Genomic DNA, 288,358 nt, shown 5'->3' on the forward strand with positions numbered 1-288,358 from the left:
AAAAACTCCTTTCATGCAAGAGAGATTTGTATGCAATCGGTGGAGGTATTTCCTGCATTATTTTCATTTTGCTCTCTGTTATGCCCTTTGATGCCGGGGCACATACTGTTCATTGCATTAAAGCTGATTGCAGCTTACCTTTAAAGGTAAAAAAGCCTGGAGCAATCTGGATGGTGATCTGTGGTCAAGGCTAACTTCTGCTCTGAGCTATCACTTCAATGTGCCGTGACATTCTAATGGCTCGGTCCCAGGCCGGATCAAAGAGCTGTTTGTGGTCAGGGATGGAGATTACACTTGGCCGCTGTGCCATTCCCTCATAGCAGCCAGAACAGATCCCAGAGGTTTTCAAATCCCAGATGTTTATCGGCCGTGTACCCAAACAAACAAGATGAACATCACCGAACACAGTCATGCAAACGTAATCTTTCTTTGTGTTATGCATGGTTCAAATTGTGTCTGTTGCCTGCATTTGTGCTCCTAGACTTAAATCAGTCTCCAGAGATTAAACGAGGACAAGAACTAGAGGACAAGTGTAGCTTATGGTCTTGATTCTCAAACTGTGGTACAAGTATCACTAGTACTACTTGGTGTTTCCACGGTGACACCCAGAGGAAATTTTTTATATGAATTATTTACAATTAGTGATGTCAGTTCTTTAAAACAAATTAATCAGATGAATTACTCTGTAGTGATGTGATTAATCAGAATTAATCTGTTCTTAACTTTGTAAGCTTGAAATGTGTTTAAGAAAATCTTTTATCGTCTCAAATCAAACATGTCTGAAGACTGTCAGTTTTCCAAGTTCTCATATTCAGGAAGGTTTAAAATAAGTGACTTTGTTTCAAATGTTAATTTAGAAATGTTTATGGTAGCTAAACTGGCTCTTTGGTGGAAGGGTAATTAATTGTTGCAATATGTACAAGTTTTTGTACATAATAAGATGATTGGGATAACTCTCAGGAGAACTTTTTAAAGTGAAATTTGTTTGACTCTCCTCGCTTATCGTTTCACTCTTGATTGCTTGACAGCCCTCTGCAGGAGAGAGACTTGTAGGTCAAAATAAATAATGCGATTAATCTGCATTATGTAATACTGTGTTAACATGTTTAACTTTTTAGATTAATCGCTCGTTAACCCGTTAACGTGTTAATGTTGACAGCCCTACTTACAATATAAATATGAAGCAAAATAACTTTTATACAGAGTTAACAAGCCCAACCCCAACAAGGATAAGTGGTTAAAGCACATTGCCATTTGCTTTAAATTAATCCAGCTCTATAGGAAAGTAAACTGGTTAATATTTCACAAACTCCCAGTAGAAATCAAATTATTTGAGAGTAAACCAAAAAATGCCATTAACTACTACTGATGCTTAGTGCCATTGACCTCTGACTTCAGAGTTTGGATCTGGGAATAACATTAAAATCAAGTTACCATGTGTTATTTGGAAAACCAGATTTGAGATTATTGTACTCAGTGATCAGTGTCTTGTTTTGTTAAAAGTACAATACAGTATAATTACCTGTATGTAAAAAGTAAAGTGGTTTTAGATGCAGGTAAAGCCACTGTATGTCTTGTCTTCATTAAAGGCGTCCAAAGAACCATGTCCTCATACAGAAGTTGTACTTTGTAAGTTTGGGCTATTTTTTACTGCACACTCAGAAACTAACAGCTACATGACTCCACATTTAGCTCATTGCCACGTCAGAAGCTATTGTTTTAATGTGTCTTATTTGAAAAACTTTGCAGTTTTTTGTAGTGAGGTGGCACCGAACGGTTTAAAGTTACTGTACAAAAGACTGTTAATTATTTGTTTTCAGCACTCTAGTTTAGGTTTTCTTCGTCAAAGTATTTTAGGTGCAGTATTTTATTTCAGCCACTGGGTGGCTTCATGTTCATATTTGTTACAGCTTGTTTATGGATCTGAGTAGAGTGTTGCGGTTCTCAAGGCTGACTTCGTTTATAACCTCTTTCTATTGTGTGCGTCCATTGAATGTAAGTAATACTGTTGGTGATTTAGTTCGGTTTCGTAAATGTCTAAGAGCTGTATTTGTGCTTTGTCCCGTTGAATATTATGGTCGTTTGCTGTATTTTACTTGTATGGCTAAAGTTAGCCGTTTAGCATTAAGCTATTAAGCTCGGTTAATTAGTTGCAGCTGTTATTTGTGTTACCATGTGCAATTGAAATGCGTTATTTCTCTTGTATGTTTATCGTGTGACACTATTATTTGCAGGGTTTATTATTACTATGTATGTATAATTATTATTTACATTCTCATAGTCAGACATTAACACATTTATTCATTGTGGAAATTAGGTTTATTTGTGAAAGGGTTTACAGACAAATTCTCATAATTTGTATTTGTTTATCTTTATAGGAAACCACACACGCCACACACATCCGTGCCCTTATATGTATAGCTGAACCTCCAGAGCTAATTAAAACCAAGTAAAGCTCAATTCTGGACTTGGACATTCTCTTCTTTCACTAACTCACCTGAACATATATATCAGCTGTTCTAACCCGACACCCTGGAGTGATTGTTTATCCACAACTGAACCAGCTTCAGTCTTCATTACAGTTACTTTCAGTAATACAAGAAAGTCATTATATAGGCAAGAAGGTTAAGGGGAAAAAATGAGCAAAAAAAAAGAATAAGAGTAGATGACAAATGAGATGCGCAGAAGTACTGCTGCAGAGCGTTTTGGCCCTGACTCTACAGTCCAGCAACACAAATCATCTGTAGGAAGTGACACAATCTGTCACTGATTAACAAATCATAATATTGCAAAGAACATGAAAGAACAGGTGTGTGGGTCAATTCCGACTATGTCTGTTTGATTTGCGGATTCATTAACATCCTTGTTTTCCACACTGTAATTCCCAGGTGGGGAACAGCTTCAAACCACAGGCCTAATTGGGAGCATGTGTTTTTGCACAGCGTCCAAGGCATGCTGGACTTTTCCAGGCTCAATTTAACTTCTGGAAAGGATCTCACAAATCCAGTATAGGATGTATTTCAATAAATCAATGTAAAACATTTTAAATTACCATAAGCACTGGACAAGTTTCTTTGCTGATGGTTCTAAGGACATTTATCCACCCTCCCTTTTGTTTCAACCTTTAAGAGTCCCTTCACTCTTTTCAAACTGTCCAGACCACTTGAGTGCCTGTATAAAGAATAAGGTGGGTCTGGATCTGACAGGCGCGTCTCTTGAGCCGGCAGCAGACCAAACTGTGGCCGTCAGCTGGGCGAGATCTGCTCCTGGCAGGCGGCACAACGTCCAAGGATGGCCTTCCAGGAGACAACTGTCTTACTAATTAGAAAGCCAAGACACTGATTAGGTTCAATTATGGTACAACCTTTAAGTATAATAAAGATAATAATTAGACTTAATTATGATCTAATGAAGTTACAGTTCATATCCTCAATAGGCTACATTATCTGCATCATCAGAAATACAATAAGTCATAGAGATTTTCTCAGCTTGTTTCAAGTATTCGTGGATTTTAATAATTTACAGGCAGTTGGCAGACAGTCTGGTATTCACAATGTTCCCCTGTGAATACCAGGGAAACACTGTAACTAGGCATTTATGACCTAATTTTCCTTTTGGAATCTACTGAAGAGGTTCAGAGACATCTGATCAAGGTATGGTAATGCTCACAAAAGCAATCGGTGAAAACTGATGCTGCTTCTTTTAAGCCTAATTGTCAACTTATAACTTGATTAAAACTAACTACTCCTGCCATAACAACATAAAACCTGCAAAAAGGTAAAATAAGTCATCCACTTGTTTTTTGTTGTTTTTTATGATTACCAAACAGTCCTCTTTACCAATTTTTCCAAAAATAAATTTCAGACATGATTCACCTGTTTCATTGTGGATCATTTGGAGCAGATCATCTGCAGCCTCCCTTTGCATCAAAGCGCCTCATGCTGTCTGTGTTTACTGCAACAAGCCGAATCCCTTCAAATTAGCATCCTGAAGGACTTTCTGAAATCAAAACCATGTGTTTGCAAACATTTATCTTTGTTGAATTAGACTCTATCCCTGCTCTGTCCTCCAACCAACCCCAAAGAACGACCTCGTTTATGTGATGAAGCTGCAGCATAATTACAGTGTGCATCTCCTCGGTCGTTTGCCACTTAGTTAGTCATATCATTTGCAAATTAGGGATGTATTAATGTGGCCTTTACCCAAAATACATTGGGTGAGTTGACTTAATTTTGTTTGAATATTCTACACTTTGTAGGTCTTTTTGAAAGCTATAATCTCAGCATGTAAAATCCATTGGAAGGGCACCGTGAAAGCATTAAATATGCCAAATTTACTTCAAATTCTTTTTCTCTGTGAAACTAAGAAAGGTCTTTCATGTGTTTCTGTCAGTGGTTGTTGTCAGCTGAGCTTCAATAGATGAAACAATCCCATTCAGGAGCTACTGGGTGTGCGTGGCCTGCTGCGCCACAACAATCAGATCTTCCACTGCTGCATATCCTGAATGTTTTTGTGTCAGGGACTACATGAGAGCACGCTTATAATTAGACATGTGTTTTCTGAGCTTTGAGTTATTCAGAGATCTGTTCATCTCTTTGTTTTTTGTTGTTGAAGCAATGAACAATCAAAGACGAGGGGTGAGGAGTCCTGAAGAGCTTCTTTTCAGCCTTTAGAATTTGGCCACAGCGACCCACAGAGAACCGAGAAGGCGCTGAAGTATTTAATCGAGATGTTCCCAGGAAGCTGACACACACCAACGATCCACTCAGGAAGATTTTAGACTCTCTGCTGTCTCTTTGCCTTTACCTCTTTACATTATCAGATCTTATTGGGGTATAAAGGGATAAAACATGGAGGATATTGGACTCCTTTTAGACTTTGATCAGGAAGGCTCCACTGACTTTGCATGTTGGGGACAGATGGACCAAAACTTCCACTTTCAGACCCAGCTGGATTCCTTCCTGATGGACTGCCAGGCAGCCAGCGGTCAGCTCTCCCCCTGGTCTTCTTTTGGCTGTCAGTCTGTGTTTTCAGACACACAGCTGACATTCACCGACTTGGATGTACAGTCACCGGGACTTGGCGCTTGCGCTGAAAGCGACGGATGCTCTGCCGATGAACCTCTGGAGGCAGCCAAGCGCCGGACACGGAGCCTGGTGGTCCACCAGCCGTACAAGGTCCAACGGCACGCCGCCAACATCCGGGAGAGGAAGAGGATGCTGAGCATCAACTCTGCCTTTGAGGAGCTGCGCTGCCATGTCCCAACATTTCCCTATGAGAAGCGACTGTCTAAGATAGACACTCTGAGGCTGGCCATAGCCTACATCGCCCTGCTGAGGGAGATCCTCACGTCGGGGTCTGACCCCAAATCCTATGTTGATGAGTGCATGAAAAGCGGCTACAAGAATCAAACCAATGCAATCTGGAATACAAGCGGTGAGCTCACTTAGATAAGCCAAAATACTTCCCTTTCAGAAACTGCAGCTTAAATATGTAATAATTATTATCTAATATTACTGAAATAAACCTCTGATTAAATATATTTATCAAACATTTAGATTTTCATATTCACATATGTAAAGATCTTTTTGAAGTTGAAGGAAAATTAAGCAGATGATTTTAATCAAGAACTAGTTGTTGTGTTGTTTCTTTCAAGGTTTTGAACAAAGGTTTTAATAAACACACTGCTAGGGTGCTTCAAGTTGAATAATTGCACAATGGCTGTCAATATGTGTAAGAGAGTGCATTTATACTTGATGCAATTAAATCTGTCATTGGAAGAGAAAAAAAACAGCTAAAGATTTGGCTTCCAGCCAAATGGGGAAAGTCAAATCAGAATATAATCTAAAACTCTCATCTTGAAACAACATATCTGGAAACTATTCACAGCACTTAATTTCCACATTTTGTTATGCTACAAACTTAATCTGAAAATAGATTGTAACATGTTTCCATCAAAATAACACACATAACGTCAGAGATCTGAAAAAATTTGGTTTTCTTTCTTTTCTTCCTTTGCCATGACTCAAAACTGAGTGCAGATCTATTATGTATTTGCAGCTCATCCTTTAGATCTTTCTCCAAACTGATTGGAGTCCAATTGTTCTAAATTCAGAAGATTTGACGTGATTTGGAAAGAAACACATCTTTAGTGACTTCATTTCAGACTTCTGAGACCAGATTGCACAAATCTGAAGGACAGCATTGAACACTCTGGTCTTCATCATTTGGAAGAAGCACAATGTTGGAATTGGACTCTCCCTTGATCTGGTTCCCTGAACAAATGGAGTAACTGGTCCACATGCAGACTGTCAAAAACAAGCCACACCACCTCTTTTGAAACCCTCATGATGGAAGTTGGTTCCTCAGATACATTTTATACTATTTTGATATATCGCCCTCCTGGCCCTGCTGGGACTTTTCTTCAGGATTTCGCTGACTTTTTATCTTCTATAATTAGATTGGGAAAGGTCTTGATTGTGGGTGATTTTAATTTGCAGATTGATGATGTTACTTCTATCCCAGCAAGAGATCTTATATCACTGACAGAGGCGCTCAACTTTACACAGTATGTGTCAGGTCCCACACACAACAAGGGTCACACGTTAGACCTGGTTTTTGCACTGGGCTTGCAAATTACCAATGTGTGTGTGGAGGATGTGCTTCTCAGTGACCATTACTGTGTTTTCTTTGACTTGATGGTGCCATCTGAACCTCGGCCTGTATTTACTAAGGCAAAGAGGAGAATCATCACAGAGGCGACAGCCATGCTTTTCTGCGATAAGTTTGATCCTTCTCTTCTTAATAATCTCACTGAAACTGACTGTTTTGTGAATTGTTTTAATAGCCAATGTGCTGATATCTTGGATCAAGTAGCGCCAGTTAAGGCTAGGAAGGCACCACAGGAAAGTTTCTGTCCTTGGATAAATGATGAAATTATGTCTCTGAGGAGAACATGCCGCCAGACTGAACGTTTATGGAAGTCTACTAAATTGGAGGTCCATAGGCTGCATTTAAAGGACTTAATATTGTTCATAAATAAGAGGATTGAGGAGGCCAGGGCAAGTTATTTTAATTGTCTGATTGCCTCAAATAAAAGAAATCCTAAAGTGCTCTTCGACACTATCAGCTCTCTTGTGTCACCTGTTGCTGTAAATCCTCGTAACTCTACAATTAGTTGTGATGAGTTCCTGGATTTCTTTATTGATAAGGTCAAAGTAATAAAGGACAGCTTGCCTCCTTGCCATGGTTCCCAGCATTTGGAACCTCCCACTCAGAGCTGGGCCTCATTTGAGCCTGTCACTGTGGAAGACATCTCAACCATCATGAAAAAAATGAAACCGTCCTCTGGTACTTTAGATGTTCTTCCTTTTAAACTGTTTGTGAGGGTTTTTGACTCCATTGGGCCCTATATTGCTAAAATGTTTAACATGTGTTTGCTTAGTGGTGTGTTTCCTTGTCTTTTCAAACATGCCATTGTGGAGCCACAGTTAAAGAAAACGGGACTGGACTCTTCCGAACTCAAGAATTTCCTGCCAATATCCAAGACCCCTTTCTTGGCCAAAGTCCTGGAAAAGGTAGTCTGCACCCAACTTAGATCATTTTTGCAGGTAAATGACATTTATGACACTTTTCAATCTGGGTATCGTGAGTTTCACTCCACTGAAACAGCCCTGTTGAAGGTGTTTAGTGATATTACGATGGCAGCTGACACCGGTAAATGTTCTGTGCTGGTTTTGTTGGATCTGTCATCGGAGTTTGATACAGTGGACCATGGCATCCTGATAAACAGTCTCCAACATTTGGTTGGAATGTCGGGTTGCGTTTTGAAATGGTTCACCTCTTACCTGGTTGGCAGAACTTTTAGTGTGTCAGTGGGAAATGCAGTGTCTGATTCTGCAGAGCTTTTGTGGGGTGTGCCGCAGGGATCGGTCTTGGGACCTGTTCTGTTCCTGCTGTACCTACTTCCTCTGAGCAGGGTCATCCAGAAGTTCAGTGATGTGTCCTATCATCTGTACACCGATGATCTGCAACTGTACTGCTCTTTCAAGCCAAGTGAGCCACATAAACTTTGCACTCTCACTAGTTGTTTGGCCGAAGTGACAAAATGGCTCACTGAAAACAGCCTATTATTGAACTCCAACAAGACCAAGACCTTGATTGTTGCTCCTGACAGTGCTGTGCCTGGAATTAAGCAGCACCTCTGAAACTTGAGCTGCACAGTTAAAAGCAACCTGCGCAACCTGGGTGTTTTCATGGATGGAGCGATGTCTATAGAGCGGCACATAAATCAGCTTGTTAGGAACTGCTTTTTCCAAATTCGGAACATTTCTAAACTTCGTAAGATGGTGACTTATGGTGAGCTTGAGATGATTGTTCATGCTTTTGTCTCATCGAGATTGGATTATTGTAACAGTCTGTTCACATGTCTTAACAAGAGGGAGTTTGCGCGTCTGCAGGTTGTACAAAACTCTGCTGCACGCCTGCTCACTCGCACTCACAGGAGGGAACATATTACACCCATCCTCAAAAGTTTGCACTGGCTGCCTGTATCTTACAGGATGCACTACAAAATCCTGGTACTGACTTTTAGAGCTCTTCATGGACAGGCGCCAGACTATATTAAGAACCTCATCCAGCCTTATGTTTCAACTAGGAGCCTCAGGTCGTCCAATCTGAACTTGCTGATGGTTCCTCGGACCCTTTTTAAGACTCGAGGAGACAGATCTTTTAAAGCTGTGGCGCCTCGCCTCTGGAATGAGCTACCTTGTACCATTCGATCTCTGGATTGTATAGACACTTTTAGGAAACAACTTAAGACCCACTTTTTTAAACTTGCTTTTTAGCTTAATACTGTGTTTTATTGTTTTGTATGTTGCTTTTAATTTATTTTATTTTTTACACTTTGTGCAGCACTTTGTGACCCTGGTCTGTGAAAAGCGCTATAGAAATAAAGTTTACTTACTTACTTACTTATCTCTGAAGAACTGATTTGGTCAGAGATATGATCAGGAACCCGGTCATCACTGAGGAAAAAATCCAGTGTTCCCATGTGAAAGGAGAAACAACTCAATGGTCAACCACTGACAATGCAGTCTTAAGCCATTAGGCTTTTAGTGTAGAGTGCCACTCAAATTATTCAGAATAGCACCTTAGAGAAACAATATCATCTGGGCTGACGAAACAAACCTGGTTCAGTGAATTAAAAGGTTAAATCTAAATTTGACTGTCTACCAAGGTTGTCCAAAGCTGAGATTGAGAGAATATGTAGAGAAGAATGGTAAATAGATGTGCCAAGATTGCAGAGAGAGTTCTAACTGACTTGAGGCTGTAAAAATTATTTCTTTATATTAATTTGCAAAAATGTCAAAAAAAAACCTTTTTTCACTTTCCTACTAAAGGGTATTGTGTTTAGTAAGGCAGTTATTTCAATCCATTTTGGAGTAAGTCTGTAACAACAAATCATGGAAGAATGAAGCGCTGTGAATATTTTCTGAGTGCTCTTTCATTAGTCTGACAGGTTTTGGACGGATCATGGTGAATCCCATGAGGCTAATGCAGCCTTGAGCAGCTTTTTCTGCGTTCTGTTTGCACTTTATTCCCAGGTGTGGTTCCCAGAGGCATTCGGCCTTAAATGAGCCTCGGTTTCCTTGTATTCTTACTAGCTTCTTTGTCTTAATTAACTAATTCTTTGGGAATGGACTCTGAAAGCTCTCGTAGCTTTTCATGCGTTAGTGCTCCCATTTTCGTAAAGCCCACACTGAAGACTTGTTAAACAGTCATTAAAATGTATTAACACTCATGCCTTAGCGCCGGTTTTGTCCTTTTGTGCCCCCCAGATCTGACAGCCCGTCTCTCTTGGATAAAGTGGGATTAGCTGGGAAACACGATGGTATCCTGAGTCTGTCGGCTGCAGCTATGTGTCAAAGACGGACAGACCTGCTGGCGTGGTGCAGCCTGCTGACATCTGCGGACTTCTCACCAGGTCACACACCTCCGCCTTTATCAGCCTTCCTCGCCACTTTGTTCCAAGTAGCTTTTAATATTCTAATTTACTGTTAACTGGTAATTGAGAGGCATTGTTTCAGAAATTGGGGTAATAAGGAGTCCTGGCACAGAGTAGCTTTCCCAAACGGATGCCATTTGTCACGGAGAGGCAAAGCTGGCATCAAACTCAAAGGACTCAAACTTCTGCACACTGAGCTGAAGGGCTTTCTGGACTCATTTTCATCAAGCTGCAGTTGGTGTGTTAAAAACAGCCTTCGTCTTGTAAATAAAAGATCGAAGTAGACGGTCAGGTGCTGCTTCCAAACAGCAGAAACAGTGGCTGGAAACTGAATGACTCAAATAGCTGCTAATTGTGTTTTATTTAAGCTTTTCATTGGTATTTAGAAATAAAGTAGATTATGAAATTGCCTTCCATGAAAAGATGTAGGCTACATGTCCTCACCTCCTCAAAATAATGGCCTCAGTCATTTTTTTTTTTGCCAGAAGTGATTTAGGCCAAAAGAAAAAGTCACTTTTGGCAAAAAATGACTTATGCCATTATTTTAGGAAGGTGATTCAATATTAAGAACATTTTTAACCATGAAATGTGACTATTTTTTCTTGGAGATGTGTTTTCTGCTTCTGTTTTAAGATTTTAAGCTCTTTGAGGAGTTGGGCTAAACTGCTAACAATGGTTTAAACATCTTTCAAAACCATCAAACTATGTTTGCAATTTGTGCTGATTGGAAAAAAGTCAAGTGACAAAAATGGTGCCTTACCATTTTACAATGCATTTTCACAATTTTTTATTTTATTTTCAACTCTTTCTTTGCTTGAGATTTAATGTAAGTGTATTATTTCAAAGAAAGTTGTTTTTAAAAGGAACTCTGAGGACAGTGGAAGTTATCTTCAAAAGGATTATAAATAATTATTTTTCCATTATCACAGATGGTTAGAATTTGCCAGATTTACTAACCTATCCCTAATCCAAAACTGATAACAGGAGACCAAAAAGACAATCAGCTAGTCCAAAGATATAAACACTGAAACTAAATCTCAAGTGTTCCTTTTAAAAATATTTCATAATCCCTTGATCTGTTTCTTTTTATATATTTTACTGCATTTCTCAAATTCTGAAGAACACAAAAAACTTTTATTGTTGCAGTGTTTCCTAATCCTCACAGGGGGATCTCAACCCATCAGAATACCATTCGTATGAGATATGAATTAGTCATCTGAGCGGAAATTCTGGAGGCCAGAAGGAGTAGGATCTTTCCAGTCTGTGGCTTACATTAGGGTCTGTATTTTATTTATTTATTTTCTCTCTTTTTTTTTTTTTTGCACTGAGGTGGTTTATTGATTTAACTTCCGACCGACCTGCTCTGACAAACGCCAAGAGGCTGTTCTCTCGGCTGGCAGGTGTGTTTATCGTGTCAGAGGACCTCTGCGGTCTCTGGCGTTGCACTTGTAAATATAATCAGTGCATTGCATCCTGTGAGGGAGTGGGCTAAATTTAAATCTAAAACAGTTCTGTGTAAAGGTCACGCAGCAGTCAGAACAAAGATTAATTGATTTTGATCATTTTGAAACTGTTCAGATAAAACTGTGCAGCTACAGTTAGTGGTATACCTAAAGATGTCTTAAAAAAGACATTTTATTACAGTAGTGTGTTGAGTGTGAGGCTGAGCAGTGAGCAAATTTAGGAGAGTTACTATTTCCATGTAGTCAGTTTCTGACCTATGTAGATTATGAGAATGGTATTTACTCGTCTTTCCTATTTAAGTCGTCAGTCTCAGATCATATCTATATTAGAGGCGTAGCGATACCTAAAACACACAAGATGAGATATTGAGTTTACGAGAGTATTAGATTCAAGGAAACTTCACATATCAAATGTATACTTCCAAAAGCCCTGTATTCTGCATTTTTATTGGCTTGAGACAGCCGATAGTGGTGCTTTCTACCACTTTCAGCAACAATTTCTTGTGCTTACTTATTGTTCATGTCTCATCTTTCACTCTTGCTATTTGTAGTTCTTACTGGGAACCCAAAATGCTGCCAAACAGTTGATTTAAGAGTTGTTGGGGCATCTTCTATTACAATGAAGTCAAGACAATTGCAACTAGCTTGTGCTCATGAGATGGCAGTCAACTCAACAACAAATATTGTGATGCTTCAATATCGCGAAATCTTGCACGACAACATGTTTCTACACCTCGGGGAAATAGGAAGCTCTGAACAACTAATACATTTCCAAATTACTTTTATCAAGTGAAAACATTAAATAAACACAATAATGCCAAAAGTATTTGCTCATCCATTCAAATTGATCAATTCTCTAACCTATGTTATTAGTGTATAATATTCAGCTTGCAGGCTGGTTCTACAAACATTTGGAAAAGCGTGGGTCTCTCCCAGTTTGGCAGTGACTTCCAGTGTTGTAACATGATGGAAGACAACTTGTGCAATATGTCCAGTGATTATGTTAATCTCTACTTGCTATTCCCCAGTTAAACATCACTGGCATTGTTACAAAGTGGAAATGATTGGGTGTGACAGAAACTCAGCACATTACTAAGCAGGTTCAGCCAATGAGGCACATTCACACTTTCAAACTTCATGCAGCCTTCAGATTTACTCAAGAACAAGTCCAGTTCCATCCTGCAACTTTTGGATGAACTAAATCAAATATTTGACCCGATTCAAATAATTGGTTTGTATTTCCAGTTTTTGGCAGAGCTGAATGACATGCTGATGAGGGAATTCAGAGTAGAAATGCATCTAGAACTTGCAGGACAGCAGCTATCAACTACTGGATTTGGACTCCCATGTTATGCAGCTTCATGGAATGGATTTCCGTACTGGGAGAGAAGACTCAAAGCTTTATATGAAGTGGGAAAGCACTGTAGCGCTGGGATGTGTTTTAGGGATGATACTGAAGTTTATATTGTGAAGGAAAATTGGGAAATACTTTCAACAAAACAAAACAGCTTTTAATACAAATGTTGCAGTTGCATTTATTGTTTTGGAATTGTTGGTGCAATTTCTTAAAGCGGATAATTCCCTCATCAGTATATCTCAGTGTTGAATTTTTTTCAAACTATTTCAGTGATGAGATTATTTTACCGCATTATTTCTATATTTTTATTTTTATGACCAGAGGTGCCATTAAATTTGGAAGGGCACTGGATTGGCTTATATTTTTATATAACAGGAAATCTAGTACATGCGGTTTCTCTTTCTCTTTTCTGTGCTTCTCAGTGGCTCTCCTGCCCCAAAATAACACAAATTTCAATGCTGTTTATATATAATAAAGGGAATAAGAAAGACTGTTTTATGGTCAAATTTTATAGGGTAAGTCCACAGAGTTTTCACAGCAGAATGACATCATTAATACAAAAAAGAGGGCTGGGCGGCCTGGGTGTGTAACTTTTTAAAAACAATATTACCAGATGCGTAATCCCCTAAAAATACATGGTGTGCACAGCTTCCCAGCTTTTCATGAGCAGCATTAACTCAATCTGTCCTTCAGGGCTTCACTGAAGCATTTTCCTAAAAATAAAAAAATAAAAAAGAACATTTGACATGGGATCTTTAAGCTCATTAATCGGTTGCAGGGTAATTTATCTCCAAATGCCATCAGAAAATTAAATAAGTGAGAAGAGAAAATTGTAATTTTTCACAAAGTTGCATGATAATTCTGCACACCAAATAGTTGCCCAGCAATTGTGACTGGCCACAGCAAAAGCAGGAAGAAGTCTACCTTAAGCCAACCAACGACATCAAATAGGTGGAAATCAAAAAATAAATGAATGAGATGTGACCATCTGAATGTAGGAACTCTACATTCCAAAATTCAGAAATAAGCAGATTTCAAAGTTTCTTCACAAACCTGCTTCTTTTCTCAGAAATGGATGTTTTTTCTTCCTTTTCTCTGTTTGTTGTCTGCCAATTTGTTCCTACATTTGCTGTGGCAAGTCGCAATTTTCTCCTAAGAAAGCCAAAAACAAATTTCTTAAAATGAAACCTCAGATCTGAGGCTTATTAATGTTTTGGATTGATAGAGAGAACTGTTCAACAGCAGAATAAATCCACAAAATACAACTGACCTAATATTTATACACCCAGGATGTATCAAGAACGTCATTCAGGCATTTTGCATAAAACTGTTACCTACTGAGACAGGTTGGCTGAAAATGTGCAGTTCCACAGATATCAATGTAGAGAGAAAAGATTTTCTGGACTGCAATTTTCACCCTGAGACCAGTCAGTCTGGCTGCTGGGCTTCAAAAAATGAACTTTTATCAGTTTTTCTTTACCTAGTTGACAGAATGTTTGATCTGCCTCCCACTGACCTGACCAAGTTGCAGAATAATCACATGTTCTTCCTCTGAAACTCTTCCACTCAGCTCTCATCCTCATAGTGATCCAGATCTGCTTTTCTCATCACTGCTCAGATTCAGAGGATCTTTTGCTTTTATCTTCTCAGTGGATCATTTAGATCAGTGTGTGTGTGAGTGTGTCCCAGTAGGCCCAAACTTGAAACAGACTCTTTAATATTTGAAACCTTCTCAGATGTGCATTGGAGCAGTCAGATGCTTCCTCATCTTTATACCTGCAGCCCCCCTACAGAGGTCGGATTAAAGCCGCTGTGGTAGAGTTGAGTCTCTAAAGTCAGATCAATGGTGTCCAGTGGAGAGGTGAGGATGTTACTGGTTACACAGGTGACAGTAAGACACCGACAGCAGACTGTAAACACCCCACTTCTTGTTGACATCCATGAACTGCTCCGACCCAATCAGAGGAACAAACACCACAACTGTTTGCTCAGTCCAAGCCCTGAAAGGCTGGAACCAGTCAGGCCACCTGGCTGAAACATCGCTGTGAACCTGGACTAACCCTCCTGCTAACCTTGGCACCAGGGTCACAAGTGCAGTCCTAATTACGCTGCATTATTTGTGGAAAAGGCCGGTCCATCGGCACCCGAGTGCACGGCTTTGCTCATTTGTTCAGCAAATTTACTCTGACCCCCATCAACACTGACCAACCCCCCTCCCCAACCCGTTTCTCCTGGTGAAGTCCAGATTCTGGAAGTAGCACGTTCATAATGAATATAATTGTGTTATAACCAATGTAATTGCTCAGGTGACACTGTTTTTTGTAACTGTCAAGTCAGTGAAGTGAGCCGAGGAGAAGTTTGACTGAATGGAGTTTTTCAGCTGCTTTTTACCGACCATGAACCTTCAAATTAACACCTGCTCCGTAAACAGTCATGCATTTTTATTCTGTGCAAGTCTAGAGTCATCTCTTTTTGCTTTTTCTCCATAGTAACTCTAGTGGAGCTCCAGAACTTCACAGCTGAGGGGGGGCGGGGGACAATCTTTTAATATTGTTTCAAGAAAATTATAAGAAATCCTGTTTTCAGTTTGCCAGAAAGCAGGTGTGTAACAACAACTATGTGGTAAAACACATAGTTCACTACATTCAACCATCTATTTTTATATCCTCTTGTTCCATCAGGGTCGCCAGGATGCTAGTGTCTGATATGCTGCTATAATTCAGTATACGATCTACCTGTCTGAGAAAGCCTAGAAAATAAGTATTTAAAATCAATCATGTGATTGTAACTAAATGTTTAAACGCCATCATGTTTAGAGTTGCTGTTGAACTATAATAAATGACTAACATTTTGATGTGTAATAGTGGCACTTGACAAAATGTGTTTACATGTTTTCTCAATTCTTGACTGCGTTGTGTCTTCTATGACCTTGTATTTTTGTGTTTTCATGATGAAAACTTTGAACTGACTTGTTGCTGAAATGTGCTATACAAATAAATGTGATTGATCAATTCATTTAACCTTTGCAAAGTACTGTAAATAACACATTTGTACTAAAAAGTTGGATTTTTTTGTTCCAAATCACAAACTGGAAGTTCAACTGAAGTCAGAGTTCAACTTTGAACATTAGAAATTCTTTACCCACTTTTACCTCATTTGACAATCAAATGACAAATTTGATTGTTAAAACCATTTGGTAGACTTTCAGATGAACTATGCTGGTGTTTTCAGAACCATATGTGGCCGGTGACATGGACTCTCACTTGAAGCCCGCACCTGATTTAAAATTTAAGTGATGGAGATGTTGGAGCTCTGGTGGAGTGGGCTCCACCAGAAAAAAAAATTGGTAAATGTGGTTTCATCACAATTGCTGTCATTAATAATATTGCAAATTTACCTTTTCCTAACATCCTGGAAATCCTGGTATATAAGTATACTTGTAGTTCCTTTTACTTATATCAGGGGCAATCGAGAAAACAAAACTGTTCAGTTCCTTTATGAAATCCATGATTTTTGTTTTGGCTGAAACAGACATGTAACTGTAAATCATGGCATCTTGTCTTCATGCACGTCTCCAGAGTGTTAAACCTCAGAGGGCTGCACTTCAAAGCTCGACAGCTATAACTTCACATGGCAGCGGAGCAGACTCAGATATTGAGCTTACAGTTTTTGAGGAATGGGGGGGTTAGCTGTGCCCTGTTTTCCTTCCACCTTCAGATATCAAAGCAAACTCTGACAGTGGGGGTCTCTGGCATCTCAGGCCCCCTTTCCACAGACGAGACAAAGTACTGCGCAACGAACCTGCATTGCATTAAACAAAGTCTAAATGTTTCAAGCTGTTACTCACTCCCTGGTGAAACCTCTATGAAAGGGCCCCTAATGCGATTTCAGAAACACCTTGTCATCGGCCCCAGGGCAGCAGGATGGAGAGGTGTGGGTGAACGCATTAGCAGGTTCTCTGTGTTTCAGGTTGACTCTATGACTGCAGGTATACCTATGGTTTTATAACCTAATGCTTACCTCAAAACTAAGCCCAAGTATTTATTGGGAGTGAGGAATAGTCAGCTTAATTTATATAAAAGTTATTGTGCAATTTGTCACCATGGAGGTATTTTTATTGACGCTGAGTCTTTTAGTCAGCCCGCTTATTCTCATGTTCGGATAAGTAAGTTAGATTTTACTCTTTTTATAAAGTCTGGATCGGTTTTCACTGTTTCTCAAGAGGTTTTCACCAAATAGTTAAATTGTGGTTGAGATTGCTACTTTTGATGTTTTCACCCTACAAATGACAAAATATTGTCATAAAATTTAAACTCCATATCATTCGTCTCTAATGTTGAGTTTTTCTGACTTTGATCTGTTTGTGCACAAACAGATGTTAGCTGTTTCACTGGATTACAAACCTGGGAGGTTATTCGGGGAAGAGTCAATACCAAAAGCACAGCCTTGTGTAATATTCAGTGACAAAACTGTCTTAATGGTTATTTGGCCTCTGATGGCAAGCTTCCATCTCCAATCACACAGCATTATGTCGATTTATTGAAATAAACACAATTATATGATTTTTGTGGAAAAAGGACATATGACTCATTGTAAACCTAAAACAAAAAAATGGTACATCATACAATTTATTATTTTAGCTTTAGTTTTCTTAGTCCAAGTCAGTTTCTTAGTTAGCATCTAGTAAATAATCACCTGATGGATGAATCTCTTGGGTCCTAAGTCATTTGTTCGCCAGATTTGTTTTTGTTAAACATAATTTTCAGCTGGTGGACATCATTTTCATTCCTCCAAATATCCAAATATCCGAAAATGAGTAGAAAAAGTAAATAAAATCCAAAACCAAATGTCAGAAAACTTGAAGAACGGGATTTTGCACAACAGAAATTGGCTTGTTGAAAGCAAACCATGTAGAAATTTACCATTTTTGCGCAGAACAGTGTTATGCAGTAATTCAAGACTAAATGTGGATTCCTGTTGTGTGTGACGTGGAGTCACATGAGTCACAGTTTCACAATTTACTGGAAGTGAGCTGTGCAATAAACCAGACAAACTATGCAGTTTTTCCCTTTGGTTTTTTTAAATATTGGCATCAAGTCATTCCTTTCAAATTGGAACATTTTAGTGAACAGACAAATTAAACAGCATGTTATCTTTTCATTAACAATAGGGTGTAACACTTGAATATGACAAACTTTCTGCCACTAATTAAAGTTGCTCAAACGAGCTCTAACTCACAGATAATGTATGGAAAGATAAGGTCAGTTGTGTTCTTCAGAGGTGATTACTGTCCTATAAATGTTTTAAAATTTCAAGGAGCTTTAAAGTGGCCGTGCTGCTGTGTGTGTGTGTAATAGATTATTACTCATAGAATAGAAACCAGCTGTGCTTCAGTTTACAGATCATCTTCAGTTCATCTTGAACACCAGGTGCAGGCGCAGTCACTCAATTTTCAGAAGAATTCACTGAATTATTTTTAATTATGTTCAAGCTGAACAACACACTTAAGCTTTATTTATTAATATTTTATGTAGTAGAATAACTAAACTAAGTGGTATTTGAAAGGAAAATGATAGTGTCTTTCTTTCAGAATGACTCGAGTTCAATCAGTCTCACTGAACGGAGAGCATCGTAGAGTGGCTTTTTGGATTTCTGCCTGGACTTTGACTGGGCCATTCTAACTCTAATTCTAAACCATTTCATTGCAGTTCTGGCTGTTTTTTATGGTTGTTTTTCTGCTGGAAGCTGAACACCAGTCTTAGGGAGGCCATTTATGGATCATTTTTATCATGATAACATTTTTTGATTTGTTGTTGTCTTGATAAATCCCAATTAGTGATGTTATAAAAACTGCCGGAATTATCAGAAATAATGTTTTTACTATTTTCTCCACATCAATAATGACAATTAAAAGTAAATGGGATCCTGAAGAAGCAAATTTCATATGGGAATGTTTTTCAAAATCAATATTTGTGTTTGTGGTGCTATTAACGCTGTTCACAGTCATGTAAGTAATTTTACCTACAGAAATTAAGTAATAACTAATTTATTATCAATTTTACTGTTATAACAATAGTACCACAAAATACTGTGATAAAATCCTAATTCCATATCTCTTTTGTAGCATCTCCAATGTTTTTGATCAGGATTTGCATCTATTTAGATCCCTCCTTATTCCTACCAACAGTTTTATGAAATTCACAACTAATACTGAAAGACTTTCCCACCAGAGTTGTGACTCTCTGCCCCATCAAATCAGACCCAGGTTAACTCTTTTTACTGATCATGTGATTTATGAAGGGTTTTATTTAGAGCTCTTAGATTAAATGGGAATAAATACAAATGCACTTGACTCTTTTCAGATTTTGCTTTTCATTCGAACCATGTGTGTATTGTTTTATTTTACAGCTACCGATTATTTTGTATTGGTCTACCACATCAAATCAAATCCCATGAAAATATTTTGAAGCTCAACATAGTTGTGACAAAATGTGAAAAAGCTTAAATATGAATCACTGGGAGACTAATATAAGACATGTTGATGTAGGTGATGAGAAAGTGATGGTGAACTCTGTGCCTGAGTTTGTGGCAGATGCAAAAATACAAGCAGACATGTGCTTTGGCTCTCCTCGTTAAAATTATCCGGGGTGAGCCGCATTCTGGTGGAGGTGGTGGAAGTCAAAGGTGACTGGTCCTGGCATCCTCACGGACAGTAAAGCTCCTCCAACAAATCACACGTTAGTGTCAGATCAAAGCATCTTATAAATCATCACAGCTCCACACGTTTGGCCGGGTTGTACTCGTTCTGGTCCCGTTCCCTCGTTCCGTGCCAAACCTGGTTCTTGTCTCTCATCACCTCTCCATCTCACTAGTCATCTCCATGTCTTGTCTTCGGGAGGCCGATGGCAGTGCGTGTAGCCAGGATGTGGTTCTGTGACAACACAGAGGATGTAGAATCACAGAGGCTGCGCCCTCGAACCCATGTGGAGTCCATTTCGGAGGTGTCAGACAAGACAGAAGCACGTCACCCTGCTCCGCTGAGTTACAGCCGAGGCTCATCTTTGATCTGCAAAGAAAGGCCATCCCTCTCTTTCTTCTGTCTCACCTCATTCTTCTGTGAATATTCTTCTTTTTATCTCCCACCATTCCTCTCAGAGGGGGTGTTCTGTAGACTGAGATTCACTCCAAACTCCAAAGAACATCATGTGAGATAAACATGAATCACTTCCCAGCATCCACAGGGGATTGAAGAAGATCTACTGTCACAAATGAACAGCTCACAGACTTTACTGAGGTTATCATGAAGACAAAGTTTGGGTCTCTATTTTATAAAATGCATTATTATGAATAGATGAGAAACAGTCAAAGAATCATTAATACTCAAGAATATAATGAACAGGAAACTGCCTGACTATCAGTGTCGATCTCCATGAAGCAAGAACACTGTAAGACATTTGAGTCACATTTAGATGTATTAAACTAACTTCTACTCTGCAAGTCAAAGAAATCTCGCAAGTTTTAGATTCTGAATTTAAATGTGCGAGTTTGTGAAAGACAAAATTACAGTAGTAAGTTGAGTTTTTATTAATTTTGTCTTACCTCCAAGGGTTGAGTAAAAAAGGGTTTTAAGTTATCCCTTTAAAAACTGAAAGAAGACAAAGAGTGGAACTATTTCCCAGGTTTTTAAAATCTGATGCTAAATTCTTGTTCACATCAAATGAAAAAGGAAGTTGCACTTGCACTCATTATCTTGTTCAGAGGTTTTCCTTCCAGTAACTGCACTTTGGTTTTCCTTCTTGGTGCAGTGCCACCACTGGTGAGGACGGAAACAGGTTTTAGTAAAGGGATTGGTTCGTTTGGCACAGTGCAGTGTGAAAGTGAACCGCAACAGCAGCAGTTGAAAATGTAACAAATGTTGCAACTTTGGTTCCCAATCACACCGAGTCTACCGGACGATCAGGTGTGAAAACACCCTTGGTGTATGTAAGTTCCTGAATTTAAAGGAAGGAATAAAAATTCTCCCAAAAACCAAGTGTCTCGCTCTCATTACTCTGGCTTTTAGCAAACAGGTGTAATGCTAATAATCCCCACTGTCCGAAATGAATAGCTGGCTGCTAGATACAGTGATTGCTGGCAGACCCACCCCCTTGTCATCGGTGTGTGCGTTTGTCAGCTTACCTCACAGATGCTGCACAGGATCACTCTGCTTTCTACAAAGTCAGGACCTTCTCCCCCAAGCACGGAGGCCTCCTGCAGCTGAGCGGTGGAGCTGAAGATCAGAGGTCACAATCAGAGAAAGTGTGTCTGCGTGTGTGCGTGTGATTCTGAGAGTTCACATTCCTTCTTTCATGCTGCAAGTGTGCATAAACTTGAGCCTTACTTTCCTCCTGGCACATGTGAAGCATTACAGTCTCCACCACCGGGCTGTATCCTGCAGATCGCCGCAGTCTGGATCACGGCTCCGGCGCTGCGTGAAAAACTCTGTGACAGTAAGTGGAGCCTGAAACACAAAGCAGACCAGGCTTTTCCAGCATAAACAAGAGTGCGTTTCATGGGTTCAAACTGTGCTGCACAACAAGCAGGAGGTGATGGGTTCCACCTCATTTGCAGCGGCCGAGCAGTTTCTCCTGGATGGGTAAAACAAGCAACGCTGATAATAAAATCTGATCTTTTTCACATATTTTTCCTAGAGTGTCAGTTTTGTTAATTTACTTCCTAACACAAGACAGTTCAAAACAATTCTGACTACTAATTAATTTATTTGCAGGTAATAACCTTTCTTTAAGGAGAAAACAATGAAGTTCAACTCATACATTACTTTTTCTTAGAAATACTTGTTGATTAGAGATGAGATGAACTCCTGTTTATGGTTGTGATGGTAGGAAAGAGGAAAAACAACAGAAAATTAACTTCTTCTTAGGTTTAGGTAACCAGTTGTTTTCTTGTAACTGTGCCATAACTCACCAAGATCAGAAATCATCTTACTTGAATATCATGTTCTCTTGTATTTCCCATTTTGAAGAGTTACTTAAAGAAACATGCCTCCCTCGGAAAAGAAGAAGTTTTGAATGAGTTATTAAAAGGTCTTTGTTCAACATTTAATAAAATAACAAAATGCCTTAGCTGAATGTTGAACAGGAGCGGTTAGTGATTTTATTTTATCAAAGCACTTCATTCTTAATGTGGGATATTTTTTTATTTTTCAACGAATGAATTCAAATCAAACGTATTTGTCTAGACATTTCCGTGGGACCAGGAGGAGATATATTTATTAAGTTTTTTCACCTTCATGCCACTGAGCAAGTTAGGGTTCAAATCAAAACAGGTGCAGTCAGCTGATGTGATAAAACCTGGAAAACACGTGCTGAGATTCTTCAGATGTTTTAATGCAAGCCACATGCGCGCTGCGTTTTTCTGCGTGGATAGACGACGCAGGACGCGGGTGAAGGGAGAGTCTGGAAGCGTGGCGCGCACACTGGAGAGAGCGGGCTGCTTGGTGAAAAAAATCCTCCATCCTGTTTCCCTTTATCGCTTTAGGATCTGTGAAAGCCCACACAAGCGATTTGACTTGAATTTTAAGCTGGGTGCTTTTCCCCAGAACCCGCGCGTAAATCGCTCTCCAAGGTGCGCACCCTCCGACTAAAACACATCGTTACCAGCCAGTGGTATTCATGGAGGATTTTTTAATAAAATCTTATAAAGAAACTAGGTGCAATAAAATAAAATTAAGGATTCATATTTGATATATTTTTCAAAAAATATCACTTTAGATAGCCGAATAATTTAATGCATCGCTTTTTAATCTATTTTGGTTTATTGTGGGATTTGAAAAGAACAAGAAAATATCAGTTCTGTTTTATTGCTGAGGACAAACTAATTAAATAAGAGCAGGAGGGTCTTTAGCTTGTGACAGTGAATAATCTCCAGATACATAAAACCACCGCAGCCTCCTGCTCATCGGAGAGAGGCGCACCCAGGACTCACCCTCCGCCTCCGCCCACCAAACCCCTCCCCTTCCACCCTCAAAACTATTTAGCATCTGAAGTTGGGACAAAATTTCCAAAAAACATTTTTTTAGAACAAAAAAAAAAACTTTCTGCGAGAGTAGACGCGGGCCAGCCGCCAGAGTGAGCTTCGGCGTGTTAGAAGGAGAGCATCTCTAAAAGTTCTTCTCCTCCTTTCTAAGGATTTACATTTATCCTGTAACCACGGCTTCGAAGGTGGACACCGTTTTTTCCTCCCTGTCTCTACATTTCTTCAAGAAAGAAATGGAAGAGGGCTCCAGCTCCCCGGTCTCCCCTGTGGATAGTCTGGTGACGAGCGAGGAGGAGCCGGAGCGGCAGCAGAAGCGCTTCTCCAGGAAGAGGAGGCACAGCAAGAAGTCCGGAGAGGACAGCAGCGGGAGCAGCCCCGGTCCCGGGCCGGTGAAGCGGGGCAAGAAGCCCAGCCCGAGCAGCAGCCAGTCGTACGAGGAGCTGCAGAACCAGCGGGTCCTGGCGAACGTGCGGGAGCGCCAGCGGACTCAGTCTCTGAACGAGGCCTTCGCGTCTCTGCGCAAAATTATCCCCACGCTGCCGTCGGACAAACTGAGCAAGATCCAGACTCTGAAGCTGGCCTCCAGGTACATAGACTTCCTGTGCCAGGTGCTGCAGAGCGACGAGATGGACAGCAAGATGTCCAGCTGCAGCTACGTAGCGCACGAGAGACTCAGTTACGCGTTCTCGGTGTGGAGGATGGAGGGCGCCTGGTCCATGTCAGCATCCCACTAGCAGTCAGAGACAAACACAATGCCAAAGCGGTGGGTACACTGAGACCTGAGAGCGTTCAGCTTATTGTTCCAAATGTAATCGTTTCTATCATTTTCATCCATATTTTTCACTAAAATATGCTCAGACGCTCGCATCCAACTGACAGTAGATATTAAAAGAAAGTTGTGGAGTGGATTAAAAAAACTTTAGGATTTGTTCCGATGAATCTCTGAGCTGCGAGAGTTTCTAATTAGGGTTTTGTAGATCCGGCCCGAGGCAGAATCGAGCTAAGCAACAACTTAGGGTCTCCAAACTTCCTGGGTCCCCAGCAGGCCTTCTCACACTCAAAAGCGCACATTTGTTTAAATTCACTCAGATTTTAAAAACAGTCTGATAGATATTCTACCCCTCATAATTTGATTTTGTGCATAGAGAAGCAAGTAGCAGGTTGGGACTTCAGGTCACTTAAAAAGAAAATCTGCATTAAATTCATTAGGATTTGCAGAAATCTTTGAATAGCAAAAGGAAAATATTTCTTCATTTAGATCTAGTGTTTTTTATTGTATTTTATTTTTAATTACTTTTAACTAGAAATTAAGAGGTCTGGAAAACATGAAAGTGTTTTAAAATGCTTGTGTTTCAATCAAAATGTATGAATATGAGGAACAGGAAGTGAATTACTAAATACAAGAATGATGAATTTATGATACAAAATTAAAATTCTGTATAAAGTAATGAATAACTCTATTAATAGAAAATATGACTGAAACAAACAAACAAACAAACAGCAATGAAAGTAATGAAAAAATCATCAAGTTCAGTGTTTTGATTTAAAATTTAAAATATGGAGATGTGACCACACCATCACATATGAAAGTAATGAATATATAGATATTCAAAGGTAATGTTCATCCTATCATCCATCCATTTAGATTGAATTATCTCCACTCAAACGCAGCTACACTTAACATCTCTGTCTATTTGACGGCTGTCGCTTTAAAAACAAAAATACAGAGAAAAGGCCGTTAAAATTCATGGTCAGTGTTCATTGGTGGGAAATACATTGAACCTGTTAGAAAAAACAGCAGTGCTGCTCTTTCTGTATGTTTTTTTAATTATTATTATTTATTTTGAGAATTTTTTAACAAACTCCTAATAAGATTTCAATAATAATAATAATAATAATAAGCTACCAGTTTAGTGTACTGATTAGTAAGATAAATAACTTTAGTGGACAATGTGACTGATGAACATTACTTAACTATAAGATATATTGCCTTCAATGTGAAACACACAAACTATGAATATGAAATCAGCGGTTTTGTGGTGCTTGGTGGGTGAAGGACTTCCCCCAAAATCAAATTGTGCTCCGGGCCCCACACAACCTTTGACCGGCACTGGCATCTTGTAACGGTTCTGCATCTGAATGCTGCAGCTTCTGATCTTCAGGCGGAACAGAGCCATCACTGAGCATCTAGGTCAGACATCTAGATAGTGAAGGTGCTACGCGTCCTGTTTCCAGCAGGAAATCACGATAAACCTGAGACTTGTACTTCTCTTCTTGACATGGGTGATAAAGGGGAGGGAGGGGACTTGAAATGCAGGAGTGAGGAGAAAGGAGAGCAGCAGCTGTGGTGCCATCACGGCTAATTTATATCCGCAATAGAGGATTTTCCTGCGCGCAGACCGCAGGAATGGGCAGCTCGGCTGGACATGAAAAGTTCAAGCCGGTGCAAGATAATAAAAACAGAGGAACGCATTAACGAGCAGTCAGTCTGCGGTTACAGAGGACTTTTTAAAATGTAGATTTGCAGCCTTGTTGGTTTGTGTTCTGGTTGTTCCCTTTTAACCAAACTTAAACTTATCTGTTCGCACACTTTACTGCAGTGACATTTTAGGAAATGTTTTAATTGTCCCACAAATAGTCGTTCATTGACTTCTTATTATGGTTGTTAAGGTTGGCCGGTCAGGCAAAAATAGTTGAAAATATTTTAAGCCATGTGAAGACAAAAAATTGGGTCTTAATAAAGACAGTAACTTTTTAGACACATGTAGACATCAATTATGAACGCAGTTAAACGTCTTTTCACCTTCCACTTTTACATTTCCTTTTAGACCGAAGGGAATATAATCTAAAGGCCTATTTACAACTTTTGCTCGTGTTAAGGATGAAAAAGTGTCGCATGAGATGCGCATTAGCCTAAAACCACATGTGATGATCATATCAGATAACAGTAAAATATATATTTTACAGGCGGATTTTATTTGAATCCTGCCATTTAGCTAGCCTTTCAAATCCAATAATAATAATATAATTTTAAGTGAAACATAAAACATTATTTTCCGTAAGTATCATTTGTTGGGTTCAAACAATAAAAATCAAATCAGTCAGGTTGTTCTCTTCAGAAGAAAGATCTCTGAGCGCATTTGCATATTATTTGAGTGAGACCATTAAAACCCCCGCAGGAACTGCTTTCTATTGTTTTAAGATTGTGCCTCAGGTGCCTTCTAATAAATTTGCAGCTGGACCAGTCACATAAAAAACAGCCCATATGGTTTTACTCAGTTCAGGGGTTCATAATTGATTCATTAAGGACTTCCCGCTTTCTCTCAGAATTCAGATTGTGTGTATTTCAGTGCGCCTTAATGAGAATTTCTCTGTTCTTTTTTTTTTCTATTTCAGACTGTTTGCTTCCGAATGATGTAAAAGAGATTATTGAAGAACTGATTGACCTCACAGGCCAAGGATGGAGCAGAGGCGTGATGTGGCCCACGAATTGGGTGTGTGTGAGTGTGTGTGGACGCAGATTCATCACACCGCGGAGGATAGAACTGTGCAAAGTGCGCAGCGGGCCAACACAGATCCGCCAGCTGTGCGCATTTACGGCCTGAACTCTCACTAAAGCCTTCCTTTAAAAAAAAAAAACAACATGGAGATTTATTTTGTTTTTCAAAGACTTTAAGCCAGATTCTGAATTTATATATAGATATATGAAAGCATATTGTACATATTTGTGTAACTATATCCTGTAAAGGGACCAATGCAATTCGGAGTCTTTTCGCTGCATGGGGTTTATTCCAACGACTTCCTTCTAAGTTCCGTCCAGTTTCCACTGTTGTTTTTGCTTATTTATTAAACGGGTATTTTTTCTAAACAACAACAACAACAAATGTACTTCTGTGTTTTTTCACATATACTTAAAAACTCATTAAAATGTTCGGTTTAATAAGTTTGAATAAGAAAGTAGAACTGGCTCTCGTTGAAGGGATTTTTCCCTCTGTGTGTTGGGTGTGAGAAGTTGCCCTTTCCCCTCCCCTCTGCGCTTGTTATGGAAAGAAAACCCCGCAAAAAAAAAAAAGAAAAAGAAAAACAGAGCCCATAAAGATCCAGCTTCATTAAGAGCGCAGGAAATAAAGTTCAGCCACATAAAGTGTTTGTGCGCTTTTAAAACCAGGCAATCAGTGTTTAAACTGCGACTCCTTCGACCGCAGATAAGGACAATAACTCCGCCTAAACTTAAAAAAAAAAAAGAAAAATAAATAAAAGACCTCAAAATTACGACTGAATAAATTCTTTTGAGTTTAAAACGTTCAGCTGTTTACATCCAGCTTTCCCAGACGTGGTTCTAGATACAATCTGAGCGTAAAACAGGAGCTCATTGTGAACGATGGGTTGCTGCTTTCAGGGACTGTCGGAGCTAAACGACGCTCTGGGACTGAAGCAAAAATAAAACTCCTATCTCACACACACTGAAGCTGTAGTATGAGATCATTTGGGAATTAAATACATTAATAATGCTGCTTTGAAATCATTTATTGTCCAGCTGGGACCAAAATGTGTTTTAGCCCCAGAGTGGAAACACCAAACTTTTTCCACCTGCTGCTTTTGTGAGAATGCTGATATCTAACAATACTTAAATAATTAAAATTTTCCAAGAACTACACATTAAACAGTTCTTTTTATTTTTATTTATTTTATTTTTTTTGACAGCGGTATGCCAAACTACTGCTGCAAAATATAGAAATATATTCTGCAGGTTTGACAATTTTCTTTTTTCCAAATGCATCTCCACAGCATAAATAAGTAAGCTAGGGTTCAAAGTGGCTCTGTAGAACAACTTAAACACATTAATCTCTTGGCAGATTGACAGCATCTGACATGTTATTCGTATCAGCTGCTGGTCAAAACGGCAACATTTAGAGTCCAAATCTCTCTTGCGATGTCAGACTCTGTCCTTCAGATTTCAGATGTTTGAATATTTCTGCTCAGTTCAGTTCAGTTTATGCAACAGCGCCAAGTCACAACAGATGTCACCTCAGGGGAGTTCACCAACAGGTCCAGTTCACCTCCAGTTTGCCAGTGCAGCTGAAACCATTCCAATGCATGTCTTTCCGATCCAATAGGATGAAGTGAAACTGAATCCTGCTTATGAAAATTAAAATCAGTTGATTTTGATCTCTAAGGAGCAGACAATAAATGATTCCTTAACTATCCCACTGCAGAGAAGGATATATATATATAAACATAAATATATATCAAAGTACATTATGTAAAGATGATATGGGACCTTGTCCAGTGATTAAGGGAATAATAATGAAGAAAATACTTACTGAAATAAGCTGCATGCTGCACAGAGCAGAGTGATGTTGTGCTCATGCACTCTGCTCTGCAGTCAGCCATTTGGGAGCATTTCTGGCTCCACAGCCTCACAGCTGAAAAGACTCCAGTGCTGCTCCAGCACACCTGAATTTATTTGCTTGTGATCAGACGTTTTGCAGTTTTTCTCCATTAATGGTCAGCTCATTTAAACTTTAGTATGTCCTAGAACTCGAGTCTGACATTCTTGCTTTATTATTCCGAGACGCGGTCTGAAATGGAGGGCTTCTCTGATTTATTGTGCGATTTTTTTATTTGCATTGCAGATTGTCATGGTAACGGGGGCCTCTTTTGGTTCTTGGGCTCCTTATTGGCCATATGTGCCCTTTACTCACATTATTTACAAATTTATCAGTGATATATTTGAGTGTGTAGGAGCAGGAGTTTCCAAGTGTCCAAATATTATGCATGAAGATGTGGTCAAGCGCTTTCACTTAAGAAAAAAGGGATTTCCTCAGAAATAGGAAGTGATTTTTTTCCGCATTTCCTACTACAGTTGAAGCTGGAAGACGAAAATTATCAATGAAATCATTCACAATAGCTTGTTAAAGACAGACGCAACAGTGTGGAATCACTTTCAGCTTGGTGGTCTCTGACGGTGCCAGGCAGCCCTTCCTACCAAGGCCGGCTTCATCCGTAGGAGCCCGTTTCATACCTGCTCATTATCCCGGGCCCGCACAGCTGAGCGGCTCACCCTGGGGCCAGTGCTCCAGTGGTGCGGGAGATCCAGATGTCTCCCGTAAAATCAGACGGAAAAAGCTACAAAACTTTAATTTGCAGTAAAAACGGGGGAATAAAGTAAAGGTTTACGCTCTGTGTGTCACCGATGGTACTCTGTGTTCGTTTGGTTCAGTGAAAAAAAAAAAAACCCAAAGGTTAACCTTCCACCACTTTGGAGGATGATGTGAGCCTGAGGAAACGCTGTTAGTGTGCCGTGCTGGCAGAGCTGAGAGTCAGCTGTGCTGGCTGCGATTGCTTCAGCACACAAAGCCCGAGACACGCAGGCTTCAGGTTGACCTGAAGTGTCGAGCACCTCGTTATTTTCCTTTTTTGTTTGTTCTGGGGGAATCATGTTTTCAAGAATCTATGATAAATCATAAAAAAGATTGAGGAGAAATACACAGTGTGTTCTTACCTGGAGCTTAAAAGGTGCATTTCAGAATGTTATAGTCTATTTTTCAGAATTTTAAAGCCTTCCATAATTTTCTTTCCTGGGATTTACAGGGAACTCTTCTAGAACCTATAGGTACTTCCTCAGAACCTACACGGTGCTTTTCTCAATTTTGCAGCAGTTCCTCTGAACTTACAGTTTGCTTATTTTTAGTTACAGATTTCTTTCCAAAACTTACAGGGTTTCTTTAAACAACTTCTGCAACTGACCGGGTTCTTTCCGCAACTGACAATGTCATTTCCTGAGGCCGAGCTACAGGTTGCTTTTCTGGAAATTATAAGCTTCTTTCTGGAGCATGATAGATTATATTATTATCAATTATATCATGTCAAAAAGATAAAGAGTTGCAAAGGTCCACCAAACTGCAGAAGAACCTGTAGTTTGATGGAGGTTCTTAATAGAATTTGATTGTTACGCTTTTGATTTGTTAATACATTTCTGATTTTCTCACGACCCTGTGTGGATTTTAGGCAATTCAAAATAAATTCAATTTTTGTATTGTAAGAACTATTATCCTGTCAGATTTTTGGAAGAGATGTTGGTATTGTGTAATTACTCTATAAGTTCTTTGGAGGGACAGCTGAACGTTCAGCCAAACAGTTCAGGTTTTCTTTACAAACTAAAGGAATCCTGAAAAATGTCCATTGAAGTTGAAAAAATGCACAAAACAAAACACAGCAAATCACCTGTAAAGCATGATGGTGGAAGAGTGATGACATGGGTGGTTTGTTTTCAAACAGGACTGGAGCGTCTTTCACTTGCAAAAGCAGTCTTGTACTCCTGTATTTACCCAAGTATTCTACAGTAAAATGTGGACCTGTCAAACAAAGTAGGCCATCAACAGGATAACAACCCAAACAAACCAACAATTTATAGTAGAATCTCTTAAAAATAAAATAATCAAGATGTTGCGGAGTCCTAGTCAAAGCTCAAACTCAAACTTTAAGAGAGCTGCTGATAAACAAATGCTGCAAATATTATTTAGCATTAGTCCAGCTAATTGATCAAGTCTCATGTCGATTGTGGCTCTTTATGATTCTTCATTGTGCTCATTATTCATGCAAACATTCTTGTTGATGAACTGAAATGCTGAGAAAGTGAGAAAAAACTGCAAGAAACTGAGAGAGAATCGGCATTTACCCTCCGCTCGTGCAGAGAGCTGATCTATATCTTTATGCTCTCCCAAGAGAACATCTGCTATTTTCACATCACCCCCGCCTTTTGAAGCTGACTCTATGAAATCACTGAATGCTATAATACAAAGTCATCCTTTCATCTTAAGGCCTCATCTGGGGATTCTTTAGGCGACTGGGTCGGATTATATAGCTGTAAAGAATGTGAATGAAGAGAGCAATATTTCTTTTTCTATCTGAGTGACACATAATGATGTGTATTTCTAATATCTCTATACGAGACTGCATTTTATTATTTGGAGATAGCAGAAAAGCAAAATCCTTTATCTGCTTCAGTAATTAATAAATGAATCACTTTAATGTTTTCTGTTGAATCAAAGACCAACACTGACGTGATGACATGACAGCGCTCACAAACAGAGAGCATGTGACTTACACTGCAGTGATGTGGCCGAAGAAATAAATGCAGCTGGAAAGAATGGATCAAATGAAGGAAGGCCAGCTGGAAAACGTTTACGGCTCAAAACCTTTCCGAGTCTTCACTGTTTGACAGGAGAACAACACAGAATATACAAGAAATCTGACTAACCTGTGGTCAGTCTCTCAGATGCATGCAGTGTTTTGATGATCCTGCGGGACAAATCCCATTCAGATGCAAAAGTTAGTGGTAGAATAAAAGAAAATGCAAGCCAGAATATTTGCCACTAGTGAGGCAGAACTTTAGCCCAGGTGAGGGTATAAGGGAAGGCGTCTGTTTATAAAGTAACAGGCTGACTTTCCCTTCGTCTTCCACTGCAGGTCATTAACACAAGTGATGACTGCAGGGGTCACCAGAGGTTCCCAGGTCAAGCCAATCCAGGAATCTGAAGGCTTCACCTCCCTCGTGGGAGAAAGGAGCCAGGCGGATTCAGGTAGCTGCTTAATTATTGATCCAGCAGATGGGCAGAGCTGTCAGAATCAGATCGAATGCAAAGGGTTGACACAGCTGGGCGGTTCAGCTAAAGTCGGAAGGAAGTTTCCGGTTCCAGGCTTCTACTGAAAGCCCCCTAGTGGTAGAGCTTGAAACATGCAGTATTTAGACTAGATCTTTAATGTCACTGAAAATACTCTGACATTTGAAAGTGGTGCAGGATGTGATTAACTTATAGAAGGCGTTACTTTAATACTTACCTTTTTCATCTTTTGCATCTGTAAGAAGCTGAGATTCACTGTCTTTCAGTGTCCATGAGACGAGGGTTAGTCCTTCCAGCATTAAAAGCTCAAGAGAGCAAGAGAGAATACAAAACATCAAGTGCTTTCCATTTAAAAGGAACATATGAAAATTTCAAACCCACCTAAGTTTCCTTAGTACTTTTCAAAAGTCAGGCTGTCCATTAGGTATTTAAAAGTCAATAGTCTTTCAGAGTTTTTTTTTTTTTTTTTACTCATTTCCAGTACAACACCTGGCTATGAGAGTATTAATCAAATTCTGCTGAAAAAAAGAAAAATGTAAAACAGAAGCACAAATGAAAAGGCCAGAAATGCCGATGTCATATAAAAATGTATTTCAAAAAGTTTACATCCCTAAAATCTGACATTAAGTACATTACGACAAAAAGCTTCAATGTATTTTTGTTTTCAGTGAGAGAGTAACGCAAGGTAGTGCATATCTGAAGTGGAAGTTTTTTGTTATTTTTTTTTCCAAATAAAAAAAAAAATCTAAAAAGTGTGGCATGCATTTGTTTTCCTTAATACTGAAATTTCTCTGCCTACTTTCCACATGCAGAACTGGACAATTATACTGATACTGGTTTGCAAAATAGCTCAAGCTCAGCTGGTCTGAATGAACATTAATTTTTCAAGTCTTTCCACAAACCTTTAAACAGACACAGATCTGGATTTGTCCTGCTGGAAAGTCAACCTTCAGCCCTGTCTGAAGACTTAGCAGCCTTTAGCAGGTTTTCTTCCATAATTTCCCTGCATTTAGCTCCTTAATCTTTCAAACAACTATAGCTTCCTCGGTCCTACTGAAGAACCACATCCCCCCTGCATGATGAAACCACCACCATCTTGTTTTCTGCCACACACTGTTTTTGTATGCAGGCCAGAAAGTTTTATTCAGAGCAGCTTCTTCTACATGTCCTCTGGTGGTAGATTGTAAACATTACTTTTTATGACAGTCTGTCAATAAAGGCCAGATTTGTGGTGTGCCCAACTAACCCTATTCAATTTAATTTATTTTAAAAGCACATTCAAAAACAACAAATGGTTCCCCCAAAGTGCTGCACATCCAGAGAATAAGTAAAAATAGCCAAAGTCAAAACAGACACAAACCATGTTAAGCATCTCATACAAAAGAACAATGCCAGGGAAAAAAGATGATTCTTCTAACAAAGTTAAAAGAAGCGAGGGGAACACTGGGAAGTCTGACTCTGCAAAAACCCAAACACCCCTGGGTGAAGGCCAGACTAACCCCAGAAAATAATGTGTTACAGTAAACAAGGTGGGAAACCTGGTTTGACAAAATGATCTTGATTTTGGCCATTGGAAGCTGGAAAAAAAAGCTTGTTTTTACTAGAGAGCATCTTAGGTTGTTGTGTGAATTCACCTCTAGATTGGTAATTAAAACCTAACAGTACTCAGTTATTAGTGCTATTATTACATATAACTCACAGTACAAGTATTTGTTGTACATATTCTTCCACTTGACATATGGCTCTTTGCACTACCGAGACTCCATATGAGCCTCATTTATGCTCTTTTCCTGGTTTGTCTGTCCGAGTCTAAAGCCATATCTTGTTAGGTTTTACAGTTGTGCAATATCTTTTCCCGTACAGCTGACTGAGTTATGGTCAGGTGCTGGACTAAATGTAAGTAAGAAAGCAGTCAGAGTCATTGAAGAAAGTCTGAAGAAGCATCAATCAAGACCACCTTAGATTAAAATAGAGTGGAAGTGGAAGGTAAATATGAAGGAATAGTGGATGTGTGAAGACTTTCCAAAGCTGTGTAGATGTTAAATCAAACTGCAGACTGAACACCCATAGCAGCAAGATGAGCAAGCTTAGCCCAGCTCACTGCTACTGTGCATCAAACGTTCAAGTTGGACTGAAGGAAAAATAGCAAAGTCTTCCCGGCCGTTCCACTGAACCAGATTCAAGATGAAAAATTTGGCTAAAGCAAATGGCTAAAATTTGTTCTTGAGTCCGAGTTTGTGTTGAAAATTCAAATCCAACAGTTTTTATTCCCTTCTTCTCTAGAAAAATCTCTCCTTGAAAGAATCTGTTTACGAGTGTTGATGATCCGAATTTGATCCTAATAACTCTTCTATAATTACTTTGGCTTGTCATTCACGCAGCTGGCCGAAGCCCCACGAGCCCGTTAGGGATTTACTCCAACTTGCAATTAAGACGTGTGGTGATGAGCACATCTGGGGGATGGAGGCCTTTTCCCTGCGCCCGAGCGGCCACGTAATAACAGAGCTAACTGATAGCGACTGACGCTGCAGGAGGATGAGCAGCGCCGCCAAAAACCATAATGTCACTGCGGTCAGAGCAGAGATAAAATAGATATGCCTTTTTGTTGTGGGGAATGAGGCAGCCATTTTTGCCCGTTGAATTTCCGAACAAGAAGCCTCCACCTCTTCTCTGACCCGAGCTAACTGGGGGCGCAGGTTTGGGGAGCCTATGGTGAGCAGTCTGTGTCACCTCACTGTCGTTAGAGCATCTGCAGCCACAGAGGAACCATAAAAAGAGCACATACCTAGCTTTACTGTCCCCAGAGCTCTGCAGTCTCTCCCGGATGGTAAATATTATCCCTAAGGTCTCCATTTAACCTTCTTCACCCGAAGACCTCAAGACGTGCTCTTCCTCGTTTGCCTTCAACGCTGTGTTGGTGTCTCAAATCTTTGTGATTTACGGAGATTGTGACAAAGCAACCAAAAGTCAGCAGCGGCCTTATTTACACGGTTACGCACTAAATTCAACGTTTGACTGAAAGCAGAGGAATGTGTTTATTTGAGGGGAAGGAGGGCTGGATTGGTTTTGTTTGCTTTTCGGCTGTTGTCTCAGCGTCAGCTCCGCCACCAACAGGGGTTCACTGCTGTTTATTTGGACACCAGCTCTGACCTCTGACCTCTCCAAATGTGGGGCTGATCCTATTCACAGCTACTGTGTTGCCAATAATTCTTCCTACTGGAGAAATGTTCTGTTTTATATGTAAACAACAGTTTATAGGTCTCACAGGGGGAAGCAGTTTTATACAATTAGTTAAACTCAAAAACTACATTTCTTCTCATCAAGCTTCAGATCAAAAGAGTTCAGGTGTTTTCACACCTGATAATCCAGTAGACTCAGTTTGATTGGGGACTAAAATTGCAACATTTGTTACATTTTCAGCTGCTGAGTCAAACAAACCAAACTCTTTAAAAATAACTGTTCCCCCTCCTCCCATGTGGTGGCGCTACACCAAGAACCACTGAAGGAAACAACACAATAAGTTGTGTAGGCGGGAGGTTGTTTGGAGTTGCACCACTTCCCTTCAGCTTGGTGAAAAAAATCTTTTAAGTTTCCTTCCTTTATAAATGTTTCCCCAGAGTAATTTTGGTGTACCAAAAATAATCTTTGCTTTAAGAGTTGCAACATCATCTAAGCTTTTTGCGGTGAAGAAATTAAATCCGTTTACTATGAATTCACATGAGAATAATAGTTGGGAGAAGAACCTGAAAGAGAGTAAGAAACAGAAAAGTGAAGCTTATTCATCCAGAAATTCAAATATCTTCCTTTGAATTGATTTAAATTTTTATTTTTAAAACAAACCTGTGCCTTTAGGAAGCCATTTGATCCCAATATGAATACTGAAAAGAATGCAAAATAGATCAACAAAACAAATGTCAAGGATGGACTTGAAGACAGTATTAACAGCTGTACAAAAAAAGAAAAGAAAAATACAAACAAGAGTGGGCCACAATTCCTCTAAGAGATGCAATAGTGCGCTCAACATTTTTCACAAATGCTGATTGTCAGTTGTTGCTGCCAATGGACGTTTGGGGGGCAATTTGTTTTTTTATAGAAGGCCAGGTTGGCTTCAAATGTTTGTTTTTTTTCTTGAATTTTGAAGTGCTAGTGGTCTGTGTTTATATTAATCAGTTGGGAAATAGACAGAGAGAAAGGGAGGAAGGATTTTTTTTCTTTTAAAGAAAACAATTTGCAACTGCATTTTCTATTTACCAAGGTTATCTTTGACATCTGAAAAATTTAAATGTGGGTGTAAGAGATGAATGTTCCTCAGGATGTTCACATTTGAAACATATCACTTAAAGAAAAAGACACACAATGCAGTCTGTTTTCTTTGTCCAAAAAGAATACTTTTATATTATACATGTCAAAGACAATTTTTTAGAGTAAAGGTTTTTCCAGAAAAATGTACTATTTCTGTAACAACGGCAGAACAAGTCAAAAACATAACCAATAATAATAATAAAAAAAACAAAGAGTATGCATTTTATACATATGTAAACCTGGAACAGCTTGTTTTTGAAGCACAGTGGTCATGTACAGAAAACTGGCTTTTTGATTTGTTTCTTAGTGGAATGGACGACTGTAACAAGGAGCTTTAAAAACGTCCAGATGTGACAAAGATCCTAATCATCACCAAAGTGCACTAAAAAGGATAAAAATGTCCTCTGAATGTCACATCTTGCACAGATTTATAACAAAGCCTCCTTCTGTTGCTGCGGTTTACAAAGCGCCCCACTGGAACAGCTTCTACATAAATACAATCAAATCTAAGGTTAGATACTGACTCTACAACTCCAGGTGTGATGACTCCATATGCTACAGGTAAAAAGCACCCAAAGTCCACCTGAACATGAAGTAAAAGCGATCAGACAGTTTGGATACAGTGAAAGTACTAATGTCCTTCAGTGCTGGTATGTGACCTGGGACGGACGGACGGACGGACATGCAGACAAACAACATGCAGAGAGAAAAGAAGAATGAAGTGAAGTTCGGTGAGACCACCCGAATGAACTCAGTTCTCTGAGCTGTTAGAGTCAAAATAAAAGCAGGTCAGCCTCTGAATAAATGGTCACTCTAATAAAAAAGGAATGTCGTGTTTTTTTTTCTCCTTCTCTTTTCGGTAACTGGACATTGTTTTTAAGACTAACTGTGAAGACAGACGGCGCTAGTTTTGGCTGCGTTAGAGAAACCAAAACATGAAGCAGCAGGAAAGCCGCAGGAGTTCTGGGAAGATTCTCCTCCAGTGAGTCAACGCGTGCAGCGATGTCCTCGGATCCAGCGTGAGGTCACGTTCACCCCAGCCCGACCTCGGTCACCTCTGTATACATTCGATATGCACTCGATAAGCAGGCCCAGAGCTACAGAAGAGCTCAAAACAGTGTGTGTTTTGATTAAAAAATGGGAATGTAAAGAGACGTATAAAAACTGATGTCAACCAACATCCTGCTGCAAAGGTCCTCTCAGATCTGCTTCTAGTTTATAAAAAGCTATTTACATTTAAACTGTCATTTAACTTTATTAAGAGGTTAAATAAAAATATGTATTAATTTCATTCCTCTTGTTAAGCATGTAGCTTTTAATTTCCAGAATCGGACATGATTCAAGCCCCTGGAGATCAAATACATTCAGTCCAAATGCAAAAAAAAAAAAGAAGTTGTGCTGAAATGTTGCTAATCAGCAAATATTATCCCACGGTAATACGTTTGTAAAAAAAATTATATCTGACAGTTAATTTTTTTGGTTTTTGCTAGTTAAGACAAAAAAAATATTCTGCTTTGGTCTTTTAGACCGGAGAGCTATAAATCCAAATAAAGGAAATTAATGCCTGCAAAATCAACAAAAGTGATTTAAAAGTATTCTGGTAAGAAAAGAAAACTTATTACAAACAATCAGTGAATCACACAGGAGGACAAATTTACCCTTCAGTCTTCAGGATGACACTAGAAACCTTAAAGGGTCAGTTCAGAGTTTTATCATTGGGGTTCTGTGGACAGTTTATGAGCAGTTAGTGTCTGTCCTACAGCAGACGGCTCTCTCATTGGGTAAGTGATATAAAGAATCCAACCATACAGATGAGTCTACAGCTAAGTCAAGAAGAAAGTGGATTTGTGCCATTAAAAAAAAAACAAAAAAACTAGTGGCTCTAAAAAGTGTCAATTAGGTTTTTGTATCCCAACAAAAGGAAGCAACTATCATTTTCAAAATTTTTCTACCTTTAATTTGGGATATTTCCTGATCAGTTTCACTGTAGACAAACCAACAAATCTATCAGGGTGAAAACAACAGTTACATTAATGTGCATATCTAATACTTTCCAAAACTCTTAATTTAATTTCAGGATTCCCAACAATTATAAATAATCTGATGAATTTGAAATAAAGCTCAGATGTCCTGGTGAGATATTTCTGAGAGTTGCTTAAATGTTCTGCAATCAAAATGGCCTATTTTTTTTTTTTTTGCAAAGGTATCAGTCAGGAGCAGAGCAAAAAAATAAATAAAACATTGAAACCTGCTTAAAACCTCTGAATCTAGTGGCAAACTTGAGCTGCAATGTGCTTGGCACAAAAATACAATCACCAAATTAACACCATATCTTCAATGAGACGTGGCGACAGCATCATGATGTGGAATTACTATTCCTCACATAAAACTGGGACTTTTATCAAGGCGGATGAAGGAATCAACAACTCTACATACCAAAAATGTTCAGGTGTCAGCTCAACAGCTGAAGAGGGATTTTACTTACAAGCACAAACTAAAATAAGAAAAATGAAGAGGAGGAATAAATTGGATTGATCTAATTTATAGGTGAGCACATTTCTACAGGTAATTTTCTCCCCAACATATATTATTTTATCTTATATTTTCAGATTGTACATCATATTAAAGTTGGAATATGTTTTAAAACGGCTCATTAAGGTGCTGGCGCTTTAAGAGCTTGTTTCCACTTTTTAGATCGACTTCACTTTACAAATGTTAAAATCTGAGCACTGTCTTCTGCAGGTAAGACTGACTGCTCATATCCATCAAAAAAAACTAACGCTTAAAAAAAACAAGAAAGTGGAAAAATATGGGGCAGAAAAAAACAACTAATTTCTAACTGATAATTTCAGAATGGTAAATTGAAATCCTACAAGTACAGACAAACATACAGCATCAGAAACATGGAATGACACAGATATGTGCATGAATATGTGAGGCATACTGTAACAGTGTTTGTGGTACCCATCAGATAAATAAAAGCGATAAATCATCACTTGTGAAAGACGAGTAAAACAGACAGAAAACGCTGCTAGAAACGTTAACAGTGACCAAGGACAGCCAAGGTGCTTCAGTAACAACGTTAAAAGGGGTCGGCTGCACATACGACCGATAGAAACCATCAGTGTTGTTTTTTTAAACAAGATCAAAGTGTTCAGTATGTATAGATATATAATATACTTTCTTTTATATATAAATCTACTATAAACAGACAGTAAATACACAATTATCCATCATTTTACAAAGTAGAAACATTTGTATCCCAACATTCCCACCCCACCCACCCCCCCAAAAAATCCATAAACCCAGAAATGTTCTCCTACAACATCCACTACAAAACCGAGTTTGAACCCTCACCTGTTGTGAAGTATGTCAGCTTTACAAAGTAACAGAGAAAAACTGTGAATAATGAACACAAAAAGTCATCAAAGGTCACAGAAGAGCAACAAAACCAATGAGCTTGTTGATGTTGGTGGCAGGAATCCTGAGCAGATCAACCACAGTTCAGAGAAATAGAAAAACAAAAAAATGTCAGAAGGGAGTTTTTCCAAAAGATAGGAGAAAAAAAAAAAGATGGATGATTAAAAACTGATACAGAAAAGTTGCACCAAGCATGGTGTTCGAAATTAGAAGGTGTGAAGTATAATCATTTAAAAATATTTCCATATTTATGATCCTAAAACTAAACATAATCCTGGATTTCAAACGTTTCTGCTGTAGCCGTCTATTTTATTGTATATCTGCAGATTGCAGCCAGCAGAATAAATGAAGGAATACTTTTTTCCCCATCACTTTTAAACAAGAAAACATTTTGGCCTTAAAGTGGTGTTCATTCTACAGCTTCTTACTATTTGAGAAAACTTTGAAGCAACTAAAGGCATGGATCCCAGTTTATCTGTTTGTAACATCATGACATTGCTTTTTAGAGGCATAAAAAATAGTGGGAGGAAACAATATCTAAACCAATTAATATTTCAACAGGCTTAATAATGAACAATCATAACTGGTGTGAGCTGCTTCATATTGATGATGAAAAACTTGTGTTTCAGTGTATTTGGACAGACTGAGATGTTCACCAACCTGCTAAACAGCACCTGACATTTGGAGAGCAGATGTGCTTCTAACAAGGACCTAAAGATGTTAAACCAGCTGCGAGAGGAACGGCAGCTCCAGATCACCCCTCTGGAAAATCCCAGGTGGGATGGTAAAAACAAATTGGCCCAGACGAGAGCAATTACACTCCTCGATAATCTTTAAAAAGTGACACAAATTCTACCGTAGAAACTGTCACTGCCAGTCTGTGTGTGGTAAACAGCAGAAGCTAGATAATTTTGGCTTCAGTATTGTCTAATAAAGAAGATTTTAGCTTTTATGGTAAAAAAAAAAAGAAAGACATTACAGTCTCTCCTTTTAAGTCTTCTTACACTCATCTCTTACTTCTGGGTGAGAAATACCTTCAAAGATGTAACAAAGGGAGAGAAAAAAGCAGAGATGGAGGGAAAGACAGTAGGCTGGTAGAGTAATAAAGGTCAACATGCCAACGTCCTCGAGTCTATGTGCCGGAAACATGCAGGCACCTCTTGTCTTGCCAGGACAGAAACTTCTGAGAAGATTTCTTGATCCAAAATCCATTTTTAAGGCAAAGCTCTTTAAGAGGAGCTCAACAGAAAATCCACTAATTAAAAAACAAAACAAAACAAAAAAAGGCACAAACATCTGTTACTCTCTGAATCCTTGAATCTTCTGTAACTTTACCTAGGAAAAATGCAGAATATTCAACACGCTGATACCTTGAAAAAGCAGGAGTCCATCCTTTAGTGCAGAGTCACATTAACAACAGCTAAGGTGGTTTTGATAAATCACAAAAAAACAAACAAACAAATAAAACATGAGAAGTAGACGACTGCTGTAGGTCTGGTACAGTTCAGACTGGCAGTCAAAATGTACAAGTTTAGTGTTTTTAAAAAGCACTGGAGGCTGTCACTGTAAAATAACTGGCTCTTGTGTCCAACACGGTTAATGCTACCGCTCTGTGTGCAACTAACTGGTGTAAGCTCATCTTCTGCTGTCTGGTTCCTCTGCAAGAGCCACTTTTGTCAGTTCCTGGTTTCATACCAGAGAGAAAAAGGTCTGATCATTTCCAACGACGGTGAAACAAAGGAATCTACTAGGAATCCAGGATGAGGACCGATTCAGCGCTGAACACTGGTCTTAGTGGTCAAAGGCTAACCATGTTTATTTCTTTTACATGGGAGCTTCCTCTTCCATCGGCTCCTCTTCAGCCCTTAGAGAGAGAACACCATAAGGAGAGAAATGTCACACACAGCGTTGTAACATTTTGTGAACTTATAATCTTTCATATTAAGATCATATTTCAGGCATGTTTTGTAGTTTTACAATATTATTATTTTCTTAATTTTAAGATATAAAGACCTTCAGTATCTTTTGCTGCCTAATTATCACTTTATTTTGAGATGAAATCTTTTGTTATTGCTACCATAGTTTCATTATTATAACATTTCTAGCTAATTTTAGCATAATAGCTTTTTGTTACATGCCAATATCACAAACTTCTTTTGTATTGAGAATATTGCTGTTAACAAGGTAAATCATTTTTAATACCCCATTATGTTGAGAAAAATATCTCAAAACTAGTCTTATAATCTTAATAAGACTAAACTAGTCTTGTTGCAACAACAGTTTAATAATCTACAAATCTTGACATAATGAGATCTAATGCTTATTTTCTCAAGATAATCTTTAATATGTTCTTATGTCAAGATGAAACTTGGTTTTATTTTTGAGGTCGTTATTTCATGTATTTATTTCACTGGCCATGTTAACCAGAGAACATATGACCTTAAGCTAATTTTAAAATAATTAAATCTCATTATCCAGAGTTATAAACATTATCTAACAGAAATACGTAAGTTGTATGTATTTGCAGGAAGCAAATGCATAATACTGAACTGTGTTTTAGTGACATGCAATTGCAACGATTTCTTTACAAACACAAGCATTGGGATCTCAGAGAACCGTACAGAGGTCACACCACAGACCTTTTTCCGATGTGCTTGTTAGCGACTGACAACGAAGCCATGGCTGAAACGGTTTCAGCTTCCTCCACGTCACGCTGCAGCGCTTCATTCAACGACCAACCGAGGGTGGAGGCAGAACGCTGGAGAGAGCGCCAATATTTACCTGCAACAAACATAAATAAAAATGGGATGCAAAAGCTGTCCATCTAGAAGAGATCTGCAGAACATGAGCATGAGTTTAATAAATTAAAAGGTTTTGGATGTGAAGTGCAGTGTCTACAGATTTGAAAAACCTGTAAAATATTTTCCTCCCTTTGGCATTTTTTGTGAACAGAATCGTATATTTCATTGTTTTACATTAAGTGAATATTTTTTTTACACCTTTTAAATCTACCAAACCTCAAATATGGCATCCGTTGAATGACCATTGTTATGATTTTTCACAAAAATACAGAAAGAATCAGATCGTCTTTGCTAAAACTGGCATTTAAAATGGCAAGCATAAATAAATGAAATAAATACAAGAATATTTGTTACTTATGGTGAGGACTGAAGTTAATAATAGCATTTATAAAACAATTTGGAGAAAATATGTTATGTAATCATTGATTGATGTTTTGGTCTGTAATAAATGAATGAAACTTGCATAACTCAATATACATGATTTCTCTGGCATGCATTTTTATAAAAAATAATATAAACATTATTTTTTTTATGTGTATATGACAGTGTGACAGTTTTATTGCTAAAACTGTCACAGATGACCCAGGTGGAGCACAAAATGAATGACTTACAGGGCTAAACAAGCTTTAAATGTCAAATCTTTTTAAAAAGGGATCAGCTTTTATAAATAAGAGGTGCATAAAAAAACCCACCAACAATGACAATTTTGGTACCTTCAATTGTTTTTTATTGTTCACTACAACCTGGAAGTGGTAATAATATCACTTCTTTGCTTTCTCCCTTGTGATCTGTAAAACAACTGACTCAATAACTTTCAACAGCAGTGATTTCATAGGTGATATCTGGAGGTATTACAATTTAGAAAAGCCTAATTTAAAAAAAAAAAGATATAAAATGAGAAATGTGTACAGTTGGCTGCGATGTGAGTGATCTACTCACTCTGAACCTCGATGACTTTCTCCATAGAGCGCACAGCATTAGCATTTGGTTTCTGCTGCAGCACCTCGTAAGGAATGGGGTCCAACTGAAACAGACAGAAAATTAGATTAAAAACATTTCTGGCTTAATGTTTTCATTTCTTTACCAGCTCCACCAGACAACTATGACACTATTTAATGTGCTTTTACTGCAATTTAATTCATGTATTCTGGAACAGATGGCAGCCTACATCTACAGCGAATCTAACTCAACATCCAAGCATTTTATTTGTTGGTATAATAGCTGCAGCTTGATAAATACTCTGTGAATGAGTTCCACAGGTGTTCAGAAAGTTTTCTCCAAAACCCCATTTGACCCGATGCAGTCCCAACGCGGTTTACAGGATCATTTCTGAAATGCTGACCACAACCCACTGTTAAGTCAATCCAAGAGGTTGGGAACAATCTCAAGCTGCTGACACAATAAAAAAAAAAAAATCCTGTCTGCAGATGCACGCCTCTTCCCACTCCTCGACAGCTTTGCTACTCTTTGACATAAACTACACTGTGTGCTTTGTTCCGAGTCCCACTCGAAGGAAGCACATGGGTATACGCAGATGCATATACTTGGAAATGGCCAGTTCATACATACACCTCGGCGAGAACGGCTAAATCTATAAAAAAGAAACGAAAAAAACCCCTTCCAAGCCACAATTCAGAGCAAACAGAGCTATTCCCTCAGGTGCCTTCCTAACCCGGAATGATTTAATTTCCCCTTTGGCCGACGATTCGTTCGACACTTTCACATCCCGTTTCGGTACACAGCCTCATTCAGCTCCACATTCCTCCTCAGACGGCACACATCCCTGTTCTGCTTTGTCATAACCCCAGAGGAATAGCACGCCAACATGGAAACATGGAAACGGAGACATGCAGAGTTAGAAAGAAGGGAAGAAAAAAAGGTTTGGCTTGACATTTGGAGAGCAGGATGCCAGAGAGAAAAAGGGGATGGTTGGTCTGCCGAGGCCAAGACTAAGAGTTTTATTTTAATTAAAGCAAATAGAATACGGGAGGGGTCCGCTGAGCCGAGGGAACAAGGCACTTTGGGGAGAGATGGATACTTTAATCCTGCTGTGGCACGACAGGCTACATCATGCACTCAGCATCAGCTTGAGGAGTATGCACGCATTCAGCTCATGCACAGCTCTTTTAAGTAACTTGTTACATGACTAACACTTTTTCAAATAACAGGGTCCCATTAATGCTGCAACTTGAACATACTTTTTATTGCCATAAGAATCAGGGCGCCTCTTGAAGCATCCGAAGAGCTGAGTCAGACTCTCTGGTCCAGTACTAAATTAGTTCAGATCTTACATAAGAACAGGAACTTATTGTGTCAACAGGTAACGTCTGCAGATAATACACAGCTCTACATTACATTGTCACCAGGTGACACAGAACCCATCCAAGCACTGAAAAAATGCATTGGTGCCACAACTTTCCATAACTTTCTCCAGCTGAACAGAAACAAAACTGAAGTTGTTATATTTGGACCTGAAGATGGAAACTTTTGGTCCAAAGATAATAACTGAGTCAGCACACAGCTTCAGCTATTCCAGCTAGAAACTAGTGATCAGGTCTGTAATCTGGGTGTGGTGATGAACTCCGACCTGAACCTTCAGAGTCACATGAAGATAATTACAAAGTCGGCCTTCTGTCACCTGAAGAACATTTCCAGAATTAAAAGACTAATGTGGACGTGCATTGGTGGCGTAGGGGATAGTGCAACCCATATTTAGAGGCCTCGAGTCCTTGACGCGTCCGGCGCGGGTTTGACTCCCGGACCTAGCGACATTTGCCGCATGTCTTCCCCCTTCCTGTCAGCCTACTTTCATATAAGGGACACTAGAGCCCATAAAAAAGACCCCCTGGAGCGGTAACAACAACAAAAAAAAAAAGACCAATGTCTCAGCGAGATCCAGAGAAACTCATCCATGCACTTATTTTTAGTTGCATTGATTTCTGCAATAGTGTCTTCACAGGTCTGCCTAAAAAAATCACGACAGCAATGTTTATTGGTTGTTTCATATTTGGTTACTGCATTATGTTTTTATGGTGCAAAGCACTTTGAACTGCCTTGCTGCTGAAATGTGCTATACTAATAAACTCCACTATCAAAATCATTGAATTCATGGACTCCAGTCACACAGATCACAGGTGTAGAAAATCAAGCACCTGGGAACGCAAACTGCCTCTACAAACATAATATGTGGCAGAATGGGTTGTTCTCAGATGTTTAAATTATATTTGGTGCCTTACAAAAAATAAATAAATTCTAAAGCTGTTCACAGAACGGTGGAAAGACCCATGAATTTGAAACTGACACAAATGAAATGGACGCTGTATGAAAGTGGCACAATGTTCCTGTGATTGTGGCTAAGTGAGAAAAAGCAGGACTGATTCATCATTAGCATCCTAATGTTTCCACATTGGGAGACTCAGATCATCAATCTTTCAGTCAAAGTGCACTTCTCCAAAGGTTCAGCCCATGCTGCTCCAGCTTTCCTCGGCTCCCTGTCAAAGCGAGGTCAGGGGTTCTCCGGGGCTTGCTGGAGTTCAGCTCAGAGCAGAGCTGGACGGGGGCAACTTGTCAGTTTGATTGACAGCTAGGCTCGGCTTGTAAACTTTAATGACTCTCGTCATGGTACCCCAGGGGCCCAAACTCAGCAGGTAGGGTAAAGACGCACATGAATGAGCAAAGGACACATGAAGGAATATTGTAAACAAGCCTACATTTGTTCCTGACGTCATCCGTAGCAGGAACACATTTTGCTGCTTTTACCTGCACACTGAATGTGTCGCGGTCTTAAAAAGTCAGACAGACATGTTGGATTTAACCGATCTCTGAGGATATCTACGTCCCGGCCAACAAAACCAAGACAAGCCATGAGCTGAGTGAGAGGAATGTGGCCCGGTAAAAACATTCCTAAGGGAGGCTCAAAGCAAAACAGTGGAAAGATGAGGAATTCTACTTGTTCAGCAAAATAAAAAAGTGCACAAGGCATTCATTGTTTACCGCTTTGTCCGTGTGTACATGCTAGCAGCCGCTAAAATTGTCTGATTATGTTATGCTAACTGAACAAGGTAATCACATGCATTGTGCAAAGCGGGCAACCTTTTCAGATAAGTTTCTTCTTGGATTTTGTTTTTCTTTTGGGGGGGAGGAACAGTCAGGCTTACAGGGCGACAAGTGAAGCTGAGCAATTTTACTGTAACTGAAGAGCAAACACGCTTAATGACCTCACGGACGGCTGGCAGCAATTAGCATATTAGCTAGTTGTTTATCAAATAATTGCTAACAACCATGGTTTGGAGTTGGCCGACATCTGTACTGGAGCAATCATCAATTAGTACAGAGGTCAGAGTTCACTGGCGTAGTTGCAAATGCATCATTCATGAGCTATTTAAAGAAAAAAAGTATTGGTGATTAAACATTAGAGAAGAGGAAAAAAAGGCCTGTATTGGACATTTGGTTTTTTGTTTCATTTTATCAAGTTCGAATAAGTGGTTTTAAACAACGTAGATGGTCTTGTTATCAAAGCATTGCTGTACTGCTCACAAACAAGCTATAAGACACTATAAGACAACACAGAAAGGGAAAAACGAACATGTCTGAGGACACGTCTCCTGCTAAATTTGCCACAAAAGCAAAGTAAAGCTAACTATCAGTTAGATGTTTAAAAATACATTTTAAAAAGACACAAAATATACTATTTAACATGACATTTTAACAATGTCCAGAGATATGGGTGGTTCATTCAGATTGAAAGGGAGTGAAGCTATTAACCGTCTGCTATTAGCAGATAACAAGAAGGCTAAATATAATAAATATAATAAATATATTTATAATGTATATCATAATAACAACATATATAATATAGATTATGATTTTTGTATCTCCTATCACATCTATTTAAATTAAAACTGCAAAAATCCCATTAAGTAATATGGCACCACACCTGTCTTCTTGTAAAACGAAGAATAGGACATTCAGCCCACATGTTTGGATCAGAGATTTTTATTATGGCATGTTGCGGATCGAGGAGCTTCCCAGACAATACAGAGCCTCAGACGGTTTGATGCAGCATAAACAAAAGCACAGCTGACCAGTTAATCCAGCTGTGGTTTAATGCCTGGACCCACTCAGCTTTACCACACACAGACCCACATTTAGCCAAGAACTAAAGTTTATTCTGGAGGAAAAACTCACTTACTGGACATGCTTAAAAAAAAAAACTGTTGTCCATTGGATGCCCAGGCAGGCTGTAGTCACTCACAGTTTTTGTTTAAATTTAGCTTTGGAGTTGCTATATGAGGCTAAAACACAACTTTAGATGGTGAATCAAAACTAAAATAAAAAGAGTGAGTTTTTATTCTTGTCTTCTCACTTGGTTCTACACCGACATTTCCCAGCAACATTCCAGAGTCATTACGGGGACCTTACAGGAGAGCATAAAAATGCTTTCTTCCTGGTGTTTCAATCTGATTTTAAGTAGGTTTTTTTTTTTTACTGTCGCCCTTAGCAATCAAAGATAAAAACAACAAAAAGATCTGCTTTTGTTCAATCAGCTGACATCATTGTTCCCAGCTGGACAAGTCAGGAAAACTTTAGAATGGAGCACTAAAATGCTGTGCTATTTACTTATCAAAGAATTCCTTTAACATTCTCCAGACAAGTTCTCTGGAGAAGATTGAATCACAACCTATTTTAATTAAATTAATCTAGAAATTAATCTCAACACATGCACATTTTGAGTAATAATAACCTACATTGGATTCATTCTGATTTCAATCCATTTCATTCTTCCACAGGTACAACAGTTTACAGAGCTGCTGAATTACGACAGTTTCCTCCTTCTCAACTTCAAATGATTGCTCGGTTTCCTTTAACTGTCTGATCCCTGGACCCAGACTGACCCTGCTGGAAGAGGTGTGAGGGTAAGCGTTTTCAGATGTGGGCGAGAGCGCTGCCCTGCAGGGAAGGGGGACTGGACGCCCCCTGTTGCCTCCTGCCCATTCTCAAATTCTCAGCTCAATATGGCCACCACCCAGAGACCTCCTTCAAACTCCTGCAGGTAGAGGTGCCCCGCCGACTGCTGAAACATTAGAAGCAAAGCCTCTGGCACATTTCATTATCTGGCTGTAGGGCGGTATGGTAAGAAACAAGAAACCGGTCTCTCAAACTGGATGTTCAGGGAAGAGAACTATGACAGCAAATAGAAACCGCCCCTTGGAGATGTTCTTGAGTTTCTGAAACCTTTCCAGATGTCATAGTGTTGTTGTGAGCTGAAGCCATGTTACAATAAGTCTCTAGGTACTGTGGTAACCAGTGGTGAAGATGTGCAAAGAAATCTTGGAAAACTTTTGAGACAATTGATCATTTGTGAAAAGAAATCTTTAAACAAGGAGTTCACGTTCAATATATTCCTACAACACACCTGAATCAAAAGGCTGGATTACCTTCTTGGCATGTCAACACATTTTGCAAAGGTCTGGTCATTAACCATTTATTTGACTTGGGTGTATTGGAGCAGGGATGAATGCAAAAGTTCCAGGACAGTTGCAGTCCTGCTTTGAATGTTTTATTAATACTATGCAAACTCCCCTTTTGTCTGCAGGGCAACACTAAATCTTCTCCTATAACTTTTTATAAGCATACAGAAAGTGGAGTTGACTAAATCAGTGTGTCCAACTCCAGTCCTCAGGGCTGGTTTCCTAAAGGTTTCAGATGCAGCTGCTTCTGCACAACTGGTTCAATGACTGAAATATCTCCTGAACATGTCACTTAGACAGACAGGGGCTTGATAATGAACAACCATATATTTAAGGAAAGATCTAAGACATGCAGGGTATAGATTCTTGACTACTGACTATGGATATCACTGCTAGAGATAATCCAGTGTCCTGGGTCCTTGCTAATGCTCCTGAGGCGGCCATGGAAGGATGCTGATTTTTGTGTCAGGTGTCCAGTTTTCCTCTGTTGATATGGCCATATGTTTTCAGAAAAGATATCATGATATGCTGAAGAAATTTTTATATCACATATCATAAGTTATTTCCTCCCTTTGGTTCACTTTCTCTGGTTTCTCTGCTCGACAGTCCTGCACTCCCTCTTTAAGGGAGGGTTTACATATAAGTGAACTAAGACATGTCTTCAAGCAGACCAGAGTTCACTTGTTAGGTCTGCACCAACGTTTTGAGCTTTCACACCTGGCCAAATAAGTGAAACTCTGGTCCATTTCAAGTGAACCAAGCAAACCGTTCTAGTGTAAAAGCAGTCTTGATCTCATCTGATGAAGTCTCCTGGGTTCTGCAAAGGCTTGCATGTTTACATTTGTTATGGTAGGTGAAAAGAAGGGTTTTCCAATTCCAGCCTAATAACATTTTGTTGTGTTAAACTTTTAGAATGGAGCACTAAAATGCTGTACTATTTAGATACGGACACGTTTAGGTGAGGAGCTACATTCTTGTAGAGGTTTAAGAAGATCTGAATCATTCACTCAATAAAATCCTGAGTGAGTGATGTGTACAGATCCATTAAGTTCTGTATTCTTTAACAGGTTTCACACAAAGGAGTATTTTCATATAATAAAACAATTCAAGCAAAGTAACTGCAGTGTAACTTGACGATCTAAATGTTCCAGTTTTTACGATTTACAAATCTTGATCCCTTATTGTTCAGTTTGTTTTGCTTGAACTCCAAGATCAGCATGGGGCTACTTTATTTTTTTCTCATCAATGCCAAAAAACACAGCTCAAATAATCTGCAGAGAGGAAACAAGTTGTCCTAAGATGCACAGATATTACTTTAAATGTGATTGAATTTGATATCAAGCTGAAAATATTTTAATAGGTCTTGTGCAATTGAATTTTTTCATCAGTATAAACAAAGTTTGGTGTAAAATGAAGGCTGGAAAACACACAAAAACATATCTGGGCTTTATGATGTGATGTGACATGGTCATCATAAGCACTGATATTGGGTCATATGAGGGTTAGAAGAATTTTAGATGCTTATGTTTTTTTATAAATCATAATCTACACAAACCCAAAAATAAACAGCTTTAGGAGAGGGTTCCCTCAAAACTGACAGCATATATACATAGCTAGTCCAACAGCATAGCATCAGAGCGGCCATTTTCTGCACATATATTTGAGGTTATTCTGATTATTGCCTCTGTATATACTGCCAGTGCAAATACATTTCAGTAAAGCATTAGAAATTACTGTAAATTGTCAACATACACTTCTGTAGATTAAAATTCCTTCTTAAAGCTACATTTTGAAGATAAATAGCAGGCTACATATATTAAATGCAGCTCCAAATAAATGAGCTTAGAAGAGAAACTGTTCTGCTCTGTGTCACAAAGCACCAGTGTTTTTTGAGTGCCACAGATCAGCCCACACACTCCCTCAATTACTCCTTCTGCCTGGAAATCCTCGCCCTCTGACGTGTTTGTGTGCAGCGTGCGTATGTTGTTGTCCTGCTTCAGAGGTGGTGAAGACAGACAAAGATGACACCAGGAAGAGATGTGGTTAACTGAAAGAGGTCGATGCAGTAATGGGAAGATTTTTCTGTCTCTTCTCAGTTTTTGTTTTAATATCTATACAACAGAAGAACCTAATATTGATCCTTTTTCATGTGGTTTTAGGCATAAAGCTTCATTTTTAAAAAAAATGTGTGTTCTGTTTCATGCATTTAATTTATTTAAAACAATGTGGTCTTTCACTGTTTGTGACAAGTGCCTTGCAGAGGTATTTATAACCCCTAAAGCACTTTATTTTTTTATTTCACAAACTTTAATAACTATGCGTCATTTGGTATTTTATGTGATGGACCAACACAACATATTCTATGACTATGGAAGGAAAATGATACCTAGCTCTCCAATTTGTCTTTACATATAAGCCTTTGTAAGTCCCCTACTTATTACATTAGGATCTAGGATATGTGTAAAGTGTCTTTAGTATAAATTAAGCTTTCCTATGAACAGAGCAAAATTATAAGAAGGAGCTCTGGTCAGATGAAACCAAAACTGCACATTGTATATGGCAGCCTGAACAACCTTCATGGTGAAACACTATGACGAAGGCAGCGCCATGCTTTGGGATGTTTCTGTGATGTGAAGATTGCACTAAATAAAGGGCAATTCTGGAAAAATACCGGTCAGATTGCAATAGACTGGGGTCAAGGTTCATCTTCCATCAGGACACAAAAGCCAGAACTCCAACAGAATGGTTTAGATCAAAATGTGTTCTTGCCTTAGAACAGTCTGGTCAAGGTCCAGATTAAAATTCAATTGATAATCTGAGTCAAAACTTAAAATTAAACGTACCTAAACTGTCTCCATCGGATTTGAATTAGCTTAAGCTATTTCACAAAGAATGTGCAAAATATTCAGAGACTAGCTGTCTCTGGAAGACTGAATGGAAATGGATGCCACACTTTTTAGATTATTTAAAAAAAAAGAAATCTAACTATTGCTTCCACTTTATACTTATACACCAGTTTGTGTTAGTCTGCAACGTCAACACATTAAAATTGTTGGTTGTGACATGAAAACAGTGCTATGAATAATTCTACGAGACACCTTGAAACAAGCTTAATGTCTGATCATTTCACAATAATCTGGGAGAAAATGTCAGCAGTTACGATTCCCTCACCAAAAGCAGGTGAGCAAGACTTACCTCATTGCCGAGCAGAGCAGAAATGCAGGCTTCAGAGGCATCACATATGGCCATCAGGTCATGACCCCCTTCCAGGGCAAGCACCAAGCGACCGCCGGCCAGGCCCATCAGCTGCCTGGTCAGGTAGCTGAAGCCTGAAGACAAAGGAAATCACAGCAAAGAAAGGGAAGGGAAAAAATGAATCGCTGCTGAGCTTCCAACTTCCTTTTGGGATTCTGATAAAAGCAAAAAGACAAAAAAAATGGATGAAGGAAGGACTGAATGAGACGGTGGAAGAAGAGCGGAAAAAAGAGAGCCTTGTGGAATTACTGGAGGCCAAGAACGAGCCCTAATACGAGCCAGGCTTAATTTTAATAAACACGGCTTTGCATTTAGTCGTGGTCAAAGCCTTTGATGTTTAGCTCAGAAGTAGGAGGGCAGATGAATAAACCTATTCAAACACACTTTATTCTACCCAAATTCGACCTCATCTCCTCTTTCTGCAATCCTCTGTAAACCACCCCGTCCTATTCCCTTTGACAGGCAGGAACCCTGCTCTTACTTAGGATGTCCACGTCAACACATAAAAGCTTTTTCTTGGCACGACAACATCTGTTGGAGTACCAAAGAAATTCAGCTACAGATAGAGAGTGTTCCCTTGCAAAAAGGTAGTCAAAGAACAGTTTTAAGATTTAAGTTGACAAAGAATAGAGTTTAGTAAAATAATCAGTCATTATTGTGATCAATAGTTACATTTGGCTGTCAGTTTGTATCCTCCGAGCGGTGGGGCATGTCCGTCGACAGCATCGAAGCCAGAGGACACCAGAACCACATCTGGAGCGAACTCATTGGCGATGGGCATCACCACCGTTCTGCAGAGACAAAACCAAACAACACAGTTTTGTAAAGAAAATCTGATGGTTTGGAGTAAATGGCAAGTTCTAAATTTGCAATGCTCTGCTTCACTTCTCATGGAAATTTAGTTTTATATGAAAACAAATTCAGGGATCCATGAAAGCTCAGTATTAACTGTGGTGAAGTTCACAGTGAACATCACTGAGAAAACATTTCTGGTAAAACTCAGAAACCTTTGCTCCTCTTGATAGACACGCATTTTCTTTTATTTACAAGTTCCGCAGACCAAACATTCGTCGAGTATGTTTGGACGCACAGTAATGTGACAGGAATAATTACCACACGTCCTATTTGAAGTGGATATTCTGGAAATTTGGTGGCAGGAATAAACCCCACAGTCAAGTCAAAAGCAGCAACAGGAGGACAGATGTAATTACATGCGTGCTAATTATGTATGATGCATCTAACACTGCATGGGTGGGGTGATTGACGGCTGTTTGTATATAAATTTAATTCACTAAACAACTGGTTAGCATGGGTTTCCCGTGTTCAGATGTAAGTGAGATCAACAGTGGGGCAAATGTGCAATGATTCATTGCAAATTGTGGCTGGAAAATCCAGGGAGGTTTATATGATGATCCAGTATGGAAGAAAAGGGGATGCATTATGTGCGCAGAAAAGTTTTGCAAAAGAAGGTTAGTCTAATCTCCATTTTTGAGTGTTTTTAGACAGATTTTGTTTTAAATCTGCGTCCAAGTGGAATGATGCGCCAAGTTGTGGTGACAGTACCGTAAAAATTGAAAAGATTATCTTGAATTGAATAAATTGGATAACTTCAACCTTTCACAATGTCCACACCCTCTTCTAATCTCTGGAAAGATTATTAAACAAACTATGATTTGCTCAGTTTTGGTACTCAGATGACTGATTGAGAACTGGCACAAAGGGAGGAGCTCAGCAGGAGTACATGCAAAGTGACTATTCAATTGGCAAATAAATAACTCCATCCTTGCTGCTTTCACGCAGTAGGACATTGGAACATGCCAAATTTAAAGTGAGTGGCTGGCAAATCAAGGAGACAAAATGACAAGTCTGAGGAAATGAGAACATACCAGCATTTCCTCAGAGTCTTCTCTACAATATCCAATATCTAGAGTAGGTAGAATGGGTCTAATATTTTCTCACCAATTGGAGAAAAAACAATCTCAAAGTTGAAAAGTGTCAGAGTGGGATGGGGCAGAGCTCAACGGGAGAATTTTTTCACTGGTTTTCCAGCTCCTGTTTACTGGATATCCAGAAATTATTAGAAAAGACTATGCAAGGCCCACATCCTGCCAGCCTATATCACTTCCTGCCTTTGGGAACATGTGGCTTTAGCATTTAGCAGGTATTAGTTGGCTCATAAACAGCTAGGCTTTCCAGATGGCAAAACAAGTGTCTCTCCCCAGTTCCCTGTGGGATTGTTGACGTTTTATTTTTTTGTTTTTAGGTTTCTGGGATATTTGGCCAAGTAGTATTTTGATGAGGTCTGTGACTGATGGAGTACCACAGGGTTCTGTTGTAGGTCCCCAGCACATTGCTGACCTCAGGAACATGGTGCTGGTTAGCTGGCTGTGGGCAGGCAGCTCGCCCTGAACTCCGTAGACCACAGGTTTTTCCATCTCTTGCTCACCACCAAATTACAACCCTGAGCTCTATGCGCCCCCTCGATCCTCCACCACAACACAAAACTAACGCGCGCACAGCTGTCTGAAGGAGAGGTGGGAGGTAGCATTACAAGGTTTTTGGGAGTCACAGCCAGCAGGAATATGTGCAGCGCGGGTCACTGTACACCTTCAAGCATGTAGCAATATTTTAGAGAGGGATGATCAATGAATTTCAATGAGATGGGCAATCTGGAAAGAGAACACAGACAAAACTGATGTAAGTCCTGTAGATGTGCAAAATAATCAGCCCATTTAAATCCACAGCCTTGGTCTATTAGGATCTGAGCCATGAAGGACCCCACACTTAATAAAGGCAGTCAGCCACAGACGCAGTTGAGGGAAACCTTGGCTACCAAGGACACCTAAACCACCATTGGCTTCTACACCTCCTCCTCGTTCAGCCTTGAGCTCAGACAGAAACAGGTCTGGTTCTGAAGAGAAATACTACTCGTGTCATCCCCCAACCCCCGACTCCCCCAACTCTAGAATAATATCCTGACATTTAGAGAAATAAAAAGCCGGGGTAATCAATTAGACGACTGGCAAAGAAGGAAGCCAGCGGTTTCTGAGGAGCATTAATTGGGCGTGAATCAGAGGCTATGTATGCAGAGATGAAAAAAAGACGGTTTGTTAATGAAGGGGAGGGGAGAGTTTACGACTGAGCCTTAAGCAACGGGACATCCTGAGAAAAGCGGTTAGAACATTCAGAGCTGTCGGCTCGGGTCCAATTCGACTTTACTGCGATTAGAGTCACTTGTCAGTTATGCAGCGTCATCTATTGTTTGGGGTTGTTTGGTTTACCTAGCAACAGGTGAACAATAGTTGTCTATGGCTTGTTTTTTTGTGCTTAGAGATTTAAAGATAATGTTTACTACTAATTAGATGAGACAGGAAAAAAACAACTAAAATCAGTTCTGTAGGATTTAGGTTGTTATGAAAGCAGTCAAGGTGGAGATAAAAACTATGACATCACTGAAGCTATATTCTCATGTAATTTTTATCAGATACATTCAGACTCCCTCACCCTTTGAAATGTTGTCTGAAGGAAATATAAACTGTCAAGTAGATGCAGTCGTTTGCATCAAACCGGCAAATAAAAGGTTAAACTGCAGAGGTTGAAGGTTTCCCTCTTCGTTCATAAAAAAGAGAAAAAAAAAACTCAGAAGAGAAAGAATGAAGAGAGTGAAAAACACACACACGCACGCTTACACTTCAAAGCCCTGTCATCTGCTGCTGCAGAGAGCTGTTCTGAATTAACTTTAATTCTCCTTCTCTCTCTTCTCTCCAAGTTCATGGTAAAGAGAGGGACTGGGGGGAGGGGGAGAAAAAGAGAGAGAGAGAAAAAGAGAGAGAGAGTCGGTGCTTCTGGTTTTCATTAGGACCAATTTTCTTATCTTTTTTTTCTCTGTGCTTTCTGGAGGCTCACACTTGATCCCCTGCAAATGCAACGTGGCGCAGGCCAGCGGAGGAATGGAAAGGTGCCGGCTGCAGGGCACGCACCCCCATCCGGCAGATAGAGGGGGGAGGAGAGAGGCGGGAGAACCAAGATACACTGCTTTAAAAAAATGATATGAAAATATCATGTGTTCCGTTTGTGGTTGTACAGAGCATCACAAACATATCCATCCCCCTTCAGTGTGCTCTCCTGTGGGGATTTTAAATTTCATGTGCTTTTATTTTCAAGAACCATTGTTCACTACAACTTTTCTTTCAAGCTCAGTTGGACTAGATGAGGAGCGTCAATATTTAAGTTTTGCCAAAGATTCTCTGCTGGATTTAGGTCTGTACTTTGATTGAGCCATTCAAACATGAAACTATAATCTCATCTTAACCATTTCACTGTGGCTGTGGATGTATGTTTAGGGTCAATCTCCTGCTAGAAGGTGACGTTTTTGGCAGCTTTTTAAAGGGTTTCTTCCAGTATTCTCCTGTATTTAGCTCCATCCATCTTCCCTTACAGCCTTTTCCTGCTGAAGAATAGCATCTCTGCATCCTCAGTCTTTTCCTCAAAGTAACGTGGAAAGACTTTTTTCTGATTTTTTTGGGAACAATTTTCAGTTTTGAGCTATTTCACAACAAACCGTAAGCTTGTAGCTGCGAAATGACAAAATGCAAAAAAAGTTCCAGGAATATGAATACTTTTTGAAGTCGCTGTGAACAATAATGCAAAAAAAAAAACCTTCTGTAACACAAACTTTAAACCCAAACCTTTGGTAGAAATGTATATCTAATTTTATTATATATATTCTGATTTTGTTTGAGCATATGTATGCACTGCAAAATCACAAAATATTACCAAGAATATTTTGTCTAATTCCTAGAGCAAATATCTCGGTATACTTACAATAAGACAAAACTAACTTACAAGTTTTAAGTCTATTATTCCTTAATGCCTATTGATAAATATATTTCTTTTTGATCAGGTTCCACTGGCTGATTTTGTCACTTCTTATATAGGAAAAATGTCTTGTTATAACTTAAAACAATCTGCCAATGAAACTAGTAAGTTTTTTAAAATCAATAATAGGAAATTATTGACTTAAAACAAGTTAATATATCTTGCTGAAAACTTACTTGTAAGTTAGTTTTGTCTTATTTCAAGTGTACTGATGTTTGTACCAGAAACTAGACCAAGAATACAATTTTGTATTTTTGCAGTATGATAACCTGAAATAGCCTTTTTGCTTTTGTGTTCCAAGTTAGCGGCATAAATGATCAAATATATTGCTTGTCAGCTGTTGACATGCAGACAGAAGGGTTGAAAGGGAAGAGTAAAAAGACGAGAGGTGACTGATGTGCATTAAGAGGCTGAGGTGTGCTTCCCGGAGGTTGCGTGCCGACGGCTGTGATAAGACGGTCAGGCCGGTCAGTTTGATGCTCCGGCTTCAGACCAGATGGACGCACAGCTGAGAACATGGACTCATCTTCAAAGAACCCTGGAAGGGATCCAGTCCCGCCGCTTTCAAGATGCATGAATCAAAAACGGGTAGGCGACATGTAGAGCGTGTATGAGTGGGGGTGTGTCGGCATGTGTGGAAGTGTTGAGGGTGAGTGGGAGAAGTTTTATATTTAGTCCAAATAGAAGCCATGAGGTTTGGCTTGACGACAAGCCCCCTGCCTACTCAACGGCTCCCAGCAGATAATATATTTATAACTTGTGGTGAATTTTTTAAAGCCAGAGCCAAAAATACAAAACATTACAGCTGGCATTTCTTTGTTTTTCTCAGAAATAGATCCAGGAAGAAAAAAAAAAGAAAAGAAAAGATCAAAGCAACTGTCAGTTAAAGTTGAAGGTAATGCTGATTTACCTGAAGGCAGCCAGATACTCTGCGTCCCCCATGGGAGGTTCAAGGCCCCCAGTAAATGCCATGTTCACATTGAAGCCCACACCTGCACCGCTGCCCACCTGTGGGGCATAAACATGTTTTAATGTGCAGAAATGTAAATAAAACGTTGGATGATGAAAGATTATGACGGACCTCATCTGGAGCTCCACTGCCGGGGAAGAAGTTCCCATCGTCATAGCGATGTAGAGAAAGGTACAGAACACTGGGGTCTGCGTAGAAGGCCTGCTGGGTCCCGTTGCCATGGTGAACATCCTAAAATGATTAGAAAGAAATGCAGGCTAAAGCAATTGCAAACACATTTTTCACAATAAAATTATTATTATTATGTGATGACATAACTGTAAAAATTGTGCAGTACATAGTGATACGGCATTCTGCATACTGATTGACACCTTTATTTAAGCTGTGAAGAACTCAAAATACATCAATTTAAAAAAAATATCTTTGATTATAGTACCGTAATCTCATAATGTATATTTTAAAATATCCAAACTAGAGATGCACCGATCAGTGTCAGTCCCGATATTATAAAAAAAATTCTACATCGAGTATCGGTGCTCGATTTATAAGCAAAGATCTATTCAGTGTAATTCTATGCTTTGAGCAACATCACATTTTATCTTTTATTTTACATTATATTTAGAATTTGTATTTGTATTTTCCAAACTATATGAAAGGTTTGCTGCAGTTTATTTTGACATGTTTGAACAAGGTAGCCAAGCATTTGTTTTCATCAGTTTCAGTTTCTTTATTATTTATTTTATTGTAATTGGCTGCTACACTAATAATGGCACAGCTTGAGCAAATTAAAGTTGTCTTGTTTTTGCATGTTTGACCAAGTTTATGAAACTACTCGTTTATTTAAGTGAGCTATACTGGTGAAGTGTTGTCCAATAAATTTTAGTACGATTATATCTGTGTTAAAAAAAAAAAGAAAAAGAAACTTTTTGAGTCAATTTAGCACTGTTTTCCTGCATCGGATCGGTATGAACCGGTACTAAACCTCAAAAATCTGTATCGGCATCGGAAGTGAAAAGAGTGGATCGGTGGATCACTAACCAACCTTTAATGCTTCGATTCATTTATTTAAGTGGGACCAGGCAACATAGTGAATGTTAAAAAGTGACAGAATTGGAGTGAATTATGCAATAAACCACCATTAAATGATTAATAATAACAGTCGACTCAGGATGACCACATAAAATCATGTTAAGTATGGTGGATCTGTAATGATGTGGGCTTATTTATATTCAAAAGGCCCTGGGAAAGTTGTTGGACTGTATAAACTCCAGAACGTTTGTTTATATAAAGCCATGAACGGTGAATTAACTTTGTTATATAAAAATAAAACAAAACAAACTATGCATATTTGTTGCTGAGTAAGTTTAAAAAAAAAAACAACAACTATTTATTTTGGGATTTTTTTAAACAACTTCACCAGGGCTCAATTTAAGTGTGGCTCAAGGAACCTATTTAACGGTTGCCATGGTAGTTCCCTCCCTTTTCCGGGATTAGTTATTACAGGATAACATTGCACAATACGCTTTATTAGTCAGGCAGAAACAAAACAAAAACAAAAGACTAAGCCTAAAATGACTACTTACTCTGACGCAAACTAACATCAAGAAACCATTCTTAAATTATAGGAGGCTGAATTTTTTTGTTTTTATCTATAGTTTATTATGTTGGAGATCAGAAAGCTTAAATAAATCGTTTACCGACAGTTTGAAGGGAAAATTCAGAGTTTAAATGTAATGGGAGTAAATTAGAGGTTTTTGTGCATGGTTTGTGGTGATTTCAGAAAAATGTCTTCCAGCATTGACAGACTCCCAGTGTAGGTGTGTTGGCACCCTAAATGAATAAATAATGTTTTCACAAACTTTCCCTATGATGGCTCAATCACATTGAACTAACTGAATACAGAGAGAGTAATTGTCACACTGCCACTAAGCTGTGGCTTTGAAAGAGTCTTTAAAGACTCAATAAAACACTCATCGTTAATAGCTGCTTACTCTCACCAACAACATGGCATCAATTAAATGATCTCATCTGTTGAATTTAAGAATAACTCGAAACACAAGAGTCTAAAAAATGTTGTTTCAGCTGGAGGAGAGTGGCTTGACGACGACGCTCTGCTCCGTCTGTGACGGACAAGGAGGAAATGAAAGGGACCTTCAAGGGGCTTTTGGGAATAACCATAACCAGCCGGGGAGTAAAGCTCCTGGACATGAGGTGGCCTTTGTCATATAGATCAATGAAAGGAGAGGATCTGACCTGAAGAAGGTAAAGGAAGTGAAGGTTGAATTTATTTTTTTGTAGTGTCGAGATAAATTTGCAAAAGGTGGTGGAAATGTACTGACAATCAATCAATCAATCAAATTTTATTTGTATAGCACATTTCAGCAGCAAGGCATTTCAAAGTGCTTTACATCATATCAAACACAGAAACACAATGCAGCATAGAATCAACAATCAAAACACGACATTAAGTCAGGTTCCATCAATAAATTTGTAATTGATTACGTTTCAAATACAATCCTAAACAGGTGGGTTTTTAGTCGAGTTTGCATCTATAGAAGGTTTACCTGTTACACTCCTACTGTGTTATATGGAACAAAACACCTATTGCTATTTTTATTCCCACTCACGCAGTTCACAATCACACAGTTTAAAACAATGTAGACAACATTTTAATGGGCTTCTGGCACAAGGCGCCGTACAACTCTTTCACAGAATTTCGAGCAGGGACTCCGCCGTCCCTCGGATTTAAAAAAAAAAATTTTTTTTGACAAATCATGAGATTTGTCAAAAGAAAGAGTAACTAAAGTTGTCCTGTTAGAACTAAAAAACACATGTTATTTGGTGGCAATCGCCAAGTGGATATTTCTTGCTATCTAAGTGCTTAAAAAGTCGCAGTACATATTTCAACAGTACTACCAGTAATTCACAATATGCTTTTCCATAGTTTATTGCAAGAATGAGGCATTTTTGAGATGGAGCAATGTCACGTAAAAAAATTGGACCATTTGCTGATAAATTGTATTTTAATGATAAGATTCCACAATTATTCACATATAAAATGGGTTAGAACTTTTACTTTTCAGCTTCTCACAAATTTACAACCCAAGAATGAGAAAGGTTCAAGACAGATAATTAAAGAGGTGAATAAACAGCAATTGTAATAAAGCAGGAAGCTTATCAGGTAAGAAAGTGTGGGTCTTTCATTCACAACTGTGACAAGTGAAACAAAGAGAAGTTATTTGTAAAAGAAAGTACCATTTTTAGCTATTTTTCTTCATTGCTGATGGATTACTCTGTTGAAAGTTGTTGCCAGTACTAACAAGAAAACAAATTTGATTTGAATGTTGTCAGATATTCATCACAAATCATGATTTACCACAACGGAAAATTACAAGTAAATCAAGCTCACCACAGATATCTTTTAAATCCCTGGGTGGGGTGCTGATCTGTGAGGTCTCAGACATTTCTCCTGCCTTCTGGGTCCTCCCCACATAAATCTTTCACTTATGAACACACACACAACCTGGAGAGTTTGCTTTCACTACTTTAATTCTTATTGGCCAATATGTAGCAAAAGGATGCCTAAGTTTCACATGGAGTGTCATCAATTCAGCAGCTTTTGGCAGAAATGTTTTTTTGCAAAATGCATGACTAAAAGAAGGTAGGCGGCTGCAGAGTATTTTTAAACAGGTGTGATTTTGTAAATCAAACAGGGAGCAAAACTGAAACCAGTTTAATTTTTGCAAAGGTTACTCACCCAGTCAACTATGAGGATTTTGCTGACATTAAGCCTCTGCTGCAGGAGCTTGGCTGCAATGGCGACAGAGTTGAAATAACAGAAGCCCCTACAAAATAAAAACAAAATGGTGTTATCATATTTAAAATCTGAAATCAAACGCTTATATAATCTGAAAACTACTCACATAGGTGTGCTCTCCTCAGCGTGGTGTCCGGGTGGCCGAACTACAGCAAAACCGTTCTGTAAGCAAAAGCAAGGTGGTCAGGAAGTGACAAGTTTGAACCTGACCTAGAATCTGAGAGCAGAAATGTGTGCACACACACATAATGCAACACAGGCTGACTTGGGTCAGATTTTGGATGCAGCGCTCACATCAACTGTTCTAGGAGTTTCGCATTGCTTACGGGGGACAGTAGACAGACGTTTGGGCTGATGCAGAGCGATGCAAGCTGGACTAATGATGTTGAGTCAGCTGCTGCGCATTAGCAACCAGCCAGATGATTACTGAGGTGACAAGAGCCTCAGCTGGTTTCAGGACATTTTACCATTTGCATGAAAGTGAGAATAAGCGCAATGATGAGATGGAAGGGGGTTTCTTCCCACTGCCAAGTCAAGACAGGAGAATGACTATTGACAGAAAAAGATGTGTGTGAAGGCCGGAGACTGTGTGTGTTCTTTGAGAAGCTGTTGGTGCAGGTGGAACTTGGTCGTTAATTTGGTAGTGGAGGATCCTCTGAGGGAAACTTAAGTGGGAATGTGTGTGCACAAGTTTGACAGTTTGCCAAGTCCATACCCAGAAACTTTAAAATGTAGCCGTTTCCCTTTCAAGCAAAACACAATTTCCTTTCATTTCAGTCAGATATCATCAAGTATCTAGCAGAGGAACGGATCAAGGCTATGTCTGAATGATCTCAGTCCCAGGGAAAGAACTGTGTGGGTATCCGCATGGTGTGCTACTGTCTCACTCTCAGGAATGTCATTAGTCTGCGGTGTGTTGGTGCTAAGTTAACACCCTGTGCGTCGGCTGCTCCGCAGGTGGCCTTGGTGTAAGACCAATAAAGGAGGCCTGTTAGTGGGGCCTGCTGGCGTTTGCAGAGCCTGCGAGCGGGTCTCCCCGCTGCGTTCAAACAGTAAGCAGCCCCTCCCAAAGACCCATGGAGGCTGGGTGGGAGGGGGGTGCAGCATCGCAGGGTGGGGATGCCTGTCTGGAAGGTGCTACTGATGAAGCAAAGGTGTGACGGGGTGCAGCAATGTTTCTGAAAAGATTCTGGAACCAGGTTCTCATGTAAATGATGCAAATTTATAACATTTAATTTGGTTTGTCATTTTTAAGAAATCTCAACAAACTTTGCTTTATGCCCAATTTTCTTCTTCCCTACATACATATATCTGGAAAATACAGAAACTGCTAAACCCCGCTCTGAAAACCAATCGTCGTGACGCCCAGCGTCAGCAAGCAGTCAGGTTGAAGTTGACTCTAAACACACCTTCAGCTCTCCTGTTGCTACTTTGAAAACCAGCTCCACCACTGAGCCAACGGCCAGTCGAGCAGCCGTAGACGAATGGATCTCATTCCAGATTGTGTCACTGTCCACCTGGAAACACACAAATACAAAAATATTTGCTGTTTAAATATTTGATGTTTTAACAGGAGAAAAACAATACCAGGCGTTTTCTTTTTAAAGTTTGAAGTTGTTCAAACATCTGGATTTATCAATCAAATTTTATGGTAAATATAAAGGACATTAATTTATTGTCCATATTCCTGCAGAGGTCAGACTTTAAACTTGTTAGTTGCAAAAATCCTAAACAGAAAATAAGGATTGAATGACAGAAAATTTTACATTCAGTTGGGTTAGTGTTATGTGCTTCGAGCACATTACAATTCTTCCTATTTTTTGAGATTGTTTTGTGTATTGACTTTAGCTGAATGACTTTTTGTTTAGTATATTTTGGAGTTTGGATAATTCCTTTTTCGTAATTAATTTGATTTCGTTAATTTGTGGCGCTGTTGGTCCGCCTATAAATAGGCTGAGTTTCGACATGGTGGAGATCCGCCTTTCTGCTCGCTCCACCACCACCACCACCACCGAGGACGCGTCCTGACACGATGCGCGCACGTCTCCAGTAGCTGTAGGACGTCTCCAGCCTCCCATGCGGTATTTTTGTTAGCCTTTGTTTGTTTGCTGTTTTCGTTGTGATTTTGGCCTGGTGGGACCGGTTGTCCTGTTTTCGATTCTTTCTTTGCAGTAGATTCTTTTTTTGCTATAGTCCGGTACTAGTAGGGGCTTCAAAGGCCCTGTATAGGGTTGGCCCCCTGCTGTACAGTTTTGTTCTTTTTGATCAGCTCACCAGGTCCAACTTTCTGTTAATACTTTTGGGGTTTTGTTTTTTCCTCTCTTTTTTTTTGGTACACGGGGAATTGAGGGTATTTAACTCTGTCTTTTTTTTTTGCCTCCACAGAAAATCAAAGCAGCTGAACCAAAAGAAACATTCAAGAGAGTTTTCCAATAAAATAAATTTTTTTAACCCTAATTTTTGCGTAGGTGTCCTCAAATATGTTGTGCCCTTTTTGGACGTAACAGTTAGCAATGTAAGAACAGACACATGGATAATAAACTAACTGTAACCTGTAGACACACATATACACACATTATCAAGAGAGTAACATACAATGGAATCGCTGTCTGCTTGCAGTTGATTTTTTGCGGATTTACCTTATATTTTTCTGTCAAACACAAGTCTAAATTGTTTGTGGAAAAAATTACTTAAGTTTTTTCTAGAACATATCTACAATATTCAAAATAAATTGTAACTTGAAAAGCTGAAATATGAATCTTTGCTCTCTTGATACTACTTGATTCTTATTGGTTGTTATTTATAAGGAAGCCAGGAACACTATTCATTTTCCTTGGTGCTGATTGGCTGAACCCCCAAGAGTGTAGATAAGTTAAACTGACTGTTAGTTTCTGTGATAATGCTGAGATGCATATTTAGTTATATGTGGTGTTTGAATTGTTAAGATACAAAATTTTAAGAATTTTAGAGGAGGTCTGGAGTGTTTCGCAGGAGGTTATGGTCCTGTGAATACTGGGGGTCCAACTTGTGTATCCAACGCTTGTAGAAACCCATAAATATATAATAAGGGTATTTTACACATATACACAAACACTTCAGGACGCAAACTCATAACAACTGAAAACACATTTAGAATCACTTTTTATACGTCATATTTAAGGATCAGATTTAGTCGTGCAGTGTGTCTGCTCTGGAGAAACTGGAACATGCATTTATTGGGAGAATACAATGAACAATATGCTCATAAACATATATTTAGAAGCTTATTCAGGCACTTGCAGAGTTTTAATTGAAGGCAATAACTTGTAGTCATAATGTAACATTGCACAGTGAGCTAAATAACAAAATAAGTCTGTCTGTTACTGCTATAAGAGACATTGTCCTTAATTGACAGTGTGCCTGGCATCGTCATTTACTACAACTGTATCGAGAGCGTAATTATAAGAGCCGCTGTAAAATTAAGCATTTATTTGTTTTAGTTTTTTATGTTCGGAAAGAAAGAAAAAAGTCCTTCAGCTTGATTGTTCGTGCAGCACGTTTGCGTGTTTGTGTTGGAGGATGCTAAGCCTCAGATTCACCATGCAGAGGTCAGGGCTGATTAATGCTGAGGCACGTCTGGCCCTCAGCCCCCATACGCAAGCATGTACACACGCTCGCTTTTCAAGCCAAGTGGAGCACAATGCATTCGGTGATTGATTGTACACAGGGCTGCACAGAGGATAATATATACTCCCTCCATCAGTCATGGCAGATACTGCGGGCAGATGGAGCGCATGATAAACACAGAGTGAAGACGCTGGCAGAGGAAAAGAAGAAACCAGAAGGTCTTTGTGTCACACATGTGCAGAGTGGCTGAAGGAGGAGATCTGGGAAGACCAACCAATGTAAGCTCTTCTAAACTCACTATGTTAGTGTAAACCTGTCAGTTGATAGATGTAGCTGAACATGAATCTTTGCCGTTTACTCAACTACTTAGTCCAACAGCCAATCAGCGGACAGTGTTTAAGCCGGTTGGTCCGTCTTTCCTCCTTTCTCCAGTGATGGGACTCATCAAGTGTGGATGATTGCTCCATAATAACATCCACAGCAAGAGCCAAGAAAGACTCCATCATGAAATAAAACTGCAAAGCCTTTACTGAAGTTTAAAGAAACAAAAACAAAAAGAAGTGAGAGATTGGAACTGCTGGGGAGAATCTAATTGATGCAAAAGTGAATGAAAGATTATGCCCATAAGAAAAATTACGTAAGTTTAAAGGCCTTCAATTGCAATGTCAGCTCTTAAATTGTTGAAGATTAATTTTGGTCAACTATTGTTCATACATCATTGTGGAATTGTCTTCATGACTCCAAAGCAGCAAAGCTCTAGCTAACTGAAAGATAAAATCTCATTTGAGTCTAGAATCTTTGGCTGACTCAATAAATGCAAGGAGCTGAGGTCTTGTGGCTGCGATATAAACCCAAAGCATTAGCACTTCGACACCCTCTTGACAGTTTATATAGGCTGCTTGAGCTGATATGCTGTGTTTTGTAGCGTTAAAATGTAAAAACTTTGTCGATTCATTTATGTAAGGAAGATAGGAGCCTGGTGATTCTTTTCATTTATTAGAAGAATGGAACTGTGGTCACTCAAGAGTGTAGTTCTGGGGATAAAAAGTATTAAATTCACAGTGAGGATAAGATTGATACCGTTCAATGGCATGTCAACAAAAGCACATCAATGGGTTAGTCCATAAGGCGGTTCCAGTCCCAAAGAAATAGCCAATTGATGCATTACATTATCAATTAAGATTGTCCAGACATTGTTCTGATAATTATACTCTATGTGTCAATTCTATGCATTTCTCTTAGTGTTGTATTATTGGGGCTAAATTAAAAAGCTTTTTAATTTATGTCGAAAAGGTTGGGTCTGTATTTGATACCTTATGGTGCAAAATCAACAATTCCTACACCATTGAAACCTGGACTGGATAATTCTACACTGAACAGAAATTGAGAGTGATTTGTTATTGGTGATATGTTACTTGTGAAACTTTTATGTTGTGGAAAATATTTGGATTCCTGGTTTTACCATTTTGTCTAATTCACACACACTCCCTATCGATCTCTTGTCATGAGTTGGATGTGTTGTTATGCCCTTCCTGGCAACTGTATTTGGAAATAACCTCCTAAGCTTTTCCAGATTGATATCTTTCCCTCTTGGCTTTGTGTCCACCCTGAGCTGTAAGCTTCAGAGCAGAAAAATACCAAAACTCCTGCTTTTATAGAGTTGTTCTGAACTGATGACGACCAATTATTCACATGCATTCGAAGAGCAGCACCTGACTCTTAGTTTCCCTCTTCTATGGAAGCTTATGGAAGCAGGATGATTGTGTGTGTTATTAGTCCAGACAAAGACAGAGTGAAAAACAAAGTGAGTTAAAAGGGAAGTGAATTTAAAACACAAATCAGTGTAATCATGCTGTACTGAAGCTGAATGATGCAGACAATTTATTGTTTCTCATGTTGATGTTGCCTTCAGCAGGGAATTAAGAGAATAACTGCAGAAAAAAAACTGAAATGGGAAGATTTGTCAGAGCCATGAAGGAAAGGGAATGTGCTGGAATAATGAAACGACGAACCTCCACAAGCTGACAGTCTAATTTCAGACACCCCCTCCTTTCTCTGTAAGCATGTGTGTATTTGTGTGTATAACTTGTATAACGTGTATAACAGGAAGACAACAATTTGGTCCCATTTGCCATTATAAAGAGCAGATCTGCGCAGCACTCCAGCTCCCTTTTTCCTCCCAAAGTAGAGAGGAAGTGAAATTTAGGAAGAGATAACCTGGAGGTACGTTCAGGCTTGATTGGCCTTAAAATTATTAATCGTGTGAAAAACACCAGCAAATACCTAGCTGTGATTACGTTGGGTTTGGAAGAGAGCTCTCAGAGATGTAAATGGGCACCAAGATCACCAGGAGAGCACACAAACATCCAGAAAAATACAATCACCGCCTCCACCAGCACACACACAAAGACCTACGAACATCTGGTTATAATTTTAAGCGCAGCGGAAAGGCAAGCAACAGCTTTTGTTTGCCTCTACTCCTTGAGGGGCGGTGGTTTTGTGTGTGTTTGTGTGTGAGTGTGTGAGAGAAATGGGAGCGTTTCTGAATCCGTGGGCCGATACGGAGAGTGTGGGCAAACGCTGCTCTGTTGTTTCCCTAATATCGCCACAATACTGAAACTACATCCATCCAAGTCAAACAAGTCAACCTAATTGCCGATTAGATGATTACATGTCTACAAATATGACAGCTTTTCCTCTAAGTCAAGCAGAATGGCTTATGAAAACCCAGGTTTTCGAGAAACATCAACCACATAAGTTAAAAATGCTTTAACTAGACAGCAAATGTTTGTAAAATCTATTTTTTACCAGCAAAAATGAGTCACCTACCCCAATGCCTCCACATGGTAACCTCACAAACATGGGATTCACGGAACCTGAAGGAGAAGAAATAGATTTAAGAAATGAGACATGGGGTAAAAGGTCAGCAGGTGAAAGGAAAAACTTCAGGGCCACGAAGGCCCAAATGAGCACATGACCCGCTAAAACTTCACATTTGACTTTCTGACCTTATCTAACAGCAAGAGTACACAAGGGGGGATGCTTTAATTTGAACAGGACAAGAAAAAAAGATCTCATTGACCTCACAATCAACGGACTCCTCAGGGAGAAGGCCAGAATGGGTTCTGTTCTGCCACTGAAGGTCAATAAACAAAGATTAGCCGGCTAATTTACTTGTACTCCAAAGATACATTTGGGAGGACGACAGTTTCTTTCAACAACCCTGATTCTGTATGTCAGTATTTCTGGAAAACACCCCTTCCACACTTACTGGCACTCACAATAATGGTGTACAAAATTAAATTCATTTTAATGAAGAACCCATTAACTTACACTTAAGAAGCTGACATCTAATTTAAAGCCAGTGGGCAAATAAATCTAATATCTAGATCATCCAGAGCCTTGGTCTTCTCCCCTATGCATCTCATTCTGCAGGTTTTCTACATGATTTAAGTTCGCGGGCTGAGATGACAACAGAAAACGAGGGATTTTGTGTCATTGCAGAATTTCTGAAGTGATTTATAAGATACTTATAATTATTATTATTCTGAAAAGCCTTAATCAATAATAATCAGTCTTTTTATAGAATCAGAAGGACAACTACTTAAAGTGACCTGATATTTTTGAGATCATGATCCCTTAAGACATTTGGAAGAGAAACAGGCCCACAGCATCACAGATCCTTCAGAACGGTTTAAGCATTAAAATAGATTCCTTTAGCAGATGTCACAGATTAATAACATTTACAACAAGTGGAGGTATAAAATCATCTATGTGACAAAGTTACAGGACATGAAGGTTGACTGTTGATAAAATAAATGTTACATTTAAATACAATGACAAGAAATTGTTTTGTTTTAGAGACAACTTAACCAGTAAGTGGACTAATCAAAGGTCAAATCTGCAGGTTTAGGTTCAGGATGTGGGTCAGTTTGGATGCACTGGTCAGGATGCATGTCTTACACTCCAGTTTCTGTCTCAATGGGTTGGTTCCGTACAGCTGGACATGGGCCTCAGAGTGGACCGTCTGCAGCTCCTCCTGTGACGCCTTCCTTCCACGGATACACTAAAACCAGAGGAGGAATCGAGTTTGAACACAGAGCCTCTGATTTTTGACAGGAAGCAGATCACTGCAGCTTCAATTCCTTCTATTAATCAAATATGTATAGATATATGAAGACTAAATTGTATGAGGCACTCAGAGTGATATGATTATAACCTTAACTTCAAAGTGTTTACGTTGAGGTAGTCTGATTAAAGACAAATGTCAGATAACCAGATTAGCACTGCCCTCTACTGGCAAAAAGCCACAACAGCAAAGAAAAATCAGAGGCACAAGAAATAATTTTGGCCTTTAGCTTTAATTTTTATGTCGGTTTGATAATTAACATGACTTTTAAAAACAAAAAGAAAAAACATTGTGAATGTGATGAATTTTGTTCAGGGTTACAAATTAATTTTTACACAGTTCTATTCAGATACTGTGCGAAACAAAAAGCATCTTTATCTTCTTATGTTAAAACAAATAACCTAAAGATTGATTAATATACTTATGGTAAAATACATACATATGTTAAGTTGTAAAATAACAAAAAACTGGCTAATTAAGAATATAAGTTTTAAGTAATTAAACTCAATAATTTGAAAGAGGATTAATTGGACCCACTTCTTCTAACTGAATCAGTTTTTAATCGTTCTGAAAACTAATTTTAATCCAGATTTGAACACAGAAATGCCAAAATTGATCAAACTGAAAAATGGCTGAACATCGTTTTGTTCCCAGGCTAAAATAAGATTCCAATTTTTTAATAAATAAATTAATAGCAATTTTTAAGATTTATTTCATTCATTCAGTTTTTTTCATCATAATTTGATCATTTTGACCATTTTGGATTTGAACCACCAATTTAAACCAAAACATCGATTTTGATATCAATTCAGATGGAAAGCAAATTAGAAAACATCAAAGCTATAGCTTTTTTAGGATATTTTAACATTTCTTTGCTTATGTAATAACATATTGGTCATTTTGCTGTACGTAAGTGTGGCCTCACCTCACACTGAGCCCTCAGGCCGGTTTCCTGCAGCCGGGACCAGATACTCTGAATACGGCCGGCATGCTCGGGATGAATAGTGGCATTGCCGCAGATACACTGATGTTTCTGCATCAAGGAGTCATACACTAGACCTGGAAGACAGATCAAAACCGTAAAATACTCTCCATTAATGACATCAATGAAGTAATGCTTATCAGAAGACACATAAAAATATTATAAAATATATTTTTCTGAGGATTGCATGATCTGACAACGGCATGAATTTGCCGGCATGAATTTTCTTTAATTTTTCCACAAAGGTGGTTGTTGATAAGTATCACTTGGCTGTTATTCTCAGTCATATTTTGTGGAAGCAGAAAATATGTACTAATTACACTGAAATCTTTTGTGTTTTTGTACACTTGAAGGTAAACACATTATTTTTAATTTGTGTTGCTACAATTACACCTCCTCTGGGTGTAACTGTGTGTCCCTACTGACCTGTGGTGAATCGGTGCTTCACTGGAGGCTCCGAGACGACAATGGGGAAGGAAGCGGAGGCTGGGGATGACTGCGTCCGGGACAGAGGGCGGTGAGCAGCAAGGCTGACCGGTAACCCGGCCGCTTCCATGGAGGCTCGGTAGCTCCGCAGCTGGTGGATCCGCTGCTGCTCCAACAGCATCGCCTGCTGCTCTCACACACAAACACACTCTGTTAAGCCTCTGAACAACAGCTGGACTGCAATACTTTTCTGATACCAGAAGATGGCACCAAATACTTCCACTTCCTAAATGTAATATTGCACAGAAAACGTGGATTTCATTTTTTATTTTTTATATTTTTTTCACAAAATAAGTTTTTGGCTTCGCATACAAGCAAAATCTATGCCCATTTTCACTGAGAGTGTGAATGCATGCCAAAGAAATTGCATTAAGTTACCATCGATCAAACAGTCAACATTTCTTCTGACATTATTTGACAGCTTTGGATCAAAGTGTTTAAAAAGTATCGAGATTCACCTCATGTAAACATTTTAGTTCCCATTTTTTGTTCTTACTGAGCCTAAGTGCTGCATCGCACTGATGGGTGTGTCTGCCTGCACTACTCTACGGGCGCCATGGTGACAGTGAGAGGAGTGCCTGATTGAATTTGGCTGAGCAGAAACAGGGATGGGCTGGACCGATGAGGACGCCCTGTCGTGATTGCCTGGGAACGTGGTCACAAATAGACCGAGTAATACGGAGATTAGCAGCGTGCGTTGGAGAGATCCGAGAACAAATAATGCTGAGCGGGAAACCTTAATGGTTGAGTAAAAAAGTATTTTGTGTGGGTGGCGAGTCTTTATACTCCAAACTTGCTTAAGTCTGAGACCAACCTAAGAGGAGTGTGGGGTAATTTTACTATTTTAGTTTCCCGGCATGCATAATTAGTTGTTTCTGTGCACTTAAACAGAATTAATGTTGCTAAAAGTATGGTAAATGCAATAAAAAATCTCAGCAGATGGAATGTGCCTTGCTAATATCGGTGAGATTTTCCATAATAAAATAAGCCACCATGTTCACGAGCTCTAAAGAATGTTCACACCATCGCTTGTTTGGGTGATAAGAATGCTACAATTAAAAGTTGGTGGAAGAATTAAAGAGGAACTCTGGAGCTCAACAGATGCAGCTTTTTTTTTTTAGTAATTCTTGAAATACAGGAGAAAAACCTAAATAAATGTGTCTTATAGCTGCAATAGCTCCTCCATGGCCTTTACGAGGACAAGGTGGAGGAAGATTGTTTATTTATATGCAAAGAAGAAATTTTTCACATGCCTGGCAGATTTAGAGTTGCTTTTTTTTATTAAACCAAGAAGTTTGTCAAAAAAAAAAGCTATGTAAAAAGTATAAATATGAAAAACAGGTTTGGTTTTCAGTAAAAATTTCATAACAATATAAATATTACTTATTAAGGATTTAGTTTAAAACATCCTTGGACTTAACTTATTTTACACCACAATCTTTTTTTAGTTAATAGTTTTCATGTAATCACTATATTTACTTTTATTTTTATAGTAACTTTCAGCTATTTAGTTATTAATCTCAAATGTTAGCTAATACTTATATTTACATATTCTTATTTATTACTATGTTGCCGTTATTTATAACCAACTTAATATGTTTATGTTTCATGCATTTGACTAATTCTGTGAAATGTATCATACCTGTAATGTTTTGTTTTTAGAAATATTTGGGATTAAGGTCATTTTAGCATAATGTCTGCAGGTGTAGTTTGAGATCACACACTTGAGCACACAGTGTGTTCATCTGAGGTCTTTGTGGGTGTGTTTTTGTGAGTGATCAGTCGTAGTGACGGTGGGAATGGTATGTTTTTATTCTTGTATTTTCCGGCTTACTGTAATGCACCTTGGGTTTTATTTATTTGTTCAAGTAGTGCTTTCGAAATAAAGATGGGTTTATTTTTCCAGCATGCTATTTTTAGTGTTTTGAAAGAAGTTTGAAGTTATGAAACTCTTCTGAAATCAATCATCCTACAGTATGTCATGTACTCCACTCTTCGATAAGGTGGTGCAACATACAATAGCTTTGAAATATGTATGGAAACTGTTGTCAACCACCTGTTTGTTATTCAGCATTGGTGTTTTTTTTATGTGGAACATAACCAAATTATTTTCAAAAAGTTTGATCTATTCACTTTTTTTTCACCATAAAGTGAAAAGATACTTGAAAGAAAATGCGGCTTGGGAAGCTGAAATACTGAGTAATGCTACCTGACGCGCTACTGGATGGAGTTTGCAAAGCAGCCAATGAACAAACGTTATTGATTTTTCTTGGTGCTGATTGTCTGAAACCCCAAAAGCAGACATATGGCAGAACGGAGAAATAAGCTTCTGCGGCAGTGTTAAGATGGTTTCCACTTTGTGCATTAATGCATTTTAGTAGGCAGTTATAAGTTACAAGATTTTAGAGGAGGTCTTAAACCACTGTGAACCAGGGGCTCACTGAACTCAACTACACTGGTAGTCATAGAACATCTAGCTCTTTTGAAATACTGTAGATCTTCCTTAGAACTGTTTGTCACTTTTTGTGGCCCTGAGGGATCCAGCCAAATGAACCAACTATTGAATCAAACTCTGAATCTAAGAACAAAACCAACTATTCCTAATCATATCTAAGTCATCCCTTTTGCAACTAAAATCAACCATATGCTTCGTATAAGGAGACACTGACTACTTTAAACTATGATCGCTTTCAAATAAATTCAGACAGAAACATTTTAAATGATTTTTGATGTTCTGTCTTCTTAGTTTTCCATCTTACTTGTTTGAACACGAAGTCCTGCTCAGCCTGTCTCTCTCTCTGGTCCCGTTGTTCCCTCTCTTCTTGCTCTTGGAGGTCTGGTGGTTCCTGCTTGATGACCAGACCCCGTATCAACCCCGTTTCTGGCCCAGACGAAGTGGATGATGACGACGAGGATGAGGTCAGTCCCTGGTGCTCCCTGAGTTCCTCTTCTGTCTCCTCTGGGTGACTCTGATGCTGCCTACCTGGCACAGAGGCTCCAGAGCTGGCAGCTGACACCTGATCGCCAGGCTTAGACATGATCTGGAGAACGAGGAGACGAGAGCGATGAAGTTTGGATCTTAGAGGGGCAGTGTTATATGTGTTTTCCAACCACATAGCGCCTTTAATGGCACAATCAAGTAACTATGTTACACTTTGAAATTGAGTCTCTGTCTCCTTAAGAAACTCTTGTCCTTTCTGAAACTCCATCTTCAGGAAGTGATCACAACATGGCTCCTCTATTAAGCCTTTAACAATGTTTTTACCACCATTACACTGAGAAGCTGCTTGTATAATAAGCTCAGCAGATGTGCAGTTCCACCAGATGTTTGATAATTGATGCTGGCTAGTCTGAAAGACCTGAGTGGGAGAGTCACGGGAAAGGGGTGCTCTGTGAGGTTTGCAAACTGTATTGGAGGAATTTCATCTTTGAAGGCAGCGCTCGGGCCTCCAGGCATTTTGCACAGCTGAATGGTTGCCACAGGAGATCAAAGGATTGCAAAAAAGAATCAAAACAGCACTACAGGTACATTATAACATGATGTAAAGCTAAAAAAAAGTCGCTTTGACATAATACTGCCCTTCTAAAGCCACCTGAACTAAACCTACATCTGGACAGAAAAAAATCCCACCAAAGTCTGACGGGCTACATTAGAAAATTTTGTTGTTATAAAAACCTTTAAAAAGTGGATTTCTGAAATAAAACTGCATGAAGAAAATATATTCAACAACTTTGTGTCCAAAAGCAATCTTTCATTCCAAAAATAACTGATCGATGAGGCTAAGCTCAAAAACAACGCAAGAGACCTTGAGTTTAAATAAACATAAAACTAACATTAACCAGACAGAGATAAACCTGATCTGTACTCTGAACCCCAGACCCAGAAATATACTTCCGTTATACCCCCAGATTCATGGACACAGGTTCGATAGCCAGCCTGCTTGTGAACCTCTCTGTGTGCTTCACCCTTTTACTACAAGAGGCCACTAGAGGGCATACTAGAGTCAGAACATGGAGAACTCCCAGAAGGTAAAGTTGGGAAAACTAGAACAGGGTGTAGCTTATGCAGCAGATTCAAGAATTTTAGCAGTTACATACTTCACTCTGTTCATATGAAACATTTGACGACATGATCAACACATCCTCCAAAAAGACATAATATGCAAGGAAAAACTCCTAAGAAGTAATTAAAGGCAAATGCGTTTTAGGTCCACATCAACTGTTTATTCTGAACCCTGTGACAGAATCCTTCTGCCTGCTTGTAATTTCATTTTTAAGGTCACCTTGTTTGAACCCAGAAAAACTGAGCTAAGGGGCACGAGGGAGAGACGCAGGGAGACCACAGGAACTGCGGAGGGGTGACTCTTGTAATCTTGTTGTGGCAGCTGTCCCCGTCGCTGTCGTCAGAGAACTCAACCTTGATGTGCAGGTCATGATTGGACTGGACCAGTTTGTGTGCAGGGATCACACACACATCCACGCAAACACCCACACACACACACACACACACTTGGCTGGCATGCTGCCCAGGGAACAGTCTATTGACGTCAGAAAACAGGCTCTTGCCTCATCCCAGTCCCTCTTCTCCAAACAAACTCAAAACACTCAACTAGTCCTGCTGCACTGATTCTCAATCTTCTTTTCTTTCATGTTCTGCTCTCTTTCCCTCTTTCTACTCCAGTTTTTTTTTTCTATTGGACAAAAAATAATTGCTGGGGTATGAAGCATAAAGGGGGCAGGCGTTAAATAAGCCTGTTAAGTAAGCTGGAAGATGAGGACAGCATGCAGCGGAAAGAGGAGGTGATTTTATACACAAACACTTGACACTTGTTGACTCAATGTATCCATTTCCTTAACAGGCCTGTACTTGCACATCAATATCACTTGAATATATCAGGGTATTGCTTTAGCCCTTTCATGTAATTAAGAGTGGCAAGCAAGTGCGTGTTGGAGTTTTTCCAGGATTGATTGCTTCAGTCCCCCAACTCACTCCCTCTAACTCCCACACCCTTTTTTATTGCTGGCTTGACTAAAATGTGGCCCAGCCAGCAAAGAGGTTGCACATAAGGTTTGCTTTAAGTTCTGTGAAATACAATGAAAGTAGGAGTAACATGCTAACATGAAACAGTTTGTAATGCCAGTGCAAAGAAAATCCAGCAGCAACCACACGGTTGAAATTAATTTGAGTAATTTAAAGTTAAGATGGCCCTAATTTAAATTTAAGATGGCCCAAATTTGATTCAAAGTAGCTGCATATGAATTCAACCTGTTTGTAAAAACAGGTTGAATTCACATTCTTAGTACTCTGGTTCTAAATGAACAAACAAAATTTTACTAGCAAGAAAGTATTCAGCCATAGTTAGCTTAAATAATTAAGTTGGAAATAAAAGTTCTCCAATTAATAATTTCCATCATCAGGATTGGCAGGATTTATTTTTTTGCAAACGTAAAAAATACAGAAAAAGTGTCAATCAAGAGAATAATGTTTGCATCTGATCTAAAGTTTCTTGTTTATTATCTAATGTCATTACTCTGACCAAACCTAAAGTAAGCGACACTGTGTGTAGAACTTTAATATATAATTTATCCCCAGAAGTAAAGTGTTCTCAATTTGAAATTTCATAATTATCTCCAAAATAGCATTTGAGAATAAGGGATAAATTCAAAAAATATGATACAGAAAGTACCATGTTTGACTTCTGTGTTGGCTGAAAGTAACACACAATATTTGAAAACATAATCCAAGGTTAACAGTAAATTATCAAAATAATGCGATTTTTACGGCTCTGATAATTCCAGTTCTTATAACAAATATTCTAGTATGAACATTGAATTGTTTATTACCAAAAAATTGAGTCAGTGAGATGTTCATACCAGAATAATTAATAAGATTATTATTATTATTATTATTATTATTATTATTTTTACTCATATACTAAATTATGCAATGGAACATTTGGTTTTAATGTGATATTATTATACGTGTGATATTATTATATATGATTTTTTAAAAACTATTATTACTATCTTCTTACAGAGCTATAATATGACATTCTACTGTCATGTTTAATGAGAGAAACATGAAAAACCCAAATAAAAATAAAGTCGGTTGTTGTTTAAACATGTTTCACAATATAACTTTAAACTTTGTGCAGTTATACCATGATCTGAAACATTAACAGAAAATAACTTTGAATCATATATTCTTTGACTGATTTATATTTTGCCCATTCTGTTGAGCTAGAGTGTTTTTTTTTTGTTCACAAACAAACAGCTTCCTTTTATGCATAACATGAACTTTTGATGTGTGTGAATTATATCACAGTAGTAATTATGTACAAAAGAACCAAAACATAAACCCTTGTTGCATCCAGAACAAAGGCATACGCGTTCACTCCAAACAGATGGAAAGTAAACATGGCATGATCTACTCTGGACTAAATTATGTGCAGATATTTGAGGTTGGTATCCAAATGAATGCTTGCCATAAAAATCTAATTAACACTCATCTGCGTCAAACCGTCACACAGAATAAAGGAAGGGATTCCACTTCACACATGGACAGTAAAATTTAAGTATGCACTCAAAAAAAGCTACGATTAGAGGTCGCGGTTTATGGATTTTGCAAACCTCTCTCCATGAAAAACATTTTCAACAATTTCAAAGTAATCAACGTAAAAAGCTGCCATGCAGATGACCTTCAGTAAGGCAAAAGTTAGATTATTGTTTTAGAATAACTCCAACTGGCACTACATTATGAGAACACACAAGCCTTAGCCTAAATACAGCGCCTTGCAAAAGTATTCACACTCCTTGAACTTTTCTGCATTTTGTCTTTTACAATTACTTTGTATTTTACAGGGATTTTATGAGATAGACACACACAAAACAGTTCACAAATGTGAAGAGAGAATATTCACATTCTCCACAGTAATAAAAATTGTTAAAAAATTTTGAAATTCACTCCTGTTTACTCTGGTGTCCCTAAATAAAACCAGAAGAGGCCTAATTAGTACACAGAAGTCTCCATAGGACAAAATTAACAAAGAGCATCATGAAGACCAAGGAACAGAGGAAGTAAGTTTTAGAGAAGTTTAAAGAAGAATTAAATCAGACACTGAAGTTTGATTTCTGCAAGTAAGAAAATAAACTGCCTGGGAAACAACATGAGCAACTTCTAATCCAGCGTAAAAACAACCTTAAATTGCACTTGAGCTTCACTTAATTAACCTTGAGTGTGGAAGCGCAGGGAGCAACGTGCAGCCAGAGAACACAAAGCGATGGACCGTATTCCTTGAGGAACTTCAGACACACACACACACAAACGCATCTGCACCACAAACAAGCATCTCCTCCCGTCACGCCGCATCTCTCTCAGATCGCACAAACACAGACTTCCACAGCGATGCGGTGAGTCACACTTCCTGTTTGACCCTAAATGGTAGCGGCTTCCCTCCACTCCGCACGCCTGGTTGCCACGGCGACGGTAGGAAGCAGGGACACGGGCACACAGAAAATAAAAAACAAGACTAAAGACTTGCTGATTGATGACTGATTCATCCGGCTTGCGAACGGCAGACGAGATTCAAGCACATTAACTGAATCATTTGCAGGTGATTCAAATGCACTTGTACATGAAGTACTGAGCAAAAGTCTCCAGTCGATTCTATTCAAATGCTGCTTCAGAGGAGACAGAGTTTTTCATTTCATTCAGGTTTCTTTTTCCTCATACAGTCTGGAAAACTAGTTTGAAAACACAGATATTAGATATTATCTGTGGTTCGAGATATTTCCTATTTGCACCACTATAACTTGCTGCCGTTTCGGTCTGAAACAGGTGCGTGAATGCTTTTTTGACGAAGTGCACATTGGACATGGTGAGATACCTTATTGATGATGTGCTGCTGTTGGTGCTGCTGTTGGAACAGTTGCTTGTGCTTTTCCAGGAATTGCTGATGCTGCTGCTGGACCACCAGCTGCTGCAGGGCTTGGGCCTGTCCGCACGGCTGCTGAGGCAGAGGGGCCGACTGGGTCCTTCCCAGGGGACGGTGGCCCCGTACCAGTTTGGAGACGGTGGGAGACGGGAGAGGCAGGCCACCCAGACCGACTGTGGAAAAACAACGAAATGATCTTATTGCTGAGCTGCGTTGAATTTTTTTTTTGCAAGCTTACAGACTAAGGCTCGTAAAACAGGCAACCTATTAACTTTCCTCCGAGGCAACATCCAAACATACTGGAATTTAATCTGTAAAAGTGCTTGTTAATATTTTTAAATATCATCATCAAAACTTAGTAAATAAATTAAAAAACTTAACATTTTATAAGTAAGTTAACTTCTCCCAAATTCATAAATTGTAAGTGTTTCTTTATAACAGTTTTGATGCTTTTGGCTTAAAACCTAAAAATTTGTTTCACCCAAAATAAGAACAGAACAAAAGATTAATAAACCAATGAGAAGGATAAGTCACAAAAGTTCATTAGTAAAGAAGCTGGCTGTTTTCCAGATCAATGGAAAGTTAAGTGGATGGACAAAAAAGCATATAATCAACTACCTTGAGAGAAATTTGAAGCAAGTCTGTTTCAAAAACTCTGCTGGCAAAATTTGAGAATCTATGGAGTATTATCAAGAAGAAAATCCAACAGAACCAATAAAGTAAAATAAACTTCCTTAAAACTTCAGCAGCCTTTCAGTTTTTAACTGTCCTGATATAGCAATTATTTTCCCTGAGAAACTGAATTTTACATTTTTACAACAATAAACATCCAAAATATGTGACTTTTCAATGATTGTTCCAATTCTTTGAAATCATATTTATAGAAAGGAAATAATCAGAAACATACTAATGAGGAAAAAAGCTGAGATTTTAAGATGAAAATAAGGTTTATAAAAATGTTGTGGTGGCTGCTGACCCATTGAGCTGTGGCTCTGCTCCATTAGCACCATGTGTTGAAGGAGGGGGTTGTGACCAGCTGCGCCCCCTCCAGGCCCGTCCCTGTCCAACGCCGACGAGGCCAAGTAGGACGGCAGGTGGGAGGTGGGCAGAAAAGCCGAGGCCAACGGAATGCCCGGCTGTAACGCTGGCAGCGCCAGATGAGTCTCGCCATCTTGGTGTCCCGATACCACCTACAAAAGAGACGGAGACGGAAAGGCATGAGAAGACGGAGAAGAAAAGAGGGAGGCAGACAGTCGGAGTGGGAGAACGGTCAAAAAGTGACATGTGGGCAGAGAGATGGCGAGAGATGGTAATGCCAAAAATCTGATATACTGTACACCCACTTGCCAAAAATACAACTCAGCAACTGTTTCAGCAACCGTTAATTCTGTAACAAACTAAATCAGTTTCCTGTGTTTTTAAATGTATTCCTTAAAGTAACAATCAGGACAGTGTGGGTCATTACTGCTGGTTAGTACTCACAGAGTTTGCAGGGCCAGAGGCAGGCAGTCCTAAAGTGATGTTGGGCAGAGAAGGTGAGGTGTACAGAGACAACTGGCTGAGTGAGCCGTCCCTGGTAGCCAGCCTCTGAATCAGAGAGGCCTGAGCACACACACACCAAAACAATCTGTTAACAGAAACCTTTTCACAGATATTTACACTGACTTTTGTTTTCTAGAGTTCTGAAACATGAAACCAAAACCGGAGGTTGCTTCTTTCCTCTAACAGACAAGTTTTTTTCTTCCAGAGACATGAAGAAAAGCATTTCTACAGAGTTCAGAAATGATGCTGGTTATTTGCCAGTCAAATATCAAAAATTCTGAATTGTTTTATTTTTGTCATGTTCACTAAATGCAGTGAAAGTGAAAACTCCCACTTCCCGCTTGTCAATAAACAGCAATTTCTGTGAAGCAATTTGTTTCAGTAAAAATCAAATAAAGGTCATAGACCTAGTGTTTCGATGTGTGAATGGGCAAATTGAATCACTTCTTTATTTTCTATTTAAAACTGATACCAGAATCGATGGCAATGCTGAAAAGAAAATGTGAAAACACCTAGCAGGAGATGTTGAGACTGAAAGTTCATTCAAAAACTGTCGTTAAAAGGGAAAATTATTATAAAGATAATTACTAAGGCAAACAAAAGAGGATTTAAAAAATATATTATAAAACTTGATGAACAAATAAATGGCTTTGTAAAAAAAAAAAAAAAAATCTAATCTTATCATAACCCAAGGTAATAATGACTCTGTGGTCACTATGACGATAGTCTGTGCGTTGCATAAGCCGGGAAGACGAATGTGTATCTGCAGTCAGAGGGATGCAGCACACGTGTGCAGCCATGCTGTTTACCTCTCCTGGGCTGGTAGAGATTGGGATGCCGTTTTCACTGGGGATGTTACTGGAGCTGTTGTTGGGGGAACTGGGGCCGGAGCCTGGCGCACTGTTGCATGCAGAGTCTGTAATACACACAGCACAGAAACAGATAACAGAAATGGTTTAATATGCTGACAGCTAACTGTTCTCTACCAGGAAATTATATGACTTTTAGAAGCTAAAGCCAAATAAAATAATTCATTGTATGGTTTTTTTTTTGTTTTTTTTTACAAGAAGATTCAATTTAATACGATATGTCACTGGATATCATGCTGATAGTGCGAATCTAATTACAGAGTTTCCCTGTGGACTATCTGCAGAGATTGTTCAGCTTTAATAATGTTATCACTGTTTAGTGATTTTCCTCATCACGTCATCATCTTAAAGCAATAAATAAAGATAATAAACTTTATAATGACTACAGTGACATCACCTACATACAGCATCAACTTATTTTGGTATCTTAACATATGCAGGTATGTTTAGCAATTGGTTACCATGAGAAAAACTGGCATTCATGGTGACATCTACGGCTAGGATTCAGACTTTTTAACAAGCCATGTGGCAGCCAACATTTTAAAAAACATCTCACAGAATTGTGTTTTGTTCAACAAGCAAAGTGTTTTTCACTCTTTATAGAGATATTCAAAGACAAAGTGAGACAGTACTGGTAGCTGCAGCTCTCCATCATGTGTACTGCTGCAGTGTTCCCACACAGGAAGGAGCTGAAACACCAGCTCTTAAATTTTATGACTTTCAAGACAAAGTGCCTCTTTTATCAAGCATGAAATCTTTTGTTCTGCAAGTTTCTCCTGCAAAGATTTAAATGGAAGCAGCAGTGAAATATGAGCTTAATTATCATTAATTGATCTGTCTTAAATCACGAGTTGAGTTCATTGAAAACTGAGTGGGAATTTTATTTAGTTGTCGTCCTGTTGAGATTAAACAGCTTAAGGGAACATGTTTGTTCACGATCCTCATACAAACATGTTTTTAAAAACAAAAAAAAAAATTAAAGCCAGTTTGCGAACTTGCACTTAAGACTTGCATAAAAATGGATGCAACATTAATCGCAGTAGTAAAAAATTGACCTCTTTCTTTTTTTTACAAATCTGCAATGGCCAGAAATGAACAGTAAAGCTGGGTTTAAAGGCATTTTTAGCTTTATGTGGAAACAAATATATATTTTTCCTCCTTCAGATTGTATCTAAATCATTTTTTTAACCAAAACACATGTATAAATGAATAGAAGCACAGAAACACAAATATGCACTTTTTTGCTCGATGTACATATTCAAGTATATACATAAAATGAAAAATTATGTTGGAAAGTCTAAAAAACCTTCTTTGCTACAGCATGGTGATGTGTGGGTTGTGATTTTTTTTTTTTTCCTCAACTAGCATTAAAAACCATATTTTTTTTCATTTTGTTCACTTGTTTGTTTCTTGGAAATGAGCCAAAACTTTGTGTTGCCTGTTTTGGTAGAAACATGAGGACGTGTGAGAATACATAAAACCTAACAGTATTTGTCATGTCAACTCCTGAAACCAAAGCAACACTGACATCCATTGAAATTACAACAGTTTTCTCTGCCCCTACCTACGAAATGCCCATCCCATCTCACATATTCTTAAGTTCCCTAAAGGATACAAAACATACCAACCCCGTTTATGATGTTCATTCAGGAAGCGAGTTTTTGTTGAGGCTCACAGACATACAAATGAACCCTGTCATGTGTCCTGTCAACAATATTACCGCTCTCTCAATTGCTCTTGCCTCTCTCCCCATAAATCCTCATGGTATAGTGAATTACTGCGTCTGTAATTCTCTTCCTCTCCATCTTAACCACAGGAAGCGATTATGTTGCCACGATTATCAGCAGGCCTATCTTCTCTTCACTATGGTATGCCCTCTTGCAGCTATTCAGCTATTTTTGTGTGACATTTTGTTCATTTTGAATCAAAACCAGAGCATTAACTTTTCAAAAAGTGTCAAAATCTTCTTCTAAGGTTATAAAGAATAAAAAGAAATGCAAAGTTGGGAGATGAGACCTGCAATTTAAGTGGGCTTTGAGATCCATCTAAATGTTAGCACTGTTTCAAATTAGAACATTAGTGCTGAAAGTTTTCTCAAAGTAACTCCAGAAGCTCATACGTGTTTCTATACTGAAACTGATTCATAAATGTTAATAGTTATAAAATATTACAAATACGTCTTTATGTGAAAGCTGTGCATGTTTGAAATAATGTTCAGTCAAGTCAACATGAAAGGAAAATGCTTTGTCAAAAAAAAAAAAGAAAACGAAAAATGTATTTATAGTGTTAAGAAGAAATTAATTTTTGTGAAAAATCCACAGAAATTTGAAGCACATTGGTTGTTTTTAGAGCAATACTTAAGTCTATTTCTTGTACTGTACTGTGTCTCACCAGCTCTGTCGAGTGACCTCTTCTTGGCAGTAGTGATTGGCCCGTCTTTCCTGCGGAGCAGAGGGCTGCTTCGACGCTCCGTCACTTTCTGCTTTAGCCATGAACGGCGCTTCAGGTTGGGCTCAGATGCTGATGGGACACAAATAAGAAAAAAACAGAGAAGTAACATCGTAGAAAAACTCAAAACTTCACTGTAGTTCAAACCTTCTACACTAACTGGAAGTAGTTATATTCTGTCTGACTTTACAAATGCCTCACTTTCTTTACAATGTTGCTTCAGTTCACTGAGGTTTGCAAGCACTTATTTCTGCAGAGGTTTTTTAACTGTCACCCCCAAACACTTACATGGTTCATGAGGTACACTGATATCAACTGCTTCATGGTCAAACTTATTTAATTTGGTATCCTCTGTCCAAAAGACATTGTTACAAAATTATTATTCTTTACTCAGTCTGAACTTGACAAACAAAAGTCATGCTGCCATGTTCTTTTAAGGTTGAAGAAAGCTGAGAGTTGAGATCATGAAAAATCAATTCATAAAGACCCCTAGGCTGGGATTCAAACCCAGGACCTTTTTTCCAACCAATTGTGTCACTGCGCAGACCTCAATGTACAAATATTGAAAGAAATGCAGCTTGGGAAACTGAAATATGTATGTCCAATGCTTTTTGACATGAAAGTGCCAATCCAGGAGCAGCATGTATGTCCCTTGAGACTGACTGGCTGTATCCCTCAAAAGCGTAGTTAAGACTGTGTACAATGGAAAGCTTCTACATTGATGCTAAAACGCTTAATGCATATTTGGTGTTTCAACTATTATAGGAGGCAGCTCAGGTGTCTTAGAAGGAGTTTTAAGTATTTATGGATTTTAGACATTTGGAGGCAATTGCGGTTCCTCAACCATGCAAATACTGAGGGGTGAAATGTTTTATGTCGAGTTTTAAGTCATCTCAAATCAGTCAAAATCAAATCATTAATATCTAAGTGTCTCAAGAAAATGTACACATATACAAATATGTTAGAAAAACATAAAGGCTGTCAAAAAGGAGTACGTAACAGTCTGAGATAGATTCATTTCCATCTCAGATTCTCATTCTGTGTTGTGAACACCTCACAAATGTGTTAAAAAAACTACAACCTCTCTGAACTTATTGGTCTGCTATTCAGATGTATTGTAGATTGCAGAGTTGCATAAATGGGATCTTGTTTGTTAGCAGCTATTGGTGCTAATGAGCTTGTCCCTATAGGCCATCGAGTATGAGCCGGCCAACAGATTCAGAAGCAGAGGTTAACCATCTTCATGTGACAGTGGGAGGCTCGGCAACAATAGAGGAAGCAGCCAACTGGCAGCTTTCTTGACCCGGTGCTTAATGATGCCACCTCCATGCTTTACTAATGAACACTGCTAGTTTCCAGACACTTCCAATTACACTGAAAAAAAGGTTTGTACAAATAAGGAATAGGGAGGCTGAGGTCCAGATTTCTCGGTTTAAAACTGCAGATGGTCGACCTTGTTGGAGATTCCTTGCGGCAGGCGCAAGATGCACACAGAGGGCAGAAGAGGTAAGCAAAGGGTAAACTCTGGGAGTCGTGTCATGGACAGGGCAAGGCCTTTTTGGGACAAACTTTGCTTTGGTGTCTCTGCCAGACAATGGCAAACACTAGCAGTTCCCTTCTCTCCTCCACGGGTTTCCCTCAGTCAGTTAAAGCTGGAGGGCTGACCCACGGCTGACCCAATGCTCGTCCCATGACCCTGTATGAAGCAGACTCTGCTACGTTCATTAGCCTCAGAGCAGGAGGTGGGACATTTTGGTACAACCAAGTGGAAGCAATTGATTCTTTGTTTACAGTAGTGATTTATTCAGCATTGCGAGATTTATTCTGGGTCATTAAAATCGAAGAGAAGCACCAAAGTTTTTATGTACTTCAAAGAAGTGCAAAGCTCTCATTATACCTTCACATAAGAGGGGATGAGAAAACCTATTGTGAACCTATCATGTCCAAGTGCTTTTACAAATACGCACTGAGTTTTAGGGGAACAATGCAGCTGAACTTGTGAAACTCAATTATTATTTAATAAAAGGGCTTCCTGATAAGTGGAGTGCACTCCTCTACCATCTTTGTTAACAGGGACGAGGTCAGTCCGGGTAAAATGCTATGCATTAGTAGCATCAGGTCCGACTGTGGGAGACCATGAAAAAATTATAGGTTCACACTGAAGATCACGTCAGATATTTTATTGCTGACAGAATCAGACAATGGAGATTATTACTAATTAGAAAAAATAAATATTTTTTTTTTTTTTTATTAGAAGCAAATAAAACCTACAGCATATGAAAATATATGTTTTACAATCGGCAGTATAAAGCAGGCACAACATGTACTGACTTTCTTTAAGATGTGTTTTGGCTGTTGTGCAACACAGATGTTCTCAATTATATGATCAACAACAGATGTTTTATAAAGTGGATTTCATAACTGTACTGGCATAATTTTGTATGCTTTCTCTCAGATCCTAAGTATCACATCATTAAAAAAAACATCTGCTTCTCATCAGGGTCTTAAATTAGATTAATAAAACTTTAGATAAATATCATTGTGTCAACGTTTATTTAAGTCAACATTAAAAGTCAGCATGTGAGAAAACAGTAGACTCTGAATTTATAAACCCCTACAACAAACTTTACGAGCTTGGAAGAAAGCATCGTCTGACCTGAAGTGGCGGCTTTGGATATGGAAAATATAGCTTGCTGCCCAGGTGACATTGATGATTGGAAAAAATTAAATACTTTCTGCCCATCTGACCCAAAGTCAGTCCTTCAAGAAGGTTGCAAAAATGTTTTTTTTTTTTTTTTTTATTGTTGCAGCCTAAAGTTACTGATTTTGCGGCACCTTTTTCAAATAGTGGTAGTCAAAGTAACAACTTTTATTAAACTTTATTTTTGCTATAAAATGGTCTTACAAAAAAGTTCAAATGGATGCACATAATCTTCCCAGAAAAGACAGGATTTTAACACAGTTAATATTTAAAGTGCAAATAAAATTCTCAAGTACTGTCTTGAAAATCATGTCCAGAGGATTTGTTTAAGTGCAGAAGAAGAATTATATGTTGGTCAGTCAAGTTAACATGAACTGTACACACAGTATAAACAAATCCTGCAGAGCATCTCAATATTACAGAGCCTGCCAGGTGACATGGAAAAAAAAGTAAAATTTGTTTCCACGACTTGTTGTAATTCCCACAAAAATAAGTAAGTTGTTCCCATGAGTTAAGTTGTTTCCACAAGTTTTTTTTTTTTTTGGAGTTGACTGGCTTTTTAATGACACTGAACTTTGTATCTAATCTGATCAGTTATTTGGCAGTAAACATGAAGGTTATTTTACTGGAGTTTTTTAAGGAGTCTTAACTACATTCTATCATCTCTAGTTCAGAATAACAAAAAACTGAAAATCTGAACTGAACCAGGAGTTCAGTTCAGTTCCCAAGAGCTACTTCCTGTTCACCATGAAATGAGCCAGATTTTTATAAAACATTTTTTATATTTCAAATAAAAATGTCTTTTTAATATATTCTTGCCTTGACCACCTTATATTAAGACCTATAAAATCTCCTTTTGTTCCCAATATATTCCGTGTGCAGCAGAAGGGAATTACCCTGAGCGGCATCCGTGCGAGAGCTGTTGCTGTCCAACTGCTGGAAGAGATTTTCCTCAACTTTTCAAAACACAGTTTTATCTTTATTGAAGTACGGTACTTAAAGGTGACATCATTTATTTATTAGGCTATTGTCCAATGCAATAATTCTTTTCTTTTGCAGCCTTTTTCTAGTGGATTCACATCTGTATTTTAGCTCATTGTCCTGCTGTGAATTGGAGCCGCCGTAGTGCAAAGGAAATTGTTTGAGAAGTCTTGTGGTTCATGCTGATGCAACTTTACAACTTTAAGTCTATGCTGTCACCTTCGTTTCAGAGAGAAGAGGCTTTTTGCTGACAACCACTCCAAAAAAGTTAGACTGCTTATCCAGTCAGACTTCTATGAACTTGAATTGTCTGACCTCCAGGTGAACTAGCTAAAACTTTATCCAGGAAAGATTTGCAACAGCTTAACATTTTCCCTTTTGGAATAATCTTTATCTCGCCTAACAGACTGACTCCAAATAGTTTGGAAATGGACTTTTAAACATTTCCAGACTGATGGGCAGCCATAAAAGCTGCTCAAACATTACTAAAATCCTGGTTGGCATTTTATTGACACACACTTTAGCGTGCCAGATCAGTAAAACTGCCAAAATGTTTGCTTTCGTTCAGGTGGCCACATTTGCAGATCAGTAATCAGCTGATCAAAAACAGCTGCATAGCAACATCTGGTAGTAACTTAATGTCTTGATAAGGAAAGGTCTTATGAAGAAAAGGTTTTTCTGCATTTTGTTCAACTTCAAGCATAAAAAACTTGTATATTAGTACCTGCTGTTTGAATATCTGTTTGCACATTTTAGGGCTGTAACTAATGAGTATTTTAGTAATTGGTTAAGCTATCAATTATTCTGACTATTAATCACATAAAAAACTGGCACATTCTACTAATTATTTTATTTAAGCGCCTTTTTTATATTAGGAATGCATGCAAATAAGCAAATAAATCAATTCCTTTTTAAAAGAAACAAAACAATATGTATGTAATACAATGCTTTGAATTGTATTTCAATAATTGCTTAATCACAATTAATCTGATTAATTGATTCAGTTACAACTAATATTAAAAAGTGAAATTTCTCATGATGATTTTTTTTAACTAAACAACTTAGAGTTATAAAAAGAAACATTTATGGGTTAAAAAAATGACGGAGTAGAAGGAGAAACGAAGTTATGAGCTGAAGCCAGGAGAACGATAGAAGGAGAGTGAAGGAGACAGACATGGCGGCGTGGGTTTGAAGGGCACTGGTCACTGTGGGGTGTTCACCTCAGGACAGAGTGACTTTGAAGGGTGTTAATGCCGACTGGGCAGAAGCACGACAGTTTGCACACGTGCAAACATGCTCGCTGCAGAGAGCCCAGACTGGTTTTACTGCTGATGCTGGCATTTCGCTGCAGATCCCCCTCTCTCTCCTCCACCTCTTCACCTCCTTCTATGCCCTCCTTTCTCTCACTTCCTCTAAATTCCCACTTCTCTCTTTTATTCTGGAATTAGTTCCTCTCGCCTTCATTGTTGAGCCTTTATGGGCACATTGTGAGCAACCGTTGGCAAGGGCGGGTGTTGCGCTTCATTACAGCAAAGGTCACTGTCCCACTTTGCAACTTTTATGACCCAGAATAAGTAGAATTTTTAAACTTTATGTCCTCTTCCTCTGTGGTCCTGTTGCTGGGACAAAGTAAGAAAAGCCTAGAAAGATCTAAACTTTGCATTTTTTTAATTGAATGCTCAAAAAGATTCTATCCTTACACTTTGATAAATCCATTAAGAGGAGATGACGTTAAGATTAAATGACTGTTTAAGTGTTACTGAATGTTTCAACAGGGAGTTGATGAGGAAACTGCTTTTGATAGAAAACATATTGATCAGCTGCTCATCTGTTTGACAGAAGGGAGCCCCGAGCTCCTTGGAGGCGTGATGGGGAAAGTCGTGCCTCTCTGCCAATAAATGGGAAGGAAGGAGATTTACTGTATGGAAATCAATAGGCTCATTTGTTCCAGCTCATCAGCAGAGCTTCCGAGAAACATCATACATGTGAGATACATTAGATAAGTGGATCAGAGGCGCAGAAGCTGGAAGAAATGCACGCGGTCTTATCTGGACATTGTGTTCAAAACATAGAAGTTAAAGAGTTTACTGTAAAACACGAGTTTCAGGATTAAACATTAGCAAAAGTAATCATCTGTCCCAAGAGGTGACTGGTTACAGCTAACAACCCCCCCTACTGGAGATGAGGTTAAAATCAAACTCTAATAATACAAATAATGTCTTATCATGTCCAAAATTAATTCAATCAACAGTGAAAACAGATGATTATTTACAGAACTTTACAAATGTATCTCTTAAACTTGTTTAGATTTATCTCAACCATGAACTTATGTTATTAATCTGGATTTTATGTGATGAACATAGTGCTTAATTGGGAAATGAAAAGAAAATGACCAACAGCTTTTTTTAAAAAAAACTTTACAATTAAAAATGGGAAAAGTGTGCCATGCATTTATTGGGTCAATATGTAGTGGAACCACATTTTGACGCAGACAGAGATTTCACTACCAGCTTTGCGTATTTAGACACAGACATTGTTGCCCATTCTTCTTTGAAGTACATCTTAAGCTCAGTCAGACCAGATAGAGCTTTTCAATCTTAGACAGATTCTCCAGTGGATTTAGATTTGGGTTTAGACATATGAATTTGTCTTCATCTAAACTTCTATTTTTGCTCTGTCTTTATCTTTAGGGTCAAGTCTCAAACATTTTATCGTTTTTAACAGGTTTTCTTCCAGGATTGTCTTGTATCAATCCTGGACACAAGACAAATAGATGATAAATAGATGATAAACATCATCTGTTTAAAAGTTGCAGAAGACGGTACCTCAAATCCACAGCTTGAGGTACCGTCTCCTGTGGTCTGTCACATAAAGTCTCAATAAAATTCAAGTTCAGGCCTGTTTTGTCTACCACTAAACTATTATTCTGTTATTGTGACACCGTTAAGTCACTGACATTAGTCACTCGGCATTGTTGAGACATCTGCAGGACAGTGAAGAAAGATAGCCACAGTTCACATGTAGTTTTTTTGTTTATACTCCACAGGACAGAACAACACTTCCTGGATTTTGCGCTGAATCAAAGGTTCTCATTATTTTCCCATGTGTTTCTTTGTGTTACTACAGCCTTAAGGGGAATTTGCAACAGTACACCATGAAGTTCACACCCACAGCTGGCAACAGATTTAGGTTGCAGGGTTAAGACTTCCCCAAATCTAGCATTTGCAAGCACTTTAAGATTTTTTTTTCAGCACTTCACTGTTGTAATAAATAACACGTTGCTTCTTTTATGGAGCAAACAGCTAAAAATAATGGTTTCACATCCTCACTTCACAAAATTAGATCTTAATTTGGTATAAAGTGCCAAAACACAATAAATGCTATTTAGAGCTGCTATTTAGACCTGATTCCAGGGTTTAAAATCTTCCTCAAGATTTTATTTGGAATTAAACTTTAATTTCATATAAAGTTTATTTGAAATTAAGTTTAAATAAACTTTAATTTGAACTTTCAGCATGAAAAGCTGCATGTGGTTCCACTTTGAGACAAATTAATGCAGTGAATGCATCACATACCAAGTGTTTTTTTTTTATATTCATAGTCAAATCTTTCAGCAAAACAAAGTTCAATAAGTGTGACTCTCAACCACCCAGTCACAGAAAGAAGCAATTTGGAGTTTGGCCACTAAGTTGGATTTCACTGTATTTGTTCAAAGCCACAAAAACATAAGGAGGGTGTGTAAACTGAACTCCAAACCTTGTTATTAGAAGACAACTTGTTCTTTCCCCTGAGGCACAGCCATCCATGTAAAGCTTTACATGTGTGAATCAGCTTGGGTCCAGTCAGTCACTCATAAACAAAGATACTGACACCTACAGACTGTTCCACAGCACCATACAAATTCTTTACTTATTTAGCCATTCGGTTGTAGATTTGCTGCTACAAACTTTGGGTTCAATGTCCTTTCAAAACCCAGTTTAGACCGAGCTTCCGCTGTCGAACAGATGGCCTCATATTTGACAATAGATTATTTTATTCAGAGTCCACTCATTAACAGCAAAATGCACTCATTCTGTGGCTGCAATAAAGGCCCACATGATCACAACTCCACTACCGTGCTTAACATTTGGTTCAAGATGCTGGTGTTGACATGGTGCACTTAATTTTCTCTAAACGTATTGTGTCATCTATGCAATACTAACATTGGAAAAGACAGTTTTTATCAAGATATTCACTTTGTGGATTACAGTGTCCAAGATGCTGAGTATCAGATAATCAGCCGGACATACATGAGAGAGAGAGGAGAGTGAAGAAAACGTTGATTTATCGCCACTTTTATCGTAATCACTATATTTACCAGTAAGACTTCCTAATATCATCCTGCATTATGATCAAACAATATCAGCAACACTGTTTCGGAAGTCTTGCTTATCCAGACTTAATTTTGCAAACTTAAGCTTTGCTGTCATATAACTTAACTCTTCCTAACAAGCAATTCTTAATCAGTCCATCAGTTTTCTATTCATCCTGTGATGAGCTATAGCATTTAACCTGATAACTGAAACCTATAAGATCTAAGATTGGAGCTGTGTTGGGTTTTTTGCAACTTCTCCAAAAAATCTGACATGAATGAATTTGCTAGAACATCCACTTATTAGAAAATAGACAGCTGTGTTAAATCACTGATGATAAAATGATGAACTTATTCAAGACTTGAATAAGTTCAGCTCTTGAACTCTGAACTCTTGAACAAGTAGTTTTAAAGTTTGATCACACTAAACAGAATGTAAAAACATTCAAGGTTTAGCATCTGTAAGTGTTACAGATGCTAAGTGTTACTGTAAGTGTAACACTTAGTGTAAGTGTTACATAAGAAAGATAAACAGGATCGATTTAAAGAACCTGGGATTGTTTAGGCTTAAAACCAGAGCAGAGGTGGAATAATAAGTTAAAAATGTGAAGCTACTCTGCTGCTGAATCAGCTGAACATAAAGAATATTAAAACAACATAAAAAACATAAACATAAAAACATAAAAAACATTAAAGTCTTCAATGATCTTAGCGCTCATTTTATAAGTGTGGAATGATAATGTCTGTGTGTAATAACGTAATGTATGAGCAGCAGAGGGAAGGTCAGCATGACAAGCATGCCTCTGTAATGAAGGCCTTACAGACTTCCTGTCGCAGCATTCAAAGTGTTCCTCTGTGCACCGAGCGCCGTTATGACAAAGCCCTGCTGTAATAAACCGTACGCATCATCTTACTGCACAGACGCAGAGCATTCAATGCACATTTAGAGTTTGCATAGATAAAAGACCAACTTTGGGGGGAAAAGCGTCATGAATGACGCGAGGAGTGCACTGATGTCGAGTGCTGTCACTCACTTCCTCTTCAACATGATTCATATCTCTTAAGGCCAGCCTAATACGATCACAGTCAGCTAACTATTTACACAGTTAGAACAGTAGTTCTTCAACAGCTGGCTGTAAACTGACGCACAGGTCAGCAGCAAACGTCTTCCAAGAGCACTTGTACGTATCAGACTTCCTTTTTCGTCCAGGAAGAATGATACCATGAATGTTATGAACAAATCTCAGAGAAAAATTCCTAAAAGTCCAAACTCTGAGTTTTCTCTCTGTAGATCTCAGCAGGTGGGTTTCAGCGCAGCGTACACAGGGTTTGGCTTCCAGTGGTGAAAACAGACAGCTGTACAGCCGAAGCAGCTGGTGACGCTAACTGAGTCATCGCAGCTTGGCTGGCCTTGGTGCGAGCAGATGGACCTAGCTGATGAGTCCAAAAAGCAAGAATGATCGTTTTCTCACGCCTGTTAGGGCACCAGGGCGATCAGGAACCATTTTGTTTAACAGACCAGTGATCATAAATAAGTGTTGCCTCACAAAAATTTTCATACGCCTTGAAATGTTTAAAATTGTGTTACATTGCAACCACAAATTTAAACAATATTGAAATTTTACTCCAAGCTTACACTAGAATCCTCTATAAAATCCAGTGAAACCAATTGACTTCAGCAGACACCTAATCAGTAAACAGCAAATAGATTGTGGTATAAATGGGGTGGAGGTTCACCTTCCAGCAGAACAATGTCCCTAAACATACAGCCACAGCTACAATGCCATGTTTAGAACATAATGTGCTGGATGGCCCAGTCAAAGTCCAGACTTAAATACAATCTGTGATAATCGATGTTCACAGACATTCTCCATCCAATCTGACTGAACTTGAGAAATTTTGCAAAGAAGAATGGGCAAAAATATTTCTATCTCTAGATGTACGAAACTGGTAGATCGAAACCCAAGAGGACTTGCAGCTTCAGTTGCAGCAAAAGAGACTTGGTCATAAATACATGCCATACTTTATTCAACAATTTATTTGAAAAAAAAAAATACTATGTATAATTTTTATTGCACTACATAATTATGTACTAACTTATTGGGCTATCACATCAGTTTGCAGGTCTAACCTGACTAGGAGTGGAGAAGTTAAAGAAACATGTCTTTTATCATCAAAAATATCTGTAGCTAATAAGGTCTGGGGTGGTGAATGAAACCATTTTTTTTGCATCGGTTCTTCTAAAACACTTTCAGTGGTGTCAAAGTTTCTACTTTTCCAATCCAGAGGAGTGCTGTTATCTTCCCTCAGCCTTCATTTACATTAAAATGGTTCAAAAGAGGCCATTAAATACATTTTTGATATCTCCAGTTGAGAGCATTTCAGCCGTCCTCATTAATCCTCCTGCGTCTGACTCCCAGATTTAGGCTTTTGGTCCTCGAAAGCCAATTTACTTCCTGTATGAGTAAAAAATGTCATATTTCTTTACCTGTTTTCCTCAGAGGAAAGTCGTCCTTTGAGTCAAAAGCTCCCAGCACTGGATGCGTGTACGCTGACAGTGCCGCTTGAGGGGGTGAGCTCTGGTCCAAAGAGCTATGCTGAGTTTTCCTGCAACAAATACAAATAAAAAAATCTTATAACTCACAGCATATTATGCAATATCACCACTTTTTTTTTAGAACTACAATAACCATTGCACCTAGTTCATGCACACACGCCTACACACTTAAGGAAGTGAAAAAGACAGCTTCTATCTTCTTTTTCAAGGTGAGGATTTTTAAAGACACAGGAGACTGTGAGCAACTAAGGGAGGTGGAAAAGAAAAAGAGACAATGAAGAAAGAAAGAGGGACTAATTCACCTTAAGTGAAGCTTCGGTTTCCTGACTCGGCTGTATGAGACAGGTGGAGGACGGGAGGGGAGGTGAAGAGAGGACAAACCAGAAAGTGAGGAGAATCACAACAGGGTGAAAAACACAAAGAACTCTATTAAACTAATGATGCAAAACCACTCAAATCTCCTGCCTGGGCAAAATCTTTGACTTATTAAAGCGTCTTTAAAGTGCAAAAGAGACACCACTGTTGTTTTTTTTTCTTCTAACTGCCCACTTCAAACATTCACCTCAGACAGAGCCGGCTGTCAATCTCCGCCAACCGGCACACAGAAAAAGCCTAGACATTTCAGCATTTTCTCTGTCGTTTAAACTCGGAGACTAACGATGATGTTGGCAATTTGATGTACACACAAAAGCACGGCGCTGACAGGCGCCTACACTACGGGGGTTTGGAACACCACACTGCTTACTGTGTTCCAAAAGCCATGAAGATGAGAGACTTTTATCTCTGCCATCGACAGATTTTACGTTTGATATTTCTCCCCAATGAGGGACTTTTTTTTTCACGCTCAAATGAGACAGATGATGACTCAGAGACTGAATTCTTTGATGAAAGGAAGGTGCATGATTTGACAGATTTTTGAAGGCTTTGAAGTTTCAGAGAAATGTACTTTGCTATAAAATTATTCTTTATGTTATAGTTCTAACAGCTAAACCGCAAACCTCTATGGGTGGATCACACATGAGAATAAACCAGTAGATTTTTACCTTTATCAGTATTTTATTAATGCTACAACTAAAATTTTGACAAATTTTGCTCCATAATGCACCATGGCAACATAGAGTTTCCATCACAGCTGCATCATGCACACTGTCTTTTGTATCAACCTCTGTCCTGTGGAAAACAGACAGGAAGGTGGAATTTGAGTGATAAAATGTGATCCACTGTGAAACACGGTGATGGCACTATCATTCTATGGTCCTAAATGTATCTTAGAATCTTTGGTAAGACTTGACAATTCATGTTAGTCAAGTATTTGATAGCGATAAACCCCCAAAGACTTGCATTGGTAGTTGCAGCAAAAGGCGGTTCTACTGACTCGTGGATTACAGGACAATTTTAACTAACAAAAAAATATATGTGTAGAAGCAATATAGCATTTTTAGTCCCCTACTTTGTGCTGATCTGCTTTATAATGTCCCGTCATAGAAGTTGCTCTAACCAGACAGGATTTCTGGCTGGATTTCCAAAGCAAGCTTATTTTTTCAGGTAAATATACTGTTAGGCTTTTGGAAAAGAGGCTCTGGTCGATTATTGAACCTTGAAAAGGCTTACATCTCGGTGACTCAGAATATACTGCAGCGGCTGCTGCAAGATTTGGGGTTCTTGACTTGCTATTAAGGACTGTTTATCCAACGCCTGACACAAACTCATGGATTCTGCCAAGACTGCCTCCGTGTCCCGACATCATGGTGTAGTCGGGGTTTTGGGGCCTCAGGGACTCATATTAGTTTTTTTGCACATGACATGGTTCTGAAGCAATCAGAAGCTGAGATTAGCTTTACTCTAAAGTTGCTAGGTTGAAACTTAAGAATATGGAGAGTTGCTCCGTCATCCAGGTTCAGAGTAAAACTCCAACATATCTACAGGAATGAACTGAAGCAGTTTGAGTGTCTGATCAGGATCCTCCCTGTCATTACCCTGGTAATCTAATTTCAGATAAGTGGACATACAAAGTTTGATGGATGGATGGATTTGGACAGCAAAATATAGACCAAAAGAATATTTATCACCAAGAGTTGCCAAGGTTACATAAAGTAAAACAACAAAAATACCTACAAGTAATACGTAACAGGTCAATCTGTGTAGCTAAGATTGTAAAACAAATAAAGCACTTCCTCTTGACTTCCTCTGCTAATATATGTTGCAGAGTCAGATTTCCTCTGCAGAAATGCCTGCTGTCTAAAAGCAGAACTGCAGGTCCTGTCATGTATCTCAATCTGCATTATATTGCAATTATAATGGGGATTCTGATGTTCGTTTTTTACAAAATACTTAAAATAATGTTAAATACCAACCAGACTTACAAAGCACTGAATAGTTTAGTAAAAATAAACTTTGATTCCTTTTATATCCAACTCTTGAAAGTTCTTATATTAACCATATGATTATCTGATTTTCAGATAAAATAACTTATTTGTTTTGGAAAAGATAATAATCAAAATCCAAAACAGAGTCCAGAAAGAAAGAAGTTAAACAAATTTCATGACACCCTTAAACAAATGTTCTTTTTGCATCATTAAAAATCTGGCAACAACTATCACGTTCGCTAGTCTGCACAATGACAATCTGTTCCTTCTGCTGTTTAGATGCAAAACAGCAACAATCTAAGTAACCATCTCTTACAAAACTGTAAAGACTTACACCACCATTATAAACATTCACTCATAAGTTTTAAAAGATTCAGTTAAGAGTTGACTTTATTTGAAAAGTCTTCTGTCTATAGCAGGTATGGAAAATCAAAGCTACAATTCCAAAACCACAGAAATTCAATCTGCCTCCATCCCAACCTATTGCTGCAACATAGCTCAGCTTGCTGGAGGAGGTTACAACCCTTTTCGCTCTCGCTAAACCAGTAATAGAATAAAAACTGAAGTAGTGTCACCAATCACTTATATTAGGGTAACAAAGAATTATAAAACTGACAACTAATGAGTGATCTGTTTGTTATGATGCTAACTGCTAACTGGCTACTGGAGCAGATGGCCTGACTAACTATCCTGCTGATATTAGCTTGTTATAACTGAGAAACTTTATTAAGAGCAGAACTGTAAAACTGTTCATTATATGTTTCTACTTTAGTCACTTCTAAGTATAAATACTATAGCTGCTACTATATCTGAAGTCATCTAGATTTTCTATTCATTTTATAGCAGCAGTAATAATTGATGCTTTATTATTTCAAATAAAAATGATTAGATCATTTTGGTTCTAAATGTTTGTGCTATTAAGCTATTTTTGCTCAATGTTATCATATGGTAAGAATTTCTTATGCCATACCTTGTTCAGACTAAAAAGTGATCAAAGCAAATCTGAAAAAATTCCCTTCTAGAGAGGCGACCAGTCACACTTACCCATACCAGTAGCGAGGGTCACTGGGCAGACAGTGGTTTAGGTTTCGCTGAGCCAGGGCTTTCTTCTTGTTCAGCACAAACTCCTGAAGTCGCATCTTTACCTCCGTGCTGGCCACAGCACCTGGACAGAGATAATCACCAAAAGAAAAGCACATGTGACTGATGGTGTAAGTGACCATTACTAGTAAACAGAAGTGTCTGGGTTAAGTACCCAAAATATGAGTCCAAAACCACCAGGATTTTAGCAAAAATGAATCAATGTCGGGAGCAGGGGGATTTACTGCCCCTGAATCTTACCGCTGCCTCAGTGTTTGACACAAACATGAAGGTTTTAACAGCTCCCATTCATACTACACACAAATCAGGGGCTGCATTTCCATCTTGTGCTCTCCTCAGTTTCCACTCTTATTTCACAGCTTTACAAACAAATTATCCAGGAAGTGAGAGACGGGGAGGAAAAGCTGAGAAACAGGCAGAGGAAATCTCAGCGAGAGCAGGAAAAGCTGGAGAAAGGGCTGCTTTTATGGGAAAATGACAGTGGGAGTGACAAGAGGTGATGTGTCAGGCTTGAGAGAGGAAGTGGTAAATTCAGCATGTGAAAGTGACAAGGGCTAATATATGTTCTCTAAATCACGCTGCAGCTTTAAGTGCTGACATCCCAATACAAACGCCTCCCCACTGAAGCAAATTGGCTTTTATGAGGCTGCCTTCTATGCATTTTAGTGCAGTACTTAACAAAGCTTCTCCTGTTTACAACCCAAAGCTCTTTCCATAGACGTCAAACAGTACGTTCTCTCTGCCTAGAGCAGAATCGAGACTTTACTGGCAAAATCTATTAACTACAGTGTACTCAAAATATTGAATGACACATCTTCCCGACTGGAAATAAAAGCAACAGCGCCATTACATTTCAATTTCAGGTCACATTTAACCTGTAAATCCCAGTACAGTCAGCTCATCATGACTCGTACAAAAACTATTACTTTCATTTTATAGATTGACAAAGTTGGCTGAAGAATTCTGGGACTTATAAGCAATGGATTTCACACAATTTGAAACAGGAAAGAAAAGTAGTCTGTAGCACATAGATTTTGTTGTGGATTTCATCACATTTTTATAATTCTGCTTTGGTCCCACTTTCTTCCACAAAGTAAAAAGAAAAAGGTTGTTAAGGCCATCATTTATCTTCTTTTTTTAAAGAGGGGTTGTGTGGTGCAGGTAGGAGCAGTCAGTATCTCAGCAGAAGTCAAAGTTTGGATGATGAGGGAGAATTTTCCCCAGATTCAAACTAGTTGCATTTCTATAAAAGAGTACATTTTAATCATTCAAACAATTCCTCCCAGGAATCTGCAGAAACTTAGGGAGATGAAAGAGTGATAACATTGAAAAAGTTTGAGCCACTCAAGTGACCCAATCTAAAAACAATTGTGGCAAACTGTGACTCCTACAAAAAGTGAAAACTTACAAGAAAGAACAGATTTATATTTATATAAGAACAAATTTTCACATGAAACATTCTTGAGTTCTTGAATCTAACTTGATGAGTACTGAGCTTGACTTGTGAAAGACAATTCTTTTATTACTCCTGATCTCTCTGACTGCCATCTACAGCAGAAGTATGATACTGACTACTCACAATTTCTCTTCATAAGCCTTATATGCTTATATATGTTTATATTAAGCATTAATTGGCCAAACATTAGCATCCCGACTGTTTGGCAGATGCAACATAAAGTCTAATCTGAACTGAATTTTAACTCTTAACCTGATTTTGAACATGTAAACCAAGGACATGTTTGCCTCAGTGTCTCGCTCCTCTAACCTTGCCTTGGTTAGAGGATCCTGATCCTCCCTGTGGTGAATGTGTGAGGTCAGACTGTTCTGACTGCTGTGCCATGGCTGCAGGTGTTGGGACAGAGGGGCTGGAGGAGCCGAGCTGTCTGACACCTGTTGTGATCATTGGCCACAGTATTTCAGCACAGATGTTAACAGGAGGGCAGAGTATATTAAATTCTATGCTTCGACGCTTAAAAATGCTGTTTTGATTGAATTCCTCACTTACTTTCTTGTCCCCTTTCCTTGTTTTTCAGCTGCTGGAGTTTCTGTTCCCGCTGCTGCTTCTCCAGCTGTTGCTCATGATGCTGCTGCTCCATCTTCCTGTGATGCTCCAGCAGCTCTTGTTGATGCTTGAGGGCCAACAGGTCCTGTTGATGCTGGAGGGGGGAGGCGCAAATGGGTTACAGAAGGAGGAAAAAAACAAGATAAAGGAGTTATAGGATGTGGCAAACAAATAACTGGTAAAGATTTCAGCTGAAACAACTGCAATGAAGCAAAGTGTGGGTGCAGTAATGAAAGCAGTAAATTCAAGGGACTCGAAAGACACATTGTAGTTATTTTCAGCCTAAACTGATCAGATCTTCTGGCTCCACGGCTGTCTGGTCGCAGTAAACCCAATGGGAGTTTTTCTTTTATAAAATTTGCACAGAGCGAGTTTATGGGGCCAATGTTCTGCTGCCAACAGATCAAATTACACCAGTGTACCCTCTAAATTGTACACATACATTTGTTTTCCTTTGCCCTTCACAAGGTGCTGACTACAGTGGAGGAACAAATCCCACCTCACTCTCTGTCGGCGGCTCACACACACCCTCTTACCTTAATATGCTCCTGGAGTTGGACTTCATGTTGTCGCGACAGTTGCTCGTGTTGCCTATGAAACTCAGCAATCAGTAGCTGCCTCTGGAGCTCCTGCTTGTGCTTCAGAGCCACCAGTTCCTGTTGCAGGTGCTGGTCCTGACGGCCTGCAGGTCCAGTCAAGTTTATTTGTATGGCACATTTCAGCAACAAAGCAGTTCAGTGTGTATAAAACATTATAAAATTGTCATAAAAACATCATAAACAGACATTGCATTTTGTCAAGTGCCATTGTTAAAATCATCAATCAAATATGTTGCTCAGTGTTCCATTTATTATGGTTCAAAAGCAACTCTAAACAGGTGGCTTTTCAACATAGATTCAAAGGAACTCAGTGTTTCAGCAGTTTTGCAGTTTTCTGGAAGTTTGTCCCAGATTTGTGGTTCATAGGAGCTGAATGCTCATTCTCCATGTTTGGTTCTGGTTCTGGGGATGCAGAGCAGAACCAGAACCAAAAGACCTGAGAGGTCTGGAAGGTTGATACAACAGATCTTTAATGTACTGTGGTGCTAAGCTGTTTAGTGATTTATAAACTAACAAAAGTATTTTCTAGTCTATTCTCTGAGCTACAGGGAGCCAGAACCGGGTTGATGTGCTCTATCTTCCTAGTTTTAGTGAGAACGCGAGAAGCAGCGTTCTGGATCAGCTGCAGCTGGAGGATTTGTAGGCAGACCTGTGAAGAAACTGTTGCAGTAATCAATGCAAATAAAAATAAATGCATGGATGAGTTACTATAGATCTTTCTGGAACATTAGAAATGTTCTTCTAGTGATAGAAGGCCGACTTTGTAATTGTCTTTATGGATCTTTGAAGGCTACCCCAAGGTTTCAGGCACTACCACTACTTCCCAGCTGTAATAACAGGAGCTGTGCATTGACTCTAGATTGTTCCTTTTTAGGTCCAAAGACAATAACTTCAGTTTTGTTTCTGTTCAGTTGGAGAAAGATATGGCACACCAAGCATTTATTTGTTCTAAGCATCTATTCAGTGCTTGGATGGGTTCAGAGTCACCTGATGACATTGTAATGTAGACTTGTGTATCATCAGTGTAGTTATGGTAACTAATCTTATTTCTTGTTATAACCTAAGCTAGTGGGAGCTTGTAGTACAAGTATCAAATAGCGCATCACTCTGAGTGCGGAGGTGGTTGCATTAGGTGAAATCAGCCAGGAGACCTGAAGGACTTACCAGCAACCGGCCCGTTGCCCAGCTCGGACGATGCAGGACAGGCTGTGGAGGGGGCTGGTGTGGGATGGGGCTGGGACACCAGGCCGAAGGGAGGCTGCTGGTGGTGGTGGTGAGAGTGGTCCACAATGCGGAGGTCCATGGGAAGGATGGCAGAGGCGGCGGAGGGAACCTGCGAGGGGAGCGCCGCTGTGCTCACATCCACTAAACAAACAGAAACGTTGGCAGATTAAGCACCTGACATCTGAACCAAATCCGACAAACAAACTGAAAAAGCAGCTTTGGCAGCAGCACTTAGTATTAGACTTTGCAGTGGAGTGGTCGATTGGAGCGTTGGCCCACTTGGGATTTATATCTGTGTCATATTTGTACACTGAAGATAAGAGCATTAGCATAACACCAAAACATAAAATGTGTGTGTGATTTGACAGGAATCATAAGGAACAAAAATATTCCGCAGATTTAGTGTTGCAGTAGAAATCTGATGACATTCATGCAGGCTTAGTCTTCATAATTTGACACTTATGATGTATGATATGATTGCAAATGTAAAGTGATTCCTCTTTAGGTTGTTTAACAGCTCTGAGAGGATATACATGTATCAAAATTAGATGCCCTTATTGGACATAAAAAATGATGTCTTTTAAGGGTTGCAGCATTCAAAGCAATAAGTACATGTTCAGGCGGATAAAATTAGCTCTTGAAGCTTAAAATATAACAATTATTATATCTCGGCACGACTGATATGATCCTATTCTTAGAGTAAAGGAAGTATGAAGCAAAACAGAAATAAGTCCGAAGTCAAATCACATTTAAAATGTGATCAGATTTGAAGAGAAATTTAAAATGCATATGGAAAAGTGACATGTAAAAAGAAAATTTGAAGAAACAAAAAACAAACAGTAAAATACAAAGCAAAAGATCAAACCAAGAGAATCTCCCACAATGTGTTATCTTTGACAATGTTTACGTCAATTAAAAATAACAGGAAGTAAACATTGATTAGAATTACTTGAAAATACAAAAAACTGGAAAAAATGTATAGTTTTCAAAACTCAATGGATGTGTAAGAAAAACTGGGAAAAATAAGAATTTTTCTAAAAGCCAATAAGGACAGGGACACATGAGGCAAACCATCACACAACTACTAATTTACTAAATTGGGGAGAACTATGACAATGACAACCTTAAGCTGTCTTTTAGAAACATTCACAGATGAAACCTTTTTCAAAAAGAGAAACACTGAATGCAGGGGGGAAAACTGGGGATATAATTTTCCTCCAAATATTTGTGTTTTGCCATACATGATGTGGCTCCAGAAAACTCAAATGACAGAAAGAAAGACAGTGACACTGAAGACTGGAAGATAGAAAACTGAGACATGTTTAAGAATAAGTCAGCTGCATTATATAAGAATCTTTTTGTGTGTTAAGAATCAAAAACTGAAGGTACAAAAAGAAATCATAAAGTCAGATGCAGAATAAAGCTTTAAATAGTTAGAGTTTATGTTCTGTCCCCTCTTGGTCTTTCAATCTGCAACATTTAATCTGCTTTATAGGCATAATCCATACAACAGGGATAGAAGGAGCAAACAGCTAGAGGACTGATGCAATCAGATTATTTCACTCCAACAAGTAAAACAGCAGCTTAAAGTGCTGCAGAACCACACACAGTAGTGAAACATAAAAACACACAAATTCTTTGCCAGGTTTAAACCCTCTATACGCTGTCTTACCACATGCACTAGCAACTAGCTAGAAATTTGTTTTATTAGTGAAAGTGAATATATAGAGGAGTTTTACACAAACATAAAAGCCAAAACTGAAGTTGGGAGTGCAAGTTGAGAGTAATCTTTAATTTCACAAACTCAAAGTCTTGTCTTGCTGTCAGTGTTTCCTGATCAATATCTGCTCCATGGAGAACCACCTTCCACCGTGCCAAGCCCTCTGCCAGGGATCGATACTCCGAAGCCAATGCAAAGTATCCTGAGCCTATCATGCACGTCCTGCTGTCCCCAGTGACCAATGAGGTGGCAAACTGAGGGGTAGCCAATTTGCTGAGGTAGCCAATGACATCTTTGGTACCGGGCAGGTTTTTAGTAGAGAAGGGAAACTTGACACCACCCAACGGACGGCAGGGAGAAAAGAAAGGGTGTGGCCAGGCCAGACATGCTGGTGCTTTGCTGATGCGTATCGCTGTGCTTGTTCGGACCTGTCTCAGAGCTGGACATTAGAGGGGTTTGTTTTTTAGTAAGGAAAGTCTGGAGGACACTTCTGTAGACTTCATAGTCTTCCAAAAAAAGCTTGACTGATGAAGACATGAACTTTTTGCAACTTTTCAGTCATTCCTTTATAACCACTTCTCACATTCATTGTGTACACATACTGTACATCTACATATGCCAGCCAAGTGTTCACTTAGATAGCTAATGAATATTAAACATCAATGTCAAATTAAACCTTGTTTGCCCATAGGCTGAGTGCCAATCTGTGAATTATGGTCATTGTTATAGTACATATTGTCCACCATAACAACAACCCAACCAGTGGCAGCTTTGCAGATATAGAGTTCATTTGCAGTACAGTTGATAAAGCGATGAACATCTGCTGCTCTCACTACAGCTGGAAGGGACTCCAGCGTTAAGACTGTTACACCTGTGAGTGCTTGGGGTGGGGCGAATTGCTCAGAGCAGCATCATCTTTTCACAACTGACTGAAGATAGCCACAGAAAAAGTTGATAAGTGTGCTTATGGACAAAAGCAAAACAAAACAACAACAACAAAAAAAACCTGTTGCTAGACGAGTTGGGAAGCTTGATAAATATAGAAATGAAGTCTGAGCCAAGGCCAGCTTGATGACAAGTCTTTATCAACTGACTTTGTCAACACAACAGGGCCACTGCAGAACTACTTCCTGCTTTACTACAAAATAAATTTTTGATAGAGACTCACTTTTATGTCTGGGGCTGACATTTGCCTAGACTTACTTCATTCACTACACAAAGTCACATGTTGACAGCAACTGGACATCATTTCACAAAAGACAAAAATTTTATCAACATAGTGTTTTAACTTGGTGGAATATTTATTAGAAAATTAGGTTACTTTATGTCAGTGGTTCCCAAAGATTTTCTTCGGGGCCCCCCTATGGATTACAATAAAATCCCCCCCAAAAAAGAAAAAAACAAATCAACGGGGCACACACATTGTTCAACCAGACATAAACCTATACACATATTTTGTTTTCAAACTCCAGAATCTAACTTCAGGAAAATCAGAGTTAACACATTAAGGGGGACAGAGGGTCACGCTCATAGTGGAGTCAAGGAATACAATAAAGAAAAATGACTAAAAGATATGATTTAGGGTATTTTTAAGACTATTTTTTAACAGATCTCAAGTATGTTAGAGTGACTAAATGCAAATGTATTCTGGATGGAAAACACCTATTGTAATCTTCCATTCACCCACTCAGTCTCACTGCCATGCTCTAATGAAAACATGAATTGTATCTTGAAAGTCCAGTGACGGAGTTATACCGTATTGACATCTAGGGCTAGAGCTTATGAAAAATGCAAAACTTAACTTCCCGTCAAAAGAGACAACAAAAATATTTCCTTATGGCTGACTGAAATTTACATGCAACTGTTTACCTGCTGCCTGTAAATGACATACAGTACATCCTTTCTGTCATCCTATTTTTGGAATGTTTCCTGTACTTTAGTAAATTACAATATTGATGGCTAATTTACTTTACAAAGTAATCTGCACTGCAGCATTTACAGCTATGAAAAAATTGCACACCAAAATAGGCTGCAATTTTTAATAAATGACTCACCAAACACATTATTTACATATGTTTCCGTAACTATTAACCATTCTATGTAAGATTTTTCTAAATTGTCAATTAAATGTCACAAACCTTAATAAATTAAGAAAATATGTGGAGTTCCTTGATAGAGGCAGTATATGTTTGAATTCAGTCCAAAATAAAGGGATTATACAGCATTGTATTTGAAATCTGTTAAATGTTGCCTCTAAATTAAGATTGCTTTTCAAATCAAGGATTCAGAATAGTTTCTTTTAAACATCGCTAGTGACTAACAAAGCTGTGGTCAGAGTATCTACAGGCTAAAACAAAGCAAAGAAAGCAACACAGGAAGCATCAGAGATGGAGAAAAATCATGGAGTAATCACAGCTCCAGCAACTCAGAGGCCAACCACAACAGCTCAGAAATAAAGACCAAGAGATAATGCTGTCTACAGAGACGTAATCTAAGAATGAACTCTCTCTCCATAAAAAGAAGAAACTTACGATATGCAGAGCGCCAATCCTGCAGTTCAACATCAGCTACAAACCCTGATTTAATTGTGTTTCCGTATGTTTTCACAACTGTTGAACTGTTTGTTTTACAAATCTGGACATTCTATGTTTCAACAATACACAGGAAGCATCTGTATCATTTGTGCGTAATGTTAAAAGAGACAGCAGCTCTCAGAAAACAACCTGAAGGAGCTGTTTACAGTAAACACAGCTTTGTCGAAGGCGGCAGACATGCAGGGTGGCCAGCACCTGGGAGCGAATTAGCCCAGTTTACAAACCCTCAATGAAAGTGACATGAGGTTAATGTTGCTGTGCCAACACGAGGACAGGAGGTCGCACAAGATGACTCACAGTGACGGTGCACAGCTTAAACGCTCCTGCTGCAGGAAAAACTCCGAACTGCCGATTAACACCTGTTGCTCTCAGGTCTGATGTTTCACTCAGATGTGCAAATTAGAGATGTAAGTCGAAGTATTGTGGAAAAGTTATTCCCTGTCTGTTAATGTGTAAAAACTACATGCAAACTTCAATAAAAATATTTTGAATTGGAAAAAATGAAACTTAGGTTCACGACACAGAGTGATTGATGATTTAAAGATTCATGCCTGACAGGTAATGACAAATGCAGCAAAATATGTAATTGCAACAATCACATTAATTGCAATTATTTAGGGTTGGCTCATGGAAAAATTCTGATTTTGAAGATTTAATTAGTGGAAAATTAGATTTGTTTTTTTTAAAACAAGTCACCTTTTGGGTTTCCACGGTGACATTAACTCCTCCAAAAACTACCATCTTGTTTGACAAGCATTTTTTTTTTTTTTTTTACAGCTTCTTCTGATTTCGACTTTGAAGTCGGTTCAACTCACAGTGCAATTTTTAAAGAAACACTGAGGGAAAAATAATTCACATATTATTGACTCTTAAGAAAGAAGTCCGTTGCAATTACCCTATTGCACATATTGATATTTCTACAATGATTGCAACTTGACATGTTGTACAACTCTACATAAAACCTGGACATAAAACCTGGAAATAAGTGTTTTTTATAGAGAAATGTCAGCCTGATGAAACGTACATTGACGTACTGTATGGTATATAAATGCAATTCAGTTAAGGCTCCTATAACATGAATTGCTGCACCAATGCAGATTGGCATGGAAGTGATCATCCTGTGGTTCACTGAGGCTGCTTCAGCTTCACCACACAGTAGAGTTTCTACCGTGTGGTGAAGTGGCCCTATAGTCTCTACACCACACTGTAGAGGTGTGGAGCTTTTGCTTTAAAATCCTGTTGAGACTAAGGGTGGATTTGCACTGTTTGGTCCACTTTAATCAAACTAATTTAATTTCGTATAAAGTCCAGTTTGCTTGTAGAGGTGTGAATGTGCAGCCGAACTCTAATGCCGATCAAAACAATAAACTCTGGTCCACACAAACCTGCATCTTGGTTTGGTTGGAGTGAACTTTGGCACAGTTTTAATGCATATGTGGACTGGAGACAGCTTCAAAAGAAGGAAGCAGACAACAGCACAGGGCATTCTGGGTAAATACAACCAAAACAAGAAGGAAATGCCTCATGCTCTTTTCTCAAAGAGAAATCCTACAACCCTAAAATTTGATTCTACTCCATTTTCGTTTACATTTTGTGAAGAAAGAAGTTATGCTCTTGTCTTCTTTTGAGGTTTTTGTGTAGTTTCCTTCAGCCGTTCTTAGTGCAGAGCCACTAAAGGCGAGGAGGAGGAATAGTGTTTTCAATTAGTTTGGTTCATTTGACACAGTGCAGTGTGGAAACAAACCACACCAGCTGAAAATATAACAAATTTAGCACTTTTCTATCCACTTAACTTTCCACAAATATGCTGGCATGAAGCAACTTGAAAAACTATAGTATAACATTTTTGTAATAAATGTACTATATGCAACACAAGCTGAATTGTGGGCTTTCATTGGCTGCAATAATCAAAGCTAACTTGAATAAACAGATGATCTGTGTGACTCTGTCATGAAACTGTGTACAAGTTCCACTTTCTTGACTTGAATATTTTTGATGATATTCTAATTTTTTTATATGCACCTCGAAGAACGTAAACAGCAGCTTCAGCACGCGTGTGAGCAGCTAACAGAATACTTAAGCTCAGGAGGATAAATAAAGAAATGAAGGAGGATGTGAGAGACAAGAAGCTGCTTCAAAAGGAAGCCAAAGTCAGTGAGAGTAAAACTACAATAATCAAGAGAAATGTCAGGGCCTTTCTCATTAGTCTGTTCATCCATCAGGCCAGCTCTGACTCAGCCCATCCCACGTCCCCCTCAGCAGAAGACTATGGATCACACAGGCAGGGTTATTTATAGCGCAGGATTCCCAGGGGGGAGATCCTCGCCCCCCTGGGTCTCCCTGCATCCACAGAAAAATCCCTGCATGTTTACACACCGCGCCTCGAAAACTGAGTCTGCACACTTAGTCACAAGCTATGTGTGCATAAAACCTTGGAGGTTGAGAATTAAAAAGAAAAAAATGCTGATATAACGACCCCCCATCCTCTTACCCCTACTCAAAAAATAAACCCCAGGTACTCAGAGAGGATGGAGGCAAACGCCATGGTGACTGGTTGGATTGTAGCCAGCGGTTGGTTGGACAGCGAAGTAAGGGAGGGGCCTGAGGAAGACGGCTGACCAATAATGGTGGGGTGCTAGTTCAACTCCACAATCAGCCTGCATGTGCTGCATAAGCTGCTGAAGGCACCCCAAAGCTTGGGATGGGTACTTAGTGACGGTGAGTGTTATGGTGCGCTGCCACCTCTTTGTTTTCTCCTCATCTGTTTTCACTTTTTTATGACGAAAGCGAGCCTGCACTCCCAAGGTCTGACTCAAGTGGATCAAACAGTCAAAAAGGTGTTTAAGACTGTTGTATTTGCAGCTGGGTAAACATTCACAATCATTATTATTATTTTAACAGCCAAAACAAAAACACACACAAAAAATGAGAACACTCAAGAAAAATGTGCAAAATAATGTCTGTTTCTGTGGACTTTTCTCCAATCTAAGGCACGCATTAAACAGGATGAACTTTTTGAAAGGTTCATATGCATCTTAGCACACTCAGGAATAAACACAAACAGCCTCATGTGTTCGCAGCAGACTGTATGGAGGGACAGGCACAGCCATCTGCTCCATTCAGCTGAAGGCTGCTGAGCGTCCATACATCAGTACCATTCAATAAACACTGTCACCACTCAAAGCCGCACACCCACAAACTCTCTTCTCAACAGGACACACACACACAGTCACACCTGCATTATAAACATAAACGCATTTCAGCATAAAAGTATAAACTATGAAAGGCTGCTGAGGAAAAAAAGACATTTGCAAAGCATTTTATAGAGGAACTCCTTGTAGAGAAGTCAAACTGCAGGAAAAAGCTCTCACCCATCAGTTGTGCCGTGCTGTCCGCTTGTTGCACGTTGGTGTGAGAGTGTGTTTGAAGATCTGAGCAGGAGCTTTTTAAAAAGTGCTTTAGTTTGTTTTTTTGTTTTTTTAATCAGCTGAAAGAAATACAGAAAGCAGCGTTCCCCTCCACTTCAGATCCGAAGCAGGAAGAAATTTCTGACAGAGTCGTCTCCGCTCTCTGCCTCCTCTCACTGAGCCTGTTTTGCTCCGCTCTCCAGCCGCCTCGCTCTCTTTCTCTCTCTCTCCGTTGGTCTGGTCTCCTCCCACTCTCCCTCCCTCTCTCAGTGACATCACAGGGCAGTCTCAGGCATGTTAAGGATTTTACGAGCGTCACTAGCTCCCTACCTCCTAATTCACTGCCTGACAAAAAAAAAAAAAAAAAAAGAGGCAGTGTCAGCTTCTGGCCAAACAAACCCAGAGCTTTTGTGCAGGGCCTCTTCATGTTTTGACTGAGCAGTTGCACTTGCTCACATTTAATCTTCTACATGTTGCACACACACATACACGCACACCTTCCTGGCTTTTGTCTGTTTTAAAAACCTCCTACACAACAGGAACTCTTCACACAGATAGCTGCTGTGAACTTGACTCAACAATAGATGCAGCTTGCAAGCGAAACATTTTGCAGCCACTGAAGATAAAAATCATCACGAACAGAGCTCCAGCTAGTTCTTTTACAGATAAATAGGGGCTGAGACTTTATGCAACTTTATTCTAATACAAACTGAGGGAAGTGTTACTCTGAATAATTCAATGGAGCAATTCTTAGAAAACAGGAACAGAAAGAAAAGTCAGAGGATGAATCACAACAGGAACAGGACTAAAAGATGTGAGTGTCTTACAACACCGAAGAAGCTGGAGATGCCAGAGATATTATATACATACAAATAGAAATGTATGACAATTAATACAATTTCAATGTACATCAGCCAAAATCAGTCATTTCTAACTCACCAGAGGAATCCAGTTTGTATATGGAAAATAATTGATAATTATTATATGGAGATCTTCCACTTTATTATATTTAAATTTGAACAAAATTTTGATTGAGTATTTTTATTTTTATTGATTATTCTCATGTACGTTTTTATAAGTATGCATTTTTTTTATTAAGTCTATTTTTTCATGATTGATATTTTGATGTTCCTTCATTTCCATCAGAACTGGGAACAAAAAGTGATTAGGAAAAATGGCCTGCCTGCAGCGCGGATGGCTGTTTACTCAGCGAGTGAAATAACTGTGGCAAATTTCACAGAACTTGGTCGTTCATCATTCTGACAAGTGGTTGCTTTCTGATGGCTTTCTGTCATGCGAAAGTGAGAGGACACATGTGAAATGCACATGTTCCTGCGGGCAGCGCTGACAGAGAGCCGCACAGCAGAACATTGGGCAAGAGTGAAAGTTTATGCAAATGTTTTCCAATAAAAAAGGAGTGGCAGTTGATTATGGTTATTTTCATTCTCACGGTGAAAAAAAGAGGTGTGAAGGCAGCTTTTCTCCTAAACTTTACAAGATGTGAATGTAAAACAACACAAACAAAATAAAATGACCGAATTCAAGAGCTTTTCAGTTCTGAAGTACTAAAGAAGATAATCGGAAACGTGAGCACCCAGTTAGGCTGGAGAGTCTGCCATGCATGAAAAATATGTTCATAAATAATCTAAAAATAAATATGAAAGAAAATCAATTGTAATTTATTGTGCCTGATAAGCCTCATGGCAGCCGATGCTCACTCCGGACAAAATGACATTGATAAAATTCAAAATTTTACAACTTATATCAGTATCGCGATATTTACTCATATTGTCGGCATCAAAAGATTTCTTCATATTATGCAGGCATAACTGGAAGTAATGTTACAATTTTCGAGTCATTAATCTAGTAAAGCATCTTCAAAAGAAGCTAAAATTGGAGTGATGGCAAAGAGACCTTCCAACCTTAAAGATCTGAAGCTTATCACAAAATATATAAATCATTACACTTCCAGAAAAATGGGCAAAAAGGCAATCAGCAATTATTAAATGGGACTAATTGCTGTGATGCAGGTAAAGATTTATTTTTAATTACAGAAATTATAAAAATAATTGAAATATAAAAAATAGGGGGGGGGGGTTTAAAAATGAAATCAGTCAAAAGGATTGAAACTGGCAAAAAACTGAATTTGTCATAATAAAACATATTAAAGTAAATCATAAAATCACGAGGAAATAGCTTAAATTACAAATGACATCTGTTATTAAAAAGCAACAAATAGGATGATGTGTGCTACAGAGGCAGAGCAACCTGTACATATATGGAGACTCTTAGTCCTCAGCGCCGTCAGTCGTCCGGAGTTCAATTCCCAACCCGAAACCTTTGCTGCATGTCATCACCCTTCTCTCTCTGCCCATTTCCTGTCTAATCTACTGCAAATAAAGGCCACTAGTGCCAAAAAACCCAAAAACAACAAATTCTTTTTTTCCCTTTTTCAAAAATTGGCACATCTTCTGTGTTGCTTCATTTACTTTTGGGAGTTTCTCAAAGGATGAAAATAACACTACCTGAATGTGACAGTGACTGGGCAAAAACACTTTTAGCACAAGTGTTTAGTATGGTGACTGTTTAATATATTAACATTAAACTCAAGCAATAATGGAGCTTAATCCTGCAGCCAAGGTTGAAGTGAACAGTGAAAGAAATCAACAAGTGGAAAGAACAAATGGAAGACGGATAATTTTGGCCATATTGTGATGCTGCAGAAAGATCTGACTGCAGCTTCAATGAGGCGGAACCAATGATTCAGGAGTTTTCAACAAGCAACTGCTCGAAATCAACTAATGTTCTGAAAAGCAACCTATAGATGTGATGATAAAGCGGCAAGTAGTGAGGTCACAACATATATGCATGTTGGGTGGTCTGATAATGTGTATGTTTGCGGTAGCTATTTCTGAAGTATGGCGCAGAATCCAGGAAGCCTAGTTTTGTTTGATCTGACAACACACCCACACACCTGGCTGCGATAAAGGTCTGTGTTATCAGCTTGTTGTACGGCATTGACGTCAAAGGCTTAGCTGAGCTCCATGCAGCCATGACACCGGCAACAGCTAATGCTGGTGATCCCAAACCACAATGGCACACACAAACACACAAAGGCAAACACATCTTTCATTTTTAGATCAGGGAGAATCACCCCCAGGGAGGGCAGTGAAGCAGAGCAGAAGCAAACCAAGTGAACTTTGCACAGAAAGAATAACAAAAATCAATGCATGCACATAGGGTGGTGTGCAAGTTACACAGTCAAAGACCCATGGAGGTAAGGCAGGAACCTGTCACGCAAAGAAATATCACTTCCTCTGAAAAAAGGTCAGAACCTGTTCAGGACTGTCATTGGAGTAGCATTTACTTAACTAACCAATAACTGTTCAGGTATCTTAAGCACACTGTGTACTGGTGTATTTTTACTTCACTAAAGAAACCCTTTTATTAGGGAGAAAAAAAGTTATTCAAACTAACTTGATCCTATGTAAAAAAATAAAAATAAAAAAAAGAAAATACAAAAAAGAAAGAAAAGGAAATGTGTTGCTTGTCAGAAAACAATTTAGTCAAAAAAAACACACATCATGTCATGTTTTGCCATCATGTCTTAATTTTAAAATAATTAAACAGGTTGAGCAAAAAGGGAGCAGTGGTAAACCTTTCCAGGAGGGGCCACCCCCCAAAAAACATCAACAGCTCATCCATGAGGCCCCAAAAGACCCCAGAATGACATCCAAGTACTGAGGGCCTCATTTCACTCGGAAAAGGTCAGTGTTCCTGATTCAACAATAAGCAGAAAAGTGAATCAAATGTTACAATTTTGGTCCCCAGTCGAAGCGAGTCTACAAGACCATCTAGTGTGAAAACACCCATTAGGGCTCAAAAATCTATGTGGCCTAATAAAAGCCGATTGGTCCTGCCACCACACGTTTAATTGCAGATTCTACTGCATTTATAGGCTGGGGGCAGACATGATTACAGAAAAGGTCATCCTTCTAACGTCAACAGAAGTCATGATATAGAATACACATTTGATACATAAAAATTTACCTGACTTGTAGTGAAATGTAAATCTGCATGCAGAATTTCAGACTTCCTAAAAATGTCAAATTCCTTACTTTGCTGAACTTAATTTATTTTTCCCCAACACTTGAGTATAAAAAAAATAAACAAATGAATCAAAAACTAAAATCAAAAACATCAACAAACTGGGTTTTATCTGTATTTTTCATAAATCATGAAGCAACAGAATACTCATTAAGTAATGCACCCATCCACTTAGATTGATCAAATCCAAACTAAGTAATCCTCAACTAAATGCAAATTCCTGCAAGCAGTTTGTAAAACGTTGATACTTTTATTCTGTTTGGAGAAGTTCAACAATTTGGAGCTGCATTGCTTTGTTTGGCTCCTAAACCACAGCAGAACAGAAAAGATTATGAAAGCTCACTCAGCTCCATTGCTGCTTTCCACATCTTGGTAACTTCTAGATCTTACAGGCACAAGCATGTCAACTACACCAGGAAAAAAACAGAGACTCTAAGCAGTCTGCAAAGAAAAATCTTCCAGCTTTTGAAGACAAGAGCAGAAGAAAAAAGTTGAATGAATGTTGGTGTTTTGGCCACAAAGACTTTACAGAAAAGATAATAGGTGTGTGAAAGACGCTTTTTGCAGTAATTCACAGGATTCTGAGGGACTATTTATGCGGGATAAATAGTTCGTGTAGCAATCTGCATTGGAGTCAGCGCGCACACGTGTGCCTTAAATAATACATGTGGCATAATGATTGCAAGGCATGCTGAAATACACATTGTGGCAAGCAGGCAGACATTGCTGATGAATAAGTAATGCACAGCGTCGGACTCGTAATATACACACATTCCCGCACACACACCCACGAGGCGAGCGTGCACTTCATAACCACAAGTCTGTCGAGGCTTGTGGGGGGAGAAGACGGCACCTCTAATGTTTTCAGCTTCCTATGCTCTTGTCTTCTGCCTCACTGCGCCTGGGGAGGAGGGGGAGGAGGAGGAAGGTGGAGAAGAGGGCTGCTTTTTTCATCCATCTCCTCAGAGGACCCCAGACCCAACTCTACATATCAGTGTCGTTTATTATTGATTTGGGTTATTTATAATACAGAGACTCACTACTCCCCCTTTCCCACACAAAACCAAACACATACACACACCCCTACACGCACTTTGGTATTTTGGTTTTGTCAAAGTGCAGAAGCTAAATATGATTCTTCACCTCAAAATAATCTTTTCTAAAAATAAACACACTGCCAAAACAGGGAGGAAGGGGTGGCGGTTGTCCCGTCAGACTGTCAGTTCCCAAAACCACACACAACAAAACCCTTGTAAAAGTGAACTGCGCACAGAGTAAAAAGCTGGTGGGGCCTAAATGACACCATCTCCTAAGAACGCAGGAGGATTAAAGCAAAGACACTACTCTTTAATTTTAAGAAATGCATTATTTTATGGCTAATTAAAAAAAAAAAAAAATTTTACTGTTATCATTTGCTTGGCCAAAGAGAATCAGTTTACTCATAAGCCTGACTAAAAAGAACTAAAAGGTAGCTTTGTGTTACTTAAACATTTTAATACTTCAAATTTATAAAGCCAGACCACTTCATACCGACAGGCTCTACTTTACAAGGTAAGGTATTATGGTGTAAGAATTTGACCTGTGCTATTCAGATGCAATTTAAAAGGTACCTAATATTTTTTTAAAAATTAAATAAAATCAAACAAAATTTATGCTTGAAGCTGCTCCAGCCTCACTGTAGCATCCAGCTTTGTTCTTGATATTCAACAAAACCAACAACTCTCAAAGAGTCCTGAAGAGCACCTTGAAATATCAAGGCTTTCCAAACACCCAGACAACATGACAGGATGAGAATACTTGAGTCGTTGCCTCCAGCGGGGAGTTCCTTTCATTCATATTTTACATCCTCTCCTTCCATCTCAATGGTAATGCCTTTCCCGACTGCAGCGCAGCTTGCAGCAGACGCAGAGCCATTAACTGTGAGTGATGCGAAACTGAACTTATAAGAGATGTCAGCACACCACAGTGCTGCCTGTGCTCTTCAAATCTAAGAGGTCACAGAATCAGATCAGTTCATCAGTCCATAACCCTCCAGTTCCATAGGAAACCAGTCAGACTTTGCTGTGGAAAAGCATTTCCCCCATTACAGATTTCTGCTCTTTGCTTTTTTCACAGATAAATTTTTCAGATCTGTCTATCATCTATACCCACTTAAGCTGAGCAGGGCTGCAGAGGGAGGCGGGTTACACCTTGGATCTCCCAGCTTTAAATTATCCAAGCCAACCTCAACCTTGGTGAAAATCTACCTACCCCCTTTATTAAGTTATGAATAAATGCCCATAATACATATTTTTAGACCCATCTGTTCAACTTAACCAAAGCCTAATTTCTGCTAGACAAGTAGATTCAAGAAATCCCAAACATGGAACCTTTTTTACATCACAAAGTAAGCTAAATAACCTCAAAGGCAACCCATCGAGTGTCTATCCAAAAAAATTAAAAGAGCAGATGAGGAAAAAAAGTCACTATCGATCTTTCTATTTTGAAAGGGTTACACAGTTATTTGCAAGGTTTTGGGACCCAAATGAACCAAAGTTCTTCTGAAAAGTGGTAGGTTACCGAAATTAATCCAAGACGGCATCAATGACTCATTCAAGAAATAACCAAAGAATTAAGAACATCTAAAATGCAGCAGGACAATGATCCACATCAGCAAGTCAATCTCTGAAATAATGACCTGAACTAAAGTTTTGGAGTGGTGCAAGGATGTAAAGACTCATTACTAGTTACCACACATTCTTAATTGCAGCTGTTGCTACCAATAGTGGCAAACTTGCTCATTTTTAGGGAAAAATTATATTTTTACATAGGGCCAGATTGATCTGGATAGCTGAATCCCTTTTTCACAGCATCTGTGTGAGGCAGATGAACACTAAGAAAAGATCACGTTCCGATTGCGAATAAGAGCCTCCGAGACAAAATCTGAACATCATTCATGCAACAGTTTATTCTGTGAGGAATGTTTATACTTGTCTCGGTCTCCTTTGAACTAATAAGCCACGCTGATAAGACACAAACCATGACAAGATGGATGCATAAACATCTAACTCCCTCCTTCATTCTGTCTGAACTTATGTACTTGACTTAGAAAACTCTTAGAGGCAATATAAGTTGGCAAACCATTGTCTATTTCTTTCTTTAAAAGAGACTGTGGTGAAACACACTGAAAGCTATGTTATAACCATTAGGCTATCAGTGTGTGTGTAGTGAACTCCCCCTTCCCGGATTAGGGAAGGCTAGCCTCTGGTTCAGATGGTGTCAGGGCCTTTTTGAGCAAACAGCAATGGGTCTGAACTTATAAGGAGTCATCTATAATAGATAGAAGATTCTTGTGGACACATTTGGTCATGGTAAGGCCTTTAAAAGCCTTTACAAAGTTCACCTCTGCATAAGCAATTGAGCTTAAGAGGAAGGCAAAGGATGAGTGGTATTTCATGCTCTGATAGGATTAATACCACAACCATTTAAAAAATGAGCTGGAATGTTTCTAAAGTACAATTTGTTTGAATCTTTTGGCGGGAAATTGAATTTAGCGTCCTAATTGACCATTCATCCATCGTCTGTGCAGAGGTGTGGGGGCCGGCGTGTCTCTCCAGGGGTCATTAGGCAAGAGGCGGGGTACACCCTGCCCTGTCTGCTACAGGGCAGCACAAAGACACACAGGTCAACGTCGTTTGCACACAGCTAACAGTAAATAATAGAGATGAATTAACAGTCACAGAATTCAAACCCAGAACCTTCTTTCTCCAGAGTAAATAGTGTCCAACAGTGTCATTGTCCAACCGTAAGTGACCAACTTTACTGAAATTGAAAGGTATTAAACAGAATCCGAGACCAGAGACAAACCAGGACGGGAAACTGTTTAGAAAATCCAAGATTCAACAGAGTTAAAGACTCTGTTTACTTGTTTCTTCCTTAATTGTTTAACACTACAGAAATACAACAGATCAGCACCAGATTATTCGCCCTTTTGTATTTTAAAACAAAAAGGGTGATTATTTTTAACTTTATGTCATGCAGTCACAGAGGCAGCCTCACTTTAGGCACTTTATTACAGCAAACTGGGTTTGAAGCTGGTGCAGTTTTTATACAGTAAATATGTAGATAATGCTCATATAAAAATACCTCTTATTTTCAAATATGGTATAAAACTGCTATTAAATAATGCCCACAATAAGACATAAACTGTAAAATGCAGACTTTAAAAGTTCATAGTGAATTACTACAGTATTTACACCATTCTAAATTATGTTGTGTTTTATATTTATGTTATGTAACATACCTCGGTAAAAGTTAGTATTAATACTTAGCTAGAATTAAAGTTTTGAAATGAAATCAACATTTAAACCATATCCAGTTAAAATGCTATTAAAAACAGTTTTAAAAAAAAGAAAAACTCCATCAAGCGCTTTCTGTGAGATGCGTTGAGAAACTGTGAACTTCTTTCTTTGTTAAACCTGTTTGTCTAACAAAAATCCCGATAAGAGACTCTCTGTTCAAACACACAGACTAACAATAGCCCACTCTGCTGACTCCCAATACGTTTGTGAAAGCTGATCCTGGCAGCCAAAACAGCAAAACACACCAGGCCCCATGCAATATTTATAACCTGGTAACATGGTAAAATCTTCCCCCATCCACCAGATCCAGACAAACTTGGTCTCAGAACTTGCTTGTATCTGTCGGGATAATGGACCCCAGGCAGACAAAGTAGGTTAAAACACTGTCTGCTCTTCTGGAACACAAAAAGCGTCTGACTCCAGAGAGACTGCCTCACTTTCTAAGACCTGAATGTGAAAGTGGTGTCCCTTTTTAAACGAATCACCATGACAACCGCAGTCTATGGTTATGTCCTTAAATGTAATTAGAAAGTGCTCCTCTTGTTATCTGTTGGAATCTAATTTACTTTCACCATAAATTCTGCTACAAGTTTGTGGTGAAACCTGCAGCAGAGTTATGGTTTCATAAGGTGCAAGTCAAGGACTTTCTGGCATTGAAATTAAGTCTAATACAATTACTGTTAAACAGTTTAATACAATTTTACTAATGAATATTAGATAAATTGCATCCTCATTCTCTTAAGCTAATCAGGCAAAGGGCACTACTCTAACCAAGCTATTCTAGTTCCTTTATTTGTGTTGCCATAAACTTAAGTCTGCTTCCTGCTTTTCGAGCAGTCTTTCGTCCACTTGGTGTTCACATATGCATTCGTAAGGCACCAGAGTTCACTCTACCTGAACCGAAACCTAGTTTGGTAGGCATATCAAGGTTTGTTATTTTGGTTGGCATCAGAGTTTGATTATGCATTCACAATTCCCCAAACAAACCAGTTTTTCTAGACAATCAAACTCTAGTTCGATTAAAGGAGACCAAACAGGGCTGGTGTGAATGAGCCCCAAGTTATTTGGAAACGGTATAGAAACCCTTCCCAGACTGAGCAGCAAAAACTGCTTCTCTGAGGTGATTTCTGTTCTCTTTCTCTCTTGGCTTCCTATTAACACCCATACTCCAGACCAGGCAAGGTATGAAACCCCAGCTTTTATAGAAGTAATTAAGAAATTACATCTAAATAGCAGCATCTGGTTTCTCCAGTCCCTCTTGAACCTCACTGTTTCAGAAAGAGAGTGCTTTGGGGTTTTTTTTCCCCCTGCAAGTTTGTATTTGTAAATGTGGCTCAACAGAAAAGTGGCAGCTGCTCAACAACTCTTGTCGATACCAAACTGGCAGTAAGTGGAGGTGCCCATGCCAGGTCAGGGAGTAACAGTGGGTGGGGAGGTTTGGTCCTGGGCTCATGTAGCCCATCTGGAAGCCATGAAGGCTCCCTGATGAGCATGTGTACAAAACAGGTGGTCTTCCATTAGGGAAAAGGAGTGAGTTTGAGTTCAGGATTGTCAGTGTCATTGCTGTAATCCAGAGCTCAAAATTCAACATAAGCAATTAGCAATGTGGTCATATTGGTAAATAATATATCTCTAACATGAATGATTAATGCTTAATGCTTTAGAGGCACCATACTTCACTCTGAAAACGCATTTCTTCTGGAATGCTCTCCTGGATCTGTGATTGTCTGAGTATGAACTCGAGTAAAACAGTAAAGGAAGAAAATAGGAGAGGAAAGAAGAGAGGATGTTACATTTCTAGAGCATAAGAAAACACAGCATGGCTGAAACGATTAATCAAGTTAATCATGGTGAATCGATTATTGAAATAATTTTCAACTAATTTGGTAATCGATTAATTGCTAACTGGAGTATACAGACTCAAAAAGGCCATTTGCTCACAGAACAACACATTTAGAGAAGTGATTAAACCAAAACTGTACAAAAATATGTACATTATCCATTCATGATAAATAAACATCGGTCTGTATTTTCTACCCAGAACTCTTTAACTGGTCTAATTTTAACTTCGCTTGATTCAAATGCTGTACAAAAAAAACTATTTAGCACCTTTTTCTGTATTGACGTTACGTCGAGCAGAATGGGCTGAACATTTCACATGTAGGTGTGGTTTATTTTAGCTACAGATGCATCCTTTGCTACATATTACCAAAGGAATGTTATGCAATTGCATTCTTGGCAATAAAATGTTTTTTTTTTCTTATTTAAAAGAGGAATTGAATATTACTTATTTGCATATTTTAATGCATTTCTAATTTTGGATAAAAAGGCCTGAAAAGAGGATGTAGGGTTAACAAATTCTGAATTAAGGTCCAGCATTCAGCTACATGAGAAGTCCAACATGTTTCAGCATGAAGAGGAGGAGGCGAAGGGGGAGGCGAAGGGGTCTGGCCGGAAGACAAGAGTCTGGTCGCAGTGACCTCCAGAGCAGTTGTCCTCTGGAACACACCTCACTGTCCGTCTCTGTCATTTCAATACTCCTGCTGTCCCTTCTTCCTCTGCACTTCCTCGCTCTTCTCTCCATGCGTCACATTTGATGTTTCAATACGGGGTACGAATTCCGAAAGGATTCAAGGTTTTGCGTCTAAATCCTGTCTAATGTGACTCAGAAGCGATCAGAGCGTGTATAGAAATGGAGACCCCCAATATGAAAGTTTGGTTTCGTCAAAAGAAATGTTTCTCCCCACTTTTGTGATTTCCTTTTCCAGAGTTTTGAAATGGTAATGAGGCTGAAGATATTTGCATAATGTGCCATTCCTCCGTTTTCCCTGCTTTTTCAGACCCTCTCCTCCTAAAATTGCAGTTCTGTTCCTTTTAGCATCTCCACCCACCCCCCACCCATCTCCATTCATCACATTTACACCCACTCCTTCTCTCTCCGTCTAACCCACTCGTAGGTTTTTAAGTGCTCATAGATTATTGACAAGTAGAACTATAAGATAGAGCTTAGGAGCAGGCCAAGTGGTGTGCCTCCACCTTAAATCACTCTCCGTCCTTTCATATCAACACTTTGCAGACAAAATATGCCTATGTGCTCAAAGCCTCACAAAAAAAAAAAAAACACAAAAAACAACAACTGTCAAGGATCCATAACGAAGCCCTTCTGCGAGCAACAAAAACCACTTGTGGTCTTCAGTAACTGTCACTTCTGCTCCTTCTCCCACTCTCCTCCGCTGTTTTTACCATTCTCCACTCCTCCTCCTCCTCCCATCACTGCTTCTCTCACCTTCCCCTCCCTCCTCCTCGCTTCCTGCAGCGTCTGTGCTCTGACAGTTATGTGCGAGTGGAGCGTGGGCTGCTGCTAATTTGTGCAGAGTGGGAGAAAGCTGTTTTGGCTCGTGGAGGCAAAAAAGCTCAGTTTAGCCTGTGCGCCGGGATGGATGGATGGAAGGATGGATGGATGGAGAGACACACAGACCGCCTTGCTACGCAAACGCGCTCCTATTTGTGCATGTTTGTTTAGTACATAATTCTCACCCCATCTCCTAATGTCACATGTATTCAGATGGCAGCAGATGCTCGATTCCTACATTCAGCTCCTGAAAGGTTCCTCCTCTTACGGTACTTCCTCCTGAGCGCAATTTAGTCATCCTAATTAATATGCACTCAAATCTGTTTGCATCAGTCTTCCTCATCAGCCTGAATGCTTTTATCCTTCATTTTTAAATTTCAGCAGCATGAATCATTCCCTTTGATTCAAGCTCAGTCAAGTTGTCTGTCTAACGTCTTGAACAAAAACAAAACAAAGAAAAAGAAAAAGCTAGCCCTCCTTGACTGGAAGCTTTAAGGTCAGCTCTGACAACTGCAGCCGCTCATGTCTCATTAAGGTCTGAGTCAAAATGGACTTTGCATGACTAAACACACAGAGGGAGTGTCAGTGCTGCTGTTGGCACCCAGTTAATTCATTCTAACACATAATATGAATGTGTTAGCGGAGCTTTTCAGAGCGTTTAGTCCAATAAAAAACCCTGCTGTCCTTTTTTTGGCAGGTATTTAAACATTTAGTTATTCTTAGAGCTGAGAAAGAAGGATTTATTTCCTGAAGAAGTGGCAAGATTTAACAGTAAATAACTAAAGTCCCCAATAGATAATATAACTGGGTTTCTTTACATGCGAGTTCATTGTGAAGGTACATGTGTAGCACAATATGTCAGAAATTTATCATACAACACAAGTTACTTATGTAGTATTTAATAAACTATAATTTTTATTTCACTTTTTTGCTAATATTTTGTCAAAACAACAGCTGTAGATGGATGAACTTTTTCCTATAGTTTTTATAATTAGCTATGTGATATTTATTTAATATTCTAATACAACCGTATTATTTAAGAAAGAGGAAGAGGAAGGGAGATAATAATTAATTTTATTGTATCACAATATTTTGTGGTACAATTGTGATAACAATAAAAGTGACAATAATAACTACTTCTTTTTTAGGTAACTGTATAGCTGTGACTGTGACACAGCAATTGTAGACCCAGAAACACAAATACTGATGTTGGAAAACATTCCCATTTGTAACTTTAGGACACCAGTCACATGAAGTGCGATTCATATCCTTAAACTGCAAATCATAACTGCATTAAATCATGTTTTCAAATTTATTGATATTTACTAATGTTTTCATTGAACAAACAGTGGATAAAATAGTAAAACTAACAATGCCAACATCATTAACTGGAATTTGTCATGATATCAATAAACCAATCATCATCATGATAGGAACTTTATCACGATAAATGATAAACAATACGATAAATGCCCATGCACAGCTCTGCAGCTGGATAAACTCTCAGATCTATGTGTGGAATAACCCAAAGTTCCAGGATTTAGGGAGTTTAGCTTCATAATGCTGTCAAGTTGAGGTGTGAGGATTTCTCATGATGGTATCTCTTGTCAAAGTGTATTTAGGTTTCAGACGCTCATTTTGCAGAGACAGGAAATAATTCTTGATTCGGCTAAAAAAGGCAGCTTGTCTGACTCGCCAACAAAACTTGGTTACAAAAGCACTTAAGAAGCCTCCACCACTTTTCATGGGAGCAACCCACATAATAATCTCTGCTGCTGAACCCTCCAATTGATTTTTATTACTAATGCTGTAATATTTAAAAGCAGATACACAGGCTTTCCAATGCTGGAAGATTTATTGCCAACATAAATTGTTATACACAGAAAAAACACACCAGACACAAATTTGCTTTGCTTCTTGTGCCAAATTAGCTTTTCCTGTCCAAGAATACCTCAGATATTTTGTAGTTTTTTTCTCTATTTTTAGATTTTTAGTTTTTGCTGAAATAGTTATAAGTCAAAGGCTCTGAACTTTGATGAAATGGTAATAAAAAGTCGCAAAGATCTTTTGTACGCAGGGCACATTTATCTAGTTCTCATCCAACAAATACCAGTTCAAGATTACAGTTCTTGCAGTGGAGAGCATATGCTACACAAGGGGTTAGATATTTTTCTAAAAAGGCAAAAAGAACAGTATAAGACTGCAAAAATAAAGTTTTAGAAATACTTTATTTTCCCTCAATATGCTCATTCGCCTACACATCAGCATTAACATTTTCTCTCTCTCAGTAGGGAGTCAGTTAGATCTTCTCTAAATGCCAACATATTTAAATCTATTTCTGTATCAAAGTCTCTCCAAAGGACGGTTTCTAATAATAATGGACTTGTTCAGTCTATCTTTGCAGCAAAACTATATTTCAACAATTTTTTTTTTCTGTTCTAAAAACTTTTCTAAAGATGGCACTGACATTAAATAAGCAAGAAGTGTTAACTAAGTAAATAATTCAGGGAAATAAATAAATTTTGCTACTTATTAAAGTTATAGCTATATAGCACCTGTGCAGTTTGAGAGTATTTGGTTTACAAAACTAAGTATGTCACCTGTGTAAGAATAAAAGTGGTGCATTAATACTTAACCCCAATGAATTTCAAAAACTAATTATTACAAATAAAAACATAAATCTCTCTCCTAACAAGGATCATCTTCGGTTTTCATAATAGCCTAATTTTATAGAAAAACAAAATCTGATTCTTGAACTGAACTCTTTCCTTGTAGACATATGAGCGCTTATTTAAAAACATGTCCGCTCTGACCGGAGAGGCCTTTTACAAGAGAGGTGAAACACCTTTTAGAAATTACTAGAGAATTTTAGGACTGCTATGTCCCAGATGACTGAACATTTACACCAACATAAGAAAAGGTGGGATCAAACATTCACACATAGTTCACACTGGTTCCTTCCATTTGGTCATTTATCAGACCAAAACAAGAAACACCCAGAAAATCTTTTAACCAGTCACTGAACAAACTTTAGCACCTTTCTGGGGAGAACAGTCTCTTGCTCTGCCCCTCCTCACTGCAGGCATGAAGACAGAAGACTTTTAATTAGAATATTACATTTATGATCATAGTTTTAAATTTAAACTAATGTGTTTTCACTAACCAGACAATCAGAGTGACTCAACACCAACCTACTGAGTGTTTGGAAAAGACTAAAAGCACATCAGCTGATTTAAATTTTAATGTAAATGAGAGGGGCGGGGGGAAAATGCCAACACTCTGATTAGCGTTTTTGTCTCTGATGTGCAATTTAAAAATAGAGTTCATTATCACGAGTGTGTATGAATCACTGTCCAATTTAATGAAACACTCAGCCCAACGGTGCAGCACACATTTTACTGTATGTTTATGCCATTATGCAGGCAGTGAAACATGTTATTAGCAGACCGGAGCTGCAGGTCTTATCGCCCATGAGAGTGACATCATTGATGCATCAGCATTTCATCTGGCCACACGGGACAAACATGCCGCTTGTGGGCTGATGACCGGCTGATGTGGCGAGATCGTCCCACATTCCTGTCAACAAGAACATTAAGTACCAACAAAATCTGCCCGTTGCACACGCAGACGCACGGCGACATGCAGGGTGCTAATTCTGAACTGAGTGGCTTGCTGAATAATACATAGTCAGGTGTTAAAAACAACGTGCAGCGTCAGCTGGTGGACATTATTACACGCCTGGAACCAAATAATAAGTTTGCTCACGAACAGACGTTGACAGATTCCGTTGTTAAGCCATACATTAGCAAGCAAAGGCAACCACAAATACCAGATTCCCATTTGAGCACTTAAGTTCTGTAATCATCTGTGGTGCATTACACACACAAAAAAAAAACAAAGGGTGCATTGGATCAATCATGTTTTACTGAGAAAGTATTCTAGATGGCCATGGCAATGAGAAAAGTACAACTATCAACATGATCTGATCAAAAAATATGTCCTTTATAGAATGAGTGATCAACACATCTTATTTGTGCAAAAAACAACACTTTTGCATATTTACCTTGTTCTTGACTAGCAGGTGAACTCACAGTATGTGTCTGTAAGAAATTAACAAAACAGCATTGACTCTTCACATCTGGAAATCTAGTCTACATACCGTCATCTCCAGCTATGCCATGATTTGACAAACTGTTAGATCTATCACTAAGAGCTACATGCTTTCTATCAGGAACACCGACTGAGAGATAAAGAAGTCATCCTTGAAGTTAAAAAAAAAAAGTTAATGACTGTGTTTTTCAAATTTCTATTTAGATAAAGTTCTCAATGACATTCAGGTTGTGTAATATTAAACCAAAAAGGTTCATCAAGTTTCTTTCAGCATTTGACTATCCGGGGAAATAAGTTAGTGCTATTATAAGTAGCCTTTGATATGAAAATTAAATAAAATTTTAAAAATTGTCAAAGTTTGTTAGTTATTCAATTCAATTTTATGGAATTCATTGAAAAAAAATATGGCAGTTTATTCATATTTATTTTGGTTCTGATTCCTGTCCGGACAAATTAAGACGAATTTTGACTGACTGAAATACTTTCCAATTAAAAAGTTCTTCCTGACATATGTTTTTTATCGATTTCCTAAAATTATAAAATATAACCCAAGCAGCATTGGTTGTCTGTAGGAATGTTACTTGCTACCAGTAATTCTCCAATCATCAGAAAGAAACTTTTACAATGCTGAATTTATTATTTTATATTTCAGTTTAAAACACAAAGTCCTGGAGTTTATGCGCTGCCCATAAAACTGTTACCTAAATGAAGAAATGTTGATGTGAAAAATGAAAACAAATGTCAAAGTATGGCTGTTAGGGCGTTTTACTAAGACATGAGAAAATTGTCATTATTCTTAAATCAGAGGGGACAATGGAGGAAATGAAAACACTGCCGGGAGGAAGAAATCGGCAGAGTGTGTGTGCTGTGTCACAGTTGAACGAGCTGCAGCGCGTACCCACACCTACTATACATTCTGTTTTTCTGGGTTGCTAGGCTCTATTTTCAGCCAAAGCAGACTGCTCCATGACTAATACATGACAGAGGGGCGGGGCACAATTAAAAATTCATGACATATACAAAAATGTGCACCAGATGCATTTCTTGAAATTCCTACTGTAGATGAGGCTTCTTTTGCTGGTCTTCTTTAACAAACAGTAGAAAAAACAAGAGAAGAGAAGAGAAGTTTTGAATTGGCCGAGTATTATAAATGATACAGCTTGTGTTAGTAGGGTGGCAGCAGCAGATGGCAGAAAGATGACACCGAGACTTAACGGGCAAGACAAAGCCAAGGAATCACACACTCAAACACACACAAAGGAAGAGCTGGAAGTGTAAGCGAGTGTCCTGCCTTTACCCTCTGTCGCCCTCATTTCCCATTTTTCCACTTTGGCCAAAGAACTTTGCAAAATGCATTTTTTTTCAAACAATGAAATGCAAAACAGAATCAACTGCAAAAAATGTTTTCTATCTGCACTTGTTGATGAAACATATCTCATGGAAGCCAAGCAGCTTCATGTGTAATTTCTGTGCAGGAGAGTCAGGTCAAGTGCTCAGAGCTTTAACACACTGCAATGTGAAAAAATCTCCATGGGAACCACAATAAACAAATATCCAGAGAGTGGGAGAAGCACATTCTTCCACAGTTGAAGAATAATGTTCCTTTCAACCTCACGGCACTAAAATTAGCACTGCAGCCCTACAGCCTGAATAAATACAATAAAAAGATGATGTGGTCACAGAGCTGGATAATGTTAACACGTTTTACAGTAAGAAAGAAGATGACACAGTTCCCCCAGGAGAACTTCGGTTTACATCATCCTCTCCTTATGTATTTCCAGCATAAAGCAGAACTGTTTATAGATATTAACTTTCACGGCCTGCAGGAGTAATTTCAACATGGTAAAACATCTATGTGTTTGATTTATCTGTTGCTTTTGAGGTTAAAGAGAATGTTCCATAAGTATGACTTCCTGCTTCCCTTTTAATACAGAAATGTTGACGAACTGAAAGGAATATCAGTTCGTAAATGTACTGAAAGACAGCATATATACATAGTACTTATTCTGGGTTGATTTTGGTTGAATTACTGCATCAGCGCACAGTAGGTGATTAACTTGTACCACTTCTGCCACTTTTTCAGTTTTTCCTTTCACTCAATTTTCCATCAATACACCTGAATGTAGCAATTTGAAAATGATGCAATATTCTAAAACAAATAATTTTGATTGTAAGCTTTAATAAAAAAAACTGTAAAAAAAAGAATGTTTTAAACGCATTACTCTATATCACTTTATTGATTTGAAGCCATTCATGCAAATCGAGAAAGGAAGCTGAGGTGTTCACTGCACACGTGAGTGGATTCTGCACTGAGCTATAGTCACATATTTTGTTAGATATAGAAATTAAAAGAGGAACATTGGATAATTTAGCAGGAAACAAAACTAAAACCAAATGTATGAGAACAGAATACTGTCATGAAATACAAAATATTTGCATAAAGAACTGGTCGAATCTGTTTAGAATACATATTGGTTGTGCTTCATGTTATTTATGATTATTTATCAAAGTAAGAAACATCCTGCAGTGTGTGTTTCTACTTTATGGGGACATGCATAAGTCAGAAACAGTGGAAAGCACCATGTGATGGATACTTTAATGCTTTGACCTCTGTGACCGGTACCATATGGAAGCCTCTCAGCATGTATTCCCCAGCGACATGAAGAAACACGCATATGGCCTCTAAATATACATTTAAGTTCTAAATATTATTTGCTCTTCTGAGCTCATGCAGGAAAATGGATTTGTTTCGTTTCCATGTGTCACATCTCATTTGTAAAGGCCGAGCTACGTCGACAGACTTCCTTGTGGATAGACATACGTGATCACCGCATGGAAAAAGGAAGAGCGGGGACGCCAAGTTACCGATGGCTGGCAAGACGACAAGTTGGCTCAGAGGGTTACAGGAAGCAGGAGTGTCTGGTTCAGTGGATGTAAACCCCGTCCTACAAAGCAGAGGAGAATCCCCTCTGTCATAAAAGAAAAGATTTCAGGGAGTACGCGGATGTTTGTGAGAGGTGTGTCTTTAAAAAAAAGAAAAAGTGAAGCACGATCAGATACGTAAATCAGCAAACACCTTCCGCTCCTACTGGGCCTCCTGTACTTCAACACGACCAACAGTTCACAACACAGCGGGCCACGCCAACCTGTCTGGTCCATTACAACCCAGTCTGGTGTATTTCCAGCTCTCAGTATCAGCTTCAGAGCTTTGCCACCCTCCACTCTGCCAACTATGCCATCCTGTCTGCTGAGGCTCCACCAAAATTGTCCTTCTGCTACAACCAAACTCCGAGCCAGCCTCCAGAGAGTGCCAGCAACACCAACCTGTCACTGCAACTCTAAACCACAAGATAATCTGCCGGGGAAGCCAGCATATGAGAAGATTCGCTCCAAAATTAGATATGCATGTCACTGACTGCCGAAATAACTGACACTTATATTACATGACTGTTCTTTGAAGCTCAAATAGATAACATGCATTCTCTAAAAGATAATTTAGTGTCTATAATTGGTTGTGAATCAATTAAGAGCTTTTAGATCTAATGGTAGTCATTATTTATAAGGACAAAAATGCTCTTTATAAGCATTTTTGTTTGGTTTTAAATTCGTAGGACCTAACAGCAATTAAAATATTTAACATCCACAGAAACCAGATCAGATAAAATCAGAAGGTGGCCGGCACCTATATTCAGTTACTACTTGGGGTTTTTTGGCACTAGAGGACTTTACTGACATTCAGTGAAGGAAAATCTGATTAAGGGTACAGAGCAAGAGTTTAATTCCACTGTTCTTTTTAAAAAATATATGTTTAATACCAAAATCTGGATAGAAGAGCACTGTATTTAGGATCTATAGAAGGGTTAATATAAAATAATGTGAATAGTGTAAAACACAATAATTCCTTACGCCATCCATTTATCGACTGGCGTACGAATACCACTACAGGTATTTTATTGAATTTATTGAAAGCATATATTCTTTAAAACAGTAACCTTTGTAAAGAATTTATGCAGATAAATTTGTCTCACAAAGTTGACAAGACTTATATGCATACAATAAGATAAACAAGCGTACAACATGATTTGTAAGTCTACAATATAATTCACTAATGTTGTATAACATAATGCATTGATGCATATCTCAACACTCAAATACATTCATGGAAGATTTGCCTGAATCATTGACTTTCAAAAATGTTCCAGCAGCAAACTACATTTAAAATAACTACACTACACATTGGTGCAACAGATAAAACAATAAGATAAACATATAAGTTTGAAATTCCTTGTGGACTGTTTCCTACAGCATTTTGTCTTACTAAAAAAGACTCAGGCTTCTAAATATCTGCATGACCTGAATTATCCGTCAGCATTTCCAGATGCTTTGCAGCCCAACCCTAATGCTGGATTTTTAATGGGGAATCCAGTAAATCTCTAATCTCAGTGTTTCCCAAGGTTTCTCCTGACCAAACTCTCCTGACATCCCTTGTTTGTGTGAATTCATCCTAGGTGTAGCAATGCAACACCTCTTATTCATTTGATAAGGAAGCTTTGCATTAATGTTAATGACATTGGGTTATTTGGATATACAGACAATGACATAAACCTGCCACCCTTTTTTAAACTGTTCATGCTTTTCCACATTGCCGTAGCTAAATGTCAGATTCAGAGCACTGCATCTGCTGGTCGGTCTCATTGTAACATCAATATTTAAGAGATTAAAATTTTAATAAAAATCCTTCATTATTTGTTTATTTTTAAGTATTTTAAATTTATTAAATAACCTTTAAATAAGCTGAATCTGGGTTATTTTGTTCATGTAATGCAATTTGTCCCTCTTCAGAGCTCTCTAGCTCCCCCTTTGTGTTGAATCATTAAAAAAGGCATAGAGAGGCAATAATACTCCTGGCAAACTATCTTTGGTTCACATCAGCACTACTTTAAATAAGTTCTTTCAATATATGGTTCAGCAGCAGGTCTTTTATGAGACTTCCCAGTAGATGGAATGAAATCACCACCAGGATTACATTCAGGCTCACATTCGTAGTGAAAGGTCAACATTTTGATTTAAGTCAGATAACATGGTCTTACAATTTATCACTCTCCCTGTGCCTCCCACACATGGTCACAGTCACTGATCACAATAACAGAGGCCATGTGGTCTGGCAGCAGGCCGGCCGTGTGAGTGAGTCCACTGGGAGACGGGAGATCCCACTGACACACAAGACGGGAACGGTCTGAAAATGTAATAAAAGAAACTGAGCCATCTAAAAGAGAGGGAAAGGATCAGTGAGCAGAGAGAAAGGACCTTTCTGTTGGTGAGAGTATCACATGTGAACATCATTTGAAAGACCACAGTTAAAGGTTACATGATGCCCTGCAAGAATCTCAATTTATACAGCTGTATGCAAAAGTAACCCTGGATATGTCAAGTTCCCTTTCCACTTACAGAACCCACAATAACACGAGCTCTTCAAAGCACTAAACTGCCAGGCTACGAATAAAGCAAAGGAGGAAACACTTACAAACATATGCAAAGTAAACACGCAAAAACAGGTAAAACTTGTCCAACGAATGGAACAGATACTGAAAATATTAACATTTTAGTTTTCCAAACACAACATTCCTGGTGTTTTCTAAACCTACCATAAATACACTGGCTCAACCCAGAGATAAAACCAACAGAAGCTGAGCAGTTTGGTGTATGGAGTCCATTGCAACCAAAAGTCTTCAAATCTTTACCTTGTAGAAATTAACAGCCATTTCTAAAACACATCCTAAACTTCACATTTCTTTGTAATAGCACATTAAAATCCACAGCTAAGTCAACAGCAAGATTTACATGTGCACATAAATGTTTACAAGCCATTTTAAGAATTTTGTTTTACAAATTTACATGAGTAACATTTGTTGACATCCATAATTCCTACAAAATAAATGTAACAGAAACATTTTTGTAATTTAGATGGAAGAATTTTTTTTTTGTTTATTTAGTATTCCATAGTTTTATGTTTTCCTGGATCATAAACAAGATTTGACAATTGGTAAATTTTTCTTGGGTTAATTTCAAAATAGGAAAGACAAGAATACATCTAGACTTGCTTAAAATACTTTTAAACAACTGGAACTGTGGCATGCAATCTTAGACAAAGCCAGAAGTTGATTTTACTATCAGGTTGAAGGTGAGGGAGGTTAAAAAAAGGAAATAATGACAAATTCCAACAGCAGTTTTGGAAATGTGTCAAAAGTGCCAACTTTAACATGTTCCCACACACCCAGAAGTGGCCTGGTGTCAACAGTTGGGTGAGACAATAGGCAAATGCGAGAAGTCTTGAGTAGAAACTGTCATGTTATTTCCCTTAAACTTTTCTCTGACTGCCTAGACTGAGTTAGGAAGCCAAACAGCTGAACTGCAGTTACAAAGGCCCTGACTTTGGGCAGGAAGAAAATAACTGAACTGAGATAAAATCACGCTCCAAAACTAAGTTTTGCTGATCTACCTTTGGACAGTTTTTGGCAGACTGCTGCCAAGGAGTTCCCCATTCTGGCAAACAGAGCTATTTCAGTTCTGCTCTCTTTTTCCATGTCATACCTATGAAAGATGGGCTTTTCAAGCATGACTGCTATCAAGACTCAGAAATGTTGAGGAAGGTCTTCATGCGTCTTTCTTCAAATTTTGCACAAATATCAGCTTTGTGTTCAACTAACACACCATGGTCTCAGACTGAGAAAGTAACTTCAGTAAACTGAAACTATGTTTTAATTATATTTCAATACAGTTTGTAGCATTTTTGTTTGATGGTGTGCCTTGTGCATCTTCTAAGGAGATATACGTGCCGTGGCTCAAAAAGATTAGATAAGATTAGCTTAGTTCAGAGAAAAAACCCTTGCATGGGTCAGTATTATTCCTGTTGTTGCAGCATGAACTCTGACCTTAACTGCAGCAAGTGAAACCTGCAAAGCTTTAGATGTTGCTCCTGGTTGTTTTGAGAGCTCCCAGGTGAGTCATTGTGCTTTTAGAGTCATTTTGGAAGGCTGGCCACTCTTGGAAAAGTTCACCACTGCTTAATGTTTTCTAAATTTGGAATGGCTTTCAATGGGAGAGACAGAACAATATAATAAAACAAAAGGAACAGGATTATATTTCATCGTTCAATATATTAAAAAGGCCAAAATGTCTCCAGAGCAACAAGTAGCAGACTCCTGATTTAGCTAATATGATCCTATCCTTATATGACTACAGCTAAATATGTAATACCTTCTCTTCATCATGAAGAGAAGAGATGACTGTAAATCATTTTTGATACATGCTGCCACAGAAAACATAGGTAAACATGAATGATTTACAGTTATCTCTTCTCTTCATGATGCAGCTTTTTGAAATCAAACCCAAATGATCAGACTTGGATTTATTCCAAAAAATGTGCTTAGTCACAATTAAGTCATGATCTTTCTCACCCCACACAAAGGGTCAGGTTAGTTTGAATGAATTTTTCCTAAGCTAAATTAAATCATAACTTATTAACTGCAGTTCACTTTTACTCTGTATATTTTTGCAGGACCTTTGCATTTGCTTGAATGTCTAAGTGATAAAAAAAAAAAAAAGAAAGCAAAAACAGCAGACATCTGTAAGCGGGTGGGGAAATAAAATATTTTGAGTATGTCATCATAGACTGAAAAGAAAAGTCCAGCTGCCATGTACGTATGCAAGCAATTAGGATTACTGTAACCTGGATGACTGTGAATCTAAACTGGCAATTTACGAGAAATGTATTCATTGTATGCTGATCCCTGGAAGAAGGGTGTGATTCCAAGCAAGTCGAGTCCTGTTGAATCATGCGAGTGTTTGTGTACAAGCTGTTCAGCTCTGTGATTTGTTTTTCTTACTCCATAGACTATGTTTATGCATGCGAGAGAGAAAGATACAGAGAGAGGGAGAGAGAGAGAGAGAAAGAGAGGGAAAGAGGGGTGGGGAGAAGCTGCTGTGTTTTTAATCCTCCCTTATGAAGGGGAATCCTTAGAATAAGTAAGCTTACCTGAAACCAAAGGGCAATTTTGTTAACAGAGACATCATAATCAATTTTATTTATGGTTTTGGTTGTAAGTGCTTATTACAGGGTTGCACAATATATCGGCACTAGCATCGGTTTTGGGTGAGAGCCGGTATCTGTTTCTGGTCTTTTTTCCCCCCAAAATTGTTGCAACGGTGTAATTCCATTCCCTAACATTCTTGTATATTCTGTATAATCTGTGCATATAGCTCCCATATTTATATTTATATTTATACACAATATCTACAGTAAACCTCTTTGCTATAACCCCTTATAGTCCATACATACATAGTCTTGTACATCTGTAAATAAATATTTATATCTCGTAGAGTACTTCTGGATAGATGCAAACTACATCTCGTTGCTTGTACTTGTGACAGTGCAATGACAATAAAGTTGAATTCTATTCTATTCTATTCTGTTCTATTCTATTCTATTCTATATCATTACCGGCCATAAGACCAATATTAATATTGAATATTGATATCGGCCCAGATTTTTTGTATTGGTGTATCCCTAGCTTCTAATTTGTGCTTTATTTATTGTTTTGGGTTGTGTTTTACTTTGGATTTTTAAAATATATTCTTGTTTCAATGTTAGGATATTCTTTACAAAAACGAAATTCACTGGTTTTTGAGAGTGCAAACATACAGTACTATGCTACTGTCATTATATTACTAGAAAATGGCCTCAAAACAATATTAACAATTAATACAAGAATTACCAGGACAATTTATCGTCCAGCAAAATTTATTGTGACAGGCCTACCCTCAAATACTAAAAACTAAAAGGTCCAGATGTTTTTTAGGGCTATATCTAAAACAACAAATATGAAAGCACATTAACTCCTCCATCAGCCAGTAGGTGTATGATTGCTTCCTTTGCTGTTTTAGTAAAAATGCAACTATAGAATATAAAAATTTTGGAATTAGTTAAGAAGGTACATGCAATGAAATATATTTTAAAAAGACTGGAATATTATATGTATATTCAGAAAAACTGAAGCACTATTATGTAAAACATAGAAAAGTGAGGCAGGAAATATATATGTAACAGGAAAATACAATAGAATGATTAGCTCTAAATAATTCATGTCAAGTAGTTTGTCAAACAAATGAGAATCAGCCAAAGGCACTCAGCACCATATAAAACTATTTATCCTGCAGGATTAATTACTGACTCAGATGTGGAGAATGATTGCAGTTTGGAGTGACGGGAGAGCTCATTTCCTGCCATAAGTTCACCAATCCAGTAATTTATCAACTGAACCAGATTCTGCCTTGTTAAAGTAACAGTAATGCAGAACAACTGGTACAACAGAGGTGTACTTGGACTTAAAACGTTTTAGAGGACTTTAAAAAAAATTGTCAGGTTACAGAGAGTAGTGGAAAAAAATAACATTCACAAGTGGCAGCCTGAGAGATCTGCTCCTTCCAGAACATTCCTGGAAAGAGAAATTAAATCCAACTTCAGTAGATCAGCAGAAATAATCCAAACACATGAGTTTTATAGAGGCACAAGAAAAAGCAAGGTTTGTTGAAGTGAGCCGAAGGTCATTTTAACATTTCTGCCACAAGTAGGGAGTGGAAAAGGAAGGAAGGAAGGAAAGATGCAGAGGAAACACGGGTAGGAAGGAAAACAAAGGTGAGCTGAAAGGGTGGAAGGAAAGGAGAGAGAAGTAAAAGGACAAATGACGAGGATTTAAAGTTTTGCGTTGGATAATCTGTGAAAACAGAAACAACTGACACAACACAAAAGTAGACGAAGAATAAAACCTGGGAACGCACTCAAAGATGAATATGACAGGGATTTTTTTTAGACGATAAAGCCAGGGCATTCCGGTAATTAGGAAGGAATCTCTTACATGTGGCTCTCTCTGACGTCAATCCTGTACCTTCCCAGAGTTTGCTTTCTCTGCTCTGGCTCCCAGGGTGTTTAGAGTTTGGCTGCTCTTGGCATACCTCCTGGATGTGTGTGCGGCCAGAGCTTTAGGTAGGAGGTAGGGGTTTCTTAGATCAATGACAACAAACCTAGTAAAAACAAAAGTGTTTAACTATAGGGATAGTCGCTGCTTGATCAAAGAAATTACAAGATGCACAAATGATTTGAAGAAAACTAAAACATGGAGCTCTGAAACTATGAAATGGTTGTTTGTCTCCATAAACCAAACTGGTTTGGTGTGGAAGAAGCTGAATTATGGTTATCTGGGATATCATGACTGCCTTAAACTGACTAATATCTCATTTACATTGGATACCTTATTATTTAAGCACAACATCAAGAACTTACTTTTAAACATGCATGTACTGCATGGTCTACTAGTAAGCTTAAGGTTTAGCAAAAAAGAAAACTCCCTGACATTTATTTATTGCAATAGATGCATGACTTTTTTTTATCCAAGAGGACAGATGGTAGTACAATACAGGCAATCATCTGTTATAAAGTTCAGATGAGGCTCCTTTGTGGTCTAAATGGAGCCTCCAATCCTAGGGGCAGTTACCTGCTGCAAAGTCTAAATTAAACATGGAAGGAAATAGTTACTTGGAACCAGCATAAACTATATCAACGGACCATTTATTGGAAAATGACTTAGAAATTGCTTCTCATACAAATATTGGCAATAAGCCAGTGGAAGCCATAAAATATTAGTGTAAAAACCCCAATGATGAAAGGATAAGGGAAACTTCCAGATGAAGTTTAGAACTGAGATTAGATGTCCATCTTGTGCTCATTTGACAAACTACAACCCTGATAAACAGAAAACAAAAGTTTCGGAAAAAACGTAGAATAAAAACATTACAGAGATATGGAATTAACAGATTTGAAAATTATTTTTGATAAACCAAACTTTAAATGACTTCTTAGAAAGAGGTTGAAAGGTTTTTCTCCATTGGTAGATGGGGAAATAAATGTTCAAAAAGTAATTTCTGAATTGATGGGGATTTATCAGTCTTTAAACCATCTAAGCTATTTAGGTTAATTGGTAATGATTAAAATAATGGGTCGAGTGCATGTCAAAGGTCAATACTGGGAGAGGCTTGCTTTGTTGGTTACCGCTCATTAGTAACTAGCTAGATGGAAGGTTAACATGGCGAAAACAGAAAACATTATGATGCTAAACAGCAGCTGCTATCAGCATTGTGCTGTGTGGTGTCTGAAACGGAGATAACTGATAATAAATCAGTTTGTAAACAGAAAAATTAGCTTTAGTGTGTGTGTGCCAGGCAACTGCCAGCACGTCTTACAAACCACACAGAGGGATTATTTATAATAATAGTGACTCACTTTGGGTTTAGTAAGAGTTTACAGTAGGATTACAAAGCAATCTGATGCTGAGTGGATTGTGTTGTAGTGCTGGTTATTAATATTCATACTGAGCTCTGGGGTACACTGTGTTTATTTCTACCAAGTGTCCCATTTGCACCAGCCTCTCAAATCAAAGTATTCTTGGATTGCTTGCCTGAACACAAATAAACAATACAGCCAACGCCTTGAAAAAATGGTCAGAATAAAGGTTTAATAGGACACAGAATAAAAATGTGCATGTCTTAGATGATTATAATGGCATCTAATACAAAACACGATAGGTAGGGTTGGACAATAAATCAGTAATATATCACAATAGAGACGATATCAATAGATAATACATCTGATAAACTATTAAGAAATTTCACTGAACCCTGATAGATAACTGCAAAGCATTCTGGGGGATGTAGGCAGAAAATATGTTCAATTTTGCAAAGTTGTAGCTCTTAAAAGAGACAGTGGATCCATAGCAGATCTACTACAGTAGTTCTGGTCCAAAAATGTGACTAGTTCTACCTCAGGACTGTTAGAAACTAGTTTAAAGCTCAGAGGAAGAGCTGCAATTGTTATTAATGTTAATAATGGATATAATGTTTAAATAATCTATGTATTCTTTGATAAATCTGCTCATACTGTTCCCATTAGTGGGTTTTTGTTCCGGACTCTCACTGATAAGCAGATTGTCCTCTTGTCTTCTTTCCTGACCAAATGTCTATGGGAACGGGCCAACTGTGGGGGTACTTACTTCGGGCTTATTTTATTTGTTTTTCCTCTCCATCTCTCTCTGTGCCCAGTGTAGGTTTGCCCTAGCTTCATCACAGAGTGTGTGTAGATTCATAGTTTCCATGCCATCTGATGTCAACAAACTGCTTCAACAACACTAATCCATCTCTAAAACTCCCCTAAATCTGTAAGCAGTGCACTAAACAGAAGCTGCCAAGTTTTACAGAAGTGCTGTCCAATAAACTTAGAAAATGTATTACTAAGCTCCTTTATTTTATCTCATTGAACTGTGCTGTGCATAAAACTGACATTTATTTTCTATGTAAAACTAATTGAGGCTAAATTTGTCCTCAAAGGTGGAAATAAAAGTGAAAATAATATTACGTCAAAGTCATCTGAAATGTAAATTTGGAAACAGAAACGAGATCATCTGCAGCTATGGCACCAAAGCCCACACCTTTGCAGTCTAAAAGACAACTTATCTAATCAAAACCCCTCAAGGTCAATCTCTTCACTCCTTCCTGGTGGTAAGCAGTCCATTAAGAGCTCATCTTTCTTTTAACTGCTGGCATATTTGGGGTGGCAGTACCGGGGAGGGCTGCGCTAAGATGTCAAAACTGTCAACATGGGCCTCTGACGGAGCCTAAGCACTGCCATTACCATCATGTGAGCGGATGGGTTAATTATAAGATTTGGTTTCTAATATGGAGCCTTCCAGGGGAAGAACAGAGCCTATACCCGCTAATTAGATGTAAATCGTCTGACTTAAGTAAAACTGTAGGGATGTGGGTTGACTAAGCTCATGTTTTGTCTTTAGTAAAAAGGGAAATGAATAGTTTCCTAGAAGAAAAATACATTATGAAATTTTGAGAAGGTAGGAGATAAATGGTGCAGAACAGCAGCTTTAGTCAGTATATAGCCACTTCTAGAAACATAAAATGTTTATGTAAAAAAAACAGCAATAAAGTAAAGTTAATTCAGCAGCTCACACAACTACATTTGGTACAGTTTATCTCTTGCTCTTCAACAAAATATAAAATTTTCTGCACCCTTTTGAGTAGTGTACATTTCCACAGATTTAACCTCCAAAAAAAAAAAGATTAACCTATCCCTAACCCCTAGTTAGAAACCAACCAGCTGTTTGAATTTTTTTTAGAAAAAACATCCTATTCTACCCTCACAGTTATAAATGTTTGGTATTTTCTATTTGGACTTTTTATGGAAACTTGTGCTGCAGTCAAATTATTTGCAATTGACTGAATTGGCAAAAAAGGCTCGTCCCACAGAGACACTGATGAGATGAGAATATATGAGACAACTCTGGATTATCCAGAGAGATTTTGCAAAGAAAAGTAATCAAGGATCCCTTTCTCTGTATTTGGAAACCATGTGATATTTGGAAACAAGATGATTATGCTGTCATTTTGGTGAAAGGGTTGTGCAAAGTACTGCCACTACCAGTGACTTCAACAGATGAATTTATTTTAGGGTGTTCTTACACAACTTTGCCCAGGGTGACAATGAGCATTCATTGAAAGGTGGTGAGTGGTTTGCCTTTTTTTTTAAAATTAGTATCAATAGGGAGGCTAAATTGAACCATAAATATCTGTAATCACTTGTGTTTACAGACATGGATGTAATGAGACACTGATAAGAACCCTGCTATCTGAGGTGTTAGGCTTGCCTTGAACGTGTCTGCTATCACAGCAAGTTGTTGCACAGTTGATGAAATGTTAAAATGAGTCATGCTTAACCAGCAGCAATTGAGTAAAGGAAGAACAGACCCCTCTGGAACACTTTCACATTCAGTAATGCATTGAACCTATGACTAAGCACGCAACACTCACAGCCTTTGACTAAGAGATTCTAGAGTACCATTTCATGAAGTGCGAGCCATGATAGCTTCATTATTCGCATAAAAGGTTAACGGAGGCTTGTAACTGTACTTGCCCCAGAAAAAACACACAGAAAAATGGATTCTCACTTTGAAATACACACACTCTGGGACACAACAAATATACACACATATAGGCCTGTCGCGATAAACGGTAAATCAATTAATCGTACGATAAATTAAAACTATCGACGTCATTTTAATTATCGGCATTATCTCTTCCGGTCTTTTTCTCTTTCTGTTAATGACAATGAATGGAAAAAAGGCTCAACTCCGGTGCTCTTCACTGACCCTCCCTTCCTCATTTCCTTAGTTTAATGCCCAGCGCACACTACACGATCTTCGTGTTGTCAGCCGATTGTCGGCCCATTTTCAAAACCTGAGAGACCACACATTAGTCACAGAAATCCAAGGTATAACGGTTCGATCGGGTTCGTTCCTGCCATGTGGTGTCCAACAATGGGCACAAAATAATGGCTACAAGTTCAGTGAACTAATTTTAAAACCAGGCATTAATCAATGCTTTACTACAATCTACCTGCAATGCATGTTGCTAGTGTCAGCGTAAAGTCCTGACTGAATGAAAATCATTAGAACCTATTTACGTCACGTTAACGAAGAACAGCTGAAAAGTTGCCGGGTTTATCAACTGCGGTAGCAATTTCGCTCCAACTCCTCCCCTTGTCGTTTCTATATTCTTTGCATGTTGAATAAACATTAATGTTGTTTCCACATATCATCTCCGATGTCCGCTGGACTTCGGGTTGCTCCGTGTCAGCTGTTTGGGATTCCCCTCTGTAATTTCCCCTCAGAAAGCACGGAGGAGAATCCGCGCTTTCTGATTGGCTACCTGTCACATTCAACAGGTTGCGTTAAAGATCCCAGTCGGGGACACATACAATAATTCAGTACATATAGCTGACTCTGCATCTGCATCTGTACTCTCTCTGTCTGATTACAATTAAAATAGTCACGCTTGTTTTCATGCGGTCTAAGCAAAGCAACCCCAAGGCTGAGAATGGCTCACTTGTTTGTTGTGGTCACAATGACAAAAGGGCTTTCAATAGCAAGCGCCCGTGTCAGCGGAGATGGAGAGTTGTTTCTTCTCTGGCCAGAATATTAGTAGATTAGTTCAGCATGCCATGCAGGAGCTAAGAGGTTGCGGGTTCAAATGCACCATGCTGCACGAGTCACCAAAGCACAAAGGTCAGGAGATTCAGGAAAATTTTGAGCTCATAAGCCTTGCTGATTTCTTTGTTCTGGCTAAAATGATTTAACCCTTTAGGTCTCTTTTTTCTAAAAAAAAAAATAAAATAAAAAAATCAGCTTGAAATTGGCATGCCCAATGTAAATACAATATATCTCACAAACTACTAGGTTTATTTGAATTGTAAGACATTAAAGGTAATACCCCAGAGGTTTAAAAATCAATACTTATGTTACTGAGTGGCAGTAGATGAATATCAAACACAAGAGAAAATAAAAATCACCAAACAAATGCACTTTTTGATGTTTGTCCCTTTGAAAGTATGTAATTGCATTCTAAAACATCTGCCGCACCAGAGTACAGGAGCTCACCATTTGCTGTCCTAAAATGTATATTAAAACAATGAAGAATAGAAATTTGGGAGAAGCAGAAGTTGCCCATGTTAAGATATGATCTGGTGACACATCGTGTTCAGCTTAGTTTCAACAAACTCACAGAAACTATCAACTTTGACTTGGAAAGCTGCTGACAGTTTCTAACATGCTGATGTTCATGTTCTAACTCAGGTTGGTCAGGAATGGCTTCCCTCTACTGGCAAAGTGCACGGCAAAGCAGAGACGCGTTTAGTGTAAATATGGGGTGACAGTCAGGTGTTTGAGTTGCATGGAGTCGCAACACCAAAAAATCCACCTGCGAAGTCAATTACATTCATCTCCTTGGCAACTACCAAGGTATGGAGACATAACTGTGCCGTTCACAAACCTCAAGAGGAATTCCAGCTGTTTCAAGTGGTAGCACAGATAGATAGACATGGCTATCTAGGCACGCCATGGCAGGGAATTCTGACAAGGCAGCATGGATTGTCAGAACACCATCAGGATGTTGTTTATGTACCCAGCTGTGGAGTTGGTCTTTCAGCTCTGGTCATCTAGCTTTCAGCCCCTGATTAGTTTTCAGGGGGCTGTAGATAGTATTGTTTATTTCATGGCTCGTGTCCATGAATTAATATTTAACGCATTTGGAGCTGGTTATCAGTAAGGATGTGAATATTTCCAATGTTTCTGTAATTGATGTTGCCCTGTTGAATCCCTTTGCTGTTATCTTTGAAAGCACAATCAACATTGACTCACTTAGCCAAAAAGCTAGTATCACAAAACGGTCTTTCACAGACACCACAGCAGAAACATTCAATCAAATCTACTCTTCCTCCCCACCCTTAAGTTGTAATAATGTAGATGAGTTGGTATATAGCTTTCATTCTAAAATTTCAGATATCATTGATCCCAAAACAACTGAAACACTGAGTTCCTTTAAATCTAGACTCAAAACCCTGCTGTTTAGAGTTGTTTTTGAAACCTAATCATGAATCAATAACCTAATATCAAAATGTAATGTTGACTGTATGTTCTATGATTTTGTATTTTTGTGTTTATATGATGTAAAGTATGCTGAAAGGTGCTATACAAATAAAATGTGATTGATTGATCAGTCAATAAATGTGTCATGAGGAGGCAAAAAACACAAGCAAGTTGCACATGACTACAGGTCACATGGCCAGCCAAACTATGAAAAAAGGAACTTATATTCCCAAAACTATGGTATATCTCACCACAGTCATTACATCTAATTGCTTTTGCAACAAAATAGACATGTAAAAAATATAAAAGAAATTTGCAAGCCCCTGTAAAATCTGACAATGACTCAATCCAAATAGAAATAAAATTTAAAAAATTAATTGAGTATATTTGTATCTTTTTGGCAGTAGAGGCAACCCTGCTTCTGCTACAAACAAAAAGAGGACGAGGGCCCTTTTAGATCAGTGCCTGCAACAAAATCTCCTCTGTTCTCCAAATAGTATAAACTTGTGAGAAGAAAACACGGGAGAAAACGAATTGGCATCTATTAATAGTGTCTAAAAATAGATTGAAAGCATGAATATTTCCCAGCAATTAGTCATGAACGCTGGCCATGGTGAGAGGGCAGATGAAGGCTGGCAGAGGATGGGAGGGATGGAAATGGAAGAGCAGCTCTGGTGACCCCATGACCTATAGTTCATTTAACAAATATATTCAACAGGAATTATGGTAACCTTTGACAAGTGGTCCACATTTTAATTTTTAGATGCTAGAGGAGGATTGGACCAAGGCTCATCTTTCTAATATCTAATATTTCTAAAACAGTGTTGATGGGAAAGCGATTAAAAAATATATTTTTTTTTTATTTTTCAGAAACATTTTGTGACATCATGACACCATGCCATGAATTTGAATTATATTTTTTGATACACTCTACTGAGACTGCAGAAGTATCCCAAGTGTTGCTTCTCCTTTCTGCACCCACAGTGTGTCACTCAATCCAACCTCCTGAGCGTGCATCTTTGTCAGGTCAAATAAACATTCCCACGGATGGACCAGTGTTTGCGTGTAGTGAACGGAGTGTCAGCAACTTCCATTTCCATGAGACCGAGATGCTTGCTGTGCGGCCCATCGTCATTGCACGGATGCTCATTAGTTTTAGATCCCGGTTCAATTGTGTGCAAAGGGATGGAGCTCTGCTTGGTCATCAGGGATATGTGCTGCCAGTGGGAAAAACTTGGAATTCAAAATCTATTTTCCATTAAATTTGGAGAAAGTATTTTCATCTTTGCATTGGTCACTTGACAGAACCGTATACGACAAATCCCGATTATCACTGAGGAGAAGTTTCTAGAATTACAGCTCACAATAAGCTATATCTATTCTAGTCCTGCAACTTGTTTTGTTCCACCTCATTTTTCTTCCCAGGATTAAGTCTGCTGTTTAATCCATCTGAGAGGCCACTGCCTCTGAAAGCTGGAGAAATGAGCTCACTACGTTGTGCTAATGGATGAAGGAGAAGTCTGGCAAATTACAAAGTGGGAGGACAACAAACCTAATTTTCCTGCCATTTGACTGATGACAAGTGCAACTGAACTCAGTGAGCTTGTATAGATTTTTACAGTAATTCAGGGCTTTGCACTGGACATTTTTACGTGAGCAGCAAAAAAATAAATAAAGGTGACGGACAATCACTTTTCGCACAATGCTGGTTTCTAACCTGGGTTCTAAAGGTCAAAGTCGCTGTGCAGGGCTTTTAGCAACACAGAGGTCTACAAAAGTAAGCGCTGAGCAAATAAAATGTCTCATTTAAAGTGGTTTTCAAAAGGCTATGCAAGAATAAAGAATAACAATGATGTATACAAAGCACCTTCGAAAAACTGCTTGGAAAGTTCATGGAACAGGAAAAAAGATCAATTTGATAAAAACGCAGCTTGCATCACTACTTTGGGTGATGGATACATTTTGGACTGAAACACACAATTCGGTTTAAAAGACCAACATTGATCCTCAGTGATTCTGTGTCTTCACCTCATATTCAACATTAAATTCAATACTTTTTTCATCCCCCCAATTGAAGTTGAAAATGTCAACTTCAATCATTTTTAACAGTATTTGCTTTCAAAAATTGGCTTTTACTATAGTAACTCTTCTTATACACACAGTGGGACATCACCTCTGCACCTAACATAAATATAAGTAACAGTAACAGTGACTCATGGCAAAAAGGTTTGAAAGAATTAACTGGTAATAAAATTCTTGAATAGAATTTAGAACTGACTGAAACCGATGTCGGCAGCTCAAAGCTTTAGACAGAACAGATTTGAAAATTGTCTAAAATAGCCACACTGATCAGTGCACCTCAGTAAAGCACTGATATATTGATCCATTTGAGCTATAATGATATATCCCGCAGTGAATATGGTAAATATTACTATTTCTGCAGCTGTCACATTAAGAGACATTAATTTAAGTTCCTAGGTTTGATTATGTAATGCCAACATAAAGCAAGCACTGACAATGAATAAAACTGAGGATGTGTGCAACGTCTAAGAGAGCAGAAATTAATTCAATATATGTACATGGATAAAATAACCCAAGAAATAGTATGAATAGTTTTTATTGAGGAATGTTGTGCAAGAACACGCAACACAACCAGGGATGCAGAACTGTATCAAAGGTCTGCTTAATTCTGGGTATCAAACTAGCAAAGTAGCAAAGACAGCTCATTGCAGACATTTCTGGTAAATGAAAGGAATATTGGTTTAGACTGAAACTCACATCACAGTATTTAACGAGCTGATTTACAGCTTTATTGCATGCCTCTATTGCAACCCTTCCTGTGGTGTCCACATATTGTCCTTTTTTTTTGACTGACATCTTTTTCTAAATTAAGACCGTCTGCCAGACTTTTGCTATAAATCTCCTTAGCAATATTAAATCAATGTGTTTTCCAAATTAAGAGAGGATCAAGGGATTTAAAATTGTGTGTTGTTCCTGTCTTAAAATCTCTCTGAGGGTGTGATTACACAATCAGCTGGTTTCTGTCCTTAACCCAGTCACTAAACTGTTGATAGTTTGAAACCACAAACATCATACTCTGCTTTTTTTAAAAGAACCCAACATGAAGCAGTTTATTTTAATAGGAAAATATGTCCTGCTGAGCTTACATGAATAAATCATTGGTGGTAGACCACAGAAAATTGGGTTGCCAAATATCATTAGTATCACCAAATATGGCATAAAAAGCTCAATAATTACTATATTTCATATGCCTAATAACACATGCTCTTTGAGGTTTCTGCATGTTTTTCTCTTTGCTTTGCTTTCTCCTACATGTATCACAAGAACTGATAAACCAAGTAAACTATATTTTCTGTTTGTGCTTTTTATCTTCATTTGATTGCTTAAAAGTTCAGAGGTCTTATACAGTACAGTCTAACTTTACCTGGAACATAAACTTGCCATTTTGAGAAGAAAACACCCACCTACTTATCAGTAAAAACTCAAAATAGCACGCGTGTTTATCCCAAACTTTTAAACTCTCCCATCAGGACACTCAAATTTTGATATTCTTTAAAAGCAAAGTTTCCCATAGCCTGACATTCTGGGTTCTCTCCCATCTTCTTCATATATACAGTATGTATATATATATATATATTTACATATATATATATATATATATATATAGTTCCAGTTAACTTTCTCATGCAAAGTTAACTTATTTCTGTTTGCTTCTCACATTGTTTTTTGTTTTGGGGCTTTTTGCTGTTCAAATGGAGTACCTGTCAAACCACTAGCTGAATTTTAATTTAAGTCTGTGTTTGAGGCTTTGAAACTGCCCACAACCATAATATTGCATAAGTAAGCAACATCAGCAATAAAAAAAAATCAGAAACAAACAACAAGAACAACACTCAAATAACTACCAAAAGATCTAATTCAGTTCTAAAGTGTTATTATACACTATTATATAGTCATTTTTACAGTGAGCAGACGTGTGATAAAAATGGCAAACATGAAAAAATGTTAATTCCACCTTTTTTGTTTTCAGACTCTGAAATGAAACTCATTAGTTTGAATGTCTGTAAATAAAGAACTTCAGTAAATTTTGTAAGCAGAAACATTGCTTTGATCACACTTTAATAAAATTCACAAGAGTGCAACAGCCTTAATAGGTTGAAATATAAAGAATAATAAAGCAGTTTTATTTTCTGTCTAGGAAATAAAACAAACTAGACAGAAAAGTATTGAATGCGGTGGTGCCGTTGGTTCACACAAAGAAAATCTAGCAATAGCAAAGCTGACTGGATTTTTGAGAGAGCCCTGAGAAAACACCTGTTTCTGTGTAAGTTGGAAGCAGACACTAGGAGCTGATCTTCAGCTTTGAAACAAGCAAGCTGAAGAACAAGAAACCATTAAAATCTGCTAGGCTAACAACAAGAAAAGGATACAGGTATGGATGGTACAAATAGAGGAAAGAGCAGAATCAAAGCTTGAAAGATATCATGAAGATATTATGAGGTTTCTGCATGGAGATGAGTAACATGAAGTTAGATTCATTCTCTCTTTGCTGACAGCATGCAGGGCTGAATCTGATAAGGTCATGACTGCTACACAAGTTTTAAACAAAAACAACCTTCAGAGGGCATAATGCGATTCTGTAACGGTTCCACAATGTTATGAAATATTTTAATCCAGCTTTTATCTTTTTTCTGTTGCTTAACTCTGTTCATGCTACAAAAGAAAAAAAAAATTAATGGTGCTTTTCAATTAGGAAACCCCTAAAATGTTATTTTTTGATCATGACCTATTTCTCATTATTTTCAGACCCTAAATCATATCTATTCCTCTGAGATCAACTTCAATTCTATCCGTGAACTTGATTTATTTACACAAACATCAAATTTAAAAACATTTTTGTTGCTACAGTTTGTGTAGAAATTACTTTTCTTGACACGCAACCAGCATGAGATACCAGCTGTAGTCAACCCAGCGGCTCCAAGGGGCATTTATGCATTCTAGCACAGTGTGGCACGCAGGGGGAGTTTAAAGGTCTCAGTTTGAAGCCATGAACTCGGATTAAGCCTGCAAAAGTTCATTCTGGCCTCAGAGATTCATGTTGTACTGAGCCCTTCCCTGCAGAGATTGTGTAACTGCAGTGAACTTTTGATTTTATTTGGTTTATAGAAGCAGAAGGATTACACCCTCTGAGCCCCACCTGACCAGGCTCTTTCTCTTCTTCACTGTCCCGTGATCAACCCCATCGGCTGGCTGAAACCTCCTAGCCAGATGGGGAAATGCAGGAATGAAGTGATTTTCGTTTTTGTTTAACTTTACCAATGAGGTTTGACAAAATGAGAATTTTGAAGCGAGACAAAAGATGTGAATACTTATATGTTTAACTTTAATCCCGTTATATGACGACATGTGAAAGAAGGTGCTAAACACACAACACTGTGTGTCACCCTGAACACGCCTTCCTTTCCATCCAACATGGTGGCACCATAATGTTGTGAGGATGCTTTTTTTCAGTAGAGAGTTGATAGCAAAATGGATGGAGCTCAATAACGGGCAATTCTGGAACAAAACAATTTAAACCAAAGCATATTTGTGTGCTAAAATGTCCTAATAACAGTTCAAAACTAAATCCAATTCAAAATCTCTGGCAACACATGAGAACTGGCAATCATTTCCAATCTATTTTTCAAAGACAATAGGCAAGTCTCTAGATATGGGATGGTAGCAGTATACTCAAAATACTCTGTTGTCATTTCAGTGAAAGGTGGTTCTAAAGGTATTGACTCAGAGAGGGTGAATGCAAACATGTGCAACATTTTTCACATTTTTATTCATAAAAAACATTGGAAACATTCAGCCTTTTTCTTTCACTTTTAGTAATTAAGAACTGATTACCACAATAAATCTCAATACAACACAAGAAAGTGTGTTGTGTTTTTATGTGACAAAACATGAAAAGTTTCAAGGGTTATGAATATTTTAGCAAGGCACTGAAAGTATTCAAAGTCTTTCTTCACTTGCACATAGCATTGACTGTTGTGGTACAAAATAGTGTCAAGAAAGATAGATCGCCATACTGATTTCAATAAAATGCAGGAACAAGAAGCCATACAATTATAAAAATGCCAACTAGAGAATATTTTACAATTACTTATGACAAAGAAGGTTTTTTTTTTTAACTGCAAATGTTTCAGTTCTGAGTTTTACTTCCCGAAGAAGCTTTCAATGCCTCATAAATTTCTCCAAAGACCCCGCTGCACAGTTTCGTCTAACAATGCAATTACTTGAGTGGAATCTTCTGGAAAACTGTGGAAAGGAAAACAATGATGAAGCAGTAATCTAATTTAACCACAGCAGCTTCCATTGTTCTCTCAGAAAGGCCTCTTTTTGGTCTGAATCAACTCCTTCCAATCCATCTCTCCACTGAGGAATAATTGCTGTACCAAGAATGAATCCGAATGATAATATTTATGCCATACTCCAACACAGATAGGAGAAAGTGATTTGTACAGCTCGAGCTATTTGGGGGGGAATAAAACTCACAAAAAAGCAGTGACTGTGTAGAGCAGAGAGAATCCAGCAGTGTTACATTTTACTTTAAATTCTTAATTTCTTCCTAATGTTCTCCTCTCAACTTCATTTTGCCTTTCACCTCTATCGTCTTCAATCATTCTTACCTCCAGCTTTTAAGACATTCAGAGTAAAACCTCTCATTTAACATCCTGCGTTTTCCTCGTTTGCCTGGCCTTTATGAATGAGGAGCCTTCAGTGTGGGCCAGCAGGTGTTAAACTTCCTTTTGAAGATTATGATACACTTTCCAGACATTAACTGCTCTCCTTTAATCTACCACCACAGGCTTTTGATAGCTCCCGCCGTGAATTATTATAGCTACTGATTGAAACTGGGAGCTGAGAGGGACAGAGAAGAGTGTGGGAAGGTCAAGTGAAAAAAAAAAATTAAAGCTTCAGCTTTTAAGCAGCAGACTTGGTGCTTAAAGAAGCAGTATTATGTATTTTTCAGGCACATAGTGCCATTTTATAGCACAATCAAATAGATATGTTACCTTGAGTTTTTAGGAAAATGCTGTTCATATCAAACATGACTTGACTAACACTCTGCCTTCAGCACATCATCACGATTCTCATTATGCCACTTATAACAATTATTAAGTCAGTTTTCTATTTAACACCATAATTTCTGAATTTATATCAAGTATGTAGAAACAATGTTTTCTCTCAGTCAAGCTCTGAATGAATTAAGCATTGATAACTTGATTACATAAACAAGTCATGTAAATTATGATATGATGCTAATTAGCAACATTACGGACATATCTAAAAAGAATGGCTAGTCTGAACTATGTAGATTATTTAATTGATGTGGTTATTCCTCAAACAGAACATTCAATGTGAACTATAACATACGGTTAGAAGCATGCCATGCTTTTTCAATATGACTGTATTTGAAGTTCAACTAAGAAATCCCTTTACTCCACAGTCCCAGGTGGCTCTAGTTTCCAGCAAGAAATTGTCTCATAATAACACTTAGGATATATGCACAATTGCAAATTCTACAATTTTAATACATATATCACAAATTTTTATTGCATTGCCTAATGTCACAAAAATGTATTTAACCAAAAACTACAACCAGATTTTTTTCACATGTTGGCGTTTTTTATATACTAATAGAAGAAGACATCAATAAAGCTCTGATTATGACATTTTCCTGAGTTTATTTGCCAAAATATTCCCCACAAGTGCATTCCGCCCTGTGTCACATTCCTGCAACTTTTGGATGCACTTACTCCAACACAATCTGAATTAAAAAGCTGAATCACCTCTTTGGCATATCAGCAAGTTTTGCCAAGACCTAGTCATTTGGTTCAGGTGTTTTGAAGAAGGAATGGATCCAAAAGTTGCTGAACAGTGGCACCCGAGGACTGGAGTTACTCAACTTTTCTTTATAAAACACAACTCATGTATTTCTTTGTATGGGAGGCACAAATTTCAACTAGGATTTGTGGCCTATATACACCACCAACAGGTCTGATGCCAATTTATTACATTCGCTCTAAATGTAGTTAAAAGAATGGGCAATCATATTCCAGGTGACACATGATCACATCATGAATCTCTCAGTACAGATTCTGGTTCATAAAGGACATCTTGTGGAGTTTTTCATCATGTGAAGAAAGGACGTTAAAAACTCAGCTATGAAAGTCAGTGTGATTTATTTCTTAGTACTGTTGACAATTCTAGGTAGTCTGCCACTAAAACATGACATATTATGCCCCTAAAATGGTTGGAGCAATGTATACTAAAACATGACATATTATGCCCCTAAAATGGTTGGAGCAATGTATACTAAAACATGACATATTATGCCCCTAAAATGGTTGGAGCAATGTATTTAGAGCTAGAGTGTACAAGAACTTACTGAAGTCCTTAAAATGCAAAGACACAAAAGGAACACCCATAAAACCCAACAGTACTTTATTTGGGTGAGACAAGTTCTGAACTGGGGCCTCCAGCAAGCTCTAATGCAGAAAGTCACTCTGCATGAGCTCTTCACTGACAAAGTTTCCCCACTCAGGCAGGACAGGACAGCGATTATTGCTGCTGGAGAAAGGAGATGAGCCAATGACGGCAGAGGACAGAAGGGCAGGGGTCTTATGGGGAAGAGAGTCTTTCTGTTTTGTTTTACTGCTGCCTCCAGGGGTATAAACCCTTCTCCAAAATACCAAGAAGCATGACAACATGGTAGCAACTGCCACCCAAGTTTAGATCAGACAAAAGGGCTCTTCAGTGCTATGACATGGTGGTTTTGGAAAAGGAAATTATGATCTGTTAAATGTGGAAAAACGGCTTAGTAATACTGCTCAGACTAAAAGGCGACAAGGAGAAAATGAGCCACTAACTGGAAGGAAAACTGAGAAATGAGAGCTTCTTTCCCAATTTTCAAGCTACCAAAATAGAACAGAGGGTTTAGAGGTTTATGATCAACATAAAGGTTAAGCAAAACTTAAACTTTTTTTTTCACTTCTTGAAAGGCAAAGGCCTCTTAAAGTAATGGCAGATATTCTTTTTTGTGGAAACTGTTCTCTTATTTCTATAAAACATAACATCAAAAGTTAAATCTACACTAAAGTTACATCAGTTGTGAGAATTGTGCAAAGGGAAAGCATGGAAGTGATCAGTACAGGGAGGGAAATGAAAAGAGGAAAATATGGCCACATCGTCGTTCTGCTTATGTAACATGATGTATTCAAGAAATAAATTAGAGGAACATAATGACAGGAATTGAAGATATCTTTGCCCTGTGCCAGCATCCTCTGACGCAAATGCTTTAAACTCTGACAGCATGCCTCCCAGCACAGTGCAAGTGAAAAAAAAGTTGGTGTAAGCAACCTAAACTGTGCTATGCAAGGACTATTAGTGGACCAACAATTAAGAAACAGCTGAGGCATCTGGAGAACTGTTAACACAAAAACAGCAACATGTACAAAACAGCAGTAACTCTCTCCTACTTTAAACACTATATGATAATTATACTTCTGCTCCATTAAAACAGTCAACAACAAAAAAAAGTGGAAAAGCTAAACCAAAGGCCCAAAACGAAAGCATCAACACTGGCTCTGCAAATTATGATTGAATTGTTGATGCTATCAAAATCTGTCATGCAAAATTCCACCCATTCGTAAAATGCATGCACTTTCGAGTCACAGACAATAACTTATAGGTAAAAACTAAACTAAACTAAAATAAAATAAAAATAAACAGTAGATCTTACCTTGGCGACTGTGAGAGTTCATTGTTGATCGATGCACCTTTAGTGGATGTAGCGATCGTCATTTTTTACCCATTGCAGAGGAGACTTCTCAGGACTGCCAAACTGTGAGCAGAAAAACAGGGCAGTGTTTTAGACATTTTCACCTATATTTTTGTTGATACACTGTGACAGAATTTTTAATAAATGGTACAGCTATAAAAAGTAAATTGCAAGCCTGTTCTATTTATTAAGCAAATGTAGTTTCATTTTAAAACATCTGGGTTTACTAAAAGTCAGAGTTTGTTATTCTAGCACTTAATTCTGCACTGGCTGTACCACACCCAATAGAAAAAAAGTTTGGTCAAGAAAAGTCTAACATCCACATGAACAAAATAATTATACATTTATGCATGTTCCTGTTGAAGCTGTTTTAATCACCAACAAATTACAAAGTAGGATTTATAAAATTTTATGGATTCTGCATCAATTGCATAACCAATAAAGCTTCAGAGGTCAGCTTAGGAGGTCAATGCAGAACTAAAAGGCTCTTATGTGCAGTGGATCGTGTAATTAAATCTATAAACAGGCTTCCTGAAGCCTTAGACATCTAATGTTTCAAAATCCCTATCCAAAAAGATGAACAAACGTTTTCATTGAAAACAGACACACAGCCACATGATTCTGGCATTCACTGATTAATTCACTTACAGTATATCAAAGAATCTAAAAGTTCAACAGAAATATGACTAACATCATTCAAATAGAATTTTATTATTGAATCAGTCCTGCATATTTCTCAGTATATCATCAGTTTGAGAAATAATCTGAGACTTTGAATGAACTTGCATTCTTTTTTCATATCATCTTACATTTCTTCATATTTTTCTTCCAAGGAGCCAGACTTTGTTTTACTTAAAGTGGTCTTAACAGTTCTCCAGAAAGCTCTTCACAGGATTTCATTTTGATGCTCTTTTGCTTATATTTATTCTAGTTCTTGAGGATTTCGGAGGCAACTGATTATTTAACCACTTGATTTTCTTTGCTATAGAAAGCATACCCTGACCACATTTTAAGTTAACCCTTTATAGAGCAAATAATGTTATTACCATTGGTGTCCTCTCCTTTCTTTCCCCATTCTTATACTTTAGACAATGCTGCAGGCTCAGAGCTTACTGTTTGTCCTTTTCATGTTGCAGCAGATTGCAGCTCATGTTTGCTGATGCATATAGCAGGAAAAGTTAGTGTTTGGGGATTTATTCTTTCATTTCAGAATTAATTTTTTTGGAAGTTTGCATAGAGTACACTGTATACAAATATCACTGTTGGCCCGTGAAGCAGCAGAGAAAAACAAGCTTTGTCAGAGAACTATTCATCACAACTATTTCAAAATTATATTCAACAGGCCCAAAATGTCAGGGGGTTATGTTTACTGTGAGTTATGGTTAATTAATCATAATCGCTGTTTAACTGTATGAATTCAGGCTGGGTGTTTGATTAAGCACTCACTGTTTGTACAAAACATTTATCAGACTAACCACAAGACTATGAGCTGCATGAAAACAGATTTTAGCAGTTTGCGGCTGAGAATCTCCCATGTGTAGCTGAGCACTAAGTACTGAGTTTCCATCTTGACGAAATTTTCTTTCAATTCAGTGATCAGTTACCATTGAGGCATTTTTTTTCTAAAAGGCATGTCATTACAAAGATAAGAAACAATCTAGAATCAGGTTGAAACAAGGTGAATCTGGTGCTATAGAGATGTAAAAGCACATATTCGCCCCAGCCATATCTTTTTTTTAACATGGAGTAAACCTTTTAGTGGGAGATTGAGGAAGCAAAGATCTGGATATGAGCAACTGGAGAGCTGTACCAGGTTCCTAAAGTAGGGATGAGCTTACTTTTATTTTGATTTATTTAAAAAAGGGACAATACATGAACTGCAAGAGGAAAGATGAACTGTACCAGATTGTAGCTCTGGTGATAATTTATATCTGTATTAATTGGATAAATAACTTTTTACCACCTGATATTTTCACTTGACTGAATTTGACAGTATTAAATCATAACTAGACTAAACAAGCGTATTTTTAAGTAGATCTGAGTCTGGCTACATGCTTGAGTTGCGCTCCAGTGACCTGGGTCAATTTGAATTCCTTTCGGACCCAAATCAAGTCAATTTAATCAAACATTAATTGAGGAAGTTTGTCTAGTAATGAATCTTAAGCTGACATTTGTTGTAAATTGACATCATAAAGATAAAGTCAACTGCAATGAAATGATTGTAGCGCCAACAAGGTGATTTTCAAAAAGCTATTTGAAAAAAAAGGTTATCACGCGAGTACTGTCCGTATGGAAATAAAAATAAATAAAGTTTGGTCTCTTCATGCACACGCAAGTAAAGATAAACAAAAAAAGGAACAGGAAAACATCCAAACAGCAAAGTGAATTTTAGGCAACTAAAGTCAAATCAAACATTAGTGAGATATTCTGACAGATGGAAATTGTTGATGAAGAGTAAAGGTCTTTGACACGACGACAAAGCTGCTTGTTTACTCTGCCGTGTAATTTAGCCTTATATATGTGCTTTTGCATAAAAGCAAATAAGCGATCTAATTTCTTCAACGGAAACACAACATTTTTAACTTAGGCTATAATTAAACCATCAGAAATTTGATCTCCAAATACAGCACCTCTCAAAAGTGTACACACCTGTGTTAAGTTTACAGGTTTGTGACATAAGAAAATTATAAATTATTACAAAACGTTTTCCATCTTCAGCTTTCTTGTACTAATTGTGCCTTTAATAACAGGACAAAAAAAGGCATAAGAAATCCTACAAGATTAGCTAAACTTATTTTCAGATTAAAGCACTTTCTTTATAAATTGATAGCAGTTTCATCAAAGCACTAGTTTGATGTTGTGAATAACAATCCAACAAGGTTACTCCATTTTTTCCCCCCCTATTCTCAAACTGATTTTGAAAAAGTTTTTAAATTGTTTATTTCGATCTCAAAATCTGGCATTCTAAAAGGGTTGTCTACACTTTTGAAATCTTGATATTACACTTTTCACACTGTCCATTATTCCTAAAGAAACAATCTCCCACTTTGGAATACAGACTTAGCTTATATACAACCTGTAGAAATATGTCAGTACTGACGTCAGACATTTAGTCCTTTCAGTAGCTCTATTTGCTACACATGATGCCCATGCATGCATTCGTAGATTTTATTTGGGAGCCACGGCTTCTACCAGTCAAAAACATGATTGGTAGGTTAATCGGCCAATCTAAATTGCTCTGCTGTATGAACGTGTGCACAGTTGTTTGAGCTGCTTTGCCCTGTGATGTCCAATGACTGCTGGAGATAGCCACCAACAACTTTCCACAGATAAACAGGCATAGACAATGCATGAATGGATGCAGTTTAATCACATCTAAGTATAGTAGAAGTACTTTTTCCAGCACCGCCGAGTCACTAAATACATCTTTGGCATCTCGTCAAACTCTCCATTTTTGACAGGATGAGACTTTAAACTGGATGTGGTTCATTGTGTTTCTCTGAAGTAAAGTTGCATGAGGCTTGACAGAAAAACAGCTCTGAGGACCTCTTAATGGACTTTATTTCCCAGGCACTCCAAGCGCTGTCGGGAGTAATCTCCATGGCATAAAAATAACATGCGGTCGGATAGCGAGAAGTAAACAACAATTAAGCACACCCCTTGCAAAGCTTGAGAAATGAATCATTGAAAACGCGTGTATGCCAAGAAGACTGCTTCAGCCTCTCAGTCTTGATTGAGTATGAATTATTCAGATGGTGAGAGAAGTCTGGTTGTGTGCCAAGGACTGAATTGTTCTTGATTTTTCTATTCTGCAAGTAAAACTGGAGAATAGTCTAGCTAAAATGAAAGACTAAAGATTCTTCAAAGTAACTATTGATTAGATGCCAAAAATCAAAGTGAAATATGTGATAAAAGAATATAACAAAGAGTGATAACTTTGCTATTTTGGATTTCACAGGGTCAATGATGAATTCTCAAGAATCAGTTGTTAAGCAAAAAGAAACTAACAGACGGATCCCATACTGCGTTCAAGAGTTCTTTTCGTGTTCATACTGATATCTAACAGCCTTCATCAGCAATCACAACAATCTGCAATGAAAGACAGTTTTAAGAGGTAAAAACACTCAATTTCACTACTTCTAATGACCAGAGATCAGCACTTGCAAGATTCGTTTATTGTGAGCAGGGAAGAAGAATTTAAGTCCAAGACACTGAGAAGAGTAAAAATCAGAAGTATGAATACTATGAGTACTAATAACAGCAAAAACATTTTAAATATGAGGAAGTGGAATTGTTTTTTGAGCCTCTCTTGCTGCTTGGGAGCTTAACTGCTGACAGAGGGAGTTACATAAAACTACGTGAAGCAAGGCATGATCCGGTCTCAGGTTTCTCATCTACAGTAAAAATATATTATTTACACACAAACAACAAAAACCATAGCTACAACATAATCTTATTTAATACAGAAAAGCAACAATCACTCCAACTTCCGCTGATCTTCTAATGTTAGTCTGTTCTACACAAGTTTATCTTCAGCCAGAGATTTCTACAGATCTACTGTACAGTAACTTACATTTAAGTGTTTTGGTGCCGACAGGCAGATTTTGGCAGTAAAGCAGACTTTATAACACAATCCAAATGATATTGATGTGTTCATCAGTGGTGAAGATCTGCTTGTTAAGAAAATCAAATCACCTACTTGCATTTATCTTACTTGGTTTAATCAAAATCTACTTTTACATTATCTCTAAAATCAGATGAGTAAAAACCATCTGAAGATTCATGTCTCTTCTGGTTACCGTAAAGTGCTAAAACAGACATGACAGCAGACTCTGCACATTCACGTGAGGAAACCATCCCCAAACACCAACTGATTTTACAGCACAAGGGTGGGTACAAAGTCAGGACAGGGTCCTGGCAAAAACACAAAGGAGCTAAAATGGGTTTATTACTGATGATGTGAAGTCCAACAGGATGGAAGAAGCTGGACGTGGGAGAATGATTCGCAGCCACGGACTCACTGGATGCCTATAAGGATTGACACAAGGACCCATCAGGCCTCAAATCAGATCAGTTGAGGCTGAGAGCATCTGTATAGTTGCTCATTGAAAGGTCTGAGACCGTTTTACTGCTTGGATCTTCCTCTCGTCTAATTTTACTGCATCTCTGGCTGACGTCCAGCTTCCTTTTCTTCACTAACTTGGATGAAAGCCAAATCCAAAAAAAAAAAACAGAAATAAAGAGAATTTGCTCCTGCTGACCTTTTTTTTTTTTTTTTTATACGTGTCTATACCACCAGGAAGAGTTGCAGGTACTTGACAGACGGTCTTCTAAAGTACTGCGTGTAATCGAGGGACAGACAAACAGACGAACAGAGAAAAACAAAAGTACTTTAATATCCTGCATGTTGAGCTGAATGGGAGACCCCGCCAAACTGTTTACAAATTCCTGCTGGGTGACAGAGTCTCGTCACCTTTTTTGTCCCAGAGCACAACACTGGCACTAACTGACCCCATTAGAGTTCATTAGTGTGATAACATCAACAAACTGTCCACAAACAAGTAAACCTCCCCAGTGCCAGCTTGGGCCAGACCAAACACAGTGGAACTGAGCTAAATTATCTTGTTAATGGAATTAGAACACACAAACTGAACGAAGCAAAATTAGAAAAAAAGAAAATTTTTAAAAAGCAACTAAAGTTGCACTTCATTTTAATATGTTTGAGAGTTTTAAGCAGAAAAATGTGTGGAAATTTATTGAAGCTTGTACAATCATTAAAGTACATCCAGGTTAAAATAGGATTATTTGACCAAGTTAAAAACAAAGTCTTTTAATCAATTTTACTGTACTGCTCAGTGGGCATCATATGTCACAACAACAAATATTTTGTAGGTTATGCTGCAAAGAATGTCCCAGACTAAAACCAAGTTACTCCAATAAGTCATTGTAAAGGATCTGAATCTACAGCTAATTTTGTCCAATAAAATACACAGCTTCTACCGGCAAGATTTCTATTTAGCAATTAAACAAATTCATGCACTGAAAAATTTAATTCATTTACTGCAACTATTTTATAAATAAAATAAATTGTCTAAAAAGAAGAAACAGCCAATGATAAAAAGGGCCAAGAAATGTATTAGTCTAAAATTAAGCAGTACATATAATTTCAATAGTTCATCTTGCAGTAAATTTAAGTATCTATAAAATAATCGGCGTTTCTGGAGTAACATTGACATTTTGCAATACTGTGATAATAATTGTGATAACGTCAAAATTAACTAAATTGACATTTGGGCTGGGTGGTGGAATCTCCCCGAGATTGTAGCTCATGGTTTCTTTGAAATTACTTATTCTTTGCTTTCTTTTTTAGCTTTTTCAGCTTACATCTAAACGTTAACAGTGATTAGAATTAAGAAAGAGAAAGAAAGACGTAGAAAAGCTGAAGTGCTGTTTGGGTATGTAAAGCAGAAAGTGGTTAAACTATCCCTTCAGGTCCTTGTTTTTTGTGATCTCTGTATAATTCACACTATGCAGTGAGTTTTTAAAAACCTCCATGACCAAAAACTCCATTTACACATCTATGATGAGATAAAAACGCAGCAGAAAATCTTGCTTGAACAAAATACCAAATTAGTATGGAACAGATCTTAAAGAGTGTGTGTGGTGGGTTAAGCATTCACCTCAGTTCTGCAAATCAACTCAATAATCACCTAGAGAAATCTTAATAGTTGCACCACAGCTGCGAGACATACTTCACATTCCAGAAATAGCACGATCACCAGACAAAAATAAGGAAGTGATTTACATACTAGGACGTGCTGGAATGCAAATCGCAAACCGCAGTCACGTTAGCACAAACAATTTGTTCCAATATTTTAGTAAAGTATTTTTAAAATATCAAAGCTAAGACAGCCAGACATCAGCAAAGTGATTCCTAAAAAGCTGTTAGCTGAAAACTTGGCATACATTAAATGGATGACACAGCTAATGGATTTTCTGTCCTCTTTCTTAAAGATGTGACTTTTAGAAACTGAGCAACCAGTGGAGAAAGTTGGTGTCCTTTCTGAGTTCCAAGCCGTCACTAGTCTGAGTCACAAAAAACTTTCCAAACAAAACATCAAGGTCTCAACTAACCGTAGACTTAGCTTGTAACTGAAAAATTGTGGCTGCTCTCCTTCGGGTATCAGTCAGTAAACATACTGTATGTGGGGATGGGTGTGGGTGTGTAGGCGTGTGCATACATGCAGAAAGCTTGCTAACTGATGATTTATTTATCTGTGAAAATGTTCAGATATTTTACCACCTTGATTCTTTACATCTCTGCACACAATCAGAATCAGCGTGTTCTTCAATGAGCCATAACATCTGGAAATGTTTCTCACTTCAACTCTGCCTGAAAACAGGTGAATTCATCACACCGGACCCAGTGAAACATTTCTTCTGACAGAGAAACTTGGTGCGAACGTCAGCAACACAAGGTTTGCGGCTAGATCTACAGTTTATAGCTCACTTTATTGCTTTCTATCTATTCCTCCAATCTACATGTCTGTTTGAGCATAAAAGCATCATCTGATGCAATTTATGTTTCATCTAATTTTTTGGTTTGTCCTCGAGCATTATGATGTTATATGTATAAAGCATCAACTGTTTTCGCTTCATCTTTGGCCTTTACCTCTCGTTCCTTCGGATCGATCTCCTTGTGACTGTCTGGTAAGTGATTTGTTGCTATGGTGCTGCAGACCAGTGGTGTTTAAATTTTTATCACATGGACCAAAATCATCAAGTTAAAAAGTAATGTGAGCACAACACAGTGGACCCCGCCTATTTGCGGCTGAGATTTGTGGATTTTTCTGTAGAACATAACTCCAAATTATTAGTTGTTTTTTTTAGAGCTTATCAAAACAAAAATCTAAATGCCAAGACGGGTTTCCCTGTATGTTGTAAGATAATTGTGATATTAAGTTGATGATTATATAATTTTCATAATCTTAAACTTCTCATTATTTCATTTTTAATGCATTTTAAGATATATTTTGTGTTTGGACTATTAACACAGGCTGTTCTAACCATTTTTATTAAGTATTTGTGAATTTCATCTATGCCAGGGGTCTAATGTATTGTTTGTATTAAAATAAATTATGAAAACAATACAACAAAGTAAATAAGTAATATTTTAAAGGAACTAATTATTTTTTGGAGTTGACTGTTTTGTATTTTTTTTCTAGAAAAACATTTTAAGTTTAAGCTCAGTAACTAGTGCAGAAAATGGGTCAATCACTCTTTAATAGCAGTTTTCTTTTTGAGCCAAGTTTAACGACTGAGAGCACAGAGGTTTGCTTTAGAGTAAAAGCTGCTGGGTTCATGGAGGTCGTGGTAAAGCTTAATACACAATTAAAATGAAAGCAAAAACCAAGGTTTCTAAAGATCAGTACTTTTTGTTGTAGTTCAAATTTTCCATTTTATATAGATTTAAACTTCTTGCCCTAAAAATAAAAAGAAAGTGTCCACCTGCCTAGACCGCCAGGCGAAAATTTATATAGTAACTGATTCATTTTTATTCACCAAAACTGACAAAAAGAATGCTTGAAAAATGTCACGATGTAAAATCTTCTGAATCAAGTTACCTCTATTAAATAGCTATTTGATGTCCCTATTAATATTAGTGATCAGAATAAAGAGAATAAAACAGTGAATCAACAGGTCTAACCTAACAAGGAAACCAGAGGTTTGAACTGACCAGGAAAAGAATGTACTAGTTAGATAATATTCCAGATTAAGCTGAAGTTTTGTCTGTGTTTGGATCCACTTATCCTTCGTTTGAATCTATAAAAACAAACATCTGCAGCCAGTAAAGTAGGACTCAGACATATTGGTCTGCTGTGACTTTTTGTTCCTGTGGGGTCTGGAGTTTATAAGCAGGAGTCTGTGAGCATTTTTCCGCTTGTAAAGGGTTAAAGAGGAACGATAACAGAGCAGAGCCACAGCCCTGTGTTTACACTGCATGGAGGCACAAGTTTACACCCAAAGCTCCGCAACACAAACACAGCTTCCTACCTCACACACAGGCACGGTGGGCAAACATGAAGGAGAAGAAATGCGTGCTGTGAATCCCAAACAACCACTGTCAAAACTTCTCTCACAAAATAGAAGAACCTATCGAGGAGACAAGTCAGGGAGACTGTCCCGAAAATCCACACCTCTTAATAAAAAGCGGCGAGCTTCACTAATGCGTTCAATTTAAGCCACACAGATAAGCTGCTTCATTTCAGCCGAGCCTTGCTTTAGTTTTTAACTGCAAACTGGAAACAGCGGGCTTATTGCGCAACAATTTTGCCTTGTTTCTGCTGACTTTGAAAGGGGCGATGAAAACTTCGAGCATAAGTCAAAGCGCAGGCGAAAGAAAGTCAGCCCAACAGCCACCTTACAGAGACAGCAGCGACAGAGCAGGCTGATTCACAGAGACCGGGTCAGGGCACACCTGGAGGCGGACTGAGCGGCGCTTCCACCCCGCTGCTCTCCTGAAGCATCCACGAAGATACGGGAACCGTCGGTGTTAAAAAAAAAAAAAATCCACTCATTCAGAGAGCAGCTCCTCCATACTGAATCAATCACGTGTCTGACAGCCTCCAGTGCTTCCGTAGTGGGCGGGGTCCGCGGATAGTTTGGGAGGAAAAATATAACGCAGGATCCATGAATGAAGGCCGTCAATCTGAGTCTACTCTGGATATGTTTTCTGCTTGTTTTAATGTCTTGCTGAAACAGTAAAAAAAAAAAAAAAAAAGGTTTAGAATGTAACCTAGTTTGTTTACGTCTTAATTTGTGCAGATCTTGCCAGTACTACTGATTTGGAATTATGTTCAATACCTAAAAGACTTTAACTGCAATAAAAGAGCTCTACTATATAGGTTAAATTATAACTATTCTCTAATATCATCACCTTTTTAAAAAAAAAAAAAACATGTTTATCAAGAGTCAGATGGATGTTACAGATCTAGACATGTTTTATTGAAGAGACTAAAACTGTATCCTGTTTTATGGTAGCTGGACTTTATTAAGTCACGTAGAAATAATACATTTAAAAATAGCTAAGCATAAAGATCAAATGGGATTATTTCAAGGTAGGACATAGCTGGGTTAACCACCTGTGACTAGACTAGGTTACCATCAGGCCTGAAGAAGGAATTGATGTTGACAGAAACGCAGCAGCAGTAAAACACAGATTACATAAACAGTGACACTCATCTGAACAGAAAATGGGGCAATTCAGCCTTGTGTAAACGTTCTCTGGATGAAAAAACACACACTGACAGTTTAATAAGTATCCACTCAGCTCAGCCTGTCCACAGTCGTAGCAGAAGAAAGCCAACGATGGGACAGTTCGACCCAGCAACACGTTCTGCTGACAACATAATTAGTATTGTTCCAAATTTGTCTACAGCTCTGTAAAACAGGGCAGCTAAAGAGTGTAATCTTGTCTCTGATTTAACACTCCTGCAAACAAATTCTCTGACTGTATTTGCTGCAAGACTAAAACTGTTTGTTGGAATATTCACACAGGAGCTAAACAGCTTCTGAGCACACACATGAGACTATCTGGTAGATTACAAACTTGTGTGGTCAGGTCATCTCATTTGGGTTGATTAGTTTTAATGGGTAACGTCCTCACTTTTGTCCTCACACTGAAAAGGAACTGTTGCAGGTGGATCATTAGCTGAGCATTATCAAATCAAACCATTTTCTGAGCTTGTTTCTCATCCAGCTGGTTTATTTAGGGTGGTTTTCTTGTTCTAAACCTATTGTTAGATTCACAGCAACCAGAATTAGTAAGAGACAGTTTCAGACATTGTCTTGCACATGTTTCATCCCTAGTGTATTCATGACTTGCACCAACATGTCTTGGAAAGTGTGACTGTTCTCTGGTATCAGGTGATCTGCTGCTTCAAGTTAGAATTGTCTTTAAAATGTCTGACTGCTGTACATAGGCAAACAACGCAGGTATGCATGTCGCTAATCAGAAAGCCCTGATAACTGACCATGTTTGATTCTGGAGTAAAGGCTCAACCAACACAATGAGAGCTGCATGCCCAAGATTTGAATCATAAACATACTTGGCTAAAGTGCTGAGCACAACACAGATTAGCTTTCCTCTATGCTCATTGTGAAGCAAATATCATCAACACACTACATTCTAATTTGGTTACCAGGTGTATTTGGAGCCCCATCAGAATTTTACTCCAGTTGCATGTGAGAAAAAGGTGAGAAAAAGTAAAAAAATAAATAAATAAATAAATAAAAAATTAATACACCCCCTATTTTTGAATCAGAATGATTTTTGTCTCTTTTTTTCTCTTACGTATATAGACGTGTTTGTTGTGTGCATGTATCTTCTTGCCAGTGGGGGCGCTCTCATGCCGCTGTGGGTCTAACAGGGAGAACGAGTTTCCTGGTTCTGGGCATGCGCGGCTCAGAACGAGCTCTAGCCAGAACGTTACTACCTTTTATCCCACCTGTGATTCACAGGTGGGATAAAAAGCAACTCTTATAAGCCCATTTAAAATGTTCTGTAAATATATAAAGATTAGTTTTGTAGTGTTTTGTATAACGTATGTGTGTAATTTGGACAGTTTTATATTAGCGTTGATCTGTGTCGGCATACGGCTTGCTTTTTGTTGGATGCTTGGGATTTTGGATTTATTTAAATCGCTTGATTGGTCAATGTTGTGTTTGTATTTCGTAGTGTTGTAGTATTTTTATTTCTCATAAAAGTGTATTTATTTGTGGTAGGCTTGATCTCCTTTGTAACCGCTGTAACGGTTATAACCAAACGTAAGTCATTAAGAAAACCGTTGCAACTGAAAAACGTTGATGTGTTGTACATTGAAACAGAAAAAGGGTTGGAAGCCGTCCAAGAATGTTTTCAAAACAATCCAGACCAGATGACATCCTATTGGAATTGTTGAAAATCAACCTGGAAAGAAATTACTTATTATTTGACGAAAATTGGAATGGGTTAGGATTAAATTATGTTATGTGTGTAAGAATATGTGTGTATAGATAAGTGTGTTGATTGAAAGTTAGCTACTTGGATTGGTTATAATAAGATTTGAATCAAAAGAAATGATTAAAGTTAGGAGGAGGTTAGGATGGAATGTTTTGTTCAGTTTGGTTATGTTAATTTAGGATTAGATTTTCTTAATTTTTTTTTTTGCTACTATGTTATTTTATTTGTGCATTTTGTTTTATTTTATTTCTTTGTGGAAACTCCGGATCTTGTTGATTGAATTTGAATTGTATTGTAATTATATTTTATCTATTTATTTGTTTTTCTTTAATTGAAAATGTGTGTCAGAATAAATGAGCTATTGCCAGAGTAACTTTTACATCAACTTGCTTCCTCTGTGATCCACAGATACTGGTTGCACAGGATTCATCTGCCTGTGCACCACTTGATACTGGCTCAGATTCCCCAGATCTGGTGCCGGTAACACATGCGTACTGAGTGGGCTTGTGATCAGATTGGGCTACTTTTAAATGATTGGGTTGACTTAATCTAAACCACATTGGGAAAACCAGTCAGGGCTGGTCAACGTTCTGTTGGAGTCTTAAGCCAGACAATTTAAAACACCGGAACCACATAACATTCATTTGGAAAATGTGCATTTTACTCTTAATTTGGAAATCTATTTTAAATGAAGTTCATTTGTGAATATTTCTGTATATCTTTTGACTGCATTACTTAAATCCAAAAGGTTCCACATTTAAAAAAAAAAAAAGTAACATAGATATATGTATGATGGACTGGCGACCTGTCCAGGGTGTACCCTGCCTCTCACTCGCTAACAGCTGGAGATAGGCACCAGCACCCCTCCTGACCCCAATGGGATAAGGGTGTAAGAAAATGGATGGATGGATGGATGGAAAGAAAGCAAAATATAAGCTAATGTGGACTGTTTCCTAAATATGTTTTGGCCAGCAATGAATTTCTGTCAGAAAATCAAAAATCTGGGTCAATCAAAACCTCAACTTCAAGGTTCTCCGTTGCTGAGAGTTGCTCCGAACATAATCAGAGCTACGGCCACAGCTGGTGTGTGTTCACGTCCTGCACATTTTCCAGTCCAGACCCTAATGGAGAAGCTTCAAACTGAAGAGAGAGAAATGAGTTAAACTATCAGTTATTATCTTTTATCAATGAATACACAATTTACAATTCTGATAATAAATCAGATTTATTATCTGGGGCTTTTTAGCATGCTTGTTCCTCACCTAAATTGTTTGAGTGCCTGAGTTGGCCAAGTTCATCAGGAAACACCCACTCTGTGCCCCTATTGTAAAACTGCTTTGACAGCAGTGGATGGATTTCCTGCACATTATAACGGGAAGATCCCATTCTTCCAGCAAAGTGATAGCAGAACATACTCCAGAGAGCACAGCATTATCTTTCAGGAGATAAGCCAACGTTAGCACATTTGTGGAAAAACTAAGCTAATGCAATGAAAATGGGAAGGATAGGCTTGAGGTTAGATTCTAGTGTTATGCAAATGCAGCACATATGATGATAAACAGGGGAAATGATGAAAATTGCAACAAGAACAACAGGGCTTTACTTGTATCCTTTAGGAATAATCGAATAATCTTCCTATTTTCCATTATCTTATTTAATTGTAAGATTTGATCCACCCACAGAGGGGGAAAAAAGCTACAATTGAGAGTGTTTGTGCATTCAGATAACCTAATTAGCACCCAGGGTTTTAGTCCTTTTTGTCCGCCGATTGATTAAATTAAGTTGTACAGCACAGAGATAATTTTCCATCAAGCCAAACAAATCCACCAAGATGCTGAAATGTTGAATTGTAGCTCAATTTGAAACCCAATGTATGATGAAGGGTGCAACATAAGACTAATGCAGTCTAAAAGAATATAGTGTTTTATATTCTGTTATACAATTTAAGGGTCATGTTGAAATGAAACTGTTTGTTATTGCACTTTCAGAAGTGTCTCTAACATTTTCTTTATCAAGACAGATTGGAACATTGGAACAAATGAGTGCATTTTCCTCTGAGTACTATCCTTTCGAGTCTTTTCTTTTTGAACCTTCCCTGACTGGGGAAGTTCTTCGGGAGCTTTCCCCGGCTGGGGAAGTTTGCTTCTCTGAGTGCGATCTTTTTGATGCTTTCCTTTTTCATCCTTCACCGGCTGGGAAGCAAACTTCTCCAACAGTTGAGTCTGAAAGCTCAACTTTTGCTTTGATTAAGACATCATTTCAAGACAGTAGCTATGAAGGGAGCACTGTCCAGACCACACTGTCCTAGGGAACGATTTCGCCAATCTTCCCTGTGAGAAGGAGACAGCTACAGCTGAGTCAGAAAACTCAAGTTTTGCTTTGAAGAAGACAGCACTAGAAGACAGTGTCATGATGTGGGGTGAAGTGGCAGTGAGGCAGACGCTAGAAGACTCAGGTAAGATGAATAATGAAAAATAATCCCAAGGAAACTGAACACAGCGAAGATACACAAGTCCAAATCCCTGGCAGCACTGCTGAGCGGAAACTAAGGCTCAACACAGGTAGCAACAGAGAGTACGAATGAACTGAACGAGACTCGCGGCAGAACAGACACAAAATAAGACGACTAACGACAAGGCCCCGACAGAGACGCTGAGACACAGGTGACATTAAATACACAGGAGGTAATCAGGGAACGAGACACACCTGGGAATAATCAAGGGAGACTCAGAGACACAGAAAACATGAAATAAATACACCGAAAAACACAGATCGTGACAGACAGTAGCCATGAAGCGAGCGCTGTCCTAGGGAACAATTTCTCCAATCGTCCAAAAGAGCAAACTTCTCCGGCTGGGGAAGTTTGCTCTGCAGTAGAGAAAGTTCCCTCAGAAACCACAGGGATTATCATGGAGGAGACAGAAATTGCATCTTCTCTCCAAAAAACTGAAAATATATGGGAACACTTTTGTTGTTATTTTTAGGTTTGGCATTGATGATCTCAATAAACAAATATGACATTTCTACTTTTGTGGTCTGTGTTAAAATATTAGTGTTTATGGGGCTCCTGGCGATTTTCCTCATCGCTAACCTCATCATGCAGGTTCACCCCGGTGAGAAGCTTTCGCGTGCTTCATGCTGGTTTTATAATACTTTATTCTTATTTTTAGTATTATTTTTCCAGTTACACAATGCATCAAACCGTATCAAATGCGTTATTTAGTCAGCCAGAGTTAATGTGCGCACCCTCTGAAAATCTCGTCCCATTAAACAGAACAGTTTCTGTGACTCTTATTAAAAACTCAACAGACACAAAATGGAAGAGCTACTAAAGCCACATTAGCAGCATTGGATTAAATCTACCATTTATTGCACATTTAACTCATCATGCAGGGCCGGTCCAAGGCTGTATGAGGGCTTGAGCAGAATTTGATTTAGGGCCCCCTTTTGCTGCTAAAAACATCAGCATCAGTTCGTTACCAGAAAAAAAACGCTCATCTCTTAAAACCAAATTAATAACAACTACTATTATTGTTTATAAAACATAAGCTTTTTTGAAATACTGCTCATTTGCTTATACACAAGAAATTTACAGTTGGTAAATTTTACAAAAGTAAAAATCTTATGTTTACTTCGTGGCACTTGGTTACTAGAAAATGCACTCATCTCTTAGCAACAGATTGAAAACAAATATTATTGTTCAAAAAACATAAGGTTTCATCTACTCTTTTGAAACACTGTCTTATACTGTCTAAGAATTCTGCAGTTGGTGAATTTTGCAGAAAAGTTAAAATGTTTTTGGTTTCTTTTGTCATCGGTGGTAAGTATATTATAAAACAGACATTCAACACAAAAGTTGAATTTTGTGTTGAAAAATTCTGATTTATACTTCGTGGCAGTTCGTTACCAGAAAAAAATCGCTCATCTCTTAACACCCAATTAATAACAAGTACTATTATTGTTTATAAAACATAAGCTCTTTAGAAATACTGCTTATACACAATAAATTTACAGTTGGTAAATTTTACAAAAGTAAAAATCTTATGTTTACTTCGTGGCATTTGGTTACCAGAAAACACACTCATCTCTTAGCAACAGATTAACAACAAATGTTATTGTTCAAAAAACATCCGATTTCTTTTGCTCTTTTGAAACATTATCTTATACTATCATTGTCATTGGTGGTAAATATATCACAAAAACAGACATTCAACACAAAAGTAACAATTGTAGCGTAGTGAAGATTACTTTTTAGATCTGCCACTCAGACCTGTTAAGAGCATTCAAAAAATCCTTCATAAACATTTCAGAAGGTTAGTCAAACAAGATGATAAAGCTGATTTACTGAAAGTTTTGCATTGCCTTTGACATCCCATTTTGGATGTAGAGGGATGTACAATCAATATGTACACAGACCATAGGATTAGTGCTTTTGTGTAGATGGAGTTTCATCATGGCAGACCCATTCTCCAATCTGTTGTAAGAAAAAAAAAGAAGCATGCAACAACATGAAAAAGTGTTTTAGGATGTAGAATTTTGTAATATTTCCTTTTCCTTTTGCTTCTCAACAGGCTTAAAGGAGGCGTAACCAACAGACGACAGCAACAGCTTGCTGTACTGAAGATCCCTCCACCAAAGCTTCAGGTGCAGCGAATGGATAAGGAGGATTATCAGTATCCAAGGAACAAAATGCCTGGCAATCCTGTTAAACCAAGCCAACCATGGCTGCAGGAGCTCAAATGTGTCCAACTTCAGGGATTCCATCAGAGTCCCCAGACAACAAGGGTTGCTTTGAATGTGCCAGGTCATATGTCCAAGTCATACACGTGTCACAAGAGTGATTAATTACATTTAGATAACAATGATCCAAATGATTCGGTTATCTTCCAAAGTCATGAAGCAAATCCTTCTTTTAATCACAAATTGTAAACTGTCAGGTTCTTACTTATTAGACTTATAGGGGTAGTATTACATGTTTTTCAGTCACATAGTTCTATGCTATAGCACAATCAAGTAACTATTTTCCCTTCAGATGTTATTAAAATGCTGTATATGTCAAATATGACTTAAAGAAAATTTGACTCCACAATTTAGCACCTTGAAATTGGGCCTCCGATATTTCATGGAACCTGAAACAATCAGCTTTGGGTTCCAGACTTCAAACTTGCATAATAATCCCCCTTTAAAAACCTGAAAGTGAGTTAAATGTGAGCTCAAAGTCCTCCGACTGTATGCTACACAGAATTCGGCTCTAATGCTTGAACACACAACAACAGGGAAGTCGAGGAATGACAGCCAGGTGGAAAAGGTAATTTCCACACTATGACTGAGCAGCATTACTGTGGAAACAGTGGATTATCTTCTATTACATAACTTTGGCTGAATAAGGAGTCGCATTGTGCTGGTTTTACTCATAGGGAGTAGCTCATTGATGCATGACTTGAGTAATAAAATAAAAACTGTATGAAACCAAGAACTAAAAAGGATTATATTTTAGTTCACCTGTTCATCATCAGAAGGTCAGCAGAGAAAGCCTGTCAGGCTTCGATTGATGTTATTTGAAGGAATTGGGTTTTTGATATTGGATTCAGAAACCTCCATAAACATTTAAGGTTATTACACACCAATTAGATGCTCATTAGACTAAAAGGGGATTCCAAAAATATTTTCAGTAACACTTAGAGATATATTTTAGACTTTTTTAAAAATCCATAGAATCTATACCTTAAAGACCTGAACACATCCATATCTAAGGGAAATTTAAAGAAACCAATTTAGCTAACATGAATATTTTTGGACTGTGGAAATAACCCAAAGTACCCTTAGATACACAATGCAGATATGGGGAGAATATGCAAACTCCATGCAGAGGGATCCCAGGCTGAGACTGGACTTGCAAGGAAACAGTGGCGCTAATAGATAGAATAACACCTTTGTTAAGCAAATTTTAGTTTTTGTTAGGTATCAACATACTGGACAGTATTTATCATTTTAGAATCTATTGCTTCAATTGTAAAAGCCGTCACAGTAAATCAGGTGTTTGGTTTGAGATGTGACCTATAAAACTGAGTGCCACTCAAATTAAATTTCATCCAAAGTTTCCCTGCAGGTTCCACCTTTGTCGCTGATTAAATAAGTGCTTTAGTTAGCAAAATGAGAACTCAACTTCCGCTTGCACTTGTTCTGGAGTGGACCTCGAACAACATAAAAGAAATAATCAGGTGAATGTTGTTTTATTAAAGTGATGCAATTTGGATCAAATTTCTGAGTAAATAGAATACATTATTGTGAAGCGTCAGTAGTTCTTGTTACAGTTATGTTTTCTTTGTGTTTCTGTGTTATTATTGTATTATCATACATGCATAGGAGCAATTTATGTTAAACATATTTTTAGACTAATATCTCACTTAGAATAATGTCTCTACTGTTGACATACACTGGATGCGTACTTGTACATCTCAAAAAATAAAGTGCAATATTTCTCTCCAGTCATAGTGAAAAGGGCATTTTGTAGATGTTCATCACATATAAAGTGAAATATCTTAAGCTTTTACATTTTGCAATTTTAAAAGAATGATTTACAGTGGAAGGAAACCCAAAATTTAATGACGCTGGAACGTTGATTTACAAATAAAATGCAGAATTTACATTCATCCAAGTTTGTTTTCTCCTAAGCCCAGCTAAGGAAGTTGCTTGACACAGAATTTGACATTTGCAGTCCAGGTCTTGTAATTAGTCTGTGTTTCTGGAGTCAATTTCGCTTGACAGTCTTCACAGGGCTGAGCTTCTCCGTGTTGCTGGTGCACCATTTCCTACCACACTTCTTCCTTACACTCAGCTTTTCTGTTAATACACTTAGATACAGAACTCTGTAACTGTCAAGTCAGCCGTTTTCCCCGTCATTATGTAGCCTACTGACACGGAGGGAGAGACAGTTTAAAGGCTCAGAAAACCTTTGCAGGTGTTTTGAGTTAATTAGCTGATTAGGGTGTGACATCATGAGTTTCCATTAATTACCTTTTTCATACTATTCTAATTTTCTGACATTGAATATCAGGATTTCTTCATCTGTAAGCAACAATCAGCAAAATTATGCGCGATGATTCTGCATAATTGAGGAGGTGATATGAGTGTCACCTCCTCAATAATTATACTTTTACACAACATTCAATTTATTTTAGATGTGCTAGTATATATTTATTTACACATAAATAAAGAATAAAATAGGAGCGAAAGATTGGAATGATTTTATTTTACCTGGCCTGGTCATGAAGGAAAGAAATAGCTTATTGTTGTTATATTACCAAATCTCAATATCTTATGAGTAGAAAAACATTTGCATGTTCCAAAGTTTATTCTGCAGGAATGAATTGGATGTGTACCTGGTGGGCCTGGAAGTTGCTGTTTGTTGGTTTGTTTTGCAACGTGAGGAGCCAGAAGCACATGTTTTACCCAGCAGGGTGAGTGGGCCTGGTGGGAGAATAGAGGTCTACATCCTATCATGGTGAAGCTGCTGCAAATTGTTTCCTGGAGACCAGCGGCACACCAAACAGCTAGACCTAATTAGAAGTGTCTAACAAGTCGACCTTTCAGACAAAGTTGTTCAGACCTTTTCGGTGTGTGCGTAGATCCACACCTCATTTTCAGGGAGAGTTTTAACACTTCTCCTTCATCCGATCTGACTTCATTCTTGTTCTCAGCCATTGTGGCTGCCTCTGTTTGCTTAAAAACCGAAACAAAAACAGATTGTGCGAGTTCATCTTTCCACTTCTAAAAATGAAGTGTTATAATCAGCAGAAGCTTTAAACCATTTGTGGCCTTCGGTAAACATTTGTGAGCTCCCTGTAAGCCACATGGAAACACCAAGCTGCACGCCAGCTGCTCTGTGCATCCTCCTTCATGTCCTTTGAAGTGCCGCCGCCAACCAGCCTGCACAGAAGCAGCCAAGATGGACCAAAGATGCCAAATTACACACCACGTCAGTGCCACAGCTATAAAATGTAATGGAGCTTTGAAACGGCAACAATACAGGAGAACGTCTCTGACCAGAATTTTCCCCTCAAGGGCCGTTAAGGTTATTAGATGGGGCACAAACTCATACATCTGGCAAATCCACCATGCTGGCATGTTCAGAGGAAATAGCAGTAGGCACAGCAGTCTCCACAACACAACAGGAACCCTCTTTTCAATTTCCTGCTCCAATTTCCATTCCTGCTTTATTCTGTGCAGAGGCCTGCAAAGCGGGATTCTCAGAGGAAGAAGCCGACATTTAACAGATACGGCGCTGCAGAGCTCAAAACAAGGAAATTGATTCTGTCAGAGGCAATATTTGCGATAATGATCTCAATAAAAGCATAAAGGGATGTCAGACATGGATGCAAGGATTCCCTCTGGAGGTGTGTCTCCTAACGCAGCAGTGGCCTCAAACTGGAGCCGAACAACATCCTGTTAGCGGAGCTACCACTTACGCCGCATGGAAAAGAAAAGGTTTAGAAAGGAAACAGTGATGCCAGCCAATATCGTTCAATATGATAGTTGTTTGCAACAGCAGATGATTCCTACTCATAACCTGAAGCATTCTGCCAAACTCAGATTTCAACAACTGAAGGAATATATTTAAAAATGGATTTTGTACTTTGCAATCATTCCTATCCACTTGTAGAGATGCAGTATGTGAGCTCTTATTACCTTTTAGTTTGTAATCACCATTGTTTAATGACGTTACTGTAAGATGGCAAATAACCTAAGTATTTATTTGCTATAAGTACTTAAGTACTTAATTTATTGTCATTTAAAAGATTACATTATAAATAATTACATATTTCATTAATCAAAATGAATCAAAAATTCAATCCAATGTTAACTTTGAAGGGATTTTGAAATGTATTTACATAATAGTAAGAATAAATTTATTTACATAGACCTTTACAATAACCAAAGCAAAATACATTGGGTGAAATAGAATAAAACGTGTAATATGCATCAAATAAAACAAGATAAAACACAAAAGATAATAGAATAAAGTAAAAAGTTAATTATAAAAAGAAATAAATGTAAAAATAAAAGACTATTACGTTGTAATATTAGTAGACTGAATTTGAATGCTTTTATAGTCATAAAACCCTATACACTACAGCCATACTCACCCCAGCACACACATTTAATTACTGGAGACTTTACTTGTTTTCTGTTACATTTAGAAGCAAATTGGCTTTTAAAATGAACAATACATGCTGTTTGTCATTTTATTCACATTAGAGACGTTCATTTTTGTGATTTGTGTATCAATATTGCAATACAGAACACTGAGCCTGACAGCTCTATCCTGCCAATCCTGAAAGCTGAAATTTGACTTCTTCAAACATACTTTTGTGATTATAATTGCAGTCTTGTAACCACTTTTCTTTTACATTAAGGTGACAACTTCGGACAGTTTGGGTATAAAAATAGTTGACATTTTGACTTTTTTCCTTTTAAACTAATTAACCTAGGTTTGTACATAGCTCAAAGCATTTTCTGGGCAAGTGAATGTTTGTTGCAGGTGTGGAAGACTTCTTTGATTCTCCTGCCAGAAAAAAAAAGATCTGTAATTATCACAAGTCTGTGAAAAAACACAAATTTTAATGTTGCCATTTTTAAATAACTGCTTTCCAAAACACCACTTGAAGCTTTAACACTTTTGTGATTTTCATATTTAGTGGTTGGACTGCCTGTGGGTTCACCTAGACGTAATGTGGCATTGCTGCCTCAAGGGGGTGGTATGGCACCAGAAGTTTGTCAATTGCCATGAACCAGAAGAAAACCAGACAAAGAAATATTTTAAAACAAAATTCATTGAATTCAAAATGTGGATTTTCATCACAGATATATTAACATATAACTGACTTTACAAGTGTTTTTTCTCTCAGTAATTATATGAGGGTTCACTCTAAGTCTCTCAGCATATATTTAATTATTAAAGGGAACATATGACTAACACAAAAACACCAGAAAATAAGTATTTATCATCATACTCCTAATTATACAAAAAATGGTTATCAGCCTAAAGCCAAAAGATCCAAGAAACACATTTGAGGGTTTTATTTTAGAAAATATGATTATAAGGTCAGATACGGTCTCTGTCAACATCTTAGATTTAGGGATGTCAAAGAAATTTATATTTGCCAAGGCTGACCTGAGCGACCATGACAGAGACTGCAAAGTTTACAAAAAGGTCTTAAGAAAAGCCTCTTTACCCGACAAGATAAAGGCTTGTCTATAAAGCAGATGGATGAGAAAACACAATGAACGCAATAAGCCATGATAATTGTGCTCTAACACTGATGTGTTTTATTACTAGAGCTGCATGATCAAATCTTACACTGGCAATAATATTGGTAAATATTGTGATGACAATAATATCAGTTTTCTTCCTTGTTTGTTTTCTTCTTTCCTTCTCATCTACGTCCATCACTCTGTGACCTTCAGCATTTTGGGTAATTAGTGACCGATGTAAACACCTGCTGCCTTAAAACTGGATAAATATTACACTAACTTGAAAAATACAAGTTCATCAGACTTGGAGTAAATTAGCCAACAGTTATTGTACTCTAAACAGTATTTTCTGATATGAATATTGCACAAGCTGATATTGAGACGAAGATATTTTTGATATATTGAGCGGCCCTACCATAAAGTATTTCTCTTTGCATCAAGTTTGTTAACATTACATACAACCCTAGAATACAACACATCTTCTGATCTATGAAGCAGAAAGTGGTGGTTCCAACAGCTCAGCTGGAGACATTCTTCAAGTATCACATTTCTATTTTTGGATTTAAAATAATCCTTCTTACTTTACTTGGAACGAATTCCAGAATCCCATCTACTTTAAAAAAGAACCTTCTCCTGAGTTGGGATGTAAATACAACATCTAGTAACCTGATTCAATTTTTAATTGTAAAACATTATTATTATGCTAAACTGGATCCAAAAGTGGAAAATTTGATCTGATCACAAACAAAACCAATAAACACAGGAACAGCAGACATTTTGTGTGGAATTAAAAAAAAAACTCCTCAACAGAGTAGGTGCTCCATCATGAGGTTTCTCAGCAGAGGCTGCAGAGAGAAAAGATGGCACGCTGTGGTTTGCAATCACAATCATTCTCCTTTCATGGCTCAAAGGGGAGACTCTCACCCAGCAAGAATTTAATTAAAGCCACAGTGGAGCATCAAGTTGAATTTTGCATCAGTGCAGAATGCGGTTCTGCACAGCAGCAAATGTGTTCCCTGTTTTATTTATTTGTACATATGAGGCTAATATAGACATAATGAGGAACTTCACTCCATCTGCTGCGGTTTACAATAAAAAAAAAGGTTGCAAAAAAGAAATGACCTGGCGTGTTATTGTTAAGTTAATGGTTCTTGTGATGAAGTCAACATGCAAAAAGTTTCAGCTGACATTTGGATCATTGAACCATAATTGGACCCAGAATCATGATTTTGATGCATTTGTTGCACAATCCTAGAAAACAAAGAAACTGCACAGTCATTTTGGCACACCTGGGAAAATGTTACAAGACCTTAGATTGGTAGGAATTTAGGAGAAATCACTCACCATGCAGCTACTTTATTAGGTATGGCTGTTTAATCGTTGTTCAAACAAATGGCAAAAAGCCCAACAACGTGGTGGTTGTTCCATTCTGGCTTCGAGAAATGGCAAAAATGAGTTGATAAAGATCGAACTGAGCATCAAAATGAGTATAAAAAGGGATTTAAGTTGCATCTGATTGCATTGAACTGAAATAATGTTAATTCATATAGACTAGATCCTTCAGTCTTGCAAAGTCCATTGAGATGACATCTGCTTGCAACTTTAAACGTTACATGTTTGCTGGTGTCAGATGGGCTGGTTTGTGTTACAGAAACTACTGATCTGCTGGGATTTCCAACCTTTACCAGGAGAATTTTTTATTGTGGTTGTGGAGTTGACAAAATGATGTGATGCCATCATGTCGATTTGGAGCAAAATCTTTAAGGAATGTTTCAGACACCTGGATTAATTTATTCCACAAAGAAATGAGACCTCTGTGAAGTTGAAAAGGAGTCAGAGACAGTACTACTACCAAGGTGTATCTAATAAATCAAGTGTATACTTCAGCAGCGTAACAACAAGCAAGATCTATTTGGAAGAACCCTAGTTGAAGAATAAAAAATTTGGATCAGAAGTAACTCATCTTCAGGCATTTTGGACAAAAGGCCTGAATAGGGAATAGTTTCTAAGGAGTCAGAGTCCATTATGGTCTCTAAAACAACACAGGGGGTCTACAATTCCAGAAGTAACATACAAGGGATGGAGAGAGCATGCCTTTGTTGTAATTGTTATAACAGACTTAAAAAGAAGGATAAGATGAGATCAGCATCCTCACAGCTTGATGCTACCACCTTTGTTTTGCACCATGGAGATGGTGTGTTTTCTCCTAAATGATAATTTTATGTGTATGACGCAAAGATCAGCTTTGATCTCAATTGTCCGGAACATTTTCTTCCACATGTTTGCTCTGTCTCCTGCCTGATGGCAACTCCTACACAGTTACCAACAGCCTCTTGGCTGATTAACAATATAATTTATTGTGCACACTTTAAGTAATCAGCAAATGTTTTTTTTTTGTCTTTTTAACAGGCTACAAAGGTTAAAGAAATGTAATGTATTAAAAATGTTACAAAAAAATTAGAGCGTTTCTGCTTTATGTGTTTTGGAAGCTGGGTTCTTTTACTCATGGTTCTTTTACAGGAAAATATTTTCACCCCAAATTTCTGCATCTTCTGCATGTCGTATTAATTTAAATTTACAGATCAAATATGTAAAACAGAGTATACTCTGTTTTACATATTTAACATTTAAATATATTTAAATGTTAGAACTTTTTTATTTCTTGAGGTTTTCTGCTTTCCTAATGAATGACTGCTGATCCTGGTCACACGTATCTCCCATAAAACCATTGCATTCTTCCTTTAGTAACAAAGAACTGACACTGCAGAGTGAAACAAAGAATTTGTACTTTTGGTGTGCCGGCATTTGTTTGGCTGAGTTCAAACTGAAGTTGGAATACACACCCAATGTTTTATGTTTCGACATAAACCTAATATTAAGTAAATAAACAGAATACAAGTTATGTCATCCGTCTGGCTGGTTCTTATGCTACGTCCTTGCTACATGTGCAACTCATCAAACTTTTATGCAAGTTCTTCAGTTTGACCTCAAAACCTTTCTTGAATCTGGAACAAATGTGCTTCCCCGAAGCTCGAGTCACACCCCACTCCAGCAGCCTCTGCAGTTTCAGATATTGCACAGGCCCCTTGTTGATCGCAGCCACTGACGACTTGGGAGGAGGGGGCACGCAGAACAGACTCCCACCGTGAGATAATGCTGCGTCCTGTTGGGAAGGCAGGTCAACCTGCAGACCATGAAGTGGGTAGCCCAGCAGGTGGAAGCTGGGGAGATGTGAGTTAGCGCTGTCAGCTCTCATTTATGGGGACCATGTTACTTACTTTACTTCTCTAAGAATGGAGGGTTAAAAACAGGATTATAGAGAAGGTGCATGAGTAGAGAAAGCACAATGAATATTTGCAAAGATTATGTGCAAAATTATTTATTGAAATTTATATGAAGCACTGAATTAGTTGTCATATATCAACACATCCGTGCAAGTAACTGTGTCGTTTCCTCTAAAAACAATATACTGGCGCCCTCCAGAGGCCGTTCAAAGAAATAACACTGAAAAGTTGCACTTTTTTAAATCTGACTCATTTACAAATTGTCTCCAGAATAAATTTTATTTAACCATAATGTCAGCTTTAAAAATAATCAGTTTTAAATAGTTAATTGCTATAAGACGCATTTTGGGGCCAAAAATATTTTTGCTGGACTTTGGATAACAGCATCATCATAAGTAATTCTTACAGTTTTCTAGGATTCAAAGTCAGATTCTCTAGTTTTCTTGTTTTGAACCTACCAGGAATTCACAATGTCTCCATCAACACCTGATTCAATAGATTTGTTCAAAGTTTTCTACCTAAACTCCTTTAACTTTTACGTCTGCACCTCTTCGGCTGTCAAAACTCTTCTTTGACAAACTTAATAGTGTGGAGAAATAGAACAATTTTTCAACAAACGTAACATTGGGTTACTGTGATGGACTACTGATGATACAAAAAGCTGCAGTTCAGTTTTTAAACAGAATGTGCAACCAGAAGTATATTTCTTGCATTTTGGCCCTGCTCCACCGGCTGACAGTTTAATTTGTTTTATTAGCTGATATAATCTTTTATTGCAGGTTTATCAGTTCCTCCGTTCTAAACGGCTCCATCTTTACACACCGTCTTGTTGCTTTTAAAACTTGTTTAAGAACATTGTTTCTCACTGACATTTAAAGTGTGAGCGGTTTTATATGACCATAAAAACGTTTTAATATCTCTTAAATTGTACTCATGTTCTTTTGATCATTGCTGTTTTTATGCAGGGAACATTGGTCAACTATCATGTTTCAAGAGTGTAATAAAGTTATATATAATGTTGTTAGAAGGTCAGATTATTACACCAGCGTTATGAAAGTGGAAATTCTGAAGGATTTGACTATTACTGATCTGTGATGTTTGGTGTCTCAGTGAGTGTGAGTATTGAACAGTGTATCTCCCAACAAGGCTGTTTTGTACTCAGCAGATCTAAAAACCTTAAAGAAAGTTAACATGAACCCAGTTCTTTAAAGCTCTATTGATGTTAGGTACAAGGAGCATCAACGGATTGGGTTTCAACTTGGGTTTTGTGTTAGGAAAGCAGCAGGTGGTTTTTAAATGGCTGCAGATAAAGAGTTTAGAGAACACAATGTCTTTTTGTGGATTATAATTTTCTTGAATTTGATCATTTGCAGCAGGTTTGTGATAAAAAAAAAGATGAAAACAAATATACAATCCAAACACAGGTAAATAATGTAAACTATTACTATTACTATTTACTATTCATAGTCAAATGAGAATCCCTATTATCATTTGTATTAGTATGTGGAGAAAGTGTCAGATTTACTTTGCTTTACAAGACCACAGTAGCATATAATTACTGTGCTGTGAAAAAGTGTTTGCCCCGGGCGTGCCGTGGTGGCGTAGCGGTTGGAGCGACCCGTATTTGGAGGCCTTGAGTCCTCGACGCGGCCGTCGCGGGTTCGACTCCCGGACCCGACGACATTTGCCGCATATCTTCCCCCCACTCCTTCCCTGTTTCCTGTCAGTCTACTGTCACATAAGGGACACTAGAGCCCACAAAAAGACCCCCTCGAGGGGTAAAAAAAGTGTTTGCCCCTTTACAGATTTCTTCTTCCTGTATTTAATCAAAATTAAAAGTTTCAGATTATCTCAAACTCTTGATAATAGCCGTTACTGCTGACTGTGTCATTAGGACTTAGATTTATGTGGAAACAGATTTTTCGCATTGGATTAACTAGTTTTGGATTTCTCTTAAAATAATAATTTGAAAAGTGTTTTTTTTTGTTGTTGTTACTCAGCTTCATCCAGTATTAAAATGTGTTTGATGAACTAATATGTTCACTTAAACAGAATAGAACTGAAGTAATGACATGTGTACATAGATGAATATAAACTAATAATTTTAGAGCCTCTGTACACTTCAGTAAAAAAAAAATTATCTTCATGCAGATAATCACGTTCCATGTGTTGGTGTCAACTTTTTTTATTGTGGTACAAAGACGCAGCAAAAAATTTGATGACTAATCATTTAACAGATATATGACGCAGCAAAACTAAAAGGCACAATAAAACATTTATTGCTGCGGCAAGCACAAGAACATTTATCTATGATGCATTTCAGAAGATACTGAAGAGCAGTTGTAATAAAAGTAATTATTTTACTTTTAATAAAATTAAAATAATTTGTTATCTGATGGGAATTGCTCTACAAAGTCATGCAAAATGCCTGTTTATGGTATTTAGAACAGTTAATAATTATATAGAGCAATACATTTTTTTAACCAGTGTTGTCTTTGCTATGAAAAACTTCACATTTGATGTCATTATACCAGCAGAGCGTTAATGTGTGCATGAAGGGGTGAATGAATGAATGTAGTGCAAAGCATTTGATGTCTGAACAAGAAAAATTGTTATGCATTTACTATTTACTGTATAGAAAGTTTTGGTACGACCAACCTGGATTTTTTTTTTTTTTTAAGAAATCAATCCACTCTGCTGTATGAACATTACACTACATTAGTTGCTACAATTGTTCAGTATTGTTCTTGACCTACTGGGACCCCGCTCGGCCAGTTTCCTTTCATTATTTTCATCATTTTTGGAAGAAAATTAAATTTTTGCAATCTTGCGGATGTTCGGCTTTCTCAGCTTGTCAATGACTATATTTATTGTTTCACGGTAAATACTAGAAACTGCTGAATTTTGTTTGTTCGCACCATGTTCCAGACTTTGCACAGTAAAATCCTTTGGATAAACTGCAATATCTCTGCAAATGTTGTTTTTTATTAATGGATGCAAATAAGCAAATGTCAATCAAAACCTACTGAGAGATGTGAACTTTATTTCTGGTTATGCATAGTTATTATAATTGTGTAAATTCAAGAGTGTATGCTAAAATAAAAACAACCTTTTTCCACCATGTAACAGTCTATGGATGTGCACATAGATGAGCCATATATTTGCATATATTTGTTTTTCCAGTATTTGTTTTGGGTTGATGCATGACACATTATAAGTTTTGAATCGTCATGGTTTCAGTTTAAATCATAAATACTTAGTGTTAAAAGGAATTTGTAGGCCTTATAGTTCAAAGGTATTTCTCCATCTTATCTTCCACATTATATCTGTCCTAATCAACCTAATCACAATCTAGATTGGGTTCATTTCTGACACTCCTCTGTAGTTAAACTGTAATGGGAGAATGTTTTCTTCTGTTTACATTTCTAACAATGTGAAGTATTAAATCCTCTAAGATGTCACTATGTAAGGTCTGTCTTTTCTCACTTTCTAGATTTGTCTTTCTACTGATGTTGAGACAGAAAACCCTTTATTCTTATTTGTAAAACATGGTAATATTAAGTAAACTAAGAGATCCCATTCTTAGTGTCTAATAAAACAGATAAGTTATTTTGTTCCAAAGATTAAAAGTCTTTATAGCCATAAAACGTGTGTTAGAGTTTATTACAGTCAGTAAATATTAACCCACTGCATAATCCTCTACACCAGGTTTGTAAAACTCAGGGCCAAACAGCCTGCTGTGAGTTTTTCTGCATCACATAAATAGAACCTCCAAGATAAGTTGTGTGCTTAAATATTAATTTATCAATCAAATCAGATTTTTCTGCACAGAGCCAAGAGAGATGGCTCTATATACTGATATCGATACTGATAAAAAAAAACTGGAAACATACATATATAAGTCGCACAAGTCTATAAGCCGCTGGTATCTCCGCCGCTCTCGGTTTTCAATGTGAAAAGATGTTCACTATTATTAAATAGTCACTGAATGCAGAAACAGATAATTACCGTATTTTTGGACTATAAGCCGCTACTTTTTTCCCACGCTTTGACCCATGCGGCTTATAGCCAGGTGCGGCTTTTCTGTGGATTTTTCTTCAACCACCAGGGGGCTCTTTAGCAGGAAGTGAATCTTTGAAAGTCAAAATTGGAAATCAAAGAAGAAAGTGCTGATTTCATTTAGAACAAGCACATGCTAGCAGCACGACGGAGAAATGTTATCCAACCCCTTCATCATGGAAACCACATGAAGAAGTTCATATGATGATGCTTTTAAGTTGAAGGCTATCGATCTGGCAGTACAGATCTGGCAGTACAGATCGATAGCCGCTGCTATGGTTTGCAGTATTTTTATTTTGTAATTTGTTTTTCTTGATTGTAAGAGTTTTGCTTCCGTATTCTATAATTGCAGCATTTCATTCTTTGAAGCATTCTTCTTTTTTTCCCCGTTTTGGAGTTTGCATCATTCATGTGTTTGCAGCTCATTTCAAAATTTGCAAAAACCTTAAAATGTGGGAAAGGGGAAAAATATAGTTAGTTTAGAAAGGCTTTTAATTAATTGAATTTAAGTTTATTAATTTTTTCCAATTTGATGCAATATATCAAAGTCTTCCCTGGACTGCATTACTTTTATCTCAGTTGCCATGAACTTTGAGTCTGTGGTAAATGTTTCTGAAAACTATTATCAAACTTATAAAACACGGCCTCTATCACCCCACAGCTAATAAGCACTGGCAGCAGAAAAGAAAACAATCTTCACCAAAACATGGTTGCAAAACGGCATAACTAACATGTGACCTTACCACACTGATTACAGAAAAGTACTGCAATAAAACCTATGTTTAAAAACAAAACACATCAAGACTATTTTTTTCTGGAGTGTGATAAAAGATACAAGACTGAAATAAAATAACTAATTAGTAAGTACGTGAATAAACGTGATTTATATGACACCTTTCATGGGTCAGAAACCACAGTGCTTTACAATGAAAACAAACTTGAAAATGCAGAAGAAAAAAACATAAAAGGATGAAACAGATTACACATAACATGATACAGTATAAAAACTAGCTAAAGGCCACACTGACTAAATGAGTCGTCAAATACTACTTAGAAGAATCAACAGGATCAAGACATTCCAAAGCATTCCACAAACTGGAGGCTACTGCTGTAAAAGATTTATCCCCTCTACTTTACCATTGCTTTAAGTTATTGCAGTAAAAGGGGATCTACAACCTCATCTAATATTGTGTTTACATACTTTGGAGAATTGTATTTTAATTCTATCCTCGTACGTAAAACATTGAAACAGTAAAGAGTTTACCTGAAACTTAGTCTGAAATAAATTAAATTCAGGAGTTGTAAAGATACATAATTTATGTGGAACTTATGCAGGAATAGCTATATAACTTTGATCGTTTCCTAAGGGCTGTGCTGCATTATTTCCTGAATGTTTTTTTTACCAAGTACTCATGTTCACCTTTGAAGACCTTCAAACATGGTTTTATAACTGATAGGAGGATTTTTTTTGAAAGTGTGAGTACATTGTTCCTGAGATATCACACATGTGCAATAAAACAGTAATATTAGATAACTTGGATAACCATCCAACCATCATGAAGGAGCTTTAGAAGAACAGATGCCATAAAATGGGGAGATAATTTTCTTTAAATAGCAATAAAAAGAAAACTCTCAGTGCATCCTTGTCGGGCTACAATGCAGAAGCTACTGTGGCTGGGCTGTTTGTATTTTCTGTGCATCCTTGGAAGTCAAGGTAGGGGGTTGAAAAGACAGGATGACTTTGTGCTTCTTGCAGGCCCCCTGGCACAACCAGAGCTGAGAACCTTTAGCAATGGGGAACATGCTGCCTTTGACTGCAGTCATCCCATACCAGCCAACTCCAAACTGTATTTTGAGTACCTCCGGAGCAAAGGGGTGACACACTTCAAAGTCCCGCTGTCGTGGGTCCAGCTCCTTCCAACAGGCCTGTCAAGCGAACCCCAACCAGGTGTAGTTAGATGCTACCAGACCCTCCTGAAGCAGCTGCTGGAGGAAGGACTGCAGCCACTCGTCATCCTTCATGGGTCAGATGTTCCAGAGTCTTTGAGGTCCAGGTATGGAGGCTGGGAAAGTCAGTGGCTGCTAGAGATGTTTCAGCAGTATGCCGAGTTCGCTCTGAAGGAGTTTGGGCCACTGGCACAGTCATGGGTGACATTTAGTGACCTGGATGAGGTTTTGCATGCGGGTCAGGCTGCAGGTGACCACCGTCTGCAAAACATTCTCCAGCTGAACAAGAAGATTTACCAGTTTTACCATCACAACTTCCCTGGAAATGGTGAGTTATTTTTTACGAAAATGAAATGCACTACAGTTATATTGACTTAACAAATGTCTATCGCAAGGAAAGATCGAAAAAGAATTGCAAATTATTCATGCTTCTTATTGTAATACTGACTAAAGTCAAAGTTATTTAAAAGTATTTCTTCAATGCATTTGCATTTGTGCAGGGAGACGTCTGTCAATTGCGCTGAAAGGAACAGATGAAGCTGCACTTTCCCAACTTAAAGGTTCAACAACTGTAAGTTGTCTAATGTTAGTTAGAAGTGAACAACTAATATTATTGATAGTGTAACATGAGTTAGAAATGAATTAGAAATAATTTGCTGTGACTAACTTTACTTGCTGTCTGCACTTCTTATAAACTTCCTAGGTGTGAATTCCTCTGTGTCTTTATTTGAAATCCCAAACTGAAAGCAAGCAACAGCAAAAAAAAAAAACAAAAGAAAAAAACTAAATAAACAACTGGATGCATTTTGCCAACTTATTCAGGAGAAACATAACTTCTGTGTTCTATGACTGCAACCCTGTCATCTCCTCACTTCCTATGCTAATTATCATTGCTGTATTAATCTCTGGATCAATACAGGTTGATTTCTTGTCAGTGGACATGGATTTCAGCTGCACTTCTTCTGCAAACTTTGCACAGGAGTTGAAGAACCTACAGGTAAACTATATTCATAGAGGTGTTTTATGTTTTACATGAAAACTAAACTGCAGCCTCTTGTTTTGTAGATTTCCACTGGAAACATGCCAATCCTGATATACAGGCTGACACTTCACGACTGTTCACACCATGAACAAGAGCCTCTTGGAAACTTGCTGAATGGTATGTGGTGTTCACTACTACCCAGGCTGGCATAAACAAAAAAGCTCAACAAAAGTTCAGTCCCAAAATTATGAGATGTTTTGTTTAGTTTGTAAATTATTACCTTTAACGTAATAAACAGGTCTTTGTATCAGCATCACACATTAAGGCCAACAGATTAAAAACAAGATTGTGTAAAGGCAAATATAAAAAGTAAAAGAACTTGACCTGAACAGAGAAGTACAAATTATAAATTCATAAACACTACAATGCCAGGATGCACTGACCATAACTGAAAGAATGTCAATTATTATTATTACTAGCATTAGCATAATTATTATATGTCAACTAATCAAGAAAGATCACAAGTACAATTAAAAATAGTAGTGGCAAATGTAGCATTAGATGTGCATGGAGAGACACTGCAAAATATGTTCATAACTGTGAGTAAACAGATTGCAGCAATTTTAATTTAAAAAATGGACATAGCAATATAAATGTTATATATACCATTACATTTGCTGAATTAATCATAAATAGCACATACAAGCTTACTAATATTACTGAATTACTTCTTAGAGACAAATAATCATATTTCATAATTAAAATCAGTGAAAACATTTTTTCTACAATTACTTTTAATAATGAAGTAACAACTTTTTATATGAAGCATTACTCAATATATGTACAACATATTTATTTTTTAATGGCAAACCACCATTTACATTTATCAGGGCCATATTTACTGCAGCTACACTGATGTTGCAACGTTCACACTTGATTAAGAAAAGAGACCATCAGATATGAAAGGCAATAGAATTATCTTGAAATGTATCTACTATTCAGTATTTCTCTCCAGATGTTATTTTATAATGTAATGACACTGGAAAACAAACATGAAATAAAAGAAAAATGACAACATAATTAAAGTACCATCATGAGGCTTAAGAATTAAGGATTTGTAAAGGATTACTAGTGAATGAAATGTCTTGAATAAAGTGAAAAGTGCAAAGTTACAGGAATAACTCATCTTCAAATATCACAATTGAGGAAAAGTATTCTTGGATTTATTGCAATGTCATAAGACAGTCATTCTCTCAAACAGTCGTACTAAGAGATGATCTGAATATTATTGGATGCGACATGAAGGATGTGTTGGTGCAGTTGGAGATGCAGGATACCGTAGACAGGTAAGTAGTAGTTTACGTAAAACAATTACAGATACATTGAGTGCTTTTTCATTCTTATTTATATTTGATCTTCTCATTTTTTAAAGTGGTAAAGCACATTTCAGCAGAAATGGTGACGAAATTGCTCAGGAAAAAGATCTTTTCCTCATGAAAGCATTCCCTCCTGGCTTCCAATGGGCAACATCCACAGAGTCTTTCAAGGTTGAAGGTGCATGGGCAGCAGGTGAAAAAGGCGAGACCATCTGGGATCGCTTTGGTCATGAAAACCAAGCCTTTAATAATCATACTGCTGACACAGCTGCTGACAGCTACAGAAAGGTTGATATAGATGTCTACCTCTTGCGAGGTCTTGGAGTCAACACCTACCAGTTCTCCATTTCCTGGGCCCGTATATTCCCCTCAGGTCACAAAGACAGCCTGTCAGAAGAAGGAGCTCTCTACTATGACAATCTGATCGATGCTCTTATTGAATCTGGCATACAGCCTGTTGCCACTCTCTACCATTGGGATTTGCCTCAGGCTCTCCAAGACGATGGTGGATGGACCAACCATTCCATTGTTGCAGCTTACATGGACTATGCAGCCTTCTGCTTCCATAGATATGGAAACAGGATCAAGAGCTGGAACACATTCAGTAGTCCCTGGGTGGTGAGCCATGCTGGATATGGCACAGGTGTGCATGCTCCGGGAATAAAAGACTACGTGACTGCTTCTTATCAGGTAAACATAGTGGTATCCCCACGTAAAAACCTTTTAAACATGTCTAAATTTTGTTTAGGTTATAACCCTTAACTTTTTAATTCTTATTTCTACAGGTTACTCATAATATAGTGAAATCCCATGCTGAAGCCTGGCATGTCTACAATGACAATTACAGAAAGACACAGGGAGGGAAAGTGGGCATTGCATTAAACTCTGACTGGGCAGAACCTGCTGATGCTGAAAAACCTGAAGATAAGGAAGCTGCAGAGCGCTACCTCGAGTTTATGCTAGGCTGGTTTGCCCATCCAATCTTCATAGATGGGGATTATCCAGAAGTTCTCAAAACTCAGATTGCAAACAAAGCAAAAGAGTGTCCCTCATCTGCGCCAGCAGTACTTCCAACTTTCACTGATGAAGAGAAAGCGAGGATCAAGGGAACTTCTGACTTTTTTGGTTTAAATCATTATACCTCCCGTTTAGTTAGCAGCAGTGTAGGTGGGTGCACCCCTGGTCCTGAAGGAGTTGGAGACTTCCAGGCAAAAGTGGACCCCTCATGGCCTGCTACAGCATCAGACTGGATCTACTCCATGCCCACAGGGCTACGGTCACTTCTGAACTACATTAAAACAAAATATCTACCAGTTAACAATTTGCCCATTTACATAACTGGGAATGGCATGCCAACAGATGACAGTGGGGACACCCTGAATGATGTTAGCAGAATAGAGTACATGAGAGGTTATATTAGTGAAGCCCTAAAAGGTTAGTGCTTGTAATTTCTGTATTATTTATCATCTGCTTAGCAGAAAGAAACCAGCCATAACTTTTTTACGTTGTCTTCTGTTTCCTTTTACAGCCATTGAACTCGATAATGTGGATGTGCAGAGATTCACAGTGCAATCGCTTATGGATGGATTTGAGGGAAACAAAGGGTACAGTGAAAGATTTGGACTTCACCAGGTTGATTTTGTAGATGGAAACAGACCAAGAACACCAAAACAATCAGCATATTTCTTTGCTCAGATCATTGAGCAAAATGGTTTTGTTTCACGTAAACAAGATCATTTTGAAGGTGTGAAAATATCACCACCTCGCCGTTCCACTCCACTGCCACCCTCAGAGGTCCCATCTGCATCAAAAGTAGTCTGGGAAAAATTTACGCCACAGAAAAAGTTTGACAGGCAAATGTATCACTATGGCAATTTCTCACAAAACTTCTTATGGGGCGTCTCATCTTCAGCTTATCAGATTGAGGGTGGATGGAATGCAGATGGAAAAGGGCCCAGTGTATGGGATACATTCACTCAGAAACCAGGTAGTGGTATTCCTGATAATGTGACTGCAGACATTGCCTGTGACAGTTACAATAGACTCGATGAAGACCTTTACATGCTGCAAGCTTTGAAAGTGAAATCATACAGATTTTCTCTGTCATGGTCCAGAATCTTTCCCAATGGTAGACGTGAATCCCTGAACCAGAAAGGTGTTGATTATTACAACAGACTTATTAATGGCCTCCTGGCCAGAAAAATCACTCCAATGGTCACAATCTATCACTGGGACCTCCCACAAGCTCTACAAGACATTGGTGGCTGGCAAAATGTGGAGATGATTAACATTTTTAATGATTATTGTGACTTCTGCTTTGCCACTTTTGGTGACAGAGTAAAATTCTGGATGACCATGAATGACCCTCAAGGACTTGCATGGCTAGGATATGGAACTGGACAAATCCCTCCAAACACAGAGGAGCCAGGAACAGCACCATACCAAGTTGCACATAACTTGATAAAAGCTCACGCTACAGCATACCACACATATGATAACAAATACCGTGCTTCTCAAGGAGGTATGGTTTCCATTGCCCTTAATGCTGAATGGGTTGAACCTAAAGATATCAATGTCCCTCGTGATCTTGTTGCTGCTGACCGTGCGATGCAGTTCAACCTGGGTTGGTTTGCCCACCCAATTTTCAAGAATGGAGACTATCCAGAGGCCATGAAAGCCCAAGTTTTGGTCAAAAGTGAACTCCAAGGTCTTTCACAGTCAAGACTCCCTTCTTTCACAGAGGAGGAAAAGAACTTGATCAAAGGAACTGCTGACATGTTCTGTGCCAATCACTACACTTCAAAAACAGTAACCCATGTTACAGGTGCAATTTTACCACCATCCTATCAAAATGACAGAGACTATATAGAAGAGGAGATGACTGATCAACCAACAACAGCAGTTGAATTCACAAGAGCTGTATCATTTGGGATGAGAAGGCTTCTCAGCTGGATCAAGGAAGAATATGGTGATCCAGATATTTACATTACTGAAAATTCAGTTTCTACTCCTATGGAATATGCTTATGATGATATTGACAGAGTATTTCTTTACAAAACTTATATTGACGAGGCTCTTAAAGGTACAGTAATAAATATTTTAAAAAGTTGTATATTACAATGTGTTGATCATTCACAACTAATTTCTGTTTGTTTTTTTACCTCTCTCTTAACAGCCTATGAACTTGATGGAGTCAAGGTGAAAGGCTATGCAACATATCTCATGGATTCTTTTCAGTTCTTCCATGGGTACCAGTTTGGGTTTGGTCTCCACTACATAGACTTCAATAACATACACCGACCAAGAACACCTAAGTTCTCGGCTCATCTCTACTACAATATTATGAAGGATAATGGCTTTTCATTACCAGATGATGAAAAGATGTTATATGGAGAATTCAAAAAGGATTTCATTTGGAGTAGTGCAACAGCATCATACCAGGTAAAAAATCTTCCATGACAAATATATGTAATCCAAATGCTGTTGTCACTTATATCAAATCATGTTCAGGTCAGATTATCTACCCAGACTGATTGGTTCCAGCAGGGTGCTTCATCACCACTAGTGTCTTTCTTTTTTTGTAGCTGAATAAACAAATCACTACTTTAGATGTGGTGATGAGATTTAAATCACAGATTTCCAATAAGCTGTTTTGTAAAAGCGGCAGCTGAGTGGTGTTTTTATTTTAAAGTTGTTGACCAATGTTCCAGCAAGACGACCTAGTCACTGAACTTGAACATTTAACAACCAAGGTGTGATATCACAATGGTGATCAGTAAATTAAAACCAGAGGTTAAAAGGTCAATAAATGTATTTCAACGATTGATTCATGTTCTGTTCATCAGAGGTGCATTCTAAAAGGTTATTTTTCAATTTTTTAAAATAAGCAATTTCTTTTAATGAGAACATTTCATATTTGGCATGCTTTTAGTTGAAAGAAACCAACCATAAATTTGCTATGTTGTCTTATGTTTTCATTTTACACAAATGCAAACCATTCGTGCTAATGGTTTGCATTAAAACACAAAAATAATAAGCTTTGTATTTCGGTTTTAGCCACCCCACACAAAAAACCTTCCAGATATTCTGCAACAAGAAATCATCTTCAGTTCTGACTTTCCTGTTTACAGATTGAAGGGGCATGGAGACAAGGTGGAAAAGGTCTCAGCATCTGGGACAAGTTTACACACACTCCTGGAAATATACTTCAGCATGACACTGGGGACATTGCTTGTAACAGTTACAATAAGATGGAAGACGACATTGCTGCGCTAAAGAAAGTCAAGGTGTCTCACTATCGCTTCTCCGTGTCCTGGCCAAGGATCCTGCCTGATGGTACTACCGAATACATCAATCAGGCTGGTCTAAATTACTACAAGAAACTTCTGGATTCCCTTATTGCCGCAAACATTCAGCCTCAAGTAAGTATCTCTCCTAAAATATTCATTAAGAAAAATGCTTTACCTCTTTTACCAACTGTTTTTCTTTTCGATCAGGTCACTTTGTACCACTGGGATCTCCCACAAGCTCTACAGGATGTTGGAGGTTGGGAAAATGAGACCATCATTGAACGGTTCAGGGATTATGCAGATATCCTCTTTGAGAATCTTGGTCCAAAAGTGCAACTTTGGATCACTTTCAATGAGCCCTTCATAATAGCAATATTAGGCCATGTCCAAGGCACACATGCCCCAGGTATGTATAATATTCTTAACCAGAATTTCACTTTATTTTCAGAGAGTTTCAGCATATTGGGTGTCAGACTTTTGTCAATGCAGTGCTGCTAAGAAAATATGCTGCATTTACTGGCAGAATGTTTGAATTACATCTATATAAGAAAATCAACATCACAGTTTTTTTGTGTGTTTTTTCAGGTTTCAGTGATCGACCAGATACTCTTCCATACATTGTAAGTCACAACATAATCAAAGCCCATGCAGAGGCCTGGCATGTTTACAATGACAAATACCGAGCCTCACAAAATGGAATGGTCTCCATCACTGTAAATGCGGACTGGGCCGAACCCAGAAACCCCTACAAACAAGAGGACTATGATGCTGCACTGAGTGTGGTTGAGGTATATATTGTTCTGTCACTGTTTAACAGAAAACCTTGTGGAGTGATATTTTTGACGATTGCTGTGTGTCAAAACCTATCCACAGTTTTATCTTGGCTGGTATGCCCATCCCATTTTTAATGGTGACTACAGTCCACTAATGAAGAGATCTGTTCTGGAGCAAAGTCTTGCAGGTGGTTTGACAAAATCCAGGTAAAAGCTTGGGTTCTATTTTTAAATGCTTTGGACAAACCATAAAGTTTGTCCAAAGGAATCTCTATGGAGGTTCTTCTTAAGTTTGTTTTACACTGACTACATACACTGATGTTTTCTGTCATACAACTTCTTCTTGAATTTTTCTCCTTAAGGCTTCCTGAGTTTACTCCTGAGGAAATTAAGAGAATTAATGGCACATATGATTATTTTGGATTAAACCATTACTGCAGTGTCTTGGCATTCCCTGTAGACTTTGGGGAAATTCAGCACTTTGAGGCAGACAGGTAGTGCATTTTAAAAGCCAGCTTTACAATTAAATAATGACTTGATAATCATTTATCAACATTTTCTAAAATTGTTGTTAAAAGTGTCCAGGATTTTTAAAAAGCTAAATCCTGGACTAATTCCTGTTACAGGGGCGTGGAACTTCTTAGAGATCGTACCTGGTTGGAATCAGGTTCACACTGGCTGACGATGACCCCATTTGGCCTACGAAGATTGCTGAAATTCATTAAGCATGAGTTCGGAAATCCTCCGATAATCATCACTGAGAACGGTGTCTCTGAAAACGGACCAGTTGATCTGAATGATGTACACAGGAAATACTTCTATGAAAAGTACATCAACCAAGTCCTGAAAGGTATTTAAACAACTTCATGGACTATCTAAGGACATCTAAAATACTTATCTCTAAGAAGAAAGCAAATATGTGGTCTGAATAAAATCTGTTAAGGCCTTCATCAAATATTCAAATCAAGAAACGTACATAAAAAAATATCAATTTCCAGTTTTTGTGCATTATAAAATTGTTTCTTTCTTCTGCAGCTTATTTGCTTGATGACGTGAATGTCATTGGCTACACTGCTTGGTCTCTGCTGGACAACCTGGAATGGGCTGTTGGCTATACAGAGAGATTTGGACTTTTCTATATCAACCGCTCAGACCCTGATCTGCCTCGAACCCCCAAAGCCTCTGTGTCCTTTTACTCCTCCATCATCAGCTGCAACGGGTTTCCCGACCCAGCATCTGGACCTCACGAGTGTTGGAACCCTACCCCTACAGTTATCCCTACCTCTGCCCCTACCACTACATCTACCACTACATCTACCACAACTCCTAAACCTGAAGGTAAGGTGATCTGATTTCAGATCAGAGCGAATTTTTTTTAAACGAAAATGCAAAGTTAGACATGTGATTGATATCAACTTTAATGATCAAAATAACCCCGACAATAGGTTTGGGCAAATTTACTAGCACCAGCTGGATTATCTGAAAGCCTCTATTTGTTTCAGAATGCAATGTTACAAAGTTTGGAAATATTTCACTGTTAATGGTCTGTTGAAGATTATTAATAAAAAAATATGTATTTATCTTTTTCTGTAGTAACTAAAGAACCGATCACCGTAATCAACAAAATTAACTTCCTTGGTATGAGGCTCTCCGTCAAAGAAGCTGAGACTGGATTTAACACAGCATTTGCTTTGCTGATTGTAATGACCGCAGCAATTTGTTTGTCTGTCGGCTTCTTTTTATTTAAGTGGTGCTCCAAAAAATCCAAGAAAACTGAAAATATAGAGTTGGACTGAAAATTGTGATAACAGCTAATGCAGACATATAAACATGTAAAATCCATGTCTAAATTTAAAGGAGTAAATTCTGCTAAAAACTCAACCTTCAGTAGAGAAGTTTTCTACCTCTTATTTTTGGTGTGAAAAATATTAAGCTAACTGAAGTAAATTAATGGTGAAACCCATTTCAATCCTGTGTAAAACTTCAGATTCATTCTACTTACTACACTGTTAATGTTTTTGTGTCGACACAGTTAAAGTAATATAAAAGCAATAAAATGTTAGCTTCTAAGCTTTCTTTGTGTGTGAAAATTTTTCTGTCAAATAAAAAGACGAATGTTAGTTACTGTCATAGTAACTTATTGTAACATTTAGAACAATTTTGTCAATCTTTGTTAGACATAATGGACAAAGCACAACATAACAACCAACCAATATCAGATGTGTGTTGCTTATCAAGCTTCTAATAAATAAAAATATTGAAATGAACCAAATTGATTTTGTACTTATCTGTTTCTTCCAAATATATTTGTTTTATTTAGTTTGAAAGAACCTCTGACTGTGCATTTTGTTTCTTTTTTTTACTGCTCTGTATCTGTAAGTCACCTTCTGCTCTTCATACTTGATTTACTCTTGTGCCGGTTTTCTTTGTGAACAGCTCATAAGCTAAATGAATACTCTCTCGCGCTCTCGCTCTCTCTAATTATATATGGAGAGAGAGAGAGAAATATATATATATATAAATATATATATTTATATATAAATATATATATATAAATTCCAGTTTTGTCTCATCTGTCCAAACGATATTCTCCCAGAATTGGTGGCTTCACAATATGAACTGTAGCAAATTTCAGTCAAGTGCTTAACGATTTGGAGAAGGAGGGGGGAGCATGTTCATGAGCCACAGTGGGTCAAGGATGGGATACTGAGAGGAAAGTCCACTTATTTGTGCCAACAAGCAGGTGCTCACTGCCAAGCCTTTCCAACTGGCTTGGCTTAAGGATAAGGCACTGATCTGTTTGATGTGGGCAATATACCTACATTTTTTATTACGTTTATCATAGAGATTATTAAATTGCATTTTCCTGGCACCAATTCTAGGGTCTATGCTTACTTAATTCAGGGATAATATAATCTCCCGATCCATTAGAAACCTCTCCACAACAATAAGACAGCATTTTAAAGATAGATCTTGTAGCACAAACCCAGACTTTGTTAGTTTTTTGTGGTTTGTTTTACATTTCTGACCTTTAATCAGAAGCTGAATGCAGTAGAAGATATAAATATTGCTGTCCTCTGCCCACTGATGTTCTCTCTGAGCAAATTTAATTCAGTTTGTAATTTATGGCCCTTCTGATATAAAAAAATAGAGAGCACAATCTCCACTAGTGCATTACATTATCTCCCTTATGACCTTTAAATCTTGTGATTTTATCATGGGCCACATTTAGCATACAATGCAACTGTATCCACCTGTAAGATGATATCATGTATTTATCATTAATAGCATACTGTGCAGTGAGGAATTGTTGGTAACTAGAAGAACCAGGAGAAGAATTTTACAAGTATAAGGATTCTATCAAGAGCCCATTTTCCTCATTTCCAGTGTTCATAATAAGGAAGTAATATTTTATTGTAAATATCGTCAAGGTCCAAACAAATCATTTTCAATTGTGAGGGAGACATGTCCCTTTCAAAATAATTATTAAGATACCCACTGAGTCCTATTACTAGAAACGAGTCATATAGCTAAAGAGAAACTTAGAGGGAACATCCCAATTAAAACACTGGGGAAAAAATTAAGAAAATTACTAGAAAATCCAATCAAGTACCTTATTCAGAACCGGTTTCCTATATCGTTAAAACAGGAATTACAAAGGAGTGCTGATTTACTGATTTTACACTAAATATACCTGAGCACTGCTGGCATGTCTGCTACACCTGAACCATTTATCTGTTGTCTGCATGTGCAATATTGCATTTGTAGCAAAGGCTGAAGCTCTTTCTGCATGAAATATTACAAAATTTGGCATGGAGATGCACCTCGGATTTTTCATTGGCCTCCCACTCCGACCCCAAAAAGAGTATCGTTAAATGACATCAGGTTGAAGTTCCTAATGTACAGCACGGGATAGTTCAGTTCCAAATGATATGTCAATGTTTCATCCACAACAATATTTGTCTACAATGGAGGACTGGGAATTTTGAGCTGATTCAATGTGCTCATAATTCAGAAGGGTATGATGGCCATCATTAGCAGATCATTTAATTCCTGAGGAACTGTTGCCCCTTTTTATGTCTCAGTTCATATTAAAAAGAAACCTTGTAGACCTCTGCACTTTCCAAACTAAAACTATCCACCTGATTCTCAAGTAAACAGTGCAAGTCCACCTGTAACTTAAACTAACTCTTCTTAGTGATCTGCATGATGATCTACATGATGATCACTTGCTGCTTTCATTTGGATAACACAACATGCTAACCTCCATGAGTGGCAGTTAAAGCAACATAAGATCCAATGGGAATGGCTCTCCATTCATCAGGTATTGTGGATTCCTCAAAGTAAAAGTTGCACTTTATTCTTGATTTATTCCTATACCCAAGTTATATTTTTACTCCATTGTTTAAGTGTGTTTGTCTTAAAGTGAGAGTGAGAAAGACAACAATCTTTTTTGCTGGAGAATCAAATTCACTGTATGTCAACCAGACAATGACCATAAAGGCATCCAATTCAAATTGTGATTCAATTTACAACTTTGTAAATAGTTTTGTCCCGTCATCGGTGTCCAACAAAGACTGGAGTAGTAAAAAATATATTTTCTTTACTCTTTGCTGAGAATTTTAGGATATTTGAAAAAAAGGTTTCATAGTTTTACCTTCATTATAAGGATGCAAATTCATGTTCTGCCTAAAGCATTTTACAAGTGGGGAAAAATGCTTAATATATCTACGTAGATGAATGTAATTAATGTGTTTGCTTGATTCCAGATAATCCCAGATCTCAGTTCGGTACATATTTGAGTATCTGTTGGTATGTTGCATTTGTGCTAAAGAGATATTCTTTTTTAGCTCATGTCCTCATTTTTCAAACAGTATTTCCAGTGTTCATAATAAGGAGTTTGTCTAATTTGCAAATACCCTAAAGCATTAGAAAATTCTTATATTTCAGAAAAAACACCATCCTGCAATAAATTTCAAAACATGTGTTTAATAAATCAAATTAGTAATTTCTTTTTCAAAATCCGATTAAATAAATCAAAGTCTCTTGGGTTGTGTCGCTTTTATCTCAGTTACAGTGAACTTTGGGTCTGTAGTAAAAGGTTATGAAAAATATTATCATACTTATAAAATACTGCCTTTATTACTCTTGCTAATGAACACAGGCAACAGGAAAACAAACTTCCCACAAACTTGATAACAAAATCCTTTAAAGTTTGACCTTACCATGCTGACTGCAGCCAAGTAATGCAATAAACTTATGTAAAAACACAAAAATGTATACCAAAATTCTTTTCTAGAAGAGGCGCTAACTAACCAAACAAAGTAAACAAAAAACATTGTTATAAAAAAGCCTGAGTTAGTGAAGATGTCTATATGTTGGAAAATTTCTCTTAGGAGTGAAGTGTGAAGGCTCACAGGTACATTTTCATTGAGTCCCTGTTTGAGAATAAAGATACAGCTTATAACTAAACAGTTTTTAAAAGGTTTTCCATAAATGCATGTGAGGCTTTATTACAACCTGACGGTAGTAAATGGGACGTTATTTTTCTGCACTCATTAGCCAGTGTTGTTAGAACATGTGAAATGTGTTCACGTTTTGCTCTGGAAGACATAATCTACTTACTGAATAGAATAGGGTAATGGGTTGGTTTGTTCTCACATTGAAATGGCCTTTACATTCATCAAATTAGCCTTGGGAAACAGTTACTTTGCCCAGCATATTGTTGGCAACATTAAAATAATAAAACTAATGAGTTTAGACATACCGAATACAAAATCTCCATATTTCACAACTTGTGCCAGCTTGTGTTTTCTGCAAATCAATTTCAAATAATCCTCACAGTCTTACTTTTAAATAAATTTAAATTTACTATTTTTCTAACATCCTTTCATGTCTAGCTGTGCTCATGTGCTAACTCTAGAATATTCATAAAAAGTAAGAATAAGTGGGAATTGGATGTCCTCTGTGTTGTTGCTGTTCTCCATATTCATACTAAAGTGAACATTATAATTCACCAGTACTTTAGACCACACTGAAAAACACTTATACCTGACTATTTTAATAGTTAAAATGCAAAATATTTCTTAATATGCACTAATATGAACAGTGAAAACTATTTTGGCAACAATGCAGAGGATAAAATCCACAGTCTTCCTTATTTCTCTCCTGGGGATAAAGCCAATTATTATCAAGAAAACTGACCATGAATACATCAGTGCTAGCGGTCCACTCTGCTCAACTCCTGTGGTCTATGGCCTACATTAGGTATTCTTATATCTTTTTTCCTAAAGGAGAAATATTGACAATTGCTAATTTTATTTTATTTTTTTTCCTGTATCTAATAGAACATAGATCAGCAGATAAAACTGTCCTCTATAAGAAATGGGCAGTAAACACTGAGGTTTGTGTACCTGATTTAAAATTAAAAATAATTTTAGAACATAATTCTTAGGTTTTCTTTCAGTTGGTTCCAAGCTTCTGGGCACATCAGGTAAGCAGGTATGTGTGGTTCATACCTGAAATGTTCATAGAGCATTCAGTCCCTCAGACCAATAGGATATCCGAATATTTTTATTTTTAAATGCCTTATGCACATGACAGATGTCTTACAAACCAAGTAAATGAAGCAAAATATTAAATCCATAATGAATGACAAATCAATTTCATTGCCTTTAAAAAATACAGAAATGGGAGTTGATAAAGAAAATGTTAAAAAGCTGCCAGAGGTTACAAATGAAATCAATGATTTATTCAACTTTAGCAAATATTAGATGGACTGATGTGTAAAAGTTGATAAAACTATTAAGTATTATTATTTGTATACAAGGAGGAAAAATAGCATCAGTATAGTCATAACCCTTTCTCTAGTGTGATCCAACATGAAATCAAACCAGGAGTTGCTTAAAAGAAAAACTGCCTAAAACGTGAGCTACATCACAAGACACTGCAGTCATCAAAATATTCTAAATTATAATAAAAGTAAATAGATAATGGTAAAAGCAGAAACTGTATACCTTTCTTAGGGTATGTTTGCAAAGCTGAAAAGACTAAACCTCTAGACTATTTTTCAAAACATCTATTTATTGCGTACATCAGTTTATCCATGACAAAGTTATACTGCATTATACGAACTGTACATTATGAACCATAGCACATGGCTGAAGGGGCTGGTCTCTTTCAAAGTAGCTTGGCTCAAACATGAAAAAAGACAATAATCCCTGACTGCAAAAATCAAATAAAAGGGATGACGAAGATGGAAAAAACGAGGCGATAACAGTCCAGAAGAATGCCAGAGCTAAATCATACAATTATTGCTATAAAAAAGGTAATGCATTGAAAAGGGAAAAAAAGTGAGTGAAAGAAACAGTTCCAGGGTGACATGACAACCAAATAAGGTCATCTGGGAAACCATTGCTTTAAGTTACCATGCATAACACGCTTTTCAAACTTTTTTTTTGTCTAGTTTTGGCAAAAACAAACATGCTATATACAACTACGGTACTTATCTAAGGTTGTGTTTACGTACTATAAAGAGCGGGAAGTGACACAATATATTTAAATGTGTATTTGTAATATTTTCAAACAGAAAGAAAATGTACTTAAACCTGATTCTAAACAAACTAAATCCAGTAATTGTGAACATGCATAATCTATGTGGAAATTTCACTTTCACACTGATGGTTCTATAACACTAATCTTTTAGTGAAGTGTACTACACTCCTTCCCAGACATTCATATCGACAAGTACTGTTCACCATAAAAGGCCTGTAACCATGGCTATATGATAAGGGGGCCTTTTTTGACATGTGTGAGTTCAAAGTGTTCCTGAGAATATCAGACATGTGCAATAAAACAGTAATATTAGATCAACTGGGTTTTATAACCATTATAACAGCCACAGAGAAAATGTCCGAAAGGAGGAGCTTTATCCTTTAAATAGCTTTCCAATCAGAGGAAATCCTCAGTGCATCCTTTTTGGGTCACGATGCAGAAGCTACTGTGGCTGGGCTGTTTGTATTTTCTGTGCATCCTTGGAAGTCAAGGTAGGGGGGTGAAAAGACGGGATGACTTTGTGCTTCTTGCAGGCCCCCTGGCACAACCAGAGCTGAGAACTTTCAGCAATGGGGAACATGCTGCCTTTGACTGCAGTCATCCCATACCAGCCAACTCCAAACTGTATTTTGAGTACCTCCAGAGCAAAGGGGTGACACACTTCAAAGTCCCGCTGTCGTGGGTCCAGCTCCTTCCAACAGGCCTGTCAAGCGAACCCCAACCAGGTGCAGTTAGATGCTACCAGACCCTCCTGAAGCAGCTGCTGGAGGAAGGACTGCAGCCACTCGTCATCCTTCATGGGTCAGATGTTCCAGAGTCTTTGAGGTCCAGGTATGGAGGCTGGGAAAGTCAGTGGCTGCTAGAGATGTTTCAGCAGTATGCTGAGTTTGCTCTGAAGGAGTTTGGGCCACTGGCACAGTCATGGGTGACATTTAGTGACCTGGATGAGGTTTTGCATGCGGGCCAGGCTGCAGGTGACCACCGTCTGCAAAACATTCTCCAGCTGAACAAGAAGATTTACCAGTTTTACCATCACAACTTCCCTGGAAATGGTGAGTTATTTCATACAAAAATGGAATACAATACACAACTGTATAGTGTAAATTTTATTGACTAAATGTCAATAAAATTAACGTAGTGGTCCATAGCAAGGAATGATGGAAAAAATTAGTTATCCAAGCATCTCAGTGCAAAACTGACTAAAGTCAAAGTTTTTTAAATGTATATGTGCTTCTACATTTGTGCAGGGAGACGTCTGTCAATTGGGTTGAAAGGAAGAGATGAAGCTGCACTTTCCCAACTTAAAGGTTCAACAACTGTAAGTTGTGTTTTCAAGTTTATTGTATGTATTCAGATACATATGTTCAGAAGCTCTTAAAATAAATTAAAATACAACATGAAAACAATATGATTTTTCACTTTTTCACTGGTTAATCTATTTACAAGCTGCTCAATAATTGTTGATATTAAAGCAAAAATGTTCAGCATAACTACATTTCAAAAGTTACAAACAATGTAAAGAAAAATTAAATGAAGGATTTTTTTTAAAACTTTAAAACTGCTTCTATTCTAACTTCAATGCCAGCTAACTGTATCTCAATAAAAATGCTAAAAACTTAAACATATTTAGCTTTGCAGCACCTTTATTTTGGTACAGATATTTCTATTGAGTTAAACTGCTGCACCGCTGAGCAACTACTGAGCTGGCTGCCAGCCTATCATCTCCTCACTTCCCATGCTAATTATTACTACTGTATTCATCTCCTGTTCCTTACAGGTTGATTTCTTGTCAGTTGACATGGATTACAGCTGCGCTTCATCGACAAACTTTGCAGAGGAGCTGAAGAACCTACAGGTAAACTATTTCATATAGTTTTTTCTAATGTTTTACATGAAGAAAATAAACTAAATTCTCATTCATATCGTGTTATGCTGTAGATTACCACTGGAAACCTGCCTATCTTGATACACAAGCTGACAGTTCATGATTGTTCACACAATGAACAAGAGCCTCTTCGAGATTTGCTGAACGGTAAGTGTTGTTACAGCTGTACATATACAGCAGTAAATACTAAGTTACTTTATATGTGTAAATCACATGTAAGTCAGACATATCTGCTAGTTGATTCTCTGACACTAAGAAATTATGACTTCATTACACTTTGTTGCTAGTTAAAAAATAAACGTTTTACTTCATAAATTTCAGTTGTAAAAAACATTATTATTGCATATGGGTGGATGTGGTCTACAGGGAACAGTTGATATTGTGAAACATGCAAAGTTGTGGGTTTGATTCTAGCCCTCTGCCTCATCAAACAGGGTGGGCAGTATGAATGCCAAAACTTGACCAAAGTTCAGCCGATATATCATAACTATTGTCAATAGTTTGTAAATCATTACCTCTAATATAATTTATGGGTCTTTGTATAACCATCAAATGTTAATGAGAAGCGAAAGACCCATTCTTGTTTCCAATTTTACTCACTGTTGGCTTTTTGATAATTTTGCACTGTAAAACTAATTTATATAGTTGCGGATTATTACAGCACAATGGCACGGAGCTTCAAGTTACTAATTAAAGACTTGAGGTCTTGTTTTGTACAGGTTAGCATGCTGTAAATAAAATATATTTTTTGAATAAAGTGAAAAGTGCATGTTTAGAAGAAAAACATACACAAATATGAAAACGAAGGAAATGTATTTGTGGATTTAATTAGATTTATTTTATATGAATCTTAAATTGTACAAACATTCTCAAACAGTCTTGCGCAGTGATGATCTGAATATCATTGGATGTGACATGAAGAATGTTTTGATCCTGTTGGAAATGCAGGACACTGTAGATAGGTAAGATTTGTTTAAGAAGTAACACATACATCAAGTGCTTTTTCATTCTAATTTATATTTGATGTCTTTTTTTAAGTGGTGGAGCAGACTTCAGCAGAATTAAAGGGTTGGGTAGCAGTTACCAGAAGATTTTGCATGAGTCTGCAACCAAAAGCACTGAAGACAGAGATGTTCTCACTAAAGCATTCCCTGCCGGCTTCCAATGGGCTACATCCACAGAGTCTTTCAAGGTTGAAGGTGCATGGGCAGCAGGTGGGAAAGGCGAGACCATCTGGGATCGCTTTGGTCATGAAAACCAAGCCTTTAATAATCATACTGCTGACACAGCTGCTGACAGCTACAGAAAGGTTGATATAGATGTCTACCTCTTGCGAGGTCTTGGAGTCAACACCTACCAGTTCTCCATTTCCTGGGCCCGTATATTCCCCTCTGGTCACAAAGATAGCCTGTCAGAAGAAGGAGCTCTCTACTATGACAATCTGATCGATGCTCTTATTGAATCTGGCATACAGCCTGTTGTCACTCTCTACCATTGGGACTTGCCTCAGGCTCTCCAAGACGATGGTGGATGGACCAACCATTCCATTGTTGCAGCTTACATGGACTATGCAGCCTTCTGCTTCCATAGATATGGAAACAGGATCAAGAGCTGGAACACATTCAGTAGTCCCTGGGTGGTGAGCCATGCTGGATATGGCACAGGTGTGCATGCTCCGGGAATAAAAGACTACGTGACTGCTTCTTACCAGGTAAACATAGTGGTATCCCCACATCAAAACCTTTTAAACATGTCTAAATTTTGTTTAGGCTATAACCCTTCACTTTTTAATTCTTATTTCTACAGGTTACTCATAATATAGTGAAATCCCATGCTGAAGCCTGGCATGTCTACAATGACAATTACAGGAAGACACAGGGAGGGAAAGTGGGCATTGCATTAAACTCTGACTGGGCAGAACCTGCTGATGCTGAAAAACCTGAAGATAAGGAAGCTGCAGAGCGCTACCTCGAGTTTATGCTAGGCTGGTTTGCCCATCCAATCTTCATAGATGGGGATTATCCTGAAGTTCTCAAAACTCAGATTGCAAACAAAGTAAAAGAGTGTCCCTCATCTGCACCAGCAGTACTTCCAACTTTCACTGATGAAGAGAAGTCGAGGATCAAGGGAACTTCTGACTTTTTTGGTTTAAATCATTATACCTCCCGTTTAGTTAGCAGCAGTGTAGGTGGGTGCACCCCTGGTCCTGAAGGAGTTGGAGACTTCCTGGCAAAAGTGGACCCCTCATGGCCTGCTACAGCATCAGACTGGATCTACTCCATGCCCACAGGGCTACGGTCACTTCTGAACTACATTAAAACTAAATATCTAGCCGTGAACAATGTGCCCATTTACATAACTGGGAATGGCATGCCAACAGATGACAGTGGAGACACCCTGAATGATGTTAGCAGAATAGAGTACATGAGAGGTTATATTAGTGAAGCCCTAAAAGGTTAGTGCTTGTAATTTCTGTATTATTTGTCATCTGCTTAGCAGAAAGAAACCAGCCATAACTTTTTTACGTTGTCTTCTGTTTCCTTTTACAGCCATTGAACTCGATAAAGTGGATGTGCAGAGATTCACAGTGCAATCGCTTATGGATGGATTTGAGGGAAACAAAGGGTACAGTGAAAGATTTGGACTACATCATGTTAATTTTGAAGATGGCTACAGACCAAGAACACCAAAACAATCAGCATATTTCTTTGCTCAGATCATTGAGCAAAATGGTGTTGTTTCAAGTAAACAAGATCATTTTGAAGGTGTGAAAATATCACCACCTCGCCGTTCCACTCCACTGCCACCCTCAGAGGTCCCATCTGCATCAAAGTCTGTTTGGGAAAAATTTACACCACAGAAAAGGTTGGACAGACAAATGTATCACTATGGCAATTTCTCACAAAACTTCTTATGGGGCGTCTCATCTTCAGCTTATCAGATTGAGGGTGGATATAACCAGGATGGGAAAGGACAAAGTGTATGGGATGTAGTCAGTAATAACCCAGGTAGTGGTATTCCTGAAGATGTGAATGGAAATGTTGCCTGTGACAGTTACAATAGACTCGATGAAGACCTTTACATGCTGCAAGCACTGAAGGTGAAGACCTACAGATTTTCTCTGTCGTGGTCCAGAATCTTTCCCAATGGTAGACGTGAATCCCTGAACCAAAAGGGTGTTGATTATTACAACAGGCTTATTAATGGCCTCTTGGCCAGAAAAATCACCCCAATGGTCACAATCTATCACTGGGACCTTCCACAAGATCTACAAGACATTGGTGGCTGGCAAAATGTGGAGATGATTAACATTTTTAATGATTATTGTGACTTCTGCTTTGCCACTTTTGGTGACAGAGTAAAATTCTGGATGACCATGAATGACCCTCAAGGACTTGCATGGCTAGGATATGGAACTGGACAAATCCCTCCAAAAATTACGGAGCCAGGAACAGCACCATATGAAGTTGCACATAACTTGATAAAAGCTCACGCTACAGCATACCACACATATGATAACAAATACCGTGCTTCTCAAGGAGGTATGGTTTCCATTGCCCTTAATGCTGAATGGGTTGAACCTAAAGATATCAATGTCCCTCGTGATCTTGTTGCTGCTGACCGTGCGATGCAGTTCAACCTGGGTTGGTTTGCCCACCCAATTTTCAAGAATGGAGACTATCCAGAGGCCATGAAAGCCCAAGTTTTAGTTAAAAGTGAACTCCAAGGTCTTTCACAGTCAAGACTCCCTTCTTTCACAGAGGAGGAAAAGAACTTGATCAAAGGAACTGCTGACATGTTCTGTGTGAATCACTACACCACCAGGCTAGTAACCCATGTCATAGGTGCACTTTCTCCAGCATCTTATCAAAGTGACTGGGACTATGTAGAAGAAGAGATACTTGATCAACCAACGACACCAATTGGATTCACAAGAGCTGTATCATTTGGCATGAGAAGGCTTCTCAACTGGATCAAGGAAGAATATGGAAATCCAGATATTTACATTACTGAAAATTCAGTTGCCACTCCCAGGGAATGGGCATTTGATGAAATCGACAGAGTCTTTCTTCACAAAACTTATATTGATGAGGCTCTTAAAGGTACAGTAATAAATATCAAAAATGTTTGTTGTATATTACAATGTCTTGATCATTCACAATTAATTTCTGTCTGTTTGTAATGTCTCTCTTAACAGCCTATGAACTAGATGGAGTCAAGGTGAAAGGCTATGCAACATATCTCATGGATTCCTTTCAGTTCCTTTATGGCTACCTCTTTGGGTTTGGTCTGCAACACGTAGACTTCAATAACCCAAACCGACCAAGAACACCTAAGTTTTCAGCTCATTTCTACTACAATATTATGAAGGACAATGGTTTCCCGTTGCCAGAAGATGAAAAGATGACATATGGAGAATTCAAAAAGGATTTCATTTGGAGCAGTGCAACAGCATCTTACCAGGTAAAAAAGCTTACATGACAAATATAATCCAAATGTTTTGATCATTTATTTTCAGGTCAATCTAACTTAAGGTCAAGTCAAATCCACAAACTGACTTTGCACTCAGCTGGTTTCAGCAAGATGTTTGGTCCTGGCTAACACCTTTGTCTTTTAATGAAAACTGCTACAGGAGAGTTTATTGCTAAATAAATTTTTAAAAATCAGTTCTAATTTTTCTCTGAGCTATAATTGTTGACATTCTGTTTTATGTTTTAACTTTGAGCTATCATTTAATATAAATATTAGGAGTAAAGGAAAAGTCAAAACATCTTTTTGTTCTATAGGCTGTACTACTACTCCAAACCAAATGTAAAAATGTCAGTGTTTAAAGTTTAAAGTAATTAAGAGCATCATTAACAGCTCAAAGTGAGATCCGCCTTAGTTACTGAACAGTTTCTCTTCCTAAACGTTGGAAAATGCAGTCAAATCTCAGACTTACAAAATAGAGCAACTTCCTGTTAAATCATTCAGGTCTCCTGATACGTGCTGATGTCTTATTCTCTGGTTTCAATTAGCAACATGAACAAAATCTATTCTTCAAAAACCCAAAATAGTTTCTTCCCTCAGTTTTTAGTTCAACTGAAAAAATGTCAGATTTAAACGGCTATGGTGAACAATAGTTTTAATTTTATATTTTTCATTTGTGTTTTTTGTTTACAAAAATAGCTAAGATAATGGTTAATATATATATATTTTTTTTAACTTTAAATAAAATAGATTAACTTAAGTTTTTCAGTTTAAGTCCTTATTTTTTAGCTCCTTCTGTGGAAAAAAAAAGACATTTTATCCAAAAGTCCAGTAACAAGGCATATTCTCTGTTCTGATTTTCCTCTTTCCAGATTGAAGGGGCCTGGAGAGAAGATGGAAAAGGTCTCAGCATCTGGGACAAGTTTACACACACTCCTGGAAAAATATCTGAGCATGACACTGGGGATGTTGCTTGTAACAGTTACAATAAGATGGAAGATGACATTGCTGCACTGAAGAAAGTCAAGGTGTCTCACTATCGCTTCTCCATATCCTGGCCACGAATCCTACCTGACGGTACTACCGAATACATCAATCAGGCTGGTCTAAATTACTACAAAAAACTTCTGGATTCTCTCATTGCAGCAAACATTGAGCCTCAAGTAAGTATTTCTCAAAAATAATCATTCAGAAAAGTGTTTTACCTCTTTTACCAACTGTTTTTCTTTTGGATCAGGTGACTTTGTACCACTGGGATCTCCCACAAGCTCTGCAGGATGTTGGAGGTTGGGAAAATGAGACCATCATTGAAAAATTCAAGGAATATGCAGATGTCCTTTTTGAGAATCTTGGTCCAAAAGTGAAACTTTGGATCACTTTCAATGAGCCATTCGTAATAACTGTATTAGGCCATGTCCAAGGTGCACATGCCCCAGGTATGTAAAGTATTCTTAACTGGAATTACACTTTATGCTAAGCATGATAGATGTCAGACTTGTGGACTTTAATCAATGCAGAACTCCTAATGAAGAAAATAGGCTGCATTTACAAACATTTAATTACTGTATTTTTCGGACTATAAGCCGCTACTTTCTTCCCACATTTTGAACCATGCAGCTTATAGTCTGGTGCGGGTTATATATGTACGTTTCCAGTTTTTTTTTTTTTTTTACTTTGTGGGTGCGGCTTATAGTGAGGTGCGCTCTATAGTCCGGAAAATATGGTATACCTACATGAAAACTCTGCATCACCATATTTAATATATTTTCCAGGTTTCAACGACCGACCAGATACTCTTCCATACATTGTAGGCCACAACATAATCAAATCCCATGCAGAGGCCTGGCATGTCTACAATGACAAATACAGAGCCTCACAGGGAGGATTGGTCTCCATCACTGTAAACTCAGACTGGGCAGAACCCAGAAACCCCTACAAGCAAGAGGATTATGAAGCTGCGCGAAATGTGGTTGAGGTATATATTATGATTGTATAACACAAAACAACTACAACATTTGGTGTGGTGTTGTAGTTGATAATTGCTGTGTGTCAAAACCTATCCACAGTTTTATCTTGGCTGGTGGGCCCATCCCATTTTTAATGGTGACTACAGCCCACTGGTGAAGAAATCTGTTCTAGACCAAAGTCTTGCAGGTGGTTTGACAAAATCCAGGTAAAATGTTTGGCTACATTTTAAAATACTTTGCCTATAGTTTGTGCCAAATGAATGCCTATGCAGATTCTTAATTTTATTTTCAACTTATTACACCCACTGATGTCTTCTCTCATACAATTTCTTCTTGAATTTTTATTCTCTAGGCTGCCCGAGTTTACTCCTGAGGAAATTAAGCGAATTAATGGCACATATGATTATTTTGGATTAAACCATTACTGCAGTGTCTTGGCATTCCCTGTAGACTTTGGAACTACTCAACACTTTGAAGCAGACAGGTAAGGCCGTTAGCTTTCTCACAAAGCAATTTAAAATCAACTTCATGTGGAAATCATGAATTTGCATATTCTTATCACATTTTTCCTAAATATTCTTGTAAAAGAAGTCCATGTTTTTAATTTAAACTCTAAATTACATAATTATTCACTTGTCACAGGGGTGTGGTGGTTATTAGTGATCGGACCTGGTTGGAAACCGGTTCTGTCTGGCTGAGGATGACACCATTTGGTCTCCGAAGATTGCTGAAATTCATCAAGGACGAGTACAGAAATCCTCCGATTATCATCACTGAGAATGGTGTCTCTGAAAATGGGCCAGTTGATCTGAATGACGTTCACAGGAAATACTATTATGAAAAGTACATCAACCAAGTGCTGAAAGGTATTAAAACAACTTCATAGAATATAGAGCATCTAAAATGAAAGTAAATCATGTTTACATTAAAATCTGCTATAGCCTTCTTCAGTTGTTCAAAACTGGAAACTTGTATAAATTAATACCTTTTACCAGCTTGTGTGCTTAATTACATTTTCTTTTTTCTGCAGCTTATTTGCTTGATGACGTCAATATTATTGGCTACACTGCTTGGTCTCTGCTGGACAACCTGGAATGGGGTGTTGGCTATACAGAGAGATTTGGACTTTTTTATGTCAACCGCTCAGACCCTGATCTGCCTCGAACCCCCAAAGCCTCCGTGTCCTTTTACTCCTCCATCATCAGCTGCAACGGGTTTCCCGACCCAGCATCTGGACCTCACGAATGTTGGAACTCTACCTCCACCCCAACTCCCACCCTCATTCCTAAGCCTGAAGGTAAAAAGATTAACTTCTTAGAAAGTAAACTTAGTTTCTCTGATTCCAGGTCAGATTAAAGATTCTCAAAAATAAAATTACAAATTGAGACATATCCGATCTTGATACATTTAACTTAATTGGTCAAAATAAACCCAACAACGAGAAACTGTTCCAGCACAAACTAGTTTAGTTAGAAAGCTAGCTTATGCAAAAACCGATGTTAAATGTTTCAGGAAGAATTGCTAAAAGTATAAAGTAAATTTTACATTAAACACCCTGTTACAGATTACTAATAAATGTGTTTATTTTTTCCACAGCAACAAAAGAGCCAATGAACAATGTGAACTTCTTGGGTATGAAGCTCTCTGCCAAAGATGCCGAGACTGGACTTAATGCAACATTTGCTCTTCTAATTATAGCACTCACTGGAGCAATTTCTTTGTTCATTGGCTTCTTTTTAGTAAAGAAGAGTTCCAAAAAATCCAAAAAAACTGAGAATGTAGAGCTGGACAAGAGATCCTGATTTCAGTTTGACTTACTTTTTTAATGCAGACATAAACATGTGAAGTCCATGTTTAAATTTGAGGATGATAAACATTCTGCAATAAACAATCTTCAACAAAGAAGTCAGAGTTCCCCAACATTGTATGTTGTAGTTGTACTGTATTTAAAAAAGAAAAATAGATGTAATTCATTTATATAACCAGTGATGTGGAGAGGAGATTATTGCTTAATGGGAGCTTTTTGGATATGACATTCAACAACTGAGATGAATGGATGTAATTTTTGATTTGCACTGCTGTTTATGCTTTTTAAGCCATTTCTGTTCCACTTTGCAATGAAAGTTTGTTTGTGGGAAAATATTAAGCTTACTGAAGTCCGCCAGTGGGAAAACCCATTTTGTAAAACTTTAGATTTGTTCTACCTGTTGTAAAATGTTTCTTGTTTCTACCAGTAACTTATAGTTTCCTCAAGTACCTTTTTTTTTTCCAATGTTTGAGATAAACTGAAAGAAATCCCAGTATAATAGCCAACTATTGTCTGCTTTCCCTTGCCTGTCCTGTGAAACTTCTGTTTAATAAACATATTATCACACTGTACATGTTTTGATTTTGGGCTTTTCTGTTCCCCTCCAACACTATCGGTATAGTTATCTTGAAAAAGTAACTGGACTTCTGATAACTGATTACTCTTTGAAAAAGTAACTTAGTTAGAATACAAGTTACTTTGCTAGTTACTTTCAGAATCTGAAGACAACAGCTCCTGAAAGTAGCTGTCAACCATTGTTATGGTTATCTATCTATATACCTATCTATATACCTACTTTCTGACCAGCTTCAGTTATTCTCCCGCACATAACTGTTTTACACAGAAGTCCAGCTTTCTGTGTTGCTTTGCACCATCTGGTGGGTTTCTCTGTTCGTTTGACTGTGCCATGTTCCAAATATGTCTTAAAATTTGATGTAGTATTTTTGTATTAATCCATATTATTGAATATATTCCTAAAAAAAATTAAATACAGTGGGAAATTTCTTGAAAAGTTATTAATTTTCCTGTGTTAATATTTGTACCATCTCATTTTGAAAAATTGCGATTTGTAAACCACCTGTCAGCTAGTAAACCTATCGGGGATTGATTGGTAGCGCCATCATCCACTTGGGGGCTTTTGCACTCTGCATCCTCATTGCATTAAAGTGCTGCATGAGAGAAGTGTTAAATGATTGTCGTTATTCTGTGTCCCTTGTTTTCAAAGGTGTAACAAAAGCACTTTGTCGAAAGCACAGAGTACAACAAACCTCAATATTGTCATGATCAGCTGACACAAACTCAAAACAGTGCTTGTATTTCCAGCCAGAAATTGTGCATCTCTCGCCTCCCTCCACTTTTTATGTTCATGTTGCTTCATGGTATTTCACATGAGATGTGCTGAGTTGGAAATACTAGCTCATTAGATTACTTATTACTAAAACAAGGGGTCGGATTAGAGTAGCATGTTACTAAGTAACACTTTACTGACATCACTGCACTCCAATTACATATACTTTTAAATTTATTTGGAGAGAATTTCTGACTTGGTGCAGTTTTGTTTCTTTTATTGCTCCATATCAGCTCGTCTCCTCCTGCTCGTCACACTGAGACAATTTCTTTGTGAAGAACATATGAGCTAAATAGCAATAACATCTTGCTTTTCTAATTACGCTTTTAAAACAGAGAGAAATGTTGTTAAAAAAATAAAAAACGTTTCCTTTTCCTACATGAGTTTGCTGATTCCTCTTCGGACATTTATGTGCAGGTGGTACAGGTCAAGGGTCAGTCCCATGTTGTAAAGGCAATGATCTAACATTCAGATCTTATTTATATATCTTAAAATGATGTTAAGCAAAATTAAACAGCGTGTTAGGTCAATAGTTACCTCCTTTCCTAAACAGATACATAGCGTGTTATAACACTCATGGTTGGTGTCCTAAATAGATACTTCATTGATGCACTTTGTCTCTGCACTGTTCATAACAAAACACAAGGAGTCGTCTTTTCTCTGTATGCTTGCTGATGTACGGGGGAAGAGACAGATAAGCTGGTCAGTTATAGGCTGTAGACCTATCCAGCCTAACCCTGCTGGTGGCACTTATCTTAACCACTGAGAAACAGCTGATTTACCACATATTCCTGTTTTCTTAAACTGGCACTTAGAAAAGTGTTCATACTTCTCTACATGCATCCAGGCTCCCCTAACAAGAACCAAAAGAAGAGTTAACAATAGGACCAAGATTAATTCCTAGGGCCTAAATAAGACTAAGGCCAGTAATATTTTAATTTCAAATAATTAAAAGTTTGAATTTGACTTTCTTGAATGCAGTGTAATAAAAGAATGAACAAAGTTATGTACAAATAAAATAAATCTTAAACAAAAAGCCAGCAAAATAAGAAGGGTAGTGAAGTATATTTATACAAAAGTCTGATAAATACCTTTGTATTTACATGTTTTGGTGCAGCCGTAAATCTGACACACAAGCAAAATTTGCAAACATTTCATTTTTGCCTGAAACACAATCTATCACTGGAGAAGACTATTGTTGTCCACAAGTTACGCAAAAAAGAGTTGGCCAATTAAAATATTCATACCTTAAATGCAACCTCTAGACATCCCCAACACTAATGTCAATGTCCATATTTCTAAAGTATGATGTTTTTGAAATAAGCAACATGAATTACAGAAAATATAGACTTCTTGCATATTATTTTTTTACATCTGGAAATTTTGTGTATGCACACAACTCTAGAGGGCAAAAATACTATTTTTTTACATGCCATACTTAGTTGTCCTGCCATGGTAGAACAATTCCTTTAACAAAAAAAAAAAACTGCAGCAAAGCAGTTGGCTTGTTCACGCTTGACATAAACATTCCATTCTCTGCCAAACTATGTAAAGTTAAACAAACATTTTACAAGCACGTTAACTAAAAGACAATAAAACATTTCGTCCTCTACAACTTTTTGATAGTAACTAAACAAAAGCTCTGTGAGAAACGCACCTCACTCTATGGGCTCTTTGCACATACGGCGCTGATGTCACATCCGCAAGTGCGAAGTCCGTCTTTCTTGTTTCCGCTTTGAGTTACCGTGACAGCTAGAAAAGACAAAGTTGTACTTCAGAAGCAAATAAAGCAATACTATGAACATTGTTATCTTCCAAATATAATGGGCTTTTATGTTTTCATGGATTTCCAAGCGATCCTGAATTAAGAAGACGGTGGCTTGTAAATATTTGTTGCTGAACTTAAAAAGCTAACGCCGCACAGCAAACTTTGCAGCCTTCACTTGACTCCGGATCAGCTTATTCACTGGAGACCTTAAAGAACACAGCCGTATTTTTCTAAAAGCAGCAACTATTTTTTTAGATATGTCCAACAAAATAATTCTGTCAAAAGGTGATTCATTTGGAGTTAAGTTCTGCCAAAAATTCACTAACAGTGAAACACAAACAGGCGGAAGTTGAGAGGGATCCACAACTAGATGAAAATGTTGGCCTAAAAGGTGTTTGCAACACGTGAGGAATTTTGTTTAAATAAACAATATATATCTCCAAAGTAGAAGAAATAATAAAAACATCTCTACTAGAAATGGTTTGCTCTTTGTAACAGCAATTGGAAAAAAATTTTAAATCCCATTTTTGTAGGGGAACTTTCTTCTGTACCCTTGAAAACAACATGACCCAGTATAAATAGCAGCTTAATAGTAGCGGAAATGGACACCCAGGGATTCCATCTGAGATATTGAATCTACAATATGGTGGATCTGTAGGAAGAAAGGACTTTTATTTGAGCCAACAAACAGGCTGACTGCCAAGAGTTCCTATCAGGTTTGGGTTCAGGGTGAGGTCTTGGTCTCTTTTATCTGGGCAGTGTAATAGCATCTTTTGTTGGATTTATAATAAAGATTGTTAGATTACTTTTTATTGACCATAATTCCAGGGCCTATGGTTACATCATGCAATGATACATAACAGACAAAATGGCCCTGACCAGAAGGTGTTGAGATTTATTTGAAATAATAAGATGTTAGTTTAAAGCATACATCCTGCAGCATAAAACAATACTTTAATTTTTATTTTATAAAGTTTTGTTTTTACTTTTATGACTTCCAATCAGTAAATGGATGCCATGGATATTATGGATATTGCTGTTCTCTGCTCGCAGATTATTTTTCCAAACAAACTGAATTCATTTAGTAATTTATGAAATTCCTTCTGATGAGAAAGTATATTCTACCTATGTGTATTACATTATCTCCCTTATGACCTTTACATCTTAAGATAAAGTTATGTTTTACCTTCCACACTCTTTTACTACACAGTCCCAAAGGCCACATTTGGAATAGCAACGGTATAACAAATATGTAAAAAAAATACATATTCTTTTATTAAATGTTTGCTACTCTAGATTTAAGAAAATGAATACAGAAAAACCTTAAAATTGACACCCTTTGACACAGTGGTCTAAGGGGAAACTAAGAAATTGAACAAAGTGCTTTCACATGTATATTTGCAGGGCTGCACAGTACATTGTTGGTAGCATGGTTGCCTTGCAGCACAAAGATCCTGGGGACTTCCTTGCTTTGTGCTCACAGGTTCTTCCTGTGCATCCATGGGTTCTCTCTGGGAACTCCCTCTTCCCCTCACAGTCCTGTTAAGTTAATTCATCTCTCTAATTTGCTCTTAGATGTGAATGTGTGTGTGCATGCATGGTTGTTCACCCAATGACCACTGGAGATAGACACCAACCCTCTGCAACTCTACGAGGATAAACTGCCTTAGATAATGGGTGGATATACAGTACAGACCAAAAGTTTGGACACACCTTTCTAATTCAATGGGTTTTCTTTATTTTCATGACTATTTATAAGGCAAGAAATCCCACTTATTAACCTGACAGGGCAGGTTGACCTATGAAGTGAAAACCATTTCAGGTGACGACCTCTTGAAGCTCATCAAGAAAATGCAGAGTGTGTGCAAAGCAGTAATCACAACAAAAGGTTGCTACTTTGAAGAAACTAGAATATAAGGGGTATTTTCAGTTGTTTTACACTTTTTTGTTTAGTGCATATTTCCACATGTGTTATTCATAGTTTGATGCCTTCAGTGTGAATCTACAATGTCAATAGTCATGAAAATAAAGGAAAGTCATTGAATTAAAAGGTGTGTCCAAACTTTTGGTCTGTACTATATATTTTGCATTTTTGATTGGTTTTATGGCATTAAAAGTATTAAGACAAAATAAATAGTATTTACCATATTACCTTATATTTACAATGCAAGAGATGCAACATCATAAATCAAATATTTGGGAATTAAAGGGAGCAAAAAGTTAGACAAACAATTTTTTCTGATCAGGTTTGATGCTGCATTTACTGAGTTTTACTCACTAAAATTGTTTTTATTGACGTATTAACAAGGAATGGAACATTAGAGATTTTTATCAGTAAAAGTCTTCATACTAAAAATTTTGCCTAATTCCAAAAAGTCCTAAATTGTAGAAAGGTTGAAGAAAAATATGATTACTTTAAAAAAGCTTTAATTTTAGCAACAAAAAATACCATCTTGCATTAAACTTCAAAACACATGTTTAATACATTTAACTAAAGTTATTATCAATGGCATTGATTTTTACAACCTGAGGAAATAAATGAAAGGGCTTCATCAAAGTTATCTCTGTTACGGTGAACTTTGGATAAATAACCATTGTAATAAATGGTTATGAAAACTATTGTATAACATTTCAAACACTGCCTTTATCACAATATAGCTAAAACACAGGCAGCATGAAAAACAAAGTCTTCACCCAGGTATGGTTACAAAACAGTATTACCTATGTGTGACCTTGCCGTACTGATTGCAGATAAGTAGAGCAAAAAACATACAGAAATTAAATTTTTTAGAGCAACAAAAAAGTAACCGGTTCTAGTCATGAACAAAAGGAAAACCTCCTGAAAACACTAACAATTAAGCATTGCTATAAGGAGCCACAGTTGGTGCAGTTATCTGTATATAACACTATTTTTTATGACTAAAGAAAATAATCAGACATCCGTTCATCTGTTGCTTTCTGTGTGTCTGCTCTGTCTTCTCAAACCCTGTTAGTTGTAGCAGATGGTTGGTTCTGATGGAGATTTCTTCCTGTTATGAAACATATGTGCATGCTCACTATGAGGAATGGCTATAAAATCAACGACACAAAGGAAGTGATTGTCGATTGTCTCTATATGCCAGTCCGGGAGGCTTGAAAACCACAAAGTACTTTAGAATGAAAACACTCTTAAAAAATTGAAGTTAAGAATATAAAACAGGATAAAGCAGAACACAAATCATACAAAAAAACTATTCAAAAGCCAGACAATAAATAAGTCTACAACTGCTTCTTATAAGAATCAACAGCGTCAAGACATCCCAAAAATTGAGGCAAAGCATTCCACAATCTGGAGATCACCGCTATAAAATATTTATCCCCTTTGGTCTTAAAACTTGTTTGAGGAACCAATAACTGTAACAATTGTTGACTGGAAAATTACAGACTGACAGAAGAGGTGTAACAAAAGGAAAACCTCCCTTTGATTTCCAGGGCAGAACTACATTGGGCTCTAAAAATAAAGACTTTCAAATGATTTCTAAAATGTACCAGTAGACAAGGAAATAAGATTAAAACTTGGAGTAGCCTTTGTATTAATCTACTATCTCTTGCATGTATTGGTTAAATTTCTTGCAACTAGATCTGAACTGAATGGAGACGGTCAAGATCTTTCTTATTCAGACACATAAAAAGATTGTTAGAATAGTCGAGACGAGGGGAAAGATGCTCAATCATCTCTAATTTTCAATTTGATGCCAACGTTTGAGGGTTAGAAATATTTCACAACAAAGGCCAGGTGTAAATCACACATCTTTATAAGTAATACAATAAAAATACACACAAAAAAAATACATAATAAATGTAAGCAGCATTATAAGACAGTAAGGCAGAAACAGTTACAGGGTGACGTAACAAGCAGATTAGGTCATCCATTAAAATTATAATTTTTTTTATCTTTGACTAGTTTTAGCAAAAAGCAAATAGATAAATACATATCTATAGCTCCTAATCTAAGGTTGTTGTTTAGATACTTTGAAGTATTGAAGATAACATTTTAATTATATTTTTATGTATAAAAATCTGAAAGAGATTAAAGTTGATTCTAAACAAATGTAATTTAGTAATTGTGAACATTTATAATCTATGTGGAACTGTTGCTTCCACACTAACAGATATTTAATACTGTAAGAGCCAGTTAATGGGGAATTCATATAGAATAATAAGTTAGATTAAAAATGTATAAATATGCTTAATTTAATTTAAAGAAATTCATGATGAGTATATTTTCTGGAATGTATAACTTCGTTAATGTAAAGGGATACTTTTATTGTGAAAGGTAATTTTGGCTTCCACTACGTAATGCATAACATTAATATTGCCCGTATGCACGTTTGAGGTCAGATTGCAGTTGGATACGGTGGAAGCAACACAATTTTTTGACCGATCTGTACCGAGCCTTTCATTTTTTCTGTAAGTGAACTTTTGGAGTTCTTTAAGTAAACATCATAAAAGAAGACTTGGTTTCAGTCGAGTGATTCAAATATTTGTTGCTAGACAAACTGCAAAGGTGGTACAACGAACTTTTGGGATGCAGAGTGCCACTACAAATACTAATCCTTTTCCTGAAGGATGTGCTGCATAACTTCCTGAATGCTCATGTTAAAAATTACTTATGTTCACCTTAGACGACCTTCAACCCTGGTTATATCACACGTGAGTTCAGTGTTCCTGATAACACACGTCCAATAAAACATTAAATAAATTATCTTGGATTTCATAACAATTATGATGGTGCCAAACAAATAATGATGCCAAAAAGGAGGAGATTTTTGCTTTATATAGCTGTACATTCAGAGGAAATCCTCAGTGCATCCTTGTCGGGCTACAATGCAGAAGCTACTGTGGCTGGGCTGTTTGTATTTTCTGTGCATCCTTGGAAGTCAAGGTAGGGGGGTGAAAAGACAGGATGACTTTGTGCTTCTTGCAGGCCCCCTGGCACAACCAGAGCTGAAAACTTTCAGCAATGGGGAACATGCTGCCTTTGACTGCAGTCATCCCATACCAGCCAACTCCAAACTGTATTTTGAGTACCTCCGGAGCAAAGGGGTGACACACTTCAAAGTCCCGCTGTCGTGGGTCCAGCTCCTTCCAACAGGCCTGTCAAGCGAACCCCAACCAGGTGTAGTTAGATGCTACCAGACCCTCCTGAAGCAGCTGCTGGAGGAAGGACTGCAGCCACTCGTCATCCTTCATGGGTCAGATGTTCCAGAGTCTTTGAGGTCCAGGTATGGAGGCTGGGAAAGTCAGTGGCTGCTAGAGATGTTTCAGCAGTATGCCGAGTTCGCTCTGAAGGAGTTTGGGCCACTGGCACAGTCATGGGTGACATTTAGTGACCTGGATGAGGTTTTGCATGCGGGCCAGGCTGCAGGTGACCACCGTCTGCAAAACATCCTCCAGCTGAACAAGAAGATTTACCAGTTTTACCATCACAACTTCCCTGAAATTGGTGAGTTATTTTATGTGAAAAAGGAATACATTACACAATTATATTGACTTAAAGTTCATAGTAAGGAGTGATTGAAAAAATGCACAGTTATTGTTGCATCTCTTTGCAAAACTGACTAAACTCAGTTTTTTAAATGCATTTCTTCTGTGCTTCTGTATTTTTGTAGGGAGACGTCTGTCAATTGGGCTGAAAGGAAGAGATGAAGCTGTACTTTCCCAACTTAAAGGTTCAACAACTGTAAGTTGTGTTTTCAAAGTTTATTGTATGTACTCAGATGAATAGTTCAGATGCTCATAAAATAAAAACTGGAAACAATTACTTGAATTTGAAATACTACAAAAGTAAAAAGAGCCATATTCTTATATTATTTATAGTTGATGTGATTACTTCTTTGTTCACTTAGATAGTTCTTAAAATTGACCTCCTCAGCAGCTATTTTAATAAACTTTAGGTTTAGATTTCTTCTCCAAAATGAGATATCACTATATCCTATATCTCTCACATAAACAAAGTAAATGTTTTTACCTCTCAGAAGAGCCAATGTCAGATACTTGACAAGCAATTGGGTGCATTTCACTAGTTTATTATCCCACAGAAACAGGAGAGTAATTATTTCTGTGGCACATTAGAGAGTGTTTCAGAAAGCGTTTCCAGTACCAGTTTAATATGTGGAGAGTAAAAGAAAAGAATATATTCATATTGGCTAGGTACATTTAGCTTTTCTCTTATCTAAAAATTTGATAGGCATTGAAAACATTTATTTGTCATTATTGGCAAAGCTATTTACATGTTGGCCATTCATTGTCGATATTAAAGCAACAAGCTCAGCATAATTACGTTTCAAAAGTTATAAAAACTGCAAAGAAAAATTTAATAATGAAAGACGCAATGAGTTATTTTAATTTAATTAGCTCCTTTTCTAATTTCATATAGCAGCTGCCTGTACTCCACTTAAAATGTTACCAAAAAAACAAAAGAAAAGAAGACATTTATTTATTAGCTTTGCAGCAGTTTTATTTGGGGTGTTTCTGTTCAGTTTACCTGCTGTACCGCTGAGCAACTACTAAGTTGGCTGCCAGCCTATCATCTCCTCATTCCCTGGCTGATAATTACCACTAGGCTCCTGCTCCTTACAGGTTGATTTCTTGTCAGTTGACATGGATTACAGCTGCGCTTCATCCGCAAATTTTGCACAAGAGCTGAAGAACCTACAGGTAAACAAAACGTTTAAAAATGTTTTACATGTCGACTAAATTGCATCCTCATACATTATGTTATGTTATGCTGTAGATTTCTACTGGAAACCTGCCTATCCTGATACAGAGGTTGACAGTTCATGATTGTTCATACAATGAACAAGAGCCTCTGCGAAACTTGATGAATGGTAAGTGTTGTTACATGTATATACGTATATATTTAGTATATATATACACATATAGAAAATATAACTATTGTATAATGTTTTCTTTAGTTTGTAAACCATCACCTTTACCTTAATAAACAGGTCTTTGTATCACCATTCCACCTTAATTCCAAGTCATAAATAAAACACACAAACACTTTGCTTGACCTTAGACACCGTTGGTATAAAAACTGTTAAAATGTTCTTAAGTTACACTTAAACATTCTTTTTTCTTTTTTTATTGCACTTAATTCATAAAGTGAACATTGTTTTTGAAAATATGTCCATATTGTTTGGTCAGCTGTGTGTCCAATTCTCACTTACAAAATTATATATTTGACTAAGACTTGGGAGAAGTTAATGAAATCAGGGTTTGCATAATATGCAAGTTTTCTACTGACTTGCATAACTATTTTTTTCTTAATTCAATAAGACATTATTCAAACTAGAAATTGTGTTTACGTCTAAACGTTTTCCATAAAATCAAGAAAATGCAATTTTGTCATAACAGTGCCCTCTAGTGCTCAAAGATTTCAAACTTTCCTTTACCCAAAATTAATATTTCATTCCACCAAGTTCAAAGGTAAAATATGAGATTGCATATAAGCCCCACCCACTCCATAATCATGTTCAAGACATGTATTCAGTGTGTGGTATCGAACTTGTATGCAAAGCTTGGCGTAAATCCAATAAGCGGTTATTAAGAAAAAAATATTTGACCCTAGAGCGCCCACATCACAAAAACTGCTTAAAACTCAATAATGTGGCACCATTTTATCCCCTAATTTGATTAATTAAATATGATGAAGATATACACTAACTGTTGTGCTAGGTAGTACTAAAAAGGTTGCATTGATTGAACAATCTTTAAAAATGTTCTGATTTTAAATAGTTATGTACCAAGTTTCATGTAGATCCAGCTACAACTATGTTTTGCCTTTGATGTGCTTTAGCATAAAATCTAATCAGGTGGAAAAGTGCAATGGTACGCTTTAGCTATTGAGGGATAAGAATGTATTTTTTAGTCTATTGTTTGGGCTTTTCTACCATATTGTCTTACCAGACTTATTAAAAATAATACAAATAAAATAATAAAAATACAATGGCACTTGGCTAAAGATCACTAATATAAAGCTAGAGAACTTGTTCTGGAAAGAATAACCTGCTATAAATGAAACTTGATTTCTTGAATAGAGCGAAAAGTGCATGATTAGTAGAACAATTCATCCTCAAATATCACAGTAAAGTAAATAAATGTGTAGATTTATTTTTGATTTATTTTATATGCATCATAAACGTTCATGAAATGGTCATTGTCTTTCAAACAGTCTTACACAGTCATGATCTGAATATCATTGGATGCGACATGAAGGATGTGTTGGTCCAGCAGGAGATGCATGGTGCTGTAGTCAGGTAAGAAAGCTTGCTTATGTAAACCAATTACAGATGCATTGAGTGGTTTTTCATTACTATTTATATTTGATCTTGTCATTTTTTAAAGTGGTGGGAAACATTTCAAAAGATTGACAAGATTGGGTAGCAGCTATCAGAAGATTTTGCATGAGTCTGCAGCCAAAAGCACTGAAGACAGAGATGTTCTCACTAAAGCATTCCCTGTCGGCTTCCAATGGGCTACATCCACGGAGTCTTTCAAGGTTGAAGGTGCATGGGCAGCAGATGGGAAAGGCGAGACCATCTGGGATCGCTTTGGTCATGAAAACCAAGCCTTTAATAATCATAATGCTGACACAGCTGCTGACAGCTACAGAAAGGTCGATATAGATGTCTACCTCTTGCGAGGTCTTGGAGTCAACACCTACCAGTTCTCCATTTCCTGGGCCCGTATATTCCCCTCTGGTCACAAAGACAGCCTATCAGAAGAAGGAGCTCTCTACTATGACAATCTGATCGATGCTCTTATTGAATCTGGCATACAGCCTGTTGTCACTCTCTATCATTGGGACTTGCCTCAGGCTCTCCAAGACGATGGTGGATGGACCAACCCTTCCATTGTTACAGCTTACATGGACTATGCAGCCTTCTGCTTCCATAGATATGGAAACAGGGTCAAGAGCTGGAACACATTCAGTAGTCCCTGGGTGGTGAGCCATGCTGGATATGGCACAGGTGTGCATGCTCCGGGAATAAAAGACTACGTGACTGCTTCTTATCAGGTAAACATAGTGGTATCCCCATGTAAAAACCTTTTAAACATGTCTAAATTGTTTTAGGCTATAACCCTTCACTTTTTAATTCTTATTTCTACAGGTTACTCATAATATAGTGAAATCCCATGCTGAAGCCTGGCATGTCTACAATGACAATTACAGGACGACACAGGGAGGGAAAGTGGGCATTGCATTAAACTCTGACTGGGCAGAACCTGCCGATGCTGAAAAACCTGAAGATAAGGAAGCTGCAGAGCGCTACCTTCAGTTTATGCTAGGCTGGTTTGCCCATCCAATCTTCATAGATGGGGATTATCCTGAAGTTCTCAAAACTCAGATTGCAAACAAAGCAAAAGAGTGTCCCTCATCTGCGCCAGCAGTACTTCCAACTTTCACTGATGAAGAGAAGTCGAGGATCAAGGGAACTTCTGACTTTTTTGGTTTAAATCATTATACCTCCCGTTTAGTTAGCAGCAGTGTAGGTGGGTGCACCCCTGGTCCTGAAGGAGTTGGAGACTTCCAGGCAAAAGTGGACCCCTCATGGCCTGCTACAGCATCAGACTGGATCTACTCCATGCCCACAGGACTACGGTCACTTCTGAACTACATCAAATCAGAATATCTAGCCGTTAACAATGTGCCCATTTACATAACTGGGAATGGCATGCCAACAGATGACAGTGGAGACACCCTGAATGATGTTAGCAGAATACAGTACATGACGGGTTACATCAGTGAAGCCCTAAAAGGTTTGTGCCTTTTTTTCTTTAATGCTTGGCATCTGTTAAGCAGAAAGAAACTAGAAATACATTTTAATATTGTCTTCGGTTTCATTTTGCAGCTATTGAACTCGATAAAGTGGATGTGCAGAGATTCACAGTGCAATCACTTGTGGATGGATTTGAGGGAAACAAAGGGTACAGTGAAAGATTTGGACTTCACCAGGTTAATTTTGAAGATGGCTACAGACCAAGAACACCAAAACAATCAGCATATTTATTTGCTCAGATCATTGAGCAAAATGGTTTTGTTTCAAGTAAACAAGATCATTTTGAAGGTGTGAAAATATCACCACCTCGCCGTTCCACTCCACTGCCACCCTCAGAGGTCCCATCTGCATCAAAGTCTGTTTGGGAAAAATTTACACCACAGAAAAGGTTGGACAGACAAATGTATCACTATGGCAATTTCTCACAAGACTTCTTATGGGGCGTCTCATCTTCAGCTTATCAGATTGAGGGTGGATATAACCAGGATGGGAAAGGACAAAGTGTATGGGATGTAGTCAGTAATAACCCAGGTAGTGGTATTCCTGAAGATGTGAATGGAAATGTTGCCTGTGACAGTTACAATAGACTCGATGAAGACCTTTACATGCTGCAAGCACTGAAGGTGAAGACCTACAGATTTTCTCTGTCGTGGTCCAGAATCTTTCCCAATGGTAGACTCGCATCCTTGAACCAAAAGGGTGTTGATTATTACAACAGGCTTATTAATGGCCTCTTGGCCAGAAAAATCACCCCAATGGTCACAATCTATCACTGGGACCTTCCACAAGCTCTACAAGACATTGGTGGCTGGCAAAATGTGGAGATGATTAGCATTTTTAATGATTATTGTGACTTCTGCTTTGCCACTTTTGGTGACAGAGTAAAATTCTGGATGACCATGAATGACCCTCAAGGACTTGCATGGCTAGGATATGGAATTGGAAGAATCCCGCCAAAAATTACGGAGCCAGGAACAGCACCATACCAAGTTGCACATAACTTGATAAAAGCTCACGCTACAGCATACCACACATATGATGACAAATACCGTGCTTCTCAGGGAGGTATGGTTTCCATTGCCCTTAATGCTGAATGGGTTGAACCTAAAGATATCAATGTCCCTCGTGATCTTGTTGCTGCTGACCGTGCGATGCAGTTTAACGTGGGTTGGTTTGCCCACCCAATTTTCAAGAATGGAGACTATCCAGAGGCCATGAAAGCCCAAGTTTTAGTCAAAAGTGAATTCCAAGGTCTTTCACAGTCAAGACTCCCTTCTTTCACAGAGGAGGAAAAGAACTTGATCAAAGGAACTGCTGACATGTTCTGTGTGAATCACTACACCACCAGGCTAGTAACCCATGTTACAGCTGCATTTTCTCCAGCATCTTATCTAAGTGACTGGGACTATGTAGAAGAAGAAATAATTGATCAACCAACGACACCAATTGGATTCACAAGAGCTGTATCATTTGGCATGAGAAGGCTTCTCAACTGGATCAAGGAAGAATATGGTGATCCAGATATTTACATTACTGAAAATTCAGTTGCCACTCCCAGGGAATGGGCATTTGATGAAATCGACAGAGTCTTTCTTCACAAAACTTATATTGATGAGGCTCTTAAAGGTACAGTAATAAATATCAAAAATGTTTGTTGTATATTACAATGTCTTGATCATTCACAATTAATTTCTTTCTGTTTGTAATGTCTCTCTTAACAGCCTATGAACTAGATGGAGTCAAGGTGAAAGGCTATGCAACATATCTCATGGATTCCTTTCAGTACCTTTATGGCTACCTCTTTGGGTTTGGTCTGCACCACGTAGATTTCAATAACCCAAACCGACCAAGAACACCCAAGTTTTCGGCTCATTTCTACTACAATGTCATGAGGGACAATGGTTTTCCATTACCAGAAGATGAAAAGATGATATATGGAGAATTCAAAAAGGATTTCATTTGGAGCAGTGCAACAGCATCATACCAGGTAAAAAAGCTTACAATAGGTGAAAAATATCTTTTTCACCTATTGTCAACTCAATCTAAGTTCAGATAAAGTTAAATCCCCCAAAATAGCAGTTTTTTATTTAACTGGTTTCGGCAAGGTGTTTCCCCATTGTAGCATTTTTTTGAGAATAAGCAGTTTATTATAGTTGATAGGATTTTCATCACCGATTTCTAATCACTGGTTTTGACTAGCCAATACCAATACTAATTTGTCTCTCAAAGCTATAATTGACACAATTCCGGTATTAAACTCAAGCATTCTTGCTTTGGGCTATTGGTGAATAAGAATATTAAGAGCAGATGCAACATCAAACTTTCTTGCTTTTAAATTGGGATTATTATTTACCTAAAACAAATTCAAAATTATGTCAATGTTTACATTTGAAAGTGGTATACAGCATATTTTAGTCCGCTAAAACTGAGGTCAGCACTATTTACTGATTCACTGTGTGTGTAATCACCCAAGGATGAAACCGTAGACACTTACTGAAAATCTGAGATTCATAAAAATGAGCAAAGTTTTGTTAGAACTTCCAAGCTTCCCGGTTCATGCTAATTTCTAAATCCCTGCATTCAAGTGGCAACATGAATTCACTTGCAACCTCATTTTCAATACCTAAAAATGCTAAGTTTTTATTATTATTATTATTGGAAATTATTTAGAATTATTTAGAAATTATTGGAAATTATTTAGGTTTTCTTTAAATACTTTATAGTATTAAGAACATTGTACTCTAAAATAATGGTTGTAATTTAAAGCATATTAATGAGTTAAATTTTCAAAATTTACTCATTAATTTTTGCCAATGTCTCTGGAAAAATCATTCCCTCAAATATCCAGTAACAAGAAATTAGGCATATTCTCTGTTCTGATTTTCCTCTTTCCAGATTGAAGGGGCCTGGAGAGAAGATGGAAAAGGTCTCAGCATCTGGGACAAGTTTACACACACTCCTGGAAAAATATCTGAGCATGACACTGGGGATGTTGCTTGTAACAGTTACAATAAGATGGAAGACGACATTGCTGCACTGAAGACAGTCAATGTGTCTCACTATCGCTTCTCCATATCCTGGCCACGAATCCTACCTGACGGTACTACCAAATACATCAATCAGGCTGGTCTAAATTACTACAAAAAACTTCTGGATTCTCTCATAGCAGCAAACATTGAGCCTCAAGTAAGTATTTCTCAAAAATAATCATTCAGAAAAGTGTTTTACCTCTTTTACCAACTGTTTTTCTTTTGGATCAGGTGACTTTGTACCACTGGGATCTCCCACAAGCTCTGCAGGATGTTGGAGGTTGGGAAAATGAGACCATCATTGAAAGATTCAAGGAATATGCAGATGTCCTCTTTGAGAATCTTGGTCCCAAAGTGAAACTTTGGATCACTTTCAATGAGCCATTCGTAATAACTGTATTAGGCCATGTCCAAGGTGCACATGCCCCAGGTATGTAAAGTATTCTTAACAGAGAATAACACTTTATTATCAGAAAGTTAGAAGTCAGAATTATGGACTTTTCTCAATGCAGAACTCTTAAGGAAGTAAATAGTCTGGAAATACAATTTCATGAGAAAATCTGCATCACATTTTTTTGTGTGTTTTTTCAGGTCTCAACGACCGACCAGATACTCTTCCATACATTGTAGGCCACAACATAATCAAATCCCATGCAGAGGCCTGGCATGTCTACAATGACAAATACAGAGCCTCACAGGGAGGATTGGTCTCCATCACTGTAAACTCAGACTGGGCAGAACCCAGAAACCCCTACAAGCAAGAGGATTATGAAGCTGCGCGAAATGTGGTTGAGGTATATATTATGATTGTATAACACAAAACAACTACAACATTTGGTGTGGTATTGTAGTTGATAATTGCTGTGTGTCAAAACCTATCCACAGTTTTATCTTGGCTGGTGGGCCCATCCCATTTTTAATGGTGACTACAGCCCACTGGTGAAGAAATCTGTTCTAGACCAAAGTCTTGCAGGTGGTTTGACAAAATCCAGGTAAAATGTTTGGCTACATTTTAAAATACTTTGCCTATAGTTTGCACCAAATGAATGCCTATGCAGATTCTTAATTTTATTTTCAACTTATTACACCCACTGATGTCTTCTCTCATACAGTTTCTTCTTGAATTTTTATTCTCTAGGCTGCCCGAGTTTACTCCTGAGGAAATTAAGCGAATTAATGGCACGTATGATTATTTTGGATTAAACCATTACTGCAGTGTCTTGGCATTCCCTGTAGACTTTGGAACTACTCAACACTTTGAAGCAGACAGGTAAGGCCGTTAGCTTTCTCACAAAGCAATTTAAAATCAACTTCACATTAAAATCATGACTTAATACGCTTATTACATTTTTCCTAAATATTTTTGTAAAAGGTGTCCATGTTTTCAATTTAAACTCTAAATTACATAATTATTCACTTGTCACAGGGGTGTGGTGGTTATTAGTGATCGGACCTGGTTGGAAACCGGTTCTGTCTGGCTGAGGATGACACCATTTGGTCTCCGAAGATTGCTGAAATTCATCAAGGACGAGTACAGAAATCCTCCGATTATCATCACTGAGAATGGTGTCTCTGAAAATGGGCCAGTTGATCTGAATGACGTTCACAGGAAATACTATTATGAAAAGTACATCAACCAAGTACTGAAAGGTATTAAAACAACTTCATAGAATATAGAGCATCTAAAATGAGAGTAAATCATGTTTACATTAAAATCTGCTATAGCCTTCTTCAGTTGTTCAAAACTGGAGACTTGTATAAATTAATACCTTTTACCAGCTTGTGTGCTTAATTACATTTTCTTTTTTCTGCAGCTTATTTGCTTGATGACGTCAATATTATTGGCTACACTGCTTGGTCTCTGCTGGACAACCTGGAATGGGGTGTTGGCTATACAGAGAGATTTGGACTTTTCTATGTTAATCGCACAGACCCTGATCTGCCTCGAACCCCCAAAGCCTCCGTGTCCTATTACTCTTCCATCATCAGCTGCAACGGGTTTCCCGATCCAGCATCTGGACCTCAGGAGTGTTGGAAACCTACCCCTACAATTGCTTACCCCTAAGCTTGAAGGTAAACAGATTCAGTGTTTTGAAAGTAAACTGATTGAGATGTTCTGATTTCAGGTCAGATCAAAAAATCTCTTGTCATAATACTTAGTTGGACATATCTACCTTGAATTGAGATCAACTTTACTGATCAAATTATACCCAGCAGTAGAAGTACGCAACTTTACTATCATAAGCTGGCTAAAAAGCAAGCTTATCAAATAATCTGTTTTAAGAGTTTCAGAATGCAATGTTAATAATACAAAATTTAGGTTCACATTACTGTAAATGATTATTAATAAAAGTGTCTATTTTTCTCCCTTCAGCAACAAAAGAGGCAATTCCTGGAATCAACAATGTGAACTTCCTGGGTATGAGCCTCTCCTCTGAAGATGCCGCAACCGGACTTAACACAACATTTGCTTTGCTGATTGTAGCACTTGCTGGAACAATTTGTGTGGCTGTTGGATTGTTTCCAGTAAAAAAGGTGTTCCAACAGAAAATTGTAGAGTTAATTGAGGGAGGAAGAGAGATTCTGATTGCAGATTGACTTCCATCTTTAATGCAAATATACGTGATTTCCATATTTAAATTTAAAGGCTTGAATTTTGCAAAAAACAAAATCTTCAACAGAGAATTCGGAGTTTTTGAACACTGTATGTTATAGTTGTTCTATATTTAAAATAATATAAATATAATTTATCTATACAACGAAAGGTGCAGACGAGAACTTACTGCTTTCTGGGAAGTTAAGATGACTGGACCCGTTTTTTTCCATGTGCACTATTTGTGGTATTTAGACTATTTTTGTAGCTCTTTATGATGTTTTTTTGTGTGAAAAATGTTAAGTTAACTGAAGTAAATTTCTGGTGAAACCCATGTCAATTGTGTGTAAAACTCTAAATTAGTACTGCCTATTATATTGGTAGAATGTTTTTGCGTTATTTGTGACTTGTGAAATTTATTACCACCATATAAAAAAAACACTCATCAAGTCATTGTCATACTAACTTATTGTAACATTAAGAACCATTTATCTAATCTTTGTGAGAGAAACTGGAAGAAAGCACAACATAAAAGCCAACTAATATCTGATTTCTGCTACTTGTCCTATGAAGCTTCTGTTCAATAAAACTATTGCAACTAACCACACTGTTCCTGTTTTGATTTTGTACACAATCTGTTTCCCTCCAATTATATTACTCTTTAATTTATTTTGAGATAATATCTGACTTTGTGCAGTTTTGTTTCTTTTTTACTGCTCCATATCAGTTTGTCTCCCCCTGCTCCTCATACCTGCTTTCTCATACGCTAATAGTACTGAAAAAACAAGTCCCACTGCTTCAATCTGTCATTTTTTAATACAACTCTCCCCCAACTAAGTTCCATTTCAATTACCTAGATAAGCATCATTTCAAATTGAAGGATTGTAAGATGTAAATCCAGCAGATAGAAGCAAATATAGCTAGATTATCAATCAATCAATCAAATTTTATTTGTATAGCACATTTCAGCAGCAAGGCATTTCAAAGTGCTTTACATCATATCAAACACAGAAACACAATGCAACATAGAATCAACAATCAAAACACGACATTAAGTAAAGTTCCATCAATAAATTTGTAATTGATTACTTTTCAAATACAATCCTAAACAGGTGGGTTTTTAGTCTAGATTAGATGGCTGTTACCTGCTGTAAAGCCTCAAGAATTATTAGCTAGTCTCTTGACAAAATTTTCTTCACTTTTAGGTCCCAGATTGTGGCTTAATGCTTTATCTGTGTTCCTGAACTATCTTTAGATATTATTTAGTATTTAGATAGTAATTGTCTTAGAAATGTACACTCCTGCTACACAAGTGTTTTGGTTATCTTGCAAACACAGCAAAAAAGGGATAGCAGAATGTTTGGAGCAACAGCACAGAAACAACCCAAGAAGCTTATGACTTAAGGTGGAAAGCATGCGTCAACTAAACTGAAGCTGTTTCTTATTAACAAGTATTTCATTGTTTAAATACCTATTAGCAAATACTACCAGTGGCTATCTTTCAAATTGAAAACCTAAAACTAGTCCATTGGCCACACTGCAGTAACCCTAAGTTAACATTTTAATAAGCGTCTAATAGCAGTACATTTTAGGTTCCTCAGACAACATTGGGATATTGTTATCAATTGGATGAGTCCAGAGTCTGAGTACATCATACAACTGCAATAAAACACTTATCAAACCCTAATTGTGCAACAATGATATGAGAGCAAAATGTTGACTAAATAGCTTTGCGATCAGTTAACATTCAGACTGGCTTTCTTGAGTCACAATGAACAGGTTGCTGTGGGTTGTGTGTCTGTATTTTTTATGTGTGATTGTTTGGAGCAGTCAGGTGAATGGAGAAGATCACTTTATGCTTCTTGCTGGTCCTCTGACTGAGAAGGACCACAGAACCTCCAGCAGTGATGAAAATGTCTTTGACTGCAGTCATCCAATACCAGCAGCTTCCAAGCAGTATTTTAAGTACCTCCAGACCAAAGGGGTGACCCACTTCAAAGTGCCGCTGTCATGGGCAAAACTTCTTCCTACAGGCCTGACCAGCAAGCCTCAACAGGATGTGGCAAGGTGTTACCAGACCCTGCTGAAGAACCTGCAGGAGGAGGGCTTGCAGCCTCTCGTCATTCTTCATGGATCAACAGTTCCAGGCTCTTTCAGGTTCAGGTATGGAGGCTGGGAAAGTCAGCAGCTGCTAGACATGTTTCAACAGTATGCTGAGTTTGCTTTGAGAGAATTTGGCCATTTGGCAAACTCGTGGGTGACATTTAGTGACCTGGATGAGATTTTGCGTGAAGGACCAGCTGTCGATGGTCACAGTCTTCTCCAAAATATCCTTCAGCTCAACAAGAATATTCATGAGTTTTATCATCAAAACTTTCCATATGAAGGTAAGTGAACTCCAGCCCTGTTAATACCTAGATTAATATTCTTTGTTTGTTCATATTTATATGTTTTCTAGACTGAATTATAATTTCCAGTCATTTTAAATTGCAATCAGTAACAATTTTTTAAAATTTCTTCTTTTTACTATGACTAAGATTTAACTTATCAAGAAAATAGCTCCACAGTCAGCAGATACTGTCTGTACTAATATTATTTTACTGCTTTGCTGATAAGACAGGATGTATTTTCCGTTATCTCAGTAATCAGTCCATGTGAGTTGCATCAAGATATCTCCTTTGCAGTCTTGACTAAACACCAATTTCTACAGTGGAAATACTCATTAGCTAGAAAGATTAAATATATTACATGAAGTGTTCATAGGTTTTCTTCCTGTCACTTTTTCTTTTCAGGGAGACGTCTATCATTTGGGTTGAATGCAAAACACTTGGATCAACTTTCCAATCTTAAAGCTTTCACAAATGTAAGCTTCCTGACAAAACATTATTACATGACAAAACAATATTACTCCTTTTAGTAATATATAGAAGATAACCTAGATCAGATTTGTTGACTGCCATTGTGTACACAAAACAGTACAATGAAAGTTAGTTGCCACTGATCATCACACACCAAAATATAATGGAATAATTAAATTTCATTAATAAAATATCATTAGAAAATGGAAGAATAATATATATTCAGCCAGTGTATTTATGTGTCATGTGACTGACAGTCAGTCTCTCTGGGATCCTAACTTCACTTGTGGGCCTCTTATCCGCCTGATGAAGGGTAGAGAAGTATGGGTTCTTTTAGGACACTTTTCACCTGCTTATGCCAATGGTTTCCGAACCTGCTCCTCAGGTACCACTGGACTGGATGTCTTAGATATCTCTCTATTCAAGTACATCTGATTCAAATTACTGCACGACCTCCACAGCATGCCATCAAGTTCTGCAAAAGCCTGACAATCACCCAATCATTTAGGTAATATGTACCAAGACGACATCTAAAGCATGCAGGACAATGGTCCCTGAGGACTCTTTAGCTTTGAATTTTGTAAAAAAATTGTACATCAAGTATTGAGCCTTAACTTTACAAAACCTTAATAGTTGGCAAAAGAAACTCGTAATAAATGCAGTCCATTAAATGCATTATGCATTTTTCACAAACAAAAACCCTAAACTGACTTAAACCTATGGAGTACATAGAAAGCAGGCAATGAGTTTTTTTAAAAGTAATTTGGTTATTTCCCCTCAGAGAAAGCAAAAAAAAAAAAACCAAGCACATTTCTATTTGCCACACCTAGTGTGGGTCACACTAAGGCCCAAACTTAGTAGGTCTTAGTGTGTATTTTTTTTTCAATTTTCATTTGTATTATTAGTATGTGACAACTCTCATTTCATTGTATGTTCGGCACAGATGGATTTCTTGTCAGTGAACCTTGAATATAACTGCGCCTCCTCAAAGAGTTTTGCACAAGAGTTGAGAAGCTTGCAGGTACTGCAAACATTTTAATAGTTTTAGGACCATCATGGATTTTGTTTTGCATTTTACCTTTATAAAATTATACCATATACAATTAAACAGTGTTGTGTTCTAGACATCTGCTGGAAATTTGCCAATCTTGCTATATAAGATGCCAGTTCGTGACTGTATCCCGAGTGAACACCAGCTTCTTGGAGATTTATTACAAGGTACGCATCATGCTGGTCAACACACTTTATAGGTACTTTCTAAATTATCAATAGCATAAATTAAATTACTACTGTTGGATATTTTAAACAGTGCGATTGTTTAAAAATCATTATCCTTGGACCTAAACAATTATTAGGTAGAAAATAAAGTGTTCATAACATTCTTTCTGTGATGTTTGAAAGGAACAAGCTTAATGGTTACATTCTAAATACCTGTAATGTGGCAGTCTTTTCTAAACAGTACAATGAAAGTTAGTTGGCACTAATCGTCACACAACCAAAATGGAATGGAATAAGTAGATTTAATTTATAAACATCATTAGAAAATGGAAGAACATACATTCTTCTGCTTTTAAGTGGTGTAGCTTTTAAGTAGTGTCATTTTATAACAGTAACTAGTGCAAAATCAGCCTTTTATTTATCAGTCTGTTAAGTTCTACTGGGAAAACAATTTGCAAGGTGGAGAAAAGCTTTGAAGCTTTACAGCCAGACCAGTAAATATTTATAGCTATGATTGCTGCAGGATAATGACAAAAACTGATTAGATAATACTTGAGGTGAAAGTCTTATTGCTAAACTTGAACAGATTATTCTTAAAGGACTCCATAATTAAGCCATATGTCAAAAATATTTCTGTCCTTTTGTTTCTCCTGTATTGTGGCAGTTTTATGGAGAAATAGTTTGAATATTATGGGATGCGACATGAAGAATGTATTAGATGGGCTGGACATGCATGATTCTCCAGTCAGGTAATACAATGTTTTAAAGATTTATATGATATAACCTTTTCCCTTATAATTTTAACAGTTTCCAATCCTTTCCCCAAATCATCTTATTTCCAAAAATTTCATCAGCAGGACCGAATTCAGGAAGAGTTATGAAAACATCTTTCAGAAATTTGGAGACCAAGCCAGTGATGACGATCTGTTCCTCACTAAAGGATTTCTCCCGGGTTTCCAATGGGCTACGTCATCAGAATCTTTCAAGGTTGAAGGTGGCTGGTTGGAAGGGGGAAAAGGAGAGACTATTTGGGATCAATTTGGTCATGAAGGTCAAGCTTTTGCAAATCACACTGCTGATCTTGCTTGCGACAGTTATAACAAAGTTGATATAGATGTCTACCTTCTGCAAAGTCTTGGAGTCAACACCTACCAGTTCTCCATTTCCTGGGCCCGTATATTCCCGTCAGGTCACAAAGACAGCCTGAAGGAAGAAGGAGCTCTCTACTATGACAATCTGATCGATGCTCTTATTGAATCTGGCATACAGCCTGTTGTCACTCTCTATCATTGGGACTTGCCTCAGGCTCTCCAAGACGATGGTGGATGGACCAACCCTTCCATTGTTACAGCTTACATGGACTATGCAGCCTTCTGCTTCCATAGATATGGAAACAGGGTCAAGAGCTGGAACACATTCAGTAGTCCCTGGGTGGTGAGCCATGCTGGATATGGCACAGGTGTGCATGCTCCGGGAATAAAAGACTACGTGACTGCTTCTTACCAGGTAAACATACAAACATTTTAAACTATGCTCAAAATTAGTTGTAGCTCTTTCCCTTCATATTTTATTCTTATTATTGCAGGTCACTCATAATATAGTGAAATCCCATGCTGAAGCCTGGCATGTCTACAATGACAATTACAGAAAGACACAGGGAGGGAAAGTGGGCATTGCATTAAACTCTGACTGGGCAGAACCTGCTGATGTTGACAAACCTGAAGATAAGGAAGCTGCAGAGCGCTACCTTCAGTTTATGCTAGGCTGGTTTGCCCATCCAATCTTCATAGATGGGGATTATCCAGAAGTTCTCAAAACTCAGATAGAAAAGAAAAGAAATGAGTGTCCCTCATCTGCACCAGCAGTACTTCCAACTTTCACTGATGAAGAGAAAGCGAGGATCAAGGGAACTTCTGACTTTTTTGGTTTAAATCATTATACCTCCCGTTTAGTTAGCAACAGTGTAGGTGGGTGCACCCCTGGTCCTGAAGGAGTTGGAGACTTCCAGGCAAAAGTAGACCCCTCATGGCCTGCTACAGCATCAGACTGGATCTACTCCATGCCCACAGGACTACGGTCACTTCTGAACTACATTAAAACAAAATATCTAGCCGTGAACAATGTGCCCATTTACATAACTGGGAATGGCATGCCAACAGATGATATCTTCAATGACACTAGCAGAATAGAGTACATGGGAGGTTACATCAGTGAGGCCCTAAAAGGTTTGTTCCTATCTTTTCTTTAATATGTGGCATCTGTTTAGGTGAAAGAAACCAGCCATAAATTTTCTATGTTGTTTTCTGTTTCCTTTTACAGCCATTGAACTTGATAAAGTGGATGTGCAGCGATTCACAGCGCAATCACTTATGGATGGATTTGAGGGAAACAAAGGGTACAGTGAAAGATTTGGACTACATCATGTTAATTTTGTAGATAGCTACAGACCAAGAACACCAAAACAATCAGCATATTTCTTTGCTCAGATCATTGAGCAAAATGGTTTTGTTTCACGTAAACAAGATCATTTTGAAGGTGTGAAAATATCACCACCTCGCCGTTCCACTCCACTGCCACCCTCAGAGGTTCCATCAGCGTCAAAGGTTGTCTGGGAAAAATTTACGCCACAGAAAAAGTTTGACAGACAAATGTATCACTATGGTAATTTCTCACAAGACTTCTTATGGGGCGTCTCATCTTCAGCTTACCAGATTGAGGGTGGATGGAATGCAGATGGAAAAGGGCCCAGTGTATGGGATACATTCACTCAGAAGCCAGGTAGTGGTATTCCTGCAGATGCAGATGGCAATGAAGCCTGTGACAGTTATAATAGACTCGATGAAGACCTTTACATGCTGCAAGCACTGAAGGTGAAGACCTACAGATTTTCTCTGTCGTGGTCCAGAATCTTTCCCAATGGTAGGCGTGAATCCCTGAACCAGAAGGGTGTTGATTATTACAACAGGCTTATTAATGGCCTCTTGGCCAGAAAAATCACCCCAATGGTCACAATCTATCACTGGGACCTTCCACAAGCTCTACAAGACATTGGTGGCTGGCAAAATGTGGAGATGATTAACATTTTTAATGATTATTGTGACTTCTGCTTTGCCACTTTTGGTGACAGAGTAAAATTCTGGATGACCATGAATGACCCTCAAGGACTTGCATGGCTAGGATATGGAACTGGACAAATCCCTCCAAACATCAAGGAGCCAGGAACAGCACCATACCAAGTTGCACATAACTTGATAAAAGCTCACGCTACAGCATACCACACATATGATAACAAATACCGTGCTTCTCAGGGAGGTATGGTTTCCATTGCCCTTAATGCTGAATGGGTTGAACCTAAAGATATCAATGTCCCTCGTGATCTTGTTGCTGCTGACCGTGCAATGCAGTTCAACCTGGGTTGGTTTGCCCACCCAATCTTCAAGAATGGGGACTATCCAGAGGCCATGAAAGCCCAAGTTTTGGTCAAAAGTGAACTCCAAGGTCTTTCACAGTCAAGACTCCCTTCTTTCACAGAGGAGGAAAAGAACTCTATCAAAGGAACTGCTGACATGTTTTGTGTCAATCACTACACCACCAGGATAGTAACCCATATCACAGGTCTGCTGTCTCCACATTCCTATCAAAATGACTGGGACTTCACAGAGGAACAAGAAAGTGATTCACCAGCTACAGCCATCAAAAACCAGAGAGCTGTATCATGGGGCCTACGAAGAGTCCTGAATTGGATCATGGAAGAGTATGGAGACCCTGAAATTTACATAACTGATAATGGTGGAGCTACAACAGCAAAAACTACTTGGGATGACATTGACAGAGTGTTTTTTTACAAGACTTACATAAATGAAGCTCTTAAAGGTACCTTTATATAATCAAATGATTTGGATAACATTTTGAAGCTGTCATACTGTACTTGATTCTAGACTTGATCATTTATTTGTATTTGTGTTTCTCATAATTACAGCCTATGAACTAGATGGAGTAATGCTAAAAGGCTACACAGCAACATCTCTCATGGACTCCTTTGAGTGGTTAAATGGCTATACAGTTGGCTATGGATTCTACCATGTCGACTTCACTGACCCAAACAAACCAAGAACACCCAAATTGTCTGCTCATTTTTACTTCCAACTCATGAAAGACAATGGCTTCCCCATAACAGAAGATGAGAAGATGCTGTATGGAGAGTTCCCTCAGGGTTTCCTTTGGAGTAGTGCCACGGCAGCTTACCAGGTAAGATGAGAGAAACCCAAATTTATTTGTCTTGAAATAATTGTTTCCCTTTGTTTATTGTTCTTTCTGTACTATTTTTAGATTGAGGGTGGATGGAGAGCTGATGGAAAAAGTCTCAGCATCTGGGATAAATTTGCTCACACGCCACTCAAAATTTTTAACAGTGACAATGGCGACATCGCTTGTGACAGTTACAATAAAATAGATGAAGACATTGCAATATTGAAGCAACTTGGGGTTAACCATTATCGTTTCTCTATATCCTGGACGCGGGTACTTCCTGATGGCACAACAAATCACATCAACGAGGTTGGATTTCGCTACTATGACAGACTGGTGAATGCGCTGCTTGCTGCAAACATCCAGCCTCATGTAAGTTTAGCTTGCTCCCCAAAATAGAGTTTACAACAAAAATGTCCAAATACTCAAAAGTGTTTATTTCTTTTCTTTCAGATAACTTTGTACCACTGGGATCTTCCACAAGCTCTGCAGAATGTAGGAGGTTGGGAGAATGACACTATTGTTCAAAGATTCAGGGATTATGCTGACGTTATGTTCAGCCATCTTGGAGACAGAGTGAAACTTTGGGTCACCATTAATGAGCCATATAACGTAGCAATGATTGGACATGGATACGGAGTAGCTGCCCCAGGTATGCTTTAATTGCAATGAGCCCTAAATAAAATACTAGTTTGTGGTGGTAAGGAGTCAATAAATGTGATTTAGACAAAAACGCCAAAGAGAGGAAGACTAACTGCATCTAACCCAGATTGTGTTTTCAGGTATTAGTTTCCGTCCCGGTACTCTTCCCTACATTGTTGCTCATAACCTTATCAAAGCTCATGCTGAAGCATGGCACCTTTACAATGACAAATATCGGGGTAGACAGAATGGAAAAGTCTCTATCACTATCAACTCTGACTGGTCAGAGCCCAGAAACCCCTATAAGCAAGAGGACATTGACGCAGCAAGACGTATAATGCAGGTAAGTCCTGTCACATTCTTCACAAAATATTATTGTTCTTCTGTTTTGAGACATTGATGATTTGTGCCTCTTTGTGCAGTTCTACATTGGGTGGTTTGCCCATCCCATATTTAATGGTGACTATAGTGAAATGATGAAGACAATCATTCGGGAACGCAGTCTTGCAGCTGGATTGACTAAATCACGGTACCACAAAAAAACAAAGAAAACCTGCTGTTATCAGCTCTGCTAGATACATTCTTTCTTTAACACCTGTAGCATATGTCTGACCACATACCTTTTTTTATTTTCTGCAACCTGTGATTTTTCAAAAGCTGGCTTTTGTTTTATGTTCCACTGGATTTCCTTTTCCCATTTGGTTTAAATTGAAGCAAAAACTTTAGAGAACCAATTTTCCAAATAAATTAAATTCCATTTTATATTCTCCAGGCTACCTGAATTTACCCCAGAGGAAATAAAGAGAATTAAGGGGACCCATGATTATTTTGGATTCAACCATTACACCACTGTCCTGGCATTCCCTGTCGATTATGGAAATCTTCAACATTATGATGCAGATAGGTGAATAAGAACTTACACATAGCAATTGAGAACGTGTATTTAATATGTTTTAAAATATAAACAAACACATGAACTCTGGACTATCCATAGGGGTGCAGGGACATATGTTGATCGTACCTGGCTAGATTCTGGTTCTGCCTGGCTGAAGGTCACACCATTTGGGTTGCGCAGAATATTGAACTTTATTAAGGAGGAATATGGAAATCCTACAATTATTATCACTGAGAATGGGGTCTCAGAGCGTGGGCCCACAGATCTTAAAGATTCCCACAGGAGTTACTATTATGAAAAATATATTAACCAAGTGCTGAAAGGTATTTAAAGAAATTAATTGAACATACTATATTTTATATGATGGACAAAAATAAGAAAAATGAATTATTTCCATCATGAAAAGATTAATTATGTTCTTCCAGCTTACCGGCTTGATAATGTGGATGTCCGTGGCTACACAGCATGGTCACTCATGGACAACCTGGAGTGGGCCACTGGCTTCTCAGAGAGATTTGGACTTTTTTATGTCAATCGCTCTGACCCCAATGTGCCTCGAGTGGCCAAGGAATCTGTGTCTTTCTTCTCCACCATCATCAACTGCAATGGGTTTCCCGACCCTGCATCAGGACCTCACGATTGTTTGAAGCCTAAACCTGAAGGTAATTGTAGAAGATTATAAACCTTTTGGAAATAAAGAAGCGTTTTTTTATAACCGTGTGAAAAAATAGTTTCAATTTTACCTAAAACTTATTTTTTTCAGCAACAAGTGCTCCAGAAAATGACAATTCAGTGAACTTTCTGGGTCTGAGGCTCTCCCCTGAAGAAGCTGAAACCGGACTCAACACTACATTTGCTCTGCTGCTTGTGGCAGCAACTGGAGCCATTTGTTTGTCCATCGGTTGCTTTTTCACTAAAAGACGTTCAAAATAAAATGAGAAAGTTGAAATTGTACCTGTTGCTACCATTCAGACATTTATCTTAGCATTTAAGTGGATATTTGTAAAGTCTACATAAAACACCATAATCAACAAACATGTAATATTGCAGTTAACACTGTATGTTTTCGATGATTCACTTATTTTAATTCACTGGGATTTTTACAACAAAAGTAAACTGATATTAAAATGTTTATGTATGTCAACGTTTATATAGCTAGAAGTGTGCTAAAGTGTCTGGAAACATTCAACTAGAGTGTTCAAATATGACATCTTTAATTAAAATATGTAACATTTAATAAAGACAGGAAAGACATTCATGATGTTCTTTAGTTATTGTGCTTCCTTTACATTATTTTGCTAAAAAAAAAGATGCATGTTGCTATGCAACAAGTGGGAAGCTAGGTATCATATATATTATTATGCTAGATGTTCAAAATTTAGCATTGTTCCATTTTATACTCCAGTAATAGTGGGTGATACAGACATGACTGTTGTGAAGTTCATGTCTTCTTGTTAGCAATTTTAGTCATCCTGGCTGTTATTTATTTTAAAGCACTAACACAGGCAAAATATGAAAACATATAATCACATTTTTCAAAACTTGAAAATTTAAACATTCCAGTGCAACAAAATTTTAAATATTATAAGTAATAGCCTTAAAAAACAGATATCAGGTGTTGGCAACATTACTTAATTGGGGCAGCTTTTATTCAGTTTTAGATTGGTAAAACGTCCTGCCATGCTATCCTAACAATATTGAGGTTGTATGTCACAGATTGTCCACAAGAGGGCAGAGTAGTACTGGTAGAACCTTCTCATTATTTTTGATCAGTTCTATCAAGAGACATTATAATTCAGCAGAAAATAAAAACTACATTTTGTAAAGAAGCGCTTTTGCTGGATAGTCTCTGCAAAGAAAGCAGCTATTTTGTGGGAAAACACTGCATTCAAATTAGTTCAAATATTAACTTCAGCAAATAATTCATGCATAATGTCAAACCTTTAATAAAACCTGTGTTTAAAGCCAGTGAAGCTGAGCCAGCCTGCAGCTGATGATCAGTCAGCTCTAATAGAAGCAGGGAAGCGGTTCGGGTCTAGTCTCAGGAGAATGAGGTTAAATGTTTTTGCGTTTGCAGGAAATGGGGAGGTTGCAGCAGTTTGAGAGACGGCTGGTTTGAAGAAGCCACGTGATGAATCATACTTCCTCTAAGAGTTAGGCCTCAACTATTTGTGTCTCTTCATTTACATTTTGCACATACGGGGATGGCGAGTACGAGGTAAGACTGCTCAACTCGTCTCTTCAGCTTATAGGCTCTTATATCTTCAAAAGGCATTTTTTTTTAAATATCTACTGCCACTTTTGGATGCATAAAATGAAATTAAGATTTAGTGTAATTGAAATGCTGACAGGTTTGACATTTCCTCATAAACAGACATCTGCAGTGTTCTTACATTTAAAGATCTGATATCAGCTTCTGAATTACCTTTTTCTGTTGGGGAAGGAACACGATAGGATAATTTAATTGTATAGTTTTTATTTGAATTTGTTTTATAAAAGATCTCATGCATGACTAAAGTATGAGCTTCCGTTGTTTGGACGGTTTCAGTCAGTTTCCGGTTAATGAAGCCTCTTCTTTCTTTCACTTAGTTCAGGGGCCATTATGAGGATCGGATCATTGTTGCCTTCCTGGGGTCTATAAATTATTTATCAGCTTCAAGACGAAGAAATTTAACTGATTTTATGAAGGAGGAGAAGGCACTGAATCAACATTTACTTCATAGCTACATAAATTTTGATCAAATAAATAAATACAATATCCTACTTTAACATGCAATAAAAAAAATCTGCATCACAAAGATTAATATATAGCATGTGGGAGTCTGGGCTGCTCAATATAAATCACTTATTGCTTCCTTATAGCTTCTGTCGGCAGCATAACCTATGGAGCTTTTTCTTCTTAATGTTCTTCAGGACAGGGCATCTTTATCTGATCATAATGGACTGAGTAGAAAAAGTACAAACAAGCTCTCAGAAGAGTAAATGTAGGAAAAAGATGAGTAATAGTGATAAACTGACAACCTGCTGATAAAAACATGCAACCAGTAACTGAGGACATTTGGGGGCAGACGGGAACAAAACCATGAAACTAACATCCCTGCTATAAAAGGTGAAATTATTTTGCGTTTGAAATCAGATGTTCACAGACTAAGCACAAAATGACAACTTTAAAAAATCCCTGTGAAAATCATGGTAAACATTTCCTGTTTTCAGTTATGTTAACAGAATTATTTCTATTTCCTTAATGGCAGAATAAAGAGAGCTTTCTTTAAGTTTTCCTCTAATTCTAAAGTTTACACAGTGCCCTAGTTTTTTGTGGCTTTGCCTTTTAACTGAATGATTTGGGACAGACATTTTGAGTAACATTGGTGGTATGAGAAGCTTCAACAAGCTTCTCATGCTAATTTCTCTGGTGCTTTGTTTGGTGTAACTTAATCAAGGTTTGTAGGCTTTCTTGCTCAAAAATGTCATTTCAGTTCTCCACACGGATTCTCTATGGGGTTGAGATCGAGCTAATGTCAACTCCAACATGACTCTGCTGTCCTTAAGTCACCGCATAACTAATTTGGTGATATTACTACGGTGATTGCTCATTTGGACCACTCACTTGCAACCACAATTGAATTTCCTGACTGATTGTTAAAGATTTTACTTCAGTATTTCCACATAATGCTATTTCCCCTTAATGTGATCTATATTGTGTGAAGTGCACCAGTTCCTCCTGCAGCAGCCCTCATACATCACAGTCTGGATTGTGTTCTCATGCTTACAACCATCTTTCAATCTAAATATGATCATTATAGTCTAGCGCTTCAGTTTTGTTTCCTTCAAACCACAGAACATGGTGCAAAATATTTATTTTTGCCCTGATTTGGGCCTTAATGTTGCTTTTCAATGAAGGACGTTTTCCTCGCTGAGTGGTTTTTCAACCCATGTTGTTATATGACTTGTTTTGCTGTGGACATTGACATGTTGTTACCAGTTAGCATTTTCACAAGGGCTTTTGTTTCACACCTAAACTCTGTAACACAAAACCTGTCTCCTTCCTGAACAATGCAGTGGCTGGACATGACTCTCATGCTGTTTATATTCTACTTATTTTGTGGCAACTTCAACAATATTAATATAAATGTATGTAACCTTCTAATTTTGGAGATATGACAAAACTAGTCTAAAATACCTCTGTCTCTCATTGTTTGGACATTTGCCACATAGCAAAACTTTTGGTAATCATACCTGACCTAAAACGGGAACATTTAATCTGATTCCATGACAGACAGTGAAGGGAAAGTTTGTTATGTAATGTTATGTAAATGTCTGGTTTCATTTGTTTGTCTGACATGGTGCACTGTTTGTAGCAGAGCAACACCAGAATATACAAAAAGAAGAGCCACAAATAGAGAAAATAAAGAAATGACCAGCTATAATAATAGAACTACTGAAAGAGTAATAAAAAACTATACTTTAAAAAGTTCTAGAGCTATGGATACATCAACTAAAGATTTTTACTACAGTGAAAGTAATCAGTCGTCTGAAAAAAAGTACATTTGTCTGGTTTGTAAAACTAACTTGATTCAAAGCAAGAAACACTTTCTTAAAAACAAGACAAAAATGTTTTTATTGTTGTTGCCATTAATTTCATTTATGTGTTTTGTTTTAAACTTCATATAATTCTGATGAATCTCTATTTACTGAGAACTTGAGTTTAAGTTGTACAAGTAGAAAGATATCACTTCTGCTAACACATTTAACCTCATTGTTTCCTGTCATTTAGCCTCTACTGTTCTGTAACCTATACAGTTTAATGTTTACTTTGACATGCACCTTTTTAACATGTTAGTTTGATGCAACACTTTACAATGTGTAAAACTGAAGTGACCGAACAGCAAGAAACCACAAGATTTACTAAAATGATTTAAACTGTCTGTTGTGTGAACCAAAAACATGAGGCGAGTATCTAGACTTTGTCACTTCATGTTTTACTTATTTGAACACTGTTAAAAGACCCATCAACATCTCATTAAAATATAGACTGTTTGCATCTGCATCTTTTTTTGGTGTCATCTCCATCCTTACTAATGTCAGTTTTAATTTTTAATTTCTATCTTTCTTGTGTCTGATATCTATTTAATCTGGGTGACATTAACATCCTTGTCTTTTGTACTTTCTGTGTTGTTCTGCATTACACCTGCGGAAAATATAAACTATTAATATAACTATTAATAATATAACAACTAACATGCTAAAATTGTATGAAGCCAAAACTGAAGAGTCAGATTCTGTTTCAGAAAATCAGAGAAATCTTTTTTTTTTAACTAATTATTGTTAACTTTTTTCTTTTTTTAAACAAACACCTTAAAGAAATTATGAAAGCCAATAAACAATTTGGACAGATTATTAATCTTTATTTTACTGAAAAATATAATCAGTAGTCATAAAATAAGTCTTTGATGTTACTTTATGTGGAAAATATTTTTCAGAATAATTAAAGATGGGCACATTGACAGTCTATATGCCATTTAATCAGAATGTTTTGGGAAATGTGTAATAGACTTACACCTGTTAACCAGCAGGAGGAAATGCATTTGATATATCAATAATGTCCACTAAACCAGAAAATGTGTAAATGGCTCCCATGCAAATAGTTCTGATCCTATTATGTAAAAAAAACAATAATTTATAAAATCTACTCTCCCTGTTTGCAACACAAACTTTAGCCTTTTATAACAAGCAGTCTCTAAAAACTTGAAGTTCAAGTGAACAAGTGAAAGTCAATAGTTTTGGTAAAACTGAAACCAGACATCATTGGAAATGCAACACAGGAGAAGTAGCTTGCATGAAGCAAAAGTATGCTATTCTCATTTACTAAATAAAGCCAGGTTTCTGATAGGTGACATAAGGGCTTACTCATGCTTTCACTACGACCACAAGGCATATTTATGTCTATAAAACACTTCTGACCAGGACGTTTATGTACTATTCTACAAAATACATACCCAATGTGTATATTTTTAGAGGTTCAAATATACTTGAGAGTACTCCTAAAGAAAGGTCACCAGTGATACTTCTACCACAGAGCAAGAATTATAGCACTGAACAGGGGCGCAACCAGGAATCCTGGGCCCCATGGCAAAAAATAAAAGTGGGCCCCCCGTCGCAGATGCTATTAGGATTTCTTGAGTCTATCTGACCCATCAAAAGCAGCACAATTTAAAAGGCTTGCAATTGCCTTGCTTTCTTTGTCTTTAGCACAATATTCACTGCTAGTGAATTTTACAAGCAACAGTCCACATACTGCATGCAAATAGGTTGCTTAAAATGTTTTTATTATTAGTTTTACCTCATTAAAATGTCTCTCCCCAACAGAAACAGTCACAGGCAGTGTGCAAAATATACACAAAGCAATAAAGACTTCTCAAAAAAAAGCTATGTTGTTGCATTTTGCTTGAGCTGCAGCATATAACTTAAATAAAAAATGTTTTTTCAACATTTGTTAAAGCTGTCACCATGTCATGACAGTTTGATTTAAAACAGATAATCTGTGAAAATATTATTCTTCTCCTCCCTGAGCTGCTACTGCTGTCTAAAGAAATACACCAATCTGACCAAAAACAACCAATCAGATCATTCACTCACTGCTAAGTGTGTTAATGGAAGATTTTATAAAGATTGTTTGAATTTCTGTGAGTAATAAATAAATTGTTTTTGTTGTGTAACTGTAAAAAGAGTAGAGAGACAGGAAAAATCCACAGATTCCCAGGAATGATGCTAACTTGCTTGTCACTGAATACAGTGTTGCTCACCTTTTTCACTGGGACGGGGGGGAGAGGTTGTGCTGGTATCGGGGTTAGAGCTGCTGCTGACTGACTCATCTGTTGTTAAGTGTGAAAAAAGGTACAGGGACAAGTTAAATATATGAATATGTTGTTAAATTTGTTCATTCATTACATGCCAGTGAAATGGAGGCAAACAGTAGTCTGTAGCTAAGCTAAAAACACACAAAATAAGACACTGATATATCTTATTCTGTCTAAAGCAGTAAAAAATCCATTTATAAACTCCATTTATAAAGTATTTAGATGACGCACAGTTATACTTTGCTTTCTTGACCCATTAAATCTTCAAGTATAAAGTATGTAGAAATTTTGTGGGAAATGTGAAGTACTTTGGATTTTACACTTTCAATGTTCTCAGTTTTTTGACAAAAGGACTAGTGTTGTGCAAGTGAAGTGAAGCAATCAATGCTGAAAACAGGAACAGGGACAAGTTAAATATATGAGTTAAATAATCTTGACCCATTAAATCTTCAAGTATAAAGTATGTAGAAATTTTGTGGGAAATGTGAAGTACTTTGGATTTTACACTTTCAATGTTCTCAGTTTTTTGACAAAAGGACTAGTGTTGTGCAAGTGAAGTGAAGCAATCAATGCTGAAAACAGGAACCTAAAACAGTCTCCCCCTCCAGCTTTAACTCAAACAGAGAACTCCAAGAGTTCTTATCAGGGTGACCATGCTGTTTTTCAAGGTGAAAGAGCAGTAAGAGACAGAATAGATCTGGCCTGTCTATGTGACACTATAAGATGAAGTTTATAACCACACTAATGGGGGAGAAACCTGAACACAGAGCAGCAGGATGCCAAATTATAGTCACTAAGAACATTAAAAGTAAAGAGATTAGTTTTTGAGGCAGGAGAAAAATCTTTGTGTAAGTTTTGTCTGTACACGATGTTATGACCCAAATTATCAACAAGTCAAATGAAAACAGAGGGGCAGATAGCCAATGTTAGCCTAGCATCTTGGCAAACATTTACACAGAACGTTTTGTAGCTGTATGTGCCTTTAAAAAAAATAAAGTTACACATCTTTGAAGTATTTTTATAACAATGTAACATTTCTAAAAACCTGGTAAGAGTGAGTGGGTTTTGCCATTATTTTTGTTACCAACAACTGTCACACAAGAAACAGTGTGTAGTGGGAATGACAATGCATGTTCAGTGAGATACAAACATCCGGAAAAGCTCGTTAGTAGTTTACAACTTTCAATTTGTATATATGCACAACAACCATGATGGGTACTGAACTTGTTGCTTTGTGCTCCTAAATGTTCCCAAATAAACATAGTGTCGAGGGTCTTTCACGTTAAATGTCTGATGTTTACAAGGAGCATTTCCAGAAACATGTTTTTCTTTATACTCCATGAAAACACAGGGTAAATTGTGAAACAAAAACCTGGGATTGATTTGTAATTCAGATCATTTTAATTGCACATTCAGATTTTTATTTTTTTCAGTCAAGTGGGAGACAAAAAAAACTAAAACAAATGAGAGGAAGTTAAATGCGAGGATCAGATCAGACTGGAATAAAGAACAAAATCATTTTTATGAAACGTGTTAAAGAAAAATTCCTCATCATCACAAACGTAAGTCAGGGATCCTATGACGGTGCAGAACAATTAAATAACAGAAGGCAAAGAAACAGATCCTACCGAAGGCAATGAGAGGAGCGAGATCCTTACAGAGGACAAAACTGGAAGGGTTTTTACAACTGAGCTGAGTTGATTAAGGCTAATTGCAGTCAGGTGTGCAGGGAAGGCAGGAAACAAAAAGCAACAAATACATTCACTAAAGTGCATCTGGATGATTTTCAAAATAAAACAGGAACTTAAAGCAATGTCTAAATTTTGACACATCTTGGTTGCGTCCTAAAGCAGCATTCAGCTTCTATGCACCACAAATCTTGAACAAACTTCCAGAAAATTGCAAAAGAGCCAAAACTTTCAGATCTTTAAATCATGACTAAAATCCTACCTGCTTAAAGTTGCCTTTGAAACAAAATTAATGCAACATTGACCATGTAATGTGTGTTGGTGATTTTTGATGATGGTATTCAAATTGGTGACTGTATAATGTTTTTGTGACTCTTTGATTTTGTGATTTTATAATGTAAAGCACTTTGAACTGCCTTGTTGCTGAAATGTGCTATACAAATACACTTGCTTGATTAAACCTCATTTTAGGATATACGCAAAGTGCAAGATGATGTCACTGTGAGCTGAAGTAGAGACATTTTTAACAGATGTCTTACTTGACCTCCTGTCTTCTTTTCTCCTCAGAATCACAAACCTTCAGAATGCTATTAAACAAGTGCCACTTATTCAGACTCCTCAGCAGGGCGCTGGAGCACAGGGAGCGGTTCAGATGAGGATAAAAAGCTCCCAGGGCTCCGGAGACCGTCTGAGCCAGTCCAAGTCCATGGTCCTGCAGGACTCGGACCTTCCTCAGAAACCTGTGTGTAGACCAAACAGAACCAAACTTATGCTGCACCATCTGTCTTTGATTTTAAATCATGTTTTTCTTCTTCAGCTATCTCGACATCGCAGGAATCAATCTCAGCACGGTGTGGTTCTTTCAGTCGCAACAGCTTTTGAACCACTGGTATGTCTAAAACTTCACAACTTAAATAAGCTGTCTTTGTCGAAAGGTTTAACATTAATTTACATAAGATACACTTTCATAACATTTGGCACTTTTCTGTTATATTTCCATGTCAACTTTTATTTTATCTAATACTAAAAAATGTATGGCATTAAATCTTGTGCAATACGGTGCACAAATTTTCTCACATTTTGTTAGGAACAGAGCTTTATATTTTATTGGGATTGTATGACCAAGACAAAGCTTTGGGAAATTGTAAAATATAAGGAAAATTATACTTAGGTCCTCAAGCATAAGCTCTGATTCATATGTACATCTCGGGCTTGTAGCTTAGAATATCTGCCCTAAAATGTGGCAACACAGAAAATGTGTTGTGTTGTTCTATTTAAACAACTGGACACAGAATATGACTTAAACCATCAACCAGTCTCGTCAATTCTTGGACATCTGGAGTGTAACTACATGGAGTATTGAACTGATGTCTATGAAATTAAAGACCTGGTTAATGTCAGGCCACTAAGCCTGTTCTGATGCTTTTAGGGAGATAGATTGTACTTGAATCCCAGGTACAAAATAATTCAACATGCTCTAAAATGCAACTTTAATAAACTTTTAAGAAATCTGACAGTTCATCCCCTTAATTGGATTTTATAGTTTATTCTGCAAATCTATTTTCTGACCTGTGATAGATGAATCAGTATTGTTTGAGAAAAAGAAAAAAGTTTGTGCAAAGAACAAATAAACTTTAAAATATTGAAAAATTGGTTAAAGATGTATTTATTTTTGATGGTTAAACAAATTGACCATATGCACTGAACATGTTATGTGGTGCTTTTTGTCAATGGTAATGTTAAAATTGTGCATTAAATGATTATTTTTCTACAAAAGGAGTTCCATTTAATCAGATCACATTGATTAACATGTTTTAACAAATTGATGTGTCTGTGTGAGGGTGCCACATTATGTTATTACTCTGTTAATAATTCCACAAAACTGCTATTTTAACACAACACTGTAAAGAAATACAATTATTGTGCTAAATAACTTTAACAAGGCAGTTGCACTGAATTATTAGCACAGTAAATGTGTCGTTCTTATACAGACTCATTGTGTTGGGTTTTGACTCAGTTTGTGCCACATCTGTTTTTAGTGTTGCCTTCATGGCCCTGCACACATGAGGTTAATAAGGTTCTGATTGTTCCCAGGTGGACCTGAAAGGTGAACACCTGAACGTCGCTAAGATCTCAGACAACGGTAAGAAGCAGAGGAAGAACTGGACTTCGATGTGGACAGTGCTGACCACGGATGAACTGCTGCTGTATAAAGACAAACAGGAAACCGGTGTGGTACGGAACTGTCTAAATTCAACCATGATACCAGAGTCAACCTCAGAGACTTGACCTGCTTAGTTCTTTAGTATCAGTTTGTTGCTTTGTTGTCAGCAGGAAGTGCATTAATCGCTCATGTTGTGTGCAACATTCCCCGTGTTTAGAAACCAGGAAGTAAAACTGATGTGGTTCAGCTTTGTGGGGCCGTCATTGAGTGGGCAGCGGAGAAGTCCAGCAAGAAAAATGTCTTCCAGGTAACCACCTCTGAGCCATCGCCTTGTCTAAAGGGCAGCTTGTGGATCTTTAAAACTGAATTGTAACTTTTCTGTCTGTTCCAGATCACAACTAACACAGGAAGTGAATACCTCATCCAGGCTGACAGTTTCCCCACTGCCAGCAAATGGCACGAAGCCATCAGAAAAACTGTCGACTCATCAGTAAGAAACCACATCAAACTCCAACAGTCTGGTGAAATAGTTTTCCTTCAGGTGCATAAAAATTGGAGTGATGTCTCACTGTGATTTTTTCTTTGGGTTTAGACGAGAGAGGGCAAAGGTTTTGCTCTGCGGAGGTCCAACAGCTCAGATTTACTGTCCAGGCACAGCTCCTTACCTGGACATGGATCCGTCTCACCCAACATGAAGCAAAGAAATCCAGTTCACAGACGCTCCATCAGTAAGTACAAAATACATTTATATGCTTAAAATTAAGATTAAATCATAATCAGATTCAGTCAGGATTTACAAACACGGGGTTTGTAAATAAGATACAACAGCGTTTATGAACAGAGACACAAACCGGAATCAACAACAGCTTTGTGGGGTTATGCATTGACCTATTGTTGCTATAGAGATAATAAAATAAACATCTGGAAGATGGGAGACAGTAAAGTAAAATAATTAAATAGTTACTGCAAATTTTGCTGAATGGAAATACCTTGTTATTATCGAGGTAGGTAATAATAAGTTGCGTTTGCGTGAGTGACTTTACTTTTTACTTCAACGTGACTAATTATCTTACAGTAACACTCTGCAACTTGTGCCTACTCTACCCACTGTGGACCCTTCTCGAAGTGACAGAAATAGCATTCTCTGTAACCAAACACACATCCGCCCACACAGTTCATGATAATGTGATACTTCTGTTGATACGTTAGTTCCTGTCTGCCAACGGTGCCTACTTCAAAAGAACTAGTTTGCAATGTTCAAACAGACATTACTTGGTGTCAGTATGGTTTTCAAAAGCTTTAGTTTGAGAAAAAGTGAGATTTGTTTTTCCATGAGGCTAAATTTATTTTTGACTTTATTAATTTAAAAAAATAAAGTTAGATTACATGAAATTACAATCAATTTCTCGATGGTTTTATATTCACTTTTTTGAATTACAGCTTTTTTCACATGCGTCAACATCATTTTAAATGTTTATTTTTACGTCTATTGCAGTTTTCAGCTAACTTTTTATCATGTGATAAGTGCAATATAAGTAATTATTTGCAGTCTTTCTTAAGTGAGATGTTTTTATCTAGAGAATTGGACCCAAATTTCATTGTATAATATTTCATTGTTACAATGAAAATGAAGATTCTACTCTATTCTAAAACAGTTATTTGTTCTGATCCACTTAAGACTATATGCTGCTGTAGTTAGGAAAACTACAGCGGCACATCTTTAGTAGTGATGCATTACAACGTGCACCAAATGACAAAGAAATTTTATCTCAAACTCAGTTTTCCAGTTGAACTTTAACCTTTCCATGTCCTGAAACTCATTTCTTAAGTGAGTTTTCCTCTGAGTTGATCCATTTCAGCTGGATGTGGATATAAACCGAATATGAGCTTATAATTGAATATTTAATTGTTTTCCAGACGTGTTTGGCAGCTCGAAGCTGAAACACAGCGCCTCAGACAGTGCAGACAAGAATGGAGTGAAGAACAGACTGAAGAAGTTCATCATCAGACGTCCGTCCATGAAAACACTGCAGGAGAAAGGCCTCATCAAAGGTTGTAACATATCAAAAATGTTTTTATTTCTATAAAAAAAATCGATCAGTGAATCTATCCATGTTTTAATGCTGGTAATGAGCAATTAAAACATTAAATTAAAACATCCACATAATAAACTTAGAATGTATCTTGTGGCTCTGCACAGATTAGCATGTAGTATGAATGGATGGATATGATTTGCATGTTTTTGCATTTAAAATGCAGTTAGAGCTGTGAAAAGCTGTGCTAAACTAATAAATTGTTTTATTGTTGCCTGAGAGATGAAGTCTAAACAGAATGTAGATATTTTAACCTGGACATTTTCTCCTTTTAAATCTCAGACCGAGTATTTGGTTGCCACCTGCTGACGCTCTGCGATCGTGAAGGAACCACAGTTCCTAAATTTGTAAGGATTTGTTTAGAAGCTGTTGAGAAACGAGGTACGTTCAGCAGAAGATGTATTATTTTCTGCCAGCTCTGCCTTTTACACAGAGTTGATTCATCAGTCAGACCTTAATCATCTAAATCAGCTGACCTAGAGTGACAGAGTGTCTTAATCTCCTGACTGGATACATATCATTTAATTGTCCATGAACTGTTTCAATGTTTTCAGGTCTAGACGCAGACGGGATCTACAGGGTCAGTGGAAATCTGGCCACAATCCAGAAACTTCGCTTCATTGTTGACCAAGGTGTGCTTGAAGGAAATGCATTTCATTTGATCAAAACTGAAAATCTGCTGCTGGTTTCTCTAATTACAATGTTGTGACTTAAACTAAAGATTAAACCTCAGATTGACAAACCAAACCCCTTTTTGTTCTGTTCTGTCCCAGAGGAAGAGCTGGACCTGGATCACAACCAGTGGGAGGACATCCACGTCATCACAGGAGCTCTAAAGATGTTTTTCCGTGAGCTGCCGGAGCCGCTGTTCCCCTTCAGGTTCTTCCAGCAGTTTGTGGAGGCAGTCAGTGAGTAAACCCTGAAAAATAATCAGATTGTTTCTCTCTTTGGGTTATTATGTCTGTCTGATCGATTTGGCTTTAGCTGAACAATGGGGAAAATTGTTGCAGTTGAAATTTAAAAATATCAAGTCATGAATAAATGAAATGCTTTGACGAAGATGTTCAAATGGATGGAAACTGACACTGATGTTGTTTCTCAACAGAGATTAAAGAAAACAAACAGAAAACTCAGGCTGTGAAGAAACTGATCCAGCAGCTGCCGAAGCCCAACCATGACACCATGAAGCTGCTTTTCAGCCACCTGCAAAAGTAAATCTCCTGGAAAAAATATTATTCTACTCACCAGACACATACTGAGCAATTAAAATGTCCATGTGTTTGCCACTACAAGGCCAGAAATAACTTTCATCATCCCACTAGAGGGGAAATTTAATGCATACATCAGTCTATGTATGTCAATTAGCAAACACCTGGTGGAATTGCTCGTCTTCTGAGCTCATCATGTGAACTATTTCTCAGTCTAACGGTTCTTAGAATGGTTGTAAATGGCATAATGGAGAACACTGTTGTGATGACATGTTGAAGGCAAAGTGTCAGAAAGAGCAGGAGCTTCTTAAAGAGACAGAGGCCCAATTTCAAATCGACAAATTGCGAAGTTATGTTTGAGATATACGGCATTTTTAGAACAACTGAAGGTAACAGTTACTTGATTGTGCTATCAAATGGTACTGTGTGACTGCAACACTGCCCCTTTAAGACAGAAATAAATATTGGGTGTAATTATACATACATGTACCTATTATTTATTTCCTTATTTATATTATTTGTACAATTGTACTTAATGTTTGTATGCTGTGAGTATGTGAAGCTGAAGCCATATTATTTATCTGAACATACTAAACTAAACTGTTAAATTTAGAGGTTTGTGTGTGAAAAATAAAGAGTCAAACAGGCACAGCATATTTACATGTTTTTGCATATTAAAATGGGGAAAGTGTCAAGGGAAGGGTTTATTACTCTCTAATGTGAGTTCAAATCCATGTTGATGTGCGATGGAAATAATGTGGAATAATGCATCTAAACAGTTTTCTACATCTAGATATCTTTCTGGATATGCAGTTTTATTAACTTTAATATACGCCATGTTCCAGTAGGAAATAATCTCTTCATACACAAACTCAAACTTCCGGACCTCAAATAACAGTGCCATATCTGTAGACAGATATGACACTATTATTGATAAAAATAAAACATCACCACATCTATATCTGACTAAAACCTCACACCTAAACCAGAACAGGACTCTTGACCCGACACTCCCTCTGACTTCATGTTTCTTCTGCTTTTTTCAGAGTTCTGGCATTTTCAAGAAAGAATCTGATGTCCACTCAGGGTATCGGTATTGTGTTTGGACCAACACTGATGTGGCCTGAGCTGGATGCAGGAAACATGGCGGTTAACATGGTTTACCAGAACCAGATCGTGGAGTTCATCCTAATCGAGAGCCGAGAGATCTTTGACCTGGACAGGATGTGAGACGGGCAGGAAGTCAGATGAGACTGATGGACTCAGATTCACTCATCATCAGAAAATCATTCAACTGATGCAGTGTTTGGGTACCTGGAGTGTATAAAGGATTAAATGTATTACATCGTTGGATCAAAATTCATCTAATAGTTTGTTTTTAAAACACAAACTGCTGAAATTGATCAAATAAATCTGTAAATATTCAAATATTTTAACATTACATAACAAATGTGACTGCTGCTTATTTTCATTTGAACTGAATTTAGGTAAAAAAAACAAACACATTTATTATAAAAACAATGTTTGAATTTATTAAACAGATAGTTGTATATAATAGTTGCTGTCTAAACTCCCTTCAGACCTGCTGTACAATGAAAAATAATAAATATCACAACTTGTGTTTTTTTTAACTCAACACATCTATCAAATTGGAAAAATCTGATTTGAAGAGAAACTTGTGTCTCTAATGGGTTTTTATTCAATTAAGAACATTTAGAGGCAACATATTTGACATCAGTAACACTTTATTTTTGTAATTGAAGAGGCCAGAAGATTGTGCTTTAAACACTGGAGGAAAAATAATGATTTGACATCTATAATAGAAATATCAGCTATTAGTTTAAAATGGGCCTGCAATGAAAAACTGCACAAAAAAACTGTAAAAATTCAGTAAAATAAATATAGTAAGTAAGATACAAATGTAAAAAATAATTGAAAATACAGTACAATACATAGAAGAAAATAAATATGAAAAATGACTTAACATTAAATGATTAAACATTACAGGGAAAAAATTGTAATCCAACTCCAGTAAAAAAAAAAAAAAAAACAACTTAAAAATAATACCATGATGCAGTAATGTTCAATAATTACAAAAAATAATTACAGTAGAATAGACAAAGTTCAATTATGTTAGTGAAATAAATGCAGTAAAATAAATACAATCATTGAAAATCAGTGATTGTGACTACAAATACCAGAAATAGCAAATACAGCACAACACTTCCATAACATCTGAATCCCACAGACATAAACACACCACGGGTCTAACAGACACTATCCAGCTCATGATGCGCTGTGGTGAATTTCGTTTACTGTATTCTCTCTGAAAGAAACGTTTGTAGAAACTTAACGTTTGTAGAAACTGTCAGGAGCAGCTGAGGAATTCTCCAGCAACAACAATGAAATTAAAAATTAATATAAAAAAGTATCAAAATGTCCAGTAATAAAATATAAAATGTTGAAAAAGGCAACACTTGGACTGGTAAGTTTAAACATTCACGAAAAGAACAATTGAAACTCAAGACAGGGCAGCAAAAATGATTAAAAAACAATTATTATAGCACTGTAAACTCATAACTCAATGATGTGCAAATAGATGAAATTATTTGAGGTATTGTTTTCCGAAAAGGTTTATATAGTGTAAATACAATTAAAATCAGATGACTAGGCAAAGTGTTTATTTTAATTATATTACAATTTAAAAGCATTATTATTATTATTATTATTATTATTATTATTGTTATTATTATTATTATTATTATTATTATTATTAGCTGTTGGAAGGACAAAGACTGGTTCAAAAATCCCCAAAAACGTCATTTCTAATATTGTTTTTCAATCAAGACAAATACAAAAAAATCAGACCTGAGGTGAAAATACTCTGTTTTCTCAATTTTGTCAGGAAAGTGTCTAACAGTTCAAAGTTGATTAAAGATAATGCTTCTAGTATAGTACTTTGATGCATCAATGTGCATTATTTGGATTATACTTAAGAAAAAAACAGCAGCAGAAGCTTTAGGCTACTGTCTTCTAAAGTTCAGGTTTTAATACTGCAGAAAGACAAGTTGAATTAGATGAATTAGATGAATGGATCAGAGTCACAGTAACTAAAACAAACAGCTTTGTTATTCTGGCAGAAGAAGATCTGATTCAGGGAACAAATCAAACTATTATTGGCTGCTAAAGAGGAAAGTTGAGGAAATGAGTGTTTCCAGTAAAGGCAGAATGGTGAAGACAGGAGAGTTGAGTAAAGATGTTCAGAAACAAACAATAAAAAAAACTGATCCAGAGTCAGGATGTTATCTGTAAAGACAGAAAATTGTACATTTTTAAAGCAAAACTAAATAAAAGGGGGAAAAAATAATATTATTTGGAGTAATTACAGTGCAATTAATTCCTCATTTTTCTTCATATTAATTTTAGACTTGACTGAAAGCCAAGCCGTCAGTCCTGATTGGGTCAAGCTATAGTAACCTTCTGTTACTGACCTGGAGTACCTTGTGGTTTCACTGTGGGTACTGAAGCTGTTGTTGCTGTTGAGCTGCTTGATGTCGGGAGGAGTGATGGCGAGGGCTGGAGGCCACGCCCCCTCCTCTGATGGTCGGCTTAATAGATGGGGAGGAGGATGAGTGATGGTACTGGTGCCCGGCTCTGATTGGCTTGGCTGCATGGACGCAGGAACCATGTGAGTCAGTTGAAATCACACTCTGCAGATTACTGACTCAGTTTTCTGTAGGCTGCGGTTCTCACCAATCTGAGCAGAGTGCCCCCTCCTGGAGATGTTCTTGGACCGGACGGCCTCTTTGATCCGGTCCACCTCCTGCTGGTACCGTTTGCGGTCCCTCAGAGCCGACTCCTTGGCGTTCTTCAGGGCCGTTTCCAGCACTCTGACTCGCTCTGCGGTGGCACGCAGCCGCCGGTCCAGCTTGGGCAGCTCGCAGCGCAGGTCTGCGTTATCCCGCACCAGCTGACAAGACGCAGACTTAAATTTAATCTGCTACAGTTTGTTATGAATCTGATGAAACAAATGCGACTCTTCATCACAGATAGAGCTTTAATTCAATTCACTTTATTTACAAAGGCACTTTACAAGAAAAAAATAATTTTTATACTCAAATGTACTTGAATCCCCAAACAATCCTGCAGATTTGTTTTGTACATTGATGTATTGCTAGATAAGAAAGTGTATTCTTTTTGTTATTTATGTATTTAACACAATGTTAAGGAACTTTATTGAAACTTTTAAAAATTAATCTCCTTAAATATTAATAGTATTTATTTTTAATGTAGTGTTTCAGTCTATTTTGACTCAGACTCTACCTTAGAATAGGATTTTTAAATTGCAGCTATCCACTGATAATTATTGAAATCGTTCAATACAGAAAAATTTTAAAAAAGCATAAAACCGATCACTGCTGTGCGGTGATGTCTCACCTGTTTGTGGACTCTGCTGAGCTGCTCCAGGTTGTTCTCTAAGAAGATGATCCTCTGTCTCTGAGCCAAACTGCCTCCGGCCTCGTCGTTGTCGTTCTCTGAGCTCTGCGCAACATGGAGGGAAAAAAGAAATGTCTATCTGTAGGTTCATTAAACAGTTAATGTGGAAAAACAAGTGTGGAATCAGTTATATGTTTTAAATAGCATAAACATGAAACAATTGACCCATCTGTAATAGCATTTACAGATTCACATGATTACTGCTGGACAATCAGAACCTGAGCAACCTGCTTTGTTTATTCTTACGTTCTTGACTCGAGACGTGATGTCTTGTATGAACTGGATCCGAAGGTTGGTCAGAGTCTGCAGCTCTTTGGTCTGTGAAACAAAAGCAGAGTCATTTACAGATCACTGATCCTCAACATGCCTCAGCTGAAAGTGCAGTTAAATTAATGTGGACTAATTAAACTCATACCACAGTTTCCTCCAAGCCCTTCAGATCCTCCTTGGCTTGTTCTCTCTTCTCATTCAGAAACCTGAAATTAAATCAGAAGACCGCAGAGTAAACACTGAATTGCTTCACGTAACAGAGAGAAAAGATGTATGTCCAAATTTATAGAGAATTTAAGAAAAGAGAAACTGAATGTTGTTTTTAATCCCACTTAGTTCACATGAGGTGGAATTAAATATTTAGCAGAAAACAGTTTACATATACACACATCAGTAAAATAGAATGGTGACCCAAAAACCATCATACAGCATGACAATTTCAATAAAACATCTTACATTAAAACTTACAAACAAAATTTAAGTTAGATCTGTCTCTGCATGTGCCTGAATACAAGCAGGTGGAAGTAAATAAACAGTAACTCTCAACTTGCAGAATACCAAACAAACTCCTGCTACAGGAAGCAAAGAGGGACAAACTTACTGCAGTTTCTGGAGTCTTTGCTCCTTGTTTTGGTCCTCGGCTCTGAGCTTGTCAAAGTCAGACTGAAGTTTTCTGTTCTCCAGCTGCAGGGCCTGATTCACACTGAGCAATAAACACAGAACCTTCTGTTATATAAAATTATACTTTATCACTCAGAAGCTATAATTTGGTTAAGGTGATAACTAATAACGGTAAAAACAGTCGGTACTCTTTGAGCAGGTCGTTGTCTCTCTGCTTCTGCTCGATCTCATCGCGGAGTCGGCTCAGCTGTTTCTGATGAACCTCCCTGTGGTTCTCCATCTGTTCCTCCAACGTTCTCTGCAGAGCACAAAGCAGCAGCCGCAGGTTTCCTGATTAAACGTGTCACATAGTGCTGGACAATAATCCATCATATACAATAATTAATTTTTTGGTTTTTGAAAACTTTATTTTTGGAAAATCTGGATTTTTTTTCTTGTGTTTAAATAGTTCAGAGTGATGTCAGCCCACCTTGGGCCCACCATCTTGTTTGACAAGCTGTTTTAAAGCTCCAGTTAATTTGGATTTTGAATTTAGGTCAATTATGCAATGGAATATTAGGACCAGACTTTCTTTAATTACTAGAATAAAATCATAATATTAGGAGAATGAAGTAATAATTTTATGAGAACTCTAACAGAAAATTATAAAAAAACAAAATCAGGAATGTTGAGCATCTTGTGAAGTTATATCTTGGTATAAGATTTACAGATAAAACTTGAAGCCTAATAGAAACACTGAGTATTTTAACACATTAACATCAGATTATCAGAAACAGCAAGACGTTACAGTCATGCAAACTGATCACATCAGATATCTCGTATCAAAACTTTTTTTTTTTCATAAAACTACTTTTTTCATCATATTTTAAGAAGTTATTTCTGGTAAATTTGCAACTTCTACTAATATAATGATTATTTTCTCACAATTAAGCAAAACATGCATTGGCCTGGCCTTAATATGCTGCTTGACAACTCACAGAAGGGATGATTAAAATAAAAGCAACTTTTTGAAAATATTTCATCATTTGTAATTCATTTTTTACAAACGAAAGTGAATCTATTAAAATCAGAAATTGACCCTGGTGTCTCAATTAAATATTCATGGTAAAAACAGCCGCAAATTTGTGTCAATGATGATTACAAATAAGAAACACAATCACTGACTAATTAAAGCGAAAATATTGATAACTGAGATCAAACTGAGTTTTTGAAGAGAGATGACAGGCTGAATGAAGCCGTTTCCTTTATCTCTGTCCGGTCGTCTCTTGCAGATCGTTAGAAATTCTGAGGAAGCTTCAACGATCTCAGAGTCTTTACCTTCATCTCCACAGCATCCTTTAGTCTGCTCATGTGTTCTTTCTCTTTGTCCATCACCGTCAGCTCATGCATCTGACCTGAAAACACACAGAACAGTTTTGGTTTGGCCATCATCATCTCACAGAGCAGGACCTCCTGTAAACATGGTGATGAGCCTGACCCTGAGCGTGTAGCTTAGCAATCTCCTCCATCAGAGCATCCTGACTCTCCTCCAGCTGCCTCTTCTTCTGCTCCATCCTCTGCAGGTCGGCAGACAGGGATTCCAACTTGGCCTGAAGCTGCAAAAACAACAATGTAAACAACAACAACAACCTGAAAAACAACAAACACCCACCCTGGCAGGGTGGTCTGCCAGGGCAGCAACGCTTTGCTGTTTTCCGGTCACACTCACTTGTGAAATGATTCATAAGCAAACATCTCTCTAACGTGCGTTACTCGTTCACACAGCTGGAGTTCCTGCAACAGCTCTGCTGATTCCACATTAAGTCTTTAACTTCCTCAAAGGTAAAAGTTTGTTCTGAGAAGAAATTTATTTAACAAGTCCACAATTATTTTTTATTAGCATGCCAGGAAAAGCAGGTTTGTGCTGATGGGGAATAATTAAAGATGAACTATGAAATCGATTGTTGACTGGAATTGGATGATTCAAAGTTAACAATTTAAAGTAACAGAGATGTTGCAAGTAAAGTCAGAGGAAGCGCAGAGAAATAAGATACTACTTAAAATAAAGGGAACAGCGTGTTCTGTGGTTCCCTCAGGCTGCAAGCGAGAGCATGACCTTCTGCAGTTAGTACTGCAGGCTGCTCTGTTTTAGTCTTCCTTTAACTTAGTTTATATTTATTTTTAACAATACATAGTGAAACTTTCTCGTAGGTACACTTTGTTGTCTCTTACAGCTAAATACATTCATTATAAGTTTACAAAATAAGGCAAAATGACTCAGAGTTAAAGTACTGATTGATAATACACACATACTAATTGTGATAATCACTAATGCAGAATGCCAGTTTAATAGCTAGATTAAAGCTGTGTAAATTGTGTTTTTATTTTCACTTCAAAGCTCTTATCTCACAGATTACCTTTGCTCTTAATTAAAAATATAATGAATTAATGTATGTATTACTCAAAGTGGAGTTTTGTTTTTAATTCTGGTGTGTCTGTGGTCATCATGTTGCTGTGACGGGGATCATGAAGCTTTCTTTAGCCAGGTGTGTGTTACCTGAGAGACGAGCAGCTGGCAGGTGCTCAGCTCCTTCTCGTTGACCTCCATCTTGCCGGTGTTCTCCGTCAGGCTGACCTCCAGCTGTTTGCTGCGGTTCACCAGAGACTTGACCTCAGACTTCATCTTGCTGATGTAGAGACGAGCCGTGGTGAACTCCTCCTCCATCACGCCGCTCATCTCAGCCATCTGAGAAAACATTTAAACATGCAGGAAGCGGTCCGTCAGGCTGCCTGACAGGTAAGCTGTAAGCTGGATGTTTGTGGATGTCGGCCTGAAGAGCAGCAGGAGAGTCTCACAGCTTTGAGCTCTGTGGTTCCGAGGACGCTGCCGATCTCACTGAGGTCTCTGATCAGCAGATTGAGGATCTCTGCAGATCTCTTCTTGTGGTGAGCGCTGAGCTCCTGCATGGTGGACACCTCCCTCTGAACGGCCTCCAGACCCGCCTGGAACCACAGAATATTGTGGAACAACAACCAGCATCAACCTATTGGGCTGCTTAAACGTTTGAACTGCAAATATTTTATGAGTAGTTTTAGGAATTTCAACCTGAAAGACTTGGAGCTCATTAAAAACTACCAGCCAACACAAGCCTTCAGTTTGTGGACTCACCGTTTTGTGTGCCAGCTCCTCGTTCAGCTGCTCGTTGCAGCGCGTCTTGCTCTCCACCTCCTGGCTCTTGTGGTCATAGTTGACGGCCAGCTCCTCCAGCGCCTGCAGCACCTCCTTCACCTCCTCTTTGGCTGAATCGCTGTCCCTCTGCAGCCGGCTCAGCTCCTCCTGCAGACGCTCGTAGTCCTGGTTCCTGGACAGCAGCAGCTGTGGGAGCAGAACATTAGCAGGGATGCGGAGGAGAACGGGAAACATTACACGGGCATCATGGGAACTCACCTCATCCTGCTCTATCAGCTGCTGCTTGAGCTTCTCAGACGTCTGACTGTGCAGGTTGATCTCATCGTCCTGAAACACGAGTCAGCAGTTTTATGGTTTCAGTTCTGAACTCGTCTTCATCATCATCATCCTGCTGCAGGTGCAGGTGAGACTCACCTTGTCGTCCAGCTGCTGGTAGAGGTTGGTGATGAGCGTCTCGTACTGCGCCTTCTCCTCCTCCAACAGAGGCATGGTGGGCGGGGCTAAGCTCTCGATCACTGCTGGCGTCTCAGTGCTGATCTTCTTGCTTCTGTTGCTCAGCTGCTCCTCCACAGGTACAGACTCACCTGGAGAGATTCAGAAAGAGTCAGAAATCCCCCAGCAGCTTCAGTTTCCCTGAAGGGGAGTCAGGGCACCAAAAATAATCACGGTTTTTGACCTGAACTAAAAACAAATAAAAGAAATATCAAAATGTGGAAAAAAATTAAAGCTGATTTAAAATGTCAAAAAAATGGCCACTGAGTCACTGAATAAACTCTGTTATTAAGAAAATAAATCAACACTTTCCTTCTTAGCTCTGAAGAGTTTTCTTTTTATCACAATTAGTATGAAAACAGAGTCAACAGTTTCTAAGAATAGCCTTTGCAGCTCTGACACTTGAGTTGAAGTTGGTAAACATTATCTTAATTAATAAAAAAATGCAGAATTCTATAATGGTAATCACTTTTAATGCTTTTAAATATAAAGAAATCCACCAGGTGGCGTCCTAACACAGTGCAGGAATGACTTTAAAGGGGCGTTCCCACTGCAAGAACATTTTCCAGAAATGTTTCCACTGTGGGAAGCAGGGCTGAATAAAAACTGAACACAGATTACCTCCCATTAGAGATGTAGCAGGTTTTTGGAGTAACTTACACAATAAGGGAATAAATACCTCATTGTTCTTAACATTTCTTAGTTATTTTTATATTCCCAGTTTTTTGTGCAGTGATTTTCTGGTTTCAACTGCTTGATAGCTCAGATTTTTTGTAAACTCCTTATTTTTTTCTTTATTTGAAAACATTTAATCTCATGTTGAATATGAACAGATTATACATTCAAATACACTAATAAAAACATCCAATCTTGTGGAAATATTAATCAAATTATTCAAATTCAGCACAAAACCTCGGCTTTCAGCATCTGTGGAGGCAACGTTAAATGCTCTCTGATTCACAGAAAGAATTTATAACCAATATTAGCAGCCACTGTTTACATCTTCATCATTGCAACATGATTAACTCAGAGGAGCTCTCAGCAGCAGCCTTGGTTAAACTTGTAATTTTCCTCACCTTTCCTCCAGCGCTTCAGCTCATTCTCCAGTTTTTGGATCATGATGCTCAGACTTCTGTTCTTTTCTTTCTCCTTCTCGTACTTTTTCTTCCACTCCTCGGCAGTCAGCTCAAGGTTGACAGAAACCGTGTTCTTTATGGTTTTAGCCCTGAAACATGAAATCAAACAGGACAAATTTAACACAGAGAAACACAGGTTTAGTATTCACATGCTGCTCAGATCCCAGACTGATCCTTCAAAGCTGCTAACAGACTGTTTGTCCTGAACACTAACATAAAAAACCTGTGAACTCTACCTCTGACCGAACATGAGGGTGGACTTGCTCTCAGCCTCGTTGTAAACAGACGGAGAGCAGCAGATGATGATGGTGGTCCGACAGTTTCCTCCCAGAGAGTCCTGAAGAATCCTGGTCATCTTGCTGTCTCGGTATGGGACGTGGGTTTTCTACATTTAGATACATAATACAGTGTGAAGATGTGATCTATGAAGGTTTGTTATCTGGTTCCTTTCTGTCATGTTGATGTCAGGAACATCTAGAATCAATTTTTTGTTGCAGTGACCTAAATTCTTATCAAGAACTGAAGGATAAATCTGTTTTAAATTCTGCAACACTAACTATTTTGGTATAAAACAGGTTCAACTTATCCAAGTTTTCTTTGAGAAATCTGTCTGAACCAGGAATAACATTGAAAGTCATGCTTAAGTGGTACAACGAAGGTGGTAACAAACTAAGTGAAGTGTACCTTTATTGTGAGGATCAATCACAATAAAGAGACAGGAAGACAACCAAATGATTAAGGTATTAATGTCCACAGTTTTATTCTTTACAGTTACTGTAGCAACCTGTGTCGCCTACGTTTGGTTTTTGCCAACTTCTTCCCTTTTCCTCATACAGCAGCATTTAAATCAGTCTCTCTGTTTACTTGATCTGTATAACTGTATTCTCTGAGCTGCGTAATGTGATTTGATTTTCTCACCGTTCCTTCACTGAGTGCGGCGATGACGTTCCCAAGAGCAGACAGAGACTTGTTGATGTTCTTCGCTTCATCCAACACAGAACCTTCAGCTCCAGTTTTACTGACCTGAACAACATGTCAGAAAGAGAAATGTATAAAAAAAACTGTAAAAAGTAAAATTGTCAGATTAAAGAATATCATATGCCCTGATTATAAATTATTGAATCTCTTAATATTTTTTAAGAGCTGTCTTTTGTTAGTTTTCTTAAACACAAATATTTGAATTCTAAAACATTGAAGAAGTCAGACCTTCTCGCTGCCTGCCAAGTCGACCAGATAAAGCTTCCCAGACAGTTTCATCTCCGTCTCCACGTTCTCCTGCTTGATGTTGATCAGGAAAATGCTGTGGCTGCGAGAACTGTGCTCATTCATGTCTGCAGGAGGAAGACAGGTGAAAAACAGGAAAGTCAGCTGGAAATACAACAGGAACAGCTCAGCCATGAGCTTTGATACTCATGCTGAAGACTGAAGAGACAGAAACACCAGAAATGATTCTGTTCTGACTCTAGGAAAGCTTGTAGCTGAGGTGATGGAGCGGTGGCAATAATGCTTCAGTAATATCAGATGCAGTGAAAGACTTACTGGTGACAGCGACGTGTCTGTTAGCTTTTCCTTCATCGATCACGTCCATCACCTCCTCAGGACTCGACACAAAACGCTCAGTGCAACCCTGACAGAGAACGTGGAAAACTTTAAACACAACAACTCTATTCTCTGCAATTAAACAATATTCAGCCATATATTGCAGTTGTACAAATTTGCAAACTAATATACAGTCACAGGAAAAAGTTTCAACTACTGCACACCCCCTTGTTTCTTTTTAAGTAGCTAAGAGAGAAAATGCATCATCGTCAGTGTGAGAACATTCGTGTAAGCAGAAATTTTGGCTGTCAGCTGGTCTAGACCATACAATTGTGGGTTGACACAATGCTAAAAAGGTAAAGGTACACACAATTACATTAGAATCAATCTGGAAAGGTTTGAAAGTCATTCCTAAAAAAATAAGTTCATTATTCTATTGAAAGATTATTCAAAAAAATAAACATTTGCAACAGATGCAAGTTTTTGGCATGTCAGGAAATTAACCCTGATGCAATGTCTCTGAAATAATCCAAGAATCTTTAGAAACTAAAGAGCGTTAGCAAGGACTCTACAGACCTCAGTTTGCAAGGTAAATGAATTGAAGTGTTTAGAAAAAGACTGAACAAACACATACAGTGACATGGGACTGAGGTACCTTGACATAGGGAACCCTGTTTTTATCCTCATGAACAGCCAGGTTGGTTTTTGACACTGAAACATGAAACTTTGGTCAGTAAATGTTAACGAGTTCTTAGACTTTAAAAAGAAAAGAAACATCTGAAATGTCTCACCGTCCAGCAAGTCTCTGATTTTATCCAGATAGATCTCAAAGTAGGAGACCTGCAGACAGAGAGGATCATAACATATGGACACATGGTTGGAAACACAAGGTACACAGCTGTACTGAGATCATACGGATTATTTTAAGGTGTTTTTATGCTAGTTGGATCACCTTGATGTGGAACTCCAGGTTCTCGTCCATGGAGTAGATGTGGTCAAAGATGTCTCTGGAGATCCTGGGGATGATCCCCATCATATGGGGGTCGTGTAGGTTCCCCTAAATTACAAAATAATGTTTACAAAGACAAACAAGCATGATCTGTTACTGACACAACAACACACTGACCTCCATGGTGTGAGTCTTTCCTGACGACGTCTGACCGTAAGCAAAGATGGTTCCATTGTATCCTCCCAACACATCTAAAACACCAAATAAATATACAAATTATTAATTTACCGCCACAAAATACAAACAATAGAATAAAATACTATATTTTATTATCTAGTTTCCCTTTAAAACAAAAGAAATGTTGATAATGTTTACCATCATAATGTCTATATATGGGTTGGGATCAGCCTCACCTTTGACGATCTGTTTAGCACAGGTGTCATACACCTGAATCTGTTCAGTGTTCGGAGGAAAAACTCTGTCGAACACATACGGCTTCCCCTGAAACACAGGAAGCACTTTGTCAAAATAAAAGACTTTACCAAAGACATCGAACTTACTCTGACACACAGGAAACATAAAAGACTGTCAAAGAGATTAGGGTATTAATTTTTTTTAGACTGTCTTTTCTGTCAAAGTGCAGAGGGACACTTTCTACAAGATATGTTCAAAGTGGACGGAATATGTCAAACATGACTGACTTTTCATAAACCTTGCCGTCATTCAGAATGATGCTTTGATTTAAAATGTGATATCAATGATTGGCTTTTATTCTGGCTATCCTGCCACCCCCATTTAAGTTCTGGTTTGTTTTTGTTTTGTTTTTTTCTTGAAAAATAGCGAAAAAATAGCGTTAAAATAAGACTCTCTTAAATACAGATAGTTTCCCCTGAATCATACAAAACATGCTGCCAAAATAAAAAAGTCAAACATGCTTTTAAACATTTAGCTTAGATAAAGATTATTATAAGGATTTACACAGATGTGTACTCACTACACTCTATGAGGAGAGTTGTTTTAATTTTATTTCTGTAATTAATTGGAAGAGAAAACAATTATAAGTAACCTGTAGCAAACACACAACATCATAAATTTTTGTTTACAGATTCTTTTTTGTGCATAAAACACATCTTCATATGTCCATGAATATTTGTGTGTCTGCTGCCGACATCCTATAAAAACCTCTGGAAGCTGCTGGCATTAAACTGATCAGAGGACAGTTTGAAGATTTATCAGCAGCCAACAGATTTAAATGTCACTTCAAAACACAGTCAGATGAAAAAAGGAGAAATAATGAAAATCTCCCCAAACTACAGGATTGAACCAGGACTTGTTTGCGAATTACTAATGTGTAATTTGCAAAATCTATTTCTTTCGCAGTCATAAAGAGACTTAATGAGCACAAATAACCCGCATCGAATCAATATCATACAAGCAATTTAGCTTTGTGGGTTTTTTTTGCTGATGCTGTTTTGGAAAAGCCCTTTTGTATGTCACTCCTTTCTGTGGATTTCTTTTAGGCTTTATAAAAGCTGAACTATAAAGCTGAACTGGAGAAAATGCCTTCCTATGTCTAACATTCAAAATCCTAAAAATATTCTAAGTTGCATTTTAAATGGCTCAAACTGAGACCCTGATTTTGCTTCTAGCTGATTTTGTAGCTGCTTTTATGTGTCTTAGCAGGAATGAGCACCAAGTCGTAAAAGAGAGACAGTCAGCTCTTTCCAGAAGCTCTACCGGATGTACAGGCGTTTTCCTGAGCAACAAAACTTAAGGACCAGACTATATATATATATATATATATATATATATATATATATATATATACTGTATGTATATGTCAGCTAGCTGCTAAAATCTCACTTAAATAAATCAGTTTATTTATTTAAGTGAGATTATTTTTCTATTTAATTGCTCCTTAAAAAAACAGGAAGTTCTTAAAACCTGGGAATATGACGTGCTTTTTTTGTTCTTTAAATCTATCGGTACATAACAGGAAACAATTTAGTATGTTTGATTTTGAAAGACTCTGAAAAGTGGATATGTGTGAAAATTTTGAAAAATGAGAGGTTCAGTCACAACAAAATGCCGTTTACTGACAGACCCGATTAACAGGTGGAGGAGGAAACAATGACCTGAAAGAACTTGATTCTTAAGTATCTGGAATGGAAAATATGTCACACTTGGCTTTTACTTAATGTCATCTCTGGTTTTAATAAAATTCATTTCCATGTTTTAACTAAAATATTGTACAACAGCTTAACCTTAGTTTGATTCTTAAAAGGTGGATTTTAGATTTAATGGACTTTTCGCTGATTAACGGTGATCTTCCACTGGCTCTCCACAATGGTTACGGTTCTCTCATCCTGATTGGTTATCTTATTAAATATTTTCAGAGCACTTTTAAACACCACTTTATTCTTAAGAATGCAAAACAGTCAAGAATTATCAGTGTTTGCCCAGTCAATGATTCCTATGTTAGATCCACATCTTTGCATCATTAGTAGACCTTTTATTTTTTTATACATATTACCCTGAGGCAAATCTAACAGTGGGTATTAATATAAAGTACCATTGAACATGATCATGCCCAAGTAGTTCAAATACATTTGAAGGTGTACACAGAAAGGCACAGAGCTACTTATGTTTCTTATCTTGCCGCTGTAAAGTCAAAGGTCAGTTCTATCCTTTAACTAACACGATGACACACTTACACATCTAGAATGATTTCATAGTCTTTCTCCTTTAAGAATCACATCTTATTTGTAACAAACAAGTAATGATCTACTTAGCAGACCTCAAAAAAGAAATTACAAAAAGGTTGATTGGTATAAAGCAACAGTCACCAACCTTTTGCAGCATAGAACTACTTAATGGGCACCAAATTACACCAAATTGATACACACAGTTTACTTTTAATTTTATAATGATGATAATAATAATTTATCTAATTTTGAAACAGCTCTGTGGGCTACTCGTATGGTCATGCGCGACATCTGCCTGGTTTTGTGTATTTTCTTAAATGACCAACATTTACGTGGAGTGGTGAAGTCGACCTGCAGTTGTTTCCCCTCTGAGCCACCAAACAAGGAAATGGCAGCATGAAAACTGTTAAAATTTGAAGGGTCAGCTGACTTTACAACACAGGACAGAGTGAGGCCATAAAAGACAGACGGTTTGACCATCTGGCTGTTGAATGTAAGGCCAAGACACAACAGGACAGCAGAGCAGTGATGCACCAGATCTTGTTTTGCAAGAGGATGTATTACGCACTTCCTAGGCACAAAATGCCATTTATACCACAACCAAGTAACTATGGCTACGCTGACACAGCAGGTTTTGATGATCAATTCCAATTTTTTTTTTTGCTGAAATCCATTTTTTTGCAGGGTGGTTCATATTACTAATTAAATGCCACTGCAGTCAGACTTCTGTGTGAACGGTTTGCCAATCCAAAGTCACCGACAAGCACAGAAGAAGAACGCTGACGCCAAACAGCATCACATTAAATAAAAGCTAAGTAAGTTATGTTAATGGAAGAGAACCAGCAGTGAGTCTCTTCTTCCTGTCTTTAGATCAAGCAGGTCAATTTCACATGATGTAGTGATGCAGAGTAAGAACATTTCTCTTTAACAAAGATGAACCATTTAAGGCAATGAAGTACAGAAAAGGCAAAATGAAGATGGCACCACAAAAACAACAGAAACAGAAGCAGCTTATCACAACAGAGCACTGCAGGCTTGACTATCCAATTTAAACCTCACAAACTCAGATGACCTCTGATCATCTGACAAAACTACCCAAAACTGAAGTTTAGTGATATGTTCTTTAGCAGGTCATCTAAAGTTCATGTTAAAGGAGACCAACCTTAATGCTTCCTATGATCTCCTCTGAGCTTTGAAAGGGAGAAAACAAAGTTTAAAACATTATATCTACTTTAAAATAGATAGTTTTATGTTGCACAACTCAGATAAGGACACAAATGAGCAAAAGAAAGAGTAAAATAGAATAACGTCTATAAAAGCAAGTAACTAGTTGTTCAATTTCAACTTAATATCAGTGTGGAGTTTAAAACTCCATTTTCCACTCTTTTGTAAAATAAAGCTTAGTGTGTCTTTAGTCAGCAGAGAGAATCAAATTGTTTAAAATCTCATTCTTTCCCCCTATAAACTGATCAGTAAACTACTCTAAGTCAGTTTACTTGGATTTGTTTTTTAAATTTAAAACCAGCATCTTTCTGTTGGTAGATTTGAATAATTTCAGTTTCTGTTCTAGTAAGTTCAGATGCAAATACCTGAAGATAAAAGATAAAGTGATGCTTTCTAACTTATTATTTGATTACGACACAAATTGTCAATAAAGACGAGTCTCAGTGCCCCAAAGCATCAATCCATCCATTACATTTAGTGATCCTGAGTCGGTTTCTTGCTGCAGGTCTGTCTGTTTCAATAAGATGCCTGTCGTCATGGTGACTGCATTTCTGCATCCCCAGGGAGACGGCTGAGATGACTGGACCAATGAGACGGAAGAAAAATGATTGCTGCTGAACGATGCCAGACACACACAGATAAATATGCACACACACTCTTTTTCTCTCTCACGTACACACACACACGTACCCCCCTGTGCACACACACACAGTGAGTTCAGCGTCTGTTTAGTTATTTTCACTCCATGGATCTGAATCACTTAGCAATATTTTTTGTCTTGATCTGTTGCTGTTTGTCACATGACCTCTGTCAGCCCCCACCTGCTGTCATGGTAACAGGTTATTTCCCATGAGGTCTTTCAGAGTCTCCATCCCCCATTTTTGTCTGAATGAAATCAGAAATCAATATGTTTTTGGAGGAAACTGACTTATTTGTATATCAAGCATCAACTCTAACTGGCTATGCCAAAGACCCAATGCATGTTGAGATTTATGAATATTCGCCTTTGGCTGCCAATTGTATTTTAGCTTCATGCAGTTGTTAGAAGGTCCATGTCTAAAGTAGATTAGTGGAGGAGACAAAGTTTGCTTCTGTTGTAACAGCAGATCTTATCTGCCCAAACCACACGATATAAATAAAAACTGTTTTTCTTCTGCAAAACTGTCCAAACAGGCTGAATAAAAAAATCCATCTGTAAACAAACTCTCTCTCTATTGAGAGAGACTCAATAATACACAAACTTCTTTCCTGTGCAGTGTTGTCATTAAAACTGCTTCATATCTGCCTCATTATTTCCTGTTTGTGTATTTCCCTGAAACTTGAGGAACTGGGACATCCATCCATTAAACCAGAAGTCACTCCTGAACTCTCAGGTCAAATTAGTCCTGGATGTTTCAGCTGAAAGAAGCAGATTGAGAATGACTGTAGTTTATTTAATATAGAAATAATCGAATGCATTTTTTTTCAGCTGTCCATGAAGGGATACACTCCATGTTGTTTCCGTCTTTCATGTGTTCAGACATGTGAAAGCATCAAACCGGTTAATCAGAACTTTAACTGAATGCTATGATTATTAGTGAAAGGAAATGAATGAGTTAGCATAAAGGTCAATTCAGCCGCTTCTTCTAGCTCAACGTGGGAAAAAGAATCAAATTATCAATTAAGACTTGGTTTCAATCAAGCGTACAACCACAAATTAAACAAACTAAACTACCAGCAGCATCTGTTAAACATTGTTCAATTTTTTTCTGTTTGTGTTTCTATTGTTGCAGCACGGACACATGCACGCGCAGACACAGCAGGAGGGCGTGTCTGTGCGGTAAACGGGTTCGGTTCTGTTCTGCTCGGTTCGGTTCGGTTGGGTCAGGACTCACCGCCAGCACCACTGTGTCCTCTCCGTTGAATTTGGGGATGTATTTGTCTCCGCGGCTCCGCTCCGAGTCACTCAGCGGCCTGAAGCGGCACATCACCTTCACCCCGCACACCCCGCACTCCGCAACCTCCATCCCCGCACAGTCCGCAACAACAAAGACAGTAAGAGGGAAGTAGACAGACCCCCGCCGGACCCGCTGGGAATCGGGGTTCGGTTCGGACACAGTGGGTGGATCAGACTGATGAAGCTCTCCGGTGAGACTCGGAGCTCAGCGTCTCTCCATCAGGATGCTGAACACAACACTGCCAGGTCCCACAGGTCCAGCCTGGAGCGCTGAGGCGCAGAGAACTCTGGGAAGTTGAGTCTTCATACGGATTTATTATCTGATCGATCAAGTGGTCGGATCTTTGGAGTCATATTAAAACATTTTCCCTCTTACAAATTATTTTATATGCTGACTCTGTGACTTTAATTCTTCATTATATGTAGATTCACTGGCCAGTTTATTAGGTACATACTTCAGAGATTTCTGTCCATATAGAGATGAAAGCACAAGTTGCTGCCAAATTGCTATGTCTTGAGACTTGACCTGTAGTTAATTTGTAGGTCAGAAAGGAAAGGACTCTGAGTATGTCTGCTTAGCTAAATAATGTCAGTGACAGATATATTTAAGAAAAATTTAAATGGAATAAACAATTCATTTTAGATTTTGTTTTTGGCTTGTCTATTGATCACTATATCTTATTGTGAGTTTACCTTTTTTAAGGATGAAAATCCCCTTTTCTGGTCTTTGTCTTGTGCATTATGGAGGGATGGGTTTGTGTTAAAGACAATGATAGGTCTAAATGGCTACAAATCAGTGTTCAACATTATTGACTGATGACCAAATGAGGTAGCTGTAGAGTGTTAATCATTGAGTTCATGGTATGCAATTCTTTGACTTACATGGATACAGCATTTGTATCCCGATTTGAGTTTCAATTCTTTTTAATGAGTGCCATTCTTGGTGGAAACAGGTTTAAATGTAAACCTTTAATAAGAACGATCCAAGAGTTTTGTAAACCTTATAGACACTGCTTAGAAATCTTTTTATTTAAAATGTTCACTGTGATAATCTTTAACTGGCAAACCATCTAGAAATATATATTTTTGCTATGAACTCTGTTCTGTTTTGGGTTTTCTTTTAGCAAGTGAATCATCTTTAACTGAAACATGTTCAGCAACTTCCTGGGAAATGAAAAAGGGATAAATGTGAATAGATGAATGGAAATAGAAAATGAAACTGGATACATGAAAATGGAAAATGATAAATGAATAAGGAAAATAAGGAAATGAAAAAAAGGCTGGCAGAAATAAATGCGAGAATAAATAAATAAATGTATAAATGAAGAAATAGAAATAGAAATAAAGATGCCAAGTATCCATTTATTTATTTACTTATTTAATTTTGACTGAAATGGCTTTACATATGGCTCTCCATACAATACAGTTAGCATGAAATGGATGTACAACAATTCTCTTGAACTAATAAGTTATTTACACAATTTATGGCATTTGGACATAAAGTACATTGAGAGTAATTGAAATGTTTTTAGTTGCTCTTACAATGGAAAAGAAGGTGTGGTGTTCCCCATGATTTTTTTGTTATATTCAAAAGCTGTTAAAAAGCTTACGACAGTTTCAAACTTTATTATACTTTTTGAAACTTTACAGGTGGAGTTAGAGAGTTTGTACTGCCTTCAGATTTTTCCCATAATTACACTTCTTTAAAAACAAAGCCTCACAACAGACACAAGTAAAAGGGAAACATAAATTAAGCAGAGGTCCAGTCGGCCTTTTCTAGGCATTTCTCACTGATATTAAAATGTCACTAATTCAAGATACAAGAACTTTTGCACAAGCGGTTCAAAGCTTTAAATATGGTATAAAAACTGGTTAATACTATTATTAATTACCAGTTTTTTTACATTTGTTGTAAGCACCAAACAAATGACGTCTTTACTTTATTATAATTTCATATTAACAGTGACATAAGACTGCAAAACAACTCAAAGCAACTGGGAAAATGAACTGTTTGGGGCAGAATCACATATTTGACTCTTTTCTGCAGATGGGGTATGATTGCTCTTGCCGAGATTAGAGGAACCAAAAGACCAAGTAGTGTAGTCATACAACTTTTTCTCAATGGCTTCGATTGCCTGATCGTTTTGTTGACAAGTCAGTAATCCTGGTACTGTCTCATGGAAGAGAACATGAACATCCAGCTCAACATTTTCATACATTTCAGACCATTTTGTTCCTGCAGTTGAATAGTCAGGATCTCTGGTGTGATGCATCAGAACCAGAATCACTGGTTTATCCAGTGATGAGACTGAAACACATGGGGAAAAAAATAGATTTAGGGTTCTTGTTGTTAAATCTTTGTACATATAAGGTCAATAATTTCTCTACACAGTTTCATCATAGAGTTCTACTTACTGACAGACAGTATTAACAATAGAAAACATCTGAAAACTGATCCATTAACTGCTAAAGTTCTGATATTACAAATTACAAGGAGACAGCAACAGCATTTAAAGGGAATATTTAGTTTTTCAAAGATATATTGTCAGCATTTTTATTTCCAAACCAGCAACATTTGCTGTATACCTTAAAACACTGAGCAATAATAATTTGCATATCTACTGTTTCTAAGGATTAGTTTTCATTGGTGTAAAATTGCTGACCCACATTTGGCACCTGCATGATGCCTGTGCTGTCATGTCTCACTGGTTATTGATTCAAGGCTGATATTTTTATGCATAGTTGTATTTCTGATTATTATTGTAAAGTTTATACATTCTTAATAAGTGAGTCTGCATAAAGTAACTACTAAATTTCCCTTAGTTTATAAGTTAGGAGGGGGAAACACCCGTTTTCTGTTTTCAAGTGCAAACTCTTAGTAAAACTTAATGTTTCTGTTTACAAGATAAAAATCCATAACATTTTCATGGATCAGGAAATGGCTTTGAGAAGAATAAAAGAATACGGGAGAAATAACGTAGCAGGACATATTTGCTTGTAAAATATTCAATCTGTTAAATAGCTTTTAGGAAACGGAAACAAGGATTTCTGATAGGTATTTTCCTTTCGGACCTAAATAAAAGAAAGAACCACAGACAACGTATATGAATTTTATGTAGAGCTTTTGCAAAAGGAGAACACTCTGCCAATTCTTCCTCCGAAGAATCCACAGAGCATTCTGGTCTGCCCTCACAACAGCTCCTGTTTTTATTGTCAAAGAAGAACAGGCAAGGGGGCAGTCAGGAAAACAACAGAGGTCGTAAAGCTTCTAACCCAAACATCTAACAACCCAGTTCCAGATGTGATATCTGATCAAAGGTCTGAGCCCGGTTCAAATCTCGGTCAGTACTGTCAATAAAACAAAATACGACTGTTCACAGGTAGTTACTAAATTAGGAGGTGCGTAAAGTTGAACCGACAGTAGTGACCTCCATACACACGTAAGGAAGAGAACACTTTAAACAGAAAATCACAATGATCTATAGGCTGAATGTGAACTAAAGTAAGAATAAAATGATAATACCAAAAAATCTCTAACAATTTCCATTACCTTTTGGATTTCTCATTGCTGATTCCACATCTGACCCAACGCATAAGGTGATTGGACAAAAGACAATGACGACCGAAGATTCCTCTGGACTTTGTTTTTCCTCAAGTGTAGGGGTCTGCCAGGACGTTAGCCAGGAGATTAGCCCGTAGTTTTTGTTATTCTTCATTTTTTCCATTATTGCCTCATGGGCACCAAATGTCTGTCCAGTGGGGAATGGGAAGATCTTTACTCTGCGCCATTCACCTTTAAATACATTTGTCAGTTTGAGAAAAAATAGAAAAGGTTTAGACTCATAACTGTTAAATATTTAATGCTTGCAAGCAAAAACAGACAATGAAATGACTTAAATGTAATCTCCAACTTATATGAGATAAGTTGGATTAAAAAAGTCCCTCTTATATGCAGCTATACAAAATCCAAATCTGCCCAAATTTAGTTCAGATCCATCAAGTTCATTCCACACTTTAATAAAACACTTCTGATGTTTCTCAAATTGTTCTGACACTTAGAAAGCGTCTTTCAGGGGAATTCCCTGGAGGGTCTAGAAATTTTCCAGTGACATTGTTCACTGTAACCCAGAAGAGAGGTCAACAAAGCTGTTAGAACATTTCAAATCGAAACAGGTTGTGTCTGGAAAAGCCTGATATGATCAAACAGAGACAGACAAAGAATGTAATATCCATAATACTACAATACTAAGAAATTTGAAAGCTATACAAGACAATGCACAAAAGAATGTAATGGACTAATTGAAATATTGTTGTGCAAGACTTCACTCTATTACCAAAAATTGCCAAAAGTTTATTCACATATAAGTGACTTAATGTAAACCATGAAATAAAACCAGTTAAGTTTAATTGTACTTGTTTTTTTATGTCTATGGTAATATATCTGAAATTTGAACAAAAATGCTTTGTACCATTGTTTTTTCAATCTAAATAAAGACATAAAGTTCTATTGTGGCCTTTTTAATACACTGCTTTTTAAATTAGGTATATAATAATAAATAAGTGTGCTTCAAATCAGGTTTAATGTTTAATATTAATCAAAGGATCGATGTTCTGTTGGAGCCAATAATTTGAAACTACTGGTATTCCATTTCTTAATATAATACTTCCCCTGTGAAAAAAAAAACTGCTTATCATTTATCCAATTATACTTTTCAAATTACTCTTTATTATCTTTCTATATTATAGTATATAGAAAGATAGTATATGGCCACCTTGCAAACATAGGTGACCATAAATAATGCCTGCAGAGAAAAGGGCTATTATAGCTGTATAAAATCTATATTTTATAGATTCTGTTGTGGGTCACAGCTTCATGTAATGAAGTTTTTCTGTTTAACATAAATAAATTTAATGTTTAGGCATGACAAACGGGTTTGTCCCTGTGACAGGGACTGCAGATGAAAATCAGGCAGGAAATAGACATAAGTTACAAAACAAAGACCGAAAGTAATTTAAGATTATCATATCCTGTTTATGGTTCTCACAAATATTTTAAAAACATGAATACAGAAAATCTACAGAAAACAGGAAGCTGGAGAATATAAGCAAGAGAAGAATACCTGAAGAGCTCATGGTGTTCTGTTGTTCTGGCGGATTCATGTTTTGCTGTTCTGCAGCGTCTCAGTCTTTATATACAGACCCCGCCTCAGCCCACCACCATGTGACTTACAATAAACTCTGCAGATGCTGGGAAGCAGCAGCACTACTTCCAATTTACTTTCACTTTCAGTCTTTTAGGCAGTGTTGTAGCAGGCTACCTAGACTCCTCTGTTCAAGGGGGGACAGAAGCCATAGCGATAGCAATTTAGACTAAATTTAACGAATATAGGAAAGGCATGCAAGTTCAAAACCAGGTTTACAGATGCCAATAAGCTGCATTTCCCTCCCAATTCTTTTTTTTTCTTTTGCATAATGACCAGTTGTGTGCACCACCTACTGACTGTAGCATTGACTGATTCACTGATTTGTGAAGTAGAGTAATCGTAACAGCTCTTTTTCTTCATGTTGGCCGCATTTTCTGTACTATTTATTTTTCTCATTTTCAGCACTGACCTTACTTGAAGGGAAAACTTAAGGCTTACAAAAACTTTGTATTTTCTGTCCTGGAGGGTTTACTAAGAAGCTGGTTCAGTTGTAAAGCAGGTTAAGTTAACCTTGTGCTATAGGTAAAGCACCTAATTTTCTTAACTAAATGATGCCTGCAGGTATATCTATTAGCAGGTTTAATTTTGCCTGCACTTGGTTGGGTACATTATTTTAAGTGTATTTGACAAGTTTACCAAAATATAAAAAATGTCATTCAAACTGCATTTGCTTTGTTTTACTTTTTACTTGTACTTTTCATTACATTACTTGAGTACATCCATTTTTACAGTAATTTCCATACTTAAGTACAAGAAGTTTCAGATACTTTAAGACTTTAACTCAAGTAACATTTCAGTCAGTGACTTGGACTTTTACCAAAGTCGTATTTTGGAGAGGTACTTATACTTTTACTTGACTCTGAGATTTCAGTACTTTATACAATTAGAAACTGTTTATTTTCTACAAAACTTTCCAAACAAGTTGAATAAAAAAATCCATCTGTAAACAAACTCTCTCTCTATTGAGAGAGACTCAATAATACACAAACTTCTTTCCTGTGCAGTGTTGTCATTAAAACTGCTTCATATCTGCCTCATTATTTTCTGTTTGTGTATTTCCCTGAAACTTGAGGAACTGGGACATCCATCCATTAAACCAGAAGTCACTCCTGAACTCTCAGGTCAAATTAGTCCTGGATGTTTCAGCTGAAAGCAGCAGATTGAGAATGACTGTAGTTTATTTAATATAGAAATAATCGAATGCATTTTTTTTCAGCTGTCCATGAAGGGATACACTCCATGTTGTTTCCGTCTTTCATGTGTTCAGACATGTGAAAGCATCAAACCGGTTAATCAGAACTTTAACTGAATGCTATGATTATTAGTGAAAGGAAATGAATGAGTTAGCATAAAGGTCAATTCAGCCGCTTCTTCTAGCTCAACGTGGGAAAAAGAATCAAATTATTAATTAAGACTTGGTTTCAATCAAGCGTACAACCACAAATTAAACAAACTAAACTACCAGCAGCATCTGTTAAACATTGTTTAATTTTTTTCTGTTTGTGTTTCTATTGTTGCAGCACGGACACATGCACGCGCAGACACAGCAGGAGGGCGTGTCTGTGCGGTAAACGGGTTCGGTTCTGTTCTGCTCGGTTCGGTTCGGTTCGGTTGGGTCAGGACTCACCGCCAGCACCACTGTGTCCTCTCCGTTGAATTTGGGGATGTATTTGTCTCCGCGGCTCCGCTCCGAGTCACTCAGCGGCCTGAAGCGGCACATCACCTTCACCCCGCACACCCCGCACTCCGCAACCTCCATCCCCGCACAGTCCGCAACAACAAAGACAGTAAGAGGGAAGAATACAGACCCCCGCCGGACCCGCTGGGAATCGGGGTTCGGTTCGGACACAGTGGGTGGATCAGACTGATGAAGCTCTCCGGTGAGACTCGGAGCTCAGCGTCTCTCCATCAGGATGCTGAACACAACACTGCCAGGTCCCACAGGTCCAGCCTGGAGCGCTGAGGCGCAGAGAACTCTGGGAAGTTGAGTCTTCATACGGATTTATTATCTGATCGATCAAGTGGTCGGATCTTTGGAGTCATATTAAAACATTTTCCCTCTTACAAATTATTTTATATGCTGACTCTGTGGTTTTAATTCTTCATTATATGTAGATTCACTGGCCAGTTTATTAGGTACATACCTCAGAGATTTCTGTCCATATAGAGATGAAAGCACAAGTTGCTGCCAAATTGCCATGTCTTGAGACTTGACCTGTAGTTAATTTGTAGGTCAGAAAGGAAAGGACTCTGAGTATGTCTGCTTAGCTAAATAATGTCAGTGACAGATATATTTAAGAAAAATTTAAATGGAATGAATAAACAATTCATTTTAGATTTTGTTTTTGGCTTGTCTATTGATCACTACATCTTATTGTGAGTTTACCTTTTTTGAGGATGAAAATCACCTTTTCTGGTCTTTGTCTTGTGCATTATGGAGGGATGGGTTTGTGCTAAAGACAATGATAGGTCTAAATGGCTACAAATCAGTGTTCAACATTATTGACTGATGACCAGATGAGGTAGCTGTAGAGTGTTAATCATTGAGTCAATTCTTTGACTTACATGGATACAGCATTTGTATCCCGATTTGAGTTTCAATCCTTTTTAATGAGTGCCATTCTTGGTGGAAACAGGTTTAAATGTAAACATTTAATAAGAACGATCCAAGAGTTTTGTAAACCTTATAGACACTGCTTAGAAATCTTTTTATTTAAAATGTTCACTGTGATAATCTTTAACTGGCAAACCATCTAGAAATATATATTTTTGCTATGAACTCTGTTCTGTTTTGGGTTTTCTTTTAGCAAGTGAATCATCTTTAACTGAAACATGTTCAGCAACTTCCTGGGAAATGAAAAAGGGATAAATGTGAATAGATGAATGGAAATAGAAAATGAAACTGGATACATGAAAATGGAAAATGATAAATGAATAAGGAAAATAAGGAAATGAAAAAAAAGACTGGCAGAAATAAATGCGAGAATAAATAAATAAATAAATGTATAAATGAAGAAATATAAATAGAAATAAAGATGCCAAGTACCCATTTATTTATTTATTTATCTAATTTTGGCTGAAATGGCTTTACATATGGCTCTCCATACAATACAGTTAGCATGGAATGGATGTACAACAATTCTCTTGAACTAATAAGATATTTACACAATTTATGGCATTTGGATGTACCATAAAGTACATTGAGAGTAATTGAAATGTTTTTAGTTGCTCTTACAATGGATAAGAAGGTGTGGTGTTCCCCATGATTTTTTTTGTTTTATTCCAAAGCTGTTAAAAAGCTTACGACAATTTCAAACTTTATTATACTTTTTGAAACTTTACAGGTGGAGTTAGAGAGTTTGTACTGCCTTCAGATTTTTCCCATAATTACACTTCTTTAAAAACAAAGCCTCACAACAGACACAAGTAAAAGGGAAACATAAATTAAGCAGAGGTCCAGTCAGCCTTTTCCAGGCATTTCTCACTGATATTAAAATGTCACTAATTCAAGATACAAGAACTTTTGCACAAGCGGTTCAAAGCTTTAAATATGGTATAAAAACTGGTTAATATTACTATTAATTACCAGTTTTTTTACATTTGTTGTAAGCACCAAACAAATGACGTCTTTACTTTATTATAATTTCATATTAACAGTGACATAAGACTGCAAAACAACTCAAAGCAACTGGGAAAATGAACTGTTTGGGGCAGAATCACACATTTGACTCTTTTCTGCAGTAAACATTCTAGGATGGGGTATGATTGCTCTTGCCGAGATTAGAGGAACCAAAAGACCAAGTAGTGTAGTCACATAACTTTTTCTCAATGGCTTCGATTGCCTGATCGTTTTGTTGACAAGTCAGTAATCCTGGTACTGTCTCATGGAAGAGAACATGAACATCCAGCTCAACATTTTTATACATTTCAGACCATTTTGTTCCTCCAGTTGAATAGTCAGGATCTCTGGTGTGATGCATCAGAACCAGAATCACTGGTTTATCCAGTGATGAGACTGAAACACATGGGGAAAAAAATAGATTTAGACTTAGACTCAGACTTAGACTGACTTTATTGTCATTTTGCATGCACAGGGTGTATGCAGAACGAAATTTCGTTGCATACGGCTCAGGACAATGTTTTGAGCTTTCAATTGTGAGGTTACTCCAGAATAAAATACAGTATAAAATATGAATATAAAATATAAAATATAAAGTGCAGGAGTGACAGTAAAATATAAGTTATTTAGCTCTGTACATGTGCAAGGTATGAAGTGGAGACCAGTTTTTGAGTGCAGTCCAGTTAAGAGTTCAGCAGTCTGATGGCAAGTGGGAAAAAGCTGTTTCGGAACCTGGTGGACCTGCACCGGACGCTGCGGAACCTCTTTCCAGAGGGCAGCAGGGAGAACAGTCCATGGTGGGGGGTGTGAGGGGTCACTGATGATGTTTCGGCCTCGGGACACGCAGCGCTGGGATGAAATGTCCTGGATGGAGGGAAGGGGGGCCCCGATGATCCTCTCTGCTGTCCGCACCACTCTCCTCACGTTCTTCCAGTCGGAGGCGCTGCAGCTTCCACACCACACAGAGAGGCAGCTGGTCAGAATGCTCTCTATGGTGCTTCTGTAGAACGTCTTGAGGATGGGCGGGGGCAGGTGTGCTCTTCTCATCCTCCGCAGGAAATACAAACGTTTCTGTGCCCTCTTGGCCAGAGACGTGGTGTTCACAGTCCAGGTGAGGTCGTTAGTGATGTGCACCCCCAGGAATTTGGTGCTGCTGACCACCTCCACAGCCGAGCTGTTGATGAGCAGTGGAGCGTGGCTGGGCCGGTTCTTCCTGAAGTCGACGATCATCTCCTTCGTCTTGTTAACGTTCAGGATCAGGCTGTTGCCTCTGCACCAGTCCACCAGCTGCTCCATTTAGGGTTCTTGTTGTTAAATCTTTGTACATATAAGGTCAATAATTTCTCTACACAGTTTCATCATAGAGTTCTACTTACTGACAGACAGTATTAACAATAGAAAACATCTGAAAACTGATCCATTAACTGCTAAAGTTCTGATATTACCAATTACAAGGAGACAGCAACAGCATTTTCACATTTTTGTTCAAAATTATAGCGGTGTTTAAAAGTAGTGAGTAAATCTGATTATCTTTATGATAGCTAAATTTTTTATACCCAAATGTAACTTTATTCTAATCTATTCCAAATCAAAACACGCATCAAACTTCTTCAGACTACAGAAAGTGAAGAAAATGGAATATTTAGTTTTTCAAAAATATATTGTCAGCATGTTTATTTCCAAACCAGCAACATTTGCTGTATACCTTAAAACACTAAGCAATAATAATTTGCATATCTACTGTTTCTAAGGATTAGTTTTCATTGGTGTAAAATTGCTGACCCACATTTGGCACCTGCATGATGCACCTGTGCTATCATGTCTCACTGGTTATTGATTCAAGGCTGATATTTTTATGCATAGTTGTATTTCTGATTATTATTGTAAAGTTTATACATTCTTAATAAGTGAGTCTGCATAAAGTAACTACTAAATTTCCCTTAGTTTATAAGTTAGGAGGGGGAAACACCCGTTTTCTGTTTTCAAGTGCAAACTCTTAGTAAAACTTAATGTTTCTGTTTACAAGATAAAAATCCATAACATTTTCATGGATCAGGAAATGGCTTTGAGAAGAATAAAAGAATACGGGAGAAATAACTTAGCAGGACATATTTGCTTGTAAAATATTCAATCTGTTAAATAGCTTTTAGGAAACGGAAACAAGGATTTCCATTACCTTTTGGATTTGTCATTGCTGATTCCACATCTGACCCAACGCATGAGGTGATTGGACAAAAGACAATGACGACCGAAGATTCCTCTGGACTTTGTTTTTCCTCGAGTGTAGGGGTCGCCCTGGACGTTAGCCCGGAGATTAGCCGGGAGATTGGCCAGTAGTTTGGCCCGTAGTTTTTGTTATTCTTTATTTTTTCCATTATTGCCTCATGGGCACCAAATGTCTGTCCAGTGGGGAATGGGAAGATCTTTACTCTGCGCCACGATTCACCTTTAAATACATTTGTCAGTTTGAGAAAAAATAGAAAAGGTTTAGACTCATAACTGTTAAATATTTAATGCTTGCAAGCAAAAACAGACAATGAAATGACTTAAATGTAATCTCCAACTTATATGAGATAAGTTGGATTAAAAAGTCCCTCTTATATGCAGCTATACAAAATCCAAATCTGCCCAAATTTAGTTCAGATCCATCAAGTTCATTCCACACTTTAATAAAACACTTCTGATGTTTCTCAAATTGTTCTGACACTTAGAAAGCGTCTTTCAGGGGAATTCCCTGGAGGGTCTAGAAATTTTCCAGTGACATTGTTCACTGTAACCCAGAAGAGAGGTCAACAAAGCTGTTAGAACATTTCAAATAGAAACAGGTTGTGTCTGGAAAAGTCTGATATGATCAAACAGAGACAGACAAAGAATGTAATATCCATAATACTACAATACTAAGAAATTTGAAAGCTATACAAGACAATGCACAAAAGAATGTAATGGACTAATTGAAATATTGTTGTGCAAGACTTCACTCTATTACCAAAAATTGCCAAAAGTTTATTCACATATAAGTGACTTAATGTAAACCATGAAATAAAACCAGTTAAGTTTAATTGTACTTGTTTTTTTATGTCTATGATAATATATCTGAAATTTGAACAAAAATGCTTTGTACCATTGTTTTCTCAATCTAAATAAAGACATAAAGCTCTATTGTGGCCTTTTTCATACACTGCTTTTTAAATTAGGTATATAGTAATAAATAAGTGTGCTTCAAATCAGGTTTAATGTTTAATATTAATCAAAGGATCGATGTTCTGTTGGAGCCAATAACTTGAAACTACTGCTATTCCATTTCTTAATATAATACTTCCCCTGTGAAAAAAAACTGCTTATCATTTATCCAATTATACTTTTCAAATTACTCTTTATTATCTTTCTATATTATAGTATATAGAAAGATAGTATATGGCCACCTTGCAAACATAGGTGACCATAAATAATGCCTGCAGAGAAAAGGGCTATTATAGCTGTATAAAATCTATATTTTATAGATTCTGTTGTGGGTCACAGCTTCATGTAATGAAGTTTTTCTGTTTAACATAAATAAATTTAATGTTTAGGCATGACAAACGGGTTTGTCCCTGTGACAGGGACTGCAGATGAAAATCAGGCAGGAAATAGACATAAGTTACAAAACAAAGACCGAAAGTAATTTAAGATTATCATATCCTGTTTATGGTTCTCACAAATATTTTAAAAACATGAATACAGAAAATCTACAGAAAACAGGAAGCTGGAGAATATAAGCAAGAGAAGAATACCTGAAGGGCTCGCGGTGTTCTGTTGTTCTGGCGGATTCATGTTTTGCTGTTCTGCAGCGTCTCAGTCTTTATATACAGACCCCGCCTCAGCCCACCACCATGTGACTTACAATAAACTCTGCAGATGCTGGGAAGCAGCAGCACTACTTCCAATTTACTTTCACTTTCAGTCTTTTAGGCAGTGTTGTAGCAGGCTACCTAGACTCCTCTGTTCAAGGGGGGACAGAAGCCATAGCGATAGCAATTTAGACTAAATTTAACGAATATAGGAAAGGCATGCAAGTTCAAAACCAGGTTTACAGATGCCAATAAGCTGCATTTCCCTCCCAATTCTTTTTTTCTTTTGCATAATGACCAGTTGTGTGCACCACCTACTGACTGTAGCATTGACTGATTCACTGATTTGTGAAGTAGAGTAATCGTAACAGATCTTTTTCTTCATGTTGGCCGCATTTTCTGTACTATTTATTTTTCTCATTTTCAGCACTGACCTTACTTGAAGGGAAAACTTAAGGCTTACAAAAACTTTGTATTTTCTGTCCTGGAGGGTATACTAAGAAGCTGGTTCAGTTGTAAAGCAGGTTAAGTTAACCTTGTGCTATAGGTAAAGCACCTAATTTTCTTAACTAAATGATGCCTGCAGGTATATCTATTAGCAGGTTTAATTTTGCCTGCACTTGGTTGTGTACATTATTTTAAGTGTATTTGACAAGTTTACCAAAATATAAAAAATGTCATTCAAACTGCATTTGCTTTGTTTTACTTTTTACTTGTACTTTTCATTACATTACTTGAGTACATCCATTTTTACAGTAATTTCCATACTTAAGTACAAGAAGTTTCAGATACTTTAAGACTTTAACTCAAGTAACATTTCAGTCAGTGACTTCGACTTTTACCAAAGTCATATTTTGGAGAGGTACTTGTACTTTTACTTGACTCTGAGATTTCAGTACTTTATACAACACTGGGAAAGGCATGCAAGTTCAAAACCACAAACCATTAACATGTGCTACTCTTTAAAACTGGAACAATTTATTAGCAGGTTTAATTTTGCCTGCACTTGGTTGTGTACATTATTTTAAATGTATTTGACAAGTTTACCAAAATATAAAAAAAGTCATTCAAACTGCATTTGCCTTGTTTTACTTTTTACTTGTACTTTTCATTACATTACTTGAGTACATCCATTTTTACAGTAATTTCCATACTTAAGCACAAGACGTTTCAGATACTTTAAGACTTTAACTCAAGTAACATTTCAGTCAGTGACTTGGACTTTTACCAAAGTCGTATTTTGGAGAGGTACTTATACTTATACTTTTACTTGACTCTGAGATTTCAGTACTTTATACAATTAGAAACTGTTTATTTTCTACAAAACTTTCCAAACAAGTTGAATAAAAAATTTATCTGTAAACAAACTCTCTCTCTATTGAGAGAGACTCAATAATACACAAACTTCTTTCCTGTGCAGTGTTGTCATTAAAACTGCTTCATATCTGCCTCATTATTTTCTGTTTGTGTATTTCCCTGAAACTTGAGGAACTGGGACATCCATCCATTAAACCAGAAGTCACTCCTGAACTCTCATGTCAAATTAGTCCTGGATGTTTCCGCTGAAAGCAGCAGATTGAAAATGACTGTAGTTTATTTAATATAGAAATAGCCGAATGCATTTTTTTTCAGCTGTCCATGAAGGGATACACTCCATGTTGTTTCCGTCTTTCATGTGTTCAGACATGTCAAAGCATCAAACCGGTTAATCAGAACTTTAACTGAATGCTATGATTATTAGTGAAAGGAAATGAATGAGTTAGCATAAAGGTCAATTCAGCCGCTTCTTCTAGCTCAACGTGGGAAAAAGAATCAAATTATTAATTAAGACTTGGTTTCAATCAAGCGTACAACCACAAATTAAACAAACTAAACTACCAGCAGCATCTGTTAAACATTGTTTAATTTTTTTCTGTTTGTGTTTCTATTGTTGCAGCACGGACACATGCACGCGCAGACACAGCAGGAGGGCGTGTCTGTGCGGTAAACGGGTTCGGTTCTGTTCTGCTCGGTTCGGTTCGGTTCGGTTGGGTCAGGACTCACCGCCAGCACCACTGTGTCCTCTCCGTTGAATTTGGGGATGTATTTGTCTCCGCGGCTCCGCTCCGAGTCACTCAGCGGCCTGAAGCGGCACATCACCTTCACCCCGCACACCCCGCACTCCGCAACCTCCATCCCCGCACAGTCCGCAACAACAAAGACAGTAAGAGGGAAGTAGACAGACCCCCGCCGGACCCGCTGGGAATCGGGGTTCGGTTCGGACACAGTGGGTGGATCAGACTGATGAAGCTCTCCGGTGAGACTCGGAGCTCAGCGTCTCTCCATCAGGATGCTGAACACAACACTGCCAGCTCCCACAGGTCCAGCCTGGAGCGCTGAGGCGCAGAGAACTCTGGGAAGTTGAGTCTTCATACGGATTTATTATCTGAGCGATCAAGTGGTCGGATCTTTGGAGTCATATTAAAACATTTTCCCTCTTACAAATTATTTTTCATTATATGCAGATTCACTGGCCAGTTTATTAGGTACATACTTCAGAGATTTCTGTCCATATAGAGATGAAAGCACAAGTTGCTGCCAAATTGCTATTTGTATCCCGATTTGAGTTTCAATCCTTTTTAATGAGTGCCATTCTTGGTGGAAACAAGTTTAAATGTAAACCTTTAATAAGAACCATCCAAGAGTTTTGTAAACCTTATAGACACTGCTTAGAAATCTTTTTATTTAAAATGTTCACTGTGATAAGCTTTGACTGGCAAACCATCTAGAAATATATATTTTTGCTATGAACTCTGTTCTGTTTTGGGTTTTCTTTTAGCAAGTGAATCATCTTTAACTGAAACACGTTCAGCAACTTCCTGGGAAATGAAAAAGGGATAAATGTGAATAGATGAATGGAAATAGAAAATGAAACTGGATACATGAAAATGGAAAATGATAAATGAATAAGAAAAATAAGGAAATGAAAAAAAGGCTGGCAGAAATAAATGCGAGAATAAATAAAATGTATAAATGAAGAAATAGAAATAGAAATAAAGATGCCAAGTATCCATTTATTTATTTACTTATTTAATTTTGACTGAAATGGCTTTACATATGGCTCTCCATACAATACAGTTAGCATGAAATGGATGTACAATTCTCTTGAACTAATAAGTTATTTACACAATTTATGGCATTTGGACATAAAGTACATTGAGAGTAATTGAAATGTTTTTAGTTGCTCTTACAATGGAAAAGAAGGTGTGGTGTTCCCCATGATTTTTTTGTTTTATTCCAAAGCTGTTAAAAAGCTTACGACAATTTCAAACTTTATTATACTTTTTGAAACTTTACAGGTGGAGTTAGAGAGTTTGTACTGCCTTCAGATTTTTCCCATAATTACACTTCTTTAAAAACGAAGCCTCACAACAGACACAAGTAAAAGGGAAACATAAATTAAGCAGAGGTCCAGTCAGCCTTTTCCAGGCATTTCTCACTGATATTAAAATGTCACTAATTCAAGATACAAGAACTTTTGCACAAGCGGTTCAAAGCGTTAAATATGGTATAAAAACTGGTTAATACTACTATTAATTACCAGTTTTTTTACATTTGTTGTAATCACCAAACAAATGACGTCTTTACTTTATTATAATTTCATATTAACAGTGACATAAGACTGCAAAACAACTCAAAGCAACTGGGAAAATGAACTGTTTGGGGCAGAATCACACATTTGACTCTTTTCTGCAGTAAACATTCTAGGATGGGGTATGATTGCTCTTGCCGAGATTAGAGGAACCAATAGACCAAGTAATGTAGTCATACAACTTTTTCTCAATGGCTTCGATTGCCTGATCGTTTTGTTGACAAGTCAGTAATCCTGGTACTGTCTCATGGAAGAGAACATGAACATCCAGCTCAACATTTTTATACATTTCAGACCATTTTGTTCCTCCAGTTGAATAGTCAGGATCTCTGGTGTGATGCATCAGAACCAGAATCACTGGTTTATCCAGTGATGAGACTGAAACACATGGGGAAAAAAATAGATTTAGGGTTCTTGTTGTTAAATCTTTGTACACATAAGGTCAATAATTTCATCATAGAGTTCTACTTACTGACAGACAGTATTAACAATAGAAAACATCTGAAAACTGATCCATTAACTGCTAAAGTTCTGATATTACAAATTACAAGGACACAGCAACAGCATTTTTGTTCAAAATTATAGCGGTGTTTAAAAGTAGTGAGTAAATCTGATTATCTTTATGATAGCTAAATTTTTTATACCCAAATGTAACTTTATTCTAATCTATTCCAAATCAAAACACGCATCAAACTTCTTCAGACTACAGAAAGTGAAGAAAAGGGAATATTTAGTTTTTCAAAGATATATTGTCAGCATTTTTATTTCCAAACCAGCAACATTTTCTGTATACCTTAAAACACTGAGCAATAATAATTTGCATATCCACTGTTTCTAAGGATTAGTTTTCATTGGTGTAAAATTGCTGACCCACATTTGGCACCTGCATGATGCCTGTGCTATCATGTCTCACTGGTTATTGATTCAAGGCTGATATTTTTATGCATAGTTGTATTTCTGATTATTATTGTAAAGTTTATACATTCTTAATAAGTGAGTCTGCATAAAGTAACTACTAAATTTCCCTTAGTTGATAAGTTAGGAGGGGGAAACACCTGTTTTCTGTTTTCAAGTGCAAACTCTTAGTAAAACTTAATGTTTCTGTTTACAAAATAAAAATCCATAACATTTTCATGGATCAGGAAATGGCTTTGAGAAGAATAAAAGGATACGGGAGAAATAACTTAGCAGGACATATTTGATTGTAAAATATTCGATCTGTTAAATAGCTTTTAGGAAACGGAAACAAGGATTTCCGTTACCTATTGGATTTGTCATTGTTGATTCCACATCTGACCCAACGCGTGAGGTGATTGGACAAAAGACAATGACGACCGAAGATTCCTCTGGACTTTGTTTTTCCTCAAATGTAGGGGTCGTCCAGGACATTAGCCGGGAGATTGGCCAGTAGGTTGACCAGTAGTTTTTGTTATTCTTCATTTTTTCCATTATTGCCTCATGGGCACCAAATGTCTGTCCAGTGGGGAATGGGAAGATCTTTACTCTGCGCCATTCACCTTTAAATACATTTGTCAGTTTGAGAAAAAAATAGAAAAGGTTTAGACTCATAACTGTTAAATATTTAATGCTTGCAAGCAAAAACAGACAATGAAATGACTTAAATGTAATCTCCAACTTATATGAGATAAGTTGGATTAAAAAGTCCCTCTTATATGCAGCTGTACAAAATCCAAATCTGCCCAAATTTAGTTCAGATCCATCAAGTTCATTCCACACTTTAATAAAACACTTCTGATGTTTCTCAAATTGTTCTGACACTTAGAAAACGTCTTTCAGGGGAATTCCCTGGAGGGTCTAGAAATTTTCCAGTGACATTGTTCACTGTAACCCAGAAGAGAGGTCAACAAAGCTGTTAGAACATTTCAAATAGAAACAGGTTGTGTCTGGAAAAGTCTGATATGATCAAACAGAGACAGACAAAGAATGTAATATCCATAATACTACAATACTAAGAAATTTGAAAGCTATACAAGACAATGCACAAAAGAATGTAATGGACTAATTGAAATATTGTTGTGCAAGACTTCACTCTATTACCAAAAATTGCCAAAAGTTTATTCACATATAAGTGACTTAATGTAAACCATGAAATAAAACCAGTTAAGTTTAATTGTACTTGTTTTTTTATGTCTATGATAATATATCTGAAATTTGAACAAAAATGCTTTGTACCATTGTTTTCTCAATCTAAATAAAGACATAAAGCTCTATTGTGGCCTTTTTCATACACTGCTTTTTAAATTAGGTATATAATAATAAATAAGTGTGCTTCAAATCAGGTTTAATGTTTAATATTAATCAAAGGATCGATGTTCTGTTGGAGCCAATAACTTGAAACTACTGGTATTCCATTTCTTAATATAATACTTCCCCTGTGAAAAAAAAACTGCTTATCATTTATCCAATTATACTTTTCAAATTACTCTTTATTATCTTTCTATATTATAGTATATAGAAAGATAGTATATGGCCACCTTGCAAACATAGGTGACCATAAATAATGCCTGCAGAGAAAAGGGCTATTATAGCTGTATAAAATCTATATTTTATAGATTCTGTTGTGGGTCACAGCTTCATGTAATGAAGTTTTTCTGTTTAACATAAATAAATTTAATGTTTAGGCATGACAAACGGGAATGGGTTTGTCCCTGTGACAGGGACTGCAGATGAAAATCAGGCAGGAAATAGACATAAGTTACAAAACAAAGACCGAAAGTAACTTAAGATTATCATATCCTGTTTATGGTTCTCACAAATATTTTAAAAACATGAATACAGAAAATCTACAGAAAACAGGAAGCTGGAGAATATAAGCAAGAGAAGAATACCTGAATAGCTCATGGTGTTCTGTTGTTCTGGCGGATTTATGTTCTGCTGTTCTGCAGCGTCTCAGTCTTTATATACAGACCCCGCCTCAGCCCACCACCATGTGACTTACAATAAACTCTGCAGATGCTGGGAAGCAGCAGCACTACTTCCAATTTACTTTCACTTTCAGTGTTTTAGGGTGGTGGGGTCCACTCTAATTTCATAAGAGCTATTGCATATTGCAAACATCACATTATCAAAAATCAACACAT

At 37.7% G+C, this 288,358-nt stretch overlaps 10 protein-coding genes and 2 long non-coding RNA genes across 17 annotated transcripts; 7 read left to right on the forward strand and 5 right to left on the reverse strand.

The window, feature by feature from the left end:
* Positions 1–4,332: 4,332 nt before the first annotated feature.
* LOC116722516 (protein Fer3) lies at positions 4,333–13,554 on the forward strand. Its single transcript, XM_032566662.1, has 2 exons — positions 4,333–5,436; positions 9,840–13,554. The coding sequence occupies exons 1-2, from the start codon at positions 4,851–4,853 to the stop codon at positions 9,875–9,877; spliced, it is 624 nt and encodes a 207-aa protein (XP_032422553.1). The 5' UTR covers positions 4,333–4,850; the 3' UTR covers positions 9,878–13,554.
* Positions 13,555–16,244: 2,690 nt separating this feature from the next.
* On the reverse strand, positions 16,245–22,789 carry LOC116722602 (uncharacterized). The gene is made up of 3 exons (XR_004339794.1): positions 21,207–22,789; positions 21,005–21,095; positions 16,245–19,757 (listed from the first exon to the last, which is right to left on the reverse strand). It is a non-coding gene; the product is annotated as an uncharacterized LOC116722602 (long non-coding RNA).
* A 174-nt stretch (positions 22,790–22,963) lies between these two features.
* twist2 lies at positions 22,964–27,133 on the forward strand. Its single transcript, XM_032566765.1, has 2 exons — positions 22,964–23,624; positions 26,258–27,133. Exon 1 carries the CDS (start codon positions 23,095–23,097, stop codon positions 23,593–23,595), a length of 501 nt encoding a protein of 166 aa, XP_032422656.1. The 5' UTR covers positions 22,964–23,094; the 3' UTR covers positions 23,596–23,624; positions 26,258–27,133.
* An 8,165-nt stretch (positions 27,134–35,298) lies between these two features.
* On the reverse strand, positions 35,299–160,966 carry hdac4 (histone deacetylase 4). Of its 5 annotated transcripts, none has more exons than XM_032566760.1 (27): positions 160,836–160,966; positions 151,319–151,420; positions 101,280–101,480; positions 100,053–100,198; positions 99,460–99,610; positions 97,398–97,518; positions 93,919–94,037; positions 83,341–83,469; positions 80,890–80,996; positions 80,021–80,140; positions 79,515–79,728; positions 78,491–78,711; positions 73,364–73,645; positions 70,545–70,731; positions 70,062–70,195; positions 68,971–69,073; positions 67,837–67,883; positions 62,811–62,918; positions 61,508–61,563; positions 61,342–61,429; positions 57,696–57,815; positions 57,525–57,622; positions 52,409–52,527; positions 51,677–51,810; positions 42,951–43,035; positions 41,850–41,991; positions 35,299–41,074 (listed from the first exon to the last, which is right to left on the reverse strand). In XM_032566760.1, exons 2-27 carry the CDS (start codon positions 151,338–151,340, stop codon positions 41,035–41,037), a joined length of 3,294 nt encoding a protein of 1,097 aa, XP_032422651.1. In that variant the 5' UTR covers positions 151,341–151,420; positions 160,836–160,966; the 3' UTR covers positions 35,299–41,034. The 5 variants fall into 5 exon arrangements, with proteins under 5 accessions (XP_032422651.1, XP_032422652.1, XP_032422653.1 ...); XM_032566761.1 differs by lacking the exon at positions 160,836–160,966 and adding an exon at positions 160,783–160,801; XM_032566762.1 differs by lacking the exon at positions 160,836–160,966 and adding an exon at positions 160,412–160,554.
* LOC116722603 (uncharacterized) lies at positions 60,589–61,335 on the reverse strand. Its single transcript, XR_004339795.1, has 2 exons — positions 60,994–61,335; positions 60,589–60,899 (listed from the first exon to the last, which is right to left on the reverse strand). It is a non-coding gene; the product is annotated as an uncharacterized LOC116722603 (long non-coding RNA).
* Positions 160,967–182,597: 21,631 nt separating the features above from the next.
* Positions 182,598–191,674, forward strand: LOC116722850 (lactase-phlorizin hydrolase-like). The gene is made up of 16 exons (XM_032567192.1): positions 182,598–183,230; positions 183,403–183,473; positions 183,822–183,899; positions 183,968–184,061; positions 185,146–185,230; positions 185,317–185,950; positions 186,046–186,694; positions 186,789–188,342; positions 188,436–188,701; positions 189,391–189,681; positions 189,757–189,955; positions 190,135–190,337; positions 190,423–190,529; positions 190,685–190,816; positions 190,949–191,172; positions 191,358–191,674. Exons 1-16 carry the CDS (start codon positions 182,612–182,614, stop codon positions 191,672–191,674), a joined length of 5,523 nt encoding a protein of 1,840 aa, XP_032423083.1. The 5' UTR covers positions 182,598–182,611.
* A 6,635-nt stretch (positions 191,675–198,309) lies between these two features.
* Positions 198,310–208,577, forward strand: LOC116722851 (lactase-phlorizin hydrolase-like). Its single transcript, XM_032567193.1, has 17 exons — positions 198,310–198,928; positions 199,124–199,218; positions 199,654–199,731; positions 199,815–199,908; positions 200,639–200,723; positions 200,800–201,472; positions 201,568–202,216; positions 202,311–203,864; positions 203,960–204,225; positions 205,104–205,394; positions 205,469–205,667; positions 206,004–206,206; positions 206,298–206,404; positions 206,551–206,682; positions 206,841–207,064; positions 207,229–207,495; positions 207,795–208,577. The coding sequence occupies exons 1-17, from the start codon at positions 198,310–198,312 to the stop codon at positions 207,998–208,000; spliced, it is 5,742 nt and encodes a 1,913-aa protein (XP_032423084.1). The 3' UTR covers positions 208,001–208,577.
* A 7,390-nt stretch (positions 208,578–215,967) lies between these two features.
* On the forward strand, positions 215,968–227,169 carry LOC116723644 (lactase-phlorizin hydrolase-like). The gene is made up of 16 exons (XM_032568703.1): positions 215,968–216,606; positions 216,773–216,843; positions 217,743–217,820; positions 217,897–217,990; positions 219,337–219,421; positions 219,510–220,182; positions 220,277–220,925; positions 221,018–222,571; positions 222,667–222,932; positions 223,841–224,131; positions 224,206–224,404; positions 224,566–224,768; positions 224,860–224,966; positions 225,113–225,244; positions 225,401–226,047; positions 226,349–227,169. The coding sequence occupies exons 1-15, from the start codon at positions 215,988–215,990 to the stop codon at positions 225,642–225,644; spliced, it is 5,265 nt and encodes a 1,754-aa protein (XP_032424594.1). The 5' UTR covers positions 215,968–215,987; the 3' UTR covers positions 225,645–226,047; positions 226,349–227,169.
* A 1,130-nt stretch (positions 227,170–228,299) lies between these two features.
* On the forward strand, positions 228,300–237,682 carry LOC116723643 (lactase-phlorizin hydrolase). 2 transcript variants are annotated; one of them, XM_032568701.1, is made up of 17 exons: positions 228,300–228,954; positions 229,360–229,430; positions 230,369–230,446; positions 230,550–230,643; positions 231,308–231,392; positions 231,498–232,149; positions 232,229–232,868; positions 232,963–234,516; positions 234,623–234,891; positions 234,973–235,263; positions 235,345–235,543; positions 235,674–235,876; positions 235,956–236,062; positions 236,306–236,437; positions 236,528–236,751; positions 236,854–237,090; positions 237,192–237,682. In XM_032568701.1, exons 1-17 carry the CDS (start codon positions 228,339–228,341, stop codon positions 237,359–237,361), a joined length of 5,622 nt encoding a protein of 1,873 aa, XP_032424592.1. In that variant the 5' UTR covers positions 228,300–228,338; the 3' UTR covers positions 237,362–237,682. The 2 variants fall into 2 exon arrangements, with proteins under 2 accessions (XP_032424592.1, XP_032424593.1); XM_032568702.1 differs by having other exon boundaries at positions 231,501–232,149.
* Positions 237,683–238,538: 856 nt separating this feature from the next.
* arhgap15 (Rho GTPase activating protein 15) lies at positions 238,539–252,069 on the forward strand. Its single transcript, XM_032568186.1, has 13 exons — positions 238,539–238,646; positions 245,541–245,715; positions 245,791–245,862; positions 247,068–247,208; positions 247,355–247,444; positions 247,529–247,627; positions 247,730–247,865; positions 249,055–249,189; positions 249,513–249,611; positions 249,785–249,862; positions 250,004–250,138; positions 250,336–250,441; positions 251,485–252,069. Exons 1-13 carry the CDS (start codon positions 238,633–238,635, stop codon positions 251,666–251,668), a joined length of 1,464 nt encoding a protein of 487 aa, XP_032424077.1. The 5' UTR covers positions 238,539–238,632; the 3' UTR covers positions 251,669–252,069.
* Positions 252,070–252,163: 94 nt separating this feature from the next.
* Positions 252,164–269,310, reverse strand: LOC116723355 (kinesin heavy chain-like). The gene is made up of 26 exons (XM_032568185.1): positions 268,915–269,310; positions 263,525–263,612; positions 263,289–263,362; positions 263,115–263,219; positions 262,954–263,002; positions 262,818–262,873; positions 262,163–262,250; positions 261,830–261,954; positions 261,542–261,646; positions 260,860–261,008; positions 260,564–260,712; positions 259,410–259,579; positions 259,254–259,322; positions 258,975–259,181; positions 258,662–258,808; positions 258,363–258,551; positions 257,304–257,421; positions 257,144–257,220; positions 256,015–256,124; positions 255,807–255,908; positions 255,351–255,411; positions 255,182–255,253; positions 254,876–254,980; positions 254,192–254,408; positions 253,930–254,105; positions 252,164–253,744 (listed from the first exon to the last, which is right to left on the reverse strand). Exons 1-25 carry the CDS (start codon positions 269,044–269,046, stop codon positions 253,948–253,950), a joined length of 2,922 nt encoding a protein of 973 aa, XP_032424076.1. The 5' UTR covers positions 269,047–269,310; the 3' UTR covers positions 252,164–253,744; positions 253,930–253,947.
* A 1,651-nt stretch (positions 269,311–270,961) lies between these two features.
* On the reverse strand, positions 270,962–274,346 carry LOC116722854 (uncharacterized). The gene is made up of 3 exons (XM_032567199.1): positions 274,097–274,346; positions 272,527–272,769; positions 270,962–271,284 (listed from the first exon to the last, which is right to left on the reverse strand). The coding sequence occupies exons 1-3, from the start codon at positions 274,134–274,136 to the stop codon at positions 270,962–270,964; spliced, it is 606 nt and encodes a 201-aa protein (XP_032423090.1). The 5' UTR covers positions 274,137–274,346.
* Positions 274,347–288,358: the final 14,012 nt, after the last annotated feature.

This window comes from Xiphophorus hellerii, chromosome 7 (assembly GCF_003331165.1).
Source record: "Xiphophorus hellerii strain 12219 chromosome 7, Xiphophorus_hellerii-4.1, whole genome shotgun sequence".
In the NCBI taxonomy this organism is placed as follows: domain Eukaryota; kingdom Metazoa; phylum Chordata; class Actinopteri; order Cyprinodontiformes; family Poeciliidae; genus Xiphophorus; species Xiphophorus hellerii.

Excerpts from the sequence above, each read along its gene's own strand:
- LOC116722516 (XM_032566662.1), top strand. The coding sequence starts at position 4,851 with ATGGAGGATATTGGACTCCTTTTAGACTTTGATCAGGAAGGCTCCACT. Across the intron at positions 5,437-9,839 it reads TGCAATCTGGAATACAAGCG|ATCTGACAGCCCGTCTCTCT; the intron begins GTGAGCTCACTT and ends TGTGCCCCCCAG.
- twist2 (XM_032566765.1), top strand. The coding sequence starts at position 23,095 with ATGGAAGAGGGCTCCAGCTCCCCGGTCTCCCCTGTGGATAGTCTGGTG.
- hdac4 (XM_032566760.1), bottom strand. The coding sequence starts at position 151,340 with ATGAACTCTCACAGTCGCCAAG. Across the intron at positions 83,470-93,918 it reads CTTTCCTCTGAGGAAAACAG|CATCTGAGCCCAACCTGAAG; the intron begins GTAAAGAAATAT and ends GTGTCCCATCAG. Across the intron at positions 78,712-79,514 it reads GCAGAGCCACAGCTCAATGG|TCGGTCTGGGTGGCCTGCCT; the intron begins GTCAGCAGCCAC and ends GTTTTTCCACAG.
- LOC116722850 (XM_032567192.1), top strand. The coding sequence starts at position 182,612 with ATGCAGAAGCTACTGTGGCTGGGCTGTTTGTATTTTCTGTGCATCCTT. Across the intron at positions 185,231-185,316 it reads ATGCAGGATACCGTAGACAG|TGGTAAAGCACATTTCAGCA; the intron begins GTAAGTAGTAGT and ends CATTTTTTAAAG. Across the intron at positions 185,951-186,045 it reads ACGTGACTGCTTCTTATCAG|GTTACTCATAATATAGTGAA; the intron begins GTAAACATAGTG and ends TTATTTCTACAG.
- LOC116722851 (XM_032567193.1), top strand. The coding sequence starts at position 198,310 with ATGCAGAAGCTACTGTGGCTGGGCTGTTTGTATTTTCTGTGCATCCTT. Across the intron at positions 206,405-206,550 it reads GGTGGTTTGACAAAATCCAG|GCTGCCCGAGTTTACTCCTG; the intron begins GTAAAATGTTTG and ends TTTATTCTCTAG. Across the intron at positions 207,496-207,794 it reads CCTCATTCCTAAGCCTGAAG|CAACAAAAGAGCCAATGAAC; the intron begins GTAAAAAGATTA and ends TTTTTTCCACAG.
- LOC116723644 (XM_032568703.1), top strand. The coding sequence starts at position 215,988 with ATGCAGAAGCTACTGTGGCTGGGCTGTTTGTATTTTCTGTGCATCCTT. Across the intron at positions 217,991-219,336 it reads TCTGCGAAACTTGATGAATG|TCTTACACAGTCATGATCTG; the intron begins GTAAGTGTTGTT and ends TCTTTCAAACAG. Across the intron at positions 222,572-222,666 it reads TATTGATGAGGCTCTTAAAG|CCTATGAACTAGATGGAGTC; the intron begins GTACAGTAATAA and ends CTCTCTTAACAG.
- LOC116723643 (XM_032568701.1), top strand. The coding sequence starts at position 228,339 with ATGAACAGGTTGCTGTGGGTTGTGTGTCTGTATTTTTTATGTGTGATT. Across the intron at positions 234,517-234,622 it reads CATAAATGAAGCTCTTAAAG|CCTATGAACTAGATGGAGTA; the intron begins GTACCTTTATAT and ends TCATAATTACAG. Across the intron at positions 236,438-236,527 it reads CAACATTATGATGCAGATAG|GGGTGCAGGGACATATGTTG; the intron begins GTGAATAAGAAC and ends GACTATCCATAG.
- arhgap15 (XM_032568186.1), top strand. Across the intron at positions 249,612-249,784 it reads AGAAGCTGTTGAGAAACGAG|GTCTAGACGCAGACGGGATC; the intron begins GTACGTTCAGCA and ends CAATGTTTTCAG. Across the intron at positions 250,139-250,335 it reads GCAGTTTGTGGAGGCAGTCA|AGATTAAAGAAAACAAACAG; the intron begins GTGAGTAAACCC and ends GTTTCTCAACAG.
- LOC116723355 (XM_032568185.1), bottom strand. The coding sequence starts at position 269,046 with ATGGAGGTTGCGGAGTGCGGGGTGTGCGGGGTGAAGGTGATGTGCCGC. Across the intron at positions 262,251-262,817 it reads ACAGGGTTCCCTATGTCAAG|GGTTGCACTGAGCGTTTTGT; the intron begins GTACCTCAGTCC and ends GTTCTCTGTCAG. Across the intron at positions 255,412-255,806 it reads CAAAGACTCCAGAAACTGCA|GTTTCTGAATGAGAAGAGAG; the intron begins GTAAGTTTGTCC and ends ATTTAATTTCAG.
- LOC116722854 (XM_032567199.1), bottom strand. The coding sequence starts at position 274,136 with ATGAATCCGCCAGAACAACAGAACACCATGAGCTCTTCAG. Across the intron at positions 272,770-274,096 it reads GAACACCATGAGCTCTTCAG|GTGAATGGCGCAGAGTAAAG; the intron begins GTATTCTTCTCT and ends ATGTATTTAAAG. Across the intron at positions 271,285-272,526 it reads AGCAATGAGAAATCCAAAAG|TCTCATCACTGGATAAACCA; the intron begins GTAATGGAAATT and ends CATGTGTTTCAG.